Here is a 212,005-nt window from a genome sequence, read left to right as displayed (position 1 = left end):
TCACTACTTGTACTTCACTATTACTGCTACTTTTATTTGTACAGCTGTTCATACATTTTAAATTATTGAATTGAACTTAAAGATGAAGTTTAAGTTCTAACACTGTCACTGTAGGATTTTCCAGTTGTTCTCTCCCCTTTCTTCTCTCTCCCTCCCTCTATTTCTCTCTCCCCTCTCTCCTTCTCCCTTTCCCTCTTTCTCTTCCCCTCTTTCTTCTTCCTTCCTTCCTTCCTTCTACCTCTACCTCCCGCTGTTTTCCCCCTCCCTCGCTCTCCCTTTCTCCCTTCATCTCTCCTCCCCTCTCTCCCCTTTTCCTCTTGCTCTCTCTACGCCCTCCCTCTCTCCTGCCCCCTTTTCTCCCCTGTCTCCTTCTCCCTCTTTTCTCTCCTCTCTCTGTCCTCCCTTCTGTCCCCCTTTTTATCCCCTCTCTCCTACCCTCCCCCCTCCTTCCAATTTTCCTCTCTTTTCCTGCTCTCTTTTTCTTTGCTCCCTTCCCCACCCTCTGTCTCCCCTCTCTCTCTCTCTCCCCTCCATCCTTCTCCTTCTTTTTCTCCCCTCTGTCTTACCTACCCCTTCTTCCTCTTTCTCCTCTTCTTCTCCATGCCCCCTCTCCTCCCTCTCTCTCCTTCTCCCCTCTCTCTCACCTTGTCTTTCCCCTCCCTCCCTCTCCCTCCCCCTGCCCACCCTCTCCTTTGCCTTCTTTCCCCTCCCTCCTCCTCCATGCCCCCCTCTCTCCCCATTTCTTCCTCTTTCCCTCCCTCTCCCTTCCTCTCTCTCCTTACCTCTTTACCCTTTCCCCAGTTGCTCTCTGTACCTCCTCCCTCCTTCTCCCTGCCCCCCTCTCCCTCTCTCTCCCCTCCTTCCTTATCCCTCTTTCCCTCCCTCTCTCCTCCCTTCTGCCCACCTTCTCCCTCCTCTTTCCCCTCCCTCCTTCTCCATGCCCCCCCCCTCCCCCATGTCTCCTTGTCCCCCTCTCTGTCCCCTCTCTCCTTCTCCTCCTGTTTTCTCCCCTCTCTTTCCCCTCCCTCGTGTCCACCCTCTCCCTCCCTCTCTTCTGTCTGACATACTGCGCCCGGGGCCTCAGGTGTTAATCTCAGGTGTGCTGTTACCTGCCCAGGTGTACTCCGCTCCGGCAGCCGCAGCAGGTACGTCCAACTTTCCTCCAGTCCAATCATTCATTATCTTTAATATGCTGTTGTTGTGGACAGTTGGATTTTACTACTATGGTTGAGTATTATTTCGTTTATGGAGTACTTTGACGTAATGCTCGAGGAGTTGAAATGCACTTCAGTGAAACAGAGCATTAGCAGCAAAGGTAGTAATTTACTGTAGTGTCATTCAAAGAAAACATCTAGATCAGGGAGTGGATTCATATGATTTAAGTAAATGATTTTGGCTGAATAATGTATTGTTTATGTGTGGCTTTAGTAGCTGGCAGTGGTAGTGTTTTACTCAAGTAAAAGTATCACATGAAAAAATCTACTTAAAGAAGAAGTGTTGTTCATTTGTTAAAGTGTAAATGTAGCGATATTGATAAAAAATGACACATATTTTGATCAGCAGCAGTAATATAAATCAATTTCTTATTTTTTCTCTTGAATTTTGTGTATTTATTTATTCATTTTGTGTAGTGTTGTTTGCTCAAAGCCGAAACTTGAAATCAAAACCTTCAGTCAGGATACTACCACGAACATGTTTAAAATAACCCCTCAAATCATATGAAAAGTACTTTTTACTGTTAAAAAATGTTGTAGTAGAAAGTACAGCTACTGCTCTGAAATGTAGTGAAGTAAAAGTAAAAAGTAACCACTGTAAAATGTACAACAGATACCTAAACATTCTACTTAAATACAGTACTTCAGTACTACTACTTTTATTTTGTTACTTTCCAGCACTGGTAGCTGGAACACTGCAGAAATTACAGTATTCACTTGCTCAGTACAAGTGGATTTGATGAAATACACGCACAAGGTTTGTAAGTCATTACATATTCAAATCTTGACTTAAAACAGTTTAGCATAAAAATAATCTAATATTTAAAAAGTCAAAAACACCTGTAAATCAGCATTACTAATATCTGTTTCTGTAATAGATTTAATATGTACCTGTACAGTTGTTTCATGTTAAATGCCCATAGTTCTTGTCATTTGAACTAAATCTAAAGTCAGGTCTTGGTAAATGTTTTTTTTTTTTTAATACTTTTTCAAAAACTACTTGTGTATGAGTACTATGTCTAATTATTGTACTCATGGATGTGCACAGTAAAAATATTCAGTGGCAAGTGAAAATACTTTGCTATGAGAGTGACAGCTCGAAAGCAAACAGAGGCAGTGTCTTTCTGAGTTCAGTGTATGACAAGTGGCTTCTCTGCTTTTGTGGCCCTTGAGTCTTTGTTGTGGAGTGAAAACGTTGCCGCCGTTCTGTATGTTCTGTTTATGACACACATTCAGAGGGATTAAGTTACTCGAGCTGCAGTTCTCAGGGTCCTGCTGAGGCTTCTGCTTAGTCTCAATGTAAACCACTGTCAAGAGATACAGCAAAAGAAAAATAAAACGTGTCAACTGGACAAAAAGTTGTAGGAGTGAAGACATTTGGCTGCTCATTCAAGTCGTTTCTTCTGTTCTGGTCAGATTACTGGTGGACACTGCCTTATATCTATCTTATCTTTTATATCATTGCCTAATCTGACCAGAACTGAAGAAGCATCTTGAATAAACAGCCAAATGTCTTCACTCCTACAACGTTTTGTCCAGTTGACATGTTTTATTTTTCTTTTGCTATGGATCAGACCTGGACAACTGAAGGATTACACAGATACCAGTCAATACATATGTTAAAATGTATAATACTGCATTTGGAGACTGTAGGATAAATTACACTCAAATAAAATATATATGCCCTAATTGAATAACAACACAATATTCATTTTTGCAACACAAAGACTACAATTATTGAGGTAATAGCAATTCAAATTTCATACGTACCAACGAAATGTTACTCCTCCACATTAAAGGCCCACATTGAGCTATTTTCTGATCTATGTTATAATGTATTCTCATTAAGAACAGACCTGGAGTTGTGTTTTGTTTCATTCACACATGTTTAACACACAAACTCCGCATATTTAGGCTGAGTTCTTCTCTCAAACAGAAGACACTCTGTTCCACCTTGTGATGTCATGTGGTAAAACAGGAAATGCTCCACTGTGTTTTTAAATTCCACACACCTTCACAAGAATCATTTGGATAATTTAACATCTGAAATTGCCAGTCTCTACTGAACAAAAAGGTAAAAGTTGCTCTTAACGTTAAAACTATCACTTCATGACATCACAAGGTGGAACAGAGCATTTTGGGCTTTGGAGATATAGACAGACTAATAATAATAAAGTGTGAATGAAACAAAACACAACTCCAGGTCTGTTTATGATGAGGTAATAGCATTATAACATGTCTCAAAAGCTCAAAAGAGTCATTTTTTGCATAATATAGGACCTTTAAATCACAATTCAATTCAAATTTCTTCCCAAAATCATACTCCCTTTATGTCAGCTCTGTCCTACTTTATTCATATCTAAACACAAATTATAAACTCAAATCCTACATGGTTGACATCTACAGGTTGAAAAAATGCAATAAATTAAAGTCTATTTGCTGCACAACTTTGTTCTCATTGGGAGACACAAAATGAGAGATTCATCCCATCAAACTATATTTAACTTTGAAAATTTAATGTACACATAATGATATAGGGGAAAACAACTTTCAATTTACAGCAACCCTCTCTGAAAATTGCTAGATGCTAACCTTACTGTAAAGATACACTGTGCTTATCTCCATGGAGACGTCATTGCTTGGTCTGTAATGACCCGCAGTATGGCATTAAACATATCTATTGTGCATGTACTTATAGTGTTGTGTGTGCTGGATGTTTTTAATGTGTAAAAAATACATTGACACATGAAACATTCTTACAGTGAGGGGGGTCGCCTCTCCACAGATCTGACCTGTAACTTAATGCAGCTTCTTTTAATGGAGAATGATAAATTAATAAGATAATGTCTTTTGCAGAACATTCCAGGCAAAGTAAGAAAAGTTACATGATGCACCTTTTACTCCTTTCTAATCTAATAAACTCACACACCATCTCTGCCTCATAAATGTGCTTCCTTTGGTGATATTCAGGGCACTCTGCAGGTAATGGACAATTTGTGGTTTGAAATTTAAGTATTTTTTCCACCTCATTGTCAAAGCAGACTGTAATGTTGAGGTATGGAGATGGGGAGGCTGAGGAGACTGATGGTTCTACTGAAATGTCAGGATATCATCGTGCATTTATATATTGGTTTGAATTTGCACAGTTTTACTTCTTTGACTTGTTTTTATGCAAATCAGATGAGAGTCTTATTGACTCTGAGACTCATCCCTGAGGGCCACAAATCTTTGCACACATTTTTCTTTAATGACCGTGACATGCGCTTAAACAAGTCGGCCTTTGATTTATTGATCTTTCTCCATTCTGATAATTCCTCAGTGGTCATGAGCCTGCCGCCGGATTAATGTAGGATAATTCTGGACATACCTGTAGGTCTTTATATGACAATGTATTTTTCTTTATATGTCATGTATTTTTTAATATTTTAAACATCAGCCATTAAACCACATGTGTCAAACTCAAGGCCCGGGTTCCAAATGCGGCCCACCACGTCATTTTATGTGGCCCACAAGAAGGTAAATTAAGACTTGACTGTAATTTTAAAATAAGTGTATACTGCTTTAATGTGTGTATCGACAATAAACTAATGAGATTATCCCAACAAGTGACACAGAGAAATATTTGCAAATAATCATCCCAAATTGTTCAGAAAGAGGAAAATTGTCGGCATGGAAGTTTGTGCTTTAAGGAGAAAATCTGTATGTTTTTTGTGTTATGAGGCGGACTCGGTACAATCTACCTTGACATTTTAACACCAAACACGGAGCTAAGTATGCAAAAGTTAGCCTTCAAGAAAAAAACAACAAATTGTCTAATAATTAAAAGGCTGTTTTTGAAGCAGTGCTGAAGGTGTGCTCTGACCAGATACACACTTTTAAAAATGTCAGTTTACCAGGAAATACACAGTTATACAGACACGTAATATTTGCAACTTGAATAAGTAATAAATACAGAAACAGATATTTAACAAGTTTAAAAGTAGTTACATTTATTTTACATGACATTTGTTTACATTTAGTGACATTTATCCTGCCCCACAGTTACATCTGGCCCTTGATGGCACCCATTTGCTGATGTGGCCCTCGGTGAAAATAAGTTTGACACCCCTGACTTAAACTGCTGAAAGTGTTTTTGATGCTTTTTGTCATTTCTACTCCACTCCTCAGTCCCAGTGCCATCTGCTGCAAACCAAAGTATTTGTGTCACAGTCATGGTAAAGGTTAAAGTAGATTATGGTACTGCATCTCTTAATTGTCTAATATATTGAATAAATAAATAACAGGTGGAATAACTCACACTGTTTCCATAGCAATGCACTGTGTTAAGTTGTGAAATACAAAGGAGATCAAATGTTATTCCACAAACCTTCACCTTTTACACAGAGCACCAATACCCTGGGCCCTGCCCTAAAACCTACTCGTGGCTTTAGAAGAGAAAGTAGCAGTAGACATTTAGCCATATTACATTTTTGCTTCTACCACACATGTGTCAAACCATCTTATAGAAGACATATTGTTTTAAAGATTGTTATCTTGTGTAGCTTGGGGCTTTATTTTCCACGTTGTTAGCAGATCTGCAGTTTTACGAGGAGCAGGAGCAGGGCCTGGAGGGGACCATGAACTTTGAGGGGAATGTCTCTAATTGTTGGGATTTGCTTTGAGTGTTCAAATGAACCAATGCCAAATCCTTTTGACATTTATCTACACATTACGTTCTATGGTCTGTTTGAACAAGCTCTCTGTGAGTTCTATACTTGTTTATTTTTGTGTTAAGTCACATTTTCCGCCTTGTATTAGTGTGGCCGAGTGTCACCTGCCTCTCAATAAGGAGGTTGTGGGTTAGACTCCTGATCTCTCTGAGTGGAGTGTGCATGTTCTCCCTGTTTTACTCAAAAACATGGATGCACAGGACCACAAGAATAACATGACGAATATTAGAAAATACTTTTGCAAACTGATTAAACTAACGAACAAGTCAGTTTTGTGTAGTATATGTAGCAAGCAGCTGTAAAAGTATGCAAGTAACAGCCTTTATAGTTTATTCAGCTGTCAACAGGCCTACTTTTATATTTAAGTAACAGCTCATTTGGCCCCCTCTAAAGGTGGGTTTACATTGTGCGATATTTGGGCTGATTTTGACATGAATTTTGGCCACACGACAACTTTAAAATCTGTCAAAATTTTGCCTCATTCGTGCGTCAATGTGGTGCAGTCTCCAGAGGGTTACGAGCTGCAATTACCTGCTCATGATGCGCAGGGATGTCAGACATGTTTGATATTTGTCGTGAGTCGCAGTGTCTGAGTAGGGTGAGCTGTAAGCGGATGTAAACACAGCTTTGTTGGCTGGAGCGACAGCCTGTAAGCACCTCTGACATGTACTCTGATCAAATCACCGCACACACTAGAGCTAGAAAAGTTTAGTGGGAAAAAACTCAAACTTTAAACCAAGCACCAAGCTGAAGTTAACAGTGCCAACAGTTTGCTAAGGTACATCTATGAGCAGGTCAGCGTAAACAACCATCGCCCCGTACACTCCCGTCCTGAACTTCATAAGCGTAGTGTGAGTTTGGGACTAATTTGGAACATCTTACAAAATCGCGCAGTGAAAGCCCATCTTAAGCGTGAATATATGGATTACTGAAGGTGCTGGAGGGAAATTCCTTTTTTAGAGTCAGGCTTTGACTTAGTGCCAAAGCCGCAGTCACTTGTCAGGAGCTTGTGGTGTGCCCCAGACAAGAAAAGGCATTTGTATGGACAGATTGTGATAGGATCGTTTAGATTTAGGTTTGGATCCATGCCACATCCACAGTGTCTTAACAGCAGACTTCTATGTTTGACACAGACTGTTGCACCAGAAAAGACTTGGGATCCTGAAGGGACCAGGTGACTTCAGGCCTTCAACATGGTCTTAAACCTCCTCTTTTTAAGTAAGTTGTAACATCGTTTTATATTTAGGCCTATACTCTAGCTCAAATATGGATCATGGAGTACTTATTTGATACATTTACATATCAAGGAAAATCAGAGTAGAATCAAAATAATCAGATAACCCAATAATTAGATTTTTGGTGGAGGTTTACAGCACCAAAACCTGGAAACATGTGTCAGTTAATCAATGGATCCACTGGAAACATGGATCTTTTTTAGACTTATTTTAACAATTACTCACACCAGGCTTTGTTATTATTTTAATAACTGGACAACTTCATCAATCAATCATAATTTTGGTGTGCATGTAAACAGAGCCAATTACACATGTATATACGAGATTTTATTCCTCTTCATAATTCACTGTGCTCTGACAAGTCTGATGAATCCGCCTGATTAGCTCCAAACTAGTGTGAGCTGCTTTCATTCACATTGTGCCTTGTCAAAATATAATGTTTTTACCTAATAAATATTACCTTATTACAACATGTCAACTGATTTTGTATCTTGTTTTTGCATGGTAAGTGCACAAATACAGCAGTCAGTCACTTATACAGCAGAATAATTGACCTTATCACTATTAAACTTGATCAGCTTCAACATTTATTAATCTTTCCATCATTTGTATAAAACACCTCATAACTGGAACAAGATTTATGGCTCCATGCTCCTATTTGAAAGAGGGAAACCAGCACTTTCTGCAGTTTGAAAACAGTGTAAATATCCATAGTCTTTTAGTCATTAAATGTATTCTCCTTTGCAGCAGGTCTGTTCAGTTCAGTCCATCTCCAGGCTCCAGAGAGGGGGTGCCCAGGCGGCTCCTGTAACCCTCAGATTGGTGACCTGATGGTGGGTCGGGCCGCGCAGCTCTCATCCTCCTCCACCTGTGGCGTGGATGGGCCTCAGAACTACTGCATCATCGGCTATCTGGAGGTGAGACGTGGTACTGTAAGATTTGTTTGTGGTTTAATCTTTCACTTTGGAGTAGGTTACTATCACATAATTTAAAATTTAGTTGAAGAACAGGTCAGAATCCTTGCAAACAATAAGGCTCAACGTTTGTGGATCATAAGTTTAGATATTCCTTTCAAGCCAACCAGCTAAAGGACTACAGCCTCATTATTCTAATTAGATTTTTTTCACAGCTCTCTTACTTGAGCACATTTTTGCCTCCTCTAACCGTTTATCTTGCCCTATGTTCCCTGACTTAGATGCCAATGCCAGTATGCGATTTTTGGTGTTTGTTTTGATTTTGGCCCATTGTATCTAAGTGTGAAGGATTTCTGGCCCGGCGTACAGTTTTCATACTAAAACAAGTCCTGATCTGTCACTTATGTTTGCTATACCCCGAGGAAGCAGCTTTGTTTCTGCATTTTTCTTTCCTCATTTATCTTTTCCCCTTTTGGCCCATTGGATATTTAGTTCAGTTTTCCTTTAGTTTGGGGTTTTAGGAGCAGGCTGTGTCACTGCAAAATGCCTAGAGACTATAAAGTCAAATGGCAGTTGCATGGTCCATCATACAGTTGTCAACTATAGAGATTTTAGTTTTTAAAGGTGCAATACCACCAATAACCATGCAAAATGATTCATTGCACCATAACGCCGACGCAAGTTTGTAAAACATATTCTGATTCTGAAATCTCTGAAGATAAAAAGAGCCAGATTTAAATAAATTTAAATCAAAACTTTCTCTAATTACTTATCTATCAATACATTCAAATCAAACATCAAAATAAAATTGGATTGTACATGAGAGAACAAAGCCTATCCCAGCATCCATGAGAGACACACTAGTGCTCTCACATTTATTCACTATGGAACTTTTAGACTCTCCAGTTCACCTGTACACACATGTCCTTGGAGAAGAGAAATCACTCCACTCATATCTGTATTAAATGGTTTCAAATGACAAATATATTTTTGGTTTTAGGAGGAACAGAAATGCTTTTTGTGTGACTCCAGAGGGCCGTTCGATGCTCAGTTCAACCTGAACAGTCACCGAATTGAAAACGTCATCACCACCTTTGAGCCTGAGCGCAAGATGAAGTGGTGGCAATCAGAAAACGGTGAATTCATGTGTTGAATAAAGTATGAATGAAAGAATGTCAGTTGTGGTCCACCTATATACGCCAGTGCAATTGTGCTTGACACAAGTCATATAACAAGTCATATAACATTACATAGGATTACATTGAAATGACTTGATCCTATTCTTTTAGGAGTTCATGAGGTCAGTATCCGTTTGGACCTGGAGACCATTTTTCAGTTCAGCCATCTTGTCCTCACCTTCAAGGTAAGAAATAACTCTTTAATGTGCAACTATTTTGAGGTCAGAAAACTGTAAAAACTGCATTTGTGGCTTGGGACTATGACTGTGTACCATCAAATAATACCTCTGTAGTTTTAAGCAAAAAAAAACATTGTCGGCAACATGTTGGTATAAATTATATTGTCACTTATTGTTATTGTTAAGGTGACCAGATTTTCACAATTCAAAACTGGGACCCACCCAGGATGAGATGGTCTGATATATAAAGATATAAATAAAATTGTGAAAAGAGCTCAAAACATTGTCTATTCACAATTGACTTGTGTGAGTATATAATCTGAGGGATTTCTCTATTTTTTTCCCTTACAGTCATTTTTAAGCATGTTTTGTGTATTTTAGCAAAATAAATGACAATATATTCCCCTTTTTGCTGTTGGCGAGGATCAAATTGGTCAAAAATAGGGACATAGGAACATTTCTTGTCTAAAACTGTGAAAATTCAGTGATTGTAAATAGGGATGTCTGGTCAGCCCAGTTAATTTGTTGTTTAATTGTATTTTTGTATAAATTTTTGTTTTGTTTAAATTTTCTCACGACAACAGGTCCCTCTTGAAATTGATATATTAATTCACTTTATTTTAAAACTTTATCTTGCAGCTCCTGTTTTATCATTTAATATTAGCCAAGTATGCTTTCTAGTTATATAAGAAAATATTATTATTGACAGTTTGTAAAGTTTAGCTTAACTGATGCTGAATTGTCTGTATTTGAGTGCACTGTCTGACTCTAGGTAAATAAAGTTATTGCCCTCTTAACGTCCTCTCTTGTTGTATTCTGCTGCAGAGCTTTCGTCCGGCGGCCATGTTGGTGGAGAGGTCCCAGGATTTTGGGCACTCATGGAAAGTGTTTCGTTATTTTTCGGAGGATTGTTCGGTTCATTTTCCTCAGGTTCCCAAGCAGATTCCAGACAGTATCGATGATGTGGTCTGTGACAGCAGATACTCCGGGTCTGAGCCCTCCACTGAAGGAGAGGTGAGTGTGTTACCCACTAGATTTCTAAAGTCTGTGCATATGACTGAAAAGTTTTTATTCTGCACTCTCCTCTTTTAATGTTAATTTTAAGATGATTATTTATGATTATTTATGTTTTGATTTGTTGTATTGTGATTTTAATGTCCTTCTAATTCTGTAAAGCACTTTGAATTACTTTGGGTACGAATTGTGCTGTATAAATGGACTTGCCTTGCCTTGATGACGTGCATTTTAAAGGTTCTGCATTATTTGGCCTTTATGAAATATATTTTCAATATCGTAGCCATGACTGATAAGCTTACAATCTGGATATGTCTGCGATACTGGTTCATATGAGATAGATTTCAATGCATACAAAACATCTGTAACCTGATTTCTATAAAAAGGGGATATTTTTAGACAAAATTAAAGCTATATAGTATTGGAAATTCAGTCTTACGTGATTTTAGATGTTCTCTGATGTACTTTTCCCTACTCGTACTCATACTCATTATGAAAGAAGAATAGCTAAAACTTTAAGTGTAACAGTAGCTAAAAAGTGTACTAAACATTAAAAATATCACGTATGTTAACAATATTGTTTTTTTCTCTCTTAGCGAGACATGCAAATGTTGGATTTGTATTTCTTGTAATACTAAGTGCAAGTACCAAATGAAGGGTTCATTCAAATGACATATAATAATTATTTCTCAGGTATTTCATTTCCAATAATCTAAAATGGTCTCTGTTGTATAGGTGGTGCTGAAAGCCCTGGACCCTATATTTGAGATTGAAGACCCCTACGCTCCACATATCCAAGGTGAGTTGGCCCAGAGAACAGAATGATCAGATTGGTGGAAGAGTTCTGCCTGTTTAGCACACTGCCTTTGTCTCTAGCACAAATGCCCTAGATGACCTCTCACCTTTGACCTGTAGGACTTTTCTAAATGATTTTTTTTGCTTTCTGTGGAGTTAGGTTTCCTGAATAACCTGCATGTGTCATGTGCATTGTTCCATTGTAGGGGTTGTTTTAGAAGTCTTGAAAAGATAAAAAGCTGACTGGACATTTTTGACATTTCAAAAATAGCAGCAGTAGTAGTAGTAGTAGTAGTAGTAGTAGTAGTAGTAGTAGTTAAGACGTCAATCTAATATGAACTATGGACTCATTTCTAGTCCTGTTCATTCTTTTCTCTCTAGAGTTGATCACCATGACAAACTTGAGGATAAATTTCACTCGCCTGTTCACTCTTGGAGACACACTTTTGGGCCGAAAGCGCAGAAATCCTCAGAATAAGTATTACTACGCTCTGTACGAGATGGTGGTGAGGGGCAGCTGCTTCTGTAACGGTCACGCAGCTCAGTGCACACCAGCAGGGGGCAGAGGAGATGTCTTTACAGAGCCAGGGATGGTATGGACTCATTATATTAACAATAAATAGTAATGCGTAGGCCTGCACACACACACACACACACACACACACACACACACACACACACACACACACACACACACAAAAGCATTGTGATTTTTTTGTTATTCTGTCTGCACATCATAAATATGATGTGCAGACTGAAATATGAACTGACTAATGACTGCATTTCAGAGCATGTTTAAGTCTAAACTACAGGCACAACAGGATTTTCCTATAAAAAGACAAGAAATTTAGGGGGTTTTTTTTGAAGAAGATATCATCTATTCTAAATAATTGCGAACAAGAGGAAAAGAGCACCAGTCTCAACTAGAGCCAGTTTCCAAAACAGACCAGTGACTGACCAATAAAACATCACATCAGCTTGTTTAAATAGCAACCAAGTGTCACATACAAAAGCAGCTACATTAACAACAACATAAACAGATACAAAAACAACAAAAAGGTGTCAACTCTGAACTAAACACAAATATCAGATCATTATAATACACTGTAAAGCAGTGGTCCCCAACCACTTGGCCGTGGACCAGTACCGGTCCGTGGATCAATTGGTACCGGGCCACCGGCCGTCCAAGAAATAATTATTTCTGTTGTATTTATTATCTGAGTCTGAACAATCGTTTATTTTTGAAAAATCTTTTATTTTGAAAAATGACCGGATTCTCTCGGTTACATTTCCGTCACTTGAGCACCGACAACTTAACCACTTAGCGTTCCGACGGCCCGCCCGCGACGGCCTTTACGTTACAACTTTACAGCAATGTACGTGTATTTCTGCGTCACCCACACAAACAATCTACACATCAAATGAAAGCTACGGCATTCATCTTTCTGAATATGTAAACCATTTACACCTCTAATCACCACACAGGAAAGCCGTTTTTACAGAGAAGTCAGAAATGTGGATTTGGACTTCACTTACCATTGAGCGCTCTGGTTCTGTCAAACATCAACATATTCACACAAAGTTGGTCTCATTCGTTCCGCAAAGGTCCAGAGAATATAATCCAGTCAAGAAATTATGTCCACAAAGGAAGTTAGAGCCTCCATGTCCAATCTGCTGCAGGAAAGTGAAATCTGTTCCGTCACTTCTCTGCATTTCTTTTGTCAGTTTCAGGCATAATAAACTTCTGACAGCGCCAACTTTGTTCCTCAGCGCAAAACAAACTTGTTAGCTTGTGATTGACACCAAAGTTGGCCAATAAGGTGGGGCTGTGGGTTACTGGAGCCGCGGACAGTGAATGAGAGCTACAGTTGACTGTGTACGCCCCACTCTCCCCCTTGTAGAATCAAGCTGTTACATTACACACGTTTAGTGATGTTTTTCTCTTAAAGCCCATGAACTGCGGAACACGTTGATGTGTGACATGCAGTGGTTTACTGTAAACAGACGGAGTTTGCTGCGCGCGTAAAAAGACGAGACTGGATATAAAGATCCGCGCGTAAAATTACGCGCGCGTATTGCGTAATTTTACGCTGCAGTTTTGCGTTTTTATGTGTGTTCCAAAGTGTATAAATGCAAACTTACAGTGATTCTGACACCTGTGGGTAAAACTATAGGGTGTTACCTTTACAAAGACCCCAAACTAGTGCAGTTACTACTGAGGGTTCAATAGTGGTGATTATTTTAATTTGGAGAGGTCAGAACAAAGGCAATTTCACCAAAATGACCCGGAATGCTAAGGGGTTACAAATTAGCAAAATGAGTAAAAAAAAAAAAAAAAAACGGTCCACGGTAAAATTTTCAAGCGTTGGCCGGTCCGCGGTGATAAAAAGGTTGGGGACCACTGCTGTAAAGCATTCAAAATCTAGACCATGCAGTAAATTTCAAAATTACTGTTGTAAACCTTAGCACAGAATGGTTCCCACACCTCCATTAGTTTGGCCACAAAACTAATGCCCCATGCTGAACTTTTTTGTCAAAAAAACAGCCTAAAACCAAATGCACTTTGGAAAGCCAGGGCTTGTCAAGAGCAATGTCAAGTCTACAGAAATCTCAATCAATTACTATACTTGTACGTTAATTTGTTATAATGAAGCAATTTCTTCTCAGGTCCATGGTCAGTGCCTTTGTCAGCACAACACTGCTGGGAACAACTGTGAGAGGTGTCAGGACTTTCACCATGACTCCCCATGGAGACCAGGAGGAGAAGACAATGCTAATATTTGTAGAAGTAAAAACCACATCCCACCTTTATTAAAATTACCACTATTAATATGATTTGTCTGATTATAAGGTATGTGTTGATGTTCATAGGGTGTAACTGTCACGGGCACTCAGACTCTTGTCACTTTGACGTGGCTCGTTTTGAAGCGACTGGAGAAGTGAGCGGTGGTGTGTGTGAAAACTGCAAAAACAACCGAGAGGGAGATCAGTGCGAACGCTGCCGACCTTTCAACTTTCAGGACCCTCAAAGATCCCAAGACGACCCCAACGGCTGCATACGTATGATATTTATACATATATTCTTACTGACAAAGGAAATACAAAAAAGAGACATTATATAGCAGATTTGTTAGATTTATTTTTAGAGCTCGCTTTAATCACTTAGTTCAACTTTTATATAAATCTAATCCAAATAGGCTGCAGAGATGGATTCAGAGTAAAAGTGCAAATCATATACCTAGTAATAAATGCTGAAAGTACTGAGCTTTCTGCATTTATTACTAGGTATATGTTGAGTTTAGTAACAACTGTCAGCTTTGATTTGTTGAAAGTGCAAAACAAAATGCACACTTTAGTTAATGTTTTAAGCATGGAAGTTGAAAGATTTGAGGTTATTTTATTGCAATTGCCATAATGTGAAAAACAACACATAAAACAATGCATAGTGATAATGTAAATGTCCCTATTTTTGGCCAATTTGATTCCCGGGCATAAATTGTCTTTTGTTGAGCCAAAATACAGAAAAAACTGCTTGAAAATGACCAGAACACAAAGAAAGTCTCAGATATATACTGAGCCATGGATGGGCTGAGCTTGTAACTATTCTCACAATTTTATTACTCCATAAAACACTGTGTAAAATTAGCACAATAATAACATTCAGCGCAGCCACATGTGTAAATAATCTGTAACAGTCTTAGCTGCAGCAAAACAGCATATCATTTCTCTGCAAAAATTTATATCTGAATCTGCTAACTTGATTGACCTCACACCTCTTGTAGCGTGTGACTGCTCTCCCCTGGGCTCTGAGTCGGGGGGTCTGTGTGATGGGCAGACGGGGCAGTGTCTGTGTAAACCCAATGTGGAGGGACAACGCTGTGACCGCTGCAAACCCGGGCACTTCGGTCTGAGACAGGACGACGCCCTGGGCTGCCAACGTGAGACCATTAAACACAACATGAGTAGAAAGGAGCAGACAGGAGCAGACAGGAGCAGAGAGGAGCAGAGAGGAGCAGAGAGGAGCTGTAACACCAGCAATCACACAAAGGAATTAGGGTTGAGTGATATTTACTAAAATTAAAAAGGGGGTAATACAGTTCTATGAGGTATTATTTGCTCACAGATAACTTTTTTTTTTTCTCCATGTCGCCTTTTATTGTTTTCAAAAATACTATATTCACCAAAAACAACGTATTAACATGTTTTATGAGTTTCCCTTTAGTTTTCTTACAGCTAACCATAAAGAACATTCAAATAGGGCACAGGAGAGATCGCTAAATTACTCAAACATGCATGGATGACATCTAAAACTTCTTCAGGAATGTTTTTGATGAGGGATTAAATCTGTGTAGTTTTCGAGTTTCTCAGTGATGGTGATATTACAGTGGATCATAAATGAACTTAATTGTGCCTTAAATGTTGTGGTTGAGGTTCAAGTATTGCACATTTGAATCATTTGAAAATATTCTTAAACAGCCATAGATAACACTAAACCTCTTTGCTCTTGTCTGTCCCCCACATTTAACATCCCACTACATGATCATGTTTAATTATATAGTGTGAATCTGAACTGTCTCTGTTCTGTGGTAGCGTGCAGCTGTCATCCTCTGGGCAGCACTGGTCCCTGTGACAGTCAAACTGGAGTCTGTCAGTGTGAAGCTTTGGCTGTGGGACCGTCCTGTGATCGCTGTGTGGTGAGTTAGGCTTTACTGACCTCTAATGACCGATAATGTGATCACTTCAGAAGATATATACAGTTTTATTTTAGAGAAGCACACCTTAGATCACAGCTTAGGTTAAGTGAAGTTAATATCATTTTAAGAAATTCACATTTCCTGTATCTCAAACTATGTAATTTTATCAGCTCACTAAGTAAATACACTGATGTGAACTGTACATTGAAAATGTTTGTATTTTTTTTTTTTACATTGAAAGTTTTAATGTGTTGTATAGTAAACATAACCTCACTGTGATGTTTTCAGCCAGGGCACTATGGTTTGGCAAATGGTATGAGATGCGCTCCTTGTGACTGTGACGTGGGTGGAGCACACAGCACCATGTATGTAAAACTATTTGACTTGTTTTTCAGTCACGACACCATTGTAGGGCAAACGTTTTTAATGCACAAAATCGAAAATTAACATTAACCACAGTTGGGTCTAACAAAAATCGTAAAGGGCTCATTTTATAAAACTTAAGTATTGTAAACTGTCCTACAGAACTAACTGTTTTTAAAATTATTCCTCTAATTCTAATTAATTTGTAGAAGTTTCATGATGACTAGGACCAGTGAAGGCATTTTTTATAAACTTAATTATATTACATTTTTATTATCTGACTCATAATACTGCAGTTAAGATGTCCAAAGAAGTTTTTCAGGCCAGGATAATGCATGTAACGGACTTGATAAATAACAATAATACAATAATAATAATACATATGAACTGTCCCTTCTCACAATCTTCATTACCTTAACATTGATCCCTGTGACCTCTTCACTCAGGTGTGACAGTGACAGTGGGCAGTGCCAGTGTCTCCCAAACATGAACGGGCGCCGCTGCGCAGACCCACGACTCGGGTACTTCCTGCCGCAGCTCGACTACTTCCTGTATGAGGCCGAACTCGCCGCTCCCTTGGAAACTAGACCCTATCCTCCACCCTCCCCGGCCCCGGTCCCAGTCCCGGTCCCTCCTTCCCCTATAGTGTGTACACAGGGTTAAAACGCACAATATAAATAATATAGTAATTGTTAAACCCATTTCATTTCATTCATCTTTTTCAACATCAAACTGCAAGCAAAAGTAAATATTGTATAAATGACACCGGTTTTGTCTGTGTCCTCAGCAAAACCCCATCATCCTCCCGGAGTGTGAGCAGTATTACAGAGAGCAGGGATACGACTTCAAGATTTCCAACGGACGAGTGGTTCTGGTTCGAAGGACGAAAAGAAATTCCCGCCGCAGAAGACAGGTTGGTACAGTTTTTCTCGTTTTAAAGTTCTGTGAAAGTTTCGTACTCTTGTCTCTTGTCCTGTGTCTGTTGAATATTGATTATAATTTTCTTGTATTCACAGTATGGTACCATTCCTCTGGAGCCTGGAAATGCTCTTCAGATCATCCCACGAGAAAGAGCCTCCGGTCGCCCCATCACCTGGACCGGGCTGGGTCTAGTCCGGATTTTGACCGGGGCTGGACTCAGGTTCACTGTGGACAACCTGCCTCTGTCTATGGACTATCAGCTGGTGATCCGCTACGAGCCAGAGGTGAAAAAGAAAACATCTCGCTCCTACAAGACATATATTTTTTCGCTATATGCAGAAATTTGGGATGGGCCAATATGGATTTTTTTCAGCCAATACTGATATCTGATACTTGTCTTGTTGTTGTGGCTGATATTTTTATTTTTCTCTCCAGTCTCCTTCTGATTGGTCAGCCTCTTTGAGCATCACCACTTTATCTCCTGGAGACCAAAAGTGCGACACTGAACCTATAAGAAGTGGAACCATGACTTTGGCTGGAAACTCAAGGTATCACAGAGACTTAACAATAGAAACTGGAAATCAATTCAAAATTGTGGGTCTGAGGATGAATATACCATGATATGAGGAAAGTGTTTGGGATCAAATGTTGCCGTAGCTGCCATTTTTGTAGAAAACATTGTTAATTTGTAACAACATTACAAAGTAAGCAAATAAGCCCTGGAACAACTTAGTGATTGGCTGAGTCAGACTGTAGAGTCAGAACTTTTGAATGAACACTAAGCTGAGTATTTAGCATCTTAAAATCTCCACTGGTTTAACATTAGTCTCACTGAAAACTCTTTGAGGTGTAGCACACAAATATCTTTTAATGTCATTTTAATGTGACTTGTTCTTTCATAAATGCATGAGTGAATAAATGTGTTTGATCATAATGAGAGTGTATAATACCAGCAGCATATGTGATGTGCCTTTGTTTCCCAGAGGCTCTGTGCTGGACTCCTCTGTGTGTCTGAACTCTGGAGGACGATACTTCATTGACGTCACTTTCAACAAAAATCCAGAATCTGACCCAAACTCCAGCTCTCACATCCTCATCGACTCTGTATGTGAAACCCACATCTGCATTCATTAAACACAAGGGGCAGTAGGTGTTAAATCATATTCAGAATCATTTGCACATCCATTGCAGTTACTAGTTACGGTACACAACTGGGAATGACATATGAGACTGGGACAGTTTACCAAATATCAGCTTAATTTTCAACATCAGACCGATACTCATCCGATATTGAAATACTGCTGTTGGAGCCCATCTCTAACAAAATATAGTTTGAAAAGAATAACTTCATTAAGTAACACTTTACTTTGCTGCTTTAAAATGTAAGGTGATATACTTTAGCCCCTTCATAGCTCCAGCTTTGTCATTTGGAGTGATTATCTCTTGTATCTGCAGTTGGGTTTGATCCCGAGTATCGAGGCGGTTCAGGACCTGTGTTCTCAGACTGACCTGGACTCCTTCAGAAGATTCCGCTGCATTGGATTGGCTGCTGAGGCTGGACCCCGCGATGTTCTCCCGGAAGTCTGTGAGGGGCTGGTCAAGAGCATGTCCGCACGCATCCACAAGGGGGCGATACGTAAGCACTGAGATTTCTACTAGTAGTTCATCAACAAGTTGTCAAAGTCTTCAAAAGACACTATACAATGACCTGACTGAGACAAGCTCAACATCTGGAAATGTGTACTCGGACACAGCACTGTGGTCCCCTGTGCTGCTGATTGGTTGGCCCAGTGGCATGGGTCAAATGCAGAGGACAAATTTCTCTACAATGACAGTAACATGTACCTTAATCTTACCTTTACTGGTCAGTAGAGTAGTAATTGGTTGTAATTTATGATACAAATATTTTTCTTATCTCTTTCAGCTTGTGGCTGTAATTCTGAAGGCTCACTTGGGCCCTACTGCAGTAAACTGGGCGGGGTTTGTGAGTGTAAACCAAATGTGATTGGTCGATGCTGCGACTCATGCTCTCCACAGACCTACGGCTTTGGACCTGAAGGCTGCAAATGTGGGTAATTTTAGACAAAGAACATATTTTTTGTATCTGATTGAGTGATTGAAAATGGCACTTTTTAACTAACTGCAGAAATTCTTACAAAGTGGTACAAAATATTATGAAAACAAGATTGTCTAAACTTATTTTTTTTTATTGAATATACATAGTTTTAGTAGAGGTCCTCAACTTAGACAAATGTTCAAAAACTCACCTTGGGCTGTGGGTTTCATATCTAATCAGCTTCAATCTGATGTAATAATTTAAGAATAATCAAGTTAAAATATCTATAATATAATATAAAACACAATAAAGCAGAAGTATATTTAAGTCTAAGCCTTTTATTTAGACTCCAAATGACACTTGGAAAAAAAAATTGGTCAAATAGTTTCTGTTAAATTGTAAAATAAGTAGTTTTTTGGTCATCTTAAATAATGTACATTATATTTGTTAAGTTTTAGCCTTATTTCCATGTGTTGTAAAATATAACCTAAACAAATCACTATCTTATCCTCTCATATGAACCATATCCTGACTGTGTCCCTGCAGCCTGTGAGTGTGACCCCCGCGGCTCTGAATCCGACCTTTGCGATCAGTTGCGGGGACAGTGTGCATGTCGGAGGGAGGTATCAGGACGCCGCTGTGACCGCTGTCAGCCCGGATACTGGGGATTCCCACACTGCAGGGTCTGTGAATGCAACGCTCTGTCAGAGATTTGCGACCAGGAGACAGGACACTGTATTGACTGTAGGGGGCACTCTACTGGGCCTCACTGTGAAAGGTCTGTGCACTTAATAACTCAAACTTCAGTTTAAAATGTTTCTGTAGTGGCTCCCAATGCAGTTTAACTATTCATTGGTTTCAGCTTCCTTTATTCAATATTTTGAGGACTTCTCATTATTCTGTATGATATTTCATAACTCTGAAACCCATGGATAGGTTTTAAACTAGTTAAAATAGTTTATGTCTGTGTCGTCCAGGTCTGATCCAGAGCAAAATATAAAGTAAAATTAGTTTAGGAAAAATACTTGGCATATAACAGTGGCCACTTTAAAATCTTACAATAATAGTAAAGGCTTTATATATTGAATCGCAAGCTTCTATGGCCAGATTCATTATTTTGTTGAAAATTTACAATACCATTATTGCTAACTTTAATACTAAATTAAAATTGTAAGAACCATGCTGCAGGATAATGTCATGCCATGGGATTTGAATATTGTTACAGCCCTACTCAGAGGCATTTGCCAAAAAAAATTTAGTAGTATTTCTAAACAAAATCATCAATTATCACATTCAGTCAGAATCAGAAAGAAAGAAACCTTTTTTTTTCTTTTTTTTTTTTTTCTTTTTTTTACACATTTTGACAAATTTGAACCTTTGCATTTATATTATGTACAAACACCTCCAGTTTCAGTTCAGTTTGGTACCAATAATTGTGTAAATTCTACATCTTCTACTACATTTAAACATATTTATTTTCTAGCATTTCTTAACATAATCATTCATTTAGCAGGTGCTCACAAGGACTTGTTGAAAAAAATAGAAGTCTCAAATAGCACAAAATAAATAAAAAATACTTTGAAGATTTTAGAAAAAAAACATCTCCAGAACTTAATTTTGGTACCAGTAATTGTATGTACCATGTCTTAGTTGTGCAGAGGGGTACTATGGCAGCCCAGTATCCAGAGTTCCCTGTGAGCCCTGCCTGTGCCCCGACCTGCTGGAGAGCGGCCGGTTCTTTGCCTCGAGCTGCGACCGAGACTCAGAGACTCAGAGCCTCAGCTGCAGGTGCCTGGACGGCCACACTGGTGAGAAGAAGGGTCATATGGTTTAAAACTGAACACTGTGGATACTACTACTGCCTGCTTTTATATGTATAATATTATTGGCATGTGAGTAGGGGTGGGCAATATTGACAAAAAAGACATTCAGATAATGTTTTAATAATGCAGCGGGAATGCGCTAACATAAATTCCAGAAAAAACACTTTATTTAACACTTTGCTTGGAGGATTACACTAGACATTTATGTGCCTTTGAGGTCATTCTTAATAGTAGTTTTAGTAATAGTTTTAGTAAAATAGTTTTGATTAAAGACATATCTCCAAAAACAACAATTGTGATATAAATGTCTGAATACATGTCCCACTTCTATATGTGAGGTCACTTTTAATATCAAAACCTCAGTCTAGGCTCTAGTAGTAGTAGTACACATAGTAGCACTAAAGGTAGTAAAAGAACAAATCTTTAATTTTGCTTCTCTATAATGAATTTGTGTAAAAAGCCAGCTCTTTAAGCACATCTTTCTGTAGGCTTATTTTTCCTCCTCTGTGGCAGGTCCTCAGTGTGAGCGGTGCAGCCCTGGTTACTTCAGTGACCTGTTGTTGCCGGGGGCGCGGTGTGAAAAGTGTGAGTGTAACAACAACATCGACCCAAACGACAACGAGGCGTGTGACGGAGTGATCGGGGAGTGTCTGCGCTGCCTTCACAACACTGGAGGGCGCCACTGTGAGGAGTGCAAACCCGGGTACTACGGCAGCGCACGGGACCACGACTGCAAAGGTGAGAAACATTACAGTATCACCTGGGATTTTACTGACCCCTGGTGGATAAAGGTATGTTTGAAAAATTACCTCTGCCTCTTCTAGATGAGACTTTCCTGCTATCCAGACATGCATGGCTTCATTCTCTGAAGAAAATGCTTTAATGCAGATGAAAAAATGCTTTAATTTTAATTTATAGGACACATTTTATGCCAAATAATGTTTTAATTATGTTGTCCCCCGCATCAAAAACATCACATTGTTTCATTAATCTAATTGTCCAAAGTCATTTTCTCTGAGCCTCAAAAATGCTCTGTTTGCATTTTGTCCAGATTGTTACATCACAGGTAAAAATCTGAACTTCTCCTTTACTGGCCACTGTCAGACTTGTTAACAATAAATGTATGCCCCTATTAGAGTGGGATTCAAGTGGCGGAGAGCTTTTGTTTCATTTGTCTGTATCTATTCCTCAGAGTGTTCATGTGACCGGCGGGGGACCGAGGTGACACTGTGTCCACTGCAGAGCCCCTGTTTCTGTGATGCTCAGACAGGACAGTGCCCCTGCAGGTCGGGGGTGAGAGGTGCGCTGTGTGATGAGTGTGAGGACGAGTACTGGAACATAACTCTGGGCTGTGTGCCGTGCTCCTGTGACTCAGCAAACGCTCTCTCCAACATCTGTGACAAGGTGAGGGTCTGTGGTTACTCTTTATTCAATATTATTTAAAGCACAGGTGGGTAGAGTAGCTGGACTGTTACTTCAAAATAACATTACTCAGGTAGATGTACAAAGTTGTGGTTCAAGAATTTGGGAAAACTACTACTAAGTAAGAGTTCTACTGTAAAATACAGTGTTCAAGTATATGGTGTCTGAAAACTACTAATTAAAAAAAATTTCATTAAAAAGTCAATAAATGTCAACTGAGTTCTACCCACCTCTGATTTAAAGTAGCACAATAAATTTGATAACATTAATATATTGTCTATGATGTCTATAGTATGAGAAAGCTCCAAAATGATATTTGGATAAAATCTATAAAGAATAGTAACTCGAATGTAATCTGTACTCCAGCAGTTTGAACATGTTTCCCTCAGCTCATTAAATAAATAAAGCCCCTTCTTGTTTTATTTTGCAGGTGACTGGTCAGTGTCCATGTCAGCCGGAGTATGGAGGGCGGAAGTGCGACGAATGTGCAGAAAATCATTTTGGAAACCCAGATCTACAGTGTGTCTGTGAGTGGTATTATATTACATACATCAATAATAAAAACATGACCTCATTCTCAAATATATTATGGTATTATTTGTTTATTTAGTGGGGACAGTGAACATACAACAACTACACACATATATATATATACACACACACACACACACACACACACACACATAGGTGTGTGTGTGTGTGTGTGTGTGTGTGTGCATCTGACTTTAAAGAAAGTAATGAAAAATAATCTAAAAAAAATCTTTCTGGCATTTAGCAAAGAGAAATAAATTTGGTAATTTTAATTGACTGAAAACAGGAAAAGTTTAGTCTGATTTCATTTCAGACAGCGAGAAAAAAACAAACACATATATGTCTTTTTATATAGTGCATGTAAACTTCGGGTTTCAACTATATATGGGACAACACCAAAAAAAAGTGAGCTAGCTGAACATTTGCAAATTATATGTAAAAAGGAGGATCAAACTCATGATACACAAACTTAAGCTGTCTTTATATAAATACATTGTTTCCTAGTACTTTTTTGTAGTTATTTTTTGCATGAACTCCCATGCATTTATAGTTTTACCAGTGCAGTTTGGAACAGATACAGAAATTGGTTTGTGAGTTTTTAGGCAACTAATCTATTGACAGAACATGTCTTTAGTGGACCAAGAATTTCTTTAGTCGAATACAAGTTCTCTCCATACCCTCTCTCTGACCAGAGCCCATCTCCGACCTGATCAGCACAGAGTCCCACTATATCACAATATTAAACCCTTTTATTTTTTCATTTCAGCTTGTGAATGTAACATGGCGGGCACACTGCGTCCCTCCTGTAATCCTGAGACTGGAGAATGTAACTGTCGTGATGGTGTGACTGGTATTTTCTGTGATGAGTGCGCTCCGGGTCACGACTCCTACTTCCCAGAGTGCAAAGAGTGTCATGCCTGTGCCAGACACTGGGGGCACTATGTCTCAGATGTGGAGAAAGCTGCACAGACCATGAGGACCTTTATCCCTCACCCACCAAACGAGCTCCGTCCTGGCGCTCCAAGACACCAACAGCAGCTGCAGAGACTGTTCCTCGATCTGGACAATATGAGGAGAAATATAACACGGCCAACTACTCCCCATGTCAGCAAGATGGAGGCACTGTTTCAGAAGGTTTTGTGAGTAGAAATTCACCTTATTCCAGTAGCAGTTGATTATTTTGATGAGACTTCTAGAATAAAGTGTGCTATTGATGAAATTGGTTTTGTTTTGTTTTTTTGACATTTGGATTTATTGCCACTGTCTTTGTTATAAAAAAGGTGTTCTCATACGTGTTGTAGAGTCTGTATAGTCCAGATAATGATTACAACTGCCAAAATGTAACTGATTATTTTTATAGTAGACTCGTCACAATTACTCTATTCATTGTTGGAGCAATAGTAGATATTAAGCCTTAACTAGTACATTAACTCTAATTTCTAATCCTAATTCCAAGTGAAAAATCAGGTCCAACACTCTTAACTATTGTATGTTTTCCTTTTAGGAAGCTCAAAAACAGCATAGACCCAAACTGCATCCTGCTGGACCCAACTCCACTTTTAAATGCTGAGATTGACAACATCAACCGCCAGTTCAAGAACCTCCTGTCCCACCTCCGGAACAAAGTGGACAACCCAGATGATGAAGACGATGAAGACGCAGAGGGTAAGCTACTGTCGCACACACTATCATAAGTGGTACTTTGGAATCGATAGTGCATGTATGTCTATGGTGGAATGTTCATCAGTTACCATGGAGATACAATGCACACTTACGCAAACACAGCCGCATAAGTTTGTAGATTATCTGAAAACTCAAGAAGAAAATACTAAATGGATTTAACCAACACATTTTCAGAAGCCTGTGATCAATACAAGAGTTCATGGTTCTGTTTAGGTGTTTGGTTTTCAGTAAAAAGGTGAGAGTGATGAAAACATTTGGCTAATGATATCTAGTTTTGACAAATTTAATTTCAGAGGGACTTGTTTAACAGCACAAATCATCTCACCTGTTGTAGCTCCAACTAAGTCAGTTTTTTCTGATCAGATTGTGTTAAAACAAAGCTCAGATAAGTCTAATTTGAGTAACAGCTTCAGAAAGAGCAGTGCCTCTAGTTAGCTTCACCTAACTAGAGGCACTGCTCTAGTTGGGTGAAGCTAATGTTAATATTGAACAACATCAGCTACAAAGTATCAATATGACCACTCAACTGATCACTACTGGTTCTTGCTTCATGGGAGGACCAGGTGCTATAAGCTTTTCACTCTGCAGAGGGCGCTCTTGTGCTGCTCAACAATTGATACTTTGCAGCTGATGTCATCAACCCTCCCAGGGGGTGTGATGCTAATTGTAAGCGCCAGTACAGTACAGTAATTTGTACAAAAGAACATGACAGTCATGTAGTCAGGCTATTGTGTTTGTTTTCACCCAAAACAACAACAATAACTTTAGATAAGAGTTTAAAAAAGAAAGGACAGACAAAAGCTTACAGCACCTGGTATTCCCAGGCGGTCTCCCATCCAAGTACTAACCAGGCCCGACCCTGCTTAGCTTCCGAGATCAGACGAGATCGGGCGTGTTCAGAGTGGTATGGCCGTAAGCGAGAGACTCTTTCGTGGGGATTCTATTTATATCTACTCTATACCTGTTACACATTATTGACATTATGAAATTTACATTTCCTCTGTCATAACCATCATAGTTCCTTCCATCATTTATCATGTTCATAATATTAATAATTGAACAAAACTGCTACGACTATAACCATGATGAGGATGAAGATACAGAAAAACACAGTGGAAATGATGTTCAGAGTCTGAGCGGTCGATCCATGTTTCCGCGCAGCTTCAATGTCCCCCAACAACTTCCTGTCCCGTGCCTGGAGAGAGAGGGAGGGCGGGGTACTACTCAGTTACATTTACTTGAGTAACTTTTGAAATAAATTGTACTTTTCAGAGTACTTTTCTAGAAGCATACCTTTACTCCTACTTGAATAATGTTTGTATTGAAGTAACAGGATCTTTATGTTGACAATATGAAATGATTTGAACATTTGTGTTTCTTGCACTGCTCTTTCACATATGGTGTAGTTTCTCATTTTTTCGGTACATTGAAATTACCAGATTATTTAATGTTTTATCCTTCAATTTACATTTACTTCAAATTATAAATCAGATATTATGTCCTGACAGTTACTTGTGTAATTTCTTGGAACACTACTTTGTATTACTACTTGAGTAATATTATTTTAATGTTACTCTTACTTGAGCACAATTTGTACAGTTTGCCTCTGCTAACTGACGTCATCAACATTTTTTGCATTTGGTAAGCTAACTGGGGGCACTGCTCTGTCTGAAACTCTGTTACTCAAGTTAGACTTTAATCTGATCTTTGTTTTAACACAATTTAACCATAAAGAACTGACTTGCTTGGAACTAAAGCTGAGCTGATTTGTGCACTTATTAAAATAATAATAATAAATAATAATAATAATAATAATAATAATAATGCAAAGACAAGTGGGTGTGGAACCATATCCTGTCTACACGATTCCAGAGGGCGTGATTAATGGGCGGATTAACCAATTACAGACACATGCTGTTTGTGTAAAAACAAACGTCATGGGTTGCGTAAAAAAACAAAACGGGGGGGATAAAGATTGGGAAACAGCTGGAGTTCTGCAGAATCAACAATCGAAGCACTAAAGTGTTATTTATCTCAGATAAAAGAAGTTACATATTTCCTTCTGACTGATATAACAACTTTTGATACACATGAGTGGCTGTGGCTGGACTGTCCCAAGAGAGGACAGAGGTCTCTTGTGCTCTGTGGTCCCACTACAGGCCCTTCTGGGTTAAAATAAATGTAGAAGAGCCTGGCTGCTCAGACGACGTCACGTGCTTGTCTCCATGGTGATAGAGAAGTGCAATGCCAGGGTGTGTTCACATTTGCACAATCACCCACCAACTCAAAGCTGGGACTAAACCTGGAACCAAACCTGGACTAGATCAGGACCTTTTGACTCAAAATGGGGCCAAACCAGGACAAGTGCGCACCCATTTTGTAGAACATTTCAGGCAAAAGCAGTAACATCTCCATAGAGACAAGCACGTGATGGACCTTTCACCAGAAAAGCTACACAGTGCACATTTAAATCTTAGTAGTACTTACCTTGACAGAGCAGATGAGTGCAGCCAGTCCCAGGCAGCAGGGGTTAAAGTAGAGGAAACAGCAAAGAGACCAGATGATGTGGTCTTTGGGCATCTCCCGGGCCACGTTCACTCTTGTGTGCTGTTGAACCATTACAGCATGTTCCCCGTCGCTGTAATACATGTTAGCCTGTAATGGGACACTGTCAGACGCGATGTTCATTCTGTTGTTTTGTGATAGCTTTGTAATAGTGGCAGTAGTAGTAGTAGTAGTAGCAGTAGTAGTAGTAGTAGTGGTGGTCGTAGCTTCTGTCTCTGATGCAGGTAGGAGAGGAAGTACCAGTGCTGTGAGTTTCTATCTGCCACACAAAGATTTGGTTTCCATTTCCTATGAAACAGTGCGCTCCTGGTTTATACAAACAACAGCACCAATGACTGAATGCTCCAGAGGCAGGACTTTCCATAGAACAGGAATGTTACCAGGAACATGCCAAAGACCTTGGCTAAAATTGTTTTTATTGGGAATTGCAACTTGTTGAGACTTGTGTGATTTCAACATTGCACTACCCATACTGGTGGTTTTCACATTTGAGAAAAATAAACTATACTTTTATTTAGACCTACCAACAAGACGACACAAATGATTATTAAGGCATCATCACAACACAACCATAAAACAGTGTTGTCCACAGAGGCAGGCAGTCATTTGAACCACAAAGTTTGTTATTTTTAGCACAGTGCAGAACTTTATTAATGTAGGAGTACTGCTTTATTTCAAAATAACATGACACAAGTTGAAGCAAAAAGTAGCTCAAGTATATAAATCACAATATCAAAGCACTGTTGATCTTATATATATGTAACTCAATGGTGCTCCCCTGTGGCAAAACACTACAAGAAGAAAAGTTATTTCTTTTGTATTCTTTTGTGTGAGTCAAAGCCTGAGCCAAATGCAGTGGATTTGTTAGAAACCTATTACAGACGTACAACTGCCATGCAAACCATAGGCTACTTGAAAATTATGATTTATATTACCGGGAGCAGTAGCAGGTAGTGAAGCATTCATAATTCCCCCCCAGGCCAAACTCAGAGTTTCACTAATACCTTCAATAGTTATTATAATTATCATAATAATAATTATTATTCATTTGAATAAAGATAACAGAGATGGTTATAATAGTAATCACAGTTATGAGACACAAGAGCCCAGTGGAGATGATGTTCAGATTCCAAGCAGTTTTCCCATGAGTACGAGCTCCTTCATTATCCCTCATCACCTTCTTGTCCCGTGCCTGGAGAGGAACAAAAAGATCAGCCAGCTCGGTTAATTATGTGACAATATACGAAAAGAAACATTGCAATTTTAAAAGCATGCGTGGTCAAAACACGTCCACTCTAAAAGAGTACCTTTCAGGTTCAGGAGATCAGGTTCTTAAAACTAATCTTGAATGAAAAAGTAATACTTAAAGCCAAAATAATGTTTTTTTAATTATTATTTTATTATGGTTATGGTGTATAACAGCTTGCCTCCTTAATCCTGAGCGGGTTTGCATGTCCACAGACCTTACCAGGAACGTGCACAGACATTTTGGGCAGGTGCTCAACTTGAAAAAAGGGCACTTTTCCATATCGCTTAAAATGAACTGATCCATGTGTTTTTGTTTTAATAAGCAAATATGATTTAGCTTCTTTTCAGATTACTTTTGCTTCTTCTCTCCAAGATCTAAAACTGTCAAATGTTTATTAGACTATAATAACTGTCCTACTTTTATGCCATACTTGTAATTAACTCACATTTTAGAAATACTGCTCCCTTGTGTCAGACACCTGTGTTAGTGGTTCTCTGTGGAGCCCCAGTCCTCTTTTATAACATTGACAATACGAGAGGGATTGTCAAAAAGTAAAAAGTGGCTAAAAGCTTAGGTGGTGTCCCACAGTGTTTGATTTGGTGCTTTGTGCAGTTAAGGCACAAGCAGAGTCTGAAAGCTGTGAAAAAGCTGAGAAAGCTGAGGAAGGAGGCAGGAGAGAAGGAGGCAGCGAAATCTTTAGATAACAGCTCATACAATCCAATTTTAAACATCTGTCTTCAATACTAAACCTAATCCATCCACTCTGAAGTACGGATTTAACTTTCTCTTTTCATTGAATCATGCCACCTGCAGAAAGTTACATACTGTGCCTTTAAAGCACATAACATGCTGCTTTGTTCATAAATGTTCATATCCCTACTCATTTTAATTCATACATTGTCATAATTAAATAAAGATATAATTACAGATGTATGATCTGACACTGCTGATTGACAAATTATTTTTTTAATTAATAAAAAAAAGAAAAGCAAAATATCATTCAAATTAAATGTGCTTTTATTAACATCAATACATTAACTATGTTAATGTATGAATCATTGTAGGTTTACTCATCATCAACATGGAACTCAGGAATACAGCATCTTTTTATGTGTGGGTCATATTCAGAGTTACATTACATTTCAGTTCATGTCATCAGTGCTGTGTACTTAAATGTTAGCAGTACTTACCCTGACAGAGCTGATGAGGGCCGCCAGTCCCAGGCAGAAGGGGTTACAGTACAGAAAATTGAAAAGAGACCAGATAAGGTGGTCCCTGGGCATCTCCATGGGCCTGATCTCCTGGTTCACATTCACTATTGTGGGACTGGCCCGCCCTGTAATGGGTAATACTCAGCTGGGTACATTTTGTCAGTAGTAGTACCAGTACTAGTAGCAGTAACAGTAGTAGTAGTTGTATCTTCTCCCTCTGCGCAGGTCAGACAAAAAGTACATGAAATGCTGAAAGCATTTATAGACCACATAAACATTTGGTTTCCTGTTCCTCTGAAAGGGCTGGATCATAGACGTACATGTCTATGGCAGAATGTTTATCAGTTTGTGACTTTAATGTTATTTTCTGAGGGGCTTGTTTAACAGCACAAATCATCTCACCTGCTGTAGTTCGAGGAAGGAAATTCTTAATTATTAGATTGTTAAAATAAAGCTCAGATTAAAGTACAACAGAGTTTCAGACAGAGCAGAGCCTGCACACCCCCAGAGCATCACACCCCCAGGGAAAGTTGATGACATAAAATGAACTTTTTATAAGCAATAAAACATTATGACCAGAAATTAGCTATTGATTTGGTCAAATATATAACACATAGAAAGGTGTACAACTGTGACTGTTTATTTTTACTAAATACATTTAGTATTTAGTAGTATATTTACTACTAAATTGAAATTGAAATCTAATCTAATTGTGAGAATTGACTTATGTTTTAAAAAAATCAAATGGTGCAGTAACCCAAATTTGTGAAAACTAATTCAAAAACAGCATGTATTTGTAGAGGTCTAAACTACAGTGTTAGCACTTTTATTTTACACATAAAAAGACAAGATATTTTATTCTTTTTAGATGAAAAAACAGCTTTTTTTCAAAGAAATTAGCCAATTCTGACAACTCGCATTAGTTTCTTTTCAATTGCTATAGATCAGTGGCTAATAGACCTGGATTAACTGTAACGTGTATGTGACGAGTGGAAGCTGTCGACAAGTTGATGTGAAGTTTCCATCGTCAGTTACTGGTCTGTTTTTTGGGACTAGCTCTAATGAGTTGAGACTGCTGTTTTGCTCTTGTTTTGGCGTGGGTTAAAACCTACAGTCGCTTTTGTGTTCAGAAAATAAACCAGAGGAAATTCAGTGTGTTTCTGTACACCAGAACACTGGTGACCAGTTACCACCACAACCAATTCATAAAAAACAAAAAACACCAGAGAACTAGAGCAGAAAGCCTTTAATTAGAAATGATTTGATATAGAGTTAAATACTCTCATTTTCAGTATAAAACATTGTTTACAGTAAGAACAGCCAGGCAACAACCATGATTTTTACATTTATAGCAAGAAGTTACACAAATAATCTTATCTTTATTATTAAGGATGTACTGAAAGTTTACAACCACAATGTTGGGTGTTGAAATTTGTTTTAGAGTAAACTTAAAAATAAAATAACAAAATGCTAAAGATAGTTTTAAGAATAGTTTTAATCACCAGTGCTGTAATCACATGTTGGGTGAATTGAAAAGTAATGACAATTGGAATAAATTAATCGTAGAAATGCAAAGTTGACAGTGAATGAAGGTGTATATCGTATATAGTGATGGTCCATTGGTATTAGATTATTAATTACCCTAACCTGGTCCACCACTACCTTGTCTCCATGGAGCTGTAATTGCTCTAATTATTCCACAGTACCAGTTACAGAACTGAAGAAGCATCGTAGATGAGCGGACAAACATCTTCACTCCTACAACTTTATGTCCAGTTGATTTAACTTCTGGCTTTTTCCATGGATCAGACCTGGACGACTGAGGGATTACACAGACATCTTCATGGAGATGTGTAAAGTGTGTGGTACATTCCCTTCACAGAAATAACATCTCCATGGAGACAAGCAGGTAGTGGACCTGCACCTGAAAAGTTACATAGTGCACCTTTAATTTATTTATTTTTTTAAGTCTTGAACGTTCGAGTAAGAAATTCCTTTGTTTTGGTCAGGATTTAGTCACATTGGATTAGTCTAGTGTTTGTCAATGGAAATGCTCTGCTAAATTAGTTGAACAAATTCAGGAAATCTATTTTATTCAAATTCTGAGAACTGTATTGTGTATGACAAAAACTACAATAACATTGTCAACCAAAGGAAGCAGAAATGAACCAGGAAAACACCACAGGAGCGTGGGTAAATTTTGCCTGTCAAAAATATCCAACCCATTATTTTAAAGGACCATTTTATATAGTGGTCTTATGCCATATAATCAGTAGATATTAAATGCTTTGTTGTAGTATTAATTTGACAGTCTTGACACTAAAATGATTCAGTCTGAGTTTTGTCTAGCAGCGTTAGGGTATAGGGTATAAGAACTTGTTCATGTGCCAGTGCAGTTTGTTGCAAAAGCAGAAGTCTTCACATCTTTGAAGAGGCAGCCACGGCTCCAGGGCGAGTGTACACATGAACATTGTTGCTCTGAAAAAAAAAGATAATAATAAAAAGCTCACACAATGCAACAAAAATAACAATGACCCAGACAAGCTGTGATCCTTCTACTCATTTGTGGGTAATTTTATAGTGTTTCACATTTGCAACTAATGCACTTATACACATTAGACACATTTTAGCAGATTTCTGATGGACTGCCATAATAGTTTCTGATTATCGTTATCGTTTTGCCTTCCTCAGTTTTTGAATGTGCTTTTATTACTTGGTTTAGTCTTCATTACAAATTTAAAGATGTGATTACTGGCAGTGAAGCTGTGTGACATGACTAAAAAAATTAAATATGCCTTTAAAGAGATCCTATTTTACACAAAATGTAATCTTTAAGACATGTTATAATGTTGTTACCTCATCAAAAACATATGTGGAGTTGTGTTTTACTTCATTCACACAGTAATCCTTTATTATTGAGGTATCTACATCCAAAGCTCAAAATGCTCAGACAATTCCAGGGCTGAAATCATCCAAATGATTCTAGTGAAGGTGTACTTTAAAAACACAGTAGAGCACTTCCTGTATTGCCACATGACATCACAAGATGAAACAGAGCGTTTTCCGAGAAGAACTCAGCCTAAATATGCAGGGTGTGTGTGTTAAGTGTGTGAAAGAAACTAAACACAACTCAGGGCATGTTTTTGATGAGAAAACAACATTAGAACATATGTCAGACATAGTGTAATATGGGCTTTTAGTTTTACTCCGTTTAGTCTTCATTACAAAAACACACCTTTTTGGGCTCCTGGTTGAACTTGTTGAGATGGGACTGGACTCTGTTGGCATAGTCAGGATGGACAGCCCTGAGGGTCTCCACCTAAATAAAAAAAATGAAGTTAATTATACATTATATAAATTCCAATTTTTATTATTATTTTTGTAGATTAGGATCATCAGAGATTTTGAAACACCAAAATATAATTACTTAGAGCATGTTTGTGAATAGGTTTAGCAGCAAGTTTCAAACTTATTGAGAATAAGAATGAGATATGCCTTTATTAGTCCCGCAGTGGGGAAATTCCAGTGTTTAAGACCCTCATAAACACAGTTTTTATTTATAATACTTTAGCTCTAGTTGTGAGAATCTTACATTACATTTACTGGCAATGGAATGAGCGAGAGAGGAAATTTTGATCTGTAGCAAAACTGAAGCCACATTCTGTTTCTGTGGTTTTGTGTAAAGGGCATCAATACCAGTGGAAAAATCTAATCTTGTTTTTTTTTTTTTAAGTGTATGTGCCCTCAGCTCTTAGTTTGAAAAAAGGTACTACCATCACATCTGAACATGTATTACCACTACCTAAACTTGAAGATAAAGTTTTTCTCAGCATATGGAAAGACCAGACCTCATGTGAAAGCTCAGAACCTCCAGAAATCACTCACTGAGCAGCTGAGGCTGCAGTAGCACTGATTAATGATTGACTGCAAGAGTTGGGGTTTAGGTAGTGATGATTCAGAAGAGAAATTTTAGGCTCAAACCAGCTGGATTTCAGCATTGAAACTGGCAACTGAAAAGAGGCCCATTCTGCTTTCTGATTGGATAATCGTCTTGAACCAAAATACTAAATTATAACATAAATAAATGGGATATCATGTCCAATGTTGTTGTAACTGTGCATTAATATTACAATTGTTATCAGACGAAGCTATATTTGATTTGAAAACATTTACCTTGTATCTGGAGAAACAGTTTGGCAAAGTTTATTAAAATTTAAGTCAAAATCTTAACATGCAACTTCTTTAAACATATTTCAGTAAAGAAAAAAAACAAAACAAAACACAAAGCACAACCCCTGATGACCTCACCACACCTTCGGTTGACTACCATTACCACAATGAAGTTTCAGTTTAAGTATTTGCACACCATCATTCTATAGTGTGTTTAGCCTGTACGTGACAACTCACTGCTTTAGTCACACCATTTAATAGCCACATTTAGATTATATGGTGCAGTAACCCAAATGTGGTGAAAAGTGGTGTCAGCGCTGCAAACTTGGACAGTAAAAAAGGTGACAGTCTAACTGTCCATCTGCTGTGCTCAAATTTCTGTGGGTATTGTTGCAATTGCACGTTACTGCAATTAGATGTTTTACCTAAAAATTGTGGATTTTAAATAAAAATGCCTACTCCAGAAAGTATCTGCAATTTACAGTGTTAAGTGCCAATATGGGACAAAAAATGTGATTTGGGGATAATGTTTTACACAAAGTCTATGCAATTCCCAGTATTCTATAGCATTTAGTGGTAAATTACTAAATTAACACTTTGAAGTGTAAATATGGTTATGTTTTAACAGGAAATGTGTGATTCCCTAGTGAAGAGTCCAAGACTGGGATCACCACTGTTGGCATTAAAGAATGAGCTGGTGTTCCAAATAACCTAGTTTTATCATGAATAAAAAAAGAGAAAACAGTAACCATTTACTACTAGTCTACTATACTGTTTGAACTATTCCTCTAGACTTATTAGCCCACTTAATTCCAACGCAAATTTGAACAAATCTTTTACTGTTTGGTTAATAGTTGAATGTACTTTTTACTTGAGTATATTCACTGCTTAAAAGTTTGATCACACTGTTTTTCCAGAGCCACTGTCCACACTGCACAGTCCAGCCCTTATGGAGATGTAAACTCATGTTTTTGTGAGCTGGGCTACCTCATTGGTTATGCACGCACATGCACTCTCCTCACATTGTGAGTGTGTAAAATCTCACGTCTTATTGCACATTGATATGATTTTCTTGGCAAACATGAAAGCAGTCGTTAAAAAAAAACAGTGCACACCAGCATTGGGCCAAACGGGGACTGCAGCCATTACTTTAAAATGGGAACGACAGACAAACAAGTTGAACATTTTGAGTGCCAACGCTGTGTTCATGTACCATTCGTTTCTGGATGAAAAGTTGTGCTCCCTTTAAGGCCCCCGCCATGTTCTGACAAAGCCTCTGTCTTTCCTCTTCATTCAGCACTTGAGTGTAGAAAGTACGGACCTGCAAAGACATAAGCTTTAAATAATACTTTTCATTATAATGTTTTAGCTTAGACACTTCCACTAACTAACCCCATCTTTAACATGATCTTCACCAAATATCCACGAAAATAAGTGTACATGAAGGTAATCTTCTCTTTATCTTCACAACCCAGTTATAATTGGTGTCGTCTAATAGTAAGACTCAAATACAAAACCTCTTTTTGGATGTTTTTATTGTTCTGAAAAACTGAGTGGTTTGTGTCTCCACAAATCTGATTTACTTGACACTAAGTGTGACTTCCAAGTAAACAGACCCTCCCTCTCTGTCACTTTCATCTCACATGTCCTGCAGCCCACATATGAGCGTGTTTATTAGTGAATACATATGCATTTTTATGGAAACAATCATGTAAATGAGTATAATACAATAATAACAAAATTTAACCCTTGTGTTGTCCTGGGGTGATTTCTTCACAATTGTTATTAATTTTGATTATTTCTATCAATAATGAAATAAAACAAAAAAAATTACTAATTTGACTAAATTTGATAAGGACCATATGAAAAAAGTTCACGATCAGGTAAACAGCAGAAGGCCAGCTCCTGTTTGGGGCCATGTAAGTTGATGAACAGTGAAACTAAGCTTTGTCAGAGCTCGACCCAAGGAAGCTCTCTGTCCACTGGTTTGAATTGTGTGTTTTTAGTTGTTCTAAAGCTCCATACATATTTAGAGTGATTTTGATTCTTGTGTTTGTACTGATCCTGTTTTAGATAAAGCCTAGTTCCACTGTCCATACATGGCCTCAAACACAGGCTTGTGTTCTGCTGTTTACCTGCACAATCAAATGGTTCGGAACATTCAATAATTTCAAAGATCATAAATTAAGATGCAAAACTCGTTTTCAGATTTTTTCAAAATTTTTTGAAAACATTGTTTAAAATTAAAAAGGTGGATTTGTGAGGAAAACCCACAATTTTGCTATATGTAAACACCGGGTTTTTGCAGAGGTTTTTACGGGAGTTGTCTGGAGTTTGAATGAAGTTGGTATGAAAGGCCAAACACAGAAACGTAAGCAGGATTCACTCAATCACATAGAAATTAACAGGAAAATGGATAAGGTCATTTGAACTTCAATGTCAATTTTTGCTCATAAAAAAATCTGACATTTTTTTAAAAACAGCATCTATGCCAAATTTAGATCCCTCCTATTTTCTAAGTCACCAAATATTTTTGTCAAGTACAGTCATTTAATTTCAGTGTTATACGGCCTTAAAATGTCAAAAATGCACTTTTTCACATAATCAAGGCTTTTTGGCACTAAATGTATAAAATATAAGGTAAATGTGGTATCAGTGCATCAGTCTGAAGTCAGGCTAAATAGAGCCCAAAATGATAAAATTATATTTTATGACTAAGTTAGGAGAGAAACTAATTGGGTCAAATTCACCCCAGAGGAACTTCAATGTAACTTTTTGCTTTCTGTCAAAAAGAATAATAATAAATTTAAAAAAAAAAAGAAAAAAAAAAAGGTTTTTCACCAGATTTTGGCAATTCCCACTTGGCAATTAACCAAATAGTGTTTGTTAAGAAGAGTGGTGCAAATTAAGAGTTACAGGACATTTAAAGGGTCAAAAATGCACAGTTTTACCAGAACAAGTCCTATTGGCCAAAATTTAAAAAAAAGAAAAGCAAATTGGGGTCAAATTGACCCCAGAGGAACTTCAACATAACTACTGAGAAGAAAACACAAACATTTAGATTAAACTGAGATTATAATTTAGATTTCCAAATGACCTGTGTGACGTTGTCCTCATCGCTGCTGTTGTATCGAGCCACATCTGGAGAAACCTGGAACTTGGACTCCACAAACTGAGGCTGCGTCTCTGGAGCACTGAAGCTGTTGGGATAATAGTTTGGAGCGCCACCTACAGGACAAAAGCACAATGTACAAGTGAGAAGAGAAATGGTATTAAAAAGGGGCTAATTTAATTAGGACTGAGGGGGAAAAGAAATAAAAAAAAAACACCTATGCATCTTGTGTAATTTAAATTTTGTTCAAATTTGATTTAAGTATTAACTGTGAGAATGAAAGTCCATCTTAAGTCTCATGGCACACACCATGTATGGAAATTTCTCTCAGATAGAGGAGCACATGTTTAAATGAAGTTTTACCCTGCCTCACCAGGCTGCCCACCTAAACCAGCCTCCTTGTTTAATGTCAATGTACTTTTCCCTTTCATGGAATAACATTCTCTGTGCCAAGAATTCATGTATACTCGCCCATTTTACTCATTACCATAAGACTATATATATAGATATATACTGATGGCATGTGACATGGAGCATCCTGGCATTAGGGGGTAAGAGGTTTTTTTTTTACTTCAATGGTGTATAAACGGCTAACGGCTTATAGCTAGTTCAAAGATTTAGTGATCCGGGAGAGATGGCTAAATTACTGCATGGATGACATGGAAAATCTCTTCAGGCATGTTAACTCTGAGATTTACCATTTCGAATTAAACATCCAAACTTGTTTGGGATTAGTTTCACAAACTTGCTATATTAAATCTTATGCCTAAACTAGGTTCATTCATGCTGACAGAGACAACACTGAACTTTGTGCCAGTTTTTGTTTCATGTGGGTAGGTCTGGTCATTACAGAGATATTAACCATAAACAAATCTCCAATCTGACAGGAAACTGAACCTTTGAATTCTGACGTGGCCTTCAGCTCATGGGGATTCTAGGAAGTTGAGATGTCGTATGAACAAACACAACCCATTGACTCTTGTCAGTCTTTTCAGTGGCTGTGATTTCAGCTGAGGACTTAAGGAGGAGAGTGAGCAGAATTGGGTGTGGCTTTGGTGTGAGAGGATGCAGAGGGCCGTGTGTTGTAGCGGTGACTTGCCCTGGTTGTCAAACATGCACATGGGGCCGTCACGTTGGTAGTTGGCGACTCTGGCTCTGTAGGGACAGTTGACTGGCAGCTGCAGGTAGTTCGCCCCAAGTCTGTGGCGATGTGTGTCTGGATACGAGAACAGACGACCCTGTGCAAAATGATTCACGGTTTAGGATCTTTCAACATCAAGTTCCTTTAATCTCATATACTGCTACAATTATGTGATATTTGTGTTTAGGTCAGAGTTGACACCTTTTGTTGTTCTTGTAAATGTTTATGTTGTTGTTAATGCTTTTGTATGTGACACTTGGTTGCTATGCCGACGAGTTGATGTTTTGCTTAGTTACTGGTCTGTCCAGGCTTCGCTGAATTGAGAACCTGATGTTTTGCTGATGTTTTGGCGTAGGGTTAGAGCCTACAATAGCTTTTGTCTTCAGAAAATGAACAACCAGAAGAACTTTGATTTTCTCCTCTTATCACCCAAGAGACATAAATGAAAATGAAACTTATTAAACAATTCATATGCTGCTTTCGGCAAATACAGCATTTCAAAATGATAAAAATGTCAACAATGAATATGCGACAGTGTAATACCCCATCTTTAAAGACACTCTATGCAACTTCTCAAACTTTTTTCTGATTCGTCTTTTTCAGAAAAAAGGTTTTAAACATAGTAATCTGGACAATGTTATTGAATTCCAGACATTTCATCATCCACCGGAAAGTAATCTGAACGAAATGGTTAGAGCAGCTAGACCAAAAATCTGAAATCTAACCCTAACCTCTTGTTGTTGTACACGTGTGCAGAGTATTGTTTGAATATAGTCCTGAATGTAACTAATGATGTGTAGGTTTTTAGTTCCTCACCTGTAGCATCTTGTCAGGGCTGGGTTCGATCCCTGGGGGCATGTTACTGGGGTCAAAGGCCAGCTGCTCCACCTCTGCAAAGTAATTCACCGGGTTTCTGTTCAGCACCATCTTACCCACCGGGATCAGCGGGTACTCTTTATGAGACCACACCTGAAAATTAAATGGGGTATGTATAATTATAAGGAATAAACTTGTAAACTCTGCTTTTAAAAAGGTGCTATAAAAAGAATAAATACTATGATTATATTTAACCAGCCACATCACTATATGGGGTACAGTCATTTAAAAATGCTGTATCCATAGCAGACATACTATAAAAGCAAAGGTTAAAATCAGGCCAGTGTGTGCTGTCGGTAAACAATTAGCATGCTAGTTGTTAGTTTTACCGTGACAACAAAACTCTGCTCTAGTCTGTGTTGAGAAATGTGCTCATAAGCTGGTGGTGAATATTTACTAAGGTAGGACTAGAAACTAGGTGTGATTTTCACGTTTTTAAATCAGAAAAAAAATAAAAAATAAAAAATCAGGCAGAGCGGTTTTAACTACTGTATTTTTATGCACCAAAGTGAAAAGAAACTTCTTCCATTTTCTCATCATTTTACATAAAAGATGCCTTTCAATAACTTTAAATTTAATTTTAATTCAGATATATTTGTATGAAGTAAGATACCATTGCCCCTTGGAATAAATGTATGGAGCATCCAGTGTAGTGTGTGTGATTGTTTAGACAGTGAAGTATTTCCTTGTGCCTTACTTGGGATTTTCAAACTTTTAATAATTATTTGTATTTATTTTCAGTCAAGTTTAAATAATATACGAGGGTACTGAAATTACAAATAGTGGAGTTACCTTGGTGAGATCAAAGGGGTTGAACTGGAACTTCTCTGCCTGCTCAAAGGTCATGACCTGGATGTAGAAAGTCCAGGAGGGGAAGTTGCCGTTGGCGATGGCGTTGTACAGGTCCCCGATGGCGTAGTCCGGGTTTGAGGGCGGCCAACCGTTCGGGCCTCTTCAGCCGACAGATTCTTAATGCCCTGGTCAGTCTGAATACAAAACAATCACAATTTGTTAAAAGTCCCTCAATATATGAACGACCTAAGTAAGCAGTGGTAAGCAGATGAAATGCATTGTTTTGGCTGCACTGGTCTACATTTTTGCCTATAGTTTACCACAAAGACATTACTTTTATTTTATGAATAATTCTCCTAACATTTCAGGTTAACAGGAGCCATAGTGTAAAGTGACATTTATACAATATTTGAGTCTTTCTGTAATCTAACAGCTTTGCACTGTGAACATTGCTACTTTTAAAAAGGTGTACTATGTAGCTTTTCTGGTGGAGAGTACGCCCCTGCAATGTTCTACAGTATGGATTTAATCTTATTCATTAGAGACAGACCAATATGTCGGTAGGCCGGTATTTACACATAAAGCCTTATTTGAACACTTTACTACAAGAGGACACTGCACAAAACGTGACTACACAGCTCTCTTAATAGATATGTTTAATGCCACACTGTGGAAAATTCCAGGCTAAATAAGGTCTCCATGTAAACAGGCAGGTGGCAAACCCTCACCAGTCACAGAGTACACTTTTAAGTTTAGCAAGAAAAGATACTTTTTTTTTTAACCAGTGCTTAGAATAAACTGATTTTTAAGAAAACTGTTAAGAGACTTGCTGAGTATCTTAGCTTGTTTGGCACTGGGTTATTGTATAGAAAACAAATGTGAAATTGAGGCTAATCCAGGATGAAGCCGACCTTGTAGTGGAATTTGCAGTAGACCCCCTCTCCCTGTGCGTTCACTAGTTTAAATGTGTGAGAGCCATAGCCGTTCATGTGACGAAATCCATCAGGAATCCCACGATCGCTGAACAGAAAGGTCACCTGCCCACGGCAAAAACAACAGAAACATACGGTTTATAGGTGGTAGTAAGAAAAATGAAGGAAATGTGGCCCTAATAGTGAAGTATATCACAAGATACATTGCAAATCAAAAGTTTTACTTGGTGCTGTTATTAAATCTCAAAAAGCCGCAGTTCTTTGAAACAGAATGTCGCCTATAAAGAACAAAATTTACCTTTTATGGCAAAACTGTGTTTAAGACCTGTAAATAGTCTTGTATTAGTTTAAAATTTGAGTGAGCGATGGAATATGAACTGATAATCCTCCTGGAGTTGTTTATACTGTGCACTCTGAACAGAAGCCTACTTTTTAAACTTAATTCGCAAATCTAATCTTTACAACATGACAGAAAATTCCTTTTGTTTTCAAATTCATACAGCCTTTGTCTAGCTGCTATAATAATTATCTTCTATTAATTAATTAGCAACTTTTAGGCCTGATCGATGAGCCTACTGATTCCTGTCATAATTTGACATTTTCTTATTTTCTGTATTGCCCTGTACAAATAAAATGACTACTTCCCTGTGTAACTAGGGATGGGAGATACTGACGCAAAAACACATTTGAGATATACATTTTTGTCATCTTGATAACAATATTCAGATGGTATTTTAACAATGCATAAAGAATGTGCCAAAATGTGCCTTTGAAATGACTCCACATTTCCTAGTTTACCCTTGTTACGAAAATTATACTAGATGCTTCTGCTCATTTTATTTTGAACCTGCATTTTTGAATGGTTTTAATTATAGATTATAAACTTGACTAATTTTGCATATCAAGAACAATTTGCTGTTCTATTTTATACATCTCCCACGTCTATGTGTAAATGCATTAGACAGATTTGGTTTTACCTGGTGCAGACTCTCTGGCCTCAGACTCCAAAAGTCCCAGACCATATCAGGGTCCTTCATGTGGGTTTGAGGGTTGAGCGAGGGAACATGAATGTGACACTGTTTTTATATCTATATTCAAGTCTATGAAGAGAAGTACATGCAGCTTTAGACATCCACAATAAGCAAAATCCCTGGATCGAATGCAGAGCATGCATTTCCCCATGAGGTTCAATAAAGTATACCTTTACTTTAATAACAAATAGAACAGAATAAAGTAAAAGGGCTGAACTGTGCGGTAGATAACAACTGAGAAATGGCAAAACCACAAAGTGTGTCACATTTGAGCATTTGATTTTCTTCTAGTTTAATATGTAAATTTCATAATGTCAAGAGTAGATATAAATACAATCCTCACCAGTGAGGCCCTCACTTACGGCCATACCACTCTGAACACGCCCGATCTCGTCTGATCTCGGACGCTGAGCAGAGTTGGCCCGTGGGCTGCTGGGTAGCGGGTAGTGCCACGTAGGCACTGAGAGCGGCGCTGAGTTCGGCTCTCTGCCCCTCGCCTTTTACAGTTTACTGTGTTCCAAACTATCTTATTGATTCAGTTTCTTGCTTTTACTTTGTCCCCTCCCAGTTCCCTTGACTGGGAGGTAGACGCTTTTTGCTTTCCCCGCATCGTTTGCTCCTACCATGGAGCAAACGGTGCCGGCCCCCCCCCGGACGGACAACATGGCAACGACTCCCGCACCCACAACGACCAAGGCCCCGGAACAACCCCCCACGAAGAAATATAGAAAATACGACAAAGATATGACCGTATTCCTGGAGTGTGATGGGAAGGAGGTGCCGCCGATGGTCCTGCTGAAAGCGGCGAAGAGCATAGCTGGTAATGTGGTGGCGTTCCGGCAGATTAACAAGGAAAAATACGAGTTGACGGTAACGACGACGCAGGCGAAGGGGCGCCTACTGGATGGTTTCCGTGTTGGGGAGACCAAAGTGCACGGGAGGGACATCACCGCGGATGAGCTGGTCGTCTCTTTCATGGGGCTGCCGGCCTACATCGAGGATGAGGAGATCGTGGCCAAGCTCCTCTCCTGGGGAGTCTCCGCAGTCTCAGAGGTGCGGAGGAGAATGTGGCCCGGGACTGACGTGGCGGACGGCACCAGATTCGTGAAGGTAAGATTCACCGACACTGTCCAGTCTCTGCCTTATTCCGTGAGGTTTAACACCGCTGCGGGCCCTGAGTACTTCAGGGTGCTGCACGACAGACAGGTGAGGGTGTGTCGGGGGTGTTTGCGGCCCGATCACGTGTTTAGGGACTGTCCGGACTTTCTGTGCAGGAACTGCGGGGGACAGGGCCACTACGCGCGGGAGTGCACTGAGCCCAGGGCGCCTAAGTGCAGAGTGTCGCATGTTCTCCCACTTGTGCGCGTGCCGGGAGGAGGAGGCAGTCGAGGCCCTCAGGGAGACACTGAGGAAGGGAGAGGAGACCACCCCGACACCCGCGGAGAGCGGGGGAGAGCCCCCGGCGGGGCTCTCACCCGCGCTCTGCGAGACTGGGGTGGGAGAGGAGGAGGCTCAGGGTCCGTCAGCGGAGACAGACACCCAGCTGGCGAGCGGGGGGGCGCCCGTGGTAGGGGCGGGTGAGAAAGCTGACTCACGCCGCACCCTCGATCGGGGGGAGGAGGCCGCGTGCGGCCCCACTCCTAATGCCCGGGCGGCAGCAGTCGAACCGGTGAGGAGGACGAGCACGAGACTGGCCCCGTGCTCCACCTCCGAAGCGGGGGAAGCGGCCCCGGCAGCGGGCCGCATTCCTAGGCTAGAAAGTATCATGCGGGGAAGACAGTGGGGCGAGCTGCCAACAAGAGCGCGCTCTCTGTCACAGGGCAGTAGAGCTGAGCGGGGCAGAGCGGAGGCAGCGCGCGCCATGCCTGCGCGCAGCCCCCGCGAGCCGGCTCTCTCTCTCTCACCAGCCCCTACCCCCAACACTGCCGCCTTCAATCAGACCGCTGACGACTCTGAGCTGATGGAATTCAGCACGCCTGAGGTGAAAAAACGCCTGGGAGACACGGACATGCAGAAGAGCAAACACAAAAAGTCAAAATGAACCTCAGGCAACATCTCCCTCCTCATGTGCTATGGCACGCCTCTCCCTCCTCTCCGTCAACGCTGGGGGCCTCGGAGGAGCAGACCGGATGCACAGAGTGTTCCAGGCCGCCCCCTGGGACATTCTTTGCATCCAGGAAACGCGGTGGGACCCGGCGCGCGCGCAGGCGGCGAGGGCAGCCCACGCGGGCTCTCTGCACTGTGCCCTGGGACCGGGGCGCTCCCGCGGGGTGGCCGTGCTCGCGAAGCCCGGCTTCGTGGGCCGGCCCAGCCTTGTCCACGCAGACCCGGAGGGGAACATGATAGTCCTGGACTTCGAGGGGGCCCTGGCCTTTCGGTTAATTAACGTGCACGCGCCCAACCATGAACAACACCGCAAAACATTCTTCATCCAGCTTTTCAAATACGTGAATAACAAAACAATAATAATCGGGGACTTCAACATAGTACTAAGTAAACATGACATATCAGAAAATAACACATACCACAATGACACCAGCCGGTCCTTCTTAATAGAATCAATAAAAACACTGGACATGACAGAAATTTGGCGCGTGTTACACCCAAGGGCCAGGGCCTTCTCGAGAAGGCAGGTTGTTCAGGGCGTATTGAAACAGTCCAGGCTAGACATGTGCTTCTCCTCCGGGTGCCTGCTCAGGAATCTGGACAGGGCCGAGTACACGTGGACGGGTATCAGTGATCACTCACCGCTCTCGGTCAGCTTCTCCCTCACGGGAGGGAAGCGAAACGGGGGGCTGTGGGTTCTTAACAACTCTGTACTCCCTGAGGAAAAATACCAAAAGAAGCTGGCCAGGCTCCTGGACGCTCTCGAGCAAGAAAAGCAGGTAATAAACAATCTAATAGAATGGTGGGAGGGAGCAAAAATCAGAATCAAAAAGACCACAATACACTTCTGCAAGCACAAAAAATGTCTCGAGAGCGTCGAGGAGAACACCCTGCGCCAGCGCATCCAAACCATCTGTGCGGGCGCGGCTTCGCAGAAAGGCCCGGTCGATCCTGAACTCCTCCAGCTCAGGGCCCGTCTAGAGACACTGGAGCTGGCGAAGAGCAGGGGGGCTACGCTCAGAGCCAGGGCGAGATACACAGTGGAGGGTGAGAGGGGAACAGCCTTCTTTTTCGGCCTGGAAAAACAAAAACAAGGGAAAATGTACATACAGCAGCTCACCGATTCTGCAGGTGTCACCTCAGCGGACCATTGCACTTTGCTTGAGACAATTCAAAAATTTTACTCCGAGTTATTTCGCGCACAAGGAACTTCGTCACATGCCACTCACGCCGCCATCAACGCTCTTGAGGCCAGACTGACCGAGGGCGACCGCGACCTCTGCGACCGGCCCATAACCGTCGCGGAGGTCCGGAAAGCCATCAAAGGGCTAAACAATAACAAGAGTCCCGGTCAGGATGGTCTCACGAGTGAGTTTTATAAGACTTTCGCTCACCGCATCGCGCCCATACTGCAGTCACTGTACACGCAGATGCAATCTGAGAACCGCGTTTCTGCATCATTCTGCACTGGCGTCATTACATTACTACACAAAAAGGACAGTAAATTGGATTTAGAAAACTACAGACCCATTTCATTGCTCAACACTGACTACAAGATACTCGCCAAAATTCTCGCCAACCGCCTTAAATTAGTCATCGCGTCCGTCATCAGTCCGACCCAGTCATATAGTATTCCGCACCGGGACATTGCTGACAACATCCTCACTAACAAGTACCTCATCAGACACATGCACCGCACGGGGGGGGATACACGTCAGCGTGGACTTCCGCAAGGCGTTCGACAGGGTCGAACATTCGTTCCTGTGGGACGTCTTGCGGAGGTTCGGGTTTGGCGACACTTTCATTGCATGGATCCAACTCCTCTACCAAAACGCCCGGTCAAGAGTGAAGTGCAATGGTTCGCTGACTGACACCTTCTCATTAAGCAGATCGGTGAGGCAGGGCTGTCCCCTCTCCTCTCTTCTGTACAGCATCGTGGCGGAGCCCCTGGCCGCACTCATCAAGAAGAACCCCCACGCCCATGGCATCGTCTCTCCCTCTGGAAGCGAGCTGAGAGTCATTCAGTACGCAGACGACACCAACCTCTTCGCCCGAGATGTGGAGAGCCTGGAAGCGGCTCTCCACGAGCTGGGATGTGAACTGGTCAAAAACATCGGTGTCGTTCTGCGGCGACGTCGCCCCAGCACGCCTCAGCGTGGACATGCAGAGGGCCGACGACCAGTACCAAGTACTGGGCGTCCTGATGGGGAAGGACGAGGTGGTCTGCGCCGAGAAGCAGTGGGAGAAATCCCTGCTGAAGATCGGGCGGACCATCTCGCTCTGGAACCTCAGGACGCTCACTGTAAAGGGAAAAGTGCTGGTCGTCAACGCCCTCTGTGTGTCCACGCTGGTGCACACGCTAACGGTGCTCCACCTGCCGGGCGACGTCGCCAACCGACTGAGCGTGGCCCTCAGCCGCTTCATCTGGAAGAGGGAGAGAGCGTTGGTGGCCCACGACACCATCGTGGGGGGCTACGACAGTGGGGGTCTAGGGCTTGTGGACCTGGTCACCAAAAAAAACAGCCTCAGACTGAAACTTGTCCGCAGGTTCCTGGACCCCCACTGTCATGCCCCCTGGAAACCCTTTTTCGGCCACGCCATGGGCTTGGGGGGCGGCCAGGGAGTGTACAGGCTCTGCCAGATGCTGCCGCCCTCGATGCTGGACAGCCTGCCCCCATTCGAACGGGAGGCGTGGGCGGCGTGGCGGGCACTGAGGCCCTTGGCGATCGCCGCGCCGGCCACGGCCGGGCAGCTGTCCAGCATCCCCCTGCGGTTCAACCCGGACCTCCTGTCGAGCCCGTCCGCCCCTCGGGAGTGCATGAGGAGTGAGAACTTTGAGAGAGCGGGGTTCGTCCGGGTCGGCGACCTGCTGGGCGCCACCGGCGACTTTGACATAGAGGTCGTCCGGGGGCGCTTCGCGGCCGCCGGCCTACCCTTCCGACGGACTCCGGTCTCCAACATGGCCCTCCGTTTCGCCCTGAACGTCGGAGTCAAATGGGGGTACCTCCTGGGGGAAGGCGCTCCGCTCCGCGGTGCGCCGGCCCTCGGGGGGAGCACCCCCGGGCCGGGGACGGGAGGAGTCGACTCCCCCGCCGCCGGCTTCGACTTTGACGTTTGGGCGGGCGGGACCGTGTGGAAGAAGCTGACCGAGATGAACACCCGAGCCTGTTACAGAGTGCTGATCCCTGGAGTCTTCAGACGTCCCGCGGCAGAACACAAATGGTCACAGGCATTCCCCTCGCACGACATCGCATCCATCTGGGCCTACACATTCGAATGGTTTACACCACACATAGTCAGTAACTTTGAATTCAAATTGAAACACAGACTGATTTACACGTGCATACAGTTACACGCCATCAGCCCCACGGTGTACGGCAGAGACTGCCCAGTGTGCGGGGAATCCCCTGAGACTCTCATACATCTTTTCTGCGAATGTGGTGCCGCCCGCCGCTTCTGGGTCCGGGTCCAGGACCTCCTCGCCCGGAGGCTGGACTGGGGTCTCCCACCGCCGGCGGCCCTGGGAGGGGATGTTCGGGGCCGGAAGGGGGCGCCCTGGGGCCGACCACCGCCCCGGCGCCGCGGCCGACCGTCAGCTCGTCGCCGGAGCCCACCACAGCCCAGCTGTCGCTGCTCCAGCCGCTTCAGCTGACCATCGCCCGGACCATCGTGCGGCAGGTCAGGTGCTCCCCCATCACACTCCGGGACACCCACCGGACCAGCGCACCCCAGATCACCACCCCCCAGACCACCCACCGGACCACCGCACCCCAGATCACCACACCCCAGACCACCCATCGGACCACCGCACCCCAGATCACCCATCGGACCACCGCACCCCAGACCCACGTCCTCCGGAACATCGCCACCATCACCACCCGCCCGACCGTCCACCTGATCACCCATCCAGACCCAACCTCCCCCTTATCAGACTCATCATGTCCATAGCCCGGTACACCATCTTCTTCATCAGAAACCTCCACCTATATGATCAGCGCACCGCCCCCCACTGGACCCTGTTCACGAACCGCCTTACCACCCACCTCCAACATCTTCACATAGCCATCCCCCACCGTTTTAACAAGACCCTGCTCCCCCGCAACACCCTCATCACCGTCACCCCCCAAGGACATCTGGACTTTCACTTTTGATCACTCACCCCATCTCAGATTCTGAAAGACTAAAATGAAAATGTGCAAATATTGTTTATTCAATTTAATATTATTTCTCAAATTATGTCCCAGTCCGCCCCCCCCTCCCGCCTGGGAATACCAGGTGCTGTAAGCTTCTTTAACTTCATTTTTCTTGGAAGACTGTTTACTTAAAAGCAGCATTATTTTATTAAACTTATAGAAAAATAGTTAACGTGATTTTAAGACCAAATATTTTCATAGTAAATTACAGTTTGGAATAAGACCTGAAGAGGGCGCTGTCTTGCTACTTTTCAGCTTCTTCTTAACCCTTTAAGCAATGGATGAAAAAAATCTGAGAAAATCATTTGAAAGAGTGACAGAAAATCTATTGAATCGGCATTTCTCAAATCTTGTAGTATTTTATTAGTTTTATAATTAATTTATTTCCCTTGTACTGGAAGACAGTAGCCTATTCACATTGACTGTCCCTCTCACCTGTTCAGAAGCTCTCAGCATGTGTCCTCGTGTTTCTTTGTTGGGGAAAGTTGTGTCTTTTCTCTCTGTCTGCAGGGTTTGTTTTCTACACTCAGCGGTGGGGTAAGGGCTGTGTCAGCACTAGGTTGCATTTACTTATCTTAGTAAATGCAAACTTGCATTTATATTTATTTGATCTAGGTTGCATTTACTTATTTTAGTAAATGCAAACTTGCATTTACATTTATTTTATCTAGGTTGCATTTACTTATTTTACTAGCATTTTGGTAACTGTAGTTCAAATTGCCATGTGCATTTTATTGGCAGGTCACTAATAATACAAATAAAAATATAAATCATCACTTGAAACCATGCGTTTCCCTCTGTTCTACTGTAGATCTATTGGAGGACATAAAGAAGAGTTTTAAGTCGTTCCAGGCTGAGGAGCGTCGTGTGAGAAACGCCTCTAGTGCAGTGGCAGACTCGGCCGACACACGACAGGACACCAAGCGCAAACTGAGCACGTGCAGCGGCGAGGGTCTGCTGGGGCCCCTGGAGAAGAAGGTCAAAGCTCTGAGCCTCGTCAACTTTAACAAACAGGTGAAACAAACAGGTTTTACAACTTATCTGATGTTTTATAGAAACAGGCATTTAAAGGTGCACTGTGTAACTTTTGTAGTATAGAGACAGTCACCTTCTTGTGTACAGGGAGATGTTATTGCTGAATAATTCAATCTGTTTTGATATTTAACATGATATCCGCATCAAATAAAACTTGTATGATTAATATTAGTAAAATCCATTATTACCTGAGTTCGGCAAACTATTTTTACCCAGATTTGTAAAGTAAGTTACTTTAAATAATATTACTCAAACAAAAGAAAAAAAAAAGTATTTGGGACAGTTACTACTGAAGTAAGAGTAAGTTAAAGAGTAACTGTTGGGACGTAACATCTGATTTATAATGTGATGGTAAAGTAATTGGAAAGGTTAAAACATTAAATAATGCACAAATCTGGTATTTTCTAACAATAAACACTTGTATCTCTTGGAGAATTACTCACTAGGCCTAGTGTTTCATGACAGTTAACATCCCTAATTCTGAACACAAAAGCAAAGATAGAGCCCAGGACTCTGTCCCTCACACTGCCGTCTGTTTGTTGTTGCAGATCTGTGGTGGCCCTGGCCTGGACTGCTCTGGCTGTGGAGGAGCTTCGTGTCTGACCTGGTTCTTTGGCAGAAAATGTGGCGGTCCAGGTTGCGACGGCATCGTTTCCCTAACTCAGGAAACCATTGAAACGGCCAAAAAAACACAAGACGCAATCAACAATCTGCCTCTGAAAATACAAGAGGCCAAAGACGAGGTAGATTCACATTATAGCCGTTTCTTGGCTAAGGAAATCCTTGGTCGCCCCCTTTTAGTCAACTAAAAGCGGGCATGGCTCAGAATAATCAAAAACTGTTAAGTGTCACTATGATCTGACCTTGTGTCTGACTCAAACTGCACTCACAAGACTACAACGCACTGCCTACGCAGAAAAAGTATCACACTGGTAAACTGGACTCAAATGCAACACGAAGTGAACTGTCAAATGTCTCAAACTACAACAGAAAGTGTCCTTTAAGCAGGTAATTCAGAATATGCTAAATCAGGGACTAAACAACTGAGGAATAAAGTCTTATTTAATGTCAACGAAAGGCTCTTCCACACTGGGGATTCAAATGGGGAAACAGGCTGGACCAATAAACTCAGGAAACAGATATAAATGCAGGTACAGAATTGCAAACAACAGAGTATATCAGAGGAGCTTGAAAGTTGCTCTTGTCTAGTCAACAATCTAGCAAGAACTAACTGAAAAGAAGCAGTATATATAGGCTACCCTGAGCTGATTAGCACAATGAGAGGCAGCTGCTGGGAAACCAGGGAGGTAACAAAAGAAGGGCCGGAACAGGCTGAAAAATGGAGCCGGACTGTGGAAAACAAACAAGCAAACAGGTAGAACTATGACAGAACCCCCCTCTCAAGGGACGGCTCCTGACGTCCCAAAATCAGAATAATCAATCAATAATCATGGCTCAGAATAATCAAAAACTGTTAAGTGTCACTATGATCTGACCTTGTGTCTGACTCAAACTGCACTCACGAGACTACAACGCACTGCCTACGCAGAAAAAGATTGTATGTAAAAGGAAGGTTAAACTCATCATTCACTCCATTCAAGGGCCCATATTACACTATTTTCTGATCTATGTTCTAATGTTGTTTCCTCATCACAAACAGACCTGGAGTTGTGTTTAGTTTCATTCACACATGTTTAACACACAAACCCTGCATATTAGGCTGAGTTGTTCTCTCAAATAAAAAAACACTCCACTTGAAAACTACCACCACATGACATCACAAGGTGGAATGGAAGAAGAGTCAATTTTGCGTCACATAGAACCTTTCATCTTCAGCTAAATCATTCCATACATTCTCCTTTCTGCTGTTGTTCCACAGAAGCACTTCTATGAGCAAAATAAAATAATTAGTTGTTTTATCAAATTTTACATTAATTGACTAAAGGACTACAGCCCTACTTCACATTACTGCTGATCCACTGGAAAATCTCAAATCATCAAATTAGTCCAAATAGTTAGAAAACAATCTACCTTGATTTGAGACAATTTTGGCTGGATTTGATTGATTTAGAAATTTGAAAGTGTGAAAAATGAGTGAGAAAATGTTTGTTTTTATTTTATGTGATACAAGGCATTTTAAGCTTATTCCATTGTTTTGTTTTGTTTTTACAGTCAAAATATACTCAGATCAAATTGCTAACTTATGACATTTTTTAAAGTTTTTTTTAGGATTTCAGTCTACTAATAGATACTAAAACTCACTTTGTAAAGCACAGTCTGTACAGAAATAAATTCAAAGTGCTTTACAGAATAAAAAAGACATTAAAACCACAATACAAACAAATCAAAACATTACTCATTGTAAAATTGACAGTAAAAGACGGGTGCAGAATTCAAACTTTTCAGTCATATGCACAGCTGAACAGAACCGTTTGGAGCCTGGATTTAAACATTAGATTTAGTACCTATACTGCAAAATAAAATCACATTTATAGGCCAAAGTTGAGATTGCGTGATGGTTTTCAGATGGAAAGAGTGAATCAAACGGCTCAAGAGACTAAAGTCCAGTCCAGAGACCTGCAGGACCGGATCAGCTCCAGTAAAGAGTCTTACGAGAAAGACAAGAACCAAATCAAAGAACTCATCAAGAAGGTCAAGGACTACCTACTGGGTCAGTATCACGATATATTATTATGTAACTTTAGTGATGGAGAGTCCACCACCGTCAGGTAATGCAACCATGGCAAGTTACAGGTCATATCTGTGGAGAGGCTGCCCTGCTTTTGTAGCAACAACACCTGTAAAATCAGTTTCTGTCAGAATATTTGGTGGAAATTGGTGGAAATCAGTATGGACTTGATTAAGTTTTATGTAATTTTATGGAACACACACACACACACACATACACATATATATGCATAGCTGACCAGCTAGCCCTTGCGTTCCAAATAGGAAGTGATTATGGACGCGCTTCTGGTTCCATCGACTCGTTACCTTTAACAGCCTCGCTCGGTCGGAATTCCAAATATGGAACTTGGCTCCAAATTGGCCCCTACAACTGCTCCAGCCTCGATGAGCTTCATTTGACTGGAGCTGAACGCTATGGATGACGTCACATTCACTTTGTGCACATCTTTATACAGCCTATGAGTGGCACTGAGGCAGAACTATAACATATAGAAACAAATGTTTCTTTGCTTTGTATTGCCTCATTTTTGTCCACGGTGCTGTTGTTTTCATCCATCCATCCATCCATTTTCTTCCGCTTATCCGGGGCCGGGTCGCGGGGGCAGCAGTCTAAGCAGGGACTCCCAGACTTCCCTCACCCCGGACACGTCCTCCAGCTCCTCCGGTGGGACCCCAAGGCGTTCCCAGGCCAGCCGAGAGACATAGTCCCTCCAGCGTGTCCTGGGTCTTCCCCGAGGCCTCCTCCCGGTGGGACATGCCCAGAACACCTCCCTAGGGAGGCGTCCAGGAGGCATCCTGAGCAGATGCCCGAGCCACCTCAGCTGGTTCCTGTCAACGTGTAGGAGCAGCGATCTTGTCCTTTCGGTCATTACCCAGAGCTCATGACCATAGGTGAGGGTAGGAACGTAGATTGACCGGTAAATCCAGAGCTTCGCCTTCCGGCTCAGCTCCTTCTTTACCACAACGGACCGATACAGCGACCACATCACTGCAGACGCTGCACCGATCCGCCTGTCAATCTCCCACTCCATCCTTCCCTCACTCGTGAACAAGACCCCGAGATACTTGAACTCCTCCACTTGGGGCAGAGACTCACCACCCACCCGGAGAGAGCAAACCACCTTTTTCCGGTCGAGAACCATGGCCTCGGATTTGGAGGAGCTGATTCTCATCCCAGCCGCTTCACACTCGGCTGCAAACCGCCCCCAGTGCCTGCTGCAGATCCTGGCTCGAAGAAGCCATCAGGACAACATCATCTGCAAACAGCAGAGATGAAATCCTGTGGTTCCCAAACCAGGCCCCCTCCGGCCCCTGGCTGCGCCTAGAAATTCTGTCCATAAATATAATGAACAGAACCGGTGACAAAGGGCAGCCCTGGCGGAGTCCAACATGCACCGGGAACAGGTCTGACTTACTGCCGGCAATGCGAACACAGCTCCTGCTCCGGTCATACAGGGACCGGACAGCCCTTAGCAAAGAGCCCCGGACCCCATACTCCCAGAGCACCCCCCAAAGGACACCACGAGGGACACGGTCGAATGCCTTCTCCAGATCCACAAAACACATGTGGACTGGTTGGGCATACTCCCATGAGCCCTCGAGGACCCGATGGAGAGTATAGAGCTGGTCCAGTGTTCCACGACCAGGACGAAAACCACACTGCTCCTCCTGAATCCGAGGTTCGACTATCGGTCGGATTCTCCTCTCCAGTACCCTGGAATAGGCCTTACCGGGAAGGCTGAGGAGTGTGATTCCCCTGTAATTGGAACACACCCTCCGGTCCCCCTTCTTATACAGAGGGACCACCACCCCGGTCTGCCATTCCACAGGTACTGTCCCCGACCGCCACGCGATGTTGCAGAGACGTGTCAGCCAAGACAGCCCCACAACATCCAGAGACTTGAGGTACTCAGGACGGATCTCGTCCACCCCCGGAGCCTTGCCACCGAGGAGCTTGCCAACCACCTCAGTGACTTCAGCCAGGGTGATGGACAAGTCCGCCTCTGGGTCCCCAGTTTCTGCTTCCTCCTCGGAAGACGTGACAGTGGGATTGAGGAGATCCTCAAAGTATTCCTTCCACCGCCCGACAACATCCCCAGTCGAGGTCAGCAGTTCTCCACCCGCACTGTAAACAGTGTTGGTGAAGCACTGCTTCCCCCTCCTGAGGCGTCGGACGGTTTGCCAGAATCTCTTTGAGGCCGTCCGATAGTCCTCCTCCATGGCCTCCCCGAACTCCTCCCAACCCCGAGTTTTTGCCTCTGTGACTGCCCGAGCCGCGGCACGCTTGGCCCGCCGGTACTCATCAGCTGCCTCAGGAGTCCCACGAGCCAACAAGGCTCGATAGGACTCCTTCTTCAGCTTGACGGCATACCTTACTTCCGGTGTCCACCACTGGGTTCGGGGATTGCCGCCGCGACAAGCACCACAGACCTTACAACCACAGCTACGAGCAGCCGCATCGACAATAGAGGTGGAGAACATGGCCCACTTGGAGTCCATGTCTCAACCTCCCCCGGGATCAGGGAGAAGCTCTCCCGGAGGTGGGAGTTGAAGATCCCCCTGACAGAGGGCTCCGCCAGATGTTCCCAGCAGACCCTCACAATGCGCTTGGGCCTGCCAGGTCTGTCCGGCTTCCTCCTCCGCCAGCAGATCCAACTCACCACCAGGTGGTGATCAGTTGACAGCTCAGCCCCTCTCTTCACCCGAGTGTCCAAGACACGCGGTCGGAGGTCAGATGACACGACAACAAAGTCGATCATCGACCTCCGACCTAGAGTGTCCTGGTGCCACGTGCACCGATGGACACCCTTGTGCTCGAACATGGTGTTTGTTATGGACAAGCTGTGACTAGCACAGAAGTCCAATAACAAAACACCGCTCGGGTTCAGATCGGGGAGGCCGTTCCTCCCAATCACGCCCCTCCAAGTGTCACTGTCGTTACCCACATGGGCGTTGAAGTCCCCCAGGAGAACACCGGAGTCCCCGGTTGGTGCACTGTCTAGTACCCCTCCCAGGGACTCCAAGAAGGCCGGGTACTCTGCACTGCTGTTTGGCCCGTAGGCCGACACAACAGTGAGAGACCTGTCCCCGACCCGAAGGCGCGACCCTCTCGTTTCACCGGGTGTAACCCCAACACGCAGTGGCTGAGCTGTGGGGCAATGAGCAAGCCCACACCAGCTCGCCGCCGCTCCCCGCGGGCAACGCCAGAGAAATGGAGAGTCCAACCCCTCTCAAGAAGTGGGTTCCAGAGCCCAAGCTGTGCGTGGAGGTGAGGCCGACTATATCTAGCCGCGTAACGCTCAACCTCCCGCACAAGCTCAGGCTCCTTCCCCCCCCAGCGAGGGTGACATTATCCACGTCCCCAGAGCTAGTCTCCAGTCCGGAGATCGGTCGTCGAGGTCTCCGCCTTCGACTGCCGCCCCGGATCTCTCTGCACCCGACCCCCGCATGGCTCCTCCGCAGGTGGTGGGTCCACGGTGAGGACGGCCCCACGTCGTTCCTTCGGGCTGGGCCCGACCGGGCCCCGTGGGGAAAGGCCTCGGCCACCAGGCGCGTCGCTGCCGAGCACCCACCCCAGGCCTGGCTCCAGGGTGGGGCCCCGGTAAAGCCAGTCCGGGCGACGTAACTGGCCTTGTTCTTTTTCTTTCCATGGGGGGCTGTTGTTTTCACCCCACAATAATGATTTCCTCAACACACAGGCACAGGAACATGTTATTTAAGGAGAGAAAGGTTCAGTTCAACTGTGTCTGATCCCAAAGTCTGTATAAGTGATAAATGTGCGTGTACTCTGCAGTGCCCCTGTTGTTTAAGCATTTTTGCCTAAACCTGGCACATGATTTTTTTTCTTTTTTTTTTGTATGGTTATTGTCTTGTTTGCATTGTCCCTGACCAAATAAATAAATTCAAATTCAGAATACAGAATTCAATACGAACGTTCATGGTCCCATTTAATTATTTGATTTTCAACAAAAAGGTGAGAGCGATGAACTGAGTGTTGGTCCCCCAACCCGAAGGTGGGAGGATCGAGTCCCGCTCGGACCAAGTTCTGTCGTTGTGTCCTTAGGCAAGACACTTCACCCACATTGCCTAGTATGAAAGTGGTGTGTGTGCGAATGATAGGTGGTAGTCGGAGGGGCTGATGGCGCAGATTGGCAGCCTCGCTTCCGTCAGTCTGCCCCAGGGCAGCTGTGGCTACAATAGTAGCTTACCATCACCAAGTGTGGAAATGAATGAATAATGACTATAGTGTAGTGCTTTGAGAGGCTTTGACAAGCCTGTAAAGCGCATTACAAGTGTAAGCCATTATTATTATTATTATTATTAACTGAAAAACTGTGAGAGAGACTTGTTTAACAGCAAAAATCATCACCTTTTGTAGTTCCAACTAAATCAGCTCTGTCTGATCAGACTGTGTTAAAACAAAGCTCCGGGGACTGGAAACTGCATTCAGATTCAGAATAGAAGGTTTTGTACCTCCCCCTTTATGCACAGTGCCCTCATACATTTGGATGAATTACTCACATTTTGTTCAGGCCCAGCATTACAACAGTTGTTCACCCGTCTCTCTTGTCTCTAGATGATCTGCTTCCCGCTGAAGACATAGAGAAAATGGCTCGTGCCGTTCTGAGCATAAACCTGCCCAAGACTCCAGACCAGATCCGAGCCATGACCCAGGAGCTGACGGATCTCATCAACAACGCCACAAACTCAGACAAAGACCTGAAGGAGCTGGAGGAGCAGGCCAAAACTGCACAGGAGCTGAAGGAAAAGGCTCTGGAAGTCAAGTTAGTGCACTCATGGAAACTTAATATTACAGCCTCATTTGGGAATTATACATTATTTCATTAACGGTGCAGTATGTAATCTTTCCTGGAATTTTTTTTTTTTCCCCAGAAATCTTCCACAAATTGTATTAAACTGATAGATCTTACTTTTTCCAATTACAGGTGGTTTTGTTCTTTGAAAAACATGAATTCTTACTGAAGGGTGTCGCCTCTCCTCAGTTCTGACTATAGTAATTTGGCCTGCTTGTCTCCATGGAGATAGATAAAATTAATGCAATGCTGTGAAACATATTAGCCAAAGAAATGCTTAATGTTGCACCTGGTAAATGAAATATTATTGTATTGTATTGTATTGTTTGTATTGTATATTGGTATTTCTTCGCCTTGCCTTAGGTTTTTAAATATTGAGAAAAGATATAAGAAAAATAATCAGTTGTAACAGCAAAAAAAATATATTGAATACAGTACATATTTTTAATGTTTATTTAATTTTTATTTTTCAGGAATCGGACCAAAGACATAAATGTGTCTGACATCACAAAGGACCTTTACGATGCAGAGAAAGCTCAGGACAAAGCCAACGATGATTTGGACTCTGCCAGCCAAGACCGGGACATGATCCGGGACTTGCTGTCAGAGGTGAACCACCAAAATATGAAATTACTGCAATACCCAAATTATTCATGTTAGAGCCAAATTGTGGTTGTTTTTGGCCTTGATTTCTGGTGGTTTTCTCTGGGTTTGTCGCTAGAGGAGGGTAAGGGAGCACTGTAACTGATGTCTGGGAGTGGTTGGTCCCAAACACGGGTTGTAACAGGTGATGCTACCAGAAGGAAACATTTGATCATTAGTTAGACATTTTAGCTTTGATTATTAATGAAGTATTTTAACTCGTACAAATGACTGGAAACGTCTTCATTGATTTTATCTCCACAAACCAACAACGCATTAGACTAGAACTTCCTCGTGGGCAGTGCCCATGTTAGCACCTCAGAGCAGGACACTGTAATAAACCTTATCGGTTGATCCTTTGTCTGAAGCTCTGTTACTGTGTTGCATGGCGGGATGTTCAGTAGTTACCATGGTGACACAGTGCACAGATTAGCAAACGCTGCCGACAATTTTTTAAGATAATCTGAAAACTCAAAATACAAAATGGATTTCAAAAAACATTTTCAGGAGCCTGTGATCAAAACGTCAAGAGTGAACATGTTTCAATATTGTAATCCTAATAAAGTAATTTGACCAATGTTTTATGCTATGTTTATGACAGGAAACATTTGTTAACAGTGTAAACTTTTAACATAAAAACATGCTTCCAAGTGTCTCTAAAACCTGAGCATATACATGACATGACTGGATATTGTGGCAATGTGGCGTGAGTTTATAGCAGCTGTTTTACCAGCACTGAATAAAACATGGAGAAGTTGAGGAACTTTCAAAGCACCTGTCACGTTGGGAGAGCAGAACGTTTGGCAGTCCTGGCATGATACGGCAACACCACTATCAGAGAAGAATAATGCTGCTTAAGACCAATGAATGCCACAACGAAGGGTGAGAACAAAGCTGCAGAGATTCTGAAACATTTTGATGAGTGGGGAATTGACATCAGTACAATATTTGCATTGACAACAGATGGCATGAGGGAACGCAGAGGGAGCTGTCAGGTTAATTAAGGAGAAAGTTGACCATTTTGCAACTCCACTGCATAATACACCAAGAAAATCTGTGTGCAAAGATGTCAAACTCGGATCTTAATGGTGTTATGGCTATTGTGGCAAAGGTCGTGAACTTTATAGTGAAGTGGTCAGCGCTGACCCATTGTGAAGAGATTGCTCTGAAAACAGAAGGTACAGGCCCGTGTTTTCTTTCTTTACTAAACCCGACTGCCCTAATGTTGTGATTTTGATTTCTCACTATTTGGATGGACACAGTGGACTTTGAAATGCAGCTGATAGTGAGGTGCGTAAACCACTTGAAAGCACAGATGTGTGTCTGTGCATCGTCCCTCCTCTGTATTTGGCTCCACAATCATGAAAAAAACTCTCCCATTCACGGCCATCTAACGATAGAGCACTATGAGGCATGTGTCTGCAAAATGTTTTTAGGTCAGATTTATACCCGATACTTGACTGGCGGCACACTCAGAGGCTTAAACTTTTTCAGTTCGTATTTCATGGTAAAAGTTTGCCGACCCCTGATATAATCTTTTCAGAGCAAGATGGAGGAGGTGGAGGCGAAGTTGATGGACCCAAAACTGGAGGATTTAAAAGACGAGATCGAAGTTGTGAAGAATAAAACTGAACAGAACCGAGAACAGGCTGAAGAGGCAAACAAGGAGGCGGAGTCTGCTCTCAACAATGCACTCGACGCTATACCGGTAAAAGAAATTCACTGTCATCTAGCCTGTTATCAGAACCTGCAGTTAGGAATTAATTTATGTACTATACAGTTATTTAATCCCCATACTGCCTGGAGTTTGCATGTTCTTCCTTCACCGTGTTGTTCCATGGTGGCAATTTTCCTGTTTATTTCCTCTCAGGGTCTGAAAGATGTCCTAGATAAATTTGACCTGTTGAAAAATAAAAAATCAAACCAAACGCAGGACAGTGAAGCAACCAAACGACTGGAGGAGCTGAAGAAAGAGGCGGAGGCACTAAAGAAGGAGGTGGAGGACAAACTGCAGCAGATAGAAGGTACTGACTCTAAGCCTGGCACATATAGTTTAGGTCTGTGATAAAAGGGAACGTTTATTACAATTGTTGCTACATTTCTCAGATGTTACAAGGAACTAAATGACATAAGTTGGACAAAATTGGATCTTTCCTGTGACTTTACCTTGCAAGTCAATGCCATATTGTGGAATTTTAAGTAATAACATCAAGAGGACCCATAGGTCTGAAGATGTATAATCCTGCAAAACTGAAGTAATTATGAACTGAACTAAAGCATTGGTATAAAGTTGATTCTTCAAACTGGTTTGTTACTGTGTTTCAGATTTGAAGAAGTGGATCGAGGAGCTGAACAAAAGTGGGCAGGACAAAGCAGCAGAAGTGGTTGAGCTTTTGAAACAGGCAGATTCTCTCAGAGAGGACATCAGCCGCAAAGCCGAGGGCTACGTCAAGTGCACATGAAACTTTTAAACATCTATGTTCAGTCTGCAGTTTTGCACAGGAAGTCTGTGATCCCATAAAATTTATATTGTGGTTTAGAATGAACAAGCATGATGTCTTCAATAGACACGTGCAGTAACACTAAAGTGTCACTAGAGGGCAGTACAGGAAATAAAGTCACAGAACCAAGGCCTCACTTTACTTTTTATTTTACTTTTTTACAAACTCAGTATTTGTACTCAAGTAATTTACAAATGTGCGTTTGACATTTTTAGAAGATACTCTGCATATATTTACTTTTGTGTATTTTTATAGAATATTTTAAAGATTCTAAAGTAATTGTTTCTTCCTCATTTATTTTAACAAATGAGGGAGAAACAAATCAAAATGAGTCAAGATCATAAACTGGAGCTACATAATGTTGGTGCTAACATAACTCATTATTATTAGATATACCTAAAATTCCTGTTTGCTTTTTTTTAGTTTATGATATTTTTTCAGCATTTTGCAAAGTGTAATTGTGCTTCTGTTGATGTAATTTGTTCATTAGAGCAAACCAGAGAAAATTTCAAGACTAGACCAGGACCAAACAAGGTCTAAACTTGAACAACAAATGTTTCTTTTGTTTGCCTAAAATGGAATAATCCTAAATAAATGTAGACCAAATGAAGATAAAACGACAAGCACAAAATCAGGACTAAAACCACATGTCGCAGCCACTTTCCCTCCAGTTCAACATGAGACAGACCTGGAATGAAAACTACAAGAGGACTAAGATGTGTTTATCTTTATTTATACAGGGAGAGCTTACTGAGAGCACCCAGGCTCTCCTTTTCATGGACGCCTTGTTCCAAAAACACAGAAAAATACAAACAAATATGTACATGAGCCCATTTAAAACATTAAAAACAGGAGCAGATGTGAGTATAAATGTTTGTCACCACATTATTAAAGTGTATTTGTAATATAAGTGTATTACGTTTCAGTATCAATGATGAAAAAGCAGGTGACATATTCAGGAAGTTTATCAGCGTAGTCCCTTATAAATACATTTTATACTGTGTTGATCTCTTCTCTTCATAGAGTGTAGAGTGTTATGGAACGAAGGGCTAAGTGAAAGAGTGAATCTAAAGGTTTCAAAGTAGAGCTCTGCATGTATATTATGTCTCCATAACCCAGTACATAAAGAAAGGTTGCTTGAACAATTAGTAAAGTGGGACAAAACCCTGTACTGGAATGTGCGAAATATACAATAATACACCAATACAGCTCTTTCCAACCTGTATCTAACACTGTCCTTAAGTGGGGGTCCTGTATCTCTTCCCGGCCCCCTCCCCTCTTTGACTCACTCCTCTTCCTTTGTAGCTCCAGGTGAGGGGCTGCAGTGGCTGAGTTACCCTGGGGGAGGTGTGTGTCAGTGGGCAGAGGAATGCCTTTGTCTGGGGTAAGCCTTAAGGCCAAGGTGGAGGGGTCTGGTCTTCAATTCAGGTTCCAACAAAGTGTTAATGTGGGGTTGATGTAGTTTAGACCTGGTTTAGTGCTGATTTTAGATCACTTTGAGATAGTCCTAGTTCAGCCTAAGTTTATCTGAGGGCGGTTTCAAATTTGCAGTGGGATTAATCGAATTATTTTGGCTCTAGTCTTAATTTAAAGGGGGACATATTGTGTAAAAGTTGTGTAAGAGCTTTTAACCATGTTCAAACAGTGTTCACTCATCACTAAACTGAGTTGTGTTTGTATGTTTGAGTAATCCTTTATTGTCCTTCACATGTGGTGTTAGATGATCTGTAGACCAGTGGTGGAATATAACAAAGTAAAAGTAGTAAAGTACTATGCTTAAGTACAAATTTCAGGTATCTTTATTTTACATATGTCAATTTTATACTGGATCCTTTTCTCCATTACATTTGAGAGGAGTATCTGTACTTTCTACTCCACTACACTTTTGAGCTGGACAGAAAAGTAAAAGTATTTTTCATTATTGTCTCAGACCTGCTGAAAAGTCTGAGGATTTATTTTTAACATGTTCATAGTTTGAGCAAACAAAAATATAATCAAAACGGGTATAAATAATATAATACAGCAATAATACAAATCTTAGCCTTATAAGACCTCAAAATGTTTGTAAAATACTTTCACTTTTTACTCTTATTTTTTTTTTTTTTACATTTTTAAACAAGTACTTTAGTTCTTTTAAGTAGATTTTTTCATCTGATATTTTTACGTGCTCCAGTATCTGTAATTTTACTTAAGTAACAAAACTGAGTGCTTCTTCCCCCACCTCTGTAGACTGTACCTTCATGGAGGAGGGGGACTTGTCTTTAATTCAAGTTTCTTTGTAAATATTGAGTGTTTTCTGTCCTGGACCCTCATTCCAGAGGAGTGTATAGGATGTTGTGTCTGTGCCTGTCCTTTTCTCTTTTATGTTTCATGTCTCTTATGATGTTTGCTGTGTGCTCCTCTGCTCTCCCTCATGTGTGTCTTTGCAGAGGGTCGGCACTATGCCAAAAGAAAGAGTTATATGTTTCACCTTGTATTGATCTTTCACAATTTGCATTACTTTTTTTTTTCTTTTAAAAAACAAATGAATGTTTTAATAGTGTGGTTAATGACAGACTTAGACTAAATAAACCTCAGAATTCCCATTAGACTTTTCGATCTCAGCAGCTCCAAGTTGATAACTGAAGATTTGAAATTGATTTATCACAATGCAGCTATGACCATGCAGCCATATATGTGCTGGAACATTCCTCATTATGGCATGAAACCATAAACCTGATGTTAAACTTCTGAATTTACCTTAAAAGACCTTTAGTTATTCATTGATCACTGCCTGAAACACAGTTAATGAGAAACTGATAGAGATTTTGGACAAGGGAGTAAAGAGTTTGCAGTTTGACATGAAGAGAAAGAAAGATGAGTGAAGTCAGGTGGAGGGGCACAGAGGAATTTCAAAATAAAAGCTCAGTATACATAGAGCTGCAAAAACAGGGATGTGCCAACACTTCTCCTAGGGATCACTAACAGGATTAAAACAAACCATTTCACCTTCATCTTTTACTATTTCTCCATCAAAAACAGTTCAAATTTCTAAGCTAACCCCAATTACCCACTTTGTGCACACCAGATACTACCAAGTAAACCTAACTGCACCAAGTTATTGGTGTATAAATTTATGCATTTAAAAATGCAATGGAATTAGTAGGTAAGATAAAAAGTATTCTTATAATAACAGTACTGACTAAGATGTTCTACAGTATGGCATTAAACAAAATATATGACATGTACAGTATTCAATTACAGCTGTTTTTATTGTCTAGTGGAGATATATAATTTTAATGCCATACTCTGGATATTTCTAGGCAAAGCAGGAATATCTCCATGGAGACAGATGATAGAAGTTGCACAGTAGACTTTTCATTCTATGATCAAATAGAAAAAATTAGGGCTACAATAATTATTTCAGAGATGATGCTTTTATTGTGAAGGGCCGCCTTTTGTTTTGAAGGGGCGGGGTCTGGCTGGTCCCGGGGCTTTTCTTTAGGGGTCTTCACAGGTTTGTGTGGCGGGGGCTCAGAGCTGTTCAGGCGGACACTGGAGCAGGCTCGGACCCGGGAACAGGAGCCCATCTGCGGATTAGTTTAAAGCGGTTTCCCCCAAAAGCAGAGGAAACATGGAGCATCTGAGACTCACCCTGCTGCTCGGTGAGTGCATTTTACAGCAATTCATCACGTCAATGAACTTTAACAAACTATTTAAGATGCAAAGACTGCACATGCATGAAGTGAAAGGATGGAAAGTGAAAAAAAAAAATCAAATTTGTTTATTGTGAAATCCGCTAAACAAAACCACACAAATGACTTAAATCAAGATTATGATGAAAATTTGAGGTGTAGTTTTTCAGAATTTGCACAAAAATATATAGGCTTGTAATATTATAAAAATGCATGTGAACCTTTCCTAGTAGTAGATACACAAATGCAAAGTTCAATGAGTTAAGACTAAAATGGCATCAACATTGTCCATGAAGTTTGACAATTGGCTAAAAACTTACCAATTATTTTAGTGCAAGGAGCCCTATTTTCTACATTGTGAAAATCCACCTTATATCACAAATAATACAAGGCAGAACAAGCCATGGAACAATGTGAGTTCTGCAGTTAGTCCAGGAGGAAACTGGACTTGCACCAGTTCTTATCTCTTTGTAGTGTGAAAAATTCCCACTGAACAAAACAGCTACTTCCACACTTTGGGAAAAAGGAGATAAAAGTGAACATTGTGAAAATATTTGTGGAGTGAGTATTTTTGGTGATTTGAGTGAAAATTTTGGGATAACAATTCAATGCACAATATTTTTCAAATCAAAATTTGTCCTGGTGAATTGTTTTTAGAAAGTGTGGAAGGTGGTTGAAAGGTCCTATATTACACAAAACAGACCTAGAGTTGTGTTTTGTTTCAGTCACACATGTTTGAGTATCTCTTTATTAGTCTGTCTACATCTCCAAAACTCAAAAAAGTGGTGGTTTTCAAGTTAACTCAGAGATTAGAAATTCCAAGGCTGAAATTATCCAAATGATTCTAGTGAAGGTTCATGGAGTTTAAAAACACTGTGGAGCACTTCTTGTATTACCACATGACATCACAAGGTGGAACAGAGTGTTTTTTGTTTGAGAGAAGAATTCACCCTAAATATGCAGGGTTTGTGTGTTACACATGTGTGAATGAATGAGGAAACAACATTATAAAAATGTACTAAGATGAGAATAAGGCAGTGCATCAGTACAGCGCTAAAACCTGCCTTTCAAAAACATATTGTAAAATGAATGGAACTTTTAGAAGATTACGCTCCAAGATTGGGCTCTTTTTCTACCATCGTATATACTATGGCTGAAAGGTTAATCGCAACCAAATTGGAATTTGAATAGATGCAATTATCAAAACGCAAAGGCTGCAATTTTTGAAGTAGCATAATTTCCTCCACAAATAAAATCACTGTCTTACTCTGCATAAAAACTGCTGACCCTGTAATTTACATCTGTACTAACATGTTCTGAAATGTGATCCTTGTATTAGTTTGTCTTGTCATATTTGAGTCTTTTAGTCAAATCTACACAAGTTTAAGATGGAAACTCTGAACAGAATCTTTTTATTAAAATATAAATCACAAATCTAATCACAATTGCATAGATATTTTTCCCATATCATTCAACTCGGCTATGTACTTTTATCTCCAAACCTTTTTTAGCGTCTACAAAATGGATCAAAAGTACCGAATTTCAAAGTACTTGTGTCGTCCAGAAGTGAAATCTGATCTGGAGTCAGCTCTCAGAACATGAACGCTCAGGGTTTAATTAAATCAGGCCAGTCTCTGCAGGATTTCAACACCTCAACATTAAAACCTCTGTATACACGACCATGGGGGGTCTCAACATGGGGGTAGGGTCCAGAAGTGTGATGTTATCCATTAATCTCCTTTTTGGTCTCCTGTTTCCTGGCAACTCTGACCTCTGCATCCTTCTACTTATACTTGTCCCTCCTCTGTACATGTCCAAACCATGTCTCAATCTGAAATATTACGTGTATGTATGCTAGTACAAGTAGATTTTTTTACTTCCGAGATTATCCATTGTAATTTTGTAATGTGTGTAGTGACATATTTTACTTTGCGGTTTGGAACCAGACCACAGAACACATCAGACTGCTGCTAATTTGTAACATGTGCCTCTCAAACATCTCCTTTCAAATGTCCTTGTAACATTTAGTACAGTGGCTCTCAATCTTTTCACATCAACTACCACCAACGAAAAGATTTGGCTTACTGAACACCACAAGATTTAAATCATGTACAAGGCCGGGCTGTCCCAGGTCTAATCTAGGGCTAAACCAGGTCTAAAAGTGGATTTTGAAGAGCTCAGTCCTTGTTATCTTAGCCTGTGTGCTCAGAGGTATAATACTCCCTACAACGGAAGCATAGACAGACTAGACTGGGCTGTACTAGACTAGAATGAACAGCACTATCACAATATCTTGAGGGTTCATGTCTCCCGGTGCTGGGTCCTGTACTGATGGTAAATAAACTTCTCTTGCGTCATGGCTCTTCTCTTCAACTCTCGGGCTACTACAGTTTTCTACAAGACTGGACTACATCATTTCCACTGCAGCTGTAAACATGAAATTATCCAAAGTAGGATATAAAAGGGATAAACTGAACTCTAAACCAGGCAAACTCAGACTGGAAACAAGTCAAAGTACCACCTGAAGGAGCTTGCAGACCACAGTTTGAGAAACGCTGATTTAGGACAAATGGTATAACTTTTTTGGCTCAGATTGACAAACTTTAGAGCGTCACTTGTTGTTTCTGCAGAAATCTGCCCTGTCTCTCAGTCTTTTTGGCTTATTATTATACATGATAAAAGTGGATGTTTTTGCTTTTCCTTATTTGGTTATTTCCTGCAACCTTTCAAATTGTCTTTTTTATTGTCTGTGATTATGACAATTATCAATTACTATTATCATTATCAACTTATTGCTCAGTATATTTTGGGCCTCAGTATGTATTGTGAGATTTTGGGTATTTTAATTTGTTTTTGGTCCCTTTTATGTCTTATTATTGGTACATTCTGCTGTTTATTTGTTACAGCTCATGTCTTTTAATGAAACCGTCTATTTAAAATGCTTTATTAGGATTATCTTGCATTAGTTAAGTCTTAATTAGTGGCATAAGTAGTTTCAATATTATCGTTTATTGCAGTATTTCTCTATAGCAGTATATCTTGAGTCAAAATGTGTTATCGCTGCAGTTCTACTTGCAGCTCAATTGGCGACTACACAGTATTTCATTTTGATTCATTAAGCATGTTGTGATGATTTCAGGTTATCTTCTTTCTGAACCTTTTGAAAGTGTTTAAGCCTGTCCAAACCTCTCCTCTCCTTGACCCTGGTTGACCCCTGTGTGACGCCTGTTTGACCCCTGCACCTTTCTTCAGCCCTGCAGGTGTTCGTGAGGGCGCAGTTGGATTCGGGACAGTCCCAAATCGAGATCCTGGCCCCGGAGCTGAGTGATGTGTGCACAGAGGGGAGCTGTTACCCAGCAACAGGGGACCTTCTGATCGGCCGCGCCCACCAGCTCTCCTCCAGCTCCACCTGCGGACTGCACCGACCCGAACCGTTCTGCATTGTCAGCCATCTGCAGGTGAGGCACAAGGAATCATGGGAGAAATGAACTGGAAAAGGAGATATATTTTGAACTTTTATTAGCTTTTAAATTGTGCTCCCTCATCATTAGTTTACTCAGAGTTGTATTTCAATTGATTCATGCATGTTTGAGTAATCCTGTATTGTCCATTTGACGCTTGGGTGCTCAAAAAATTTCAGTTTTCACTTACCCCCTATCTCCACCCACATACCTGCACTTAATTAAGACTATTTGAAAAACATCGGGTTAAAAAAAGATCCGTAGTCATACTTTAAAAACAAACTTGTGCATTGTGTATTCTTTAGCAATAAAACACCTGTAAATGCAAGATAGAAAACTTTAATGCAACGCTGTGGGACCTTCCAAATAAGCAATATCATCTCCATTGAGACAACCAGACTCCCACCAGAAAAATTATGTAGTGCATCTTTTATTTAGAAAAAAAAAACAGATTTTAATTGCTTTTTAGGTTGATTTTCATTCAAATACAAGTTACTGCATATTATTATTTCATGGGTTTCAGAGTAATGAAAATCTAGCACTGTTGCAATAGAGATAAACCATTCAATATATATTTTCTGAATAATCAAAAGTCCATAAATGTAGGCCTCTAAGTGCGATGTATAGCTGAAGTAAATATAGACAATGAACGATAATAATGATAATGATAACTAAACCATGAAGCAGAATTATCCCCAAAAAAGTATTCTAAAAAGTATGATATGAACTCCAATAAAGAAATAACAGAATGCAACACTTAAGTAGTCAGTTTGTGTCTATACTGAGTCATAGAAGTTGATAACTCAAACCTCAACAGCTTAAATCTCATAGCAGTACCTAAATATAACCAAAAATTTCTCGATAGTACAAAGAAAAAGTACCCACATCCATACCCATATCATACTGCACAGATGATTTAACAAACGTGTGTCTGTGTCGGTAGTTTTCATATTTGAGAACTTGATGATGTCGTACTCCCAGATGAGGGACAAGAGCCAGTTTTTCCTGTTGATTACAATGTACTTTGCCATGAAATATCCTAAATATGAATTCACAAATGTTGAACCTGATCTTTTCTGTCAGCGACTAAACCCAAGAACTCTCTGTTATAACAAAAGTCTGCATTTTAACAATAAACATTATAGCTGGCCCTGTGACGTCTGAAACCCAGCAATATGGCCATTTCAAAGGTACCAGATTTCCTCATTTTTCCCCTACAACAGTTCCCTGATTACCGAGGCTGATCTAATGTCTTCGCTCCACATCTGTTCCGCATCATTTACAGTTGTTTACAGTTGTTTACTGTGAAATTCGCTGAATCATGACGCTCATCGGAGCCCAGCTGTTTTGTTTTATTTGGACGAGACACATCACACAAACGTACCAATAAACATGTCTCTCCACTGCACCTCGGGCCTGGGAACATGGGGAGATCTGATTGGCCGAGAGGTGCATTTGAAGTGTGGGAGACAAGGGGAGGGGGGGTGTAGATGGAGTCTGGGACATTTCCTGTGAAGCTTCTACCCCCTAAAAGGAAACAAACACAGGGTTTAAGGCTCAGATGTTTGTCCTTTATGGAGATGTGAGCAGCAGGATCACACATGCAAGTCAAAACACAGAAGAAATATCAAAGATTAAAGTTCTGGTTTGCATTTCAGAATCAAACTAGGAAGTCGCTTTGGCGTTATTGTCTAGCATAAAACAAATAATAATCATATAAACCGTGAGCAAATAAAAATAATGGCATGTATTAAGATAAGGTTTGATCTACAAACACAAAATGTACAGTGTTATGTAATTTCATAACATTATAACCTTCCTATGGTTTAAAATTGAACTGTCTCCACGTTTGAACTGTAACTTGGCCTGTTGTCGTCACCACCTTGTTTACATGGACATGGATGTATTACATAAACCATTACTTCTCCATGGAGATGAGCACTAGCTCCAATATCTCTGTGATATCGTCATATTGTGATTCAGTGCTTATCTGTTGAATGATGCTCCATTCTGAAACATGACCTTTTCCCCACCCACTTCTCTTGTTGGTCAGCCATTGTTATGCCTGAAGTCAGTGACGGGTGGATTTAACCAATCGCAGTGAAGTTTGAACTCTCAGAAATTGAAAGTCATGATCTATGCTTCACATGAGCAAACCAGACACGATATGGTTTTAGTTCAGACAGTCCACTCTCCAAAATTCACTCAATTAAAATATTTTATAACCACAAAATTTATTCTAAGTGGTGTAGTAGAGTGAAAATATGCAGTTACATTAAACATGGGCTGAATGTTTACAACAATTAACTAGCCATAACTAATGATGTACTTTATTTGAAATGTTCTTGCTGCCAGCTGTGTTTAGTCACACCACAAGTTTAAAAGTATGCAGTTTCCTTGTAAATGTCTAATATTTTAGTTCTTGGAAACCTCATTTGGTTTGTCTACACCACTTCTGACCCTCTCCTCTGCGTCCTCTTCCCTCGCTCCTTTTACAACCTCCATAAATCTGTTTTTAATTACATCTGGTGTTTGTAATTAACCCCATCAATGTCAAAGCAAATGGTGCTACGTTCAAGGACTCATTCAAAAGCCTGAATCTCCAAAGACGCCAGAACCAAGTCGAAACAAAACAGAATCAGAACAGGTTTTATTGCCATTGTCAGTGAACAAAATGAATAATCTAGGAACATGCTTTGGTTTTATGGTGCAACATAAAACAAAGAATATGAATATAAACTGTGATAAAATAAAAATAAGGGCATGCATTAAAATAAGGCGTAAAATAGACTTGGAGTTGTGTTTTGTTTCATTCACACTTGTTTGAGTAACACTTTACTCTTTGTCGGTCTACATCTTCAAACTGAAAGTGCTCTGTTCCACCTTGTGATGTCATGTGGTGGTAGTTTTCAAGTGGAGTGTTTTTTTATTTGAGAGAACAACTCAGCCTAATATGCAGGGTTTGTGTGTTAAACATGTGTGAATGAAACAAAACACAACTCCAGGTCTGTTTGTGATGAGGAAACGACATTATAACATAGATCAGAAAGTAGCATAATATGGGCCCTTTAAAGTGACAGTAACTGGTGTTAGAATGACAAATTGCATTAAAATGTTAACTACAGTTTCAACTTCTCTTTTTTAAATGGATCAGAGGATTAACCAGAATTGACCAGAAATAAAATGTTTGATCTTGGTGGCAATGAAACTAACTGGGCACTGTATTGTGTTACTATTTAAAAACTTAATTATTTTATTAGTTTTACCATATGGGTATGAAACCTTTTTTTTTTTTTCCTTTTTTGCCATTGATTCTTTGATTTCATATCAATAGACTAACACTAATACAATAACAAAGAGCAAAAACTGGTACATATGTAATACAATTCAAATTGCATAATGATCTAGCAAAAATGTCAAAACACTTCAAATAAAGCACAAATATATAGATTTGTATATGTACAAACAGACAAAAAAATATACTTTATATTTAAAAAAAAATCCTCAAAATATTTGATATAACAGGATGCTAACTCCCATGAATATACAATTTGTCCAGTCCATTTAAAATAACTCTTAACATAAACTTTACAGAATTTTACTTACATTTGGAAATCAAATCTGATATGGCATATTTTTTATTGCCTCATAAAACCCATAACAGTGTGACCTTTTATAAAGCGCTCAGAAAAGTCCCCTCCTCATTATTAGCTTGTCCCTGTGATGGCCCTAAAGTCTCTTATCTTCACACAGGAATCTGAGGAATCCACTGCCCCTGGTACCTCCACCCGCTCACTCCATCCCCCCACTCTCCCCTGTCCCCTCCATTAGCGTTATCTCTGTGTCTTTACCATCATCGCCTGTTTGTTTAGTGTTACTTAAAGGTGTTGCACAGTATGACATTATGCTTTTTATTCAATTCCATATATTTTTACTGCTGCAAAATATCTTTACGACATGGATTCTCGCTCTGAGTGGGCTCGTACCTCCACAGATCTGACCTGGCTGTAGCTTGGCCTTGTGGCGTCAGCTGCTCGTGTCCATGCAGATCTTGTTTTTTTTGTTTTTTTTATTGCAACATTCACTGCTACTGTAGTTCCTGCCAATACTACTACCATCACTAGATTTGAATGAAAAGTAGCCAGTCTTATTTATCTCTCTCTTTTTTTCTTTTTCTTTTTTTAGGAGGAGAAGAAATGTTTTGTGTGCGACTCCTCAGACCCCTACAATGAACTGGACAATCAGTTGAATAATCATCGGATCGAAAACGTGGTCACAACCTTCGCCGTGAACAGACTCAAGACCTGGTGGCAGTCCGAGAACGGTAAGAGCAAAATAAATAATTAAATAAAGGTTAATAAGTAAAATAAATACATGAATGAATGAATGACCGAGATTTTGACCTCAACAGCTGCTTATACGATGTATCTACTGTGACAAAATTTACTCAAATGTATGGGATTTAATCTGGTACAGTCTCACTAAATTGAATTTCAGTCTTGTGATTCAAAAAGCAGAAAAGTCTCCACCCTGCAACATAAGGCAGCTGCACTGTTAGAAGTACCTCTGTGGTAATGAAAACCTGTACTTAAAAATGCTTCTTTTTTTTTTTTTTTTTTTTTTTTTTTACATCTGATGAGTCTCAAGCCATCACTACAGAAATGTTTTTGAAGGAGTTCCAGCAAAAAATCTGCTGGTTTTGCTCAAAGGATTTTTTTTTTTAATGAAACATGAACATTGTGAGTCTTTTTTATGGTTTTAGATAATGATGATTTCAGCTAAGGTGCCAAATAAAGTACAGGAGTAGAAAAGTGATTTAGCCCTTGGAGGACGACCTTGAATAATTTTGGTATTATGCTTAACATTTTAAAAAGAATTTCACAAATAAATTGAGGTGAGTCCAGGCGTTCAAACATGAGCTGATGGATGAGATTTTGTCACTGTCAGTATTTATCGTTTGGGCTTAGGGCTGCACGATTTTGGGGGAAAGAATTGTGACGTATTGCGATTGTAATTAGATTTATGATTTATGCTTAAACAACATACAAGAATCCTATGCGTTTCAGAACACGTTTTATAAAGGTCTAAACTACAGGTACAAGATATTGCTATAAAAACACTGCAGAGGGTGTTATATTATCTAAATAAATCAGAATTTGAAAATTGCAAATTGCAAAGGCTGCAGTTGAGTGAGATATATTGTGCGGCTTTATTTGGAGTTTTATTTTACCTCATGTAGATAGTCTTTTTTGCAGTGAACACAGTTTTGTGCTTGATGCCTTCTCCCAAGCGTTGCTGAACAGGTAAAGTGTCACAGAAGGGAGTAAAGAGGAGGTCCCACTCCCCTTTAATTAAACCTGCCCGAGTGGGGTCATGAGACTTTAAACTTCAGGGGTCAGAGATCAGCCCTGCCCCTTCAACTTCACGGGGTCAGACCAGGTCACATGACTCACCTAAAGAAGGTTCAATTCAGTGATTACAGATTTGTATGCCACAGTTTAAGAGGTCTTTCGTGAGGGAAAGCCCCATTGAAAATTCTATATGTGGCTTAGCCTATCAGGGGACCCACATGGTTCGTCCATGTATAAAAAGAAAGTAAAAAATGACTAGCTAATTAACTTGAGATGTATTTGCAGTGAATTTATTAGGCCAGAGTGCCGCAAGGTGGCAAAAGGCCTATTAGTACTGTAACACATGGCCTTGTGTGTATGCGCTAATCAAGCCCTTGTAACAACACTCACCCAAGACCCAAAACAAGTCCCCTGCTCTCAAATTTGTTATTTTCTTTTCAGGTGTGGAGAATGTGACTGTCCAACTCAACCTTGAGGCAGAGTTTCACTTCACTCACCTCATCATGACTTTTAAGGTAAATTTCACTGCAGCAGAGACTTAAACAGGACTGGCTTCTACATCCCGTCTGATCCCAAAGCCTCACTAACCGTCCCCGACCACTTTTCCACACCTGCCTGCCCAAAAGATGTGCTACAGTCTGCTGTGTTACACACTGCAAGAGACGGCATGGTAGCAGTACTCTCTCCTCAGCAAGAAAGTTCCAGGCCTGACTTCTGGGAGGAATTTTCATGTTTCTCCCTTTGTCCTCTTTCCTCTGGGCGCACAAATTTCTCCGTGCGATGCTGCAACTATTGGGCTGGGTGCAGAAAAATCCCATCTGACAATGCAACAATCATTAACATTTAAGACTAGAGGAAACTCCTGTTTGATCGTTAGAAGAATGCTGAGATTAGAGCTGCCAGGAAACAGGACGCCTAGAGGAAGATCAAAGAGAACATCTATGCATGTGGTGAAGAAGGCCATGTTGTTTGACTGTGAAAGTGATGGTAAAATGCACTGAACATACAATAAAATTCCAACTGCAGCCTCTTTTCTTCTTTCTGTCCTCAGACTTTCCGTCCCGCTGCGATGGTCATAGAACGTTCCTCGGACTTCGGAAAAACATGGCAGGTTTATCGGTACTTTGCATATGACTGTGAGAGTTCGTTTCCCTCAGTGTCCCAAGGCCCCATGAGGAAAGTGGATGACGTCATCTGTGACTCGAGATACTCCGACATCGAACCATCCACAGAGGGAGAGGTACAGACCAGCAACAAAACAATATACTAGAGTCCTTATAGGTTAAACAGAGCTGGAGATGGGTCAGAATTCTTTGGAGGAATTTGCTATTTAACTGTCAGATTGTGGATTTGTGGACCTGGTTTATGTTTTTTGTCTCTGTAATTACTGGACCTATCCACATGAAACAAAAACATCTGGAATTATGACCTCAAATTTAAGAACCTATTAGATTGTATCAAATTTTAGTATCATGAAAACACTTTTTTGATACTTGCCACTCAATATTTATTTATTTATTTTGTTTTCGTGTTCCAGGTTATCTTCAGAGTTCTGGACCCAGCCTTTAGGATCGACGACCCGTACAGCCCCAGAATACAGAGTGAGCCACTTCATTACTAACACAACTTAATGCAATATAAATGCAACAAAGTACAGTTCAATCAGTCTGAAATTAGTAAATGAGTAATTTATGAAGCCAAATAAATTCCTTGGTTATGAAATTTACCTTTTTATTTTCATGAACTTTGTCAGACATGTTGAAGATCACAAACTTGAGGGTAAAGTTCACAAAGTTGCACACGCTCGGGGACAACCTTCTGGACTCTCGAATGGAAATAAAGGAGAAGTATTATTACTCCATCTATGACATGGTTGTCAGGGGCAACTGCTTCTGCTATGGACACGCCTCTGAGTGCGCACCCATCGAGGGAACGGAACAGGCCAGGGAGGGCATGGTGAGTCCTGGGACAGAAATACTACTGTTTTAAGCTCGCCACACAGTACAGGATCGTTTTAGGACCAGACTTGCTTCTCCCTGACTTTGTGTAGGCTTGACCCGATTTACGATAATTTTTAAAGCTTGTGTGTGGGGTCCGTGCAACTCTGAGCTGGACTGTCATATTGTAAACTCGTAAACACATAACACCACCATGGCAATGGCCAATAAAATGGAGCGTCGGAATGACGAACACAGAGGCGCAAGATACAAACTCTGGAAACAGCGAAGCATTTTTTAAGACAATTTTATTACTCACCGCTTGTAAAGCTGTAAAGTTAAACTGCAGTATTCTCATCCATATTATCTATTAGAATTTGTCCTCTGCAAGTAATGACACTCAGTCCACAAAACTGCAAACACAAAACCGCTTTAGCTGCAATTTTTGTGTTTTTTCTGAAATCATATTTTATCCTATTATCACAATATGATGCTTGAGTGATTATCATTCTTGACTCTCTGCGAGAGGGTTGAGATTCGATTCTCTTGCTTTGTGACTGTCCACTGCACCTTACAAATTAACAGCAAGAGGAGTTGTCCAAATGTGGGATAAGCATGATTTGTATTTACAGCTGGGGACAAGTCTCATGATTTTAACTGTAAACATGCACATGGAAAGTGTCAGAGTTTAAGATAAAAAAAATGTATAAAAAAAGCTACTGGATATTCCCTTTTACATTAGGCACATGCTTTTAACGCTGCTGTTAATTTCTCACAAAAATTACATCTTAAACTTAAAAAGCTATGTACTGTGGCTTTAAGCTAAACCAGGCATGTTTAAGCTATGACACAGATGTGGCCTTTTGGTCCGTTTTTGTTGTGAATAGCCCCAAATTACCACAAACAGTTAACTGTGCCACACTGTGACAGTGTGAGTGTAATATTGCTCTAGCCCCTCCATTTGAACTTTTCAATACATTTGTCTTTCTGTAGGTCCATGGCCACTGCATGTGTAACCACAACACTAAAGGACTGAACTGTGAGCAGTGTCAGGACTTCTACCACGATCTGCCCTGGAGACCAGCCGAGGGACGCAATACAAACGCATGCAAGAGTGAGTTTGTGCCTATGTATGATTTAAGTTGTGATATATAGTCTATAAACATCAAACTAATTGCCATAGAGATGCATATTACTAATATATTACATACTGTTAGGCTGCATTCATTCTCAAAAGTTAGGAGCCTAAATAACTCAATGGCTGAGGTATTTTTCATGGAAACAATGGAAATTAGTTTGTCTTAAAATCCTGCCAATTAACAACTTTTAACCTCCATATATTTGAATAATGACACTATTATTTACCATGTTGTGAACTGACTTAAATATCTTTTCCTGCAGAGTGTAACTGTAACCATCACTCAGACTCGTGTCACTTCGACATGGCCGTGTTTGAGGCATCTGGAAACGTAAGCGGAGGCGTCTGTGAGGACTGCCAGCACCACACGGCCGGACATCAGTGTGAACTCTGCCAACCGTTCTACTACCAACACCCAGAGAGGGACCTACGGGACCCCAACATCTGCCAACGTGAGTAATACAGCATCCAAGGGACCCCAGTATCAGCCAACATGAGTAACAGCATTCAAGGGACCTGATGGGCCCTAATATCTGCCAACATGAGTGCATTAGCCAGGTGTTACTATTTAACTTTTGGACTTTGCTCATGTGGATCAATGGAGTCTCTCTAAGTCAGTTACTACACAGTATCATTATTCGTGTGACAATTGACAGGCATAGATATCAAATATACAGGTTATATTATTTTATCAATACCAAATACATACATTTCTTTTTTTGTGACAGTAAAGGCAAGTAAAACTGAAAGTAGTACCATTTGATAAAGTATAACTATTGGGCACACAGGGAAAATTTGTATAATAGACAGTGTTTCTTGTGTCAGACTGGCTGAGCACGAGTTATCAGTTCCCATCATAATATTTGAAGACTCATCTAACCCTGTGTTTTCTTCCTCAGCCTGTAACTGTGACCCGGTGGGCTCTCTGAATGGGGGGATTTGTGACGGTCTCACAGACGTTCGGGTCGGACTCATCGCGGGACAGTGCAGATGTAAAGTGAACGTGGAGGGAGAGAGATGTGAGCGCTGCAGACAGGCGCACTACGGCCTCAGCGAAGAACCAGAGGGATGCAAACGTAAGGAGACTTTCAGGGGGCAGGGGTAGGACGATGTGAGAAAAAATGTATGTATGTGTATGTAGATTGATGACAATTTTGATTTTTAGTGTGTACCATAAAGTTGAACAATTTAAAAAAATAATTACCATTAATATGTCCCCATTTATTCCTCCAAACTCTGATCTGTGCTCAAAACCACATGTAACTTTTCTGGTGGTGGGTCTGCTCGTCTCCATGAAGATGTTTGGAATGCTCCACGATATGGCACCAGGCCAAATTAGAGCGACGACCCCACTCACTTTTTAAAGGTGCTTTTCATCAATAAAAAAGCAACTGTAATGAAATAAATGCTAGTTACAATTAATGCCACACATGGGAACATTCCATACAAAGCCATAACTCTTTACGTGAAGGGTCTTGCTGGTTTACAGGAAAAAGTCCCATAGTACACCTTTAAAAAGACCCAAGCTGATCCCTGGAAATGACTGAATCTCGATTAAAATCTGATTAATTGCACAGCCCTAGTCCTGTACAGTATTCCTGTATCCTACATTATATTTTAAAAGAACACATATTGTACTGTCCGGATGTGTCTAAATGTGCATGTTTTGTGTTAGCGTGCACATGCAGCCCTCTGGGGACTCTTCCTGGAGGAAACCCCTGTGAGAGCGAAACGGGAAGCTGCTTCTGCAAACGGCTGGTGACCGGACGAGACTGCGACCAGTGTGTGGTGAGTCAGACGCTGTCTCTGGTCTAGACTCTGTTCAATCTATTCACCTTATTGCGGAAGCTGCCGTCGGCGCCGCCATTGGCATTGAGGTTGTATTGTTTTGCATGTGGCTGTTGATCTTGTGTTGCTGCACATGACAATTGAACATTTTACACAAATTAACCTATATATTTTAGCTGTGAAGATTTTTCTCGTATTCTCATTTGAAATGAATGGGATTCCCACCTAAACAGAAGTCCACCGCAAAGAAAGCAAAGTTTAGTCACATTTATGGCAAAAGTGGGCGGGGCAGAATAAGGTCAAATGTGAATGTTGTAAATGTGCCATAGTGAAGCTATTTGGGAGGAGGCACTTGTAACTTAACTTGACTTGATTTCATAAATCTGGTCATGTACTGGATGAATGAAGGGTGATCTAATGTGTGAATGAAAATTAAAATAAAATTAAGAATTTCACTATTGCTTGGACATGGCGTCTATAATTGAAAAGAAACATCACAAGTTTATGATTATTCACAAAATAATCGTAACACAAAAATTCAATATCGTGACATTCTTATCTCTAACTTCTTACACATTTAGTAGTGGATTGTTCTGCTGTATTTGACATCCCAGCTCACCTTTATCTCAAAACGTAGGTCACATCTTTTGGCCGTGTCTCTGAACTTCTACAGACTTAAACATCAGCGTGTGAAGTGTCCTCAGCTTTACCTTGTCCTTTGTTTCTTCTGTTTATCCTGTCCCCTCTGTCCTCACACTGAGAGGCTCTGACTTGTTTTGAATGGGACATGTGTTTGCACTATCCTGTTATGGGACGTCCCGTTTAAAGGACTTCAAATATCCAATGACTTCCCCCCTCGCTCAGTTTGATAGACCATAACTCTCTGGGTGGCCTGAATCTTTACACAGGCTTCAAACTGTGGAAAATTACATTAATTCCAGTGCTGTTCATATGAGAATATGAGATATCAACTGCATTATAATCAGCCTAACTATTAAACTTTATTAATTTACGTGTAAATGTAGGGGAGGTGAGAAACCGTGTTTAGTGGTTGATTTGTATTGTACAAACAGCATCCGTATGTGTTTAATCAAGTACCCTGCTGCACACTTTAACTTCACATACCGTATATCTTTTGACCACAACAGCAATTTTTTTTTTTACTGAAAACTAGACATTCCAAGCTTTCTGACAAACCTATCCCCCACTCTTGAGCCAGTGGTGGAAGAAGTACTCAATTTTGTTACTTGAGTATTTCTTTGCTCCAGTATCTGTACTTCAGTGAAAGTATCACATGAAAAAATCTACTTAAATTAAAATACCCGTTTACTTTTACTAAGTACATTTTTAAACGTTTTGTGCAGATCTTGAGGTCTTATAAAGCTTCAAACGTAGTGATTTTGATAAAGATTTGCACTGAATTTTGTGCAGTTGAAACAGCTACATCAATCTGTTTTTTGTTTTTTTTTATCTGCCATTTCAGGAAGTATCAGACAATAATAAAAAATACTTTAGTTTTTAGTCCTGTTCCAAACTGTAGTGGAGAGGAAAATGCACATACCTCTCTCAAAAACCTCAACTCACCTAAAATTTGTACTTAAGTATAGTACTTTACTACTTTTACTTTGTTCTACAACTGTCTCTAGCACAAAACAAAACACAGGCTTTGTTATAATTTCTAAAAGTTACATAAATTTAAGTATCATCTGCAATCTCTTTTTTTTATACACATTTTTGTGACAACCCTGGTCTGAAACGAATACTCTACTCTAATGACTGACTTGTTGTAATAAATAAAGATACATATAGTTACAGGATTTTACACACATTTTGTGCTGTGTTTCAGGCTGAACACTGGGGCCTGAGCAATGACATGGACGGATGTCGACCCTGTGACTGTGACCTGGGAGGAGCCGTCAACAACCAGTCAGTTTATATTTAATATTTAAACCAACTCAAATTCACTTCCACTGTCACCAAAACTCTTGAAATTAACAAATATAAATTACATCTACCTCACCACTGCTTTTCAACACCTTGTACTACCCTTCAGACCGCAGCATCAAAATGTCAAACTCCTCCAGTTGGACACCTTTGTATTTGAGGATGGCAAATTTCAGCACTGATTTTTCAGCTCTTAGGGGGCAAAAATGTTATATGTTATTCATTTGTCTGGAATGTTCAACAATATCTGTGCTGTGGAGATACTGGTGCACCTTTTTAAAATAGTCCATGATTATAGATGTGTATTTGCTGTCATTTATCTTACATTCATAAAACTATTGGGACATATTGTGTTGGGTGTGAAGTGAATGGGACGTCACTGGTAATTTCACATTGACGATGTTTACACTGATTTCACGTCAAACAGACTGGACAAAACGCAGCTTCACAGATTTAAACAGACCCTAAACAAAAGGAAACAATGGAGGAATGCACCTAAACCCACAGCTTTTATCACCAAAAACAAAAGATGCGTTAAACAAATACAAAGAGAAACAGCTGGGGACAGATTACTCTTATGTTGCCATAGATTTGACTTTTAAAGGTGCACTCTGTAACCTTTCTGATACCTGCTTCTATGGAGATATTGTTTTGCCTGGATTGATCCACAGTATACATTCATATTTTATTGATCAAAAATGCTTTGGAAAAACATTTTTAATGCCATACTATGGACCATTTCAGGCAAAGCAAGACCATCTGAGATTTCTGTATGGAGATTCTCCATAGACAGACAGATATTTAGATCTCTAACGGTTTAACATTAGGCTAACAGAAATTTCTAGTGGCTTTGAGGGCACAATCTATTTCTTGGCCCAAGACAAACCAACCAGACCATTTTCAACCCTAAATGTGTGTTGTTGTTTAATTCCTTTTTGCTGACATCACTTCCTGTTCCTGTTAGGTGTGATCAGGTGAACGGGCAGTGCGTGTGTAGGCCTCACATGTTTGGCCGCCGCTGTGATCAGGTGGAGTCTGGATTTTACTTCATCGCTCTGGACCACTACACCTACGAGGCCGAGGACGCCAAGTTCGGGCCTGTGAGTTTAATTTAAAGGACGCATATTCTAAAAGGAGTTTTTTATCATGTTACAAAGTTCCCTCAGAAACACACCCGAAATTGTATTTAAATTAATTCATGCCGGTTTCATTAAACCTGCATATGAAGTTCTCTTACTTTAAGGCTCACAAATGACCCAGGATTGTTGTGTCACATGTGGAAATCCTGTGCAGATTTTAGGTCCATGAATTTTTGCCAGACTTGCATTTCTGTCATCAAATACAACAGCTTCAATACAACCAGCCAAATTGCTTGCATTACTTACAATTGAGCAGCTCTATTTATTCAGAAATATAGTTTCAGGTACGGCTTAGTCTTTAGACGGGGGTTTGATTCTGTTTAGCCGTGTATATGACAACTGACATTTTTGTTGTCATCCTTTTTAGACAATAATGAAAGAATAATAAAAGCCTAAATATCCTGTGTGCATGTTGTTTTTAGGGCGTGACAGTGGTGCAGAGGCCACACCCCTTGGACCGCAGCCCCACCTGGACAGGTATGGGCCTGGTCAACGTCCCAGAGGGGGCCTACCTGGAGTTTTCTGTGGACAACATCCCTCACTCCATGGAGTATGACATTGTGATTCGCTACGAGCCCCAGGTGAGATACAAGCTCCACCCACAACCTAGACAGTGATTGGACATTGTACAGATACCATAATATACAGATCTAAACAGGTATCAAATTGGATCTAAGTTAATTTGGACTAAACTAGGACTAAACTGGATCTAGGACCAAACCTTAAACTAGTAGGACTATACAAGAACTAGTCTCAGGCCTAAACCACAATTTTACCTCTATTCATCTGTTTCAGCTTCCTGTTATATGGTCTCATTTTGAGCAAGGCTATAGACAAATGAAATTCAGCCCACCCATCAAACCTACTACCCAATACAAATGCACATATAGCTTTATATTTGCCAACCTAAATTTTCAGTCTTTCCACCCAAATTCAGCAGGCTAGAACTTAGCCTGATTTTGAGGATGACTGGCTGTTCTTAAGACATAATCTTGAGTTTTGAATTGTTAATAGCTATAGCAGTGGTTCTAACTTTTCATCAGGACTGAAACTGGAAAGCATCAGTGAGAAATGTCCTTATAACAAGCCACATGTTATACATTTAGATGCATGTTGTGACTCCCCCTCAGTTTAGGAGTGGGTGATGTGGTGATAAAAATGTAATTGTGAGGGGGTTAAAAAAGAGCTTTCTACCCAGGTATAATGTTTTCCAAAAACATGTCTGAAGAGGTTTTAGATGTCATCCATGCATGTTTCAGTAATTTAACAATCTCTCCCGGGCCCTATTAGAGCCCTTCTTATAAGGGCAACAGTTCTCCATAAGTATACAAAAACATGATACAAAACAATATAGTGCAACTTCACAAACCTGATGCAATGTGAAGTAGTTTCATTCATGCTGATTGTGTTGTAATAGTGCTCTGAAGAGGGAATGACACAAAGCAAAGGGAGAACAACTTATAAAACATGGTAATACACTGTTTTAATAAAGGATAACATAGGGATTTAAGTGCATTATGTATTGGCAGATAATACCCCATACAAATAAAATACCCCCTCTTTAATGAAGCAGATGCTGTTTCCCCTCCCACTACTTTAAGGAAAAATACAGTAGAAAATAGTACAAAATGCAAATTTGTACATGAAAAAAAATCTAAACTGTGATCTGACTCCAACAAAACTGATATTAATTTCGTGTCTTTGTGCTCTCCCTTACTTCAGTTGCCGGAGCAATGGGAGGAGGTGATTCTGACAGTGATCAGACCTGGTCCGATCACAGCCGACAGTCGATGTGTGAACACTGTTCCTGATGACGACAACCAGATGGTGTCCCTGCACCCGGGCTCTCGGTACGACTTACATGATAAATCTGGCCAGTAATATTTAATACAGATGGAGTTTTTTTGCAAGTTTTTGTAGTAATATAGCAAGTTCTATGGTTTAGACACTAAGAGAAATGATCAGGTTCAACATCTGTGAATTTACTTTTTAGATATTTCATGTCAAAGTACAGTGTAATCGATAGAGAAACCTGGCTCTTGCCGCCATCGGGGAGTATGACATCATCACATTTTAGTAATCTGAAAACCGCCAATACAGGAAATGTAGGTCATTTGTTTTATAGCGCACAAGAGGATTGAGCTGAACAGATGGTTTGGACCTAGAGCAACTAGTTTTGGTGGAATGGGTTTTTCTTCCCACTTTGCTAAATAATATATGTAGTAGGTAGAATAGACTTTTCATCATTTATTAATTATTTTTTGTTGAGTTTAAAAGTCACTGTAGATTAGAGGAGTGGGTTTGCTTCAGGGTTTGTGGGACAGATGAAGCACCTGTATCAATTCATTGTTTTCAGTTTCACCAGTTTCATAATTCACTGGTTTTACGGAATAACACTGTAAAGAGTGCTTTATTTTTGGACAGATGGCAAATGTTTTTAATTCAACTTTTATGTTAACGTGTTTTGTAGTAGTACTTTTTTTTCTTATGTTTGTGTCCCTCAGGATGTTAAAATTCTGCTATGCATAAAAAAAATAATAATAATAATAATAATTATAGAAATAGTGTGATGTTGGTCTGTTATTTTTTTATTGATCTCTCCTCCCTGTGTGTTTCCTCAGTCATGTGGTGCTGCCGAGGCCGGTCTGTTTTGAGTCGGGTCTGAACTACACGATCCGCCTGAGTCTGCCTTTGTATTCTGCTCTGAGCGACGTGCAGTCCCCGTACACACTCATAGATTCTGTAAGATGCTTTTATTTATTTAAAACATCTATGAACTAGAGGTAATGGTTATTTGGTCATACAGTACACTGAATGACCATTATTCACTAGTTAATTGTTGTAATGGTAATAACCTACAAGCTTAATTAACAGCTAAAATTAACTCTGAATCCACTTTGTAAATTTTCTTTAGAAGGGCTGCCAACGATCTGTCTCCATGGAGATGATATCCACAATATGGCATTAGATTCAAGGCCAAGTTATAGGTCAGATCTATGCTGTGGCAATTCCACTCAGACATAAAACCACCTGTAATTAAATAAGTGCAAGGCAGATAAAGATATTCAATGCCATACTATGGAGCATTCCAAGCAAAGCCATAACAATTCTGTGGAGACAAGCAAGAAGTTAACCCTCTATCCAGAAAGTTTACTTAAAAAAAACAGCATATTAATTGCATTGTCCATAAGAACTGTACAGAATGAAAATCAACAAAAGGTGAATCCTACTTACGTTATTGGCTAGTCCTCAAACACACTTTCAGTTTCCCCACATTTTCTGCCAATAAGATACTCATGTAAAATATTTCAATACAGTAAATTTTCAACATAAAAACATACTACATTGTTTGTTTGTTTTTTATCTCCAGATTGTGTTGATGCCAAACTGTAAGAACCTGGAGATCTTCACAGTGTCAGAGGGGGCAGACATTGGGTCGAGTGAATGGGACACGTTTCAGAGATATCGCTGTCTGGAAAACAGCCTCAGCGTCATCAAAACTCCAATGAGCGATATCTGCAGAAACTACATCTTCAGCATCTCCGCCATGCTGCACCAGGGAGCCAAAGGTGCAGCCCGCCTTAAATCACGTCAGACACACTGGTCCACCTTAAATCTTTACCATAAAAACATGAAAAACATTAAACTGTTTGCAGTGATCATTCATTACTTACCTTATGCATTCCTAGCATTCACTCTGATCGGTTTATAAGCCCTTTTCACAAATTTGCCATCATGTTGCTAACAATAAATAGCATACTAACAGTGCACTTCCTGATTCTCAGAAAATAGAATAGAAATGGAATAGAAAACTTTATTACATGAACAAAATAAGTCAAAATATGTCCGCTATGTGAGTTCCATCTGCATATATTTATAAAGTAAAACTTGTCTTGCTCCAGTACAGATATTGTTTTATAAACTCACAAAGAGAACACAGCGATTTTTATCCTCAGTGAACCAGAAAGTAGTGCTGTTAGCATGCTAGTTGTTGTTACCATTACCAGGACGATAACTTCCTTGAAACTCTGAAACGCTGGCCTCTGAAAGTTGTGAAAAGTGCTTGTAAACTCATTACGGTGAAATATTTGGATGCTAAGAACGTGTTAGGAGGAAAGTAAAGAATAAGTTGGAATGCTGCAACACTATTTAAAGTTTTTTTTTAAGTTTTTAAGATGGTAAAAATCAGGTACAGCACTGTGGTTCTGGTTTATTTCCAAATTTCTTTTGGTTTAGACCTGGTTTAGGTTGAGCTTATTTGTTCACTTCTGATTTTTTTTTTTACCAAAACTGTAAAGGAGATACTGTGATATTTCTGTAGCCCCAAACTCAATTTCCTTTCAATTTTGGGTTTAATTTAGAACTAGTAGATTTGCCCATGTGGACTCTCTCTGCACGGCTCTCACCTCTGACCCTAGAGGAATGAGACCAGGAAGCAGGAATTCACCCCCGAGCTTTTAATAAACAAACAGAAAGAAAGATTAGCTTCGGTCAGACGGTCCCAACTTTCAATGAAGTCCCCGGTTTATCCAGTCTAAAGGGATTCAGGGGAAGTCAGTTCAACACAATAAGGACACAGGACACAACAAAAGGAGACAAGGACCCTGGGGTTAGGAGGCAAGGAGAGATTAACTAGGAACAAGTAACAATAGAAGGAGAAGTCAATAGTAGCTGGTAGTAGCTGGTACTACTACAAATGGGAGTTGGTAGCATTACAGCCCCACCATGCAACTTTTTAGCTAAAAAATTAACAAAAATAAAATAATGTGTTTTTTATGTTTTATTGCCCTGAAAACATGGAAAAAAGATGTGTCCTTACTCTGAGTGGGCTTGCATCTCCACAAACCTTATTTAGCCTTCACCTGCTCATTTCCATTGGGTGTAATATTCCAACATAAAACTCCTCTCTCCTTGGAGAATCTTCTGAAGTATGCTTTTTAACATTCTTATAAAATCATGCATGTAACGTTCCACCTCCAGAAAGTGACGTGGAGTTGCTTTTGTAGTTGCAGCGTAGAATGCATGTCCTAATTCTTATTTTTTTCAATAATGTAGCTACATAATTAACTTTCACAATAATGTCACGTTTGTGAATAGAGCATAACGATTTGGGAGGAATATTTATAATTTTGGTTTAATTATAGTAAAAAGTTCACTTTATAAACATGTCTAGAAGAATTGCCAAATGAACTGACAAACTAATGCAAGAATCCCATTTCAGAACATGTTTGTACAGATATAAACTACAGGGTTAGACATTTTATTGCAAAATAAGACAGACAAACATAATTTCCTCCACAAACCACAAAGTATCTGTGTAATCCCTCAGTCACCAAGGTCTGATCAGACACGGAAAAAATTATGTTCATACAAAAACTGCTGCCTTTGCGATTTGCTAATGCTTCCATTCAAGTTTCGATTTGATTGTGCTCTATTGCCCTATTGGTGATCACATACCTTTTAAACTAAACTGAAGTCGTAACATCATTGCGTTTAGTTAAAAGCCAATGTAAAATCCCTTTGTTGATGCCCCTCCCCCTCCACTGCAGCTTTGTCCCTCTGATCCCATCTCTTTTCCTTATAGTGGTGTCATCCTTTAATTATCGCTGTCTGAGGTCCGTTTGAACAAGCCCGGACTGGCCGACTTCACAAAACCCCATTCGCAAATCTCTCATCACCTCCATCAAACCAACAGGATCTCAGACACTGCTCATTTTGTGTTGTTGAAAATCGTACACCTGATTTTCTTATTATGTTTCTACTTTAGTTGTGGTTTAGATCTTACGTAGTCTGTGTTTACGTCTGGCTTAGTCCTGGTTTATCCCTCATTTAATCTGGGTTTAGTCCTTGTTTAGTTCCAGTCTAACTCTGGTTTTGTCCTAGTTTAGTACTCCGAATTTGAATAGTTTTGGTGTAGTCCTACTTTAGTCCTGGTTTTGTCCTCATATTTGTCTTGGTCCTGGTTTAGTTCATATTTAGATCTGGTTTAGTCCTAGTAAAGTCCATATATTGCTGTACACAACATAACACAAGCATCACATCCCAAAGTTTACAGACCCATGTTCTTACCTATGTCTTTTGTACATTTCCCAGAATGCCAGTGTGATCCTCAGGGGTCCCTCAGCACTGTGTGTGACCCGAGCGGAGGTCAGTGTCAGTGCAAACCCAACGTAGTGGGAAGGAACTGCGACAAATGTGCTCCGGCCACGTTTCAGTTCGGACCCAATGGCTGCAGAGGTGAGAGGTTTATAAAAAGAGTAAATGAAGTTTGTTTGATTGTTTGGGTGATTGATTATCTGAAACTAGATCCAACCGACATATAGTGTTTTGTTCATCATTACACAATAAATATACAAAATGACAATGTACTGGGTATATGACAATTCTCATTTTGATTAGCGCTGATGCTCTATTCAATTGTATTTTGCCCTATTAAAGAACGAATAAAATATCTTTCAGTATTTATTTAATCATTGCCATTAAATACAAAAACTAATTCTTCCTCAAAAGTCCAAACCCAACGACCTCTTTATTAAAAAGATCTGTAATTCTCTTTTTTGAATCAGCAGTGACATTAAATGACATTTATACTACCTAGTGTCAGTATAAAACTGCAATAAAACAACCATATAACCTGACAGATTTTGAAATGAAATTAAATCAAGGTAAGAGAACCTTTTTATGAGAACAAGATGATAGAAATAGGCACTGTTAATAAAGATAAATAAATATTAGAAATAAAGTTAAACATAACACTGTGCGACTCTAAAATCTCCTCTTCCCCTGCTCCAGTGTGTGAGTGCGACCCTCAGGGCTCGCTCTCCCCTCTCTGTGACCCCCTCAGTGGGCAGTGTGGGTGTGTGCCGGGGGCTTATGGGCGTCAGTGTGACCGGTGCCTCCCTGGACACTGGGGCTTCCCGACGTGTCGTCTCTGCAGCTGTAACGGACACACCGAAGAGTGCCATTCCCAAACAGGACAGTGTCTGGAGTGTAGAGACCACACTACGGGACACAGCTGTGAGAGGTGGGCACTGTTCAAACTAATGCTCTTAAAGATGCACTGTGTAACTTATCTGGTGGAGGGTACGTCACCTGCTTGTCTCCCTGATGTATGAAATTAATGTTACATTGAATTACAAGTGTTATTCCTAAATACCTTGAAAACAAGTACACTTACCGTGAGTGGGGCCACCTCTCCACAGATCTGACCTGTAACTTGACTGTAACTGTCTTGAAAAGCAAATCAAATGCCATACAGTGTAACCTTCCAGGCAAAGGCACACTGACTGATTATATTAAAAGTATTTTATTACATGCAGCAGGACACCAGAGTGTTTGACCAGCTGACTGGTCTTCATCAGGACATGAGAATAAAATCGAACACACAGGTTTCTGTAAATACATACATGAGATCATGTGACTAGTCATGTGAACACAGGAAAAAGAGAAGGTGGGCCAGTAGATGGTACACCAAAACGCCAATAACATCTGGTGGAAGTTTATGATATACTTCGGACGCATTCACACTTCACATGATTTGGTCCTGGCTTGAGCCCAGTTTCATCTTGATGTAGACTTGGTTCGGTCCAGTTCTAGTTTTGGTTTAGTTTCGGGTTTAGTCCCAGTGTAGTTGCAGTTTTGATGTTGTCTGTGTTTGGGGACACACCCTAAGTACTGATAACACATTACTGTACATTTTATTATGACAAACTGAAGGCTGGTAGTTCAATTCCACATACTGCACTGTATATACGGACATTGTGCCAATGGGCAAGTAACTTAGTCTGATCATAACATGGCTAAATTAGATGTTTAATTTGTTGTTTGGTCCATCTTTCCTCTCGCTCCTCAGGTGTTTGGATGGTTACTATGGCGACCCTGTCCTGGGATCAGGTGACCACTGTCGGCCCTGCCTTTGCCCCGATGGACCCGGCAGCTCTCGGCAGTTTGCAGGGACCTGTTACCGTGGAGACAGCTCTGTACAGGCCATCTGTGTCTGCAGCCAGGGGTACAGAGGTAAGAACTGAGGACCACAGCCTCAGCAAAGTCTTTATCTCACATGTGTATGAAGTTTATTTAAGGAAACTTATTCTGTAGTTTACTTACTTGTAAGTAAGTAAGGTTACAGGTTTTTCAGTGTTTCATGCAGTGTTTCATATATAAATAAATAATTTTATTTTTACCAAAATTGCACATGTGAAGCTTAATGTAAATTGGAGAAAAAGATAGTCCCTGTGCAGAATTTAATAAAATATTTGGAAAATGTTATAAAAACTTTAAATAAATATAAATAAATGTAAAAAAAACAAAAAAAACAAATAAAAATACATTGGCAGATGATATCTTAAAGGCTGCAACAAGTATGAAATTAAAGACAAAAGTGCAGAAATATCACTTAATCCTGCTGTGTTTTAATATAAAAATATAATTACAATTGTTAATATTGTATACAACAGGCTCAATATTCTAATTTTGCACATCTCCAAAAAAACAATATCCAGACTGCATCAGACATACTCCATCTGACTCCATCTGTTTCCTCTGTCCTTACAACCCCCATATACACTTCTATAGTCTGCACTTTACCCCTCGGGACACTTCAGATCCACAGCTGTCCCATACAGGTTTCCCTTACAGCTGATTACACTGCACTTTTCACTGTCCTGTTGACAGATGCGGATAAATAAATGTAATCTAGTGACAAAACACAATGGAAAACCTGAGTTGGTAATTATAGTGATAGAATACACAGCCTCAGGACAGGAAGCTCTTGTCCGGATATGTCTTAAATAAGAGACGTTTTGTAATGCGAAGGGGACAGGAATGCACTGTGCCAGCAAAATGAATGTGTTATTTAGACTAGGTAAATATACAGTGAATCATGCACTTTCTCCTTTGTTTGAGCTTTGCGTGCAGATGTCTTGGGAAACTACGCCGTCCTTAAGTTTAAAGAAGCTCTGAACCACTCTGAATAAAAGTCTCAAAAATATAGTGGTGATGAAGTATAAGTATATCACAATAAAATTTATACTGGGAAAATAGCACAAATCAGAAATCTAAATGAAGTGATGGTTAGATTAAATTCGGACTAAAGTAGATCTAAAAAAATATATATTTTAAACTAGGCCTGAATCAGGTCTGAACCAGGGCCGGACCAGGTCGAAAGTCGGATTAGAGCAAGGCTACTTTGGACTAAACAACAACTAATTCTAAACAAATATTATTTGACGTGACAGCTGCACACAACGTTCAGAGATAAATATACAAATGATAATTATATGAAACAACAAACTCCAGGGTCATGCAGTGGCTGTTTTTAAACGCAGTCACATGAGGAGATAGTGAAACAATCAAGAATCATTTGATACGAAACATAATGAAATAAAATAAAGAAAGGTCAAAATCTCTTAAAATTGGTTGCTGTACAGTTACTTTATATCCCTCTATGTAGTTGATCATCAAATGTTAAAGTCTTTCCAATTAAATCTTCATCTTGAGAGCCAAAACAATAATGATGTTTTTTTTTTTTTAAAGTATTTTTTTCTGTATTATGTTTAAGCATGTAATTTGATTACTTTATAATTTTTCATAATTTTTTGTGAATGGTGTTGTATAAACGGAGATTAACTTTTGTGTAAATAAGGAAATTATATATAAATGGCCTGCATCCTGCCTCATCTTTTTACTTATAATCAATACACAAAAGCTAATACTAAAAACCAATATATGTTGATGACAAGGCTTTCATCATGGGGCTATAATCATACTGCTTTAAACCCATGTCCTCCATTACCTCCTCTCTTTGACAATCCTTCTCTGTCTGTGCAGGTGCGCGCTGTGACGAGTGCTCACCTGGATACTTTGGGAACCCTCACGAGGCGGGGGGGCAGTGCCGCCCCTGTGATTGCCATGGCAACATCGACATGCTGGACCCTGAGTCATGTGACGCGTCGAGCGGGGAGTGCATGCGCTGCCTTTACCACACGGAGGGCAGGAACTGTGAACTGTGCAAACTCAGTTACTATGGAGACGCTCTACGGCAAGACTGCAGGAGTGAGTGCATTGGACGGGTTAATATTTGATCAATGTTGGGGTTTTGGTACAACATGTTTGAAGAATTCAAATTTAAATATGCATCATTTCATTTTTTTGTTGCAACTGATCACAATTTAGCAATGTATTAAATGTTTTATGTTGTGTTGAGGCTCATATACATACATTTTTCAACAAAAAATTTGATTGAGAAAAAATTCTTTTAATTTTAGGCAACGTCCATTTAAAAATTCTTTTGGAGGGTTGATGAGACAGCAGAGCATGTTTGAAGGTGAAATATACGGAGGAGGGACAGTGAATATATGGTACAGAGAATACATAGTAGAAGGATGCTGAGCTGAAACAGGAGGCCTAGAGGAAGTTAGTTGGTGTGAAGATGTTCAGATGTCTTGTTTAACCTCCCGCTTCTCTTGCAGAGTGTGTGTGTAACCACTTGGGCAGCGTCCCGTCCAGTTGCCATGCCCATGGGGAGTGTGAGTGTGACAGGGACAGTGGGCAGTGCCAGTGTCTGCCCAGCGTCGTGGGTCAGTACTGTGACCGCTGTGCCCCTGACACCTGGAACATGGGTAGCGGAGCTGGCTGTGAAAGTTGTGGATGCCACCTTGAGCACTCCTACGGAACGTCCTGCAATGAGGTACAAGGGGACAATGCTTTTGATAAGTGGGATTTTTATTCACTAAGGTGTTGAGAATCCAATTAAAAAAAAAAAAAATTCTCCAGGGAAGTGCAATATACACTGTCTGGCCAAAAAAAAAAATAGCCGATTTAACTAAGCAAATAGGTCCGAGCCTCCTGCAGTTGGTCAGGTCTAGGTTCAACAACAGTCTGTGCTCAAAGAGTGAGGTCAGCTGACACCTGAATATACTGAATGACCAGGTTATTCCATCAATAGATTTTAAAAAAAATTTTCTTCCCTGATGGCACGGGCATATTCCAAGATGACAATACCGGGATTCATCGGGCTCAAACTGTGAAAGAGTGATTCAGGAGCATGAGACATCATTTTCACACATGGATTGTCCACCACAGAGTCCAGACCTTAACTCCATTGAGAATCTTTGGGATGTGCTGGAGAAGGCTTTGTGCAGCGGTCAGACTCGACCGTCATCAATTCAACATCTTTGGTGAAAAATGAATGCAACACTGGATGGAAATAAATCTTATGACATTACAGCGAAAGCGAAATCAAAACAATGCCACAGTGAATGTATGACGTAATCAAAGATAAAGGCGGTCCAACGAAATATTAATGTGTGACCTTTTTTTTGGCCAGGCAGTGTAATTATCATTATTTAAAGGGCCTGAACTGATTTATTGTTATTTTTTGTCCATTTGTCATATGCCCTGTTGTATAAGCAGCTCTTCAGGTTAAAATAAGTTCACTGTATACTATCTGCATCTACTTCAAAAGCACTTTACTGTCCAAAAAAAAGAAAGCGTGCAGTTAGCATGCTAGTTGTTAAGTTGTCTAGCTTTACTGTGACCCGAAAAGTGAGTTGTGAAAAGCACATAGAAACTCATTGCTGAGAATAATTAGGATGCTCAGAATGTTTTATGTTTTTAAGATGGTAAAAATCAGGTGCAGTGCCTTTATTAAACAGAATCGTGATGATGTTGGTGAAAGTCATATCATAACTTCTTTTTTTATTGCCATATCTCTAAGTTAAAATATCATAATAAATAATACACTGGTAAAGGTCTGATATATTTGGCTGTAGTTTGTATTAATGTGTTTTTGTGTGTTTTGTCCCTCAGATCAGTGGACAGTGTTCGTGTAAACCCGGGTTTGGAGGCAGGACCTGCAGTGAGTGTCGTGAGCTGTTCTGGGGAGATCCAGAGGTCAAATGTCACGGTAAGAATCCCACACATTTGAAAGATTTACATAATGTAGAGGTTTGTTGCTAACAGTCTAATCTGCATAATTATCACACAGGCATGTCGACTTGTATTTGACTTTAGCCCCTTTAGGACTTAAGATTTTAGGGTTCACAAAGTTTTAATTAAACTGTTGAGAAGGCTAAAGTCCTGCTCCGCCTCAGGTCTGATCTCTCTGAGTGAACAGTCTGTAGGCTGCCCTCCTGCTGCATCCTGGGAACATTCCTCTCTTTCTCTCTCTTCTTCTCTGTGCTCTCCACTGTTATGTTTCTCTCCTCTTTCTCTCTCATCCCCCTCTCTCTTTACCCCCTTTCTTTTTCTTACTCTCTTCCTTCTCTTATTCTCTTTCTCCTCTTTCTCTCCATTCAGTCCCTCCTCTCTCGTCTCTCTCTCTTTACCCCCTTTTGTTTTTTTCTTTCTGTAGCAAAAAATCTCTATACCTCTATAGCAAAAAAAAAAAAATCCAATTGAATTTGACTTTTTCGTTTGCTATGGATGATACCTGTACGACTGAGGGATTACACAGACATCTCTCTCCTCTATTATTCTCTTTTCTCCATTCTTGTCTTTCTCTCGATTCAGTCTCATGTCGTCTCCCTCTCTTTTTTCTTATTTTCCCTCCTCTTATTGTCTCTCTCCCTCTCTTTCCATTTAGATTCACCTTTCTCCTCTCATATCTCTCTCTTCTCACCCTTTTGTTTTCTTTCTTCTTTTCTCTCCTCCCTCTTATTCTCCTCTTTACCACCTTTCTCTTTCTTGCTTTCTTTCATTCTTTCTCTCCCTCCTCTCTCCCTTATTCCCTCTCCTCCTTCTCTCCCCTCTGTGAGCAGTCATATTGTCTCCAGATGTGTCTGTACATTCCCGTGGCTCACACATAGACTGACTGATAGAATGGGCTTTTTGTATTGAAGGTTATTACCTGCTGTGAACAAGTCAAATACACAGGGAAATGGAAGAGAATAAAAAAGTCCACCAGTAACTTTTCTGGGGGTTCTCAACCTGCCCATCTCCATGGAGATGTTAATGCATTGGTTGAAATGTCCAACAGTATTGCATTAAACTTGTATGTCTTGGATTCATTCAATCAGAGCTGTTTTTATTGCCTTAAAAACTTGCATTCTTACTGTGAGCGTGGTTCCCTGCCTCTCCACGGCTCTGACCTGTAATTTGGCCTGTCTCCATGGAGATAGATGAGCCTATTGCCATACTGCCATGTCTCCATGGAGATGTTATTGCTTTGCTTGGAACTAAGTAGGTGATGGACTCTCCACCAGAAAGTTTCATATTGCACCTTTAGTTTTGAGTGTTAGATGATATTATTATTATTCATAATAATAATAATAATAATAATAATAATAATAATAATGGCTTACACCTGTTATTTGAGAGGCTTTGACAAGCCTGTAAAGCGCATTACAAGACCAGGTCCAGATTATTATTTTAATTAAAATGCCACGTTTCACAACATTTGCTAGACCAAATAAAATGTAAACTACACCTCTTTGAACGTTTCATTTTGACAACCCTGACTCCTTTGCGGACCACTGCTGCTGAATTTCCACATCTGGATTTGTGAGCAGAGCCAAACTCAACACAATCCAGATGTTTTACGCTCTCTTTCTCCTCCCACAGAAACTTAAGTCTCTCTGATGTTCAGACCGCTGGGCTCTGACCTCGTCTGTAATATGTTTTCAATGTAAAGTCAAACCATGAAATCTATTCAGGCGTTTCCTCTTTATGTTACATGGGTCAGATACTAAAAGGACAGTGTTAAGAGAGATGGATGACCATTATTGGCATTGTGGCTTAGTTGTTAGGACATTTGCCTCACCCTAAGAAGGTTTTGGATTTGACTTCAAGAACTACCAAAAACCTGCTAAACCTAAATATTATTTTTGCACTTATATGAGTGTTGTTTTACAGTCTGTTTTGTTGTTCAAGTTAAATAGAATAAAGATTGTCACAGGCTCATCATTATCAGTGTTATTTTTTTTGGTTTTTTTTGTCAATCTCACTCAACCTTGGTTTTAGCCTTTCTGAAGCATTTAAACTTTTAAGTTATGTTTAAACCTCGGATGGTTGAGATGGTTGTTAATAGAGCTGGACTGTTTGTTCGTTTGGAAAGGGGGGATGTTGAAAGTTTCTGTTGAATTGTTGAGTCGTGGGTGGTCTCTGAAATGTGAGACCATCTTCAAAAGTGTGGGAAAACTGTTCAACTGTTTTGGGGCAAATAGACAGGGCAGCCAACTAATGATACAGAATATAGAAATGAAACGGGGTATTTAAGATGCTTGAGTCTAATATTACGGTAGCAGTGTGGTTTGGTTTAGTTTTTAAACTCATTCCAGATAGGTTGTCAAAAAATCAATACTGAGTTTTTTTGTGGTGACCTGCTGCTGGGGTTCAAATGTGGACAGCGCATTTCTATGCAGATTAAAAGTTAGCAATGGTAATAATTTAATATACATTCTGAAACCATAAATTGGCCACATTTGCTAGAGATTTATGAAAAGAATCGGCTAGGGTAGCCTCAGGTTTGATAGCTGTATGCCTATACTTCAGTATTCACTACTTATCTAAATTAAAAAAAAAAATAATATATATATATATATATATGTATGCATGCATGTGCATACAGACATACAGATGGGTTCAACTCCCAGGCTTTTCTGTTTGGAGTTTGCATGTGTCTGGGTGGATTTTGTCTGGTCACTCCGATTTCCCCCATGAATCCAAAACATGCACAACAGACCAAATTCTCCAACTAAAGTAGTCCTGACCAAGACTATCCCCAGAGGCATTGAATGATGGGTCAAATGCAGAGAGTAATAATAATAATGGCTTACACTTGTAATGTGCTACACTATAGTCATTATTCATTCATTTCCACACTTGGTGATGGTAAACTACTATTGTAGCCACAGCTGCCCTGGGGCAGACTGACGGCAGCGAGGCTGCCAATCTGCGGCATCGGCCCCTCCGACCACCTCCTATCTTTCGCGCACACTCCACTTTCATATTAGGCAATGTGGGTGAAGTGTCTTGCCTAAGGACACAACGACAGAACTTGGTCCGAGCGGGACTCGATCCTCCGACCGTCGGGTTGGGGGAACACTCTAACCACTGAGCCACTGTCGCCCCACAAAGTACAAAGTGTACCTTATACCTTAAGTGTATCTTAGCCCACCTTAACAAATTCTCTCCGCTCCTCTTTCTCCTCCCTCCTCTAGCATGCGACTGTGACCCTCGTGGTATCTCTCAGGAACAGTGCGATAAATCCTCTGGTCACTGTGTTTGTGTGGAGGGAGTGACCGGTCCCCGTTGCGACATTTGTGCTCGCGGTTTCTCTGGCACCTTCCCTGACTGCCACCGCTGTCATCAGTGCTTCAGTGAATGGGACGCCATCGTGGGGCAGCTGACCAATCAGACGCACCGGCTCGTGAACAAGGTGAATGCGGTGAAACAGAGTGGTGTGACAAGTGGGCCGTACCGCAGCAGCATGGACAGTATGGAGCGCAGCGCAGAGGGCATCAGGGCTATTCTCAACACAAACCCGGCATCACAGCCTCTGAGTGAAGTACAGGAGCTACTGCAACAGGCCAGGTACTACTAATACTACTGTAGATATTTGTACTCCTACTGCTACTATTACTATTGCTACTACTGCAACAGGCCATGTATGGGTACTACTGATATGGTTATCAATACTACTACTGATATTAGTTGTACTACTACACTACCACCACTGTGACAGGCTAGGTTGGGGCTCTATAGTTAGAACACCTCCTTGCCGAGGATGAAAGTGGTGTCTGGTGAATTATTGGTGGTGGTTGGAGGGGCTGATGGTGCAGATTAGCAGCTTTGCTTCTGTCAGTGTACCCAGGGACATTGTGGCATCACTTTAAGAGGCCTGTAAAACACATTTTTATTATTACTGATGGGGTCATCAAAACTTTATTTTCAATGCTGGGTGCATTTTACTGCCATAATTGGCTAAAGGAGGAATTCATTGATGCTTGGTCTCTCTTCTCCACAGTGAGCTGATTGGATCCCTGACTGAGTCCCTGAACTCCACAGAGCAGGCCCTGGTCCAGACCTCGGACCAGGATCAGGAGGTCCAGAGCAGACTGGACTCTGTAAGCTCAGACTCTCACAAACTCGAGCGCACTGTCCAGGAGCTGCTGGACCAGGTCGAGTTCATCAAGAACTCAGACGTCAGAGGTGAGTGACACGCAGGGGAAAAAATGGCTTTTGATTGGTATAAACAGGGTTCACTTGAGTGTATATACCAGGGGTCACCAACCCTGTGCCCGCGGGCGCCACGTCACCCCCAAACCCCACATGAGTCGCCCGCAGACCGGTTCTAAAAATAGCACAACTCACTAATGAGCTGCATCTAAAATTTAATTTTATTCTGTTGCTATTTTTTTATTTTTTTATCACCCTTGCGTTTATATAGATTTAAAAATGACAATAGCTTAAGTTCATTATACGTGAAGTTTAGATAAGTTAAGGTGAACTTTGACCTACTCACTTCAAAGGTCAGTATTGTGCGCGTGACAAAACCAGTGCTCCACTCGCGAGTGCTGTGAGGATGCGCTAAAAGCAGTTTCTTATGCCAAAACATGGTAGAAAAAAGAGATCACTTTCACAACGATTTAAGACTGTATCTCATCTGCGAAGCGACTGTGGTGACGGCAAAGCAGCACAATGTGGAGGGACACTTCACTACGTCTCACAAAGCTCCACACTAACTACCCACGCGCACTCCCCACGGGGACGCGCACTCCCCACGGGGACGCGCACTCCCCACGGGGACGCGCACTCCCCACGGGGACGCGCACTCCCCACGGGGACGCGCACTCCCCACGGGGACGCGCACTCCCCACGGGGACGCACACTATGGGCAGAACAAGCCCAGAGCTAAACGCAGCTTTGGGTAAACAACAGGCTTTTTTCACGACACCGGTGAAAAAGTCACACAACACAACCGAGATTTATTTTAAAATATTTAAGGTTATTTTTCTTTAACATTACATAATTGATAACTTTATGAAACTTGGTGCAATGTATATTATTTTTGTTTTGTTAAAAAGGTTTGTCAATGGATAGTGAAAATGGGACACTTTTCCTATGAGATTTAGTGATGTAAGTGTCATCTGGAAATTTAACAATTACTAAGATTAGTAAAGTTAAAGTGCTGAATACTGATATCTGTTTCCCTCCTTGCTCATTGTTGATAATTATTTTGAGAAATCATTAATGTGATCAGTGTCTTGCAACGTGATCAGTGTGTTCACATAGATGATTATCATTTATGATTATTAATAATGTATAACTAAAGGCAAACTGAGAAAATGTGTTATTTCAGAAGAGCGTCTCAAACTGGTAGCCCTTCGTATGACTCAGTGCCCATAAAGTAGCTCTCAGGTTAAAAAAGGTTGGTGACCCCTGGTATATACATTATATCTTAAAAATGTTACTGTTTAAGCATTTACTTGTTGGTCTTTGTCTCCCTCTAGAGACCAACTTTAAAAGTACACATGAGTCAAGCTCAAGTAAAACGTTTTTTTTAATATTTAACCAAACTAAACAGATCAAATTATGTAATTTCTGGTATTTACAAAAGGCTGCAAATACTAGTAATAAGTAAGGTGTGATATACTCATATTGTCAAAATTGTAAATAATTGTTCTAAGAGGTTAGCACTCACAGTGAGAAGGTTCCAGGTTTGACTCCCGGGCCTTTCTGTGTGGAGTTGGCTTGTTTCTCCCTGTGTCTGGGTGGGTTTCTTTCAGGAACACTGGCTTCCCCATTAACCCAAAACATGCACCAAATCCTCCAGCCAAACTAGTCCCTGACCAAGACTAGCTCAAGATCTAGAGATGAGTTCCTGGGCTCCTGACAGGTTTAACCCAGAGACACTGAAGAATCAGAATACATTTTATTGCCATTTTATTGTCAGTGCACGAAATGTACAAATGAGGAACTTGCTTTGGCGTTATAGTGCAATGTAAAACAATTAATAATAACGGTAAATATAAACTATGATAGAATTAAATTAAAACAGACTTGGATGGGTCAAATGCAGAGGACAAATACATGAATTGTGCATTAACCTATACATTTTTCTTTCTTTTCTGCAGGAGCGACGGCCAGTGTGAACAAGTACTACCTCCAGTCGCAGGCGTCTGAAGCTCGAGTGAACGCCTCCACCGTGGATCAGAACAGCACCGTGGAAACGTCTGCCCGACTACGGCAGCTGACAGAGGACAAACTCAACAAGACCAGCCTGGACTTCCTGAAGAAGCACACAGAGCATGCTCAGAAGCTCGACGACCTCGCTGGAGAAATGCAGAGTCTGGACCTGTCAGAACTCAGTCATAAGGTACAGGACTAATCATGGAGCAACACTAGGACTAAACAGTTATACCAGGACTTAAGTGGGACTACACCAGGTCTAAACCAGGACTAACCAAGGAGCTAAAGCAGTACTAAAGTATACCTAACCAACGAACTATAGCAGGTTTATATCAGGCCTAAAGTTTGACTTAAGCGGGGCTAACCCAAAACTACACCAGGGCTAAAACAGTACTAACCAAAGGAAAAGGCCTAGAACTAGCCAGGATGACCCGAACTAACCAAGGAACTATACCACTTCTGAGGCAGTGTTAAATCAGATGTGGGGTTAGCTTTTACTGAATACTGTTGTTTTGTTTTTGTCTTTGTTTCAGACCAGAATTATAACCTGGGACAAGCCTGGGACTAGTTTGGGATTGGACCTGGGCTAAACCTGGGCTAAACCTGGGCTAAACCTGGGCTAAACCTGGGCTAAACCTGGGCTAAACCTGGGCTAAACCTGGGCTAAACCTGGGCTAAACTTGGACTGAACCTGTCTTGGTTTACTTTAAACCAGGACAAACTTATCAGGACTCAACATTTTTTAATTCACTTTCCATACCTGTTTCTGTCCCTCTCTATAGACCTGTGGCAGTGGTGTGTCCTTGGACGCCTGCTCCTCCTCCCCCTGTGGAGGTCTGGGCTGTGTTGACTCAGAGGGCCGTTCCAAATGTGGAGGAGAGGGCTGCGGCGGTTTACTGACCACAGCCAAAAGCGCCTGGATTACAGCACGAAACTCGGAGAAGGAGATCATCAGTGCCATCGAGGAGGTGGAGAGACTGTCCAAGATGGTGAGTCTCAATGGAGATGTACAGGCACTTTTTGGGGAACAAAATAGTATGGTATTTAATGCAATTTTTACTTTATCATTGATGTTTTTGTAAAAGGCCTAATTATTAACAAAATACCTTTGGTTCCATAAACTCCATTTTGGTTTATAGAACAGCCAAGACCTGCAGAGGAAGTGTTCTCATTCATTTTTCCCATAGACTTTTAACAGGGGCGTTTTCAGTCCAAAAAAAATGTTAAAAACATAAACTTTGGAGAAATGTTATCAATATTGTAATGTGGTTTATAAAGTTTCAGAAATAGATTTCATAAGATAATAGATAGAGCCCATGTTGATGTGTTATATTATATATTGTGTTGCAGGTGTCTGAGGCTAAAGTGAAGGCGGACGAGGCCAAACTGAGCGCTCAGGACGTTCTTCTAAAAACCAACCGCACCAAACACAGACTGGACCAGAGCAATGAGGAGCTGCGCAGGCTCATCAAACAAATCAGGGACTTCCTCACACGTGAGTCTAGGACCGCAGGAGGAGAGGGCAGGAGGAGAGGGCAGGAGGAGAGGGCAGGAGGAGAGGGCAGGAGGAGAGGGCAGGAGGAGAGGGCAGGAGGAGAGGGCAGGAGGAGAGGGCAGGAGGAGAGGGCAGGAGCAGCAGGAGTAGAGACAGGAGATGTTTCCTTTCTGTTTATTCATGATGAGAGTGGATAGGATTATCTTTTATTGACCTGTTATATTGAAATTGAATTGGTTGTCCCTCTGTTCAACTCATTAAGATCAATTTATTTTTCTAGATAACAGCAGTCCCATCAAAGGGCTCCACTAAATTGTTGATTTAACCAACAGAAAGTTAGAAAATTAATTGTAAAATCATGCCAATAATTCTTTCAAAAATTGTTAAATTATATAAATATAATTACATTAGGCATATTCATGGTCTATATATATTTATAATCCTCTAAATTCTGTATCAGTGTTTTCTGTTTTCTTCTTCTTTTTTTATGGGTTAAGGCTGCAATTTCTGAATTTGCAGTTGACCCATTTCTAAATCATGCATTCTTTTTTCTAATTTGAATATTTATTCATTTTTATCACTTAAGAAATCAACTAAACAAAAATGGCATAACTGCAAAATAAATAATAAAGAACAAAAACAGTGAGTGTTCAAAATATGATCTCAAAAACACCACTCAATCTCTCCAGCATCCTCTCGCATTCTCAAAATTACACATTCTTTATTATTATTTTTTTTATTCCAGAGGATGCTGCAGACCTGGAGAGCATCGAGCTTGTTGCTAACGAGGTGCTAGCGATGCAGATGCCCACAAGCCCGGAGCAGCTGCAGAATCTGACGGAGGAGATTCGGGTGAAGGTGGAGGAGCTGGGGAGTGTGGAGCACATCCTGGAGCAGAGCAGTCAGGAGATCCAGAGAGCAGAGAGTCTCTTGGAGCAGGCTCGCCAAGCCAGGTACAGGGTTCAAATACAGCATGATCTGAGTATTAGTAACTTATCTGATGAAGGGTCTTTTATTTTTAACCCTATGTGCAGATGGCACAGTGTATACATTTTCAAAGAACAAAGCTGCTGGTGGGGTTAGGTGATAGGTGCTGTTGTGACAATACAAACACTGCAAACTTGATTTCGATTCTAAGGAATTCACTCAATACTAGATGCCAATTATAATACCACACTGAAGATTAAAACATGCTCCTTTTTAGTATTAGAATGTAATTTTCATATACAAAATAACAGTACTTTCTTTATTTTAGTATGAGGTCATGTGATTTATTTTCAGTATCGATACCTGCTCAAATGAGTATCTAGTTTCAATATGAGTTTTAGTATCGATTAGCATCTGATTTTTGATACATCTAGTGATAGGCGCAAACTGGATTTGAATATTTAAGTAGATCTACTAATACAGTTATGGGAATTTCTTTCCAAATCCTCTTCACATCATATTTCTTCTGTTTCAGTTCTGAAGCTGTCAATGTGAAGGACTCAGCAGAGAGAGTGAAGAAGGCTCTGGACGAGGCTCAGAAGGCTCAAACTGCAGCTTCTAAAGCAATAAACCAGGCAACACAAGACATCCAGACCACCAACAAACTGCTGTCTACGGTTAGTGCTGGTTTAGATGTGGTTAAGTCGTGGTTAATTCCTTTTTAATTATTTTTAAAATTATTTTTTAATTCCTTGTTAATTCCTGGTTTAGCCACAACTCTGCATGCTCTAGTCCTGCGCTAGTCCTGGTTTAGTCCTGGACCGGTTTAGGTCTGGTTCAGACCCTGTTTACCTTAGTCGAGTCCTTGTACTATCCTGGTCTTGTCCCGTTTTAGTCCTTCTTTAGTCCTCCTTTTCCGGTATGTATTCACTCTTCCTCACCCTCTACCATGTACCTATTGTCCCTCCTCTGTACCATGTTTTTACTCCTCTCCCCCATATATTCACTATCACTATATTAAAGGTATGATTTTGGTTGTGTTGTGTTCAGGTGGAGTCAGAAACGGCAGAAGCAGAGCAGAAACTGACCCAGGCCACAGAGAGAGTCCAAAACCTGGAACAAAACGTGACTTTATTGAGAGACAAGGCCCTGAACGTCTCACAGACCTCAGAGCAAACCAAACAGGACGCAGCCACCATCGAGAAGATTGCTGACCAAGTTAAAAAGGTGAGCATCAAAATGACAAAAATCAAATACTACTTTACTACTACTTTTTAAAATAATTAGGCCAAGAGTAGTTTTATGTCCTACTTTTAATTCTATATGTATAAAATGAGTTTTATTTTGAAGTATCGGTACTCTTTTGAGTACTCTTTCCACTGTGAGTATGTTGATAAGTCAGATCAGAGTCAAATGCTTTATTCAGATGCTGGACTCTATAACAAATGTCTCATTTTGAAGGTTGTACACCTTTTTGTTTGTACATACCGGTAGATAAAATATAAACAACATACATCCACATACAGCATACATTCCTACATGCAAATTCTTAAGTCTTCCAGTAACGATCCTTTTTCTTCAGTGCAAATATGAACAGTGTTTGCACTCACACATACAGCCAGTGTTTCCTATTAACAAAGACTCATCTAAAACAAGTTGGTAAAATTGGTTGAAATGTTGTCTTAAACATATAGAAGTAACTACTGTATATTTAATCTGTAATCTGTCTTTTTTGATTAACGGAGGCAATAAGTGGCATTTATTCTCTTTAAATAAAATATTTGAAATCATTTGGTCCAACATAGTCTCAGTTTAAACTTGTGGAATATACATCACATCAAAAATGGGACTAAACCATGGACTAGATTATGACTTAAGGGTTGAACCAGGCTTGAACCAGGCTTGAACCAGGCTTGAACCAGGCTTGAACCAGGCTTGAACCAGGCTTGAACCAGGCTTGAACCAGGCTTGAACCAGGCTTGAACCAGGCTTGAACCAGGCTTGAACCAGGCTTGAACCAGGCTTGAACCAGGCTTGAACCAGGCTTGAACCAGGCTTGAACCAGGACTGAACCAGGACTGAACCAGGACTGAACTAGGACTGGGGGAGGTGTGCTGAGGTCATTTCTCACCAATCTAAACTCTCTCCTCCACAGGACCTGGACTCTGAGATAAAGGACAAATACTCGACGGTGGAGAAGTTGGTGGATGAAAAAGCCGTGGGTTTGTCAGAGGCGAAGAAACGCGCAGAGTCTTTGCAGAAAGAAGCCAAAGATCTGCTGCTCCAGGCCAGCAGCAAACTCCAACTGCTCAAAGGTGAGACAACAGTGGAACAGTTCTCAAAAATGTCCAGCAGATGTCACTCTACTGAATATACATATTTCAGGAGTTGCTGCAATTGTGATTGGGAACCCCATGCAAAATAATACAACCTGAATGCAGAGTTTTATACGGACTACAAAGCCATCATTTTTCAGTATCGGTGCCAATATCTGATACCAATATCAGATCGGTGCATGCTTAGATTATATAGATTAAACTCATCTAGCTTTAGGATGGATTGATCTGTGAGAGACAATGTGCAGAAAAGATTTAAACTCATAATTTTTTTAAAAAAGAGCATATAGATGGAAAGAAAAGTGAATGCTGCAAATTGGTTTAATGTGTATACAATTCCTTGCTTGTTTCAGACCTGGATTTGTTATAAAATTGTGCAATTATTTGTTGTTTGTTTCAGATTTGGAGAAATCTTACGAGGACAATCAGAAGACTCTGGAGCAGAAGGCGGAGCAGCTGGTGGAGCTTGAGTCGGCAGTGAAAGAGTTACTGCAGGAAATCAGCCATAAGGTCACAGTCTACAGCACCTGTCTGCTCTGATGGACCCAGTTCTGTAATACAACCATAAAAATAAAACTAAACACAATGATGTGTTGGGCAATATCAGAATGTGTGACATCGAAGGGTTTATCCAGAACCAATATTTTTACTAAAATGCCCAAGTCTATGATTTGTCTACAGCACCTGCCTGCGCTGATGGACCTAAACCTAAACACACCTGAAACACACCTGAAATATACAACAATAGAAGTGTCTCAGTATTGGGGATATCGTGATAAATGAGGTATCTTGCTGATATATGGGACCAATATTTTTGGCATTTTGACTACCGAGTAAAATGGAAATGGAAGAAATCAAGAAGCATCAATTTTACTAGTTTGTATGTCAGTTCACCCGTCCATTCACCTGTCATTTTATCTGTCACTTCAATTAGGCTCAAAATATGGCTACATCTTTACACAAACATGCAAAAATGTTATCCCACATAGATACGTACTGTCATTATTTTTACAACAGTGAAAAGTTAATATGTGAACTTTATTATAACTTTACATAAATCTGTGGGTCTTGCTATGGATTTTAAAATATTCTTGGTACTGGCAAATATCAGGTTAAACCAATTATCAGACTATACCTAATGCATCCCCTTTTCAAAACAAAGTAATTTTCAAGCTTTGTGGCTATTTTACAATAACATAAATGAAAGGATTATGAAGTTGTTGAAAGGATGGGTGTAACACTCAGATACTGAAATGCATAAAGATCCACCAAAGATAATGACACAAATGAAATGAAAGAATATTTTAAATTTTAGGAGTAATTGTAATAAAATGTCTTTGTAATTGGTCCATTTAAATTTAACGTTTAAACCATGTGCCTTTTTATATTGTCCAAAAACTTGATCTTTTTAAAATAAAGACTTTTTTCTTAAGCATTGTTCCTCTTCTTTAAAGTGAAACTAAATGATCCACTTTTTTTGCTACTAAACTCTGTCTCTTTTAATAGTATTGTCTACTGTTCTTAATCATTTTTGGCAATTGTAGTGCAAACTGGGTAAATTAGCAGCTTTCTGGTCAAAAATGCCTGAATCTAAGTTTGTGTTGGCTTCAGTGGCCTCTGTAATTTCCAGTAGAAACCTGTTAGACCAATCACACTCTTCCTTATCTCTCCAGACTCCAGATGTGGTTGTGGGTTTAGATGTGTTTCTTGCATTACCTCATGGCATGTAAAGTGTGACAAATTATGGTAGTAAATGTTTTAACAGTTTAAATTATGCCACAAGGTCATATGGATTAAATTATACTTTCACATGGTAAAAGTACTTAAATTAATATTCTGAGTAAGTTCGCCCATGTAAAAGGGAATGGATATTTTTAAAGGAATGAGAAATATGTTAAATCTGAATAAACGGAAGGTAATTTACTTTTTTCAGTGTTGACAGTGATACAATTAAAAAAGAAAAAAATCAGTTCTGTCACCTAGACAAAAGTTTTAGAGTGAAGGAGTGTGTTCTGAGTCATATTTTGCATAATCATTGAGGCCCTTAATGGGTGCCCTCATTAGCATACTAGCTATCACTATTGTTTTCCTTGTTTAGTCCGAGTTATAAATAGGAGTTAAATGATGCCTCAGCCTCCCATTCCTGTTCAAAGATGGATTGTCTTTCTTAACATCTTCACTCAAACTTTTTGTCAGATCTGTGGAAAGGTGACCTTGCTGAAAATAAGCGTGCTTTTCAAGGTTTTTTTTTTTTTTTTTTTGCAATAAGTCTTTACTGCAGATTAACTTAATGCCATACTGTAAAACATTCCAGATAAAGAAATAACAGCACTGTGGAGACAGCAGGTAGTGGACATAGTTACATAAATGAGGGAAAGAAACATTGACAAGTCTTGTTTTGATTGTTCCCAATTTAATATGAACGATAAAACAAAGTTTGGCACATACAGAGACATTAAGTGTGATTGTCAGTCTCACTAAAGTAAAACATGTTTTTATATATATATATATATATATATATATATATATATATATATATATATATATATATATATATATATATATATATATATATATATAAACATTTGTATGAAAAAATAAAGCTGGTCCATAATTTTCTTTTCGTGTCCGCTAAAAAGAAATAAACAAGTTTGTATAGCCATAAAATTATCAAATTAAAAAAGAAAAACAAACATTGAAAAAAGCATATCCAGTGACTTGACTATTGAGTACAGTAATATGTTCATTTTCAATACATTATAAACCCCCTCTCATAAAATACTACCCTTAGATTAAACAAAAAATAAGTTAAAAATGGCTCCATAAAGGCACCGTGCAAAAAAACCAAGCAAAAAAAACCAAGCAGCTTCAGTAACTTCAATGCGGTAGCGTGTTTACAGATATACACTGATTAAACCAGGTTGAACCCAGGACTAAATCACCTCTGATAGTGACCACAGCAGACCAGGTCTAAACCAGGTCTAAACCAGGTCTAAACCAGGTCTAAACCAGGTCTAAACCAGGTCTAAACCAGGTCTAAACCAGGTCTAAACCAGGTCTAAACCAGGTCTAAACCGGTTTTGGTATGTTCTGACCACGAACACTCAACTACATCCTTACCCAATTTAGCTGCTTCTAATAAATCGACTTTGCAAGCCTGTCTGTTCGCCTGTCTGTTCGCCTGTCTGTTCGCCTGTCTGTTCGCCTGTCTGTTCGCCTGTCTGTTCGCCTGTCTGTTCGCCTGTCTGTTCGCCTGTCTGTTCGCCTGTCTGTTCGCCTGTCTGTTCGCCTGTCTGTTCGCCTGTCTGTTCGCCTGTCTGTTCGCCTGTCTGTTCGCCTGTCTGTTCGCCTGTCTGTTCGCCTGTCTGTTCGCATAATGTTATCACTGATTACCGGTAGTTCAAGTTTTGTGTACGTCTAAAGCTAAAGTTCCAGATGAAAAACATGCTACAAAACTAAAAACTAAAAGCAGTCCATTTTAAAAGCAGTTTCAAAAAACATATTTAAATCGAAATATAAAACATATTTCTTCTACATTAAAGCAGTGGTGGAGTGGGGTCTCTGAAACTGACTCTGACTTCACGGGTGTAAAATCCTTGTAAAACGCCATCCACCACTACATCAGGCAGGCCTGTAAGAAAAGTGAACTATAATCAACATCATAGGCCAACAATAGGAGTGAAGTAATCAGCTTATTTGTGAACAATTGTAATGAAGTGATAAAACATTTAAATGCTCTCTGCAGTAGAACAAGATAAATCACAATCAAAAATGAAATTGAAATTTGAATTAACACAAATTACAAAGGCTGCAATTTCTATCAAGTATCATATTTTTTTTCTAAAAACAACAGAATATCCTATCTTAATCTGCATAAGAAACTCCTGCCCCTGTAGGTTAGATCAGTACAAACATGTTCTCAAATGTGATTCTTGTATTAGTTTGTCAGTTCATATTTCAGTCTTTTGTGAATTCTTCTGGACACGTTTAAAATGTGAATGTTGAACAAAATCCTATTATTAAATCATGAACTGCAAATCTATTTGCAGTGTTTGTCAGAGAAAAATATCTAATTGTGGTTTTTATATCTCTAAATCTCTAGGGTCTCTACAGTCTTACATCAGGTTAAAATGATGTAAATAAAACATTGTACACTGTTGTCTCTGTGTGATATCGAAAAGAATAGGTCTGTTTTGTACCTGAGGTGTAATCGGAGAGGTATGGATCACGGTAGAATCCCAGAGCGCGGTGGTGTGGTAACTGATAACTGTGAGACAGGAGAGAAGAAAGGAGATTTAGTACTATCATCAAAGCAAGCGATCTTGGTGAAAAAATAATGAAACACTGGATGGAAATAAATCTTGTGACATTGCAGAAGCGAAATCGAAACAATGCCACAGCAAATGAGTGCTGTAATCAAAGCTAAAGGCGGTCCAACGAAATATCTGCTCTTTTTTTTTGGCCAGGCAGTGTATGTTTTGGAAAGACTTGATTGGTTTTGATATATACTCATTCAGATTAAAAGTCCCACCTGCCATCATGACTGTCAAGGTCGTCAAGAGATCTGAAATGAAACAGTATAACGAATTAGTTTAAAGGCAGGTTTATTTTAGCAATAATTATTACATAAACTCACTCCATGCTGTAGGCCTTTGTCCCTGTGTGAAAGTGTTTGAGATGGAGGAAGTCCAATAAAACCTGGGGCACGTCTTTGTTCTGATAAATTATGTCCTAAAACAGGAAAGAAAAGAAGAAAAAAGCAGCTCATTTTTTTCAACATAAAGTATAAATTGGTCTTTAGTAATTTTGCTTACTGTGCTTCAGTGGTGAGAGTTTTTAGCTTTATTTTTTATTTCAAAAGGTGCACTGTGCAACTTTTCTGGTCAAGTGTATACCACCTGCTTCTCTTCTATCCAAAAACACCCATTATGAAATAAATGCTAGATGGGCATGTTTATTGATACTTTACAGTGACATCACACTGGGGCTGTTCTACATATATCTCTATGGTGGAATGTTCACCATAGAGATATATGAGTGAGTGAAAAACCTTCTGGGTAAGGCTAGCTTATGTGTGAGAGAATTGCACAAATCAGCTCACCTGTTCCACCTAAATCAGCTCTTTATGGTGAGATTGTGTTAAAATAAAGCTCAGATTCAAGTCCAATTTGAGTAACAGACAGAGCAGTGTCTACAGCAAATGTTGACGACATCTGCAACGTATCAATTGCCATGCTGTGGAACATTCAAGGCAAACAAATGACAGCTCCATGGTTACACGCAGGTGGTGGATCTGTCACCAGCAAAGTTATGCAGTGTACTTTTACCCAGAGAAATTCCTCATATACGATTTATTCAACACCACATGAAAGCTGCAAATGTGAAGAACTCACAGAAAAGCTTTGCAGACACAGGAAGAACATGCAAACTCACAGCACAGACAGGTCCCGGGACCTGAACCTGGGACCTTCCTGCTGTGAGGCGAGAGTGTGAGGATGAATAGGATTAACATAGGGACAGCTCATGTTAGTTGTTTTTGAGATAACGTTTCCAGATTGAGAAGGTTTGGACATGTACAGAGGAGAGTGAATATATGGTACAGAGGAGAGAGTGAATACATGGTACAGAGGAGAGAGTGAATACATGGTACAGAGGAGAGAGTGAATATATGGTACAGAGGAGGGACGGTGACTGTATCTCACCTGTATATAGTCCTCCAGCTCCTGTCTTCTCTGCTCTACAGGTTTGGTTCTTAAATGTTGGTTTCTTTTACTCGGGAAATCTGGAGTCTGGATCACCTTTCTCAGCTGTGCACAAGACGATACATTTTGCTAAGTATTGTACTAAAAAAGAGATTAAAAATGTTTTATAGACGTACTTTTCTGTGCAGAGTCTGGAACTCGCCATTCTTCCTCAGAACGAAATGTTTTCTCTCATTGAACAAGACTTCCACCCTGAACAGCTACAAAATACAGACAGTTACACACAACAGTTTAAACATTATAATCAGGAGGCTATAGATTTCACAATGTTGAGCTTTGAACACTAGGGGGCAATGTTGAAGCAGAGTTATTGGGGATCATTTCTACTAAGCCCTCAGAAATATAAATACAGCCAGCGGTGGATGAAGTACTCAGTGTTGTTACTTAACTAAAAGTACAGACACAGAGGTAAAAGTAAAAGTTTCACATGAAAAAAATCTACTTAAGTGAAAGTACATGTTTAAAAATGTACTTCAAGAGTAAAAGTATTTCACACAAGTGTTCTTAATCAGTTAGATGTGTTAAATGTTGTGATACTGATTAAAAAACAGTTGCAATATGAATCAATTTCTTATTTTTTCAATGAATTCTGTTCAAAGCCGAAGTTTGAACTCAAAAACATAAGTCAGGATGTACCGCAACTATGGTAAAATAACCCTTATATCATTTGAAAAAGTACTTTTTACTTTTCAGTCCAGTTAAAAATGAAGTGGACTAGAAAGTACAGATACTGCTCTCAAATGTAGTGAAGTAAAAAGTATCCACTGTACAACTGTAAGTAAAGTACCGATAGCTAAAAATTCTACTTAAGTACAGTATTTTACCACTTTTACTTGGTTACCTTCCACCACTGTATACAGTCAATGTGCAGAAACATAGTTTGCACACATCAAAGAAGAAATAGGCCTGTGCAAATCAAGGCATTAAACTACTCCTAGACGAACAGTGAGGATTGTCAAATTTAAGTATTGTAAAAATGATTTGGTATTGACTAACACCCACATCTTTGACTTCAGTCATCTTCTACTGTTTATTCAGGGGCCAAGTTATCGATGAGGGTATTCTCAGGGTATTGTGTACTAAAAAACAAAACACAAACACCTGTAATTGAATAAAAGTAAAATAAATAAGTTAGCACCATACTGTGGAACATCTCAGGCAATGCTATAGGCCTAACATTTTAACAGATATACAGGCAGCAGACCCCCTAATAGAAAAGTTCCACAGTGCAGCTTTAACAGAGCAGTTTCAGCCTGATCTTCACAGAGTATTATCCGTGCTCTGGAGGGACTTGTGCTTTATATACAGCCGATACGATGCCATAAAGTTAAAGGTGCTTTATTTAGTCTCCTGTGAGTCTATACACGTTCATTCACTCGTGACATTTGGCAGAGAACAGTGAACAGTGAAAGTCATTTTGCATAAAAGGAAAAAGCGGAAGTGAGCGCGCAGGTAAACTCACCTGGCCACGCTCTCCTCGAGAACACGCACAAATGATACGTTTTACGCACTGGAATCACGCACAAATTCGTGTAATAGGCTAAAAAACACGTTTAATATGGTCGCATTATATTCTTAAGCAAGTTATTATCAATGTGCGCTTACCTTTTTGGTCTTTCCCGCGTCATCCTCCTCTAGCTCCATTGAAGGTATCGAAACTTCAATCATTGTAAAATCTATTCAGTCTGGATTCATTTGGGAGGAGGTTTTCGGTCTGAAGTGCTTTCACACGTAACCCCACGCGCTGTTGACGTACAGATGCAGGTTTTTCACGTCACTGCGTCTGAAGAGGGATGTTGTCGCTCCACTGGTGCGCCCCAAGCCACGCCCACAACGCACTGGACACGCCCACAGACCAAAAACAACTGTGGTCTATTGTAGTAGGAACTGGACACAACAAAAACAAAAAGCCAGAGGTGGGCAGAGTAACCAAAACTGTACAGTGGTAAGAGTAAAAAAGAATGAAGTAAAAGTACAAAGTAGTGATACAAGAAATGACTCAAGTAAGAATAACTTTAAGAGTAACTGTAACATGATTTATAATGTGAAGGTAATGTAACTGGACCAATACAACATTTAATAATGCACAAAATTCTGTATTTTCATAAGATAAACACAAAATATTTGAAAAACTAAATCATATCTGAAGGAACGCTGCAAGAAACACAAATGTTCAAATCATTTCATATTGTCGACATAAAGCTTCTGTCACTTGTAGATTTACTCATAGTGGAAAGAGTAACCAAACTCTTTACTCAAGTGACAGCACTGCTACTTCAATTAAAACTGCCAGAAAAGTACTACAAGTTACAGAAGTAAATGTAACTAGCAATCTCTGACTAAAACTATACATAATAAAAAATGTCTGTGTAATCTCTCAGTTGTCCACGTACACACATTTAAAAAAAATAAATTAAATTTAAAAAAGCAACATCTCAGCTATTTTTAGTCTTTTTATTCCATCTTTGTAACTTATATCCTCACAGAGTTATAAGAGTTAAAACACAATGCTGGAGGACTGTGACAATTCCTTGTAAAGTCTGTCATTATTTAACACCTTGTGTCACATGACTTAAACGGTAACATAAATGTGATTATGGGCGTCATGTGTCAGTGATGTGTTTTCAGGGTGAAGAAAGTTCAAAGTTGTTCAACTAGTTCACATTGTCAGCAAATATATCAAGTAATGAAATCTGTTTATAAAAAAGCAGTGGGCTCTCACTGCACAAAAGGACCAACAGCAGAAGTGTTGCTGTTTCAAATCCTGGTTCACTTCCCATTGAAACATGCAGTAAAAAACTGTGACTACAGTATAAGTACAGACAATAGAACTAATAATAACTTACACAAGCAAAATAATATTACAGATATAGTTAAGTTTTGTTTTGTTCTATCACCATTTCTCACTCAAGTTCCAGTTCAAAAGTATAGTGCGGTTGAACCATCATGATCCAAAAACATAGGAAAAGTTTGTGATTTTTCAGTCTGGGACTCTCTAAATAACCATGAATTTGTCCCGGGACCCACCATGACGTATGTAATAATTTAAGTTTGCAAAAGATTTAAAATATTTAGTTGTTGCTTGAACAAATTTCACTAAAATATCCATCCATCCATTTTCTTCCACTTATCTGGGGCCGGGTTGCGGGAACAGCAGTCTAAGCAGGGTCTCCCAGGCTTCCCTCACCCTATAAACATCCTCCAGCTGCTCCAGTGGGATCTCGAGGTGTTCCCTGGCCAGCTGAGAGACTTAGTACCTCAAGCGCGTCCTGGGTCTTCCCTGGGGCCTCCTGCCAGTGGGATGTGCCCGGGGGTGGCACCCAAGGTGGCATCCAGAAGGTATCCTGAACAGATGCCCAAGCCACCTCAGCTGGCCTCTCTTGACGTGGAGGAGCAGCGGCTCTAATCCGAGCTCCTCACCCTATCTCTAAGGGAGCCCCCAACCACCCTGCGGAGGAAACTCATTGCAGCCACTTGTGTCCGGGATCTTGTTCTTTCAGTCATTACCCCAAGCTCATGACCCTAGGTGAGTGTAGGAATGCTCAAGAAAATTAAATATAATGCCATTTTATGATCTCTGTTCTAACACTGTGATGTCATGTGCTAATACATGTTTTTCTCAAATATGTGAATGAAGCAATGTTTTTGAGGAGGTAACAACATTTTAACATGTCTTAAAGCTCAAAAGAGCCAGTTTAGCATTATATAGGACCTTTAAGCAAGGCATAAAAGAACAGTTTCATATTTTTCATATTATAATTGCATTGAACTACATTTGGAAAACCTGTTTTGCAGAGGTGGATTACAGTCTAAGGTTGTGTCAGTCCTAGTCCAATTCCATGTCTTGAAAAATGAAGAGTGCTGATTTATAGAGCAAATTTAGATATTATAGTAGTGTTTAGTTGTTGATATTTTCTGAATGAGATGTCTCTGTGCTGTTTCCTGTTTTCTGCCCCTGAAACAACCCGATTTTCACTTCTTTCCGTTGGTATTTGCTGGATAACTGGATTCATGAGTTCAGGGTCACATGGTCGCCCTGTCGCCTCTGCATTATGTTGAATGGAGTGACAGAAGAGCTCACCGCAGCAGCTCAGACAGGAAATGATCCGCGTTTGTTAAAAATAAATCTCCGATGTGCTGGTTTTAGGGTGATGTGTCATGGATTCACTGTGGCTTCACTCACATGAGCTTTGGCCCAGTCACTGTCTGCTCAGCAAAGACACAGACACACATTAACAAGAGGAAGTGCAGGGGCAAAGGTGGCACGACTCAACTAAAAGTACTGGTCAAAATATTAAAGCTGCACTGTATAATTTTTCTTGTTGAGGGTTCGCCACTCTGGAATGTTCCTGAGTAAAGTGTTAAAACTAAAGCTAAACTAACCTCCTGCATGTATTTCTGTCCTTTTAAAGACGCTGTACCTGATTCTTACTGTGTTAAAAACATGGAGAAAAAAAAAGTTCATTTAAACCATTTGCAGTGGTTCTAAGTTGTAACAAAAACTAGCATGCTAACACACACTTCCTGATTATCAGACATTAAAACGCTTTGTAGTTAGATGCAAACTGCACGCAATGGACATATATTGATGTCAGGAGCTGCTTATACACTAAATGTGCACTTGTATTTGTACTGTAAAAACAGATGTATTTTAAAAATGTCATTGTACAAAAGAGATAATCGTTTGACAGGTTGACTAATAAAATAATAGTTGCAGCCCTAAACTCTATAATCAGACTACCACAGTTTGGAAACCACTGACTCGCTGTGCCCAAAGAAAATCCACATGACATTCCCTGTGTGGAGCCCGTGTCCCAGAGCATTGGATAAGTTTGAGGAATGTGAGGCTTGTCTGTGCAGCTCGGCCTCTGTCTGAACACAGCACTGGAGCACACACTTTGTCACTCTGTAATATAGGACTATCAACTCATCTGGGAAAATACTCACGATCAGTATTTATGGGTTTCAGAATGATGAAAAAATTACAATTAACAATTTAAAACAAAATGATGAAAAGTACTCAAAATGTTGCATATAATAGGAGCCTCAAATCCATGAATGAAGTACTACATAAATAATACTACAAACCATATGCTAAAGTGACTTTTTTGAGCTTTTAGCAGTGTTAAAATATGGATGGCATTTTATAAGCACAGAATTCACACATTCTTTTAAATTATAAAATATGAACCAATGCTAAGATAGATAAAAGTAGTTTAAAAAGATTAAATAATGCATAATATATTTACTTTGTTTTTCCCATTAAAATAAAAAAAATATGTCTGGTCTTATACTTTGGTATAGGTTTAATTTATTATTCTGAAATATAAGACAATGTATATTTAATACAGTACATTTGGGGGGAACTCTTAAAAGCCCATTTAATTCATTGAAGTCACAAAGGGAGACCACCCCCTCTAGTGGTCTAAGGTTAAACTACACAGTGCTAAATACATGGCTGAAATCCCTGTAACACAGGTGTAATATACTTTTGGTAACGGAGATGATACATTTGTCTCATGTTGTACATTCAAATTAAAATCCAGATGAGATAACGTCCTCCAATTTTACGACCTTAAATAAAATCAAATGAAATCTATATTTATCAGCATCTTGTTAAACTGGTTGAATACATAAATTATATCTGAGTATTGTTTACCTGCCCGTCGCTGCCGACCCCGAGGTTGTGGAGCTGGTGAACTTTGACCTCTCCATGTGTGTCTCCCACGACAACAGTGTCTGCCTCTGAACAGAACTGCACCGAGGTGAACTCCACAGCCCCAGCTTTGAGCACCAAGGCGGGGTCCAGACTGAAGAGGCACAGTATTGTCTTATTTATTTGTATAAGTTATTGATACTTTTTGGTTGGTGTTATCAATATTCCCTGGGGGTGTGAAACTAGTTGTATGCACTGTTCTGTCTAAAGCTCTGTTGGAGTTTTATTTTACCAATCTGCCTATAAGGAACTGACTTAGTTGGAACTACAACAGTGGAGATGATTTGTGCTCTTAAATAAGTCACTCTCACCTTTTCTGTTGAAAATCAAACCCTTAAACATGACATACATATTGATCACAGGCTGCTGAAAATGTGTTGTTTAAATCCTTTTTGTATTTTACTTGAGTTTTCAGTCTGAGTTGAGTTTTTTTTCTTAAAATGTATTGCTTGCTAATGTGTGCATTTGTGTCTTCATGGTAACTGCCTGAACATTCTACCATAGAGATACATGTAGAACATCCCCAGCATGACACCACTGCAAGGTATGCAAGTCAATCCAATTCTTGGCAAACTACTGATCCCAAAAAATATATAATATACATGATTAGTTATAATATATGAGATAAATATTCTGTAACTCACATGCTGATTTTTAGATCCCATATCTCCAGTTGTTCTGCCTTTAGAGCTGCAAACACAGTCGGCCATTTTGGGGACCAGCGGACCCCATAGACCGCAGTCTGAGAGGAACTGAACCCCAGGATCGGTTTGGGATTGTCGCGCCTCCACAGCTGCACTGTCCAGTCAGAGGAGCAGCTCAGGAACAGGTCAGGAGAGAAGGGGGACCACTCGATACTGTTAACTGGAAGCTATGGACAACACAGGGACAAGAGTCAAAGTAAGATCAACTAATCCAGACTTTCCTACTGGGTTAGTAAATAAACACACAAACTAGAGTGAGTATGTTTTCATTGGGTTTGATGTGGGGAAAATTGTGGCTAGCTAAACAATTGGGTCAGATTTCATATGACAAGTTGGACAACTCTTCACTAAAATAAATTTAACTTAATTATATTTAAGGTTTTACTAAAAATCTTGTCACTACAGACCTTATTGTTTCATGTCACATTTCTTTACTTTTTATATCACTGTTCCTAAAGTAACTCGATTCTGAAACAATTCCACTATGTCTCCAACTCTACCTCGGCGTGACATAAACAGTATAAGACTCTGAGAGTGAGCAGCCATTTGCATGCATTTCTACTACATAAAATAAACACTCTATAAAGAATTTATACACTGTACTTACAAAGTGCTTTTCATAAGTCTCCAGAAAATACGGCCTAAAAACGGAGCACAAGTGGATGAAGCCATCTCTGGTCCCAGCCAAATAAATGTCTGAATCCTGCAAGAAAAAGCAAAAAACAAAAAACTTATCAGTATGAAACATATGATTGTGAAGAAACTCTGTATTGTAACCAGTGGTGGAAAGAGTACTGAAAATATGTACTCAAGTACATGTGCTCTTATTTGGCTAAAATGTACTCAATTACAAGTACTGGCGGCAAATTTGTAGTCAAGTAAAAGTATAAAGTCTCCTCAAAGTACTAGTTTCAAGTTAGTTTTGTATACAATTTAGTGGGTCTGTAGGCCTAGTCGTTTAGTTGATTAAAGGATTTTTCCTGTTGTTTTGTTTTTGTGTGTAGGCAGCACGGTGGCTGACTGGCAACACTCATGCCTCACAGCAAGAGGGTTTGGTTGGATCCCCGGGTCGCCAGGCCTTTCTGTGTGGAGTTTTTTCATGTTTCTCCCCGTGTCTGGATGGGTTTCCTCCGGGTACTCCGGTTTCCCCCATCAACCAAAACATGAACGCCCTTCGAGACAACTGTTGTGATTTTGGGCGTTACAAAAATAAATGAATTGAATTAAATATAAAACAGATTATCATTGTGCAAAAATGGTTGTTTTTGCACTAACTCCTGTGCAGGTGCAGTCCTGTGAGTGCAATCTGGGTCAAATACATACACTCACCTGAAGGATTATTAGGAACACCATACTAATATGGTGTTTGACCCCCTTTCGTCTTCAGAACTGCCTTAATTCTATGTGGCATTGATTCAACAAGGTGCTGATTCATTCTTTAGAAATGTTGGCCCATATTGATAGGAGCATCTTGCAGTTGATGGAGATTTGTGGGATGCACATCCAGGCCACGAAGCTCCCGTTCCACCACATCCCAAAGATGCTCTATCGGGTTGAGATCTGGTGACTGTGGGGGCCATTGTAGTACAGTGAACTCATTGTCATGTTCAAGAAATCAATTTGAAATGATTCGAGCTTTATGACATGGTGCATTATCCTGCTGGAAGTAGCCATCATGGTCAGAAACAATGTTCAGGTAGCCCGTGGCATTTAAACGATGCCCAATTGGCACTAAGGGACCTAAAGTGTGCCAAGAAAACATCCCCCACACCATTACACCACCACCACCAGCCTGCACAGTGGTAACAAGGCATGATGGATCCATGTTCTCATTCTGTTTATGCCAAATTCTGACTCTACCATTTGAATGTCTCAACAGAAATCGAGACTCATCAGACCACTCAACATTTTTCCAGTCTTCAACTGTCCAATTTTGGTGAGCTCGTGCAAATTGTAGCCTCTTTTTCCTATTTGTAGTGGAGATGAGTGGTACCTGGTGGGATCTTCTGCTGTTGTAGCCCATCCGCCTCAAGGTTGTGCGTGTTGTGGCTTCACAAATGCTTTGCTGCATCCTCGGTTGTAACGAGTGGTTATTTCAGTCAACGTTGCTCTTCTATCAGCTTGAATCACTCGGCCCATTCTCCTCTGACCTCTAGCATCAACAAGGCAATTTCGCCCACAGGACTGCCGCATACTGGATGTTTTTCCCTTTTCACACCATTCTTTGTAAACCCTAGAAATGGTTGTGCGTGAAAATCCCAATAACTGAGCAGATTATGAAATACTCAGACTGGCCCGTCTGGCACCAACAACCATGCCACGCTCAAAATTACTTAAATCACCTTTCTTTCCCATTCTGACATTCAGTTTGGAGTTCAGGAGATTGTCTTGACCAGGACCACACCCCTAAATGCATTGAAGCAACTGCCATGTGATTGGTTGATTAGATAATTGCATTAAGGAGAAACTGAACAGGTGTTCATAATAATCCTTTAGGTGAGTGTAGATACGTAATAGTTTTGAGAACTTTTATCACGCCTCCTTTTTAGTCAGCTAATTGATCGGCAGGACATGTCTTTAGTCAACTGCAGCTCTAACTTTTAGCTACATTTTAGATTAATCTCTTATATAAAACTTGAAAACTGGATTAAGTGTTAAACCAGTCCACTCCGTTGTTTGCTATGGATCAGACCTGGATGACTGAGGGTCTACACAGACATACAACTGCATATCTAGAATGAATATCAAATTAGTATAAATATACATACATTTTACTCAGTTACTGTAACTTGAATATTTATAATTAGTTACTATCCAACCTTGACTTGATCGTAACTCACCACTGGATGGAAGTGGAAGCAGAGCCCTGGAGCCTCGCTCCGTCCCATGATACTTTGAGACTTCTTCTTGGTTGTCAATGTTTCCTTTTTACTATTTTTCACATTTTTTAGCTGCAATAAATCTACATACAAAAGTAGGAAATACATAACAAACCATTTATCATAGACACTTTAATATCCCATGTCATCAGAATGTTAAAAAGTCCAGAATGAAGGCGACTGGAGGCTAAAATAACCCCAGACTAGTATATTTTCTATGATCAACTAGTATAAGATCATGTTTTAAATGTTCATAATATAAGATTCAGTTTTGAATTTCCAGAAAGGACAGTTGGTTTGCTTTTCTGTTACATATTTGATTTTTCTAGCCTCAAAATTGTATTTAAGCCTCAGAAATAGTATAATATGTGCTAAAGTATGTAAGATATCTGTAGATAAAACCTGAACCTGAAACCTGAAAATCTTCATCAAAAAAATGTGTGTGTAATAATGTCCTGTTAGATAAACAAATAACACCAACACAATCGTAAATCTCTTTAAATCAGGCTTTGATATCATTCACATGTAATGTACAGGTAAGTACTTTTTATCCACCAAATGATTATTTTCATATTTTGTGATTTTCTCAATTAAATTGCATTATGTAATTTAATTTTTGCCTCCAACTGCATCTGGAGCTTAGAATGTTTTTGCTTAGACATTTTACAGGGTCTATATTTAACATTGCATAAATGTGAGTGTGGTTTGTTCTGGTACCTGTGCACTTTAGGCCTTCGGAGCCCAGGAGCCAGGTTTTGATGAGTCCATCCAGCGACACAGAAACTAAAAGCTGTTTGGTCCAACTCACCAGACATACCTGCTGCAAGTGCTTCTTAGAGCTGTCACCGCAAAATATATAAATACATGTCAATCAATCAATGTCAAGAAGTCATCTTAAAAAATAAAATAAAATAAAAATGAAAAGTCAACATTGTCTCCTAAATACAATTCATCACAAGACAATACATTTTGAACATATGTAAGGTCCTATATTAATTTCTATTGCTTTTTACTTTGCTGTTTTCTTGTCAAATGTTAGCTAAGGTGCCCAAAAAACTTTAACAATGTATAATATAGGGTATTTAAGAACCTTACAATTGGTTGTACCACACAATATGGAAAAAAAAGATTTTTAGGGATGAAAAAAGTGGATTTTACTTTTACTAAGTATTTAAACAATGATAAATCTACTGGGATTTTCAATTTTTACATTTATTAAAGAGAAAATACATGAAGTGAATAGCTATGTAGGTAAAACAAAAATACACTAAATACAGATGAGAAACAAAGTTCATTGATCTGTAAGATGCAGTTGTCACGTTGAGTTACTGAACTAGTGCTGTGGTTGGTTTGTGATAGAGGAATAAAGTTTGATTTCATTGGACCTGAGTGTTGTTTAGTGGGATCGTACTTACGAACTACTAGCTTTGCAACGTCTGCTAGCCACATTATAGATAGCCACTGTGCCGTCCATCATTCCCACTCCCAGATGAGCGGAGACAATTGGAGAGAAATCTAGAGTGGTCACTGCACTGTGGCTGTAAATGACACGCTCCGGCCACTAGACAGCACCACAACCACAAATTTCAATACTGCATTTTTAATTTGGTTGAAATATGTAGGTAGTGTTTGGTACCATGAGATTTTTGAGAGACCAGACACAGATGAGTCCGGGGGTGTTCTTGTTATTGGCAGAACTGTCGTAGCCCACCGCCAAGATGTCCTAAAAAATCCAAAACACACTACAATCATCCAAAAAATGTACACATAAACAGCATTAACAGTGCACTATGTAGCTTTTCTTGTTTAGGGTCTGTCACCTGCCTGTTTCCATGGAGATGTTATTGCTTTGCATGAAATGTTCCATAGTATGTAATATAACCAGGCCAGGTTACAGGCCAGAGCTGTGAAAAGGAGACCCTGTTCATAGTAAAAATTGAGTTTTTTCAAGGTATTTTTGAGCAATAAAATGCTAATTTTATAATGATATGCTGTGGAACATTCCAGGCAATGGTTCATCTAATAAGAGACAAGCAGATGACGGCCAGAGACGTTACATAGTTTACCTTAGCTTAAGTTTAAACTTTTTCTGTCTAACGTGGGGTAACTGATTTGTCCTTGTTCAGAGCTGGTTTAGTCCTTGTCTAGTGCTTGTTTAGACCTGCTACAGTCCTGGCTCAGTTATCATTTTGACCCTTATTTAGTCTGTTTAAACCTAATTAATGCATAAGCCGTTTTGTGTGATCAGTGCATGGACATTACTGCTCTCTCCTTGTGCCTGGACAAACTGGTGACCACACAGCCTCTAGTGAGCTCACAGCTGAAGGACCAAAGCAGGCTCATAGTTGTAGCTGAAGGATGGTCCCCAGAGACAGCAGTGGTCACTTCCTCTTCATCCTTCTCTTCCTCCTCTTGCTTTTTATGTCCCTCTACCTCAAGGAGACCAGCCTCTGCTCGGTATGGGTCTGACAATACAAACACATTTGTTATGTACTAATTAATTAATACTCACTCAAGTTGTGGATTTGTCTTCCCATAATTAAAATAGGGCTGGGAATCACAGAACACAATACATGGCTCATGATAGAATTCATACATAATAAAGTAATAATTGATATATTGTGCATGATACTAATAACAGTTTAATAATTAAATACATTTCACCAACAGTATTTCTTTGTTAAACCACTACCTGCATATAAATCTAATACAAAATATGCCCATTTTAATAATCAAAACAATGAATATGTCAAACGCATAAACAAGTTTCCTTTATCAAAATTGTGGCACTGTCAAAAAATAACAGAGTAAAATGTACATTGATACAGCAGCCCACAATATCAATACTGTTTCACCAAATATAATATCACAATATATGTCTATTTTAGCTCATCCCAGAACAAACAAAAGAAGAAAATTTAATCTCCTCATAAACATTACCTGGTAGAGGAGCAAGCTTTCTGTACAAGGCCAGTTTTGGTTGGAAGATGTTTGCCACGACGTTTCTCTCCATGACCAGGAGCGAGTGCAGAAAGTCCTTAGAGTTCATTACAGTCTGAGGCTGAGGTTCGCTCTGAGACCCGTCCATGTTATAGTCCATGTCGGGCAGAGAGCTGACCAAGCTGTCTACTCACAGATACGCACACACACAAACACACACCAACACACACACAAAACTAGAATTATCATGTTAAAAATTATTGCTCTAATCAATTACAAAATTGTAACTAAGGTTGGTAAAAGTGCCAAAATTTAGGTATGAATCAATGCTAAAACTAGTATTAAAACTAGATCCTTATTCAGCAAGTATCAATACTGAAAATCACATCGATTCATCGTCTTCCTCTTTTTCCAAGGCAGCAATCTTCCCTTTCCACACACTTCCTCCAGCTCTTCTGGGGGGGTGCCGAGGTGTTCCCAGGCCAGGAAGCTGGCCAGGGAGCATGTGAAACAGATGCTTGAGCACCTCAGCTGCGGCTTTACTCCGAGCTCCTCATGTATGACTGAGCTCCTCACTGTAACTCTAAGGGAGATAAGGATATGGATCTATCTACCTACCTGTGTCTGTGCTGCTGCTTTTGTTCGGTCTCTCTTTGCCTCCCTGAGACATGGTCCTGCCCAAACTCTCTGTGAGTTCTGACTTCTCATTGTTCAATGCAGCAGTGGATTTACTCAGTTCGTTCACACAGTCGTAGATATCCCAGTTTGTCACCAGCAAACCTGTGAACACAACAACAAATAATACTCATGAGAAATATTAGATTCAAGATTTTTGCTTTAAAGAAGACAGATGGGGGGTATTACGGTGGGTATTAATTCAGCTATACCATTTTACTTGTGTAGTGTAAAATGCAATATTAATCTAGTTCAAAACTACAGAACTGAGGGCCCCCCCACGCAGAACGCCATTTCACTGAATTATCATTTACGTGTTTTTATGATTAAAAAAGAGATATGAGACCAACCACAAAGAACATAACTTTCATATAACTATAAGTGAGTTTTCAAGATGTGTCTTTAATTTTTACCCAAAAGTATAATGTATTTAATAAGAAGAAAATGTGTAACCTGTTTCAGCTGTGACCACTGCATCCGTCTGGATGCTTATAGTTTTACGTGCATTGTCGAAAGTCTGCATCCCTCGCTCCTTGAATGTATCATTTCCAAGTTTAGTCTTGCATAACTCAATGTATCGACGATTACTCTGTCTATAACAAAACAATGAGATGGAGACAGTTTCCACATTGAAATGGTTTGGATATGTACAGAGAAGGGAGAGTGAACATATGGTACAGAGGGACAGTGAATATATGGTACAGAGGAGGGACAGTGAATATATGGTACAGAGGGACAGTGAATATACAGTACAGAGGAGGGACAGTGAATATAACTATCTCAAATTATGTGATTTAGTATTTTTGTCACTTCTGCTCTTCGGCCTCCTCCGCATCCTCAGGCAGCACAGAACTGGGGATGTCCAACAAGGGAATAGTGTCTGTCTCACTCAAACAAATGTTCACCAACGTCTCCAAAATATCCTCCATCACCTCTTTCATGCTATCTGCTTCCTCTGACAAACAAACCGAACCATATCAGCTGTAACTCTATAGGCAGATCACTCATAAAGCCACACCCACCATGTTGAAATCTCAGAGGCCTTTGCAGTTCAAAAACAGAGAGATTTTCCTCTTGATCTACACTCAGAAAGCTCTTGGTGCAGTGGCTTGTGGTGTCTGCAGGGAGAGTGCTGAAAAAAAGAGTCCACACGTTACTGTGATTGGTTAAATCCACCTATCACTGACACAAAGTGAGGCTGACCAATAAGAGGACTGGGTGATCTGTATTTGTGCATAGAGTCTGCTTCTTTCTAGCAACTTTGGGCTTCTTTTTTGTGGAAAGTTGCTTGCAAATTTTGAGTGTTGTGGATTGCTGTTTTTGGGGCACATGTATGTCATAAAAGCTGTGTATTTTAACCTTCAATTTAGTTTCACATTAATAGACTCAGTAATTACTGAAATACAATCTGTTAATGTTTTAAATGTGTTAGTAATAGTAAATATATGACTACAGATATGCAAATCTCATTAGCACCTGTTCAGCAGCAACACACTACATTTTAATTGTTGCTTCTTATTTGGGCTTATTTTTGTGGGACTGTGGCTGCATGTTTTGGGCTTTCTTCAAAGGCTCAGTTGCTTGTTGCTCTCTGAAAATCTGGCAACCCTGAGAACCATTAAAACACAATATACCAATTTTTCACCAACATAAAATATTGCCACGGGGATCCGATTAAATCATGATTCGGTGTTTCTCATAAGTCCTATGTTTTTGTATGGGATGTGATGAATGTTCCGAGAAAGTTCAAATAACCTTTTTGGGCTCAGTAAAATAATACACAACTGGCTGAAAATGTGACTTCAGAAGTAACATTAAACATAACTTTGAAAAACCTTCTCAGAACATTTTGGAAACCAAAAACTGTTAGCTGTTTTGTGTTATATACGTCGCATTGGAGTAAACAGTGATGGTTTCTGTGTGGCCCAAGTCTGAGTCTGAGTCGCTGCCTTCGTCAATAAGAAACAGGCTTCGTTTTGGGGCGCCAGGATCTGAGTGAGTGAGCGGGCGAGGAGTCACGTCTTCACCATCCACAACCCAAACCTGCAGGAGACAAGATTATGAATTTGAAACATTTTAAAGTAGTACTTTCCATGTTACTAGTAGACTTTTTTGTATAATTAAAACATTATATGCTACAAGAGGTGTAATTACAGTATGACGTGATGGTGACTTTAGGTGTAGTGACATAAAAAGCCACTAATGCTGGTGCCACTAAGCTACAAATGAGTAAACAGACTGATAAAGATATGATAAATATGTCTAAGGGAGAAAATGTCATTTACAACCTGATTCTTGCTTGGACCAAGTCCTGTTGTTGTGTTCTTAGGCAAGACACTTCACCCACCTTGCCTTGTATGAATGTAGTGTTTGGTACTTTTGTGAATACAGTATGGAATGAATTAATAAATTATTTTTAACATTGAATTGCAAGTTTGTGTTATTTTTATTTTTAGTCACAGCCCATATTTTTAGACAACATGCAAAATTGAATATTCAGTATCTATCTTTTTTTCCACTCCTATATATTTCATAACCTTCCAGATCATATTTTGCCCCATCATTTTATCTAAGGTTAAGCCTTTCTAATAGTAATTTTATCAAATTCATGCGAGGCTAATATAAACTGTTGAAGTGTAGGCTCTGAACACCTCACCATGTTTTTTCCCTTGGCATGACTGAACTGTTTCTTCTTGTATTTCAAGCTGCTCACAGACTTTTTACTGACAGCAGATCCAATACTGCCTGAACCATAGGAACTGCCACTGCCTGTTGAAGAACCTCTTATTCCCCTAAAACAAAGATTTTTAAGCATAAACTGCAACATTAAAAACATTGCTAACAGTCAAGGTTAGCTTAATTTAGCCTATTTTCTGCTAACAATTAATTATTGTACCCTTTCAACAAGCGAACCGTCTTGTGTTGTTCCACATGTTTGTTCATTTTGTAGATTTTGATGCATCCTATAACTTAAAACTGAGACAAAAACATATTTTTTCCTTATTGTTTGATAAATGTTATGAATAAATTATCCTAACTTTGAAACTAACGGCTAAAGCGGGCGTGATTTTGTTGCCATGAAAGCGCGTGAAAGATGTGTAGAGGGCCGTTTTACCCAACCTGTTTATTTATTTATTTTATTTTTTTACCAAATTAAAGATTGTACTGGTACTGTTACTCTAAAATGGCCAATTATATAGACTTAAGTCGCCATAATATTGGCATTTACTTAACATTGTTGTCGTTTTAAAGTCTGTCTCTCTATGTCAACCAGTTATGGACGATGATAAATAAAGTAAAAAATCAAGGCCAGCTGTTTGATAAAGCATTGCCACAGGCGCCACTTTAGTTTTAAGCAACCTTATGTGTTATTTTATATCTTATGCTGCCGATAATAACTCAAATCCAAGGCCCTTTTACGTTATTTCAAACTAAGACACTTAAAATATACGTAAATATGCTTCTGTGATCTGGCAACCCGTGCGTCCTGCTTTGGCTGTTTGGATTACATGCGCTCATGTTTGGCTGGGAAAGAGGCAAGATTTGGGATTTGCATGTTTTATTTCGGAATTCTGGACAGTTTTGATAGTACAAAAATCGTTAGCATCATTTATAGGATTATTTTGCACGCTGAAACATGCAAATCTATTCATGTTAGTCCTCATTGCGCTGCAGCAGTTGTTTATTATTTCCCCCTTTCGCGTTGGTCAGATAAGGTTAATCCGAAGGCTAGATAGTGTTTTATTATGTGCTTCTCGGTGTTTCTCCTGTCCATAGTCCACTGGAGGTGTTAGTGGCTCATTGTTTTGTCTCACGCCGGATGGAAGCGGTCTGTCCCCGGGTACTGCTTCTCCTCTGCCCGCCTGATCGTGCCCCTTCCTCGGATAGTAATCATGTCGGTGTCCGGGATGAAGAAGCAGTTCCACAAAGCAAGCCAGGTCGGTACACAGCTGCTGGTTTTCAGTGTTGTTTTTACCCTTTGCTATCTAAGATTTTATTGTCTATTTCCTCTTTCTTCATGTTTTGACTGCGCCACATGGCCTGGTTTTGGACTAAACACAATCACACCACTGCAACTAAAATAGCAGCATTTCTATTCTACCCATTTTTATAAATAAAAAAAAAAAAAAAAGAACAACATTATAGTTTTGTTACTATTAGTCACATTTTAACTCTTTTTTCTTTGTTGTTTGGTTGACTGTTATTATGTAAAATATGTCAAAATGAAAATAAAATTGAAACTAAATCTTGAACAGTGTTTTGAGAAGGGATTACTTTGTATGTATTAGTCATAAAAGACAGTGTAGGTACTTGATAATAAAGACAATGTAGAGATCATTTGCAGTCTTGAGTTGCCAGTTTAGAAATTGATCAAAGTCAAAGTAATACCATCTGAAGTTTTTGCTGATGTTGTAGTTAAGAATACGTTAGGTGTAGTATGTGTGCAGTATGGCAATCTGGCTCTAAGTCATAGTAATTAAAACTAGTAGCCTAAGAATAGCATAGTAATTGGCAATAGTAATATTTTGCAGCACATGGTCATGTTATGTCTATAAAATTCTCCAGTCCAAGTGGATTCATTGGATTGCACTATGTTGAAAGCATCACATGTACAGTGACAGTTACAGACCCACAGTTGTATAGAATAAATACAAACACACAGAGGTTATTAATGATTTTGCTTATTAAGTCCAAAATTAGCCTTGATTTAGTCTTGGTTCTGTCTCTGTTAAGTTTCTATTGTATTTTTAAGATAGTAAATTAAAGCGTGGGATTTTGTTTAGTTTTATTATAACTAAAATTATTGAGTCATGAAGTATATTAAAATATCATACTAATATCACATATTGCAATATTTTCCAATTTCGTGGAGCCCCACACAGTAGTTTGTTCTTGCTCCCCATCAACCCCTCCATATTGGGTAAGACACTTTGAGTCACCTACGTAAAGAATTTGACCTTAAAGTGTCTCCAGTGCACAGTACAGTGCAGACATGCAGTGTTTGCATAGTGTTTAAACAGGTTGTCTGTCTTGTCCAACTGGCTCCTTTGCAGAGGACAAAATAGCCTGGTTTTGAGACCTGATTTAAGTCATCATTATTATTTATAAAACCTGCAAAGGCTGTAGTTTAGTTCTGAAATGTACGTGCTTCTTGTATTAGTTTAGCAGTTCATATTTCAGTGTTTTGTGTTTCAGCGCAATTCTCCTATAAGTGTGAACTGACTGTTGATTTTATTACATATTTATGAAGTTAGTTTATTCTTTGTTTTTCTCTGGGACGATGTAGAAATTTTTGCAAAAGAAAATATGATCTGTACTAGATTTAGCTGTGGCTACTTTCTATCTGCAGTCCTTGAGAATGTGCACAACAATAAAAATGCTCTTTACTTTACAATTACATTCCTAGATATTGACTTACTAACTAATTAGTAACATTAGCTCAGTAAGATGTGCAGTACTAAAATGTCACAGTTTCAAATACATATGGTGGTTTCCTAAAGTTACAAATATTCAAAATGATTTGCTGGTTTTACAGAAAGTATAGATTTAATTTCAATATTCAGAAACAATTTAAAATCAAATCTAAAATGTAAAAGTTAGAAGAATCACATTTTGACCTTAAAAGCTAATTGTTTAGCCATGTTAGGTTCTCAAAGGCTAAGTTGCTCTGAACTTTTTGTCCACTTCTGTCTTTGCAGATGCTGAATGAGCGGTTGTTGGGAGCTGAAGGAACCAAGCTGGACCAAGACTTCCTGCAAATGAAAAGGGTAAACAAAATAGAAACCCAAGCAGTTTCTAGGTACAAGTGCTAGTGTCTCAAAACATTTTAAAATGCTTTGAACTTATCCTAGTGAGCCGTATAATCCCACTTTATGTACCGGTACTAAATATGAAAAGAATTTAGCTAGGCTACTTACACCCAGGTGTAAAGATGAGACGGGAAGATTATATTACTGATTACTATATATTTATAATGTTGTTAAAGATATGTCAAATAAAAAAGTGTATTGTTTATAATAAATAAAATTAAAAATACTTGTTGTAAACTTCCAAATAAGAGTATAAAATTATATTTCTGCACTTTAGTGGGTAATTTTGGGTCATTTCACATTTGTCTGATACCTAAACGTCAACTAATAAATATTTAACACACTTGTGTTCTCTTCATTAGAATGTTGCGGTTATACATCACATGCTTCATGAGTTGTTGTCAAAAACGACAGACTTCCTCCAGCCAAACCCAGGTAAAGCAACTACTGTTAATTTGTCTATTGAGTATTTGATAAGTGTTATCGCAAAAACTGAGTCCCATTCAAAAAAATAAGTCTAGGCATGTAATTTGTTGTTTGTACAGCTGTGTTTTCAATCACCAAATCTGTTTTAGTTACTAATTTCTTCTTAATCAAATTCACACAACTGTAATTTCAAGGATTATCTAAAGTGGAGCTGGGACAAAGACAGTGTTCAAATATAAGCATTTTGTGATACAGTTTACAATTTTGCCCTGACAATTTTTTATTTATTGTATTTTATATTTTTGTTACCATTCCAGTACTGCTTTTTGGAAACTATAAGAAATGTAACTCACCAACACTTAACCCATTTTCTGTCCAATCCAAATGTAAAAGCACGGAGAAAAAATCTCATAAGATATATATTTTTGTCATATTTACATGATCTTTTTTTTTTTCGCCAGATCCCTAATTGCAAACCTGTATGTTTTGTAGTTGTTTTATCATTGCATTCCCTCACGTTTCAGCACACAGAGCCAAACTGAGTGTCCTGAAGACCATGTCCAGGTTTCGGGGACAGGGGACTTCAGAGGGGTCGTACCCGCAGGCAGAGGGCATGCTGGGAGATTCTATGGTGCGCTACGGCCATGAGCTAGGACCGAGCTCAGAATTTGGTAATTTTTTTTATGAAACTAAGAATTTGAACTAAGAATTGTCTGTCTGTATTGTCTGTCCACTCACTAGTATCACACATTTACAATAATATAACTTTACATTCTGTCAAAACTGCCTGTTATGGGCTTTCAACCAAAGTATAAGTGAGTAGTGTTGTTACTCGCAATGCTAAAATTCCAATACAAAAAAAAGACAGATTTCAATTATATGAAAACAAAAAATAATTTTTTTGGCAAGTGCATGTAATTTTCAACAGAAATATTAGGAACTTTTTAAATATTACATTGTGGTCTTATCCTAGTTGTGCTGTAGATGAAGGTAAAATAATAATAATAATGCATTAGGCGTTTTTCTAGACGCTCAAAATTGCTTTACAATTTTGTGCATTATTCATTCACTTCGCTCTTGGTATTAAGTTTCTATTGTAGCCATAGCTGCCTGCCCAATAACTGTCCTTGTTTTTAGCTATACACAGTTTACTGGTGTTGGTGTTGACTACTTCATACTAATCAACGCTTTGAGGTATTTCCAAGACACAGTACCATTTGTATTGTAAAGAAAATACACAATCTATGGTGTTCAAAGTACCTTAGCTATATTTGAATTTTTACCTTTGAGTTAGTTCATTGTTAAAAATTTAATAAAATGGTGATAAGGTAATAAAAGGTAATAAAAAAAAGGAAAAATATAAATTGCTGATCTTTTAAAAACAACACAATGTTCAGCTCTAAGAATTGGAGCATCACTTTTCTATTGTTTTGTTACTGGAAGACTTTTAAGTGTGACATGTAAAAATAGCAAGAGGAAGGAAATCTATTGACTGACTTCACATGAATCTCCGGCACAAACAGATCCTGTTCTTCTCCTACGTTATGCTACTATTGTCCCTTGGACTGTACAGTGGCAGAGTGGTTATCTTGCCTCTCACTAGGGACCACACATGTGGGCCTTTTTATAGTGATTTCATATTTGTCTGTTACTTAAACCTACAGTCTGTAATTAGACTGGCATGTTGCTTTCTCACATATCACCACTAGATGCTATCTACATTGCTGCAGTCTGACAATGTGCCAGCTTTGGTTTGACAGAAGAAGACCAGAGAGCACAGGTGAGCCTGAACAAAGGCCAGTGGAGGGGAGGAGAATTAGGTTAGTTTGCCAGCTACTAGTGAAAAAAATCAAATAAACTTAAAGATGGTAGCTTTAAAGCTGACCTGGCCCTGTTGTATTCTCTCATAACACCATTTGACGCTATCTACGTTATTGCTGTCTGACAGTGTGCCAGCTTTGGCCTGAAAATAAATCAAATAAACTCAATACAGATGGTAGCTTTTAAACTTCAACTAACACATATAAGGACATGTTTTAACTATTGAAACAACATCATATCTGAATGTTGTTATTAGGATACTTGTTTTTGTTGACATTGCTATTTTTCCTACAGATTCTCATTGATTACGGTACTTATGACTCTTCTCTTTTCCAGGTGGAGCTCTGACGGGTGTGGGTGAAGCTTTACAGCAGATTGGAAAAGCCAAAGAGGATCTAGACACAAACGTCAAATGTACCTTTATAGACCCACTGCAGCATCTCCACAACACAGAGATTAAAGGGATCAAGGTAACAACTCTTTGGATATTTTTCAGTGAGATGGCTAACACTAGCTTGTGAGTTTAATGTTTGAGGTTTGAGTGGGACTTGTTTAATGATGCAGATTGACTCACTTGTCATAGTTCTTAAGTAAGATCTTTATGGACAGACGTTTACCCAAGGCTGAACCAGGACTGAATCAAGATTTAACCAGGACAAAAAATGTCATGTGGTAATACAAGAAGTGCTCCCCTGTGTTTTTAAACTCCATACATCTTCACTAGAATCATTTGGATGATTTCAGCCCTAGAATTGCCACTTGTCACTACTGATCTAAAAGTAAAAAGAGCTGTTAACATGAAAACGACTGCTTCATGGCATCACAACGTGAACCAGAGCATTTTGAGCTTTGGAGATGTAGACAGACTAATAATAAAGGATTACTTAAACATGTGTGAATGAAACAAAGGTTGAGGTTACAACATTACAACATGTCTTGAAGCTCAAAAGAATCAATTTTGTGGTATATAGGACTTTTAAGGAAAAGGGGTTGGGAACCATTGGACTAAAGTATAATTTCTTTGTTTGTACTTGTTTATACTGTTTCCTCAGTACCAGTTGAAGAAGGTGAGTGGTCGGCGGTTGGACTTTGACTATAGGAAGAGGAGGAGGGGGAAGAGCTCCTCTGAGAAACTGCAGACGGCATGGGACAAGTTTCAGTCGTCCAAAGAACTCGCTGAGAGGAGCATGTTCCTGTTGCTCCAAAACGATGTGAGTGAATGCCAAAATTTGTTTATTAATAGATAATCATGATTGTTTATGTCACCATACACGTTAAAGACAACCTATTTGGCTTGAGTCTGTTATATAGTTATAACACTCGTGGATCATTTTTGCACATTTTAAATTGTACTATTCATCTAAAACAAGTTAATAAAAGAAACAAGTGCCCTGACTTCCACGTTCACAACTGTGGTGTAAAATGGGAGCTGCCATCACCCTTCGGGTGAGTGAATGTTGAGGGGAAACAACATGGTTAATGGTTAAAAGCTCTAAAAAGTCAATTTTGGTCAATAGGTCTGCTTTAAGATAATCATGAATGTTTTTAAAGTAAAAATATGTGATTGTTTTGTAATGTATAGTGGTCTCCAAAGAAGTTAGAAGGCCTGTACCTGATTTAAATGTATTCTTGTCCTTTACGTCTTTACATTCATTGTATGGTAAAAGCTGCAGGTAAAGGCCCTCTAAAACTCATATCTATTGTTGGTTCTATGCCAGAATTAATGTCACTTTCTTCATTCATAATGTTTCATACAGCACATACTAGAGAAATGACAATCTCTCTCTCTCTCTGTGTGTGCTTTCTGTTTCAGGTGGATCACTTGAATAATCTGTCGGCTCTGGTCACGTCTCTGTTGGACTTTCATAGAAACTCACAGCACATTCTTCAGGGCCTACAGGCAAACCTCCAGTCCAGGTAAGTGAGGTATAAACTGTTCTCATCTGAATCCACACAGTAAAGTCCTAATAACTGCTGGGACAACTTTTTAAAATGTGTCATATTTTGCATTTCATTGTCTATTAAAATGACTGCAGTATTTATTCTGAGCAATCAAATATCCTGTCTCATCATGAACCTTGCCTGGCGAGTTGGTCTCTCCTACTTTCTGTTCGTTCATACAGCACACCAAACCTCCGTCCTACTTTGGGACAATCTAATCACAGTGGTTAATTTCCATGTCGTGTCTCTCAAATTAGGAAGACATCTCTTCTTGTATCATTCAGAACAAAATGTATACCGTAAATTTCGGACTATAAGCCGCTACTTTTTCCACGCTTTGAACCCTGCGGCCTATACAGCAGTGCGGCTTATTTATGGAATTTTACTGGATAACGGCCCCTGGGGGGGCGCTCTCTAGCTGTAAACGTAAAAGTGAGACAGACGTGGGGAAAGATTCTGCTCTGAAGAATTCACTAGTTTTGATTTTGAACGATCATTTTGCGCATCATGAAATGGATATGATGCAGTTTTTAAGATAAAGAAGGAAATAGAGCAGGGGTCGGCCTTTAACACGCAAAGAGCCATTTGGACCCAGTTTCCACGTAAAATAAAACACTGGGAGCTGCAAATACTTTTTGACATCTAAAATGAAGATAACACTGTGTATAATAATAATAATGTAACGGAATAATGTAGGTTTTATTTTCATGGACAAGCTTTCTACACATGGCAGATAAATATGGCAAAAATAACTTCAATCATGTGATTATGTCTACTCTGCTCCGCAGTTTCTTTAAAAAAGAAAAAAAAACCTCTAAAGGCGTATCATTTAATCCCAGGTGCTTATTCTCCATGTGCCAAAGCAGTTTTGAAGGTTTCATTGCCTCATTTGCTTTTCCCGCATATTACGCAGAGCGGACTCTGCGTGAGAGTCACCTGCAGCGACAAACCCAGATTTTAAGTAGGCATTGTCTGTTAAATTTATCTTTCTTTTTCTTGGAGATCATAGTCTCCTCTTCTGGCTCCTCAGTTGTCCTTTTCCCCTTTGTTAAAAAGCTCTCCAAAGACTTTTGTTTTGGCTCATTTTCACTCGGCTGTGGCTCTACTTTTGGGCGTCGTGTCTGATGTGTTATATGTGATATGTCATCGCGGAGACAAGAGCAGATAATAAACTTGCTACTACATCAAATAGATTTCTGTGGCGATTTCCAGCAGGATTTTCATGATACATCTACGGACGAGCTTATTAGTGTGTCATTAGGGACGGATGAAAGTTGCTCCTGACCCCTGTGCGCACAGCGTCTGAAAATCAGGGCTCTTTACGCAGGACAGTGAGCTGTGTCTGTGTCTGTGTCTGTGAGACGTGAGACGTGTTTGTTTTGAACATTGTTCCGCGAGTGTGACGCTTATTTTGAGCAACGAAAAATAAGAAAATATAATTTTATTTTAAGATCATAATAATCTTCCAATTTAAACTACAACAAAAAGAGCTAACAGAAATAAAATACACTTCAATTAAATACTTAAAATTTATTTTCCCAAGCCACGCAGAGCCGCAGTATAAGGCTGAAAGAGGCGCATACGGCTCCGGAGCCGCGGGTTGCCGACCCCTGAAATAGAGCCACTGCACGTAAGCTCGACATCAATGAATCCAACTTGGTCAATGTAAAAAGATGACAAAAGATTTCAGAGGAAATAAAAGCAGATTTTCCGTGTTGGTGCAGCTTTATTTTCTAAACCTGCAGGTGTGTTCATCCCGTGTTGATGTCTGTTGGTGCCAATTTTCAGGCACAGTTTAAAAAAAAGCGTGTCGGTGTTTCTGTGTAAATATCTCATGTTACAATATGAAAACCTGCGGCTTATATTCAGGTGCGGCTTATATATGGACAAAATTCATTTTCTTTTCAAATTTAGCTGGTGCGGCTTATATTGAGGTGTGCTCTATAGTCCGAAATTTAAGGTACTTCTTTTACCTCAGCTATAGAAGAGTTTAGTTCTTCACGTGTTGATTCTGCAGAAGTCCATGCTTTTTCTTAGTTCTCTGTTTTTTTGTTTGTTTGTTTTTTATGTGTAAACAAAAATGTGTGACAAAAATGAAACATGTGCTTCTCCGATTGGTTAATCCACCCATTGGAAATTGTGGTGACAGAACACTTTTACAGACCCAAACGTCTTTGTAAAGATATTTCATGAATGTATTGTGTTTGCTCCAAATATCATCTGTTTTCTAGACTAACTGCAGCGAGTAACCAAACAGAAAGGAGGTACCGACACCGAAAGTCCAGAAGCCGCTCAGAGAACAGTTTTAGGTTTTACCAGCAGCCCTCAATCACCTCTGCTACATCCTCAGGTAACACTGCGCTTTCTTTACAATATAATAATAATAAAATAAAACCATAGTAAACACAATGATACGACTTAACTTTTTATCTAACTGAAATGGTCTTTCAATAATAACAGCAACAATAGTATTTATATAAAGGAAACTTAATAAACCTTTTGAACTTGTACTATTTTAATGGTATTTATAATATTTGTCTGTATGGAGCAGATCAGGTGATTGAGATCCCGTCCAGACCTGGCAGTCCCATCACATGTTATGGTAAGAATTAAACTACCTCTGGACTAAGTACGCCACCTACTTGTCTCCGTGAAGATAATATTCTTTTGCCACAGTAGGGCAATGAACATCTTTAAACATCAAGCAAGTATTGTTTTTAATTAGAACTCAGGTGTCACCTCTCCACAGATCCAACCTGCTTCCCTGTGGCACATTTTTGGCAAAGCAGTAGCAGGAGACAAGCTGATGATATACCCTATACCAGAAAAGTTTCATAGTGCAGTTTTAAGTTTATGTCAAGTTCATCATATTATCACTGTCACTATCACTATCAACAGTATAAGCGTATTAGGGTCTTTGTTTATTTTGGACACAGAGTTCAAATCTGCTCAATCTCACATCTCTCACTAAAAGACTCTTCTGACACTGACAAGTTAAGAAGGATATGGTGTTTTTTTTTGTTTTGTTTTTTAAAGTTAAAAATATTGTCACAAAGACTAAATGTAATATGTCCTCTGTACCATGTCTTCACATATTAACTCTCTCACTTTCTTTCTGTCCTCAGCTGACAGTGTTGCACCTCTGGATCAGCCCTGTTGCAGAGCACTGTATTCATTTAAATCTGAACGAGGCGAAGAGCTCAACTTTGACCCCGGTGACATCATTATCCTCACGAATCGCATCGACGAAAACTGGTTTGAGGGATCCATTGGGACCCAGTCTGGACTGTTTCCTGCCAACTACGTGGACGTCCTGGTGCCACTTCCCTCACAGTAAAGTGACCAAACACAAAAACATTAGCCATGAGTTTGTAGACACTGGATATGCAAAGATTTAGCTTCTCATTTGCACTTTTTAATTGCCTGGGAACCAGAATACACACTTATAATACTTTACAAAGATGTGAGTCTGGTCACCGATGAATCTCTCAGTTTAGATGGTCTCGATTGACAGTTGGATTAGCCAATCAGAGCTAATGCATGGTTAGTCTGTATCAAAACAAATGTATGTGAATTTAAAAAGAAAAAAAATATGAGAGACTGAAGAACGTTACGGATTTCTTTAGAATTTATGAGTGAATCACTCACGTTAATCTGAGGTGAGAGAAATGTGATTTTATTCAAAATAATGGGTGACCAATGAGCTCCTTTGTTTCATGTGTCACTGAAAAAAAACATGAACCTGATTGTACGACTGTGGGGAGAGGTGACCAGACTGATATTCCTCTGTATAAATAATACAGAGATATCATTCTGGACTTGCCAGGCAAACTTTTGAACACACATTAATCTACAGTGAAAGGGGAGAGTTTGAGCCATAGTTTAAGTAACTTTAGAGCACTTTAGTTGCTGGAAAGTCATATGGACAAATCAGGAGTGTGTAAATATATGTTTTTGGGAGGCGGTTTTCATGCAAAGCACACATACAACAAAGCAAACGTATTATTAGCTGAAAAAACAACAGTGAATGGTATTTTAAGCACAGTGGAAAAGGGTTACTTACTGTTTTATGAAGTTAAGTGCCACAAGATGATCCAAGTGTAAAAGCGATGAAATGTAATCTATAGGTCTAGCTGGAGTTTGTAAAAACAAACCTACAAGAATGTGATTTAAAGTAGGGATGGTCTTTTGGATTTTTTTGAGCTGTAACCGATATCTGATATTTGTCTTGCTGACACATGGGCACACAAAGACTTAAAAATATCGGTGCCAAATATTGGCAAAATTTTCAATATCACACTTTTGCTGATAACCAGTGTACCATCCCTAATTTTAAGGAGTTTGCTTTATCCTTATAACTGTTGTTGATTGGCGATTACAATGGTGCTGTAATTTTAGTAATACATTTGATTGATAAAAGATGCTGTACTACACTGTACATTATCATTTGACTCTAAAAATAGTATTGAAGTGCTTACAACCAAAAGGATCTAAAAAGTGTTGCTATATTCTACAGTCCAACCAGAATTTATATTATGTATTTTTTGGTTAGCTTGACACAATACTAACCACTACTACCAATACTAAAACAAGTACTAAAACAAATATGGAAACTGAAAGTAAAATTACAGAAATGAGACAACACCATAGCACAACGTTGAGATTAACTGTAAAGGTGAGATTCACATAATTATAATAATATAGTCATTCATGATACTGGTATAGCGGAGATATGGCAAATAGTTAAGAAGGGACTTTTCTTAGTTTAATATGTTGCTCTGCACAAATGAAATCAATGATGTCATTAAGTGTTTCAGATAGTGCTTGTAGATGGGGCTCATTTCTACTATAGATATAAAACTAAGTCTAGATGCACAGCTGTATTGAAAAAGAGCTTGTTCCTAGAGTATTGTAGGCACATAAGCTTTGAGAGACTCAGGTTAGATAGAACTGTTAATATCATGATTGTATTCTGCCTCTGAGCTGCATGAAATTACACAAATGTGAAGTTGCTTTTAAAACATTGTAAATCTGTAACATACAAACTAAAATAATGCTGTGGTCTCCAAACTTTCCTGGGAATGTATAGCTGCTGAATCTGGAGTAGCATTGAAACAAATTGAGAATAAAATGTGTAACTAAGAGGACCAAACCAGGTCTGCATCATGACTAAACCAGGATTAAACCAGGTCCAAACCAGCACTGTTAGGCATTCCACAGTTTGGGAATCACAGTGTTATTGTGAATGGAACATCAATGTACCTCTGAATGTGTCCCTTTAAATAACTATGAACCAAGGCCTTGTTTTTTATTTGGCTACATTTTTACACAAGTCAATGTGAATGAATGTTTTCCATTTTATACTTTATATTACACACTTTCATTTCTGCGTTCACTGGACCTAAAGTGCACTAGGAAGTCTTATCTTACTGTCAGTTGTGTTTAAGTCTTTATAATTCCAACTGATTTTCCCTCAAATGCCTCACTAGAATGACCCCCAATTGAAATTGAAATGTTTTTGTGAAGCTGAGACACTGTAGTTTTAGAATCTGCTGTCTGATTCATTCTCATTGTAAGTGGTAATAAACTATGCACAAAGGAACATCTGATTTCAGTTAACTTTCTTGGGGGTAAATAAGGAGGAGTAAAGCTGCTGTTTGGAGATGACAGTTGAGTTGACAGACAAAATTGAACTTCTGTTGAGACTTTACAATTCCCATTAAAAATTTTAAGCTAAAAACTACATTTCTGAACTTGTTATGTAAAAAAATGTCTAGGCAGAGTGCATTTGAAAATTATATTAAGAATGTAACAAATTAAGTATTTTGTGTATTTTGTTAACACACTAATATTCCAAAATGATTGATTTGTCTATCCAGCGTTGCATAGCGTGGTTATTGACAATTTAAAAAAAAAACGCTGTAACCCATGAAGACAATTTGAGACTTATAGTTCAATGATGTTTTACAATACTATGGAAGGAGCTTGTTACCTCAAACAGATGACAATATTAAATACACTGAACTTTTAGAGGTTCATTTTTCATTTTTAGTGGTGGTTCATGGTTGGTGATATCTAGGGTTGAGTAATGGGAGCAACATCTGTTCCTCAGCTGGGAGTTTTATTTTTCTAAACTACAGAAAACACTGTATTCTTATGTTTAGGTGGTGACACATACAGGTGAAGAATAGTGACCAAGTACTCACTTTAGTTTTTAAAATATTCTACATTTCGGGAGAGTAGAATTTAACAAAACCAGACCTTAACCCTAACTTGGAGATTTCCTTTTTACAGAAATCATTGTAAATGAATGTGATGCAATTTGTAATATCTTTGCTTTTTATTTTGTATTATAGCTTATATGTATATTTTTATTTCTGTGTTCACTGGACCTATGAAATATGAAGCACTGGGGAGTCTTAACTTTTTATATTCACGATGTAACTTGATCATTTTTAGGTAATTATACTTTCACTAACTTTAACAATATTAGTATTATGACTGTTTGTGTCCAGTATTTGTGTTGAATCAGTCGTTTATGAAATCATGTTTTATTTTCTACATTTTCCTTTTGATATGTTTTGGAAATGATTGTATAAATAAAAGTGTTTAGTGCAAAGATTCCATAAGCAATAAATGTTTCAAACTCAAAATATTGCTTGTTTGTACATCTGTGTGTTCTGCCTGGTTGAGAATTCAAATTTGAACTAAGGGGATTTCAAGAAAGCTCTATTTATATTTTTGTAGTAGTGATCTATTTATTAGTAACTTATTTGGTAAAGACAGAAATTAATGTTCTTATCACAATATTAATTCATGTTTTGTTAAAGGTGTGCTATGTATTATTCTGACCACCAGCTTGTCTCCATGAAAATGTTATTACTTTTGTCTTGAATGTTCCTCAGTATGGCATGAAACTTATCTATCATGTCAATTCAATTACAGGTGTTAAAGAAATACCTTGTTAAACATGCAGTCTTACTTTGAGTGGGCTCACCTCTCCATAGATCTAACCTATAATTTAGCCTGGTTGTGTCACCTGCTTGTCTTCATGGAAAAAAACATTTTAAAGCCACAATACTGTGGTACATTTTAGCAAAGTAATCACATATCAGTGGAGACTCTCCAGAAAAGCTCCACCTTGAACTATTTGTATTAAAATATGCTATTAAATTCCTGCCAACACTGAAGGACGTAAACGTCATTGCTCATAATATTAAAGATTAGACTAAAAGGAGGTTTAGGACTTTCACGCAACACTGCACAAACACACTCCATTCTTGCCCTATCGCATAGAAAAGAACATACTGTGACAATAGATAGATTGTGTAGCATGTCCTCCCAGGTCAAGCTGTTACAGGATAACGCTGCGCCAGTGGGGCGCCTGGAGGGTAGAGAAGAAGATGTCCATGCCCAGCTACTGAATATTCATAATTTATGTTTAAATGTGGCGTTCAGGGTCAGGCACTCAGATCATAAAGGGACCGCCTCTGAGATCTCCGTGCACGTACTAGGGACAGCATCACGCCTGACTTGTATTAGATTGGATGTATAGGGAATAATAAAACTCGAGTGATTCTACTCTTTGGTCTCCAGTAGTTCTTCTGATCGGATAAAAAGAACATGCTTACAACACAAATGTATTATTTAAATACTGTATATCCGTATCAGTAAAATCACACTCCAGTCTAACGGTGGCGCTGTATGCTTTTACTTTGACTCCGCTCTAAAGCCGGAAGCGGAAGTCCTCTCGTCCTCTTCTACCAGGCCGATCCAACATGGTGGGTATTATTTTACACCGAACCGAACAATCTGCGCCAATCTGCTCACGTAGTAGACTTTTTACTCTTAATTTCCACAATGATGGAAACCGGATCATATAACTTTTCCATACACTCCGGTATTGCTTCAAAATGTAACTGATGAAGCCTTTTATTAATATTATTAGCCGTGGGTTGCCGCTAGCCGCGGGAGCCCAGTGTTGCTACGGAATTGGTGAATGAACTGTGGTTTTCTTTTATGCATTATTGTTTTTTAAAGACACTATTGTAATTCATGCTTTGAGAAGCTGTAATTTAAATAGTGTTTTTATTAATGTCCATTGAACTGATCGCATTGGCTGTTTGCATTAGTGGCTAATGGTGCTGCTACTGTCACATACAAGCCCTGTAATCCACATGCATGAAATTAACCACAGCTTTAAATTGTTGCGTGTCCCAAATATTGACGTATTGGTATCGATATAGAATGTTGTCCTCGTTGATTTGACTTGAATTCATTTTAGAGGCAAGTTTTCTCACACTGAGATGATATACTGTAAGAATAAAACCAATTTTTATATAATAGAGGAGGTAGTGGTTACATTTTATTTGGGGCCCCCAGATCAATAACAATGAAAATGGAACTTAATTTGTATATTTAAAAACAAGAGGATTGGCAAAAGGTGAAAAAAATTGTCAAGGTACTACAGTGGCTACATGTAAAGTTTTATGACACGAGTTCTAATGTAAACGTTTAACATCGTCACTAATTTGGTTAGATATTTTGGTATAATGTTGTGTTCTTCAATGTTAGTTTACGGACCATCTTGTATTTTAAATTGTGTTTTATTTTTCCTCAGGGGCGAGTCAGGACTAAGACGGTGAAGAAGGCCGCTAGGGTCATCATTGAAAAGTACTACACGCGGCTTGGTAATGACTTCCACACCAACAAACGCGTGTGTGAGGAGATCGCCATCATCCCCAGCAAGAAGCTCCGCAACAAGATCGCTGGGTAAGGGACTGGAATTGGACTGATTGGAAGAATCATTTACTGATCCATAAATAAGATAAGATAACATAAGATATGCCTTTATTAGTCCCACAGTGGGGAAATTCCAGTATATATGTTTTAGTACAGTATATTCTCCAGTTACAACCATTCAGATCATTTTTAATCACGCAGAAGGTGTCATAGCAGCTATTGCGGCCTGTATCGAAAGTGACTGTGGATCGTTGTGGCCAGGTCATTGATAATGCAGGCAGAACAACCAGAGAGCCTTTCCCTGTGTTTGAGGGATGTTCAGTTCCTGTTGAACCCTGGCGCTCTCAGACATTCAAAACTTGATCAAATATAATACACATTTCATTTCCTGTTAAACTGAAAGCTTGATGGTTCAGTACTTAAAACTGTTAGCCTGTTTTAAGGTGCTCTATAAGTATTTGGTTGTGGGTTTGCCACCTGCTTGTCTTCGTGGAAATGTTGCATAGAATGTTTCCCAGTCTGGCATTAAATTTGTATCTTGCATTTATTCAGTTGTTTCAGTTGTTCAATACCTTGAAAGAAAATACATTTTTACTGTGAGCAGGCTTGGCTTGCCTCCCCAGAACTCTAACCTGTAACATGGTACCTGATGGCATCCCCTGCTTGTCTCCATAAAGGTAGATAAAATTAATGCCACACTGTGGAACATTCCAGCCTACTCCACAAGACACTAATGTGCAAGACACTCACACATATTCTTAACATTTTTTTCTTAATTTAAATTTATTTGGAAACCATGGTTTTCTGTCAGGTATGTGACACATCTGATGAAAAGGATCCAGAGGGGTCCAGTCAGAGGCATCTCCATCAAACTGCAGGAGGAGGAGCGCGAGAGGAGGGACAACTATGTCCCAGAGGTCAGTGCAGTGGACAGGAGCTTTACAGCTGTGGTGGTCAACCTTTTTTGGATTCAAAGTACTTTTCTTTGAGTCCATGATTCAACTTAAATGTTTTCAGGATGCATTTGTAGATACATTTTCTATTGTGTCTTGAGTTTGTCATTTAGGTTGTTGGCCATAGTGGCTGCTGCTGCCGCTTACATTGGATGTCAGATTATAGCGTTATAAAGCAGTTGTAGAGACCATAGTTATAATTGTTCCATACCATTGGTAATGTTTTGGTATTGGAAGAGAAAGTTGCATTGCTTTGTAAACATCTTTTGAGTTTACTCTTTATTGCCAATATTTGTTGGTGTCTAAATTATGAGCTCTGGTCAAATTTGTGTAGTTAGTGGTGATTTCCTCTGCGCTTTTTAACCTTATAGGAGTTTCAAAGGGGAGTGGAGGGGGTAAAGTAGACTATATTAGACTATATGTAACATTAAACAAAAGCTAGAATCTCAAGTCTCTCCAGGATGATGGATCATGATTTGATTTGATTGCCCTTTAATGTAAATTTATTTTCTTCAGGCTGTAGTGATAGATCTATTATAACGGGATGATATTTGAACTTTCTAGCATATCTGCCACCGGCTTTAAATCTGTAGCATAAGTAACATTTTATTTGGCCCAAACATCTGCTCAAATGTGCGTGAAAATGTATGCATTAAGCTTTATTTGAACACTTTAGTCCAAAGATGGTACTGCAAAAATGTGACTACATTTCTTATCCAGGTTGTAGTGAAACTGGGTTATGGATAAGTTTGTGATTCTAATTGGATAAGTGGTGTTGTGGAATTATCCAATGTGTTGTTTTGTTTTTTTTCATGGCCAATGCTATTCCTGACTTGTAGCCTGTTGTATTGTTGTTGTTCGTTTTTTGGCCCTGTATCGAAAGTGTCTGTGGAGTTTGTCTCCAGGTCATTGATAATGCAGGGATATGAGTCTGAGAGCCTTTCCCTGTGTGTGGAGGATCTGTGCCTTCACACCCTGTGGCACTCACACATTTATTGCATTGAACATTGTAGTTATATTTGGTGCAAAATGTCAATGTTTAAGTCTGTTGGATTGGATTGATGTACGTTGGGCTCAAATTTAAATGTGAAGTAGGGCTTGTAAGTTTTGAAAGTAGATGAGTAATTTATAAAGTGCAATTTGGTTCAAACACTTCCAGGAGCCATAACGTTTGACAGACTGAAATATGAAACTCTAGATTAGAAATTTTGTAGAGTTTTTGTTTTTTTTGCTATTGTGACAGATGCACGGACTCAAAATTTCGATATATTGTGCATCCATAGTGTGACGTTTTCATATTTTTGTGTTTACGTGTTTGTTTTATTAGGATCCCCATTAATAGCTGATTTAATGGCTATAAAAATGGTTACATTCACAATGTCAATCAAATTTTTTAAAAAGGTGCAGTAATAAGAGTAATGGTTGCGTTAATAATCATAGAAAATGACTGTGAAATAGGTGAGTTGGTGAGCTGATGAACTTCATCGGAAGAGGAAAAAAAAAAGATGTCTCCAACTTTAAGTCTGCCTTTTAAACCTTATGTATGCAACAGGAGATGGTGATGGTAATAACAGAACCACTGCAAAATGAAAGCTTTGTGTTTTTTGTTTGTTCAGGTTTCTGCTCTGGACCAGGAGCTGATTGAAGTTGACCCCGACACAAAGGAGATGCTGAAGCTGCTGGTGAGTCTAAAAGTCTAACCTCCTAACTGGCAATACAGAATGTTAAAGCTGAATTATATATATTTATATTTCATTGCTTTTCTAAATCAGTCTTTGTCACTGCTTTGGTGCTATTTATTATAATCTTTACATTTTGCAAAGCATTTCAACAATTTCTTCACTGGGACCTTTTGCACACTTAAAATGGCCAGCAGAGGGAGGCACAGTGCTTAATCCTTTTGCTTGGTGTAATATTCACTATCAAAATATAAATAAGAGCCGTAAGGCGCTGTCTGGTCAGTGCTTTCTGGTGTAGGAGGGGATCAGTGGAGAGAAGATCCAATTTCCACTTCTCCATCCTAGAGTTCCAATCGACCATACAAAATATATAATATATAAATCTGGTTGAGTGAAATTATTACGGATTTAGTAATGTAATTAGCATGACATTTTAGTTGAATTATTTGACTAAATCCAAGCTAAATTAACACTAAAGATGATTTTTCATATCACTGTGAAATGTGAAAGAAAACAACTCCAGGTTTTGATGAAGGAAAAAACTTGATGACAAGGTGTAAATTGGCATTCTCCCAACACCCTTTGGAACAAAACAAAAATGACTGACAGCTGTGGCCCTGTATCGAAAGTGTCTGTGGAGTTTGTCTCCAGGTCATTGATAATGCAGGGATATGAGTCTGAGAGCCTTTCCCTGTGTGTGGAGGATCTGTGCCGTCACACCCTGTGGCACTCACACATTTATAAAGGTGACTGTGTATAAAGCCTCACAGTTAAACAGATGAGGACATTGAATGCAAAAGTATTCTATTAATGCTTTTTGCGTGCATTTCAACACTTAGACATTGTACTTGGTTTTTACTGTTTTTAAATTTAACAAGTTTCTTTTTTCACGCTTTTAAGTGTCTGTAGTGGGCAAGTGTTCCTTTCCTTAAACATCTGGTCATACTAAATATTATGAGTTGGGGGAATTGCTGAGTGTTTTTGACAGCTTTGATTCAATCATGATTTTACTGGTGGACCAGCGCTACTTTCTTTGTGCAGTATGTATGTAAATGCTTTATAATTAGATGCATAAAGCACACAGTAAGCTGATTTTTCAGTATATCTGTACTGAGGCTCAATGAACTTTACCTGCATGAAAAAACATGTACAGTCCCTTTTCACTTGAAGTTTGATGACTTTTATCTCCTAATTGGGACATTATTATGGTCTTGGCTTAAGTTTTATCCGAAATGAAAATGCTATTTTCCTGTCTGTTTTCCAGGACTTCGGCAGCCTGTCCAATCTGCAGGTCACACAGCCCACCGTCGGGATGAACTTCAAACAGCCACGAGGAGTCTAGACGCCATCTTTGTTCTTAATAAAATCCTTTAAAAATGACTGCTGCTCTTCACTTTGTTTTTTAATGTTATCTATTTGTTTTGTAGCTTTAGACTTACCAGGAGCTGTGGCAAACAATAAAACTGGGGAGAAAAATACGATTGGCTCGGATCATTTTTGGCCATTTCTGAAATACACATGAAATTTGAATTTTTTTTTTTACTATGTTCATCTCCAAGTTGGTAATGAGGATCTAATGAGCCTATTTGGGCCATTCAATTTCACAATTTCTTTAGTGCATTTTCACATTTTTTTTTATATTTTGGTCACATCAATCAAAATATGAAACCATGGTTACATTAAGCATATTACAGGAGCAAGGTGAGCTTATTTTAAAATTTTAATATTAAGGTTCCATGTTCCTGAAGTATACACAGAATTTATCTAATCAAATAAAAGTTTTGTTTTTATGTTCCAGTCTTCACTTTCATTCAAAGTAAATTGTACTTTTTCTTTCAAATGTATTTTGGGCTTGATTGTATATGAACGAAACCAAACAAGCATGTCTCACATCTTTTATGAAAGAACATGTTTTTGAAACGTGAGCATTTTGAGCATCTTTAACCTTAGTTTTGCAGTGGTCTATGGACAGAACATTACAAACTTAGATAAGTTAAATGCATTCATGACAAAAACTTTATTTCACACTTGTGCATATATAATACAAGACTTTACACTGTTGGTATATGTACAGTTCATTGATACAGGTTTGAAAATAGACTCTGGGGGGCTCTAGATCATAGACACTTGAGGAGGAAGAAGTTGCAGAAGGCTCCCTGCGGACAGTCACACATGCGGCCGATCCGAGCGCCTTTACGCACCGCGCAGTGCTCCCCCAAGTCACACTGTGAACCACACAATACACAAGTCACACTGTGAACCACACAGTGCAGAGAGATACTAAATAAAGCTTCAATAAATAAGAAAAATAATGAATACAAATATCTGACAGGCCCATTATACTGCGTAGTCTATTGGTAGCCTTCTTTCTTAAAAGTCACAGATGTAAATGTTGTAAATAGTCCACCCTTCTCTGATATTTGTGACTTATACAATAGTCCACTTTGACTCAAACTCAAAGTACTTAATTAGATGTGTACTAATAATGTATTTCTATTCTATATTATTTTCCAGACACTCAAAAGTTTCATGCATTCATCATTCACTCTCCACACTCTGGTCAGGTACATAGCCTCAGCTGCCCTGGGGTAAACCAACGGAATGTTGATTTACCCCAGGGCAGCTGAGGCTATGAGGCCTCAGCTCTCCTGACCAGAACCAATAACACACCACAGTCATACAAAGTGGGACAGGTTTCTTGCTCTGGGATACAACCAGAAAATCAAACAAGCCTGTGTTTTAGTCAAGAGGAGAAAAACAGAAAAGTGAATTGGTGGTTTTCAGATTCTAATGTGTGATGATGTCATTCTCCCAGATGAGGGACTAGAGCCAGATTTTTCTATTTTGATCACATTGTACATGAAATATCTAAAAGGTAAATGCACAAATGTTGAACCTGATCATTTCTATTAGTGACTAGACCCAAGAAGTCACAAATGTGCATTTTAACAATATAAAATTGAGATGCCCCCATCTGTATTAAATATGGCTGGCCAATAGAATACTATGACGTTATGTGACACCCAACAAAAAGCATGATGAATAAGTTCATATGTGTCAGACTTTCACCCATAGACTGTATATGGTGTCACCCATGGGTGATACTCACAGAGGGGACCTGCCCGTACTTCTTCTCCCAGGGGTTGATCCTCTTCGTCTGCAGCTTCTCCAGCACCTCCTGCAGGTCTCCCAACTGAAACACAAACATGTGATGATGAACATAATAATGCATGATGAAGCTTCACTCTGGTGATGACAAATAAACCACTGTGTCCCTCAAACTGAAAAGTATCCTTAAATTTAACTTCAATTCACTGAATTACAGCGTGTGCCACTCTTTTCATCACATTTGAGACAATGTGCTCTTTTTTACCCTTATAACTCGAAATAACTGATCACATGAAGTGTTTGTTTTAAATATTGCCATTTCTTTCTTAATTTCAGATCATTTTGACTGACTGACTATTGTCCTGTAAACTGAAAGTCATGTGGACAGGTGTCCCGTGCCAGATGGCAAAGTCCTTTTCCATTCACAATGAGCTTCCTATAGAATCCCAAAGTTAAGTTTGCCGAATAAAACCTACCATCATGTGCCCGCTGTGTGGTGTCTTCACTCACCAGTCTGTTGTTGTAGCGCAGGTCCAGTGCGTCTCTCTCGTCCCTCTCGGTCTCTGTGCGTCCCGTGCGCCACAGCGCGCACAGCAGCCCCGCGCACAGCACGACTCGCGCCAACATCTGACAGGTGTCACTGGACAGGTGTAAACAGCGCAGGTGTCACGGGACAGGTGCCACTGGACAGGTGAGAGACAGAGGAACGCGCGCCGCTGCAGCTCAGTCTCGTGCAGGACAAGTTTGATCCACGCGCTCTGCTCCGCGCGGAGCTTTGAAGGACTCCGCCCCTCAGCCCCGCGAGGACAACGTCATGGTTGTGACGTCAAGTGCCGAGGTTGATCCGTGATGCTGTTTGTTTGGGACAGATGTTATATACGATAAGTTATCAAAAGCAGCGCTATTGACCCACCTGAAAAACACTGACCGGCCTCTGGAGTGGAAGTCCAGCTCAAAACCTGATGTTTCACATGTGTGTGTGTGTGTGTGTGTGTGTGTGGGGTGTGTGTGGGGGGTGTGGGGGGGGGGGGGGGGGGGATGCACACATACATGTCTTGTGTGGGGGTGAGCCAATAAAATCCCTGTCTTTTTCCAAAAAAAAGGCAGGGCTTTGAAGAACCACCAGAACACAGGCCACAGATGAACAAAGTAAGTGAACCAACTCAAACTATTTTAACAGGTATATTTTTACAACATATACTTCCTAGTGAAAATGTATCATCACTTGTATCCACAGGCTGGTGTGGGAGCAGGAGGACTGTACCTGATGATCTTTAACTCAATGCCTATAAAGAAAGTTGGGGTTACATGGTGATTAGTCTTTGTGCATGTTCTGCATAGTTCAGTGTGATTCTGTCCTGGTTTGGTCTGTTATTGTTTCAGGCAGTAGTAAATTCCATTAGTATATTACATATGATGTTACAAAATTAATTATAATATAATCAGGTCATATGGTCACACGTATGTCCTGTGTCCACAGGCACAGACCAGAGCTTCTGCACTGGACTCTTTCATACTGTCCAGAGCCAAACTGTTTATCACTGTCCCTCTGCTCTGTGTTTGATTCATTTAAGACAATACTAAAGACTATTTGTGGACTTATTTTACTTTAAAACCTTTAAAGGACAATTGAGCAACATTATTCACTGAGTAATAATTTCTCCCATAATGCTTAGCCATACAGTATTATTACTGTTTAGGTTATCTGAGGATCTCCTCTGAAAACACATAGAGGAGAGGAGAGAGAGGAGAGAGGAGGGAGAGGAGAGAGAAGAGGAGAGAGAGGAGAGGGGGGTGAGAGAGGGAGATAGAGAGGGGAGGAGGGTGGGAGGGGTCATCAGGAGGGGTTTGCTGTGAGTTTGTTGATAATTGAGAGATAAAAACGGCTTCATTTGGATTTGAGCCACTTGAAAAGCTCAGACTTCATAAACGCCACACGCTGAATTTAAAACTGCTGAGCTGAGTTCACGGTTGTCAGGACGCGTAAAGTCCATTACACTGACTCTGCCAAAACAGGAAATATTTGGCTTTGAAAATGTCATGTCTATACACTTAATAAACAAGAGTTACTAATAAAGAAACATAAAACAAGTGTGTGTTGCACTTGCAGAAGTCTCTGGTCCGATTCCCGTGCTGGGTAGGGCCTTCTGTGAGGAGTTTGCATGTTCTCCCTGTGTTTGGGTAGTTCCTGACCAGGTCTAAGATAGATAGAGATAGAGATGGGTCTCTACTGTGTCCCAAATGGAAACTGTGTAAGAATGGGTCAAATGCAGAGAATAAAATAAAGTACAGAGACAGACTATAAAGTAAAGTAACCTGTACGTTCTACTCTATTCACTTCACTGACTGATTTCACCAAACTGAAATAATACAATTGACTTGGAGCTGGAGGATAAATGTGTAGAGGAGGTAAAATGATTGCTCCATAACCAGAGGTTTGATAGTTCTAATCTTGCTCTTGTTCACATCACAGTTAAGCAGCCTCACACGTGTCTGTATATAATGGGTGGTTGTCCAATGCTCCCTTGGCACAGATGGCACCCATGTCTGTTTCAGTCAGTCTGCCCCAGGGCAGCTCTGGCTCTAGTTTCTAGGCTCTGGCAGCTTTATGTAACAAATGTGTGTTCAACTGTCAGACTTTTGCCTGAGGCTCAGCTCTGTCTGAGAGAAAGATGTTTGGACGAGGAGCTAAGCCGGACACGTCACATCTGTGATCCATGACACAAATCCTGTGAGTTTAAAGCTTTGGGATTTACTAAGAAACATAAACTAAACTAAAGAGTCTGCTTCGATAGAAGTAACTCTTAAGGGAGCAAAAGTTATCTGTAGCAACACTCCCAGTTATGTAATGAAAAATCACACCACCAATATGCAAAACAGGCATATTTAATTTTAGAGTAAAACTTTATAATAAATGGAGTAAATATGTTTAACTGAGATTCAGGAGCAGGACCACACCTCAACCTCCTCCTGCTCCCCTCCAGTTCACCTCAACCACACCGATAATTACCCAGAAGCCCTATTTATCCAAGCCTATCCCAGCATCTCCGCCTGTCTCCACTCTCTCGACCCCTCCCTCTTGCCCTGTGTCTCTTGTTTTTTTCTTCTGCTCATTATGTTTCTGATCACTGGATATCAATGAGTCATGCACCAAGTATAAGTTCTGTTGCAAAGTTTGGGGAGTTTGCACCCTGCGTTTGACACATTACAGTAATTAAAGTGTTTTGCCAATTTAAACTCATTCTGCATCGTTTCCTAGTACTTCCTGGTTTCACATCAGCAGATTTAAGTTTGGAGTCATTAGAAAAGGGCCAATTAAAAGATGTCCAAAGATATCCACAATTCCAAGTAAGGCCTGATTAGAGAGTTCGATTGTGGAGGATTAGGTGAAGTTTATTGAGTGAGAAAGAAAATGACCTCTCACAGCTTCTCCACTCATAGATCAGGAGTCTAACCAACAACCAGCACACAGGATAACCACAGTCACACAGGGAGGACTTGTTCTTGTGCAGTTAGCAATGCATTTCTGAAGAAGACCAAAACGTTTACTGTTGCAGTGATGGTGCCTCGGGTCAAGGTGTAGATGGTCGCCATGGAAACGGAAGGTTGTCAGTTTGATCCCAGCCGGTCCATATTGTGGTTGTGTCATTGGGCAAGACATTTACCCCAAGGCAGCTGTCACTACAATAATAACTTAGGAAAAGTAACTGTCCAAATAGTGTCCAAATTCAGTGCATTTTTATTTTCATCTATTTTCCCTCCAAAATGTCACAAACGTCTTTCTAAGCAGACGCAGTGTACGATTATATAACCACAGTGACAAAAAACATGAACTATTTCGAGAAAAAAAAAAAAAAAAATCTCTTTTATATATTGTTTTTCTTTTCCAGCCTCCTTTTTGATTTTCATAACCCTATTGTGAATGCAGCGTGCAGCTTTGATACTGCTCACAATAAGGACAAAAGCACGCCAAACACATGATAATACTCTTAAGAATGTCTCTAAATCTGTTACGCAAGCACAGAGACAGCTGAGCCTCCATTGGACCAAACTATAAATAAAAGTAAAACAGTTTTTTGCTCACAGACGAGATGGGTAAGCAGAGACGAATCAACTTCTGCTTACTACTTATCTTGTTAGCATTTAAAGGGGACATTTTAGGTAAAAATCTACTTTTTAAAAAAACTGTCATAACAGTGTTCTGTCACATCTGACAAAACATCACAGACATTTGTTAAGATGTTAAATGCATATAGATTAGTCCATGTTATGAGTGGAGTGTGCATGTTCTCCCTGTGTTACTGTGGCAGAGTGGTTATTTTGTCTCCTCTCAGTGAGGAGATTGTGAGTGCGGAAGAAATTTTAGTATTGTGTGTTTGTCCACTGTCCAAGATACACTGTAAGAAGTGTTAAAAGACACACTAGTCTTTGTCCTTTAGTCTTACAGAACGCTGTAGGTAACTGTTTTGCATTTACATGTTTTATTTCACATGTTTATTGTTTGATCGTCCTTGCCTGTACTCAGATGCTAATGTAAAGGTGTAACCTCTCTGAGCTAAGACGGCTAAATGGACAGCCAGACTGAGCTAAATGCAAAATGTACTTGGGGAAGGGCTTGGACCTCAGACAGTATTTAAGTGTTGTTACCCCATTGCTCTGGGCCCACTGCAGCAGAAACTCTGTCTGTCAGTTGTGGGATGGTTTGTTTACCGGTCCCACAACTGACAGATAGAGTTTCTGCCTATGTTGGTAATAAACCAACATAGGCAGCCTTCTTGTTTGTTTTGGTATTATTTTACAGATAATTTTCATGACATGGTTTAAAGTCTTGATGTATCTGACTGGAGTGTGCATGTTCTCCCTGTGTTTCTGTGGCAGAGTGCTTATCCCGTCTCCTCTCAATGAGGAGGTTGTGGGTTAAACTCCTGATGTCTCTGACTGGAGTGTGCATGTTCTCCCTGTGTTACAGTGGCAGAGTGGTTATCCTGTTCTAATCTTTTATCATACCCCTTTCTAATAAAGTCTGAACATAGAGATATCCTAAACCTCAAATGACCAAATATGATTGGAGATAGAGAGCTTGGTGCAGCTGTACAACACAGGCGTTTATTGTCCCCCCAGAGTAAATCATGTAATCTGGCTCTACAGCATGATCTGAGTGCTGTGCCCATACAGATAAACATGAGCCTAACATATCACACACGCACTTCACGTGTAGACCAATACAAGCCAGATATGGTTTTATAGATCAGGCCTCAGGTGGGTCCATTAGTTTAAATCATGTTGAGGTTTGAATCATGCGATGTAGCCTTTTTTTCCCAAAGGATAATTGCAATTAGACATTGATTAGATTTTAAACATTACATTGCAAATTTTGAAGAGCCCATATTCTTCTAAACTGACTTTTTGCGCCTATGGCCATGTTAATATGTGGAGTTTGCATTAGGGCTGAACGATTGGAGAAAAATTATCTAATATGTCCAGAACACATAAACAAACACAAGAATCACATTTCAGAACATGTTTGTACAGATCTAAACAGATCTAACAGCTTTTATGCTGAAGAAAACAGGATATTTTGTACTTTTTGTTGTTGAAAAATGGCTGCATGAAATTTAGAATGAATTTGTTTGAATAATCATAAATAAGTAGTGAGTAGTGGGCAGAGATAGTACATACATTTTTGATAACTCAAACACGCATTAATCGAAGTACCACATTTTGACAGTTAAAACAGCCAAACTAGTATAATCCCATTTAGGAACATAGGCAAGGCAAGGCAAGTTTATTTGTATAGCACAATGTGTACACAAGGTAATTTAAAGTGCTTTACAGAATAAGAAAGACATTAAAATCACACAAATCAAAACATGAATAATCACAAATAATCATTATAAAATGAATATTAAAAGAGAAAAGTGCAGAATAAAACCCTTTCAGTCGTATGCACAGCTAAACAGAACTGCTTTGAGCCTGGATTTAAACATTGTCAAAGTAGAGGCCTGTCTCACATCTTCAGGAAGAATGTTCCAGGTTTTAGCTGCAGAAAACTGAAACGCTGATTCCCCATGTTTAGTCCTGACTCTGGGACCAGCAGGAGGCCAGTCCCTGAAGTCCTCAAATTGCAAGATGGTTCATATGGCACTAACATGTCGGAGATATACTTTGGACCTAGGCCATGGAGAGACTTATACACAAGCAGAGCTGTTTAAAGTCTATTGTTTGAGCTACAGGAAGCCAGTGCAGAGACCTAAGCACAGGATTTATGTGCATATGTGTGTAACATATTTGTCGAGGTCAAAACGTACTGGGTTTATATTTTTTAAACATAAACAAAGTGATTCATTTAGGACAAAATGTGCAGATTGTTCTCATTTCCTAATTGCAATCATTCAAATTACAATTTCAATCTGATTTCTCTTTTTCCACTCTAGTCTAATGGTTTAATCCACGTTAGAGGACTGGATGCTTACGGTCACAAAAACAAATACCACAACTGCAGGAAGTGGATATTTTTGTAAATGAAAAGATGCTGCTGTGGATTGGATTGGAGCATGTTTTTTGGAAGCAGGTGGACACTTATCGCCATGATTCAGTCCATTATCAAACCCTCTGTAAACAACAGCAACGTCACAGCTGCTCTGCTGCAGGCCGCTTCAGGTTAGCTTGGTAAAATGTCACTTTTTCTGTTGTTATTTATAAATAATTGCAGTACAGGATGTAAGAGCAAGACAAAAGCATTACATAAGCGTCCAGAGCCGTTTCAGTTTGCGCAGTATGCTTTTATCAAGGACTTTCAAATACAGCTGTTATGTACTGCTGTTACACATTAATAACTTACAATATAGAAAAGTCCACTTAAGGAGAGACACTGCAGCTGAACAGTAGGGCTGGATTTGACTAAGCAAATTCTTGGTCGACTAAAAACATGTCCTACAGATCGATTTAAAAAGAGTGCGTGGCAAAAGCTCTCAAAATGATTACATAATCTCTGTGTAACTGCACTCACACCAGTGCACCTGCATGGGGGTTCATGCAAAAAAAAAGTATTTATGCAGAAAAAAGTACTAAGAAGAAAGGTATTTATATTAATCTGTCTTTTTAAAGGTGCACGATGTAAGTTTATAGGTGGAGTGTCCAAAAGCTGCTTTTTTTTCTGGAATGTTCCACAAAATGGCAACAACTTTTCTTAAAATGTATTAAGTAGTATCTATTAGCATTTATTTGTGAAAACACTTGTAACTGAATAAATAACAAATAGAGAAGTTTATCAGTGGTATTCAAATTTTTTATATTAAGTACCACCAAAGAAAGAATTTGACTTTCCGAGTATCGCCAGGCCTAAACTACAGAAGTTCTAATGAATAAATTACCCAAAGGAGGTACAAAATCTGGATATTTGATTGACTGAATTAGGCAAACACAAAAACAGAAGAGCTATGTGAATCCCACGTAGAGGTGCTCGTTTACCACCAGTGTTAAACGTACCACCGCTTGAAAAACACTGATTTATACAATATAGTTCCATGCAGATGACTGACCCTCCAGTTACATGGTGCACCTTTAAATATAAATACAACCAATCAACTCACTCACTATCTTAAACTCTATTGAGTTTAATGATTAATAATATAATAATTAATCAAATAACAATTACCCACAGTGCCCCAGTAAACAAATAGGACACAATCTTACACTGAAAAATCTTCAAGATGTTTTCTGTCATTTGTAATAAATGTAAGAAACAAATGTATGTAAAGTTTTCTCATGTAACATTTTCATATAAAAATTATGAAATTCATATGTTAAAAATAGACAAAATTGAACACAGACAGAGGCAGGTGTCAATTTATTGCTTAATTTTGTTGACATATTAGATACAGAAAAATGACAGAGGGGACTGTTTTTAGTATTTAGTATTAAATTGGCCTAAACAAAATTCATTTTCATTTTGCCTGTTAAAACTTGCTGACGGGACAATTTTGTGGTTTGTATGTGACAATTTATATGTTAAGAGAGCAAACTGACCAAATTAAAAAGAAAAAAAAAGTTTGGCCTGTAGTGTGCCACATTTTTTGTATTTGTAGCTACTGGTCTGAGACACTGGGATTTAAACTTGATTTCAGACACAGTGTCCAGATGACTCCCTCTGAAACTTTTTTCTGCCTTGGACTGAATGAGAGATTACACCCACACAGACTCATCTAGAGCTGTAGATGGTGTTGATGTTCTCAGATGGGGCCAGGAGCCAGTATTCACTTTCAACTAGGGCTATGCAGTATTTTTAAAGATGAACTATGTAATTTTTTGCTGAGATGGTGAGTCTGTCACTTGCTTGTCTCCATGGAGATTATTGTTATTGCCTTGCTTGTGATATTCCACAGCATTAAACTTGTCTATATTGCATTTATTCAATAACTGGTTATTTTGTTTTTTGCAAAAAATACAAATTGAAGACATACATCCATGCTGTAAACATGCTTGCTTCTCCACAGGTCTGACCTGTAACTTGTCCTGGTGACATCATCTCCTTGTCTCCATGTAAATAGATGAGTTTTCTTTTTTCACATTTTTTTTCTGTTTGTTCAAAGTTCTCCATCAGTGTAACCAAACCTAGAAGAGACACAGTACCATCTACAGTCCAGCCTAAGAATTACAAAGTCTAGGTCCATTCAATACAAACAAACTACTAAACTGGGACTAAACACGGAGATCAACTAAGCCAGGACTAAAACAGAACCAAATCCATTCTGCAATAGGACTCAAACTGGGCTCAAACAAGGGCCAAACAAGGGCAAGTGTGAACACACCAAGTTTGTTCCCCAATAGCGACATTACATACTTGTGTCCTTCACTCCCTCATCGATGCCATATTTTAAATACTTTTGAGTGACAGTTATATTCTGTCATAGATTTTATTCAAGTACTCATCAGTTGTTCATTCTCATTCTCTTCTATTTGTTTGTCCTTCTCCTTTTTCCATTTGCCCATTAAAATTATAAGGGTTTATTTCAATTCATGTTTGAGTCTTCAGCTCACAGTCTGTTTAAGCCTCTGCAGCACCTCCTCTGGGCTGAGAGACGAGTCCAGTTTGATCAGTTTGTCTCTGGATCGGGAGCCCTATAACAAAATATACAAAAAATATAATAAAAACATAAATGTGCATATGGAGCAGAGCTGAACGAGATGGTAATTAAACTAATCACAAGTGTTTTCTTTGTATTTATACGTTTTTCTACAATGAATCAGAATAATCGTGAATATGACCTTTGTATGAACCTATTTTAATAGTTGTTATTGTTATTTGCACAATACAGACTCACATAGCAAAACAGAAATGCCCCAAAAAATAAAATATAAAATAGTGGCATTATTAAAGGGTATGTAACTTTGGGGCTGGCACCTCACCTGCATGATTCCACACTAATACAAAGTTAAAACGATACTTCAGAACATACTGTGCCATTCTCTGCAATATTATAGGAAACGAGCAACATTTCCATGGAGACAAGCAGGAGGAGGTTTTCAGTGCAATAAAAACAACCAAATAAAAAAAAAAAGTGATTTCAAGAGTTACATACTGTGGCTTTAAATCAAATTGTCAAATGTGTACAATAACACACTTTATAAATATTCTCTATGTATCCCTTTCATACCTTGTCCAGTGCAATCTGACTCTTTCTGAGGTCCAGGACATCAGACAGAAACCTGATGAGCTCCGCGTTGGCCTCTCCATCTGTAGGGGGCGCTGCAATAGCCACACCCACTGCTTCTGCAGATACTTCTACAGAAAAGGTAAAAGGTAAAGGTTTATTTGATGAAATGATTTTAATTTAAAATCTAAACTAAATAAAACTCCTTTTCTACAAAGCATGTCTTTGTAATAGCAGCTGTCGTTTTTAGCTTTATTTATTTTTAATAACACTTTATTAGCCATAGTAAAGCATGAACGAATAGTTTATTAAGAATGATTCAGGCCGAGTAACGACTTCATTAAGGGCTTCGTATTAATTAAGTAGTTACTAAGCCTAAATAATTCTTAATATGTAAATTGTGTGACCTTTATTAGTTTACTAGTTTGTTTGTTTTTTTGTTTTCCATACATATTCAGTAAATAGACTAAAATACAACCATTTATCTCTTAATAAGTGATTATAAATTATGAAACACCAAAAGTGTCCCAAAGTCCTACTAATAGTTGTATGATATCGTACCGGTGATGGCGCTGAGTTTGGACCCAGGTTTGGCGTGGACTGTTATGGTCACAGCTCCGCTCTTGTCCCGTGACACTGGTCCTGATGGTTCTGCTGCTTTGGCCCCTGCAGACACTGGCCCCTTCACCTGAAAATATACTGAGATTTAGAAACAGGACAGCAACAAATGATCAGCTACAGATCATGAAAATGTCCTCAATCAAGAGGACGGAAGTACATGGAAGTATAATAAGATCATATTATAGATATATAGGTATTTCTGTAGCAATAAAAACAACAATTAATGATTATAACTGAGTAAATGCAAGAAAGATAAGTTTAATGTCATACTACGGAACAATCCCTACAAAACAACATTCCCAGGTGAAATACATATTTATACAAAAATATTGATTAATATTCATATCGATTTTTTAACGTTTAAATTGACCAGTTTTACAGTGTGCCTGGTGTGTGGCATTTCACAGACAGGCCGGTGTAAAAACATAACAACAGTCTGCACCTTGTCTCTTTTAGGCATTGGACGGATTCTGGAGAAGTTTCGGTCACAGAAGAAAAGATGAGCTCGAGGTCTGATAAACGGACAAACCGAGGCCGAGACACCACCAAGAGTGAATGTTAAAACTGCACACTGTCCGAATATAAAATGTGTTTTTGATAATCCTTGTACACCTAGAGATATCCGGGAAAACATCTAAACTCCACCGGTGAGGAGCTGTTAGCCTGTTAGCTCTCACGTGCGGCTACATGCTAAAGTGTAAACACGGCCACGTCCGGTTTTCAAAATAAAGTAATGTTTTATTTACTTATTTATTTTTTCTGTTTGTTTGAGCCAGTGATTTATAATTTGAACAGTATAGTAAAATACTACTGCTGCTGCTGCTGCTACTACTACTACTACTACTACTACTACTACTACTACTACTACTGTTACTACATTAAACCTCTTTAGTTTCCTTTTTCATTGATTTAGTTATTGTTTAATGTATAATTAATTGCAATCTACATTATATTCAGTTTCCTAAAATATGATCTGTTCAGTATGTAGAACTTTATAATAAAATAAGTCTGTGACTAGATTGGCAGAAGTCAAAGCTTAATAATGAACACATTGCATTTTTCTAATGTTCATTCAGACCAAAATCTGTTTATTTATTTATTATGTTTAAAAAAAAAAGAAAGAAAAGAAAAGAAAGAAAAAGAAAAGGGGACTTTAACATTTGCCTTTTCTTTGAGTAAACCCTTAATTGCCTGTGTTTCATCCTATCAGCAGACTATAGGCCCTGAAGCAAGTCTCTCGCTTTCTCTCTCTCTCTCTCTCTCTCTCTCTCTCTGCGTCTCTCTCTCTCTATATATATATATATGTCTCATGTCTGTCTCTGTCTGTCTGTCTCTCTCTCTCTCTCTCTCAGCCTCTCTCTCTCTCTTTCTCACAGTCTTTCTCTCTCTCTCTGTCTCTCTGTCTGTCTCTCTCTCTCTCTCTCTCTCTCTCTCTCTCACAGTCTCTCTCTCTCTGTCTCTCTGTCTGTCTCTTGACTCGCTCTCTGTCTCTGTCTCTGTCTCACTCTTTCTATATATCTCTCTGTTTCTCTCCTCTCTTTAATTCTTGTAAAACAGATGTTGTACCACAGAGCTAGTGCTGGGAGTGTCTGCAGACTTCCTCCTCCTTTTACTCTCATTCATTAAAAACACAGTACAGCCTGAAGTCACAGCTCTAAAGACTGTCCTCTGCGCAATACTTTGAAACATTACTGTCTAAAATGGAGAACAACCAGGGTCAGGAGCCAGAGGACACTTCGTACGTCTGGTAAGTACACGATTTTACCTATGTCGATCTCTGCATTAATGCATTTATACAGTTGAGACAGTGCACATAAATTATAGTTGTAAATGTACAATATAATAACTATGTAGAAAGACAAAACAAATACATGCATTACCTATACAATACAATACAAATGTATCTTTCACATCTTTCACAAAGGTGAAAAGTAATACTCTGTAGATATTATTTTAGTAACCCATTCATCAGTTATATTTAGTGACGTAATATAAAAAGTATTCATGCAAGTTTTCTGTTTTTGCAATCAATCTTATACTATTACTTGTACTACTAGTACTTATAACAACAACAACTACTACTACCACTACTGCTACTACTACTATTGCTATGATTACCAACAATTACTACCACAATTTTATGAATTATCTTTGGACTATGGTGCTGTTGGCATCTTTACTTCTACATATTTAAAACTTGCTTTGCTTCCATGCTCAAAAATGTAAAAATGTTTTTATTTATTTGCAAAATTTTAACTGAGAATAGGTGTGAAATTAGGTGTAAATAGTATATTTCTAAAAACATAGTACTTAAGTCAGTTCCTAATGTACTCCAAGTATTTATTTGCCTCTTTATTGGGGGTTTGGGGCAAAGCTGTTGTTGGTTTTGGCAGCAGCCCAGGTTTGCATTCCTCCTCTTGTGTTTGAAGGACAGGCTAAGACGTGGCACCAAGAACAAAGAAAAGGGACACTCAGCAAAAAACTCTATTCAACCTGTTACAATAGGACTGGGCACTGAGGCAGTGGAAAAACAATACCCAGATACTGATCGATACTTGAACAAGTATTGGTACTGAAAAAAAATCTCTTGATGGTCAGAACTGGTAGACCTCTAAGATCATGACAAAAACATCGTGATCAAAATGACATTCTATTAAACTCATTTGTTTTTATTATCAGTGTGGTATTAATACATTGTTATGGAGTATTAATCCTTTTTCATGCCCGATGTCTGGGGTCTCTTTTGTCCTGTAGACTGCCAGTGCTAACCTGCTAACAGCACCAATACCTCAATAATTGAATTTTGCACTAAGAACTGTAAAAAGAATAAGGTTCATAAATATCTTTAATGGTCCATTGTGTAACTTTCAGGTAGAAGTCTGCCAACTGTCTCCATAATATCTCCATGGAGATGTTATTGCATTGCCTTGATGTTCAACAGTATGGCATTACCCTGCTCACAAAATACCCTGAAAAACATGCATGTGTGTGCATGTGCAAGTGTGAACTGCTTGTTTCCACGGAAAAATTGAATGCCATACTGTGGAAAATTCCTGGCAAAGCGAATTCCTGGCAAAGCAATACCATCTCTATGGAGACAAGCCAGTGGCATACCAGAAAAATTACATAGTGCTTTAAGCACAGCTAGCAGAAAGACTTGAACACTATGAAATCCATGAGGTTCATTTTTATAAGCCTGCAGCAGTACTTCTGAAGGGACAGTCCTTTAAGTGTCACCAGATTTCAAGCGTCATTAAAATTCACCTGTGTGTTTTCCTGTGCAGTTTCCAGAGGACTCCATCTCTAAGGCGAAAATGGAGGAAACGTTATGGAGGTTTGGATGGAAACAAACTTCTGGAGCCGAGTAAAGACCAGGACTCCACAGGTCTGGGCTTTAATATAATAGTTTATTTAGTTATATTCCATAATTAGATACTGTGAACTGAACTGAGTGAATAGTTTGTGCAAAGCACAGTCTGTATAAAGCCTCTATATAAAGTCTTCGCTTCTTTGTTTCATCTTGTTTCATCACAAATGATCCAAATATATTTTACACCACAAAACATATTAGTCACAGTTTCTAAGGAACCAAATCCAAAACCATTTTCATCTTGTGGCATTACTAAAATGAAAGTGTTCAACACAAGTGAAGCCACAGAAAGAACATTTTTAAGCTGAAAACAGACAAATAATAACATGTTTTTTTCATTTTGGTCATATTTATTGAACTGAAAAACTGAGAAGAACATTTCATTTTATTTATTTATTTATTTGAATTAGGACAGTCCATAATATTTATTTATTTATTTATTTATTTATTGGTTTATTTGACAGGGACAGTGTACATTAATAGCATTGCTGCAAATGCACCAGAATTAGCCAAAAGGCTATTAATTATTACTAATAATTAATGTTTGTCAACATAAAAATGTCCGTACTGTGAGTGGCCTTGGATTTCCATAAACTAGACTTGTACTTGGCCTGTAGGCCTGTTTGTTGGAAATGTTGTTTCTTTTAGTGATAACACTGTACAGTACAGCACAGTATGGATGAAGATAGAGAGAGATGGTTTTAACTTTCTATATTCCATGGAATCATGCAGGTGACATGCTCCCTGTGACTGCTGTGCGTCAGCTGCTTTTTAGTGGAAAGCATTATATAGATTTACCCACATAACCCACCCTCACAATTTGTAAATTTCACTCAAACTTTTGTTAACATTGATTTTTTTTAGGTAAAACTAATCAAGAGCATGTTTAAAGACCAATAACAATAATAATAAATAATAATAATAATAGTAAAAGAAAAACTATTCAATTTCTTTTACTATGGATCATGTTGGATGACTGAGAGAATACACAGACAGTACAAATAATTCATGATGTGTCTTTTAAAATCTCCAAAACGCTCAAACAACCATGTTCTAACAAGAACAGTAACACAGTCCAGTGCTGTTGTCTGAACCACCCATTCATTAGTGGTTACAGAAACATCCTGAAGAGGGCGGTATTTCTAAATTAAGGTTCTGTCCTGAATCCTGATTTGCTAAAGACCCATCTGACCCCTCCCACTAAATAACCTTCTAAATTTAAATGGAACAAAGAATTCCGATCAGGCCTTTCTCAACATGACTGAATGTAGTCTGTTTTATCGTTGCTTAGATTTGGTTTAGTCCTGGTTTGATCCCAGTTTGGTCCTAGTTTACTCCTGGTTTGGTCCTAGTTTAGTTTTGGTTTAGTCCTGGTTTAGTCCTGGTTTGGTCCTGGTTTAGTCCTGGTTTAGTCTTGGTTTAGTCTTTATGAACCCTTCCAGTCCGGCTTCCGTCCCAAACACAGCACCGAAACAGCTCTGCTCAAAGTTACAAATGATCTCCTCCTCTCCTTCGACTCTGGCCACCTCTCCATCCTCATCCTCTTGGACCTCACTGCAGCCTTCGACACAATCAGCCACTCCATCCTCCTGTCCCGCCTCAAAAACTCACTCAGCATCACCGGCTCTGCTCTCCTCTGGCTCCAGTCCTACCTCACAAACCGGCAACAGTTCATTCACTTCAACCATTGCTCCTCTTCCATAGCCCCCCTGCAGCAGGGAGGCCCCCAAGGTTCGGTGCTTGGTCCTCTCCTCTTCATTCTCTACATCCTCCCCCTCGGCAACATCATTCGTCGTCACGGTCTCTGTTTTCACTGCTACGCTGACGACATCCAACTTTACATCTCCACAACATCCATCAACCCCACAATCCACTCCACTCTCACCCACTGTCTAACAGACATCAAAAACTGGATGAATCACAACTTCCTCAAACTTAACAGCGACAAAACAGACTTCATCATCATCGGTCCACACAACATCGCCAAATCCTCAAAACACTTCACCCTCCACTTTGACAACACCACACTCTCTCCACCCTCACTCATCCGTAACCTCGGTGTGCTCCTCGACCCCACTCTTTCATTTGAACCCCACGTCAAGCACATAACCCGGACTGCATTCTTTCACCTCAAAAACATAGCCCGTCTCCGCCCATCACTCACCTTCTCTGCCGCTGAAACTCTCATCCATGCATTCATTACATCCAGAATCCACTACTGCAATAGCATCCTCTATGGTACACCATCCAAAACCCTCAACAGACTACAGTACATTCAGAACTCCGCTGCCCGCCTCCTCACCCACACCCGCTCACGTGAACACATCACTCCTGTCCTCCACAAGCTCCACTGGCTCCCCGTCCCTCAGCGCATCCACTTCAAAATCCTTCTTATCACATTCAAAGCGCTCCACAACCTGGCCCCTCCTTACCTCACAGACCTGCTCCATCACCACACTCCATCTCGCTCCCTCCGCTCCTCCAGCTCCAACCTCCTATCCCTGCCCTGTAGGACCAAGCTCCGAACCTGGGGGGACAGAGCCTTCTCCATCGCTGCCCCCACCCTCTGGAACTCACTACCTAAACCCCTCCGTGACTGCTCTGACCTCCCCACCTTTCCACCAGAAAGAACTCAAAACTCACCTGTTCAAAATCGCTTTTAATGCTTGATTTTATGTTGTAAATTTTTGTGATATTTTATTATTGTATCTACTGTGAAGAGACTTTGAGTGTCCTGAAAAGCACTATATAAATAAAATGTATTATTATTATTATATTAGTCTTGGTTTAGTCCTGGTTTAGTCCTGGTTTAGTCTTGGTTTAGTCCTGGTTCAGTCCTGGTTTAGTCTTGGTTTAGTCCTGGTTTAGTCCTGGTTTAGTCCTTGTTTAGTCCTGGTTTAGTCTTGGTTTAGTCCTGGTTTAGTCCTGGTTTAGTCCCGGTTTGGTCCTGGTTTTGTCTCAGTTTAGTCCTGGTTTAGTCCTGGTTTAGTCTTGGTTTAGACCTGGTTTAGTCCTGGTTTAGCCCCGGTTTTGTCTTGGCTTATTCCTGGTTTAGTCCTGGTTTCGTCCTGGTTTAGTCCTGGTTTAGTCTTGGTTTAGTCCTGGTTTAGTCCCGGTTTGGTCCTGGTTTTGTCTCAGTTTAGTCCTGGTTTAGTCCTGGTTTAGTCCTGGTTTAGTCCCGGTTTGGTCCTGGTTTTGTCTCAGTTTAGTCCTGGTTTAGTCCTGGTTTGGTCCTGGTTTTGTCTCAGTTTAGTCCTGGTTTAGTCCTGGTTTAGTCCTGGTTTAGTCCCAGTGTGGCCCTGGTTTTGTCTCAGTTTAGTCCTGGTTTAGTCCTGGTTTAGTCTTGGTTTAGTCCTTGTTTAGTCCTGGTTTAGTCCTTGTTTAGTCCTGGTTTGGTCCTGGTTTAGTCCTGGTTTTGTCTTGGCTTAGTCCTGGTTTCGTCCTGGTTTAGTCTTGGTTTAGTCCTGGTTTAGTCCTGGTTTAGTCCTGGTTTAGTCCTGGTTTAGTCCTGGTTTGGTCCAGGTTTTGTCTCAGTTTAGTCCTGGTTTAGTCCTGGTTTAGTCTTGGTTTAGTCCTGGTTTAGTCCCGGTGTGGTCCTGGTTTTGTCTCAGTTTAGTCCTGCTTTAGTTTAGTCCTGCTGTTTTGTTACATTTCTCCTCTTATAATGTGCTGCCAATTTCCCACAGAAGTGATTAACTTTTACTTGCTCTTAATAAGACCTTATGATTAAATGAGCATGTTTTTATGAGCCAATTACCAATTCATTGTTTGATTTTGTAACTTCCTGTTGGTTAACAAAGGAACATTTTTTTTAAACTCTGTGAGAAGACTACTGTGCTGATTCTGGACTATTAAAGAAATAATGGAACTGAAGTTTTCATTTCCAAAAAAACCCACTAGACTCACTGAACACACCTGGTTGTGTTTATGTTTATTGGCGTAACCATTATCCAACACTTTTTGTCTTTTAGAGGACGGAGCACTGACAGATGAGTGTCAGACGAGATCCTCCGTGACCCAGGTAAAACTTGTCCAAACTTGCTGAGGTGAGACTGAAATTATAGTTCAAAGCTCTGGGATGGAAACGACCTCATGAAAAAGTGCTTTAGTTCTCTCTAATTTTCCCAAAAGCGATAAAAAGCTGCGGACAGGTTTATAGCCTTGTTGTTAATGGACGTGTAGACATATTGCAGTTTCATGTCTAAACTTTGATCTTTGTTGATGTTTTGGAGGTTTCCCAAGATGCAACAGGAGCGCCTCGTCCTGCCCCCAGACTGATCCAGCCTCTGACCCCTTTACAAAGGCCTGTCAGTCTAGTCTTACCGGGGTCAGCAGGTAACTATGGGAACATTTAATAATAACTACACTATTAACACACAAGGAATAATGTCTTCTGCAGTTTAAACATTCAGTAAATAAAAGTGTCAGCCTTTGTTAACATTATTGTTGCTAGGGTTACAGAGCAGTTATGGAATCACCTGTACAACCAGGAAGTAAAATAATAAACATCACCAAAACTATAAAAATAGAATAAAGTAGGCAACATTTTTTGTCAAATCGTAATTATAATGACTATGTCTCAGTGAAATGATTAGTCTGAACCCTTATCTGCAATTTTATTCAAAATGAACAAATAGTTTATTAAGAATGATTCTGGCTTAAAAACTACTTAATTAAAGGGTTTGGTGCACTGAATAAGACAAAGTAAAAGTAGTAAAGTATTGTGCTTAAGTATAAATGTTAGATATCTGTACTTTACTAGAGTACATTTTTAAGTTTTACTTTTACTTCACTACATTTGAGAGCAGTATCTGTACTTTCTACTCCACTACATTTTTCAACTGAACTGAAAAGTAAAAGTATTTTTTTTTATTATTATTTGAGACCTGCTGAAAAGGCTGAGGGGTAAGGCTGCCAAAATACTTTTACTTTTTACTCTTTAAGTACATTTTAAAACTTGAATACTTTTACTCAAGTTGATTTTTTCATGTGATAATTTTACTTTTTTTTTTTTTTTGCTCTGGTAGCTGTACTTTTACTGAAGTAACAGAATTTAATACTACTTTCAACACTGGTTGATCGTTTGGTTCAGAGTTAGGATATTAATTAAGTAGTTTACTAAACCTGAATCATTCTTTAATAAAACAATTAGTTCATTGTGAATCATTCTTTATGCTTTATTATGGTTAATTAAGGTGTACCGGGTAGTTCTTTATACAGTCTATGGCCTGTGTACACTGGTGTGTGTGTGTGTGTGTGTATGTGTGTGTGCATGCGTGTGTGCATGCGTCTGTGTGTGTGCGTGTGTGTGCGTGCTTGTGTGTGTGTGTGTGTGTGTGCGTGTGTGTGCGTGTGTGTGTGTGGCTGAATGGTTGCTTGATGTAAAGAGCTTTGAGACTTGAAGGTGGAAAAGTGCTATATAAAAATGTAACAATTTCCCAACTTTAAAAAAAAAAATTAAATTAGTTTATTTGAATAGGGACAATGCACATTAATCAACATTTCTGTAAATGCGCCAGTATTAGCTATACAGCTAGTTTCCAACTGCAGTCCCTATGGCAAGATGTAAAATGCCACCACACATAAAATACAAAGTTTGTATTAAAAGTTAGTTTGGTTATTAGTAAAATGTTCTAAAAGTTAGTGCAGGTAAGTAGGCAATTAGTAAAACACTGTGACAAAGACAGACAAAATCTACAGGCATAACACAGAACAGATGAGGCTGGCAGGCAGCACATGGCAGCACAATTTTACATTTCGTGATCACAGGCTTGATTCAGAAATAACCTTTTTTTTTTACCATGATTTTAAAAGTCCACACTTCTGATGTGAGGCGGGACAGTGTTCCAAAACTGGACTGCTCGAACTGAGAAAGCAGATTGGCTAAATGAGCATTTTCTCAGAGACACAACTAGATTGTTTGAGGCAGCAGCTCTGGTGTTTGTACCACTCTGTGTAAAAAATGTAGAGAGTGGAGGAGGAGCAAGGCCATGAAGGATTTTGAAGACCAAGTTAGCATCCTGAAATTTTACTAGATTGTCCCAGTTTAAAAGTTTATGTTTGCTCAAGACTTTACAATGGTGATGGTGAAAAGGTTTCATATCCAGGACTTTGAGAGCCTGTTTATAGACCGACTGGATTGGTTTCATTGTTGTCTTGCAGCCCTGAGACCAGGAGGTGACACAGTAGGTCAGGTGTGGCATTATCATTGCATTAAAAAAATAAATTTTCAGCTTCTTGGTTTAAATTATGCCTGATATGTCTAAAATTTGGATATGGATAATCTGGATAAATATAGTACCTTTAAACATAAGATTATTGTAGTTGATTCATCTTGAATTGCCAAATACATTATCAAAAACATGCTGTTTAATTTGATCAGTATTGTAATCAAGGTGCATTGCGTCCCTCTTTCTCTCTCTTTAGCGCCCCCTGTGTGCAGCTCTAATGGATGTCTGAAGCCCCCTCTGCCCCAGGCTCTGGTCCCACCTGAAGACCGAGTCCAGGCTCACACCTGGTTCAGTCCGGTCCAGACTCCATCCAAGAGGAGAGCGTGAGCAAGACTCATGTTTGCATCTGTACCACTGAAAATAAACCCAGGCAAAGTGTTTTAAGTTATACTTTACTGTTTATGTCTTTCAGAGCGGCAGATGTGTTATTTGACAGTTTCTCCACAAATGGACGCATCAATGTCAGCCATTTCTTTGAGGTATTTACATGTAAGATTTGAAATAAATAAATGTGAATTGTTTTCTGATTTGATGGATATATGAGCAGAAAAGATTTGACTTGCTGAGAAATCCTGATTCATGATCGTTAAGTCTTTTACTTAATGTTTTGTCCCAGTCAATCTGGAGCTCTGGGCTGCACCGCTCGGACCCTCGGCTCAGGGAGAGTTTCTTTCACATGAGGAAACTGCAGGACTCAGACGGGACCATAGACAAAAACTCCTTCCACAGGTCTGTACTTGTAGTTAAGAAAGGGCTGATGAAGGGATGACAGCCAAAATGTCACTGTATGCAATACCAAAACAACAGTGGGTATTCCAGCTGTACTGTTCTTCTTGCTCCTGTGTTTGTTGTTACTCAAACGTGATCAAATTAAAAAACCCTGAGACAGTCTTTCTCTCATTGTACATGTGTTGTATTCCAGGTGTGTGACCGGCTCAGTCTCCTTGATCCTCAGAGCTCTGCAGGGACGCTTTGTGATCCCGGATTTTTCCACTTTCACCGATGAGACTCAGAAACTGTTCTCCAGCTGCAGACACCTGTCCCCTGCTCACGTCAGTACTACTACTGTAAATATAAACTACACATCTTCACGTTTCTATTTCATTTATTTAGAATGATTAAAAACTGAATGATAGACAAGTACATGAGGTCCTTACAAGAAGACAAGAGTGAAACAAGCAAATCTCAGGCCTCAAAGCTAAACTGCCTACATCCTTTTTAGCCAAACTGAATTTTCTACTTTTTTCTACATTTTTCTACATTTTTTACTCTTCAGTTCATAGAAAAGCACAGACATCTTTCCCTTCCTCAAATGGACATTGCGAGAATCCATGTTGCTACTGCACTAGGTTAACATTTGACCCCTGGGCCATAGTTTGGACACCCCTCCTTTAGCAAAAAACACTTAAAACTGTCAACATAAAAGCATTCAAATTGAATGCTTTCTTCCAGGAAAAGGAGAAAGATGGACTAGACAGTATTAAATGGGGAGTATCTATCTGCACTGTGGACGGACAGAGGTAAGTCTACTTTTAATATCAACCCTATAGTTATATAATACTATGTTAAGAGCTTTTTCTCCCTCTTTCTCTCTCTTCTCCTCTCTCTCTGTCTGGCTCTCTCCCTCAACTTACATCCCTTTCTCTCTCTCTCTCCCTCATTCCCCTACTTCTCTCTCCCTCTCCTTGTCTCCCCCCTCCCTCTCTCTAGGTTGTCCCTTGGAGACTGGTCCAGCCCGGTCTTACTGGGGGAGGTGTCATGGCCGCTGGTTTATGGGGTCGTGGTGGATTTACTTGGAGCAGACCTGGTTCACAGATATGTCGGATTTGAAGAGTTTTCACGATACGATTCTCCCTTCTCCCTCAACAAATCAGGTCTCAAAAGCACAAGTACATGTAGTATATGTGGTACAGAGGAGGGAGAGTGAATATATGGTAGGGAGGAGGGACAGATTTGCGTAACCATGGTAACTGTCAACAAAGATCATCTGCATTGTTCCACCAGACTGTGCAGTCTGGGTCTATGCTTTATGTTTTTTTTCTACATCTTTGTGTTTTTTACTTATAACAAAGTATCATTCTTTAATAAGTAAAGTTTAAATACAGAATATATTCATTTTAAGAGATATCTTCATAACACTTTCTAAGTATTTTAACAATGATAACATACTGTAATGTTAATGATAATTGTGACACAAAATGTTGTACCAGCCCAGTGAATATATTGGTTTACAGATGCTAAGATTTGAGCTGTGAGGAAAGAGTGGTTTTGAGGAAAACCAAAGAGGATATAGTAAAAGATAATTCTTCCATCAAAATGAAAAGTTTACAGCACGCACACACATGTTTGTCTAAATCTGAATTTCTGCTTTACTTTGTGCAGGACTTCCTCATACGCCCCTGACTGAGACAGGAGCCATTGTCACAACTTCACTTTTACAAGTAACTCACTCTCTAACTCTAGAACAAGTAAAGCCCTCAGTTGTGTGATGCAAACCTGATTCATTCATTTAAGTTGATCATTGTCATATGGTTCAGTGCCATCTTTTTAGAACAGTTGTTGGCGTTTAGTTATATTCACATTTCATGGCAACCAGCCTGGATGTATTTCCAACACAGATACAGTTTCAGTTAAACTACAGAAAATATCAAAGGTGGTGTCTTTAAATAAAGCCATTCATTATACTATATTATACTACATTATTCTCCAGTATACTCCACTATACTCCATTATACTCTATTATGCCCTGTTATACTCCATGATACTACATTATACTCATTATACTTCATTATACTTTATTATACTCCATTATAATCCATTATACTCCATTATACTACTTTATGTTACATTACTCCCCAGTATACTCCATTATACTCTATTATACTCCATTATACTAAATTATATTCCATTATACTACATTATTCTCCAGTATACTCCATTATACTCCATTATACTCTATTATACTCCATTATACTCTATTATACTCCATTATACTAAATTATATTCTATTATACTACATTATACTACATTATTCTCCAGTATACTCCATTATACTCCATTATACTCTATTATTCTCCATTATACTAAATTATATTCCATTATACTCCATTATACTACATTATAACTCACTAATGGAGTAACTTCTGTTGACGTCTTGTCTTTTTGTATCCAAAGTTGGCTGGACGGTTGTGTGCAGAGGAAGAGGAGAAGTACGATTCAGTGAGGGACCAGGGATCAAATATTCTTAAATATTGTTGATACAAATCCCTCTTCTTCATGTGTGTGTTCTGTTCTTTGTTTTAGGTGCTAAACGTGATCAGAAGACTCTGCAACAAAGAACATGCCAATCTGAACTGCACCAGGTAGGCTGAATATGTGAACATGTATAATATTTACTTTTAGTGCTCTGTCTAGACTGGTTATATATTGAAAGCAGGGGTGTGTAAAGTAGCCATCATTTGAGGTCACGTAACAGAGAAAGTTACTTTAAAATTATATTACATAAGTAGAAGTAAAAAGCAAAATCAATAGTTAATGTATTTGCACAAAAGTATAAAAAATTCAGATTTTCATATTCCCAAAGACCCAAAGATTTGACACAAAAATTACAAATAACAATCACATCTAATGATAAATAAGAAACACACACATTAAAAAAATCATCATCTACATAAAGCTTTACTCACAGAGGGAAGAATAACCTAAACGTTAATGTAGCTGATGGAGAAGTTTAATGCCATACTGTGGAACATCTTAAGCAAAGCAATAACATTTCAAGACAAGCTGGTGGCAGACCCTCGAGTTTCCCTAGAATTGCCAATTATTACTGAGCAAAAGGTAAAAAGGGCAGCTGTTAACTTGAAAACTACCACATGACATCATAAAGTGGAACAGAGCATTTAGAGCCTCAGACCATAGACAGATTAATAAAGCAGCATTACTCAAACATGTGTGAATGAAACAAAACACAACTCCAGGCCTGTTTTTCACGAGGAAACATTTTAACATGACTAAAAGCTCCACAAGAGTCAGTTTTGTGTAATATAGGACCTTTGATTGTGCTTCAGTTACACCAGCAGCAGAGACTCCAGTGTCCAGCTCTCTGCACTGTCCTTCTATCTACAAGAGAAAAAGGTACAGATTGTTTATGGTTGCATTATGTATATTTTTATTTTGTTTATTTTTGTCTGAATAGTTTCTTGTTTAGTGTTTTCCAGAAAAAGTGGACATTAACGCTGCACTGGACCTGATGCTGCAGGTAAAATTGCCTTTCATACCCTTAAGTAACAGCAGGGGGAGTAGTGTGCAAAAATGAGAATGAACCACTAAATAAACAGCACTGTATCGCGTGCTCTGATTTACGACGGAGTATAAGGGTCACTTAAATAAAGAAAAAAAAAGAAAAAAAGTCGTATTTTTATGAGAGTATAGGCTGCTGTGCGTGAATGAATGACCAGTGCGTTATGGAGAATTTGGAGCATTTTGTTCAGATAAACTTTCAACTGGGGTTTGTGCACGGTGAAATACTGTGTCTTTTAGCCCACCATCACCACACTATCATTAGTATAAGTACTTTGAAGTACTTTGAAGGGACACTGCAAGTGTTTGAGTTTGTTTAGTTGGAGGAACCAGACAGATTTAGAATAAAATTGCTATATCTGAACAAAATACTCCAAATTCTTCATAACACACTGGTCACTCATTCACGCACAGCAGCCTATATTCTCATAAAAATACGACTGTATTCTCGTAATATTACGACTTTATTCTCGTAATATTACAACTTTTTTTCTCGTAATATTACGACTTTTTTTCTCGTAATATTACAACTTTTTTTTTCTCGTAGCGCCCACATAATTTTTTTTATTTAAGTGACCCTTATACTCCATCGTACTGATTGGCTAGAGCGCTACGAATATGTGTATTGTGGTTTAAAACAACTTAATTTTAAAGTCTGAATTAATCAAGCTAAAATTGAGGGAAAAAAATGTACTTGTAACTTCTGGTATTTTTCATGCATTTACTTAAAGGTGAAAAAATAGTTTACAGTTGTCCAAAGTTATTGCACTTAGCATCCTAATTATTCACCATGATGAGTTTATAAGCGCTTTTCACAACTTTCAAAAGCCAGTGTGGAGTTTTGCCATGGCTGTAAAGTTAACAGCAACAACTAGCATGCTAATGAGTACATCCTGATTACAATAAAATGCTTTTTAATTACATGCACACAGCACACAGTAGACTTATTTTGACCTCAAGAGCTGCTTATACACTATATCTGTACTTGGGCAAGACACAATTCGCTCAAATACAAACTAAGTCAAAATTTGGCAGCACTACTTTTTTTTTCTATATAACTGTACTATTACTTGAGTACACGTTTTCACTACTTTTTCCACCCCTCCTTTAGTTTAGATACTTTTTCTTTTTATGTCTTTGCCCAGTGTTCATCCACAGAAGTCACATGTGAGTCTGGGGCAGCTATGGCCGCCTCGTTAGCCAATGGGGGCCTCTGTCCGTTGTCATGTGACCAGGTCCTGTCGCCCGCGGCAACCAGGTCCCTCCTCTCAGTGATGCAGACAGCAGGACTCAAGCACCACTCCACTGCCTTTCACTTTAAGGTACATATGGGCTTTGTAGAGCTCATTTAGCACAAGAAGAATACAAACGTGAATAGGCTGCGTTGACTTGAATTTGATGATGTCATAGTTTCAGATGGGGCAGGGGCTTATGTGGGAGTCACTGTTTTTGATCCAAACTTATGATCCACAAATGATAAGCTGATAACAGTCAGTTTTTTAGGGTTAAATAAAGGCCCATTTTTTTCCTTATTTTGTTTCATGTGGAAAGGCCCAGTAATGACAGATATTAACAACAATCCAGGTCAAACCATCTGCAAATTGCAACTTTCTGGAATGTTATGATGTCAATTCAACGCTTTAACGCTTGGGTGTCTTTAAATAAAACCAATATTCAACAGCAGAGGGCAGCATGTACCACCGGAGGCAGCCTGAGTATCACCATGTCCTGAAGAATGAAGGGATGACTCTGTAAATGTCTGTGTTTTTCAAAGAATTAAGTTGATGTCACTAGGACTGTAGGCCTTTAGTTGTTTAGTTGATTAAGTGGTCTATGATGTTTGATGATGATGATTTCTATTGGACAATAAAGAAAGGGGAAGTTAATGAGTGAGTGAGTAAGATATGATATTTTTTAGTATTCATATGTAAAAAGTAGATTAAACTCATAACTCCTGTGCAGGTGTATCTTGTGATATAATCTTCTCACTATATTGCTGTTTACAGACCTCAGTCCCTGCGGCCTCCAGTTCCCATGGTGCTTTGCTGGCTGTAGTTCCTGGAGTCTTGGGTCTAATGGCCTTTTCCCCAGAAACAGACTTGTGTGGGAACCCCTGGAGAGCTCTGCACTTCTGCCAGGTACACATTTAATCACTAATCCCTATGTTTTTGGGACTGTATTAAAAGTGCAATATGTAACTTTTCTGGTGTAGTGTATGTAATCTGCTTGTCTCCATGGAAATGTCATTGCTTTGCCTGGAATTTTTATTTCTCGCATCTTGCATTTATTGATATTTCGCAGTGACATCATGCTGGGGGTGTTCTACATGTATCTTTATGGTGGAATGTTCATCTGTTACCATGGTGACACAATGCACACATTAGCATACACTGCCAAAAAGGTTTTAAGATACTCTGATATGCAAGAAAAAATACAAAATGGATTTGAACAACACTTTTTCAGGAGCCTGTGATCAATCCGAGCGTTCAAGGTCCTGTTTAGGAGTTTGATTTTCAACAAAAAAGTGAGAGTGACTTAAATAAAAGCTGTTGGCTAATGCTAGCTAGCTTGTGACTGTAATGCTATTTGAGAGGGACTTGTTTAACAACACAAATCAGCTCAGCTGTTGTAGTTACAGCTAAGATTGTGTTAAAACAAAATGCAGATTAAAGTCTAAATTGAGTAACATCACTTCAGACAGGTGAGAGCCTCCAGTTAGAATCACACTCCCAGAAAATGTTAATGACATCAGCTGCAAAGTATCAAGTCAATTACAGGTATTTGTATTACTCAAAAATACCTTAAAAAGTTGCTTAGAGACGTGACTTGTAACTTAGCCTAGTGGGGCCATCTGCTTGCTTCCATGGACACATTTAATGCTGTACTGTGAAACATTTCAGGCAAAGCAATAACATCTCGATGGAGTTAACAGAAAAGTTACACAGTGACCCTTTAATATGAACATTATGTTTTATACTATTCTGTTTGCAGGAGCTGGTGTCTCGGTTTCAGCTGCACAGTTTTGACATCAGGACCCCGTTCAGACAGGTCCTGGCCTACAGACAGTGGAAGTCTGAGTCTGAGGTGAGGCCAAGGCTGATCCTAGACCACTACTCCTCTGTATGTGTACATGAAAAACATAGTACTACATTTAATAAAAAGAATAACAGAAATACTTATACATGAAGTGAAAGAATGGAGAAACTGGGATTAACCCGATACTTAAACACAATAGTTTTCTGATTTATTACCAGCTTTAACTTTGTCATTAAACTTTATCTTGAACATTTTGATGGCGTAGCATATCAAAGTCTCTATATTTACTGTGAATCTGCGGGTCCTTGTGCTTTAGGGATACCAGATCATGAACCTGCTGCTGGCCGCTTTTAAAGGAGACGTCCAGTCACTCAGAAGGTAAAGAAACTATCATGACAGGCTTGGTTCTATAAGGCTGCAACATGTATGAATTTCAACATAAACAAAACTATATACTAGGATGCGGGTGGAGATAGGGGTTAGGTGAGCACTTAACCCTCAAATGTAGGATTAGAATGAGTCAAACAGCATTAATCAACCAAAATAAAGACTATTCACCGCTCATTAGATTGTTTTGCATAATATGTCTCGTCTAAATATAATTATGTCGCTTTCCATATTTTCTCTCACTTCCTGTCTCTCCGCAGGTACTTCCTGTCTGGCGTCGATGTAAACTCTGTAGATTACGACGGGCGCTCAGCTCTTCACGTCGCCGCAGCTGAAGGTCACGTAGAGGTCATCCGCTTTCTGCTGGAGAACACCGGAGCAAACCCTCATCTGAGAGACAGGTAGCAGCTTTGAACAGCCTGTACTACAACATAAGTAAATCATGAAAGACATATATATATATAGCAACCATGTGTTACATACAAAAGCAGTTACCGGTACATAACAACAAGAACAACACATCAGTTCATTACAATATGTTATGTTTTAGCAGTTAATTAATACCCATAGAAGTCTAATACTCCATTCTTTAACTTCAAAGTAAGTGATTTCACCTAAAACTGCTGAAAAAAGTAACTCCCCAAATGAAACGTAGCTGTTTGTGAAGATGAGCTACAGGTTTTCTTTCATTTTTAAATAAATATAACAGAAACAAAGCTGTAGTTGATAATAATAATCACAACAATCATTTTATAATTCGATAAAGGGCTAAATGTGAAAAAAGTGTCAAATTACCAATACCAGTGCATTTCGCTCTTGTGTCCATCGGCAAAATACTGTGTTTGAATGTGTACTGTACTGTAAAGCGACTCTATATGAGACTAATGCCTTATTCTTGGTACAAAAGTATTGAAATGCCATTTACAGATATATTTATTTGAACTCTTTTTGCTAGTTTTCTTATTATAACCTAAACAAAATACTTGACTTTCTATATTTGAGCATTACCTTCAAAACATCAACAATTTGTGATTAAAGTAAGGGTCTAAACCACACAACAGAAACTACTTTTGATTATAATGGTTTGCAAATTAACAATACATTCATTTGATGGCATAATAAAGGACTGTGTGATCACAATCCTTCTGTCAGTAATGTCTGCATGTTGATTCAGTTGTGTGTTGTGTCCAGATGGGGGAGCTCTCCGCTGAATGAGGCTCGCAGACAAAACAGAGATGCTGCAGTCCTGATGCTACAGACGATGTCACCTGCAGACTCCTCTGTCCTCTCCCCCTGAACAGAGGGGAAAACACACCGGAATGTGATGTGTGTTTAAGTGTAACTACCATACCACAAAACCAATGTTATTATCAGCCACAATATTTATTTCAGTTTGCAGTTCGCTTAATTCAAAACTTCAAAAAAAAAATTCAGCTCTGTCACGACTTAATACAGTGTTTCTCAAACTGTGGGATGTGAGTTTCTCTATAGTTCTAATATTTGATTAATTCAGACAAACTTTATTCACTTTTTAGGCCTGCTTTGGGTGATTTTTGGTGGCTAGAACTACTGAAGCAATATTATGGCCCAATTTTAGACTCCTGGTTTATACCTGGAGCAGATTTGTTATAGACCTGTTATAGACCTGGAGCAGACCTGTTATAGACCTGGTTTAGACCTGGAATAGACCTGGAGCAGACATGTTATAGACCTGGTTTAGACCTGGAACAGACCTGGAGCAAACCTGTTATAGACCTGGTTTAGACCTGGAACAGACCTGGAGCAGACCTGTAATAGACCTGGAGCAGACCTGTTATAGACCTGGTTTAGACCTGGAGCAGACCTGGAGCAGACATGGTTTATATCTGGTAATACTTGGACTACCGTTCTATTTTTAGGTGTGAAAAGTTTGAGGAACATTGCAGTACATTATTACTACCACTTCAGTTGCTAGCACAGTTGTCACACCTGATACAACTCTTTCACAATAAAACCTCCATGTAAAGTGTGTAACAGTCTGTTGGGCTTTTATTTTGAATTCACACACGTCACACACATAATTTATCTTTAAAGGTTCACTATGTATTTTTTCTGCTGGAGGATCTGCTACTTGCCTGTCTGGAGATGTTGCTGCTTTACCTGTAATGTTTCACACTACGGCATTAAACCTGTCTATCCTCATTCAAGTGCAAGTGTGTTTTAATTAACGTGTTTGATGCCATACTGTAGATCATTCAGTGCAAAGCCATAACATCTCCATGGACACAGGCAAATGGCTGACTCTTTACTAGAAAAGTTACGCAGTGCACCTTTAAACTTGAAAAAAATATTGACAAAGTAACAACACATTTAAACTGGTCAAAACAAGGCACATATTCTGAATTACAATGATGTTTCTCTTATATGTAGATCCTTTTGCTGTACTTGAGTCTGGCTTCTTGACTCTTTGGACCAGTCACAAAACAATTAACATTCGCAGCACGTCCTCTGCCACTGGAGCCTTTTCTTTAGCAGAGAAAGAGAAGTTGGACTAGACTCAGTTGTTTTGAAATGACTTTGGACTTTGGACAAAATAAGCATAGTGTGGGTAGAAATGTGCTAAATAAAGATTCATCTAATGCAGTAAAAAGATACGACCCAAATAGATACTCAAATAAATGCAAAAAGTACTTGGTGAGTTGAAATTACTACACAAGCACTAAATAAAAGCTTGAATGTAACATGTGATTTATGATTACGGGTTGATCTTGACACTACATCATGCGCAGATTCTGGATGACTAAAATACAATTATAAATACAGAAGTACATCAGTAAAATTGTTCACTTATTCACTTTTAAGTCATGTTATAATGTTGTTACCTCCTCAAAAACAGACCTGGAGTTGTGTTTTGTTTCATTCACACATGTTTTATTATTAGTCTCTCTAAATCTCCAAAGCTCAAAATGTTCTGTTCTACCTTGTGATGTCATGAAGTGGTAGTTTCCAAGTTAGCAGCTCAGTTTACCTTTAGTTCAGTAAAGATTAGAAATTACAAGGCTGAAATTTGCCAAATGATTCTAGTGAAGGTGTGTGGAGTTTAAAAACACAGTGGAGCACTTCCTGTATTACCACATGATGACGTCACAAGGTAGAATGAAGTGTTTTCTGTTTGAGAGAAGAACTCAGTCTAAATATGCCGGGTTTATCTGTTAAACATGTGTGAATGAAACAAAACAGACAAACAAAACAAAACAAATAAGAAAATACTGTAATATGGCCCTTTAAGTACTGCACTGTTAAAGGTGCAGGAGTAACATTCTGGTACAGAGAGGGTCCGCCATCTGCTTCTTTCTATGGAGATATATTTACCTTTTGCATGTTCCACAGTATTAAATGTATCTGTCAAGCAGGGGATGCCACCAGCCAAGTTACGGGTCAGACCTGTGGAGAGGCGAGCCTGTTTATAAGAATGCAAGTTTTCATATTTATGTGCACCAAAAACACCCATAATGACAGAAATGTTTAATGCTATAGTGTGGAATGTTCCAAGCAAAACAATAGCATTTCCACAGAGACAAGCAGGCATAAAACTCGACACCAGAAAAGTTACGCAGTGCACCTTTAAAGGACACTGTGCATGCACACATCTCATAAGTGTTAGTTATAATCATTAATTCATCAACATATTCATGACACATACTGGCAAAATGCACTTGTTAAAATTACAGCCTGAGTGGATGAGAGAAAATAGATTAATCTGGCAGGAAATTAACAGCACAACTTTCACAATAAAACATCTCATTTGTGCCCTTAAATATTAATGTTGATGTATTTCCACAGTCCAATATTTTGTTTATAAGTAAATAGGAGAACAAACAATGTTGTGGGTCTTAATTCTGAAAGAAGATTTGCTACTATAATGTGCTATATTCTGACAAATACTGCATATGCTAGTTATTTCTCTGTAATCTTCATTGTTGTTGGACAATGCAGTTAATTCAGGACTTATATTTATCACTATCACTTCCTCAAAGTTCAGGTCTCAGACGGAAGTCAAAATGAAACGATAAGAGAGACTTCCTGATCTCGATAAATCCAATAAGCTTCAATGCTGTGGTAATGATGATCTCATGGATGTTAGTTAACCTAAAACATCGCTGAACATCTTATAGGTATACCGTGTAACTTTTCTTGAGGACTTTCCCTGATTTTTTTTTTTCTTCAGGCAAAGCAATAACATATCCATGGAGACAAGCTGGTGGTAGACCCATCCCACCCACCCATTGTTTTTCCAGGTCAAACATTTTGGTCTATAGCACCCATGTTGTTGATTTAAAACAATATTGCTGACACCAACTTGAAATATATAAGACCTTCAATAGAAAAAACAAAACAAAACAAAAACAAACAAACTATGAACTATACATAATTCAGTGAATCCATCATGAATCCAGGACTGAACAGGGACAAAGCCAGATCTAAACCAGGTTTAACCTGTGAAAAACATCGATGCTTTAAAAATGATTCATGTGAGACCAGTGGTGCGACATAACAAAGTAAAAGTAGTAAAGTACAGTTTTTGAGTAAAAAATATAAATATCTCTACTAGTAGAGTAGATTTTAAAGTGGATACTTTTTACTTATACTTCACTAAATTTCAGAGCAGGAATCTGTATTTTTTTGCTCCACTATATTTTTTAACTGGATTGAAAAGTAAAAGTATTTTTTTTATTATTATTGTTTGAGATGTGCAGAAAAGACTGAGGATTTCTTTTTAACAAGTTCATAGCTTGAGCAAACTAAAATATACAAACGAAAACAGCTAGGGGGAAAAAACAAAACAAAAAACCCCAAAAACAATTCAGTTATTTATGTTGAACAAAATTCAGCACAAATTTGTATCAAAATCACTACATTTGAAGCTTTATAAACCCTCAAAATACTCTTATTTTTTACTCTTTAAGTACATTTTAAAAATAATTTTATTTAAGTAGATTTTACTACTTTTACTTTTAATTGAGTTTTTATTTTTATTTTTTTTTTTTTTTTGCTCTGGTATCTGTACTTCTTCTTAAGTCGTTAAACCCGCACTGTGCGGGTCTACGCCAGTCTCCATTCACTTTTAAAAACGCGGCTTTTATTTTGAAACAGCCCGGATGTGAGTGCACTTACCTGCGCGCACTTGTCGTGCATGAGCTGCAGCCTGTTGCACGAGCCCAGGGACGTACAAACAGCAGCATTTCTGTTCAAAGCAAAGAGATGTAAGCGACTTGGACATATTCACTAAACTTTATATTTTAATTCCAACGAAAAGGATTATTACACATTTTAATCAAGGGCGAAGATGCGGGTGTCGCGTTTGAATTTGCCCTGAACGACTTTTTTGGAGCGTGGGAAGTTTACCGAGGTGAGTCTGTGAACAGAGGGATGGATTTGGGGTTAAAAGCCAGAAAAGCGTGGGTTGTTTTGTGGAAATTTCGCGTCTTGGTGCTTTATTTACCCGCGAACACGTGTCAAAGTGTAGAGTGCTAAAATAAGACAGACAGAGAGAGGCAGAGACAGAGAAACACACTGAGAGACAGAGAAACAGAGAGACAGGGACAGAGAAACACACACTGAGAGACAGAGAGAAACAGAGAGACGGGGACAGAGAAACACACACTGAGAGACAGAGAGAAACAGAGAGACAGGGACAGAGAAACACACACTGAGAGACAGAGAAACAGAGACAGGGAAACACACTGAGAGACAGAGAAACACACACTGAGAGACAGAGAAACACACACTGAGAGACAGAGAAACACACACTGAGAGACAGAGAGAGACAGAAACACACACTGAGACACAAAGAAACACACACTGAGACACAAAGAAACACACACTGAGACACAAAGAAACACACACTGAGACACAAAGAAACACACACAGACACAAAGAAACACACTGAGACACAAAGAAACACACAAAGAAACACACACTGAGAGACAGAAACAGAGAGACAGAGGAACACACACTGAGACAGAGAAACAGGGACAGAGAGAGACAGATTAACAGACACAGAGAAACAGGGACAGAAACAGAAACAGAGAGACAGAGACAGAGACATCCAGCATCTCCACACTCACCACACAGAGGTAGGTAATATGATGCTAGAGTCTTCTTTGAATTGTAAGTAACTTGTAATTTTGTTTTGTTTTTTGTCTTATTTCACCAAATTGAGCTGACATAAATGCAAAACTAATCTTTATTTTTCTAGAAGTTGATAAAAATTATACTCCCTAGTAGATCACAACTGACACAAAATATGTGATCTTAAATTAAACCAGTATGTAACAGTATGGAGTAATAGAATACTCTCATATGCAAATATTTATAGCCTAGGTAAGCAAAACAGAAGAGCAGCATAATACTGTTGCTACTACTACTACTTTTACTATTACTACTTACACATTGGTGACAGTAGCTTAGTTTTTGGTGTTTTTCCCTCAGATTCAAGGTAACCAGTGCAATTCCAGCTCTCACATATGAATGGTGCTGTTGTGTCCTTGAGCCAGACACTTAACCTGCTTCACCCCCAGTGCTGCGTACACTGGTGCATGAATGTGTGTGTCTTGAATGTAGAAAAGTGTTGTATAAACTGTGACCATTTATCATTTTATTATTAGGTCTACTACCACTACTACTACTACTACTGCTACTACTACTTTTGCTTCCACTATTGTATACTTCTATTTAGAAACACTATCGTTTCTCCTGTGGCATTACTACTACTACAACTACTAGTCCTCCTCATTCTCCTCCTCCTCCTCCTCCTCCTACTAATACTACAGCTAACCCTAACCCTTTTTTCACATGATACCATCAAACTAATACTAATTGAAGTGGTATAAATCGACTCAATTTATGAGTAATATGTGTAATTTTGATATGAAATTCAAAAGTAATTAACCTGTGGTCCTGTGTCCTTATTTTGTGAGTCATTGTGAACTGAAAGAAAGCCACTTTAGGACGACATGCGGCGCTGCTTTTGGAAATCAAAAATCACAGAATGTTTAAATGTAAATATTCAAATCATGCTCGGGAAGTGACAGTCTAAAGTTTCAAACAGAAAGGACAATTTGGGCTGATTTTGTTGTTGCCATTCAATCAGCAGCATCATGTACTAGTGCAAGGTTATTATTGAAAATGTGAAAAATTCACCATGTGTGATTTTAGATATTCATATGACATTGACAGATTATTATGCAAAAGGACTGAAAAAAATGTGGGATCATGAAAGACCATTAGCATGATTAGCATACTTCCCTTTTGTTTGTGTTTGTAACCCCGTATAGTCTGCTAAAAAGTGGGCGGGGCAAAAGCTCTCAAAACTATTATGTATTTCTATGTATCTGACCCAAACTGCACTCACAAGACTTAAACCACATGGGAGTTCATGCAAAAACATTTGTTTATGCAGAAAGAAGTACTTGGAAACAATACTTTTAAACTCGCTCACTTCTCCTTTCGGCTCTTGTCCCGTATAAATCCTTAACGATAAACAATTAAACACTGCATCTTTACAGAACCTATTGTGATTTGTTTGATTGATGTATGTTTAAATAAGTCAGCGTTTAGTCCATCTCGTTTTCTTCATGTTTTTAAAGATCCTGTTTATTGAACAGACTTGTATTCATTTCAAATTTCCACCAGTAAGCTGCTAATTTCACCCCACATACCGGTACTTTTTTTCGGACTGCTACTACTCCGCACCTCTGTTGTGGTTGGCACTTCCTGTTCATTCCAGTGGAGAAGTAGATAAAAGTCTTGGCTCTAAAATATTCCATAAAGTCGATTGAACTGTGTGAAATGTTCAGTGTTCATGTGCACTAACAAGTCAACAATGCATCCTTTCTCCAGGTGGATGTGTATATGCAAAATAATACATGCAGTGATAATGCTGATCTGACCTTTAACCTGGCATGATGACAGGCACCTGCTTGTCTCCAGGTAGACAGATGTGTTTAATGTCATACTGTGGAACATTCAACAGACGCAATAACATTTCAATGGAGATACCGTATTTTCCGGACTATAAGTCACTCCGGAGTATAAGTCAAAAATGCATAGTAATGAAGGAAAGAAACGCGGTTATCAGGTTGTCAGTGTGACCGTAACGAAGATGTGAAATTATATACTCAGATGTGACTTATATGTGAAATAATAAGTCGCATCTCTGACCAAACTATGAAAAGAAAAAAAAAGTGCGACTTGTAATCCGGAAAATATGGTAATCAAGTGGCATACAGCTGCCCTGGGGCACGATGAGCGAGCTGTGGCTGCCATTCCGTGCCTATGGCTTCTCCTGACAACAACTTTCACATTATTTTAAACAGGCAAAGGGCAAAGGTGAAGCTTCTTGCCGCAGGTCAACCTCCGTCTCAATCCTGCCTAGACCAGAAAGCAAATTTTGAAGTGCGATATGTTGCTGAAGTAAAGACGATAAATGATGATATTGAAACTAATTTATGCCATCGACACGACAACCCTGCATGATTATCCCAATGGATGGACAGATAACAGCGAACATACAGAGATTTAAAATAGGCGTTAAAAATAGTAATGTTTAACAGGGCTATGCAATGACAAATACAAATACAAAAAACAAAACAAAAGTAACAACAATATAATAAAAAATATGAGCAAAGACAAGGCAGCACTTTAGTAATTTTGTAGTTTGTATATTGAAGCATAGAAGTCATTATTTTAACCTTTTACAGCTCAAATCTTATCATACTGCAAAAAAAACCCCAAAAAACCCAAAAACAACTAAACACTAACACACTAATATAAATAATAATATTAAGTTGATGTGGTAATAGGCATGGCACCATATTGAAATTTGGTGTCACGAATAACATGGCCACAGTAATTGCGATTAACGATTATATAACAATAATGATTAAAGCTGCAGTTTAAAAATGTTATGGATATGAAGAACTATAATTTTAATATTATGAATAGGTTTCATATTTAAACAGCTGTTATAGTACTGCACTTTGTTATAAGTGACAACAGCAAGACATTGGAGTTCATGTCTGTATACATTATAACTTGCAATGTATTTTTATTTATTTATTTATTTTTTACTATTCACTATGATCTAGAGATTGAACTAAATCGAACAGTGATCAAGAAGAGATCATCAGGAGAAGTAGGTTCGTTCTGCACATTCTGGTGACGAATGATTATTGTCGACCCAATTTTATCACGATAAACGATATTATTTATCGTCCCATCCCTATATAGTAATTATCGTGACCTAACTAAAAATAGTCTTGCGGTGTCCTGCTTTGCCTCCTCCTCTTCTGTTGGAGCTTTAAACGTCTTCTGTCTGTAATTGCATTAGTGTAAGTAGTTTCTCCTGACGGCAGCAGTAGTTACGGGATTAGCCACATGCTAAGGCTAACCCACACTTCCTAGCATTAGATCTCTGCTAATTTAATTTTACGTAATACTAATGTCATTTAGCTCAGTCTGGAAGAATAAACTCGGGAGTGATGGGCTGCAAATTTTCTGAGGAGCATTACAATTGTGCTTAGATTGGCGGTTTATGTTTGAATAATGAAGGATTCTGTTCAAAGTTCACATTTTAAACTCATCCGGAAGAACTGATAAAAAGACTGAAATAAAAACTGACAAACTAAGACACAAATCACATGTCAGATCATGTTTGTACAGATATAAACTACAGGGTTAGTAGCTGATTTGTATAACGTAAATGATGATACCTCAAAAACTGCAACATCACAATTTGCTAATATCCTTTTTAGCGCAAAACATAGTCCCATTTCTCTCCCATTTGAGTACTATATATATAACAGTACTGCTAATCTTAAGTACATTTTGGTTCTTCCTCCACCTCTGCTTGTGAGTAGCCTCAGTCTCTAGATGATCATGTTGTGTCAGACATATGATGAGTCCAGATGGAGCGTGGGGCAGTTCTCCTCCAGCGTCACGTCAACATTTGGTGACATTCAAAACACACGTCACTCAAAACAGGAATCAGAAAAAAACCCATCTAAAAATAACTTTGTTCAGAGCTGTAGACTAATTCTGATTTCCCAAAAAATAATGAGCGTTTCAGATATTATGTTTTGTTTTTCAGCTATAAACGTTACATTGCTTTGCCTGGAATGTTCCACAGTATAGCTTTAAATGTGTCAGTGTTGTATTTAGTCTTGTACATGTGGTTTTATTTCTAGAAAATACCTAGAAAAAGATGCATTCTTACACAGACATCAGGCGTGTTTTGCTTGTCCAGATCATCTCCGTGGAAACAAGCATACGGTGGAACCTGCTTTAGGAAAGTTCTTGATAAATAAAATGACTCAAAATGATAGACCATGTTCTTTAACTGGATAAAAATGAGAAAAATCCAGTACTAGATCAGGGCTGAACCAAGACTAAATTAGAACTTGGTCTGAACCCGGACTGAACCAAACCAGTACAAAACAAGACCTCCATGCAAACTTAAAACAGAGCTTAATCAGGTTTAATAAAGATTACAATAACTATTTTCGATCTTTTTAAATGTATATCTCACAGTTCTGATTGTGTCTGTTTTTACCAGTCAAGTGATTTGCTACTTGTATTTAAATGCAACATAATTATGAAATATAAATAAATGATCAGCTGAGAAACGACCGTCCAGTTCGTGTGAGGTGTCTTTGCAGCGGTTGTGGGCGTTTGGCGTCAGAGTTGTCATGGTGACGTTCTTGTCCAATCAGAGCTCGGATCCTGTCCGTGTGATGTTTGTGTTTGAAGCTGTGACTTTTATGTGTTGCTATCAAGTCTTCATACTCTGTCATGTACTGGGGGCTGTCCGTGAGATTAAACGTATTGGCAGTTTTCTTATTGATTATGTTGTACTTTGCCATGAAGTATCCAAAATATCCAAAAATGTTAAGAATGATCATTTTTATTAGTGACTAGACCCAAGATCTCACTGTATTATAACAAAAATCTGCATTCTAACTATATTAACTTGCCCCCATCCACATACTAATCAAATTTAAAAGTAGACGGGGCTATTTTCAATAACCATGACTTGTATAGCAATAACCACATTGTTGTCCGTTTTTACTTTTTTGAAACAAGAAATTTAGTTACCGGTAAATGAAAACAAAATTGCACATAATTTAATTTATATAAACCTCAAAACTAAAACTTAACAGAGAAAATGCCAACAACAAACTGGGCTAAAGGAGGACTCAATCATGAAAAAAATCTGTGTTTTAGATATTTTTTTTCTTGCTTTTCTTGTATTGCTTATTGTATTTTTTTTCATTTTTGCTCTATATTGTGCAGTCCTACTTGGAAAAAAAAAAACAAAAAAAAAAAAAAACTGCATCAAACTAATTTACTCAGCTTAAATGGGTATGGAATGGATGGCATAAAAATAGTAAATAAGTCACCTCATGTCTGAATTTAAAAGAAGAACTGATTCTGCTATTCAAATATAAGAAGCTGAACTAAATATCCAGTCCCAGTGGGGTCTCACGGTGGGTTTCAGATCATCATAAATATTCTAAAGACCAGTTTAATACAATTGCGGGCAGTTCAAATGCAGTTTTTGTTGTAATACAGTGAATTCTAGGGTCTAGTTAATGACAGAAAAGATCAAGTGCAACATTGACTTTTAGATATTTCATGGCGAAGTACAATTACTTATCAAACCTGCCAACCCTAGAGTTTGGACCAAAGTTTGAGTTCATGTTTCAGAGTTCTACTGAACATCTTATCGCTCTGAATGATGTAAACATGTAGCCGATAGGTTAATGTAGAAATTGTTGTTTTGAAGGACTGCAATAAGAAAATGGTTGAAAAGCTGCTATAAATAAATATGACAATAAAGTATGTACTCTTTCAAACAAGGTAAAGTGATGTGTACACGGATTTGACCACTATGGAACCTGCCTGGACACTGAGGGATTACACAGGTATTGCGTATCTATTTCTTAGTGCCGAAGTTGAGTTTGAAATGTTGGTATCGTGACAAAAATATAGCTGCCCATAAACACAGCTGCAATTTTAAATAATCTGTTCAGTTTTTTTCTACAGTGGCCCATAATAAATTTGTTCATTGTCCCTTAAGAATTTCATTAGGTCTTTATATTTTGGCTCTGGACCTAATCCTCTTGTTTCCCCAGTTTTAGAGTTTCAACAACCAATTGACTGAGAAATTCATCTGGAACTAGTGATTACTGTGTTCACTTAGCACATTATGGTTCAAGCTGGTTGTTGTAATAATACTAAAATTCAATATGTACATACAGACTGAGATGGGTAGAATTCGAGCAGGTCAGAATGACACTGATCAATCACCCACTCCAACATTTTATTTTGCCACGTATTATTATTTTTTAGTTATTTTTGTTGTAAACTATAAGACTTGAGCTGTAGAGGCTTCAATAAGTCACTTTTATGACTAATTATTAGTTAATTCTGCTCTATATTTGTTGCAGCTCATGTCTTTTAATGACGCTGTACATTATAAAACTGGTTCACTGGGATTATCGTCTTAAAGTAGCATCTATATTATCATTTAATGTGGTATTTCTCTGTAGCTATATATCGTGCTTCAAAATTTGTTATCATGACAGGCCTAGTGATACCTCATAATAGATTTTTTAAAAAGCAGCTAAATGGGTTAACTTTGCAGTAGGGAAAGTAGGCTTCAAACGCTTCACCACAGACATGATACAGATCAGACTGTAAGTGTGACTTCCTGTTTCTTGTTACTGTCTCTGGTTGTGCGAACTATAATTGCCACATGTGGCTTTGCTTAGCCAAACATTGAACAAGCCGATACTGACATACAATATCTGTCTCGCTTTTTTATCTGATAACCAGTATTTGACTTTACCAATATTCAGATTTTGAAATCCATCGCAAAGCACCAAAATGTATGTAAAGTTGTGGAAAAGTTCACAAATGAACTTTAAAAAAATAATTACAAAATGCATTTATCTGGGATATCAAATAATTTGTTGCATGATTGTTTAATCTTACAGCAAGTGAGTCAAAAAGACCAATCTGACACAGAGGATATGGGCACTCAGAGACTGGAGCAGAGCAGGAAAAATGTTGGCAAAGTACTTTTAAAAACACTTAGTCATGATAATTACTAATCAACTTATTGTTCAGTATGAAAGCTGGAACTATATATTTTGTGGCTCAATGTGTGTAAACATTTTTTGCAGTAATGGGGAGATTTCTGACATTTTTATGTAACATAAGATTTGAGATGTTGAAGGTTGAATAAATAACTTCTGTTGCTACTTATGAGCTCATTCTGCTGTTTATTTGATGCAGCTCGGGCTTTTTATGGCGCTGTTATTTGAAAATATGTTCACTGGAATTCTCCTGTTTTGTGTTAGAGGCATAAAGTAGTTTCTGTTTTATCATTTATTGCAATATTTCTCTGTAGCCATATATTGTGCTTCAAAATGTGTTATGGTGACAGGTCTAGTCTAAATACTTCCCACTCAAGAGTTAAACTTGTGCCACTTGTGTCTCATGTTAAATATGATGTGTGTGTGGACCAGGAGCTGGGTCATGTGACGTCCTGCTTCATGGATTAAACATTTCATGCATTTTTCACCTGCACCTGAAATGGTTCACATACATTACACACATGCATTCTTTTACATTAAACATGATTATACATGATTATAGTCAAAGAAAAATTATACTGTTTTTTATTACTACTACAACTACTACTACTATCCCAAATACAAAAACTGCTTCTACTACTCCCACCTCAAATACCAAGACTACTATTACTACTACATCTGTCTCAAATATAAGAAATACTACTACGACTACCTCAAATATGAAGACTACTACTACTATTTCAAATACCAAGACGACGACTACTACTACTACTACTACTACTACTACTACCTCAAATACAAAAAAATACTTCTACTTCTACTACCTCAAATATGAAGACTACTACTACAAATTCAAATACCAAGACGACGACTACTACTACTACTACTACAACTATCTCAAATACAAAAACTACTTTTACTACCTCAAATATGAAGACTACTACTATCTCAAATACCAAGACAACTACTACTACTACTACTACCTCAAATACAAAAACTACTTCTACTACCTCAAATATGAAGATTACTACTATCTCTAATACCACGACGACTACTACTACTACCTCAAATACCAAGCCTACTACTACTACAACTACCTCAAATACAAAAACTACTTCTACTACTACCTCAAATATGAAGACTACTACTCCCACCTCAAATACCAAGAAAACTACTACTATCTCAAATACAAAGACTACTACTACTACTACTACTACCTCAAATACCAGGATTATTAGTAGTATGTCAATGTCAAATGTACTTTTAAAGCACATTTAGAGTAACCTCAGCAGACCAGAGTGCTGTACATGTATACACAACCAGTTGAGAAGTTTTTCATTGATGTTTCTTGTTTGTTTCCATGATTATTTACATTATAGATTCTCACTGAAGGTGTCAAAACCATAAATGGACACATGGGACGTATTAAACAAAAAAATAAACTCAAAATGACTCGACTAGTTTTAGATTTGTAAAAATAGTCACTCTTTGATCACTTTAGACACTGCATTTCTTGACCCCGACAGCTGTGAAGTCAAAACCATTTCAGGGCATTTCATCAATAAGCTCAGTGAGAGAAGGACAAGGGTTTACAGAGCTGCCGACAAAGCAAAGGGTGAATACTTGAATGTAAAATATCAAACAAATATTTATTGGAATGAATACACTTTTTTTCTTTGTGACATAAATTTGATGTTTGTATGCAAATAAAATGTAGAAAGAAAAAATAAAATAAAATGAATGAGAGGGTGTGTCCAAACTTTTGACTTGTAGAGTACATGAATCACTACTACAACTACTATACTACTACTACATCAGGATTTAGAAAGACCCAAATCATAGGCTTATAATCAAAATTGCGTGTGAAATTGGATTGTGGGATGATCTTTCCTCAGTCTGATTTGAAACTAAACATTTATTTATTCCTTCCTTACAACAATATAAATGCATAAGGCCACAACAGAACATTATAAAGTACATTTGCATAAGGTGGGTAAAATGATCTTTGAGAGACATTTCTATTGTGGTCAGGCCTCCTGTTCCACGGCTATTGGCACATAATGTATTTTCAGTAATAAACCATAATGTAACAGTGACACAAACAAAGGCCAGGTGCAGATTCACATTCAAATGTCACTAATGACTGTTTATCGTAGTCACTCTCACACTTTCTGTCAAAACACTGTTTGTTTGTTGACCTACATTTGCTCCATGCAGTGGAAGTGAAATTCAGGTGCTACAGGCAAAATAAGATAAACTATAGTTAAACCAGGGCTAAACCAGGACTAAACCAGGACTAAGCCAGGTCTAAAGCAGAATAAAATCAGGACTAAACCATGTCTGAACCGAGGCTGAACAGGGATTGAATCAGAGCTAATCAAGGAATCAACCAGGATTAAACCAAGACTAAATGTAGACTTATTGGGACTAAATAAAGACTAAACCAGTACTAAACAGAATTAATATCGATATCAGGCCTAAACTGGGGCTAAACCGGGGCTAAATTTGGGCTAAACCGGGGCTAAATTTGGGCTAAACTGGGGCTAAAATGAGGTTAAACTGAGGCTAAATTGGGGCTTCTGAGCCATGACTGACCAGCCCTTACCTATTGCTTAAACTGGGCTACACTAGACTATACCAGGACTATATCAAGACTGCAGCTGCTAAAAGTGTTCACCCAAAGGTCAACAGCTCAACTCTACCTCCGAGCAATGCATGCAGACATTGTGTCCTTGGGCAAGACAGTTTGCCTGCTTTGCCTGTATGACAGTGGCTAGTTGTGATTGGTGGTCAGTGCGTGTAGGTGCAGATTGGCTGCCATAATTCTGTCAGTCTACCCTAGCACAGCTGTGGTTAAGAAGTACAATATGAATGAAAAATGCATGAAATCTGACCAGGGCTAAGACAGAGGTGGGTAAAAGTGAAAATCATACAGTATCTGGCCTTCATAATCCTTTATTATATGAGGCAGAATTGAGACAGAATGGTGAGGAAGTGGCAGGCTTGTTGCCATGGAGATGAGAAGAACGATGTCACTGAGTCCATGCTGATTTGGATAAACAAACAATACTGCTGTTTGTGCCTCAGCTTCACGGGACGTCCGAGAGGCAGAGGGGAGAGAGGGCAGAGACACAGAGCTCTGTCATCTCCCATCAGCCACCTGGGTGACCCCACATTGACCCCAGGCACAAGACCAGGGGGCTGGAGCAGTGTGTATGACATCAACAATGGAAATCTCATTTTGTATTGATTTTGTAATACAGCAGAAATCAATATTTGTGTAATTGAGCTGATTACTTATTTATAGGTTACACTGCAAGTCCCTACTTTTTATTTCATTATCACATCTTTATATCTTTAACATTCAAAATGTAAATGTAGTCTTAAACTTGCTAAAAATGTTATCCATTTCCCTGCTTCAGAATCATATTAACTTTTTTTCTAAAGAAAACTCTTGCTCCAAATCTCTCCCACATCAACAGGAGCCAGAGTGTCTGTTCTTCAGTTCACCTGCCAGTGCTTGTAATGCTGCAATAAACATGCAATAAAACATACGATTGGTAAAATCCTCCAGCTAAAGTAGTCCTGACCAAAAGATCTTGAAGATGGGTCCCACTGTTCCTGACAGGTTGCCCTAGCAACATTGACGGATGGGTCAAATGCAGAGGACTAATTTCCCTATGAGGACTGTACCTTAACCTTAACTGAAAATCGAGGCTACACTAAAACTTACAGAATCTATTCTTGCACATGAAGTCATTTCCTCTATATCTGTTGCTTTGTTATAGTTAGTTTTTGTTGCAGTTCATATTTCCTTGTGCTGTGGCACTCTATACGGGACATCCGGTTTTGGTCTTTAAAGTCCTATCAGTTGCCCTGCCTGACCATTGTTTCTCTATTGTCTTTATGAAACCTTATATTTCTGTGATGGAGACAGGATGAGCCGATGGTACAGTGTTTTGTAAACCTTTTTGGTTCATAAGGACATTGCCTGTAATCTGTTTTTAAAACAGTGGGAGAATTATATGTTATCGGCCTAGAGTTTCTGCATTTTAAGGATTGGTTTTCATCTGGTTTAGTCAATGTTTAGTCCTGGTGCACTTTATCTGTTTAAGTTTTTAAAAGGTCCTGAGGAAGACTGGGCACTAAGAGATGAGACAATAAATATGAATATGAAAATACAAGAATCCCATGCATTTCAGAGCATATTTATAGAGGTCTGAACTACAGGCACAAGATTACCTCTATAAAAAGACAGGATATTTTGATCTTTGCAGAGGACGTCCCATTATCTAAATAACTACAGCCTTTGTGATTTCATAATTGCACCGACTCCAATTACAATTTAGATTAGATTGTGATATACAGCCCTAGATTTTAATGTCTTTCTCATTCTGTAAAGCACTTTGAATTCATTTGTGTACCAATTGTGCTGTACAAATAAACTTGCCTGACCTGACTGTATTCAAAAATACGTTACAATACTGAGACAAACTGCCCTATAGTTCTAGCCATATATTCCCTCCTCTGTAGTACATTTTCACTGTCACTCCTCTGCACATGTACCAAAGCATGTCACTATAAAAGTACTTTACTTTATCTCTAGAACATCTAACATGATCTGTCCCTCTGATGGACTCATTCCTATAGCCCTGTCCATCCTCGTCATGAACAAAGAGAATAGTTACAGAAGGTTTTCATAGTCTTGTCCTGGTTTAGCCCTGGTTTATAGACTTAGACATTAAATGCTTAGTACTTAAATGTTCTTACCCTTTTAAAACTCTTACTGTGTGATTTGCAGCGGTGCAATTCCTCATAAAACTCTCTTGTAGCGCGCCTCCTGTGATTTTCTATAATTAGTTTTGCTTTTAAAACGTGTGTTACTAAAAGCTCTTTAAATGTCAACATACAATTTGACTTGAATCACTCAAACCACATCAGTTCTGTGTAAAGCCCTGTAATCTGCAGCCGGAGATGCTTCACTCAACAAACAACACAATGGAGAGACTGGGTTTAAACAAAATTAAACTTGCATTTGATATAGAATATAAATAGCAAGCCGAAAATCCACAGATGTCGAGCGTAATAATTTTTATAGATTTGTAGAGATTTGATCCAAAAATTGTCTATAGTTACTTTTTGTAGGATTGTTCTTATAATGATATGCTGATGTACTTGGATAGGAGCGCGATGTGGAATACCAGGTGCCACAGTGGGGCAGCAGTGGCTCTAGTGGAAACTGTTGTTGTGACCTTAAGCAAGACACTTCATCCACCTTGCCTATTGTGAATGTAATGTGCATGTGGGTGTTGGAGGTGGTCGGAGGTTGGTGCTGTTGTGGTTGATGCTCAAGTGTAACTCATAAATGTAAAAAAAAAATAATAATAATAATATAAAATAATAGATTTTTTGTGAGCTTTTTTTTTTTTTTTTTTTTTTATATTCCTAAATCTAATTGTTCATATTTATACTAGAGCCATAGCTTCTTGTTCAAAATGGGGAAATTGTGCTCTACTTCTGCACAGTGGCATTGAAATGACCAAGCCCAAAATAAACCAAAACAGTGAACTTTAAAATATCTCAGTTCACAGAAATGCTATGAAAGAAGTGCACATTTACAGTAACAGGAATCATGTGACCAAATGCTTTTTTTGAAAAGTGAGAGCACGGTTCCTTTTGACTCGTGAAAATGGTGGTTGTATTGAAGATGAAGTTTCTAAATGAATGGGACAAACCACCTCTATGTGTAAACAGGAAGTAGAGCACACTCAGACAGGAAGTAGGTCCACCTGCTCAACTGTCAATTTGCGCCGAGTCACTTCCTGGTTTGACTCAGAGGGGAAAGTACCATGAAATTGCATCCACATCAATATACAGTTAAAACCAGAAATTTACAGACACTATGTAAAAAGACACAGAAACTTTTTTTTTCTTTCACTGTTTGACATGAAATCAGACTAAACATTTCCTGTTTTAGGTCAATTAAGATTACCAAAATTCTTTCTGTTTGCTAAAGGCCAGAATAATGAGAGAAGTATTTTTTATACGATTTTTCATGACTTTCTTCAAAGCCAGAAGTTTACATACATTTCATTAGTATTTGGTACCATTGCCTTTAAACTGTGTGACTTGGGTCAAATGTTTTAGAAATCCTTCTATGAGCTTCTCATAATATTTGGCAGCAATTTTGGCCCGTTTCTCCTAACAGAACTGGTGAGATCAGGGCTTTGTGATGGGCACTGCAAAACATTGACTTTGTTATCCTTAAGCCACTTTGTAACCAGTTTGGCAGTATGCTTTGGGTCATTGTCCATGTGGAAGACCCATTTGTGCCCAAGCTTTTGAATACTTGACCTAAAACAGGAACAGTTTAGTTCTATTTCATGTCAGACAGTGAGGAAAAAACATATGGGTCTTTTTATATGTATCAAAAGAAAAATATAATTGTTTTTTTTCTATTTTATATTTTTCATTTGCTATGGGTCAAACCTGAACAATTAAGGGATTACAGAGATGTCTTTTTATATAGTGTATGTAAACTTCTGGTTTCAACGGTACATCATCACTTACTATTGCTTTTTAGTGAATATTAAAAAAACAACAAATCCAGGGCTGAACGTGGACTAAACCAGAACAACATCTGAATTATTTAACCGGGATTTAAATAAGGGCTAAAATTGATCTAAAATGGTAATGCCACGTAACCACTCAACCAAGACTGAACCAGGACTAACTGGTTACATTTTTCTTTTCCACCTTCAAGGCACTCAAAGCGCTTTACAACAAGGAACCACTCACCCATTCACACACCAGTGTACGCAGACACTGAGGGCGAAGTGGGTTAAGTGTCTTGCCCAAGGACACAACAACAGCATTCATCTGTGTGAGCTAGAATCACACCACCAACCTATGGATCAGTGGATCTGACCGCTCAACCTAGTCGAGAGCGGGATTTGAACCGCCAACCTTCGGATCAGTACACTCGGAACTACTGTCGGACTAAGACAGGACTGAGGCAGGACTCTGACATGAGCAGATGAGGGACAGCAGAGGTGAGAGAGGAGATGTTCTGTATTGTCCTGGCCATAGGGTTGTTCTTCTTGGTGATAATAGAGATAATATGAGACTATTGTATAGAATAGGGTCTCACAGGATTCAGTACTTGACACCACTTTTGTTTCACCCCTAGGTGAGTTTATATGACACCGGGCATGCAAATATGGCATACAGTCTACTACCTACGCACAGTACAAGATGCAAACATATTCAGGAGCAAAAGATTGAAAAATGAGATGCTAAACCAACTCATGGGTCTTAACTTCTTGTTATATTAAATTAAATTGCTATGGCAACTGGATACAAGAATCACATACATTGCAGAACACGTTTGTATTGCATTGTATCTAAACTACAAGATTGGTTTGAAGGCTTCAATTCATGCCAAATAAGACCTCACAAAGACACAGGTATATTTATAGTTTGTAGATGAATTGTAATTATATCAAAAGATATTTGTAGCCATTATGGTTTGCACATTTCAATTTTCAAATAGCAGGCCTAGATGAACCACCTCTGTCACGTTAGTAACTGTTCATCCTCAAATGTTCCTGCCAAAAGTACTCAACAGTATTTAAGCTGCTCAGTAAATCGCAAAAGTATAGGCATTGCAATTTTGCAGAAATGTACTGTTTTGTCTAAAACGATTTAAAACAAACCTAATTCGCAGGTGTCAAATTGATCGGGGTCGCACTCAAATAAGGTTAATATCTCTATGGAGCTAGGCCTATCTGATATGCAAAACTTCAAGACTAGGAAGGGACTGTGTTTATACATATATGAATGTACATAATATCACATCTAAATGAGAATACATTAAAGTTTGGGGAGATAAAACATCTTCTGAATCCTGGCTATCAAATAAAATAAGTGATAGTTTTTTATTGTGACAGGCGACTAAAGGAGGTGGTGTTGCCTTTTATGTCAAAGATCACTTCTCTGTGGAACTTTTCTTCTGCTCAAAGCCTAAATATTAGAATATCTGTCTCTGTTAGTTAGGTAAATGATCCTGATTAAAAAAAGGTCTAGTATTTATCTTCACCTTCAGCCCCTAAAAATGCTCTTAATGATCTGTTCATGATGCTTTCTAAACTGGAAAATTATGAGATGCTAATAATGGGTGATATCAATATTAACTGGAGAACGATTCTGAAACTTTGAAAGACCTATGCAGTGGTCTAAATGTGACAAAATTAATTTCTATTCTGATTAGATCTGATCTTTAAATAAAGGCACTCACTGTTGTAATCTTAACAAACAAACCCCATAATTATAAGGCAGAAGGTGTTTTTACACTGGATTTTAGTGACTACTGTCTAAATGGGTGTATTTGAAAATTAAATACAAAAGTGAAAAAGGTGAGAAGATCGTATAAACATTTTAATGAGCAAACCTTCATCTATGACCTGTATTACACTGATATCTGGCTAATGTCAGCATTTCCTGACCCTGATATGGCCTTAAACTTTTGTATTAATACATTTAATTAAATTGCAGACCGACATGCGCCTAAAAGAAAAATGGCACTAAAAAACTATAACAATTCTTGGTTCAACTCATAAATTGCAAGAAAAAGAAATGCTGCCTGGAAAACTGCACACACAACTAAATCTGATTTGGATTGGACTTTTTTTTTGCACAAAAAGAAATAGATGTTTTTCAGCAGTTAGACAGACAAAAGCTTCTTCATGCCTGCGCTGATACTGAAATAAGGCAAAGTTCTGGAGGTCAGTCAGATCCCTCTCAGAACCTAGTATTCAAACATTAACAACCCATATTTTATTAGATTCAGGTATTGTAAATTCTAAAGAAGAAATCTGTGATGCTTTCAATAGGCATTTTATCTCTGCATGTGATGTTTTGGATAATAGTGGTGGCTCTTCTGATCTTGATTATGTTGAATCTGAACCTCTCTTTAAGACTTTTCACTTACATGGAGCTCTTAAATGCTCGCCGCTCCATAGAACCAAAAAAGTCCATGGGAGCTGATGACCTTAATCCATTTTGAAGTCTTATCAATCAGGTTTCAGAAAAGGGCATAGTACTGTCACTTAAACCACAAAAGTTTTAAATTACATTTTCAGAGCCTTTGACAAACAAGATTGTGTAGCTCTGTTTGATTTAACTAAAGTGGATCATAAAATTCTCTTGAACCGTCTGAAGCAGGTTGGATTTGACAATGCTTCATGTGACTGGTTCCAAAGTGATCTTTCAAACAGAACCCAGGCAGTAGTAGCTGATGACTTTAAATCAAATTTACTTGTACTGTGCAACAGTTTAAAATCAAAATGATCATTTTATTACAGAAACAAATCTTGTTCCCATTGAATTACAGAAAAGAAATTGTTCAAGCTACCTTTCTTTCTGTATTGGATTATGGAGATATAATAATCATGCAGAATTCAGCCTCTACTTTGAAACACTCTTTCACTCAGCCCTTCGTTTCATAACAGGTGATGAATTCAAAACTCATCACTGTTCACTCTATGAAAAGTAGGTTGTCCATCTCTGTATGTCAGAAGAGAACAGCACTGTATAAATGTATTTATAAAGGACTATGACGATAAACCGCCTGAACATCTCACTTGATTGTTGAACGTTGATACAAGAACTTTTAATACAAGATCTCATAATCGTATACGTCTGCCTGACTCTGATTTCTGATCTCCCTCTCTCTCCAGCACGGTGCACGATGGGATCGTTCCGGCGCCCGAGGCCGCGGTTCATGAGTTCTCCTGTTCTGTCGGACTTGGCTCGGTTTCACGCCAGCTCTACGGCTCTGCAGCTCTCCAACACCAGCGTCTGGAACAGGTTTCAATATCATTCATTTAGGCTCATCCCATGTTTGTTTCATGTCATCAACCATTATCTTCTTGTTTAGGACACAGTGGTCAGATCTTATCTCCTGTTATTAGTTTAAACATCCTTTGACTATGCATAGATAAAAAAGTCAAAGAATGATGAAAGGAATGTCTTTTATTGTCTTGTGGTTTGAATGTGGACATTTTGAAAATCCCTGTTAAAAGTTTTCTTCTGTCTTTCGTGCTGAGTAGTGCCAGGAACCTTACAATACAATATACTCTACCAGTCCTTTGACTTTTTATAAACATACAGAAGACATCAAATATATGACACATGTATGGAATTATGTAGCAAAGAAAGAAAAGTTAAATAACTCAACAAAATATTTTCATTTCAATTCAAACGCTCAGAGTAACCACCTTTTACTTTGTCAACAGTGCTGCAAACCCTTTGTCTTCTCTCATTGAGCTTCTTGATGAAGTCTCCTGAAATGATCTTGACATTTCAGGGTCAAGAGAGTGTCCAAAGCAGTGATCAAAGCAAAGGCTAAAGGCTATTTTTAACAAAATCGAAAACAGTAGTTTTTAGTAGTTTTTAGTTGTTGTTTTTTTGTTTAATGTATTCCATATGTGTCCGTTCATAGTTTTGTTGCCTTCAGTGAGAATCAACAGTGCAAATAGTCACGAAAATAAATAAGAAACATGCATGAAAAAGTATGCCCAAACTTTTGACTGGCTGTGTACATCATAGGTTTAATAGTGCTTTGAATTTCATGTCCACCATACCTTTTGATATCTGAACTCATCTGATTTATGAATAACTCACTTTTCAGCTCTGCAGGCTGGCTCTTGTAACACACTACTCAGTATAATGTGGTTAGTGTAAACTCTGCAGTACAGAACGAATTTTAGTTTGTTGATGCAGATTGTCAAGATGTTCACAAAGGGTTACTCAAACATGTGTGAATGAAACAAAACACAACATTGTAACATGTCTTAAAGCTCAATAATCAATAAAGTTTTGTGTTTTGTAAATGAAAGTCTATTGCATTGACCTCCAGGTTCAAATGTATTACAGTGAAGACCATTTTTCATTCTCCTGAGTGTCTCTAGTCTGTCCTCCTCAAATAGATCTTCTCTTTCTCAGATTGTGGCAGTTTTTCCTGTTGTTTTGGAGCAGAATGTTCAGGAAGTAAAGGTGGCATTGGGTCACATCCGGAAAACTATGGCCCTATTTCTGGAGACACAAGCTTTATAACATTCATGTTTTACTATATCTGTGCAGGTGTAAGACGCTGTAGGACCATGTAGAAAAAAAAGACAATTATTTTTCTCATATTGAGCAATCAAACTCAAATATATGATTTGACTTTACTTTCATATTAAAAACAAATTCAATGGATTTATTTTATTTTAATCAGTGCCATTTAACACAAGATGCAAAACATCAAGAGGGGGAATTATGCAACTGTTAAAAGTAAATTAAATGTATTTATCTGGAGTGTAAAACTGTTATTTTTATCTTATCTATGAATAGTTGCTTATCTGTGTCTGTGCCCTGTGTCTGTGTCCTCAGTGTGCAGTCTGCAGTGATGAAGGTGTTTCAGGGAGGAGCTCTGCAGCCCAACGAACTCTACACACTCAACGAGAGCATCAGGTCAGCAGCAGTACACCAAGAAACAACTGATACATTTGATGAAACAATAAATCAATAATGACAAACCAAATAATTCACTTAATCTTAAATTTAGCCTTAAATTTTGGATGGAAATTGGATAAATTGTTGTCTTTTTCTCAGGTGGCTGCTAAAGACAGAGATGGGATCCTTCATCACAGACTTCTTTCAGGTGAGTTTCCTAATTTTGTCTGAGCAAATACATGTTTTGGAGCTTTATTTTGCATTTTGTTAATAAGAATTTAGCATATTAATGAGTAAAAATTGTATATATATAATGAGATCCTTAATTCCCATTTAGTTCCACACATGAGTAGATTATTGCTGTCACGATGTGGTTATACACAAGTTCTGAAAGGTACACTTTTCCCGCATTGATACAGTTTTGATACTGGTTTTATTATCAATTAATAGTTGATTTTTAATAATTTTGACAACTGATTTCCTATTTTCTTTTGTTGATGTAAAATATTTGTTCCATACACATTATTGAACAGGACAGTGAGCAGTGTGAAATAGGGAGTGAAGAGTTGAGGGAGACATTCAACACATTGTCTAAGCCCAGAATGCCTTGCTTGAGATCCAGAATACACACTTCTTCAGTACTTTTCAAAGATGTGAGTCTGGTCAGTACTGAATCCCCAGAGTTCCGATGGGAGTGATTGACAGGTGGATTATCCAATCAGGGACATACATGGTCTGTCTGTGTCCAAACAAATATGGCAGCTGAGGAAGAAATATCACAGTGGTCTGAAAAACATTGTAGATTTCTGCTAAATCGAGGCATGTGCGCTGTGACCAAACTTAGACCTGGTATTGAGACTTCCTGCAGACTAACTGTATGAGCTTGTGGATGTGTATCAGTGGATCATGCTGAGACCTGTTCCTTTCTGGGCAGCTGTAAAAGATCGATTTAACGCCACATTCTCGACATTTTCACTTGTTTTATGAGCACTTTCTCAAGAGAACATTTCACAAAATATTCATTCAGGAGAAGGGAGGCAGTTTATAAACAAAATGAGTGATTTGTGACTTACTTTAAGGCTTATTATTTATTAATTTTTTGTATAACCATTGCATTTGTTCATATCCCAAACATTACGTAACATAGACTGTGTTCACTTCCAAAAATCTGATGTCATAACCCTAACCCAGGTCAACAAATCTACAATCTGACAGTTAAACAGTGAATTCCACCATAAATTTCTGACCTGCCCTCACAACCTGTTTGAGTTGGGTGATACATGGCCTATTCATTGGTTTTAGCTTCCTGTTATATGCAACATTTTGAGTACTTTTTCCCATTCAAAAGGTAGAATATTAGTTTGAAATTGTCATCACTATGGCAACGTTACTAATCGTTCATCAGTCTGAAACCCATGGCCAAGATGAGACTGAAATAGCCGTCTTGATGATAGGCAAAATTAGAACATCGAGTGTCTTGTCTATAAAACAAAACAGAATCAAAAACTCTAAAGAACATCTGTTAAAAAAAAAAAGAAAGTAAACTGGACAGAAAAGTAACCGTCAAAACACAGTAAAAAAAAAAGGTCAAAAGTGACATTTGTGTAGCTGTGTTTCCTCTTGCAGTTCAAATATATGTGGTACTTGTAGAATTATTTTTTGTCAATAAAGCCCACCCCAACGTAAGATTACCTGATATTGTTACAAATATCTTTTTTATAACTTAAATAATGATTGATTTAAACATAAAACATAACATATAAAATTAAATCTGAGACGAGACCAGTAAGGATCAAAAATAAATTACTCAGAGGCAAGAACTTAATAGTAAAAAACAGTTGAAAACCCATCTACCATCCTCTTTTTCTACATCTTAAAGGCACTGTATCTGATTTGTACTGTCATATAAATGTGAAAAAACAGACGTAGTTCATTTTAAACAGTTTGCAATGGTCCAAAGTTATTCCTCACTCATCCTTTACATTCCAAGTATCCTAATTATTCCCCACAATGAGTTTTTCGTAACTTTCACAGGACACAGCAAGGCTAACAACAACTAGCATGCTAAGGCACACTTCCTGGTTAGCCAATAAAAGGCTCTATAATCAGCACACAGCAGACATATTTTGACCTCAAGAGTTGTTTATATAATATATCTGTACTGGGGCAAGACACGTTTTACTCAATACATAGATCTGATTTCTTATTTTCATCCGTCTGATCAGAGGCTGTTGTTTGCAGGTTAAACTCTTGACTTTGGCTCTTTGGCCTCGAGCTGTGGTCACTGAGAGGACATGTTCTTTCTATAATTACTAAAGAGTTCTATCTAAAAGAGCTGTGATGTGCAGTCAGGCAAGACAGTCCTGAAGCTGCAGCCATCATTATTATTTGGTTAAAAGTATACATTGAAAGGCATTTGTTTATTGATTATAAGCATAAGCCAAAAAATTAAAACAAATATAAATAAAGTTGATTATATTGCATGGTATGATGATGATGTCTGTGTAATGTCATTCTTCAGGTCCATTTAAAACATTAAAAACAGGAACAGGTGTGAGTATAAATGTTTATCACAAGATTGTTAAAGTGCATCTGTGGCACCAAAGTATCCAATTTCGCATGTCCTTGAAATATATTCCATTGTTGCGAAGAAAAAGCCATCTCAGTTTGTGTGCTAGATTTAGATTCATGTGGATAGGCCCAGTAATTACTAAAATCTTAACCGTGAACCAGGTCAAAACATCTGTATTTTAAGCAGCAAATTTCACTATTGAATTCTGACCTGTCCTCACGCTCAGTGTTAAACTATAGGGATTATAGAAGGTAACATCACGTGAACACAGCCTATTCGAGTTGGGTGATACGTGGCTTTTTTATTGATTTAAGCTTCCCGTTATATGCAACATTTTGAGGACTTTTTCCCATTGAAAAGGTAGAATATTAGTTTGCAGCTGTGATCACTATGGCAACATTACTAATCTTTCATTACTCTGAAACCCTTGGCCAAGATGAGCTCAAAATAGCTGTCTTGATGATAGGCAAAATTAGAACATTCAGTGTCTCATATTTAATAAGAACATAATCAAAAACAGCAAAGAAGATGTGTAAAAAATATAAAAAAGGCTCAAAGGTACAGCATCATCTTTAAAAAGTCATGCTCTTTGCAGTTCATTCGCCCAACCCAACATAATATTATCAGATTATTTGCATCTGTCTGATCAGAGGCTGTTGTTTGCAAGTTAAACTCTTGGTCACTGAGAGTCCTTGTTCTTGTTTATACAGTCACAAAAAAAAAAATCTATATCTAAAGAACAGCAACAACTTACGATAACCAAATAGTAATAATGACACTACGCCATACAAAAATGTCAAACAATGCTGAAGTGAACTTGTTCTATGCTGTGGGATAATCATATGTCAAAGAGAATAGTACAGTGCATTTTTGAGAGACTTGTTGAGCCCTGGACCAAAGGAAGTCATTGTGGTCACTAATGCAGTTATTTTCAGACTAACACAGGGACACTGCCGAAGAATTAGTTTAACCTCATTCAGTTCAAATGACCTCAGGCTTCAATGGAAACACACAAATAATGATGTTTACACTGTTGTTGTTGTTTTGCTGTTTTTCAGAACCAGCTTCTCACTCGAGGCCTGGCTGAAGTGCTGGACCAAATCCTCCTCACGTCTGGTAATTCATATTTTGTTATATATGGGATTAAAATAAAAGATTGGCTAAATTAGCACAGAAAATATACTTATGAGACCAACTTTAGGTGATTAAATAGGCCTAAACCACTAAACTGAAACAGGACTATCCTAGGACCGAACCAGGTCTGAAATAGTACTAACCCAGAATGAAACCAGGACTGTATGAGAAATACTCAAGGACTATACCAAGATGAAATCTATTACAAGAAACAAGACTGAACCAGGACTAAAATATGACTAAGCATCATATACTATAGTACCCCTTATTATGTATATTATTAACTGTTAGAAAATATAACAAATAATAACAAATAATAACATCTCAATGGAAACAAGCTAATGGCTGATCCTCCACCAGAAGCGTTGCGTAGTGCACTTTTGAATTGGATTTTTTTGTTGTTGTTATAATTTTCCCTAGTTCATTTTCAGAGATGCTCATGTTTACTTCCTGTTTCAAATTGGTACAGCTGGTCACCTGACTGACTCTGGCATGTCATGTGACCTGTTCATTTGTGTTTCTGTGGTAAATCTGTTACTCTGTTTCAGGAGAGGAGCAGCTCGAGACTCTCTCCGCCGCCTGGGAACGTTTCTTCACCGAGACACTCCCTACTCTACAAGCCATATTCTACCCAGTACAGGTCAAATCTTCATCTGACCCTCTCTTCTTCATCCTCTGCTCTGTCTGACCCTCTCCTCTGCATCCTATGTTCTATATGACCCTGTCCTCTGTATCCTCTGCCCCATCTGGTCCTTTCCTCTGCGTCCTCAAACTACTAATATTAGCCTTTCGGTGAGCTAGCTTTAGTCCAGTGAACCCTGGGCTGTGCATAGTTGTAGCTAAAGGTTCCTGATCCCTAAGTCTGCCTGGATGATTGAGGTCAAAGGTCAGAGGATTAACACACTAATGCTAAATTTAAATCTACAACTATGCTGCTCTGAGGGTGACACTGTTGTAAGAAGGAATTCAGTTAACATGTAAATATCTTGTATGATGGGTTTTTCTGTAATTTTTATCTACTAGTACAGAGCGCCCATAAAGTCTCTTTGCAATTAAAAAAAAAAATTACAAAGGCAATTGATAAGATATCTTAATCAGACTTTTTCTATTGTACTCAGTGGTTCCCAAAGTTTTTTTTATTTTTTTATTTTTACCTCATGTAATGTTTATTTTATTTAATTTGATGTTCTTGGTTGCCCACTTGTCCCTGTCCTCATAAATTTCTTGTGCCATGCGCAAATTGATGGACATAATGGTGGATCTCTTCCATATTTTGTAGTTTTGTTGAGTCTGTGGATCTGATTTTGTCGCAATAAACCATGAAATTGTGCTTTCTCTTGAGGAGGAGCCATTTTTTATGGGTTCATTCAAAAGGATGCCTCTTTAATCAACAGGATGCCTGAAATACAAAAATGCAATGTGAAAAAACAAAACAATAGAACAAAAGAACAAATCTAATTAATACATTTTATCAAACGCCTTTGTAATTGTAATTGTATCGTGACTTTATGGGCATCCTGTATCTCAAGTGTGTATTCACATTTTTAGACTGTTTTAGATCTGGTACTCAGAAGGACAAATATTTTCTTAAGATGTTCTTGGTGTGAAAAAATTGAGATGGCCCTAGTTATTGGCCCTAAAATGGCAGCCATTAATGTATTTCTGACAGTTAGTAAAAGTTAGTAATCAGCAAAAATAATGAAATCTGTCACAATATGGAGACTTGCCTTCTTCATGGGGACAAAAATAATGTCTCAATAAATACTTTAATATTAGATCAACAACATGGCTTAATATTTGATATTGATATTGATATATTGATATCTGTCTATCTAGTCATTTTTTTCCCATATATTTGAGCAAAATTTGTCTTGTCGTTGAACCAATATATTATATAAGCAGCTCTTAAAATCAAAATAAGATTGCTGTGTTCTGTCTGATTCTAATTATAAAGTATTTTTCTTGATGAGAATCAAGAAGTTAAGAGTTAACATGCTAGTTGTTGTAAGCATTACTTTGACAGAAAATTCTGCTCAGGTCTCTGAGAGTTGTGAAAAGCACATATAAACTCAAAAATTTGGTTGCTCGAAATGCATAAGCCAGATGAGGAATAACTTTAGACCATTAAAATCTGTTTAAAATGAACTAGTTTTTCATGATTTTAAGACAGTAAAAATACATTACCTGTAAGATATGGGTAATTTAGGTCAAGATTAGGGTTTAGTTTAAAGTTAGTGAAGTAATAATGTTAAGGTTGGATTTTACCTTCAGGAAATCAATGTAATGTCCCCAATGCAATGTGACAAAGATTTGATTAAATTATTCTGTGTCCAGGGCCAGGAACTGAGTGTGAGACAGATGGCGCTGTTGGCCTTCAGAGACTTAGTGTTACTCCAGCTCCACCTGGAGGACACTCTGGGAACTGCAACATCCGTCCCTCCGACCATAACTCAGATGCTGCTTGTGCTACAGGTTATTGTTCTATAACAATTTGCAGTATCTGTAGGAATGCTGATACTGTATTAAAATATATCTATTATGGAACCAAGTATTAAAAGACAATAACAACCTAAGATAAGGTCAAATCACTAGAACAGGGCTGTCCAAACTGTGATGCAGGTGCCAAATGTGGCCCTCAGACTTATTCTTGTAGGCCCTTAGGCTTCCTATTGAATTGGTTCAAATGATCAAAAGTAGTACTTTTATATAATATAATATTGAAAAAACAAATGATTAAATCTGCTTGAATTAAAATCTACTGTGTAATGGGGGCCTATTTATCAAATATTAACTGTTTTTGCCAGAAATCTTCAATTTTATGAACCAGAAATGTTGAACCTCATTATTTGTTTGGGGTTGCTTACACAGACTTGCCATATTAATGTTGAAGTCCTTTGAACTCACACCAATCACATCTTTGGGGTTGAATAATGGCACCACTTTCAGAGGCTGTTGTGAAAACTTAATTACAGTACACTTTTTTTATTTATACAGACAGAGAAGATGTTGAATGTTGTGCCAGTTTTTGTTTCATGTGGATAGGCCCCTTAACGGAGATATTAACCATAAACCAACAACCAACAAATCTGCAATCTGAGAGTTCAGCAGCAAATTCCACCATAGAATTCTGACTTCTCAATTCTCCATTTTAAACTATAGGGATTATGTAATGATGTATTGTACCTTGCTGTGTTGCTGTTTCAGGGCATCCATGAGTCAGGGGGTCCCTCTCAGGAATATGTTCAGCTCGAGAGTTTGGTGGAGATCGTGGTGTCTCCGTATCTTAGGAACATCACAGAGGAAACGCATCAGGTCTTAGGTAAGATGAGAGAACCTTTATTTGTCCCACTATGGGAAAATTCCAGTGTTGCAACATAAGTTCAAGAACAGTAAATAACTATTAAAAAGGTCAGCATCAAATAATATCCAACAACAGTCACACGCACTTCTGTATAGAGTATAGGTGAGAAATATGAGAAAGAAAAGAAAAGTAGGTGCAGGGAGAATCAAAAACACTCCAAAGAGCTTAAATTCTCCACTATAAATAAATAAATAGATAAATACTCACATATATACATACATACATACATACATACATACTTGTTTTGAAACAGTGTAAATGCAATCTTTCAAAAAAAAAAAGGGTTTTGTGTTTGTGAGAAGTCCTCAAAATGGCTCCTAATTGAAAGCTTAAACCTGTGAATGTGCAGAAATGTGTGAATATGTAGGGGAAATGTAAGTTATTTAAAGAGGAGATATTATGCAAATCAACTTCTTAGAGCTTTCTTATCATGTTATAACATTGTTCTCTCAAGCAAAACATGCCTAAAGAGGCTTTATGTCTTTAGCTCTGCTGGGCCCTTACGGTTAGCAGTGTGATTCTGTCCAATGCTCCGCCCACAAGCCCACATCACCCATGCTCCCAAATGGTCATTTTACATAAATATACAAAAGCATAATACAAAACAATACACTACAACTTCACAAACCTGATGCGATGTGCAGTAGTTTCACTAGTGAAATGCACACCAATTGTAATGTAATAGCAGTCTGAAGGGGGAGTGACTTAGAATGGAGTGCAAAAGGAGGAGGGACTCAGAGCATCAAAATTTGAGAATGAAACTTCTAAAACATGTTAATACATTATTTTTGGCAAATATTGCATTTTCAAAATAATAATGTGTTTTAATACCCCTTAATAGTAAAGTACCCCTGGCTCAGATCAGCAGAAGGGTCCTAGTACTTCTGAAAGTAGTATAAGTAGTATAAGTCAGTACTTATTTTGAATATTTCTTCGTCAATTTTTTTGTGCAGTTTATCATCCCGATTTAAATATAATGTTTGACATCTAAACTTTGACTTTTTGTTTAGTTTGAAGCCGTTTATGTAACTTTATTATTATTTGGCAGAAAAACAAAGGACTCTTGATCTGTATCAACCTAGAGCCAGAGTGCACAAGGGGTTTAAAAGATTGGGCTAAAAGCTGCTCACCGTGAGGTTATGTTAGGTCATATATGTTGTAGAGGTCAGTGTTCACTCTAATATAATCAGAATTTAACTATGGGCCAAATAATTATGATTATATTTGAAACTATTGTCTGTCAAAAGTTGAGTCTGTTCTTCCTATAAATGTTCTCTTTGAATGTTTTTAATACATTTTCTTATTATATACAAAGACACAATTTGATTACAGCCCTACAATAATCATTGATGTATTACTATATATGTCTAGTCCCGGTTTTGTCCTGGTTTAAGTGTTGGGTTAGGTCCAGGTTTAAGCCTAGTTTAGTCCCAGTTTAATCTCGGTTTAGTCCTGGTTTAAGTTGGGTCAAGTCCTTTTCCAATCCTAGTTTAATTAAGCCCTGCTTTAGTCCTATTTTAGTCCTGGTTAAGTCAGTCCTGTTCTAGTCCTGGTTTAGTTCTTTCTTAGTCCTGAGTTAGTCTTAGTTTAGTCCTGTTTCAGTTTTGGTTTATTGTGGTTTTAGTCCTGTTTAGTCGTGGTCTGTTTCTAAATGTTGCCTGTTATATTGTATAAAAAAGTCATAGGGTGCCAGGTGTGCAGTTTAAATCTTCTCAAGTTTAGGTTTGACCAAGAGATTGGAGTCATTCCAGGTCAAAAACATGAACCAAAAACAATTAGATCATGTTTTACCGTAAGATCTCAATGAGCTGAAATGGTACTAAAACTGAATATTTAGATTCAGCGAGAGTATTACACACATTTACATAGCCATTAAAAATCTGATAACTAGAATAATGAGATAACCCATTAATTAGATCTCATTCTTGGTGTGTTTACAAGCACAAAAGAAATCTGATCATCAAAACACTTTGTGTTATGTGTCAGTAAATCATTTTAGAGTGACTGTTGCATCTGGAAGACAAAAATACAATTTGTCTTTGCCACATTAGTTTGGAACTGTCTACAGTTAAATGCACACTCAAAATGTGATTATTATTATTAGATTGTTGGTGGTATAAGCTTAATAGAGATAATTAATATATTAAAAATATTTCACTTTGATTTTAGAACATAACATACAGTCAACTTACTGTTAAACCTATGGAGATTGTAGCTGTATAAAAGCAGTGTGTTTGAACAATGCCCTCATGTGGTGTTATGCTGCTACTGATGGTAGATTTTAACCTTGAAGGTGCTGTACCTGATTAATTTTCTGTCTTAAAAACGTGGAAAACAAAAGTAGTTCATTGCAGTGCTTCAAAGTTATTCCTCACTGACCTTACGCCCAAGCATCTATCATATTCACTGAGTTTTCAAGTCCTTTTCTCCACTCTGAGACCAGAGTGGAGTTTTGTTGTGATAGTAAAGCTAATAACAACTAGCATGCTAACAAGCATTCCTGATCATTGGCCTCAAGAGCTGCTTATACAATGTTTGTACTGGGGCAAGATATAATTTGCTCAAACACATCGAGTACAGTGCCTTTAAGTAGCTGCCCTAGACTGTATATATAAACAGACGTAGCAGACATGGCACTGCATGCACAGAACCCTCCAGTTTGGGCGTATTCTTGTTATATTCCTATTGTTTCTCCCTCTCTCCACAGAGTCCCGTCACCTCCGCTCCTCCCCCTCGCTCCCTCACTCGTCCCACCCGGAGATCACGGTCACGCAGCACCTCACCTCCTCTGACTCCACCTCTCTCGCCCCTCTGGTGGAACAGGAGGGGGAGGCGTATCTGGAGAAGTCTGGGGGGATCCGCAGACACACTGTGGCTACCATCCTCTCTGCGCCTTTCCGAACTGAGCCGAACCGTACCGAATCTAATCCAAACCGGACCTACAGCTGCAAAGGCGCTTTAGGGACCTTACTCTTAAAGGGGAGGATACTAGGCCCAAGGCCTTTCTCCAGTCAGCCCGATGTGATGCCCCAAACAGTGACTGCAGCAGAGGTGCTATGATCTCTGTCCAGGTTCATGTTGGTGAAATAATTCAGCATGATCTATTTATACTTCACAGTGGCATCACCCTGAGGAAGGGTTCTACATGTATCTTTATGGTGGAATGTTCAGCAGTTACCATGGAGACACACATTAGCAAAAACTGTCAAAAAATGTTTAAGATAGATTGAAAACTCAAGAAAAATTCAAAATGGATTTAAAACACATTTTCCGGAGCCTGTGATTAATATTGTTCATGGTCCTGATTACGTGTTTGAACAAAACTGGTTAGTGACCAACTGAAATACTGTTGGTTAATGCTAGCTAGCTTGTGACTGTAGTTGTATGTGTGAGAGACTTGTTTAACAGTATAAATCAGCTCACCTGTTATTGTTCTAGCTAAGTCAGTTCTTTGTGGTCAGATTGTGGTAGTCTAACTTAAATAACAGAACTTCAGACAGAGCAGTGCCTTTAGTTAGCTTCACGCCCCCAGGGAATGTTGATGACATCTGCTGCAAGTATCAGTAGTTTTAGAGGCTGGATTTTCTGAATATGTAATGCAGAATAAGTTTATTTACGGAACCTGGAGACATGAATGCTCAACACTTTGCTTTTGTAAGATTAATGAATTTGTACATGGTCAAGTAAATAATAAACAAAATCTTTAAAGATGCATTATGTAACTTTTCTAGCCTATGTGTCTATATGATGCCATGGTTTTCACTTTGCATGGAACATTCTTCAGTATTAGGGTCGTAGTAGTAGTCAATTAAAGAATTTCCTGGCCGACTAAATAGACGCCGTGTAAACCAATTAGTGGACTAAAAACGGGCGTGGCAAAAACAATAAAAACTATTATGATCTAAACTACAGGCCTACAACCCTACTCAGTGTGGCATTATAACTTATCTATTTCCATGGAGTTGAGCAGGTGACAGCACCATTGGTAAAGGGCCGATGCATCCTCTGATGTGACCAGCACAAACACTGGATTATGACTCGCAGTGGAATGTTGCTTTTAACAGTTTTTTAAAATTGACTTTTATATGTTTGTATGTTATCTGTCGATTAAGGGAATTTTTTTTAGCAATAAAAACTCCTATAACTGAATAATGCCATACTGTTTAATATTTTAGGCAAAGGAAAAAAATCACTATGGTGGTAAACAGGTTATGTACCCAACAGAAAAGTTACACAGTGCACCTTTAAACATTTTATTAAAAAGTCTGTCTGGAGCAGCTCCTTAATACTGTGCCATTATAAAAAAAATAAAATATTATGTGATTGTTTTTACCATATATAACAGTTAGGTCTGAGTTAACAAAGTGACTTTTCCATATGGCTCATACTTGTACTAGAAGAAAATGTGCCTATAAATTAATAGTTTGCAGTTCACTCTGCATTGTCAAATGTCACAAACTTTTTGACAGTTGATTTTTTAAAATTCTGTTCTTGCACATTAACTATTTTAACAGAAGGGCAGAAGCCAGCGCCAAGTGAACCGAAACAAACATGGTGATGCTGACAAATGTACTAAAGCCTATTTTAGCAGAAATACAGACTATTTAGTTTTTAAAAAATATGCACAGGGAAGCGTTTGTGCATGTGTGAAGGAATAAGACACCTTTGCTTTTTTCTTAAATGGGTTTAACTTAAGTTTGATTTTTCAGTTTGTTCTGCTGTTGTGACGCTTCGACCGTCAGTGTGAATTGGTTCACTGGTTTATTGGTGATTGAGAGCCGTCCCAGATGGATGTGTACAACTCTATCCAGAGCTACATCAGTCTGGAGAAAGCCAGGTTAAATCAACTATTCAACTGTCACAAAAGAAATGAAAACTTGAATGGATCTCGAATATTGCATAACAAGGCCAAATATTAGCCTTGTCAAGGCTAATGCTAATGTTAAACCTTCAATTGTTGATTTAAAATATCTGTGTGTTTGTTTAAATGTGAAGCATATTTATCTAAGCTAAAGTACCCTCATGAAACAGGATTTTCAACAAGAATAAAAAGATACTAAACAGCTAAAGATGTGATGAAAGGTTTATGTTTGTAATGGGACAAACCTGGACTAAAACAATGTCAAATAGTACTTATCATTTCATTACATTTCATTACTCTTGACTATGTTTGATGTTTTTGGCTGATTTTAATGTTATGAAATAATAAATAATAAATAAATGAACATGAATACATCCAGACACAATGTTTTGTTGATTTGAAGAGTTCATTTGCTAAACCTTTTGTCGTAACCAGCGGGGCGTAAGGCCCAGAGTAGCGAGACTCACAAAGTTTTATAATGTCTTTAATCTCAAATAAATGTTCATAGAAATCAAAAGTTCATAGAGATCAGAGTTCATGGATCAAATGGAGCTATAATAAATGATCATCAAAGACAAAGTTCATAGAAGTGTTCATATAGATCAGAGGGCACAGGTCCAACGTAGCTGGGGAGCGTGGGTGCGGGTCCGTGAGCGTAGAGGGACACGGTGCGCGGCAGTGAGGATACAAGACGTACCGGGGCGGAGGTGCGGGTGCTGGGGTAGTCCGGAGCAGGTTCTGGGACGGAGATCTGGAGCAGGACAAAGGGATTCCAGTGAGACACAGAGGACGAGCATAGATCAAAAAGTACAAAGCCAAAAGTATAATCACGTGAAACACGCGGACGTTCCGGCGCCGAGTGACTCGTCCGAACCCCTCTTATCCACGGCCGGTGGCGTTGATTGCGCTGATGGGGAGCAGGTGCGCGTGGGAGGAGTCCGGATTCCGCCCCGCTCCGGAGACAGACAGGTGAGGGAGGGGGGAAGACGAGGACACGAGGAGAGCAGAGCAGGGACCGTGACACCTTTTTTCTCTTTTTGTTACATCTCCTGCAGATTTTGATCTGTGAAAATATAGTCCTGTTGATTTGACTTTAGCTTTAATTCATATACAAATATTCATTTTGTATTTTTTTCTATGAAACTGTGGTCCAGGACATAAAGTGTAAAACAGTGAACTCTTGTGTTAAGAGTTAATCCTCTGTGTAATACTTCAGTCAACCAGGTATGACCCGTGGCTAAAGAAAAAGAAAAAATATTTCAAATGTTCTGTGTTCACATACAAGGCGTCACATCACATCAAACGTCTCGTGATGGACACTTGAAAATTCACTGTCTAAACTGAGGCAGCATCATCAGGTCATGTCTGGGGTCAAAAGTTATTAAAATAATTTACATAAATCTCAGGGTGTGATCATAACGAGCTTTTCGTTTAGATAATCTGGACATAATGATATGTGAATTATACTTGTATCTTTAAACATGGCTCTCCAGCGCCCCCTGCACAGCTAAAATGGGACGGAAGAATTTTGTTTGTCGTAGACAAATAAAATTTACACAGACCCTTTATATCACTCTGAACT

General features: G+C 38.9%; 10 protein-coding genes and 4 non-coding genes across 15 annotated transcripts; 9 read left to right on the top strand and 5 right to left on the bottom strand.

Moving 5' to 3' along the window:
- The first annotated feature begins 7,066 nt into the window (after nucleotides 1–7,066).
- Nucleotides 7,067–59,798, top strand: lamb4 (laminin, beta 4). Its single transcript, XM_055222753.1, has 34 exons — nucleotides 7,067–7,141; nucleotides 7,906–8,075; nucleotides 9,073–9,208; nucleotides 9,362–9,435; nucleotides 10,255–10,443; nucleotides 11,179–11,242; nucleotides 11,620–11,831; nucleotides 13,906–14,026; nucleotides 14,110–14,298; nucleotides 15,021–15,176; nucleotides 15,829–15,932; nucleotides 16,221–16,297; nucleotides 16,742–16,940; nucleotides 17,083–17,208; nucleotides 17,312–17,500; nucleotides 17,652–17,764; nucleotides 18,200–18,320; nucleotides 18,672–18,852; nucleotides 19,141–19,284; nucleotides 19,819–20,050; nucleotides 20,923–21,080; nucleotides 21,609–21,833; nucleotides 22,288–22,499; nucleotides 22,948–23,044; nucleotides 23,815–24,187; nucleotides 24,553–24,713; nucleotides 48,921–49,123; nucleotides 49,693–49,887; nucleotides 51,671–51,815; nucleotides 56,409–56,616; nucleotides 57,120–57,255; nucleotides 58,832–58,996; nucleotides 59,159–59,312; nucleotides 59,614–59,798. Exons 1-34 carry the CDS (start codon nucleotides 7,117–7,119, stop codon nucleotides 59,748–59,750), a joined length of 5,391 nt encoding a protein of 1,796 aa, XP_055078728.1. The 5' UTR covers nucleotides 7,067–7,116; the 3' UTR covers nucleotides 59,751–59,798.
- LOC117372921 (5S ribosomal RNA) lies at nucleotides 25,531–25,649 on the bottom strand. Its single transcript, XR_004541532.1, has one exon. It is a non-coding gene; the product is annotated as a 5S ribosomal RNA (ribosomal RNA).
- A 3,493-nt stretch (nucleotides 59,799–63,291) lies between the features above and the next one.
- On the top strand, nucleotides 63,292–104,329 carry lamb1a (laminin, beta 1a). The gene is made up of 33 exons (XM_033967910.2): nucleotides 63,292–63,433; nucleotides 66,716–66,921; nucleotides 71,110–71,248; nucleotides 72,717–72,790; nucleotides 73,327–73,515; nucleotides 73,813–73,876; nucleotides 74,029–74,231; nucleotides 75,206–75,326; nucleotides 75,614–75,802; nucleotides 76,250–76,426; nucleotides 77,026–77,138; nucleotides 78,985–79,064; nucleotides 80,047–80,182; nucleotides 80,644–80,802; nucleotides 81,944–82,071; nucleotides 82,843–82,963; nucleotides 83,592–83,790; nucleotides 86,315–86,458; nucleotides 87,014–87,245; nucleotides 88,074–88,237; nucleotides 90,050–90,274; nucleotides 90,691–90,908; nucleotides 92,030–92,126; nucleotides 95,380–95,752; nucleotides 96,186–96,370; nucleotides 98,296–98,537; nucleotides 99,133–99,339; nucleotides 99,701–99,845; nucleotides 100,591–100,798; nucleotides 101,308–101,449; nucleotides 101,823–101,999; nucleotides 102,928–103,087; nucleotides 103,509–104,329. The coding sequence occupies exons 1-33, from the start codon at nucleotides 63,403–63,405 to the stop codon at nucleotides 103,646–103,648; spliced, it is 5,388 nt and encodes a 1,795-aa protein (XP_033823801.1). The 5' UTR covers nucleotides 63,292–63,402; the 3' UTR covers nucleotides 103,649–104,329.
- Nucleotides 104,330–106,440: 2,111 nt separating this feature from the next.
- snx22 (sorting nexin 22) lies at nucleotides 106,441–110,624 on the bottom strand. Its single transcript, XM_033967911.2, has 7 exons — nucleotides 110,476–110,624; nucleotides 108,987–109,070; nucleotides 108,811–108,915; nucleotides 107,745–107,839; nucleotides 107,640–107,672; nucleotides 107,308–107,375; nucleotides 106,441–106,739 (listed from the first exon to the last, which is right to left on the bottom strand). Exons 1-7 carry the CDS (start codon nucleotides 110,536–110,538, stop codon nucleotides 106,645–106,647), a joined length of 543 nt encoding a protein of 180 aa, XP_033823802.1. The 5' UTR covers nucleotides 110,539–110,624; the 3' UTR covers nucleotides 106,441–106,644.
- Nucleotides 110,625–114,379: 3,755 nt separating this feature from the next.
- Nucleotides 114,380–125,679, bottom strand: LOC117372479 (dynein axonemal intermediate chain 4-like). The gene is made up of 17 exons (XM_055222549.1): nucleotides 125,600–125,679; nucleotides 124,441–124,576; nucleotides 123,673–123,827; nucleotides 122,807–122,916; nucleotides 122,595–122,739; nucleotides 122,238–122,377; nucleotides 121,728–121,889; nucleotides 121,110–121,295; nucleotides 120,432–120,634; nucleotides 119,806–119,892; nucleotides 119,585–119,730; nucleotides 118,887–119,008; nucleotides 118,131–118,252; nucleotides 115,898–115,993; nucleotides 115,231–115,457; nucleotides 114,530–114,680; nucleotides 114,380–114,444 (listed from the first exon to the last, which is right to left on the bottom strand). The coding sequence occupies exons 1-17, from the start codon at nucleotides 125,677–125,679 to the stop codon at nucleotides 114,406–114,408; spliced, it is 2,307 nt and encodes a 768-aa protein (XP_055078524.1). The 3' UTR covers nucleotides 114,380–114,405.
- On the top strand, nucleotides 125,265–137,929 carry sh3gl3b (SH3-domain GRB2-like 3b). Its single transcript, XM_033967927.2, has 10 exons — nucleotides 125,265–125,722; nucleotides 127,484–127,552; nucleotides 127,957–128,029; nucleotides 128,545–128,691; nucleotides 130,178–130,311; nucleotides 130,894–131,052; nucleotides 131,655–131,758; nucleotides 134,014–134,132; nucleotides 134,334–134,384; nucleotides 134,908–137,929. Exons 1-10 carry the CDS (start codon nucleotides 125,678–125,680, stop codon nucleotides 135,117–135,119), a joined length of 1,113 nt encoding a protein of 370 aa, XP_033823818.1. The 5' UTR covers nucleotides 125,265–125,677; the 3' UTR covers nucleotides 135,120–137,929.
- A 1,551-nt stretch (nucleotides 137,930–139,480) lies between these two features.
- LOC117372480 (40S ribosomal protein S17) lies at nucleotides 139,481–144,533 on the top strand. The gene is made up of 5 exons (XM_033968294.2): nucleotides 139,481–139,563; nucleotides 140,403–140,554; nucleotides 141,336–141,441; nucleotides 143,094–143,159; nucleotides 144,421–144,533. The coding sequence occupies exons 1-5, from the start codon at nucleotides 139,561–139,563 to the stop codon at nucleotides 144,496–144,498; spliced, it is 405 nt and encodes a 134-aa protein (XP_033824185.1). The 5' UTR covers nucleotides 139,481–139,560; the 3' UTR covers nucleotides 144,499–144,533.
- Nucleotides 140,749–140,875, top strand: LOC117372925 (small nucleolar RNA SNORA71). The gene has a single exon (XR_004541535.1). It is a non-coding gene; the product is annotated as a small nucleolar RNA SNORA71 (small nucleolar RNA).
- Nucleotides 142,347–142,468, top strand: LOC117372926 (small nucleolar RNA SNORA71). The gene has a single exon (XR_004541536.1). It is a non-coding gene; the product is annotated as a small nucleolar RNA SNORA71 (small nucleolar RNA).
- On the top strand, nucleotides 143,772–143,893 carry LOC117372927 (small nucleolar RNA SNORA71). The gene has a single exon (XR_004541537.1). It is a non-coding gene; the product is annotated as a small nucleolar RNA SNORA71 (small nucleolar RNA).
- Nucleotides 144,534–145,235: 702 nt separating the features above from the next.
- cart2 (cocaine- and amphetamine-regulated transcript 2) lies at nucleotides 145,236–146,998 on the bottom strand. The gene is made up of 3 exons (XM_033968197.2): nucleotides 146,775–146,998; nucleotides 146,266–146,349; nucleotides 145,236–145,381 (listed from the first exon to the last, which is right to left on the bottom strand). Exons 1-3 carry the CDS (start codon nucleotides 146,889–146,891, stop codon nucleotides 145,274–145,276), a joined length of 309 nt encoding a protein of 102 aa, XP_033824088.1. The 5' UTR covers nucleotides 146,892–146,998; the 3' UTR covers nucleotides 145,236–145,273.
- Nucleotides 146,999–154,096: 7,098 nt separating this feature from the next.
- c6h15orf40 (chromosome 6 C15orf40 homolog) lies at nucleotides 154,097–157,237 on the bottom strand. The gene is made up of 4 exons (XM_033968386.2): nucleotides 156,981–157,237; nucleotides 156,479–156,605; nucleotides 155,921–156,048; nucleotides 154,097–155,384 (listed from the first exon to the last, which is right to left on the bottom strand). Exons 1-4 carry the CDS (start codon nucleotides 157,170–157,172, stop codon nucleotides 155,295–155,297), a joined length of 537 nt encoding a protein of 178 aa, XP_033824277.2. The 5' UTR covers nucleotides 157,173–157,237; the 3' UTR covers nucleotides 154,097–155,294.
- Nucleotides 157,238–158,191: 954 nt separating this feature from the next.
- Nucleotides 158,192–175,229, top strand: glsl (glutaminase like). Its single transcript, XM_055222744.1, has 21 exons — nucleotides 158,192–158,285; nucleotides 159,823–159,923; nucleotides 163,880–163,929; nucleotides 164,141–164,243; nucleotides 166,335–166,461; nucleotides 166,551–166,617; nucleotides 166,755–166,867; nucleotides 167,061–167,190; nucleotides 167,591–167,658; nucleotides 167,849–168,012; nucleotides 168,521–168,579; nucleotides 169,313–169,357; nucleotides 169,442–169,500; nucleotides 170,206–170,272; nucleotides 170,346–170,396; nucleotides 171,583–171,759; nucleotides 172,444–172,575; nucleotides 173,429–173,521; nucleotides 173,790–173,851; nucleotides 174,121–174,261; nucleotides 175,052–175,229. The coding sequence occupies exons 1-21, from the start codon at nucleotides 158,239–158,241 to the stop codon at nucleotides 175,155–175,157; spliced, it is 1,962 nt and encodes a 653-aa protein (XP_055078719.1). The 5' UTR covers nucleotides 158,192–158,238; the 3' UTR covers nucleotides 175,158–175,229.
- A 3,789-nt stretch (nucleotides 175,230–179,018) lies between these two features.
- prr5l (proline rich 5 like) lies at nucleotides 179,019–210,802 on the top strand. Of its 2 annotated transcripts, none has more exons than XM_055222749.1 (9): nucleotides 179,019–179,249; nucleotides 196,737–196,866; nucleotides 198,433–198,513; nucleotides 198,655–198,703; nucleotides 202,126–202,183; nucleotides 202,750–202,841; nucleotides 204,536–204,673; nucleotides 205,406–205,520; nucleotides 208,270–210,802. In XM_055222749.1, exons 2-9 carry the CDS (start codon nucleotides 196,748–196,750, stop codon nucleotides 208,620–208,622), a joined length of 1,005 nt encoding a protein of 334 aa, XP_055078724.1. In that variant the 5' UTR covers nucleotides 179,019–179,249; nucleotides 196,737–196,747; the 3' UTR covers nucleotides 208,623–210,802. The 2 variants fall into 2 exon arrangements, with proteins under 2 accessions (XP_055078724.1, XP_055078723.1); XM_055222748.1 differs by lacking the exon at nucleotides 179,019–179,249 and adding an exon at nucleotides 179,901–179,976.
- The last annotated feature ends 1,203 nt before the right edge of the window (nucleotides 210,803–212,005 follow it).

The sequence above is a fragment of the Periophthalmus magnuspinnatus genome, chromosome 6 (assembly GCF_009829125.3).
Source record: "Periophthalmus magnuspinnatus isolate fPerMag1 chromosome 6, fPerMag1.2.pri, whole genome shotgun sequence".
Lineage (NCBI taxonomy): Eukaryota > Metazoa > Chordata > Actinopteri > Gobiiformes > Gobiidae > Periophthalmus > Periophthalmus magnuspinnatus.
The sequence above is the reverse complement of the archived record's forward strand: the minus strand, read 5'-3'. Positions and strand labels throughout refer to the sequence as shown.

Excerpts from the sequence above, each read along its gene's own strand:
- prr5l (XM_055222749.1), top strand. The coding sequence starts at position 196,748 with ATGGGATCGTTCCGGCGCCCGAGGCCGCGGTTCATGAGTTCTCCTGTT. Across the intron at positions 198,514-198,654 it reads ACACTCAACGAGAGCATCAG|GTGGCTGCTAAAGACAGAGA; the intron begins GTCAGCAGCAGT and ends TCTTTTTCTCAG. Across the intron at positions 204,674-205,405 it reads AGATGCTGCTTGTGCTACAG|GGCATCCATGAGTCAGGGGG; the intron begins GTTATTGTTCTA and ends TTGCTGTTTCAG.
- snx22 (XM_033967911.2), bottom strand. The coding sequence starts at position 110,538 with ATGATTGAAGTTTCGATACCTTCAATGGAGCTAGAGGAGGATGACGCG. Across the intron at positions 107,840-108,810 it reads AGCTGGAGGACTATATACAG|GACATAATTTATCAGAACAA; the intron begins GTGAGATACAGT and ends TTCCTGTTTTAG. Across the intron at positions 107,673-107,744 it reads ACAAAGGCCTACAGCATGGA|ATCTCTTGACGACCTTGACA; the intron begins GTGAGTTTATGT and ends GTTTCATTTCAG.
- lamb4 (XM_055222753.1), top strand. The coding sequence starts at position 7,117 with ATGGTCTTAAACCTCCTCTTTTTAA. Across the intron at positions 11,832-13,905 it reads TCTTTACAGAGCCAGGGATG|GTCCATGGTCAGTGCCTTTG; the intron begins GTATGGACTCAT and ends ATTTCTTCTCAG. Across the intron at positions 21,081-21,608 it reads GTGCCTGGACGGCCACACTG|GTCCTCAGTGTGAGCGGTGC; the intron begins GTGAGAAGAAGG and ends CCTCTGTGGCAG.
- lamb1a (XM_033967910.2), top strand. The coding sequence starts at position 63,403 with ATGGAGCATCTGAGACTCACCCTGCTGCTCG. Across the intron at positions 83,791-86,314 it reads GCTGCACCAGGGAGCCAAAG|AATGCCAGTGTGATCCTCAG; the intron begins GTGCAGCCCGCC and ends TACATTTCCCAG. Across the intron at positions 90,909-92,029 it reads ACGGAACGTCCTGCAATGAG|ATCAGTGGACAGTGTTCGTG; the intron begins GTACAAGGGGAC and ends TTTGTCCCTCAG.
- glsl (XM_055222744.1), top strand. The coding sequence starts at position 158,239 with ATGGAGAACAACCAGGGTCAGGAGCCAGAGGACACTTCGTACGTCTG. Across the intron at positions 169,358-169,441 it reads AAGAGGAGAAGTACGATTCA|GTGCTAAACGTGATCAGAAG; the intron begins GTGAGGGACCAG and ends TCTTTGTTTTAG. Across the intron at positions 170,273-170,345 it reads TCTATCTACAAGAGAAAAAG|TGTTTTCCAGAAAAAGTGGA; the intron begins GTACAGATTGTT and ends TTTCTTGTTTAG.
- c6h15orf40 (XM_033968386.2), bottom strand. The coding sequence starts at position 157,172 with ATGTTTTCCCGGATATCTCTAGGTGTACAAGGATTATCAAAAACACAT. Across the intron at positions 156,049-156,478 it reads CAAACTCAGCGCCATCACCG|AAGTATCTGCAGAAGCAGTG; the intron begins GTACGATATCAT and ends CCTTTTCTGTAG. Across the intron at positions 155,385-155,920 it reads GTCAGATTGCACTGGACAAG|GGCTCCCGATCCAGAGACAA; the intron begins GTATGAAAGGGA and ends ATTTTGTTATAG.
- sh3gl3b (XM_033967927.2), top strand. The coding sequence starts at position 125,678 with ATGTCGGTGTCCGGGATGAAGAAGCAGTTCCACAAAGCAAGCCAG. Across the intron at positions 125,723-127,483 it reads AGTTCCACAAAGCAAGCCAG|ATGCTGAATGAGCGGTTGTT; the intron begins GTCGGTACACAG and ends CTGTCTTTGCAG. Across the intron at positions 131,759-134,013 it reads CAGGCAAACCTCCAGTCCAG|ACTAACTGCAGCGAGTAACC; the intron begins GTAAGTGAGGTA and ends TCTGTTTTCTAG.
- cart2 (XM_033968197.2), bottom strand. The coding sequence starts at position 146,891 with ATGTTGGCGCGAGTCGTGCTGTGCGCGGGGCTGCTGTGCGCGCTGTGG. Across the intron at positions 146,350-146,774 it reads TGCGCTACAACAACAGACTG|TTGGGAGACCTGCAGGAGGT; the intron begins GTGAGTGAAGAC and ends TTTGTGTTTCAG. Across the intron at positions 145,382-146,265 it reads AGTACGGGCAGGTCCCCTCT|TGTGACTTGGGGGAGCACTG; the intron begins GTGAGTATCACC and ends TGTGGTTCACAG.
- LOC117372480 (XM_033968294.2), top strand. Across the intron at positions 140,555-141,335 it reads CTCCGCAACAAGATCGCTGG|GTATGTGACACATCTGATGA; the intron begins GTAAGGGACTGG and ends GTTTTCTGTCAG. Across the intron at positions 143,160-144,420 it reads AGGAGATGCTGAAGCTGCTG|GACTTCGGCAGCCTGTCCAA; the intron begins GTGAGTCTAAAA and ends TCTGTTTTCCAG.
- LOC117372479 (XM_055222549.1), bottom strand. The coding sequence starts at position 125,679 with ATGATTACTATCCGAGGAAGGGGCACGATCAGGCGGGCAGAGGAGAAG. Across the intron at positions 118,253-118,886 it reads CGAAGGCCTAAAGTGCACAG|ATTTATTGCAGCTAAAAAAT; the intron begins GTACCAGAACAA and ends TTTTGTATGTAG. Across the intron at positions 115,994-118,130 it reads GCTTCCACTTCCATCCAGTG|GATTCAGACATTTATTTGGC; the intron begins GTGAGTTACGAT and ends TTTTTCTTGCAG.